The 270,232-nt window shown below is 43.9% G+C and overlaps 10 protein-coding genes across 15 annotated transcripts; 6 read left to right on the top strand and 4 right to left on the bottom strand.

Annotated features, from left to right (window-relative positions):
* Nucleotides 1-36,507: 36,507 nt before the first annotated feature.
* wnt7ba (wingless-type MMTV integration site family, member 7Ba) lies at nucleotides 36,508-43,241 on the top strand. Its single transcript, XM_041963687.1, has 4 exons — nucleotides 36,508-36,590; nucleotides 37,884-38,110; nucleotides 41,507-41,781; nucleotides 42,762-43,241. The coding sequence occupies exons 1-4, from the start codon at nucleotides 36,508-36,510 to the stop codon at nucleotides 43,239-43,241; spliced, it is 1,065 nt and encodes a 354-aa protein (XP_041819621.1).
* A 1,933-nt stretch (nucleotides 43,242-45,174) lies between these two features.
* On the bottom strand, nucleotides 45,175-55,128 carry atxn10 (ataxin 10). Its single transcript, XM_041964435.1, has 12 exons — nucleotides 55,123-55,128; nucleotides 54,583-54,758; nucleotides 53,837-54,028; nucleotides 53,490-53,575; nucleotides 53,320-53,416; nucleotides 52,899-53,063; nucleotides 52,679-52,759; nucleotides 51,793-51,949; nucleotides 51,456-51,573; nucleotides 50,946-51,127; nucleotides 48,564-48,627; nucleotides 45,175-47,214 (listed from the first exon to the last, which is right to left on the bottom strand). The coding sequence occupies exons 1-12, from the start codon at nucleotides 55,126-55,128 to the stop codon at nucleotides 47,030-47,032; spliced, it is 1,509 nt and encodes a 502-aa protein (XP_041820369.1). The 3' UTR covers nucleotides 45,175-47,029.
* Nucleotides 55,129-56,066: 938 nt separating this feature from the next.
* On the bottom strand, nucleotides 56,067-67,912 carry LOC121625796 (fibulin-1-like). Its single transcript, XM_041964060.1, has 17 exons — nucleotides 67,766-67,912; nucleotides 67,389-67,497; nucleotides 66,483-66,618; nucleotides 66,186-66,339; nucleotides 64,927-64,995; nucleotides 64,665-64,754; nucleotides 63,949-64,086; nucleotides 63,660-63,797; nucleotides 63,436-63,579; nucleotides 63,197-63,319; nucleotides 62,930-63,055; nucleotides 62,665-62,784; nucleotides 62,449-62,580; nucleotides 62,231-62,354; nucleotides 59,098-59,240; nucleotides 57,481-57,621; nucleotides 56,067-57,329 (listed from the first exon to the last, which is right to left on the bottom strand). Exons 1-17 carry the CDS (start codon nucleotides 67,818-67,820, stop codon nucleotides 57,190-57,192), a joined length of 2,082 nt encoding a protein of 693 aa, XP_041819994.1. The 5' UTR covers nucleotides 67,821-67,912; the 3' UTR covers nucleotides 56,067-57,189.
* A 767-nt stretch (nucleotides 67,913-68,679) lies between these two features.
* On the bottom strand, nucleotides 68,680-81,083 carry trim24 (tripartite motif containing 24). Of its 2 annotated transcripts, none has more exons than XM_041963596.1 (19): nucleotides 80,353-81,083; nucleotides 79,692-79,810; nucleotides 79,422-79,569; nucleotides 78,824-78,956; nucleotides 78,498-78,614; nucleotides 78,160-78,274; nucleotides 77,924-78,070; nucleotides 77,634-77,748; nucleotides 75,838-75,974; nucleotides 75,446-75,691; nucleotides 74,856-74,978; nucleotides 74,593-74,740; nucleotides 74,442-74,499; nucleotides 73,579-73,705; nucleotides 73,130-73,431; nucleotides 72,070-72,181; nucleotides 71,784-71,858; nucleotides 70,615-70,776; nucleotides 68,680-70,437 (listed from the first exon to the last, which is right to left on the bottom strand). In XM_041963596.1, the coding sequence occupies exons 1-19, from the start codon at nucleotides 80,624-80,626 to the stop codon at nucleotides 69,886-69,888; spliced, it is 3,210 nt and encodes a 1,069-aa protein (XP_041819530.1). In that variant the 5' UTR covers nucleotides 80,627-81,083; the 3' UTR covers nucleotides 68,680-69,885. The 2 variants fall into 2 exon arrangements, with proteins under 2 accessions (XP_041819530.1, XP_041819531.1); XM_041963597.1 differs by having other exon boundaries at nucleotides 78,824-78,953.
* Nucleotides 81,084-81,482: 399 nt separating this feature from the next.
* Nucleotides 81,483-85,286, top strand: LOC121625499 (aldo-keto reductase family 1 member D1-like). 2 transcript variants are annotated; one of them, XM_041963598.1, is made up of 9 exons: nucleotides 81,483-81,592; nucleotides 82,275-82,442; nucleotides 82,558-82,674; nucleotides 83,530-83,607; nucleotides 83,916-84,038; nucleotides 84,323-84,432; nucleotides 84,629-84,794; nucleotides 84,912-84,994; nucleotides 85,075-85,286. In XM_041963598.1, the coding sequence occupies exons 1-9, from the start codon at nucleotides 81,494-81,496 to the stop codon at nucleotides 85,115-85,117; spliced, it is 987 nt and encodes a 328-aa protein (XP_041819532.1). In that variant the 5' UTR covers nucleotides 81,483-81,493; the 3' UTR covers nucleotides 85,118-85,286. The 2 variants fall into 2 exon arrangements, with proteins under 2 accessions (XP_041819532.1, XP_041819533.1); XM_041963599.1 differs by lacking the exon at nucleotides 83,916-84,038.
* Nucleotides 85,287-86,101: 815 nt separating this feature from the next.
* kdm5a (lysine (K)-specific demethylase 5A) lies at nucleotides 86,102-103,701 on the top strand. Of its 2 annotated transcripts, none has more exons than XM_041963595.1 (29): nucleotides 86,102-87,354; nucleotides 88,423-88,500; nucleotides 88,966-89,088; nucleotides 89,253-89,423; nucleotides 89,954-90,139; nucleotides 90,915-90,993; nucleotides 91,112-91,203; nucleotides 91,310-91,468; nucleotides 91,593-91,712; nucleotides 91,891-92,049; nucleotides 92,265-92,446; nucleotides 92,632-92,794; nucleotides 92,889-93,008; nucleotides 93,097-93,291; nucleotides 93,420-93,601; nucleotides 93,800-93,924; nucleotides 94,029-94,179; nucleotides 94,339-94,459; nucleotides 95,136-95,312; nucleotides 95,411-95,589; nucleotides 95,779-95,917; nucleotides 96,080-96,259; nucleotides 96,401-96,961; nucleotides 97,085-97,243; nucleotides 97,682-97,810; nucleotides 97,905-98,052; nucleotides 98,225-98,445; nucleotides 98,595-99,065; nucleotides 102,663-103,701. In XM_041963595.1, the coding sequence occupies exons 1-29, from the start codon at nucleotides 87,208-87,210 to the stop codon at nucleotides 102,987-102,989; spliced, it is 5,244 nt and encodes a 1,747-aa protein (XP_041819529.1). In that variant the 5' UTR covers nucleotides 86,102-87,207; the 3' UTR covers nucleotides 102,990-103,701. The 2 variants fall into 2 exon arrangements, with proteins under 2 accessions (XP_041819529.1, XP_041819528.1); XM_041963594.1 differs by having other exon boundaries at nucleotides 91,301-91,468.
* Nucleotides 103,702-105,159: 1,458 nt separating this feature from the next.
* On the top strand, nucleotides 105,160-111,877 carry LOC121626074 (sodium- and chloride-dependent GABA transporter 2-like). Its single transcript, XM_041964433.1, has 15 exons — nucleotides 105,160-105,166; nucleotides 105,617-105,808; nucleotides 106,859-106,993; nucleotides 107,063-107,203; nucleotides 107,304-107,391; nucleotides 107,493-107,625; nucleotides 107,778-107,912; nucleotides 108,720-108,823; nucleotides 109,036-109,160; nucleotides 109,271-109,383; nucleotides 109,608-109,745; nucleotides 110,890-110,992; nucleotides 111,117-111,217; nucleotides 111,351-111,521; nucleotides 111,728-111,877. The coding sequence occupies exons 1-15, from the start codon at nucleotides 105,160-105,162 to the stop codon at nucleotides 111,875-111,877; spliced, it is 1,836 nt and encodes a 611-aa protein (XP_041820367.1).
* Nucleotides 111,878-113,637: 1,760 nt separating this feature from the next.
* On the top strand, nucleotides 113,638-133,123 carry LOC121625563 (ubiquitin carboxyl-terminal hydrolase 15-like). Of its 2 annotated transcripts, XM_041963692.1 has the most exons (22): nucleotides 113,638-113,731; nucleotides 114,507-114,634; nucleotides 114,998-115,128; nucleotides 117,282-117,408; nucleotides 117,933-118,078; nucleotides 119,950-120,011; nucleotides 120,505-120,594; nucleotides 124,741-124,888; nucleotides 125,195-125,368; nucleotides 125,639-125,797; nucleotides 125,916-126,140; nucleotides 126,234-126,317; nucleotides 126,702-126,796; nucleotides 127,033-127,221; nucleotides 127,418-127,536; nucleotides 127,684-127,965; nucleotides 128,267-128,337; nucleotides 128,912-129,027; nucleotides 129,133-129,282; nucleotides 130,164-130,267; nucleotides 130,733-130,821; nucleotides 132,202-133,123. In XM_041963692.1, the coding sequence occupies exons 1-22, from the start codon at nucleotides 113,643-113,645 to the stop codon at nucleotides 132,565-132,567; spliced, it is 3,144 nt and encodes a 1,047-aa protein (XP_041819626.1). In that variant the 5' UTR covers nucleotides 113,638-113,642; the 3' UTR covers nucleotides 132,568-133,123. The 2 variants fall into 2 exon arrangements, with proteins under 2 accessions (XP_041819626.1, XP_041819627.1); XM_041963693.1 differs by lacking the exon at nucleotides 120,505-120,594.
* A 9,075-nt stretch (nucleotides 133,124-142,198) lies between these two features.
* LOC121625647 (protein phosphatase 1H-like) lies at nucleotides 142,199-165,087 on the bottom strand. The gene is made up of 10 exons (XM_041963824.1): nucleotides 164,566-165,087; nucleotides 157,874-158,063; nucleotides 155,579-155,950; nucleotides 152,908-153,020; nucleotides 152,599-152,683; nucleotides 151,083-151,201; nucleotides 147,272-147,335; nucleotides 146,146-146,253; nucleotides 143,801-143,952; nucleotides 142,199-143,329 (listed from the first exon to the last, which is right to left on the bottom strand). The coding sequence occupies exons 1-10, from the start codon at nucleotides 164,799-164,801 to the stop codon at nucleotides 143,182-143,184; spliced, it is 1,587 nt and encodes a 528-aa protein (XP_041819758.1). The 5' UTR covers nucleotides 164,802-165,087; the 3' UTR covers nucleotides 142,199-143,181.
* Nucleotides 165,088-169,102: 4,015 nt separating this feature from the next.
* il17rel (interleukin 17 receptor E-like) lies at nucleotides 169,103-182,328 on the top strand. Of its 2 annotated transcripts, XM_041963921.1 has the most exons (19): nucleotides 169,103-169,469; nucleotides 171,130-171,157; nucleotides 171,643-171,792; nucleotides 173,265-173,371; nucleotides 173,709-173,823; nucleotides 174,083-174,127; nucleotides 174,319-174,458; nucleotides 175,558-175,629; nucleotides 175,743-175,797; nucleotides 175,913-176,076; nucleotides 177,455-177,499; nucleotides 178,482-178,539; nucleotides 178,693-178,838; nucleotides 179,258-179,317; nucleotides 179,409-179,466; nucleotides 180,171-180,302; nucleotides 180,717-180,773; nucleotides 180,864-180,945; nucleotides 181,313-182,328. In XM_041963921.1, exons 1-19 carry the CDS (start codon nucleotides 169,365-169,367, stop codon nucleotides 181,314-181,316), a joined length of 1,623 nt encoding a protein of 540 aa, XP_041819855.1. In that variant the 5' UTR covers nucleotides 169,103-169,364; the 3' UTR covers nucleotides 181,317-182,328. The 2 variants fall into 2 exon arrangements, with proteins under 2 accessions (XP_041819855.1, XP_041819854.1); XM_041963920.1 differs by having other exon boundaries at nucleotides 169,104-169,469; nucleotides 180,864-182,328.
* The last annotated feature ends 87,904 nt before the right edge of the window (nucleotides 182,329-270,232 follow it).

Here is a 270,232-nt window from a genome sequence, read left to right as displayed (position 1 = left end):
GGACAGAGAGAGGGAGAGAGTGAGTGCACTTGTCTTGCCTAACTCTCCTCAGCTTTCCACAGTCTCAAATGAAACTCAGATTGCCTGTGTTCTGCTGCACCATCCGCATATCAAAAACACACAACGCGCGAACGCGAAAAAACAAAACGTCCGAAACGTCGTTGAAAATGAGCACGAGTGAGACGGGAGTCAGGCTACGACGGGGGTTCGAGTGATTTCAGCGCACTTTTATCGAGATACAAATCCACTCGTGTCCCTTGATGAGAAAAACGGATCGAGCACCAGACAGCCATCCGGCCGAATCCTGTGACGTCACATCTCGCCACGTCTTTGAACCAATTGCAATCGCTCCTAGCAGAAAACGCCACTACGACTGCAAGCTGAATATAAATTAAACAATAGTGTAAACAAATGCATGTTTCCTCACAAATCTGAAGAGTCCCTCAGCCCTACTCGTCTATCCAAGACAGTGTTTCTGCTAGTCAGTTGTTTACCATCTAACATGTGGCAGGAATTCAAAAAACTTGGCAGAGCCTGTTGCACCGTACGTCGTGGAGAGTTCACTTGAGGATACGACTCTGGTTTTGGCTCAGCTGCCAACTTCTGACACTGTAGCCCTCTGCGCGGCCTCGCCCCTGCAGGAGCGGCCTGCGTAATGCTGCCATTGATGAAACTCCAATATTAACAACCTCGTTTATGACACCTCCAAGAGTCCACGACCGCAATTTTTTTTTTTTTCATCAAGCCCCTTCACCTCCAATCCGAGCTGTGCTCTGCCTCGCCGCACGTTTACTGTCAGCGTGTGAAAGCATGTCGCACTGTTGATATTTAATAAGCATGTGAGTCATGTTTTAGGGGCACATTTCAGCTGGGACAAAGTAGGTGACGAAAGGGGAGAAGCTACATCGAAGTGATTAGGCTTCACATCTGCAAAAACAAAAAAAATAAAATCAACCGACCGCAATGAACGTGTCAATGATGCACAACTCGTGTTGCACAGTGGCGACAAGGCAGCGAACGTCTCGCAGACAAAGTGAGTTACAGTTCACTCGTGAGCTAAAACAATGGAGATGCTGAGTGGTCTTATCATTCACATCCTTATGAATCATCCCGCAAATCCACTGCGACAAATGTCAAATCAACACACTCGGATGAAATTTCCAGCACGGGCGCAAGCACACACACACACACACACACACACACACACACACACACACACACACACACACACACACACACACACACACCTAGGTGCTGCACTGCTTTGGGACAAGCCACGCACACAGTACTTGAGAATAATATGAGCTGCAATATTTTTAATACTCAGTGGCAAAAACTATACGTTTAAATACAAACAAATCACAACATGATTTTTAATTAAATAACAAATTATTCGTTTTTTATTGGCAGTAGAACAGATTCACTAACAAACAGCCTTCTCTTCGAGAAAGTTCATCATTTAGACACAAGAAATAAAGAAATAAAAAAAATAATAAATCCATCTGCACCAAAAATATGATTTGTTCAATAAATTACTGGTTGCTTTTGTGAATAAAAGTGAGTAAGTGAATAAAAAGCAGTTGAATAAGTAGAACCACCTGGGAAGACGTGACCCTCTGAAGCAGCTACTGTGATTACATGACTTACTGCATTTAAAGTTTGGGTCTAATTTACAAGCCTCAGACCTTGTCTTGTGGTATAAGCCCTGCTGTGTTTTCACCCACCATCTATACGTTCACACTCCGGCGAACACACACACACACACACACTTCCTCCTCTCTTCAGTGACCGGCGTGGAGCGCCGGCTCCCTCTACGAGGTGGTCTGCTGAGGGGCCCCTCGGCAGCACGCGCCTCAACAACTTCTCTATTACAGCCGTGACCCCTAAGGTCAGTCTCTGAAGGGCTCTGAACAAAGGCCACGACCCCGGGGTCAGAAGTGTAACGCCGGGGGCAGGCCGGGGCCCCACGGCAAAGGGAGCGTGCTGTTTGCTTTGAAAGGTAAGGATCACTAACGCAGAGGCCTAATAAGGATTAAGGGGCCATCCCCTTTGGGATGTCACTCTGGGGCCTCATACATCAGTCTCTATTAACCTCCATGACCCCCGGCGGCCATTATGGGGCTACGGGTCACAGTCACTCACGCTGCAGAGCTGTAAAACCCAACGTCGCATGCAACCTCTCACACGGGCGTTGCTGATTACATGGACAAATTGTTGTAAAGGGTAAACGCCTTGTCAAATAGGACACAGTCCTCCTATAGAGGAGTTCCGCCTGTCCGGGCAGCTTCCACCTCGCTGCAGCAGCTGGCACGTCTCAGGCTTTCAGGGAGGGACGTTAAGGTAAAAAGCAGAGTTAGCAGCCATCGGGTTAGCTGTGATAAAACAAAGGCCGGGGCAGGTTGAAAAAAAAATTAAATGCACATCTGAAAATCGTACGAAAGCGACGCAATTTATTTTTTTCGCTTTGACAAATAAAACTTCGCTAAAAGCGGGCGAGGAAGAATCGAGACAGAATCACAAAATGGAGGACAGGAGGAGACAACATGGCGGCCCGAGTGATGCAGTCATTCACACGCTGCTGATAAGTTGCCAGATCGCTACAGAAAGGTCGTCCGCTGTGCCACATATTGCTGTGCGTGAAACAAAGTTATTCGTTTTTCACAAATGCCCGAACGGACGACCGGACTGCAGCAGACGCTGATATGAATTCCTTCAGTCACTTTGGGACCAGACAGATAGAGCTTAACCCCCTGCACTCTGTGGAGGACGAGGGACGGCGTGGGCAGACGCACTCTGTGCTCTTCATGCTCTTTGATTTCTTCATGTCATATTTATTGATTTCCTCCTCTTGCTAAAAAGATGCTGGCGGGCAAACGAAGAATTTCAATTGTTTCAAAGTTTAGAACAAGTCTGAAATCTAATTATTTCACAGCAGAATGAGAAAAGAAGAATCTGAACTATTAAAGCATCGTTTTCTTTAGGAACTGACATATATTGAATACCAGTGAATACATTTGTTTAAAAAAAAAAAGAGAAACCAAATATACACATCATACATGTACACAAATATTAATCTTGACTTATTTATAGCAGTATAATTAGCAGAGTGAAAATAAAAGCCACACTGTGTGGAGCTGGTAGTGAAATGTGAGCCAGTCTAAGCAGGAGTCAGTGCAGGAAAAAGGAGGCACATTCAGACAGGGATCAAAACGAATTTTTTTCTGCTTTGGATAAATTTTTAAAACCCCTGAAAGAATGTATGAATTAATGAATTCACTGACAGAATATAAAACTTTATTTAAAAGAAAAAGCTCAATTCTAAATTTCGATGTAGTCTAATAATTTTTTTTTGCTTGTTTTTTTTTGATAACTTTTCCCCTGAACAGATATGTGTGTATTTCAACAACTAAATGATGGTAATTGTATTTTTCCTGCATTCTTTCGGACAGAATTTCTTAATCAATTTAACTTTGACCTCTTTTCACAGACTGAACCCTGAGAAGTGATGTGGCAAACTTGTGTGCTTCTTTTAAGCTTTATCAGGACTAAATGATGCTAAAAACTACGTTATCCGTTAAGATTATTGTTTAAAAATAAGGGCATGGCGATTTTATAAACTGCTCAAGCTTCACTTTGAGTTGGGAATGCTAAAAGATGGATGAGAATTTTCTCTCTCAGCCTGTGCAATTAAAAGTGTACTGAGACAACTGTTATCCAGGAAGCTTTTCTCATCAAACTTCAAATCGATTTAAAGCTTGAAAACTAAAAATATGTTGCAATTGTCCAGAAAACAAGCGGCCGTCAGCGCCTACAAAATCATCTGAGTTTCAGACCCTTTCTGACATTTTGAATGTGGAATTTAAAAATCGTCCTTTTCACATGCAGCTCTGACTGCAAATTGCTTCAATCCATTTTTTTAATAATTCACATTTTGATCTTAAAGTATTAAATGCTTGTATAAATTTTATTTACTCTATAAAAATGAGTTTTTTTAAAAAAACTTTCACATTACAAATGCATAAGAGAGTGCAGCAGCTGACTAAAACTCTAAATAAACAAAGAGGTATAAGCCTGCAAGGTAAAAAAAAAAAAAAACTCTGAAGTGTTTTCCGAACACAGTTGACACTTATCAAGGGCACTAACAGAGCACTTTGATTGCGACGTATTTCTTTGATAATCATTAAGCCACTCACCTCTGAAACCGAGCTTCTCTGCGTGGAGGGAGCCCGTTCGGCAGCAGAGCAGAGCAGAGCAAAGGTTGGAAAAGAGGAGAGACGAAATGGACCTGCGCTCGCTACAGACAAGTGTCCTAAACAGCTTTTAAAAACAGCCAAACAGACAATAAATCCCAAACAAGCAGCACTTTGACAGCTTCGCAGCTCGTCCCTTTTTCGCAGCTCTTCTCTCATTAAGTAAGGGCAGTGCTTTGGGAGAAACATCGTCCTACTTTCAGTTAACCATGAGACTCCCCTCTCTAGGTCATTTTGCAACTGCCAGGTTTATTAGAAAAGTTTGGTTTCTAATTTAGCTAACAGAATACACTGTCCATCTCGAGGACATTTAAAAAATGTAATTACAGGGAATTATCATGCAGGGAACAAAGAAACGCCACTTTGATCCTTGGCAAAAGGGGCTTTTTTCCTGTAATTTGTAATAGCATCGTGGAGTATGGCAAAATTTAATTCACATCAAAATTGATGCTGCAGTCCTTATGAGCTTGGTCTTACTCAAGTTTGCACTCAATAGATCTTCAATTTGAGGCATCGAAACATGATGCAGTGCAAGATGACACAGGGAAAATGTTCCGAATGTGAAGTCAAGTGCTCTCAAGTCTGCAACATTGCAGCTCAAACATTTGTACGTTTCTGTACACACTGTTACGCTGGAATAGCTCATAAATAATGCATAAAAACAAAGGCAAATTACAAACTGCAGACAGGCGAAACTGTTCCATCAAAAATATATTTTCAGAAGCTTTTTAAAAAGATATACATTTCAAACTCACCCCTCTTCCCCGACACAAACACACACACCTCTCCTGCTTGCCAGCCACTTGCTGCACACATTTCGGGGTCCATCCCGCATTAATAAATGATTATTTTTGCAGCTCTGGCATTCTCAGGGAGTGGTACCACCTCTTAAAGGGTTCGGACCTGCCGTTGGTTCTAGTTTAATGCCACGTCACAGAGCCACTGCAGCCTGGATGGGCCTGCGTGACCTAGCTCGGCCCAGATAGGAGCCCTTCGCACCCCAGCCCCCATCGGGACCATACACCCACATTTCATACGAGAAAGGTGGTGGGGGGATGATGTGAAGACAGGGTTTATTTTAACTGCAACCTCTCTGTGATTCCTCCTCTTTCCACCTCTTCCTTCTAAATATCAGGCTTTTATCTGACTGAGTGACAACATGTTCGTTTCAGTCGCCCGTGTCCAATTCAGCTGACTCAGGGTTCAGGAACGCTCCGAGGAGAGTGTTTGTTTGATTTCATATCGAGCATGAGTCTGCACACACATTACATCCAGGCTAGACACACACACACATACACACACACAGACAGACGCACGCACACACACACGTCTGGAGTTGTCTGGGTTACACGGGGTAACTCCAGGCACGCGAGCGTGTCTACATGAAACCAACCTTAGCTATTTATGCAGGCAGGAATTTGACAAAAAATGACTATGAATTTAGAGGATATTTTTTACTGCTGGTTTACTGGATGTTTAATAAGGAATACACTCCCATACAGAGAAAGAGCACGTGTGTGTGTGTGTGTGACTTAATGATCTACTCAAGGACGTCCACGTAGCATGCTAAAAATTGAAAAATGAAGAGTGCTAATAGGTCGGAGCATCTCCTAACTGCAGCAGCCGTCGAGTCGCGATGCTGGTGATTTATCTTTAATTGGATTTTATAGAGGGGTCTCCCAGCGGGAGTCGGCGGTCTCATTTCTCGACTGTCCCTAAAACTTCATGCAAAATGCACAGACAAATAAGCAAAGTTGGCCTGGCAGGAAAAGAGAAACTGCAATTAAAGCTTAAACGCGAAAACCATCCTACATTTGACCCGCATAATTATTGTTTTGTAAATCTATACGGCAGCACAGAAAATATTCATCTGCATATTTTTACATATATTTCACGTGAAAACACTTTTTTTGTTCCGTGCTCTGGTCTTTCCCTATTCATGACTGACCTCGATATTAACCCCAAATCATTGTTGAAAATGAAGCCCTGATCCAATTCTTCAAACAATGTATAGCATTCATTTTGCTGCAACAAAGTTCTGCCTGAACATTATCATACGAGGATGTCAGAGAATTTAAAGTATGAGTCTGCAAACTTTTTTTCCACAACCATACGATGATATGTGATATTTATATTATACTTTCTTTCTCGATATATATTTTCTGGGGCGTTTTGACTGGGCAAAATGTGCACATAAATGCCAAACACATAAATCACAAATGAACCACTAGCTCTAACTTTAAATAAAGTGCTCTTTTTTTTCCTTAAAGTATTAACTCACTGTGGTCTCTACTGCAGTGTGCAGTCTAGTGAGAAGGGACAAGAGACGCTGGCTCTCAGGGGTTAAGATGCTAGCAGTCATGTGCCTGTCGGCTGCAACAAAAGCCTGCCTATGTAGGGTGCATACAGATGGAGCGAGCTCCTTTGTGTGCAGTGTTTCACACGTCGCAGCCTCGGAGCTGCCAGGTCTGGCTCTCTGGGCCTGGCTACAGGCCTAGCCAGCAGCTTGTAGCACCTGACGCTGGGCTCTCACTTTGCTTTTCTTTGCTTGGGACACAAGTGCAGCAAGTTTTTTGAAAGATAATGGAACAGAAGTCCAAATAGTGGGTCACACAGCTCAACACAAACAATCGCAACAAAATACAGCACAGCAGAGCACGGCGCTATAGCCAGGCGGGCTCAGATCAGCATGACAGGAGCAATTGTAAGCATGCCTCCCACTCAGGTCTGCCACAAAATATTTGATTTTTCCCTCCTCTGCTGTCTGTCAAACACTCCTGTAAAATAGTCTTCAAGACTACTTGTAATGTGCTGGTATAAATACAACCAGTGCATGTTTTAATCATGTGTACAGTTGTGCATGATGTGTACATAGTTTTGTATCCTACTATATACACTGTGTGTCTGTGTGTGTCTGTATATTCTGCTATATTTATACTACGTGCGCCAAGTCTCCAAGCCAAGTTCCTTATAGTGTGCATGTTAGTGTACACAGTGATTAAACTAGCTAATGTCTGGAGCAAGCTTTTGCACAGAGTACAGACCTTCACAACCAAAAAGGGTTTGAAAATGTTTTTCTCTCACTTTTGTCATGTCTTGTTTTCGGTCTGTTTGTCTGTCACAAAATTCCTTTTTGTATACATATATATGGTATTCAGGGCATTCAGACAGAGTGCGCTTCCTGTCTTCATTCAGACAAACTACACACTCTTACGCACACTGAAAACCAAAACCTTTCTTAAGCTTTACATGGTCAATTTCATATTTTCAAACACAAACAATGACAAAGTTTACTTCATTCTAAAGGGTTATACAAATAGGGATTCTGCCATTATTGCAAACAAATCCAAAAGCATGCAGCTCAAATGATGTGCTGCAAAAGAAAATCTACTCCTATGCCTGTATTTACGCCATACAAAAACTTGACCTTGACTATGGAATTAAGTTTATTACGCACTGTACAGTATATACAAAAAAATCAAATGCCAACTGTGTGTCACATTGTGCATTGAAGGTTATTACATTTTGATAAAACCACATTGAACAGAAAAAGTGGTGAAAGAGGCTGAGGGGGATTGAGTGGTACTGTCCTAGTTATGAAAACAGACATACACAACAGGCAGCTGTCAAATACGAGCAAAATCTGACACTATGGTTTTACAGTATAGTCACTCATGCGGCACTGAGGTGGAAGCTTTTACCCACATTGAGTGAGCAGGTGGGGGGTTCGCGGTCCTGCCTGAGGACCCTTCAGCAGCACACCTGGCTGTTAGGAGGATGCAGCCTTTGACATTTTAAATGCAGGACAATCTATCTGAGCACGAGGACACCCTGCTGTCATAACCACACTCAAAGCCCACGTGAAGTGGATTGAAATGCTGTGGTGATCCAGCATTATTCTATTTCATGAGCATAGCCCACTGCTTGCACTAACTTAACTTTTTAAAAAATCTTTATATACAGAAGCATTTAATCGAGACACAAATACTGTTGATTTTGGACTGAAAGCCCCAAACCAGCCACTTGAGCAACAGATGCTACACTCCCATAAAAAGTTAATTCTGCGTATCCTTCCAAAAACCATAATAAATCTTTAATGAGACGATACTCTCTGGATATTCTTCTCAAATAGGCCTGCTGGCACAAAAACAACAGTTTTACAATGTTAGGACCCATACTGTAATGGTTTGGCTAAAAGCACTTTTACTTTAACATATCAAAGCATTTTAAAATGCCTCATTAGAGGCTTTTATAGGGCTAATAACATATTAGAAACAGAGTTTTAAGATTGACATTGAAAAATTAGCATGTTAGCAAAGGTAGCACTCTTTTTAAAGGAGATGAGCACTGCTAGCCCTGAGCTAGCTTGACATATTAAAGCTGACAGCCTCCGTAAGTTTTCAGTGGGAATGCTAACAATGCTAGGAAGTTTTTTTGTTTGCTTCTAAATACGAAAGACTTTTTTTTCTTTGACGTGTGAAGTTCCCACAGAGGAGAAGTAACAAATTAAAGCAAAGCGTTACTTTATTTCTTTATAAAAGGCACAATTGTCATTTCTCCTGCCCTCACACTTGAAGCTGGTGAGGTGCAATTAGCTCCCACATATCGTCACGTATTGTTCCAAACAATGTTAAAAATGTATTAAGAGTGTAAATACTCCAAGATCAGGAAATAAAACTCTGCAGGCCTGCAGACACAAATGTGCTGTGTGTGTGTGTGTAAAAAGAGTCTCCCTTTTACACACACACACACAAAACCCTCACTGTCACTCAAACAAGCTGCTGCTATAAGTTGTATGTTAATTAAACCTTTGTCAGTATAGCCTGGAGAGTATTAGCTCCTATTTTCTGACCCTGCTCCCTGCTGTCATCAACCATGTCCTAAAACACACACACACATACTTATACGCACGTATACACACTACATGCTTGAGTTACATACTACCAGGACAGGCCGGCTGGGTGCCTGACAACCACAGCGATGGAGCAGACGTGAGGGAGGGAGGAAAAAAAAAAGGTACCCTAGCGTGTTAGTTTTCTGCCAGGGAGTCCCTATTGACCTGTTAAACCTTTGTGACTGGAACAAATGCAAATGGCGCTGACTTGTTCACACAAAACACTAAAGGCCCATTCAAATGAGGCCCCGGGCCACAATGCAGCAGTGGCCGAGCACTCTGTGGAGGCAGGACGGCCCCCAGTCAGAGGGGGAGAGAGAGAGAGGTTGATTCTTTTAACCATTGCACAGTTCATTCTGGTTGTCTGGTGAAGAACAACCATCCACTCTCATTACTTCTCCTCCATGAACACACACACACATACGATAATGTTGCATCAGACCTTTGTTGTAATTCTGCCCTTACTAAATCTCAAACACACTGTTACACTGCCATAAACTTTACCTCATAATTACCTCGCATGTATGTAATACTTTGTAATTGGACACCAGTGGACCTGAACTGTTCCTGTTAGTGTTAGACAATGCGTAAGCTTGCTAAGGTACTCGGTGTGTCCCTGTGGTTAATGTTATACCCTAATCTTAAATTCTGTCCAGGGGTATAGAATAGGAAATAAAGCCAGAGACCAAGCGGGAAACTGAGATGAGAGGGAGAGAAATACATGGGGATGATCTCAGAGAGAATAAATAACCATATAAGAGAGTAGCTTCCCTCTTGGACCAATCATTCAAATAAGTCTAATACAGGGGAAACACATAATCAAGTAAGCAAGGTGTTTACATGCCACAGAAATGGAAGAAAGACACACAACTGAACTGATATTTCCATAATCAGAGGATGAGCTATTCAAACTGAGGTTTGTATGCCAAGTCAAACCACAACTGGGTTAATATAAGATAACAAAATTATTCTGCATGTAAGAATGAATGAATGTGAAAATGAATGCAGTCAAGGCACTGTGGGAGGCTTTGAGATGAAAATGTGGCATTGTATGTGCAGGACAGAGACTCACTTGACTGTAAATATGGCAAAGAGATGCAATTTCTGTGAATTCCAAAAAGGACAAGCTTTCTTTTTCGAATAGTATGCAGTCACTGCTCTCTTGTTCCATCTCTTCTCTCTAAATAAGAGATTAGTAGGAGGCTGAGGATGGCTCTCACCAGCACATCTGGATAACACCTGATCTGAGGCATGCTGCCTACTCGACCTCCACTAGACTGGTTCTATCAAATGAGTGATATCTCAAAAGTCGGATGAGGTGGGAGGGAAACCAACCACGTCCAGCCACCTCAGACATCTTCTCATTCCAATACACTGTAAATGTGTATTGAATACTACATTCATAGTATTCATTTAATGCACAAAACATAAAACTCCTGATATTGGCTCCTTTGCATAAATAACACATCACAACAAGTGTTTCAGGTTGACTCTAAATTGTTTCCTGTTACTGGCATACTGGTTTCTGTCTGGATGTCACATTGTCCTTGTCTGCTTGTTTCTCCACTCTCCACTTCCCTATTGACCCAGCTTCATATGAACCAGCCCACTTCCCTTCATTCCCCGTCATATTGCGCAGTGTGCTTCTGCCTTGGCGTTGCAGTCGTTTTCTCTGCCTGAGTTTTGTGTGTTATGGACAGCATGTTCGCCGCTCAGCTGGGCATCGGCCTGGAGCCCCTAGCCAAGCCCACGGAAGCTAGTGCCCTGGATGGACACCCCCTCTGATCGATGACTCGCCAAACTGTGCCCGTCCACCTGGGCGTGTCAGGTAATCATCATAAAACACTCACCTTTCACCTGACAGACCTACTTCGACTGCCTGTCATTATGGGGTTTCCACGGCTCTTCAGACATAGTTCACACACTGACTGGTCCACAGGAGTTATTTTGAGTTGACACCGTCATGCTGTGTATCTTGGATCTGCCCTGTGTCCAACTCCTACTGATTCCTCTGCTTATCTCTGCCATCATATATCATATATGCCTTTAATGAAGCTCAAGCCACCTCTTTTATCGTCCCTATGACCACGCCATTTACCTCCTCCCGGGCAGGTCTCCACCCAGTTCTATTCACTGTCCAATCCTAAACCTCAAGCTAGGAGAAATACACCGGTGAGTCCTGGCAGCAGCCATCATCCGGCCCTCCCTGTCACCAGCAGTGGCTGGCTGCTTCTTCATGCACAAAAGAGGACAAATCCCAAGTCCCTGCACCAAGTACTGTGGTCTCAACATCAAATCAAAAAATAGGTAACCTCTCCCCCTAATTTACTTAACTTTCTAACTGCTGCAAGAGGCCACTGTTTTTAGTAGAGATGCACTGATCGATTGGCTGGTGACCAGAATGAGCCAGTTCTCAGTATAACCTGCCATGACCGGTGAGTGGCCAATCAGAGTCAGATCTATTTGACTCTGGTGGTCAAATTTACATGCATGCGGCCCTCACCCAGAACGGCACCGCCAGTCCCCCTGAAAGAAATGAATATTTTATTTATGTTATTTACCCTATTTATATTTCAGCTTTCTCTCCTCTCCTGCCTGTCTGTGTGTTTCACCGAGGGTGGGGCTTCACCCATCCGCTCCACACACACACGCTGCAGAGCAGAGACGGCGTTACTCGAGTCGACGACAAAGCGAGTTGTTGTATAGCCCTGTTGTGCCTGGTAGGTAATGTTATGTTAGATAAAATGGGATACTGCAATTCAATTTCAGTTGTTTTGATTTGTTTGAGTGAGAGCAGGTCCTGTAACCTGGTGCCATTTTGGAGAAAATGTAAAAGTTATTTAATAGTCAAATGCCAATGCTCCTGCAGTTTTCTAAGCCCCCATAAATGATATGCTGAACAAATCTGTTTTTGTACATTCTGTTTTTGTAATCTTTTCCTTGGGGTTAATTGTCACTGCAGGCAGCATCCAGATGGACTGGCTGTTGCCTTCCTCTCGGAGGCAGTTGTAGAACTTCCTGGTATTTGTCAGGAACTACAGTTCTGTGCCCCCCCCCCATTAATGCCCTCCCCTTCCAGAATGCCCCCGTCTTGTGGCCTTCAGGGAGATTAAGCACCATCCCACCACAGCTCCCGTCCTCACCCTTCCCGATGCCTCATAAAGTGTGTGGAGGAGGTTGATGCCTGTGTCTAATATCAGAATCGTCGCCCCTTCATGTTCTTCCCTTTCAGTGTATTTTAATTGGAGAGAACTACAACTGTGAGCCGTCTAGCTAGCTCCAGAACAGAGCCATTCATGGTCTAGACTGACCACAAGAACCTGGAATACATCCACACAGCTAAGCATCTGAATTCCCACCAGGCCAGGTTTTCTCTGTTTTTTGACTGATTCAACTTCACAGACAGCCCTGCCAGCTTTAGTCCGAGGACACGTCTGCTGAGCCAGTGGAGATCTTCCTGCTCCTCCTGTATCAGGGGAGTAGTCTCCTGAGGAATAAAACATTAGGTAAAGTAGTCACACACTGAACAGCTCCCAGCGGTTGTCCTGCTGAACACCTTTTATTTCCAGCTAACCTTGGCTGGCAGGTCCTCGAGTGGGGGGCACTCCTCTCACCTGGCCTGTCATCCTGGGGTTGAACACAGACTGGCTCACCTGTGCCAATGCTTCAGGTGGTCCTTGATGGAACAGGACACTAAGGAGTTTATTTCAGCCTTCCCTGTTGGTCCTCTAACTGCTGTCTGTTCCACATCAACCCTGGTCCCACATCTCCCATGACGTCACCGGCCTGCCCTCCTCCAATTGGCTGATGAAATGTATGAACAAGGAGATGGAGACAGCTCTGTAGTGCATCTTCTTCCACAAATTCTTGTCCTGGTTCATATACTAGACCTACCTCTGAGGGTGGCAACAAGGAAATATTAATTTTTTTGCCTCTGATTAGAGCCCAGCAACTGCAGATCTTCAATGACCAACGTGTCTTCACCATCAGGTGCCTCCTAAAGTACCAGCGGCTTGGGAGGGGTCTCCAGTATCTAGTCATTTAGGAGGGTATGGTGTGAGGAGCGCACCTCGGTTCTGGCCCGTAGCATTTTGGACACAGCCCTCAGTTTCACCGCAGTCACCTGGACTAGCCTGGAGGGATGTCACGAGGCGTCAGATGTCACGATGTCAGCCAATTGCTAGTCTCACCTTTACCTTGTCTGCTTTTAACCCCTGCCATGTACTGACTCTCCTTTCATTTCAGATCCTGCCACGCCCACCTGCCCCACAGGAGCCTGTGCTCCTGCAAGTCTCCATCACCTTCACCTGACCTCCCCTGCTCTCCTGCTGCCTCCTCCTCATCAGCCGAGCAGGATATATAACAGCCCACCTCCTATGACCCCCTGCCTGCCTCCTGCTCTCTTGCCTGATGCCCTATTGGATAAATTTCCTAATCTCGTCAGCCTGCTTTTGACTTTTGCTAATTTTTAACCTCAAGGAAACCTTTTACTGAGCCTATACACCATTTTGGCCAAAGTATAAACTATTCATGAAAAAAAGATAAAAAATCCACTTTAATCTTACTGCTTTTTGATAAAAGCATCATGTTGAAAAACTTTAATAACACAAGACATAGAGCTTCTTTTATACCGAAAGCAATGAAAATTATCTGCTTCTGCTTTTTCCAAAACAAAAACTTTCATCTAAAATTGCTGTAACTTCAAACAGTTTGAAATGCAGTTATTAATCTGAGATAAGTTAGTGCTACATTATCATTATTATTATTATTGTCATTATTATTTCAGTGAAAGGCTTCGCAAGAAAAATAAGCTGATCCCACATCCTACAGTGGGTCTGTCAGCCATGCTGTATGTTGAGTGACACCTGCAGAGGTCACACATGAGCTAAAACTCTGCAGGGAGAAGGACCGAGGAAGTGGAGAGGGGAGAGACACACCAGAGAGAGACAGACAGATGACGGACCAGTCTGAAATCAAGCAGCATTTACAAGTAGTATTTATGGACTGCTGAAGCTTGTTTTTAGGAGCCTGAGCAATTTAACATATAGAAGAAGACGGTGAGAGCAGCAGATTTTGACAAGTATGCAACAATTTTTTTTCGTTTCTTACTTATGTATTCAAATTTCCCTTTATTTACTAGTAACTATTCAGAAGAGATGCACAAAAGATTAAAGTACATTTAGTTCTGTATTACTACTTCTATTTTGTAAAACTTTATTTTTACTCAATTAAAATAGTTCTTGTACTTTTTACTCCTCTATATTTATCTGTCTGCCAAAGTTACTAGTTCATTTGACACTTGAGGGTTTATATGTACAACATGTTGTTTATATAAATCAGGTATAATTGCTAAACTATGAACAACACTATAAGTCATTAAGTCTAGTGCCACATGGGTCAGCTACAATATTAATGGACTGAATTTAGTGCTTTTCTAGTCTTGAAATTCTGCTTTAATCAATAATTAACAAATCCATTATTTTACAAAAGGGGACTATTATTCAGAATAAGTACTTCAGTTTTGAATTTTTGGAATATTTCGCTGCTAATTTATCTTAACTTTCACTAAAAAAAAAATTAGCATGCAGGATTTCAGGGGATAAGTTTTAAATTGTGGTGGTGCTCTTCAGCAAAGGATCTGAATACCTATTAATACCTTTCCCATTGGACATGACAGAAGGGCTAAAGTGCACTGAGGGTCCTGAGTCAAATCTCAACCCCTTAACATCATAGGAAAATGACAGATCCGGCTGAGCTACCACAAAAAAAGAAAAATTTTAAAAACTCTTCTGTCCCACTCCATCAGTCCAAAGCATATCCTGCTGCCACACATTGTTCAAACCCACAGAACATTCCAGTGAAGCTCCTAATGTTTCTAAATATACTTAATGTCATGCTGAATTATGGGGAAATGGTATAAATTGATGCAAGAGACCTGGAAAAGTTGTCCATTTTGTGTAATGGTGAGGCCTTAAAAAGACAGCATCTTTTAGCATTAAAGCATTAAATACTGTGCCTTCAGGAAAGCCTCACAGACAGAATTACTGTATGTTTGTGACAAGCTCATCTGAGTGGAGGCGAGGCTTTTTTTCCACCTACGAAACACTTGAGATTAAGAGGAACATCAAGTTTCGAGCAGCTTCAGTGAACTCTGTGCCTGATATTGATCTTACACTACTGGAATTATACTGCACCAATAAATTCCTCCCATGTGGTTGTCAATGCAAGTTATAACAAACACAAACTCCTTGCAAGCAGGATTTCATGAACATGCCAGTTACATGTCTTTTTGTCAAAAATGCTATTCAGCCAGTCACCTTCAGAGTCTGTGCATGTTCATTTGACACTGGTGTCACAAAGTTCACTCTTAACAAGTCATAAATCTGTCCTTTTACTTCTATTGCAGCATTTTCAAACCCGAGGAACCAAAGACGTTCTTGCTGTGAAGAAAGTTACTCATTCACTGCACAATTCACTCAAAACCACATTTTCAAATAGCATCAATTCCATGACTACAACATAATGATCTGATTTACGAGGAGTCAAAGATATCATGATGTTAGGATCAAATCATGGAAGAAAATAAAGATCATAAATTATCACGCAACAATTTTTTTCATCCAGAGAGTCTTCTTACATAAAATCCGCTGTGATCAAATCCCCCGAACTCTCCTACATAATTACTACGTTCCAAAACTAAAGGCAGGCATCTTTCTCCTTCACTGGGAAAATCAGAGTGCTGACGGTGTCGCTGGACAAAACGCGGCTCATCACTCAAATCTGATTCTGCTTATTATGGCTTATTAAAGATATACATGGCTGTACTGAAGCACCATGCACATGCGGTTTGAGCGTTAATCATCTTATTTTCTGTCTCGTTCTCACTCAGTTTCACAAGACCCGAGGAGGGATCCTCAGAGTGTGTGTTCAATTTGGAGTGCATTGTGTTTCAAAACTCTACAGAGATATTAAGAAATGCTGATTTTCTAGATCAAGTTTCAATTTCCACCTTTTTCTTCCAATTTTATATAACCAAGTTAGTCCCTTTTAGACTATTTTTCATGAAATGTCTGGCTGAGAGAGAAGCATAAAACCAAATGAGTTAAACTGATGCACTTAATCTAATATCTTATTTGTATTAAAGGAAAAAAAGTGTGTAAATTTGCAACATTGTGGAGGAAAAAGGCTGCGTAATGAGTTGCTCTGATCGTTGTGCCTTTCAGGTGTGGATCCTGAAATTCAGGTTATTCTACTCAGTAAGAGCGTGACCATAATGCTCTAAGTTGGAATTGTACGTACTGTACAAATATCTTCGTACACATGCAGAGTGGTTGTTTGTGTGTGTGTGTGTGTGTTAGCATGACCATGTGCTCACCTGCACTGCAGTATCTGAGGCCTCGTGGCTCCACGTCCGCTTGTGTCCTCGCTTGCCCTGCACCAAAAACACAACAGGATGCAGAGAAAGACTCAAATCACAAATAAAAAGTGTGGAATGTCACTGCTCTGCCGTTTTTGACCCACCCTGTGAACATTTATCGAAATAAGTGATTGATTAGGACGTGTGGTGCGCAGTTTGCGTGTCGTCCTTCCACAGTTGCCAATACAAGCAGAGCACAGGATATTCTAACTGGAACATTTCTGCTGTTAAATGTCAGAGCTGTTGTGCAGAGGACCAGCTGGAATTTACTCATTTTCAAACATAAGTTTTGTTAGTAATTACCACTTTTCTTACGTACAAGATATCAAAGACGCTAATTATTGTCATGAAGTACACTGATGAGCTGAGGTAAATAGTATTACTATTCTATCCTTTCCCCCAATAAACAGAAAACAACCACAATAGAGGAAATGTATTCTAGTAGTAAGAGTTAGGGAACTATTTTTTTGCTTTGAGACAACTGAGATGCAGATTGTGCAAACAAGAGCAGCAGTTCAACAGTAAACATCTGTCAATTCAGATGGCACAATAATACAGTTCACAGATTCATTTCCTGCCCTTTAGGAAGGTCAGTCACAACCTCGGCCCCGATGCTGCTGGAGGTCTGTGGGCAAAGGCGGAGGCTTAAGGGGGCATGTTCTCCTGGCAAATTCACCCTTCTGCTATATTGACTCAAAAGTCTATATACGTACATACAAGTAAAGGCAAAGAAAAGGCCTCCTGAATAAACAGCAGAGTTCACTAAAAACAGAGTCTATCACCATTCTTGTGAAGTGTATTCATGAGTATTTGTGTCGTGCTGAAGCAGCTGTGTGCTTTTCTAGTTCAATCTTGCAGACACACAAATCAAACAGTTAAAGATTTTGCAAACACATGAAAGAGGCTGAGTAGGTGGTTTCAGTTAGAGTATCTGGTCCTATTTAATTCCTAAAAATCCCCTTTTTACTGCAATATGTACACGAAACCTTGAAAATGAGATTATGTACAATTAGGGTTTAGGTCACGCTGTTTCAGCATTTCTAACATTTGCCTTGGCCTGTATCTGAGTCTTGGAACAAGTGTCATCCAACATGAAATGCGTCTGAGAACAAAATTCAAACTCTGTGACCTTCAAACCAAATCAATCCATGTCAAGTCTACGACCAAAGAATGATTAGAGCTCGGAATGTCAGTAAGACGATATATATACAACCAGCTTTCAATCATCTTTGTTCTTTGTGTTGTGGCTGCAACAGGAAACCTACTTAAATATTTTAGCCATTTATCTCTCACCCAGAAGGGTTTATCAGTTATTTTTAGCGGTTGTTCTTTCCATACAATCCCAGTTTTAAAGAATACAAAGGGAATCAGAATCCTTCACATCGCCTCAACACTGGCCTTAATAAAGCCAGTGGTACAGTTTGTGTAGGTGTTTTATGGTTTTCTTTGCCTCTTAAGTACATAATGCGGGCAGCCTCTTTCTGCTGTGAAACTGAACCGGAAGAACCTGCACTGCTCCCCACAGAGCCCTGCTTCATTTGCTTTTCGTCTCTCCTTTCCTCCCCCTGCCCCCTCCCCATCTTCTCACAGGACTCGTGAACTCTCCATAAACCCGCAGATTCCCTCCAGAACGCTGCTGTCTATCCGACATCAATCGAACTAGAAATAAAACAAAAGAGTGAGAAAAAAAAAAGCTGAAATAGACAATAAGGTATAGAGAATGAAGGGGGGGAGAGAGAGAGAGAGAGAGAGAGAGAAGCAGGCCAGATTGCAGAGGGTTGAATCAATGCAGCGGCCTGGTCTCTCTTTTTTTCTCCCCTTTTTTTTCATTTTTTTCTCTCGCTCTCAAATGATTCACAGTGGAAAGAAAAGGCCTTTTCCTTGTCCTCAGTTGAACTCCACATCAGCTTCCTGTTAGAAAGGCAAGGAGGAAACACCCAGAGCAACACGCGCGTGCGCACATACGCACACACACAAATACACACAGAGGAAGGCCTTCACTAGTGGATTCTTCACTGCCAGAGAAATTAGGTCAAGCACTTAAATGCCCTGCACTGAGATGCGCAGAGATTTAAAACATGAAGTGTTTGGTGGGGACAGCTATGGCATGCCGCAGCAACAAACATGCACGCTCACAAGCGCTTGCTGCACTCGGATATACACACTACTGTAGCTACACACTTCAGTGTCAGCTCATGGCTTGCCACATTATTAATACCAAAAAAAAAAAACAACCTGAAATAAGCGGTGACAGACGCCCACTGCTCCTACTGTTAATACACCATCCATCTGTGCAGATTAGAACATGACAAGGTGGCTCATACACACACAATAAAATAAATGCTGTGTATTCAAAAAAGGCTAAGAAAAACACCTTTTAAGTCCCTTCACAGGCAGGAGCTAAAGCAATACGTGCACGCATTCTCAAAATGCCAGATGACCTGATTAGGGAGTGACAGGAGTCTGTGTGCGCCTCAACAACACAGCTCAGGACAGGATGGGACAGCACGACACATTGCTGTATCAGCCATGCACACCAAAAATCCCCCCCCTCCCTCCCTCGCCAACCCCACGGCCTCCCGCCCTCTGACCTGAAATGGCCTTAAAGAAACGACACACCACATCACCATCGCATCCAATCAACTATTCATAGAAAGGCTGGATTGCACACGGCCTGATCTTGCCGTTTAGGGTTTCAATCAATTGCGTGAGATATGAGAGAGCGGGAGGGAGAGTGGGAGGGAGGATGAAGCTGTTCTGAAAGCAAATGAGAGAAAATTTGGGTGAATCCAAGCCTCCTCTTCGCTCCATAATGGCCACTGCCAGTATGGCCCACAACAGGGCTCTGAGCTACAGGGTGGCAGGGTAAATCAGATGATAATCACGCCAATTTTCACTCTGCAGCCTTGTGCTTTCTCCTGTCCCACTGACTCACAGTGGAGAAATGAGCCCCAGTCCATTGTCTGAGGGCCACCTGTGTTTCTGCTCCATTTTCTCAAAGGCACAATCGGCATTTTCCTGTTTATAGCAGTGACTGCACTTTATAAACATGCAATATCTGAGTATTAATACATCTTATAAAAGAGTGTTTGTGACTGTGGGCTGCGGCCAAAAGGTCACTGTGACCCTGTTCTCATTGCGGCTTCTGACAGTTCTGTTCCTCTTTCCATTGAACGAGAGGAAAGGAGACATGGAGGAGGTGTGTGTGTGGGGGGGGGGGGTTGGAATAGCACAACACCATGTTTCTGTCAGCCAACACAGAGCTTTTCTTGGGAAACGCTGCTACGTTGCAATTTCGACTGACACTCCAGTATGAGCAGAATCTTACCCGGCCGGTCAGCCAGCCTGTAGACGAAGCTTTGAGAACACACACACACACACACACAAAGCCAAAATACATAACCAGGTGTGCACAACGCCATAGATGATCAGACACGACGAACAACCCCTTCAGATAACCTGATGGAGCGTGCCATGTATGTGCCACTTTGACTTCAGCGTAAGGTGGCGTCTTTGCCCTGAAGGATAACTGTAGCACAATCTGAGACAACTACAGCAAAAAAAAAGACAATGACTGAATCTCACAAACAACGTGGTGACCTGGACACTCGCAATTTAAATCCTGCGTTTTCACACAAAGTTAAAAATAATGTGATTCTACTGCAAAGCAATATTCTGTCTACGATCTTAAAGGGACTGTTGCATTTTGCTTTAGCTGCTCAGACAGAAACGACAGCTTAAACTGATTATTATTTAGCAAAATGTGCAGTTTTGTCAATTCATAATCTATAGCCACGAGAAGAAAAGATTTATGATAAAAGATTAACTCTACATGAACTTAAAAACTACGTATGAGTTCTGTTCTTTAATGCAAAAACCTACATGTCCTTCCTGGCGAATGTGCAGCTCCTGTTAAGACTGTCCAAGCACATTTAACGCCAAATAAATATGATCACACTCATCCCTTTAATTTCTCAAAGCGCATTTAAGTTAAATTGAACATATTTCAGGCTTTTAAAGATGCTCCCTGCACACCTGAGAAACAGACTGGAAGCCCACACAGGCCTTTTAACCATTAAAAATACATCCAGCTACTGCTGAGTTAGCTGCTCTCAGATTTCAATGAATTAATTTCATCAAAAACTTCTGAGGGAAACCACAGTGACACATCAGGGGAAACCGCACAGCTCTACCATATGTCTTCATGACTTACATACACTGATTATCTCGGGGTGAGCAGCTCGGGAGACGCCGCTTTTCTAATTAAATGCACATTTTGCTGAAATCCTATAAATTGCCCACTTGGAGAGCGGTGATGTTCTCCGCTGGACTGACGTGGTCCGCCCGTCTGCCTATCTTTGTTTGCATCGGGGACAACAAAGGGAAAGATTATGCCTCTCTGCGAAGGGGAAACTAGGGCATGAAAAGGCGACCTCTTTTCTTGTATTGCGAGGGGAGAATTTACAGTCTGGCAACCATTTCATCTTCGCGTAAAGGCTGGAAGATGTTGGGCACTTGTTCTCAAATTTACAGACGATTATGTTAAGCTGTTAAACTGTTATTCCGAAAGCGCTTGTTTTTCGCACCCTGGAAACTTCCCCCCCCCAAGGACCGAGGATCGGTTCAGTCATAACAGTGTCAATATCCACTGACCCAGTCTGGAGCAAACACATCGCTACGTGCCTCCGCTTTAAAAAGCACGCTTACAAACGACAACGACAGCCTCGTTGTCATTTTTACGCACTTTACGCTAACGCAAACCTCTAAAAAATTCGTCTTGCAGAGACAAAAGAGCAGATTTGAGACTACGCACCGACAGATCTCAAGTTCAAGTTGGATGGTCTGTTCCTCCGGGGTGTCCACCTCCCAAGTCCGCGGGCTTTATATTTTCTAGACAGTGGCTCCTCTTCTACGCGTCTGGACCCAACAACAGCAGAAAATAAAGAAAGCGCAGGGCGACAGCATTTGCAGAAAAAGTCGTCACGTCTGGGTGTTTTGAGAGACGGTCTCCGTGAGCGGCCACCGGGCCACGAAACAGTTCCGGTCCCTGCGTCTCTCTCCGCGGCCATCCGGCTCGGTTCAGTGGGGACACGCGGGCTGCAGACTGCGCCGCGCGTCCTGCGCCGCCGATGAACCAGATGCGTCAAGTTCAGCTGAGGTGAAGCCCCGTTATACAACCAGCCTGGGTGTGCAGCAGCCGGCACTATCGCGCTGCTTATTTAATGTCTCCTAAAGGGGGAAAAAAAAAAGAAAAGACACATCACATTGAAATATCTGCAAAAACTCGGCTTGTGTTGAGATGATTATTAAGGGCTGCCTCACCCGCCTCCTCCCCCCCACCCTCCTGCCCCCTCCGCGGATCTAAAAAGCACTATTTGCTTTTGTGAACTTACCTGATGACAGCCTTATTTTATTTTTTTTATAAAAACGACATTTTCATCCTGTCTTTCACTTTTCTTAGGGTTGAAAATAACCAACGCTACCGCCGTGAAATGATAAACTACAGCTCATTACCACACGGTGCTATTAAAGGACCAACAGGCCTACACTGCTGTTTTAAGAGATTAAAAATTAAATTAAGTGAGCCAAGGTCACTATAAAGTCACAATTTTAGCTTTTTACACAGAATTAACTCAATGTTGGATTATTTTAGAAAACAAATACCTTATTTCTTTTCGTGTGTGCCATCCCCCACCTGTTTAAACAGCAGCTAGCCACATTGTGTAGCTAGAAAGCCTTTTTCATATTAAAATGTATATTTCAAAGCAGCAAACGTCGTGTTAAAGAAAATTAGCACGAACCAAGTCAGACTTAACACCCTAAATGTGGCTGTATCACCCTCCAAAAATGCTAAAAGACACCGGCAAAACACATTTAAAGAGAAGTTCATTTTATATGCTAGCAACAGGTTTAGCTGTTTGCTAATTGTTATCTTTTATTATGCTAGCTAATAAAGCACTCACGTGACTTATAGCAGCATCTCTCACACCTGTTTGCCTGCGTTAATGAGCCTGATTCACTCGTCTGCCCATCTGGACGTTAATGAAGGTCTAGTTTAAACAGCACAGGTGACTGGAAGACAAGCCCAGACTTGTTGAGTTTCCCGATTTGCCTCACAGACACTTTATTGATGAATCAGCTGTGGGGATGAGGCAAGGCAGAGCTGCTGAAGGACCAGTCTGCCATGCAAAAAGTTATTAAAACAAGACCCCCAGCATGAAAACCTGGCAACATGGGGACATTTAGAGCTGCATGTCAACCTCTTATGCTGAATTTAAGAAGATCACAACAAGCTATATTTAATGGAACAACTTTTAACTGCAACTTTGCAATATTTTGTTTGTGTGGGGACAGTGGACAAAGCTAGACTCATTTTGAGTTTGCCTGTAATGGATTCAGAATATTAATGGAGCAGAGAAGAGCAAATTCTTCTCCATCTGCATGTTCTAACCTTTAGATTTTTTATGTGTGTGGTGTCTCTGAAATACTTTTAAAGACACATGCATGGCAAACACAGACACACAGAGATAAATAGATATTATCCACTTTATAAAAACCGGCTTTTCAACACAATAAAGACATCAAACAATAACCGATAATAGGGAGAGAGGAAATGAAATGCTGCACTCCATTTATGGTGAGGATAGACCCCTGCAGTCACTATTTAAAAATGTAGAGACAGAAATTAAAGTGCATATTAAATAAAGGGCATCAGTTCTCAGATTTAGCCTTAATAAACTCTTTAAAGGAGGATAAAAAATTAACTTTTAATATGGACTCCCCTGGAATGCTTAAGAACACACTCCTTCACTAAAGTGGTGTAAATAAGTAACTAAAAGTCAATTATTAAATAAAAAAATATTAAAATCCCCTTGTGGTGAATTATAGTTCAATCTATTAAGAAAAGTTATTATCCCTTTAAATAAAATCGGTTTGGAGAAAAGGTTTTAAATCAAAAGCATCAAATAAAAACACGATGACATTGGGATCTGTAATTATAATCTGTGAAAGAAACAGAAATACTTTAGCCAAAATTAATAATGTGCTAAAAAAGCAAAGCTTTGCTGTTCAGTTAGACACATGCTTCTTTATGTCACTGTTCATGCTCAAGTCACTGTTTGTGTGCTGTTTGATTTTTTCTGCCTCTGTACACGAGTCGAAGCACCAGTCAGTCCCACTGTGAACCAGCACAGCAGAGGCGAGTGTATTGAGTGGTGGTAAATCAGTATTGATAGGTGATATTACAGTTGCACTCAGTGACCACCCTCTGTGCACAGTACACCTATATCCATCAGCACAGAGAGATACTATAGGATTAAGAGCGTGTGTGTGTGTGTGTTTGTGTGTGTGTGTGTGTGTGTGTGTTCCTACAGCTCGGCTGCATATGGGCTGAGCACGTAGGATATATCTTACAGGGATTAGAAGGTGACTCAAGTTCATACTGATGGAAATTCACCTGATGTGACACACACACACACACACACACATACACACACCGACAGACACATTTTCATATCCAAATATTCGTGCAGTTTTTCAAAGTAAATTAAAGCTGAGTGTTAACAAGTATTAAAAACTGGGTGGTCCACTGACTAGAAAGACTGCTTTTTCAAAGAAAGCTGTGTGAACACTTTGTATCACCGGCTAATTCACTGCTTTTTTATTTTAGCTGATTTGAAACAAGTGTTTCAAAATAAAAGTAACATTATCATCAGTATGTAATTAATTATAGTACTATTTGTCAAAACTTTTATACAGGAAAAATAAGTATTTCTAACATTGTAAAACCAATTAGATTTTTTTCTAACACGCAATAGTTAATAATGACTTTCTATAAGTTTTATCAGTGAACAAAGGTATTTTCTATACAGGCTCTATTTGTCCCAAACACACATATATACATACAAGCCTGTTTTGTTATTATTATATGTGATATACTGCACATTATGGTACATACAGATGGATGCTGATAACACTTTAGCTATAAAATATTTAGATATGACCCATAAATATACATTTTTGCCTTTTTATATAATTTTATTGTGAGAAAGGATTGTTAATAAAGCTGATGTTATTTAAATTTAACTGATCCAATTGTGTTTAATCTCCTCTATGCTGAAGATTTTTTTTAAATGTGTAAATTAATATGCTTTAGCCATAAAAGAACCATAACTGGGCAACAGTTCTTATTTTTCTTATTTTTCTTGCTTTTTGTTGCTTTTTTTTGATAGAAATAATTATGCCCACTTCCAGTTACTCAAGGGGAGAGACATTCCCAAGCAGCAACTGTCAAACTTCAACAAAAATACAGTAAAGTAAAGCAGTAAAGTGAAATTTCACCTGAAGTACGACATTAAGAGACGCTAGTCCCACGAAGGGACATTGGTACAAATGGTATTAAGCACTTATTATCCAAAAGCTTACACCTAAATGGACTTCAGCACTCAAGACTCATCAATGTTTTATTTCATTCTACTTATAGAGTCAATCACACACATCAATTAAGGAAAAATTATTAACAAGGGACAAGTACTGACTCCACCGTCAACTTTCTTTGATGAGATTTTTTTCCAAGAGTTTTAATCTGTCAAGACAATCTGTAACATGTCCGAGGAGGCGAGGAGAGGAGAGGAGAGGAGAGGAGAGGAGAGGTGAGCTGAAGCTTGTGGAGGTGGCCAGGGCACTCCCTTTGGCACCGCTAATTTGCAATCAGACACTCTCTTTGAGCTCTATCCCTGCCATGTCTCAAGACAGTGTGGATGGCAGCCGAGACAAAGCTAGCATTCTCGGCCGCCCAAGGCCCCTCATAGTTTTATTTCAGGCCACTGCTCTCAGACACAGACCATTCTGCATGGAGCACCCAAAGCTATAGGAGAGGAGGAAGGAGCAAGTTTCGGAGGAGGAGGAAGAGAGGCGAGGGGAGGTGTGGAAAAAGTGGGAGGAGGCTTTGTCGAGGGCCAAACTGCTGTCTATCCCCCATCTCCCTCTCCACCTACCCCCCTCTCGCTGCTCCTTCCTCTCCTTGGACGGTACCCCGGCCTGTTCCCCTCTAGCGTGCTGCAGTGCGGTGCCACGCCCCACCTAGCGCCATGAAAAGACTCGAGATTTGGATCGATCACACTCCTCTGACCAGGAGAGCCGACTTTGACCTTTTTCACCTCCGAGCTCAATCTGATTCTCGGTAACTATTCCAAGTGTGTTAAGTTCAACAAACTGGTGAGCAGCTCAATCTGGCTGCCGCACATGCACCAAACATAATAAATCATCTACACTGGATCGGTATTGTGCCCGATCCTGACATTATTAATCGTCCATGACATGTCCGAGCATTAAACAGCTTCTTTGACAATGACGCAGGATTTAATGCCACAGGAATCCAACTCTCACAACAACTTACTCACTGCTTTTAATTCTGGGAACAAAAGATCACTGGTATCAGGTTGGTACTCAGCAGATACCTTAAGCTGAAGATCCAGAGTCAGTATCAAGAGAAGAAAGACAGATCCCAAATATCATCCACATCTAAGCTGCTTCAAAGCCTCTCTTTGTGCACCTCCTCCTTTGTGATTGGTATGTGCTGCATATCTTTTATTAAAGGTTTGTTTATACAGTGTAGGTTGGCTGAGCATGCATGTTATTACTGCAATGCCCCGTTAAGGGAAATAATGAAAATAAGTGAAGGATGATAGCTTTTCCTGGGGCTCACTCAGAAGAGCACATGCCACTAATAGACGAGTGTAACTTCTATTTAATTGAATCTTTTAGGACTCTGGTATCACTCCAGAGCGTGAGCACACGTGCATGCACAGCTGTCTGCATGTGCACCTGCGTTATCGCCTTATTATCAGCAGTCCAGTGGTTGTGCAGTGTGTTGTGGCTTGGTTGCCACAGGTAACAGGTCAATGATTACCCAGAGGGCCTTGGGTGTCCTCAAGCTCAGGTCAGAACCACCTCCCCATGAGAGAGAGGGACAACCGTGGGCTCCAGCTGCCATCTGTAATTCTAGGCCTGCGCAGTTATCGGTGTCTTATCTTGCTTGAAATGCTGCATTGTGTCCACATTGTGCACGCAGGCCTCATTATGGGCAGGGCTACGCTTCAGGAGCGTGTGCTGCATTTTATGAAGTGACGACATGAACCTTTTTTTGTTTTTTTCACGATGTTTACCTCGTTTTTTGTTGTTTTTTTTTTGAAGTACAGAGCTGCCACGTGTTCAGCCACGGCTGAATCAATGAATCAATGGCTGGACCGTTGTCCTTCATTACACATCAATAGTGTTTACAAGCAGGCCCAAAAAGCAAAGTTAACGGATATACAGAGGGGGGGAAAAACTGCCTCAGTCCTCTTTTGGTTTGGGCCGATTCCCACAGGTTGTCTCACTTATTAGCTGCTTTCCTGCGCTGGACCGAAGAACACAATCCCTCTCAGTCTCACTCAAACACATAACAATGCCAGGAATGGCTGCATTTGTGCAGTACGACCATTAGGCAACATCCGACTGCCTAATTCATTCAATTTCTGCCTCTGCCATGCCAGCACAATTGGCCTGAAAGGGCGCAGGTGGGGGGCAGAGGAGGCTGGGAAGCTCGTTGCTGAAACGCAAGCAAGCTGAAGTCGGTCACGGAGCCCTAACTGCACGAGGGCTGGATGGGTTAAAGCGCAGGACACGAGGCGGACTGTTGGGAAAATGGTGTCCTTGAGGCGATCCCTGCAGGGCTCGGCGGTCACCGTGACCCCCCACTCCAAGCTTGACCCTGACTATATCTTTAGCAGGGAGCGGTACAAATTACTGGATCGTATGGCTCTACTCTCTCCCTTTCTCTTTCTCACTTTCTCTTTCTCACTTTCTTTTTCGCTGGATGACCACAAACAGCCATTGTCACTGCAGACCACGAGAACAATTGGGTTCTTATGCTGTGGCCGGTCAGGGGATGGGAGGGTAAACTTCAGCAATGACTGCACTAAGTAAATTATAGCTCCAATGGCCTGTGTGGTTTGGAGAGGCTGCACATTGTGAGAGGTCCTGCGACTAAAACCACCGGTTCAGCACATTTGTTTCTGCAGTGCAAAATGACGACGACACGGCGCATGCAGACGTTTTGGAGTTTTTTCCCCCCGTCCTCTCAATTGGTATGGCTCACATTCACGCGGACGCTTTCAACCGACGGTGAGGGCTGTTAAGAAGCACAAGTAGCTCTTTTTTAGAAAGCACTCACACTTTCTAAACTGAGTCACATCTTACGAAAACTGAATAATTGCGTGACTGCGGGGCAATGAAGGATTGCCACAGTCCTGCTCCCTCTCTCCCTCCCTTCCTCTCTCCCCCTTCCCTCACTCAGGCCGAGGCTCCGCCTGTCCACTGTCCTCCCGCGTTCCGATCGCTCCACCCTCCCGCCCTATCCCCTTTCTACATGACATCATCTGCACATCTGTCGTCCCAACAGGGTGCTGGTGACACAGACAGGCCACAAAATTAGTAGAGCTCTCTCCCTCTGCCTTTGTCACCCTCTTTTTCTTCCCTCCTAGCTCTCAGTATCTTGCTGTTCATCTTTCTCTCCCTGTCCCTCTGTCCTCCTTCTTCTCTCTTTCAATAGGTGCTTTTCTTTCTTTCTTCCCCTCCGCACCTATTTTCCACCCGTTTTCCCTGCTGCATTATGTCCTGTAATAATATGGTTGCATCTCACCGTTTCCTACAATGTGGCACGTACAGTACATTTGAGCAGGCAGGAAACAGCCATTAAACTAAATGATCCATGGGCCTGACCCCAGCCTTGACCCGTGTGATTGTGAGCAAACTCAATCAGCAAGGTCAGCACAAACATGATGTGACTCTTACTTTAGTTTTTTTTTTTTCGTGACTTTTTCTGATTTGAGCTATTAGAGCTTGCTAAAACCGGTTAAGAGATTGTGGTTATATCAATTTGTGTCTTCGTGCATGTGTGTGCGTGTGTGTGAGAGAGAGAGAGGAAGAGAGTGGGAGCGATTTTTAGTGTGTTTCGACAGTAAGGCCCAGCCCATTAAGGGCCAAGTATTCTCAAGGGAATAGAAACTTACAGAAGTGTAGCACATGTTTGATTCCCAAAGCCCCAGTGCAATAATTCTTCACATATGAATTACTAACAGATCAAATCAAGTCGGACTGGATCATACCAGCTGCAGTGGAATAACAATCTTTAGTGACGTAAATGAACAAATACAATTAACTCTATAATTAACAAAGTTTCCCTCAGAAAAAAAATGTGTTTTTCTTCTATAATTTCTCCCTTTCCTAGAGGGGTTAAAAAGGGGTAGAACGGCAGCTCGGAACCTGTTTTTAACACGTTTTTCTTTGTCTGGAAGTAACGCATGATGAAAAATAAAAAGCGTATTAAGAGAAGCACAGCTAAGGCTGCTAGCTGACCTTAAGCAGGATGTGGAGTGACTTTTGTTTTCGTCAGTTTCAGCTAAGATGCCGGCACAGAACGCGGCAGATGGGGCTTGAAGCCGGGATTACACAGGGGGATCAAGGGTCTGATGACCACCACGCATTCTTCAACCGCAATTCAAAGTTATGAAAATGTTTCATGCATTTATGTATGCACGAGTCAGGATTATTACTGGAGCTATTCTTAGTAATGTGCATTATTGTTCAGGAGGCAGCATGTTGGCACTGTAATGTAAAGGATTCAGTGCTCGGAGAACACGTGTTTATTAAATGTCTGCTTGCAGTTGCTGTGGACACTTAAGCAGATCTGATGGCTTTTGAATCTCGGTGTCAACACTAATGTCGGCCTTGTGTGTCTATCTGTGCTTAAAGACTCTTACTGTAAGTGTCACAGCACTGTGAATGAAAATTCTGTCAGTAGGGAAGCATACATGTTGACCCTTTCACACGTGATGTCTTGCTTTTCCTCGGAGAGCACAAACTAATTGCTAGCAGCTTGAGTTAGTGCTGGAATAAAGTGTAGGGGCATCCTTTTCATTTCTGTAGTTACACCTTTGTGTATTGCAAAACCCCAAAGATTGCAGATTCACGTAAAGCAACAACCAACACGGTTACAATTTGATATTTGTTTTATTAAAAGCGCAGAGATCCAGGCAGAAAAATGCTATGCGTGCGCTCGCATGAACAAACGTGACGGTTACATTTCGAAATTTCGATGGTAGGAACCAAGATGGTGGAACCACTGAGGGGTGGTGGGAACTACAGGCTGCTGTACAGCCTCCTGTACTTTGAAACATTGGACTAAAGAGCCCCCTTGAGGATCCCAGAATTACTCGGTTTAAACACTTGTGCCTCCGAAAAGCTGAGACGCGGTGTCTCAAACTCGCCTCAGGATCAACACCAAATACTTGTGCAGAATGTGAAATAAGTGGAAAATGAAAGAAGACAGAGATCTCTTGAATAGGCATTATTCAGTTGTTTTTAATAATAATGGCGCAATGTGATGATGAAACCTTTTATTGGCGTATTAGTGCTGTCTGTTGTGATGCAGCATACAATAGCTGCTGTTCTCGTGCCACGAAAGACAAAAAGCTGGTGTAAAACGGACGTGCTTGACCCAAACCAGAGGAGTCTGAGCGGAACAAAGACCTTCTCTGGTGCTTTGTCTCCCTCTGCAGTTACAGCAGTGTACAGGCAGAAGCTGGAAAGGCTCAAACACCAAAGAGGAACAGAGTGAGGTGAAAAAGGCTACAAATCTTGCAAAAAGTGGAAAAATAGCAAAGCAGCCTTGTGGGCACTCTGCAAGTTTTCATTCCTATCAATCACTACAGGTGATAATACCACTTGTTAGGAACTCGGACTGCAAAATCTAAATATTTTTTGGCTTTGATTCCACACTGATAGAACATCCTGATCTAGGGCCAGTTACAACTCCCTTAAGACAACACATTTGTGATTCATAACCATGAAAACTTACACATGAATAACTGATAAGCAGCACTCTCAACCGGCTTCTCTGAAGGTGCTGTGGGTCTCTTTCCTACGCTGAATCTTAAACTTCGCTTGCTACTTTAACTCACTTTGTCATTTTTCCCTTTGTTAGCCGCTCACGGCGCTGACTTCAAAACCATTTCTGGCGATGCCGTGTGTCCGATTTCTCAACATCTGCAACATGTTTACAACTCCAAATCTGTGTTTCTACACCAAAAACATAAATCCCGTTTACATAAAAGGAATAATTTCTGAAGACATTTATGTGCCTCGTGGCATTGCTGAAAATATGGCCCTCCCTTCATCTGCTCTCAAAAAGGTTCAAGATGCTTCAAAGACAATAATTGCTCAAAAGTGGAATTGTTGTTCTGCAACATGGAAACAATTTCCCCCTGTCAGCTTTGTCGGGTTTCATGGATGCTCTGAACAGTGTAAATTAGATTTGATTACAAAGTAGTTTCTTTTAGTTGTGTCATAAATACTCTCCTGCCTGTTCCCCCTCGGGGCAGTTTGGTTTTTTATCGGTAACACTCCGTAATCTTCAAAGTGCAGGGGGCGACGTTCATTTTCCCTAACCACACTCAGATTTCTCGTGCATTCCAGCATGCGTTTTACCCCATTACACATATAAGCACCATGTGTTTGTCTTGCCATATTACAGTCTAAACAATGCCTCTGACATTGCGGTAATAGTGCAGGCATTACACAACATGACCCCACACAAATTGCAACAGAAACGCTTTCAACTGTTCCAGTCTCATAAATATCTCATTTATAACATATCAAAGGTCCCAAGAAATCCACGTGGTGGAAAGTATTGAAAAATACAGCAATCAGTGATGCCACGGTTTCCCATTTGAAATCCTCATTTGTGCGTGTGTTCCTGTCTGATGTCCACACGAAGGGTTCAACAGTGTCCACAATCAAACAGAAACTGTGTTTTAAATGAGAAGGGGAGCTGGATGCAGTACAGATTCAAACTCTTAACCCTTAGATGCAAAAGTGGGTCAAAGTGTTACACAGCAAGATCAGATTTTTTGATTTACCCCATAAAATATTTGATGTGATCAAACTGATAAATTTCGACCACATATTTGCACATCCGTGACTATTGTGTGAAAGAATATGTGTTATCATGTACCACAAAATTAGCCTACTTTATATTTATCTAACACTAGCTAGCTATCTAAGCTAGCTAGAGATGTGGAGAGGGATGTCCATAGATCTTGTCATCGAGCAGGTGCTGATGAGATATATAATAAGGAGCGGTGGCCCCACCATCTTGGCCTGCATGCATGGACAGACTACTGCTGAGTACACATTCGAGAAGATCTGGCAGTCACCGCGAGTCCTCAATCCTCACTGAAGACTGATGGTGAAGCAGTGCAGATGGATCCTGAACTACTTTTCCAGTGGCTTACAATTGCTGCAAAAGCGTTCAAATAGGAGCTAAGTAGTCATCCCCCGGCGCCGTTTGACACTCCCCTCCTGCTTTGACAGCCACAAAAGCCAGTGCTAGCGGATGCCATCTGGGCGCTCCACACACCTGACCTTTCAGGAGCCACAGGGCCACATTCAGCACGTGCCGGATGGTGGAGCACTTGTTCAGCGCGTCCCATGGGCACGTGGGTCCACGTACGAGGAAGCTGTACAGCGAGTGTGTCGCACGGAAGTGTGAAGAGGCAGTTGTCATGACCAGCGATTATCACGTCACATGACCTCTTCTTCTAACCTGAGCTGAAGAAGAGCACGAAGATGCCACGTGTCTGGAACACCGAGGCTATCAAGCATGGTAATATAGTGATGTTGCTTCAAATGTGCTAGTCTGTCACAATACTGTCTGTGTCTCAGCCCCAAACATGTCACCTTTTTGCATATCTGTAAAAATGGGTCACAAATATATATATAGTTTAATTTTCAGCAGCTGGGCCTATAGAATTTAGCAAACACTGCTTAAACAGGACTAAGTGGTGTATTTGCTGGGGGTCTACTTTCTGCTGGGGATTAGTACGAGCGGGTGAGTGTTTACAGCACCAGGCTGGTGAACATGGGACTGACATCAGTTCCCACGCTCATGGCAATGTAGGGAGAGCAGGTGTGGCTCACTGAAGTGTTTTTAACAGGTTTTGGGCAACAATGGAGCTGTATGGAGCTTAAACACAACATCAAACTTGCATACACAGTCGGTCTACGAAGTTTAACCGCACACTATTATCACAATATTCTAGATACTTTGTACAACTTGACACCAAAGAGGTGTTCACTGATTTTTTTTTCTTATCAGATAGACCACTATGGATTATTTTGCTTGAGGAAGATAATATTTCTTACCATCATTGAAAGCTTAAAACTGTGTTTTTGTTTTTATAGTCAGCTGTAACATTCACCACATTTTGTTGGTTTTGTCAGCTATTCCCTTTTGAATATTGTGTCGATTTTCCATGTAATATGTAGTGACTGTCAGCAGCGGACCGGCCCCGGGGTGCTTTCGCATGTTTCTCTCATCTCTCATCTTCTCAGACGGACTTGGTAACAGTGATGATAGTGACGCACTGGGCATTCTTTTATTTATTATTCATTGTTAGTCTTCGTGCTCCATTTTTCACTACTGTCTGAACACTAAATCAGCTTTGAAGGAAACTGAAGACAGGCTCCTCTCTAGTCCACAATACAGCACTAGTGTTTGTGATTTGCTGAGTATCATTATAATACACTGTATGCGTTGGTTTATAATATTTTTGACCACAAAATATGTCCTCAAAACACTTCAAACACTATGACAGTTTTCATCAGACACACATTAGATAACTGACTCATCTGGAAGAACTACCCCCCCCTCAATAAACACACACATGAACATTAAATCTAAGCTGGTTAAATTCCACAGTACCAAAAACGCAAGGCTTTTTTCTGTCGGCACGATCTAATCAGGCGAGTAATAGTAAGGAGTAATAATGGCCGTGCCGTGTGCGTGTGTGAGCACGGGTGGACATTATTAGTCAGCTGGTAGCTGTGAATGAGTCAGTGATTGAGAGCATGAATGAAGCTGCTGATGCCAATCAGCTAAAACAAGCATGACGTCAGCGCTCCGCTCCACATGCTCTAAACAAGGTTCAGAGTGCTTTCTAAAGTATTTATAGGTCTGGCATCTGTGTGTTGACTCAATGCTATGACACACGATATCACATTACTATTCTGTGTTGTTTTTTTTCCCCACCACAAATCCATGAACCGCCTGCATGTTCCTAGTTGGTGGGACTGTTATGTTAACACTTTCACCTACGAGCCCTGCTCTCCCACAAAAAAAATGTCACTTACAATGAACGACCACGTTCGCTGATCGACGATACCATTCCCTTGCCAAGCACTCAGGATCGCATAGGGATTCTGGGCTCAAGGACAAGACAGGCCCAAAGGCCCTCAGAGCCATATGACACCATTATTAATCTTTTTAGGCCTGCTGCCAGCTTGAGGCCCCCATGCGTCGCTGCCTGTCTCCAGCCCTGTCACTCATCATCACCGCATGGATGATGCTATCAAAGCCTTCTCTGTCGACCGGACAGCCGTCCCAATAGATTAAAACAAATAAAACAGAAGTCATGTTAGTCTTACGGCCAGTGTCACTGAATTCCTGCGCAGCCCCAAACCTCCCCAGGCTCCATGTTCACCCCGTCTTCTGCGCACAAATATGAGAAGAAACAGATATCGCTGTGCCAGCGCCAGGACAGTGAGTGTACGCTGCTTAAGTGCTATCTTGGCTTTGGAAATTGTGGTTTAGGAGGATTATTTGGACAGAAAGAGAGACGGAGAGGGAGGGAGGACGAGAGCATGAGGCGCAGAGAGGACGCATATACATGAGGGGCTCTGCCTCTGCTGAACACGAGCCAGAGGCATTATCTGTGAATCGTCCTCTGGAATAGCTGTAGATTGAGCTCGTGTGAGGACGTTTCAACAGCCAAGATGGTCCAATTTAGCGGCACAGCTGCTTCTCATTCTTTACAGCACTGAGCGTATATGACTGCAGCTACGGTTGCACACAGTCTGACTGGGCATACGGATCAGGCCAATCTTACGACAGCCAAAGAATGAAAGGTATTTTATTCTGTTATAGTCCAAATCACTGCTATCTCTCAAACTGCTTTGTTGGCAGCTACAGGGAATTTAAATTAAAAGGTTCATTTTCCACAAAACTGCCCTCAAACGTTTTCTAAGAGAAGGTCTCACTTTTGTTCACACGATTGATAGCTCACTTTGGAACAAAGCTTATTAATATTATCTCCTTGTGGTTATTTGTTCGGCTCAAGTGAAGCTCAGAATGTCCCAATTTTCAGTCTCCAAAATGTCAACAGCGAGCGAAGAGAATATGTACTTTGTCCTTTGTCCACTCTGTGAAGCAGACCTATAAAACTCATCGTCCTTTGAAGGTCCTGTGGAACTGAACAGGACGGTCCCCTCCCATTGTACTTCTCTCGCTCTCTTTAAAGTTCCACAGCAAACGGTGGTGTTTGCAAGGAGCGTCTTTAAAAGAGAAAAAACAGCAGAAATTCCTGTCGTCCTTGTTGGCTTTCCCATCTGATTACACCTGGCCACTTCAAAGACTACATCCGTTTAACGAGACTGCAAACCTTGTAGAAACATGTGACATCTTTTCTCACGTACTGATTAATCACGAACCTTTCCTGCTTTTCCAGAAGGGAAAACAGTCTTCAAGACATCTTACGACAGCTGTGTCTCTTTCAATCAAATAGTAGAACTTGATAAATTGTTGCTTACAGGTACCAGGTACAGGCACCTGCTCAGCACTCTGACATCACATTTTCAGTGGGATGCTTTGTAGCAACGACATTTCCTTCGTGCTACCACATGGGGGCGTGTTGCTGGTGATGCACAGGCAGAACATGTGAGCCGAAAGACCAAAGAGTCTCAGCATCTGACTGTCTGAAGCATTTCAGCAGCATCTGCAGCGCTGAAGAGCCTCGGGGAGACAAACTGAAACTCCAACAGTTCAGTTCTAAGTCCAAACAAAGAAAAAGAGCATCAGGTGACACATGTAAAAGCTATTGCATACTTATAGGCTGTTTTTCTTTTTATTTTGCTATTGATCACTTGCATCAACAAATGATTTAGAAACTTCAAAAGAAATCCCTGATGAAAAACATGATTTCATATTATTTGAATAGTAACATCAAAATTAACACCTGCAGCAATAATATACAGGAGCGATGCATGACATGATAAAGTGAGTCATGTGTAGTTATTTGGTAAAACTAATATTCTCTTATTCAGAGGCAAGGGTGAAGATGTGAGTTCTTTGTGGCTGACAATGCTAGAAGTGGACTAAATGTAAATCTACATGTGATATTCATTCAGCTTGAGTTTTGGCTGGCATGGATGGTGGTTTATTTGTGCTCAGTGGATCAATCACAGCTGAAACAGGCCTGCGCTTTTAATCAGAAGCAGTAAAAACTCAATGTGTGCACGCAAATACTTCAGCAACAAAAAACTGTGGGGGTGAGAGAGGGAGAGTTGGATGGGGGGAGAAAGAGGTTTGTCGGGGGGTGGGCAGGCGGGGTGATGCGGGGAGCAGACTCATCCCGGGGGCTGGTGCACCGGGAGAGGCCACTGTCTCCCACCCTTCCAATGCCACAACAGTCTCACTTTTGGAGACGTGCGTGGCACGTATCGCACATCCGGATCCCCATCTGCCCCCACCCTTTCTCGCTCTCCCCCTCCCCCCGTCTCTCGCTCTTTTTCCCACCCAGTCCTCTGTCAGTCCAGGTGGCAGAGCGCACTTCGGCCGTGGGATGCAGCCTCTCATCTCCGACACATGGACAGCGGAGCTTGGAGCTGCCGCAGCGCGCCAGGGCTCCACTAGCTGAAGACACCCCGTCTCGCCCGCAGAAAGAGGAGACACTTGCGTTGTTATCCCTCGGGACTGCAGATAAAAGGATATACTTGTCCGCCTCCTCCCTTTTTCTTCTTATCTTTTCAAACCGCAAGAGAGCAGAACCAGTTGTGTTCGATGCGCAACCATGCTCATCATCTCGTCTCGCAGTGCGCTGCTGTCCGTCTACTACCCGCAGATCTTCCTCATCCTCACCAGCGGTAGCTACCTGTAGGTTTCTTATCAATGCACTTGCTTAACTCAGACGCAAGTCGGTTTGATTAACTGGAAAGTAGTTGCGCCTTTACGCGCAATTACGCACCGGGAAAATTCATGGTCAACTTAGATCGCACCTTGAAAGCACGAGCTGCCTGTTGCAGGTGTTTTATGTCGAGGAAACGCGCTCAACAGGATTATCATACTTTAAAAAAAACCCAACCCATCTTTAAACGTATTGAATGAAGCAAATGGCCACATTGTTAATCTTTCCTGGGGCCATATTCCGTACTGCTGCAGCAGATTATTTTGGAAATGGAAAAAATGTAACTTGGAATATCCAGCCAACCAGAGTTTGGGAAACGTGGGTAAGAAATGCGTGACTTGTGTCTTTAATCATTTTTATTCCACAATGGGATCACCGGCTACAAGAGCTGCGGATCTTATTCCCATAATGTGAGCAGTTATGTCATGTTCATTCAAACATGGTGCCATAAATCGACCAGTAATAAATAGTCAATGAAGACTTGGGTGGATGAAGCCAATGTTGAATCTACATGATTCTTGCATGTTCTAATATGTGCGCAGATGATGAGAGAACCTGCCCTCGTGGATTTACACATTACACCAGAACCACTTTGTCATTGGAGCACCTCGTCAGACAAGGGCCATAATTGGAAAGCAGCATATGGAAAAGAGTCATATTGGACTACTTCATGCTCTGCCTGTAGGCGAGGGCCGAGTAATGAGCTCTTTCTTATGGCATTAAAAGACCCGGGCCCCTCTCAAAGAGAATGATTGCTGCACCATGCATGCCTCTCATTCATAACATGGGCAGGTCCTGAAACTTAAAATAGCTGCGGTGGTTCATGTTTTCTGTAGCACAGAGGGGGTAGAGAGGCAGACAGAAAGAACTAGATTTGGACCTATTTCTATAATTAGCTATTGTTCTCTTCCATGTCTTTATGAGGGCCCATTAGGTTACACATGGTGTGATGTGGGGTAAGGATGAATCCAGCAGAGTCCGCTCTTATCCTCTCATTTGGTTTGATCTGTGTGATTGCACACGGTCACTGTAATGAAAGAGTTTAGCAGAAATGCTGTAGCTTGTTAGAGACAAATCTTATCACCTTCTCCCCAAATCATAGGGCGGTAATGCTCAACCAGGCCGAGTATGTTTTCAGGTACATTTTCCTGTGGCTTGATTTCTTCTTATCAGTCCTCGCTTTTTTCCTTGTCAGAAAACCAGCCGACGTCTCCATTTGTCTTGAAAGTCCCTCTGATTAATCCCTGTTTCTCTCTGCCCAGGGCGCTGTCCTCTGTGGTGGCTCTAGGTGCTAACATCATCTGCAACAAGATCCCGGGACTGGCCCCCCGTCAGAGAGCCCTCTGCCAGAGTCGCCCTGACGCCATCATCGTCATTGGCGAAGGCGCCCAGCTGGGCATCAATGAGTGTCAGTACCAGTTCCGTTACGGCCGGTGGAACTGCTCGGCCCTGGGCGAGAGGACTGTCTTTGGACAAGAGCTGAGAGTAGGTCAGTCTGATTGAAATTCAGCTTCTTTAGTTTTTTATCAAGAGAGTTTTAAATGCATTCATCTCAGTATAGACAGCAGGAAAGTGGGCTGAGTGAGGGGAAGAAAGATGCTGAGTGGACAGGGGTCTTAAATAAGGCTTTTCTGGTTTGTTTTTGGCATTTTTATGCCTATATGAGACACTTTAACAGCTGATAGATGACTGGAAATGAGAGGAGAGAGATGGGAAACGATCTGCAACAAAGGACTCGAACTGGGGACACTGCGGTTCATGGTTGGCGCCTTAAACCCCTCGGCCAAGGGGCCACAAAGTAAATCCCTGGGCTGTATATATCAACATTTTCACGACAGTCAGTTAGATCAAACTAAATTTAGACACAACAAGCCTTGAGGCAGGAGTGGGGACTGTCGTGATCAGAGCGACACATCTCTCCTCTCTGTGTTGCTTTCATCTGTGGTGTGTCATCAGGTATGCTAATTGGCCTAACCTAACCAAACTGAACCGAGGGGGGGGTTTGATCTTCCAGGCCTTGAAGTTGAAAGAACTGTGCTCCGGTATGCATGTTGATGAGCAAAGTTCAGCACTGCGGTTCCGGCCCGTCTCCCCATTCTTCTCGAACCTCCCGTAACCGTCGACAGTGGCATGAGAAAAAGCCGCAGCATAGCTCAACTAAGTGGCATGAAACAGACTTCGAGATGGGTGGCGAAGCTTTAATGAAAGCATTTCTGGAACACCACATGCAAGGACCACAAAGGATTCTCTGCTTCGTTTAAACACTAACACAGAAAAACTGCGAGTTAAAGGCCTCGTTGGTGCCCCCAGAGGAGACTCAGCCTGTAGTTCGTGTGTGTGACATCGCTCTGCTTGCAACACACGTTGTCACAGCAAAGCAGCCGTAAACGAAACGTGAAGCCTTCCTTGTGCCATCTCCTCAATCGAACCTACACAATCTGCGAACGCACAAACTAACACGTCTCCCTGGTTTTAGTCGACATTCTTCCCTGTTTTATTTCTCACAGAAGCCTGTTTGCTCCTAATGTCAACCTCTTATATAAATTGTATTTCAGTCCGAAATGTTTTGTTGCGGTCTTGCTGTGGGTTTGGAACCATGTTTAATCTAGCAGCTCTGGGAGCAATCACTTTCTTCTACACGGGAGACAGGCAGACAGACGTCTGGATCCCTTTATTTCTTTTGTCAGAGGAAATGTCTCTTTTCTCTTGTGGTGTTTAAACGAAGTGGGAGAGACACTTTGGACCCAGTTTTGATCCTCATGTCCTCCTTATCTAGAGAGTTTAACCAAAAATGAACATTCTGAAAAACTAAATCTTATTACATTTGTATAAAAACTAATTAAGACTGCAAATGAACATGAAAACACAAATACTGAGCATGTCAGGTTTCCTTTCCTCTCCAAGGATTCTCAGTAAGATTGGTTTCCTTTTGCCATCTCTGTGCAAAGCCAGGGCCATACCCCCTCTTGTGTCGCTAATGTGCCATCCACTGCTTCATTTGATTGACCTGCTGGGCCTGTGAACTCATTAAGCATTGAGAAAGACCAGAGAGATCCATGCTAACCACTAATTGAAGTCAGCTCCAGCAGCTGGATGGCAACAATGGAACCCTGCATGCACTGCTGTACAATCAAAACAAATCACAGTGCGAGGAGATGGCTGTTTGGCTATTGCATGCGCCTGATGCCTTGAGAAATGCTCACCATACAATATATCTGAATGGGTCGCGGATTTAGCCTGATGAGAGAAGACTTCAGAGTTTGTTATGAGTTATGGACCGGGGGAACCGCAGGCCCGATGGTTTCTGCGAGTGAGTTTGTCAGGTTGGAAGGGAGCCATAAGAATCGCCTCTACCAGAGACGCCATGCATTAATACTCTGGGCTGTTGAGAAGGACGAAGGCCCAGCATTATCCTGATTGGAAAGGGGGGATATCCTATTACCAATTGTAGTGCCAATAAATTCATTTCCCCCTCCACGCCATAAATATAAACGTGTTTACTCTGAAGTTCAAATGGTGACATACAAAAGCTTGGAAACGTGCACATCTGAGTTAAGCCCGGCCACAGATTATTTCAACATGCAACACAGCAGTATCATTTGCTATAATAATGTGGACCGGCTAGGACAGACACAGAATGACACTTAAGCCGCGTGAGAAATTCCATTGATGAGAAACATTAAGACGCAGCAGCTTCTTGAGTGCTGCTCCAGATAAAAGCTCCTCTGGTCAGCCAGTAGATGTCACTTGTGTTTTCTTCACTACACTGACGACTGTAAAAGTGGCTGACAATGATGCAGATTAGAGATATAAAACAAGGCAGAGAGAAAAAACTTTGGTGAATTATTATGGGATTATATAGAAGCTTGTTATACTGACGCTCCTCAAAGTCAACTTCTGCCTTTAATCTGCCTCGTTCAGAATTTACAATGAAGCACGAGCACTGTAATCTCCTCCTGAAGCCCATTAATAAGTATAGGGTAAGTAAAATCACTACTCTACAAATGGATTCATCTCGAAATCAGTGACACAAGGAGTAGTCCAGCAACTTAGTACTGCACTTCAATACGTTGGCTGATTCATTTAACATTATCCTTTGGCATTTTGTCTTCATTTGAAAGCTTATTGTACAGAAGCAGAAAGGAACTGAAGGAGATAAGAGAGACGAGTGTGACATGCAGCTATAGTCCACACACAGGTTTTTTTTTGCCAGATTAGACCCCTTTTTAGGTCCAAGTAGGCTTGACTGACACTCTCTATATCTCCTATTATCTTTGTTGCTGAGTGGGAGAAATTGCACCTTCATTTTTTTGAATTGGTTAATGAAGTTTGGTGACCTTGTGTAGTTTCAAACTGAAAGCAGGTCTAATTAGGCAGAATAAGTGTAAACAGTGTTGGTGTGCAGTGCCTTTAAAAATCAGAACGGCAAAAATCTATGCAGCAGACGTCGAGTTAGTCTCAAGTTTAGTTTCTCGTAGGGGTCAAGCTCCACAAATGCTGGGTCCTACGTTTTCCCATGGTGCAGCTCAGCAGCGTCTTTAATTTGGCCCCTGAGGCCTCCTAAATGCTCACTTCTTTCAAACGCCACACGCCCTGTTTGTGACACAGGTTTAAAATACTGGTTGTCACTTCCAATGACAAGCAAGCTGCGATTCATGTGTAAAATTTATTTTCCTTTAATCAGTAAAGTTTTTGAAACAAACCTAAATCGTCCTGCTTGTACTGTAACAGCACGAGTGGTTGACGGGCATGCAGTTCTTTCTTTGCTGAGGAAAGTCCTGTGAATTCTGATTTTAGAATATCTACTCAATTGAGAGTATTTGCGTTGTGTTATATTCCACTACTTTCCCCTCCAACTTAACTGCATTCCTTTTCTTCTCTTTAGGCAGCAGGGAGGCAGCATTCACTTACGCCATCACCGCTGCCGGAGTGGCCCACGCAGTTACCACGGCTTGTAGCCAAGGCAACCTCAGCCAGTGCGGCTGTGACCGCGAGAAGCAGGGCTACCACGACTACCAAGAGGAGGGCTGGAAGTGGGGAGGCTGCTCGGCCGATGTCAAGTACGGCGTGGAGTTCTCGCGCCGCTTTGTAGACGCCCGCGAGATCAAGAAAAATGCCCGCCGGCTGATGAACCTGCACAACAATGAGGCGGGGCGAAAGGTAACGGGAGCAAAGTCAGCTTGAATGCACTGAGGACAAATGCTTAAAACATCATGCAACATCACACTCAAGTATAAAGACGTGTAGCATTATGTAGGAGGAGGAAAATGGCTAAATTGGCATAGATTGTCCATGGTTCTGAAAAATTGTATCGGCCCTAAACTGTACAAGTGCAGAAATGATTAAACAAAGCGCCTGCACACTCGAGTGCAAGTGTGAGCGTGCACGTGTGACAGAAATGCAAGACTTGGCAGATGCAGCTGCCAAAATGGAGTTGTGCCATAACCCTACAGTCCATTCACTGAATTACCCAGCATTAAGTGAGGATATTAGAGGATATTATTGCACGTCTCTCTCTCTTCCTTTCTCAGTGGCAGCACCAAAGACCGAGCTTCTGCACCACCGCACGCACTGAGCCAACCCAAGTCGAGGGCAAACTGCCCCAGAATGTGATAGCCGTGAAGGGGAGTGACTGATTTGCCCAGTATTCTGGACAAACAAGTTACAAGATGTTCTAGGAGCTTCTTTCATGTCGGCATCAAGCTCAGTCGCAAGGGCAAACAGTCACCTGTCAATACTGTCATCTGAGAATATTTGTATGGCATTACAATATAAATCTGGCTCAAACCACAGTGTAATTCTATACGGTTGCACAACAGCTCTGGTCAGTTTTCTCGGGCTGTCACGCCATTATGTGGTCTGAAGAAAGGTAAAGTTAATTAGAGACTACAGTCTTGGGTTATGAGTTATTTTCCCCAGGTTTTTGACACAAAGTTGGCATGCCAGCCGGTGTGCTTAAGGTTGAAGTGTCCGCAGAAAGCCTGGCTAACCAAAAGAGACAGATTTGAAGACTGTGCGATTGCCCTTCACTGTTTCAAATTCAAGCAACGGACGTGTGTGAATCACATAGAATATATTTTCAGCTCTTAACTATCTCTTTTAATTCATACAGACCTAATTTCTACTCTCTGTGTGATCAGATCCTAGAGGAGAGGATGAAGCTGGAGTGTAAGTGTCACGGCGTGTCCGGCTCCTGCACCACTAAGACCTGCTGGATCACCCTGCCGAAGTTCAGAGAGATCGGTTACCTGCTGAAGGAACGTTACAGTGACGCGGTTCAAGTAGAGCCGGTCCGGGCCTCGCGGCTCCGCCAGCCCTCCTTCCTCCGGCTCAAAGAGGCCCGGGGCTACCAAAAGCCCACGGACACAGACCTAGTGTACCTGGAGCGTTCGCCAAACTACTGCGAAGAGGACACGGCCACAGGAAGCACGGGAACACGGGGCAGGCTGTGCAACGGCACCTCCACCCACACAGACAGTTGTAACGTGATGTGCTGCGGCCGGGGCTACAACACGCACCACTACACGCGCATCTGGCAGTGCAACTGCAAGTTCCACTGGTGCTGTTTCGTCAAGTGCAACACGTGCAGTGAGAAATCAGAAGTTTTCACTTGCAAGTAGGGAATAAAGAAGTGGGGCACCAGGGGAGAGGCTGGAGCAAACAGACGATGGACGAAGATAAGAGGGTTATGACAAAGTGGAATTTGAAGTGAAGGACTTGGACGTATTTATTCAACAATTTGCACATTTTTACATCCTACTTTGGAATTCTTTAAAGAGAGGAAAAACAGACATGAGGTTTGGAGAGTATTGGAAAAAAAAGACATGAGTGATTAAAAAAAAATCAGCAAACCGTGGCACGACGCAAACGCGCTGCAGGCGAAAGGATTTGATGTTCTTTTTGCCTCCAGCACAGCGACGTGTGGAAGACAACGTCTCGCAAAGACGTCGCTTACAGATGTCACACACAAGAGGAAGAGCAACAGACTATTGTTGGATCTCGAGAAGACTTTTGTAACGCGCTAACTGGAAACGCTACGACGGCAACGCGCCATGATGAAGATTGGAAGACGGCAGTGGAATACTTTTAACTGTACGCTCACACTGTATTCTGTTTGAACACTGAAAATAAAACAAAATTATTTATGTAAAAATATCTTTCAAACCTAAAGTCTTATAGGACGGATTAAACAGTTTTCTTCTTTTATGATCTTCAATTGCTACTGATACATTTCAAGCTGGGAGTAACCGATTTTTTAGTCACATTTACAGCCACTAAACAGCAAAATCCTGTGCTATTCCCTGTTTTATCCATTATCAGCTGTCAGTGGCGGATTTTGATATAGATTAGTTATTTTTCTTTTGCACTCAAATAGTCACATTTCTTTCTCTTTTTCATGAGACAACGGTCATTTGGGAGGTTGTGCTATTGAGTGCCGTGCTGACATCTCTCTCATGGACATATCCCCCCCAAGCCCAGACCCTTTTGTTACACCAAGAGCCAAAGAGGCAGAAAATATTCCCAAACTATTTTAAGCATCCAACATGTCAGTCTGAACGGCACTTTCCACCCTGACCGTGTTCATTGTTTTGTTTTTTCGGAGGGCTCTTGACTTCTGAGAAAAGCATGTAAGCCTCATTGGAGCGCCATAGAGGTGCAATCAGGTTCAGATACATCCAACATTCCCATGAACGGCAGAGACGTGGAATTCCACATGATGGCCTCTGCTTACACAAGGCCTTCCAGCGCGGTTTAGGCCTGCCTGGGTGGATGGCATGTGCCCTAACCACACAGAAGGGGGTATGAGAGGATCAAAGGCCTCAAAGCTATTTTTGGACAGCACCCTTAATGTATTCAGAAATGTTTATTTAGGCTTTATATAACTTACAAAACAATTTGAAGAGTATATTTTTATATGAGGAACGTGGCACTTTATGTCATTTATAGATGGAAAAGAAAGTCACTATTTACAAGTGTTTTCTAATGTCATTGTTTTCAGATTTGAGAGCTATAAATTATTTGGAATTTATGTCTTTGGATCAAAGTTCCTAAATTGTAAATACTCCACGTGTTTTACCAAAGTAGCCCAGATTGTCCATCTTGATATGATCCCTCACATTCAACGTAGCTTATAAAAGGCGAGTGATTCATCAAGTGTTGGAAAGTCGAGGAAATTTTGTGGGAACAGCTGTAAAGTACATGAGTAAATGCATGGATAACACAGCAGAAGCTTCAGCAACCAACCAGTTGTGCAGCGTTCGATCGATTGATTTCTGTGTTTCCGGTTGTCTTCAGAGCGCTTTCAGTGACTAGGAACAACTCATGGTTGTGACTTCAAATACAGCTAATTTAAGTTTCCTTATTTGTTCTGTGGCAAAATCAAAGTCTGCATCACTTACAAACATGGACAGTTGTATTTTTTCTTTTTTACCAATAAAATTTGAGCATCCTTTTTTTATGCCTCTTGAGTTTTATGTCACACGTGGCCTTTATTGGCCTTATTAAAATGATTACAAAAGCGTTTTTTCACACACAGTACTTTATTTTGCATGATATAAACATATTATTTGACCCAAACATGAAGCATATATTTTACACCCTGACAAAGTGTTTTTTTGTTTTGTTTTGTTTTTGCTGAAGGCCAGTCAAACCAGAAGGCACAGATACAATATCGCAGAGGCCTGTGGTATAAAACGCTGATATGGGAAACACAAGAACTTCTGGCCTTGGCTGATGTGGTGCTAATGTGTTAGGAGGTGAACAGTCGGCCGCGGCCATGCCACCTAATTCAGCGCGGCTGACTCGCACAGCCTCTTTCCTGTGGGGCTGAAAAGCATTGCAGCCAGCCAGTCGAGCGCAAGTAACAGCTGTTTTGTTAGCTGTCTGAAATCCTCGGGACCGGAACCGCATAAGCTCCCTTCACTATGCCGGCGGATTGAGGGGAGAGTCCAGCCGATTGTTTCAATACATTTTGTCATTAAAAATCAGAGGCAGAGCAAACAGGGTGGAGCAGGGTGTGGGCAGGCCCGTAAAGCACTGCATTGTTGAGGTGTCAGGACTGTTCAGCTTATCCAGCAACAGGAGGAGCAGGGAGGGATGTCATTCTGCAAACTAATGCTTCTGGTCTGATTCACTCACTCACTCACTCACTCACTCTTCAGATGTACACTGTCAGTATGCTTTCATTCATCATCTACTAATCTATCACTATCTCACACACTGGCAAACACATAGCTAGAGCGCTACATAAAGTACAGAATTTACTAAATCTCTAAGAAAGTCTATGCAGTCTGACAAAACTCAATTATAGCTTGTTTGTCGCAAAGAGAGGCGGTCTATGGTGTAGAACATGAACTCCATGTTGTGAGTTTAAAGAAGGTTAATGATATATGACGCATGCCATTAGCCCTGATGCCTTATCTATCTAAAGTATTGTGCAACAGGATAGAATTAGAAGATTAAGGATAAGATAAGAGAGTAGGATGACATTCACTAGACGATGTTGAGTGCAAAACCTGTTACTGTTAGATCCTTAATACAAGAAGCATTGCAAAAGCGAGTATATCTCCTACTGCATACTGAGCATTGTCTTTAAATTACAAAACATGCATAGCTTCAGTTGTTGTTTTAGTATTGCATTTTACACTTAGCTGTCCTTAGATTATGTTAGTAATATTATGACTGTTTAGATAAGCAGTTATTTTAAGTGTTCATGGGGGGACACTGCCACTGAAGTAGGTAAGGCGGTGAGGGGGTTGATTACATCATGTTTTGGTCATTCTCTGTTTCGCGGTTACTGCAGAAGTCACCATGGGCGTGGGATTAAACCCCAACCCCTGCTGGTAACACTGGTGTCTGAGAAAAGTGAAAAGCCCAGACACTGTGGTGCTCTTTGTCTTTGGATTAAAACACAAAGCATCAGCCTAGCCAAAAGGTACCAGCATGCGCTCGCCGCTCCCAAACTCTTCATTTCCCAGACTCAGGTCAAGACAAAACAAGAGCTCCTGCTTATATACCAGGGGGACCCCATGGGCCTTTTGTGTATCAAGAATACCTTAAGCCCCATCAGGGAATGAGTGCAAGCATTATTGAGGTAGAAAAGTAATTAGACATACTTCTCTGATAGAAATATCTCACTCTAAAGCTGCTTAATCTATCACCAGTGTGGCTGCCAATTATTGTGGACAGGTACAGAACTTATGTATTGTTAGTGGACATGTCATTCACCTGCAGATGAAGCTTAAGTATTAGGTAACACTAATGGGGCTTGTATTACAACAAGAGTACGTGTTCACACACAAGGGCTTTCATATGCACATGTACCCTATTGGTTCTAAATAAATACTTCACATGAAAACCTGCTTGCGGGGGTTGAGGGCCTCCTCTCCTGGCTGCTCTTCCAAGCTTTTCAAGAGTCTTTCCTCATTGGTTTGAGCAGCAAGCTTCCATCTCGCTCCTCCACCAGGAAACCCAGCTCCCTGAGCGCAGAGTAGTCAGCGGCGCCACGTCGTTCCAGGGTGGCGACCAGCTCCTGGTTCTGCTGGTTGTGTTCGAGGAGGTTCCTGATGGCAAAGATGGCCCACTGGCTGATAACTAGAGGCATCTGGTTAAGATCATAACAAACAATATCTAACGCTCTGTATGAGCATGTGCAAGCAGATGTCACAGAAATGCATTCACAAAATCAACTTTATGAAAAAACACACATGTGTAAAAACAAACTAGACAGACAGGTAGATGGACGACAGGTAGACTGGCAGAGGGGTTAACAGTTAGGAAGTCAAATTCTATTATCTATGGTATTTGCCTTAGGTCTCTGAGTACAGTTTCACAGACAGGTTATACAAAGCGTTCTCAACTCAACACTCTTGAGTTTCCTGCGTCAATCCATGAACATCCTTTTTCTTTAACAATCTTTTTCTTAACTAAAATAAATGCTGACACCTTCATGAAAAAGATGGACAGGGTGGACATTGTGTGTGTGGGACAGGGGCATGGGGACAAAGGCTCAGTGGCGACTATTGACCTGGTTAAAAGACAACCTGGCACGATGCCCTCTCTTTAGCCAGCTAATACCAACTGGTAGCAGGATGCCCAGCGGGGGCTGGACATGAGAACGACTCAGGGGTTGGAGCTCAGTGACCAACAGTGTAGTCCAAAGAAAACAGAAATCAGTGTGTTCTCAAAGCCTCTCTAACTGTTGTGAAAAAAAGGCACTGCAAACCTTCATCTTACAGTACAAAGAGCTATGACTATATCAGACAAACCAATGCACAAAATCTTCAATAACTCCTACCTTTGTGAAGCTTTACCAGTGTGTCAGAGAGATGTTGATACAAGTTTACGGTAATTTTTGAGGCTGTGCTTTGTAATGCTGTTGTACTGGATTGCATCATATTGAGAGGTGTTTAAACATTCTGCCGCCCTCAAGCAGGGGTCTGACAAAACTCAGAAACCCATATCAAAATGCAATCTAATACAAAAACACCACTGTGGTCTAAATAATTACCATAGAACTGACTTAATTCTCTGATACAGGGACAGACTTGACTTGAATGTTCCTCAAAACAAAACGCAGCATTTACAAGAAGCCCAAAACACCCCAATAATGAACGCAACCAATCAGTTGATGTGCTTCACTGAAGATGTACTGAGAGGTGGTGGACACTGTGTGAAAATTTCAACAAGTTTGGCTGGCCGGTTTACACACAGACTGCAGCAATCAAAGGTTGATGCAACACTTACTTCTGGTTGCACACCCACCAGCTATCCTGTGCAAACATGCCAAATTCAATTCTGCAAGTGCCAGGATAAGATACACAATGACTAAATGACTTCTGGGTAGAAATATGAACAATGATTTAGATAAACTTGAAATATATGTACATAAACACAGATGTGTTTGTATTTCCAGACCATCAACTTCTGTCAACAAAGGATACACGGGTTGTTGCTGTCTATGTTGCAGTTGTCCAAGATGAGGGGGATGCCTTCCAGTTCTCTCACCTGAGGAAACAAGTTCAGTAAGATGTAAAAGAATGGACTGGTAAAGATGTTTGTTTTCCCTTTCCATGTTTGGCATCGCTGAAAATTTTCCAGTAGTTATGACAACGAATACCAGGTGTGGAACAATAGTTTTGTTGACAAATTTCTTAGTTCAATGGCAGCAAATTTCACAATGTTTAATCAGAGTATCTGTACCGACAGCCTCTCATAGCATTTTCAGAGCAACAGATGAGAGCAGTATTAATAGCATCGACAGGTTTCGCCACACATTTCATGTGTCAGTGCTTTCTATGGCGTGGCAAAAGTGAATTGTAGTATTTGGTCAAGCTGTGCATTCCTGCCAGTAATCACTTTTTAAAGAGAAACAGTACCAATTCATTTAAAGGCAAGAAACGCATTGGACCTAAGTGTCCCTCACATCCATGCAAAAGCAGCAGTGTGGTTTTGGGTTAATTCAAGACCGTCACAACATGGTGATCTGCTCTGTATCATGTGTCGGATTCTATAGGCTTAATTGTTGTCTTTGCTTGCTGTTGCCTCCCCCTTGCCGTTGTGGTTACCCTCCAAACATACTGGTAGCAGCTCCATAACAAGACAAAGTGCTGAGTTTGAGAAAATGTCATTTATACTGTCAAAGAAGCGAAGTCGCTGACTATACAAGCACCCAGGTCTGCATTTTCCACTTTCCAAATGATTGTCTGAAGTTGCTTACATTATGTCCAAACCCATAAAGAGATGAATAACAAGCAACTGGACCCTGACTTCAGCCTGGTACACGCAGTTCTGCGCTTTGCATGCACATCTGAAATTACAATCTCTCCCAAAGGTGAACAGAATGACATTTGGTTTACTGGAAGAGATCTTAGTGAAAACAGATATGGGGTGATTTCTGACCACTGACAGACCACAGATCAGCATCCATAAATATTACAGAGAGGCCAACTGAGGGTGGCCATCCCACAAGCATTCCACAAATCTGTTTCTATTAAGTAGGACTGAGTCTATAATGTGCCATAGATAGAGGTCAAACACCCCCCCACCCTTTATTGTCTATCTGTGCTTTATGTTAATAGTGAGATGCTGACAGATGGCGATGGAGTGAAACTGATAAAATCACTAAAGCGAGAGAGGGAATGGTTCACATTTCAGTGCAAAACCAAACTGTCGTGTTGAAAGAGCTCTTAAGCTTGCAGTCGTAACAACACACAGCCTCATGCTTCATTAGATGTTACACTCATTTGTGGTCCTCAGTCCTCAGGAGATCATGTGGTTTCACACAACAGCCCATTACTAAGACCTACGCTTTAAACATGCTAATTTAGTGCAGAGATAGGTCTGTCAAAGCAAGACCAGGAGGGCCTCTAAACCCTCTTCTTGACCAACGACCCCATTGCGTTAGACTGAACAAGGGTGCTTAATACATCTTTAAAGACCCCAGATCCCATTAGAGGAGGGATCTCAGTGGGTTAGAAAAATAAAAGGGGAAAAAAATCTAATGTGCATTTTCCCTCATTACACCGGTAGTTATTTGTAGAAGCTGATTTTGATCAAATTTTTCAAATGGCAGATATTTATAGTGGATATGGGATTACTAATAACAAGGCATATGACTGCAGGACATCCGGATAATGAACGGCCCAATCTTTCCTTTGTGTTAACACCTGGTATTTTTAATGGCATGTAGGCTACTCTGTGACTAGATAAATTATATGCCTTTTTAACAACAGATCATCTACACAGATGAGCGAAGCACACACCAGAACACACACAGTAATTTCCAAATGTATATCATTAATTTCCCACCTGTATTTCTTTTATCTTTACGTACTTCTGTTGAATAATGCATATTCCGGCACTTTCATGGCATAGAAAAGACATATAACTGGTCTTATAGCCTTCTAGCTAGTCGCTCTCTGAATGTGAACAGAAGCCTATGTTATATGTTAGCTAAAATATCCACATCAATGTTGTGTACAGATTCCAGCAAGTTGTATTGGATTGTGTTTACACCTACCTAAGATTTGAACACAATGCCAGAGTCAGCCAAACCAGATCCAGATGTGGTCAGAAAGATCTGATCACATTTCAATCATGATGCAGTTACACCTTGAATTAACAAGCATTTTTCTTTATCCAGATACAAATTGGATTTTAGTACCAGGTGTAAATGGGGTCTCAGTGTGAACGCAAACTGGACCAGAACTTTATATTATTATACATAACAACGTGTATTTTTTTCCTTGGTTTGACCAACTGAACCGAACTACAGGTGTGAAAGCACCCTCTTCTGTTCTTTCATTCATTCATTCATTCCTAACCTTGTTCTGGTTGTTGGTATTGTTGTGACAGAGGTTTCCTATCAGCCTGATGAGGTGAGCCTTGAAGCTGATGACAGGAGAATTGGAGGAAGAGCCTCCATCTCCACTGAAGGAGAAGTTTTGTGCAGCACTGAAAATATTCTTGCTGGCCTTCCCTATAGCATGCACCTGCTCCAGGAGCTCTGCAGAGAAAATGTAAATGGAGAAAATGGAAAGGGTGAAAAGTACGAAAGCACAAAGAGATGAAGAAAAATTAATTTACAGTAACTCTAAGTTCAATTGAATACAGGAAATTACTCAGGTTATGAATGTGGAATTATGGAATTTGATTTCTACAGTATATAATGCACTATAGGCATGTACTGTTTTTATTTGGGTCTGGCTGTTTTATCAAGTTTATTGTCTATAGATGACATTTTTATTGTATTCTATTTCTAACCTAATTCAACCCACAAACTCCAGTTGTGGACCTGGTCAGAAAAAGTTGTGTGAGCGTGTGTTTTCATTTACCAACAGTGGTCGTTAGAAGGTCAGGATGGTCCTGCAGGAACATGAACTGCCTGAGGTCTGAGGTCATCTCACATAGCACATCCAGCAGACTTATCACTGTCAGTGCCTCCTGCAGGACCTACAGGGGATTGCAACAAACAGGTGTCAATCACATGAAGGAAGGATGTTGTGTGAGATCACATTGAGTTAGAAAATGAAAAACTAAAACTGGAAAAAGCTTTCCAAATGTTAAAGTTCACTCATTACATGCAGGAAAGACCAGTTCCACAGGTCTGCTAAACCTCTCTGTGTTTTTGAGGCCTGGGGAGGAGACACCAGTGAGCTTTACTATCTGTACCTCATCACTGGAAGCGGAGCCGGTGGCGAGTGTCAACACAGCTCCACAACCTTTTTGGAAGGAACTAGCCAGGAAGCGAGCCACACTGGCAGGGACACCACACTCCTCTGAGTCCTCCTCTCTTAGCTGGGCAAAGAGCAGCTCTAATAGAGTGACTCTGAAAAATAAACACACACTCATTTGTAGCACTTTTTAAAAACATATTAGTACGATCCTGATGCAAGAAAGTTGGGTGCTGTGTAAAACATAAATAAAAACAGAATGAACATGAGCCCAATGTGGCAATCTCCTTTATATAATCATGTGTTCACAAAGTGATAAACCTCGCTCCACCCTCGCTTGTGAACAACTGAGCCTTTCCAGGATGCTCCTTGCATACACAATCGTGATACTATCACCTGTTACCAATCAACCTGTTTGCCTGTGGAATGATCCAAACAGGTGTTTTTGGAGCGTTCCACAACTTTCCCAGTCTTTAGTTGCTCCTGTCCCAACTTGTTTGAAACGTGTTGATGCATCAAATTCAGAATAAGCAGATATTTACAAAAATCAATGAAGCTGATGAGGTAGAACATTAAATATATTGTCTTTGTACTGTTCTGAGTATATGTCAAAAAGGATTAACAAATTATGAAATTCTGTGTTACTTGTTTTACACAGTGTCCGAACTTTTTTGGAATCAGGATTGTATTCTCTATGCATACTAGGTAGTACTCCACGATAGGTAGTATCGTGATAAGAAGGTAACTTTTTTGGGTGCATCAACTTGCTTTTCTGCAGTATCAGAAAGGTCTTCTATCTGAGGTTTGATCAGTTTCTGTATTATATGAGAAGGTTGCAGTACAGTGACATTTTACCGTCTGTCTCTAAATTTAAAACTAAGTACCTCTCATGGTGAGACATCCCAGAGTACATGCTCTCCACCAGAGCTGAGGATTTGAGGAAATGCTGGGTGGCAGTGAGAACCCTGTAAATTAATAAATATAAAATAAAAACTTTATCAACAAGTAGCAGAAAACAGCTTGAAATGATATACACACTGTTAACTCTTTAAAGATATAAACTAACAACTGCTTAAACACACTAACACAGACACACACACTTACGTCCAGTCCAGGTCAGGTTGGGTCCTACAGAGCTCCATCACCCTGAGAGCAACATGGATGTTCTGCGGCTCAGACAGTTCTTCCACCTTGGTTTCATCCAGACATGTGTGGAATACCATCGAGGCATAGTTTACTGCCTTCTCATCATCAACACTGAGCAGTTCCCTGTTCACACATGTTTGGGTACACCCAGTGTGAGTACAAATAGCTTGGCTACAAAAGTATGTGATAAAGCTTTCACAAATGCAAATACTGATGGAGAGTGTGCATGAGTGTAAAAAACAAAGGGCTTAATGTGGTATCACATAAACTGTTTGATCAACTTGTGATCAATAAACAGTGTTTGAAAAATGATCTTTTTTCTTCAAAAAGTGTTGCTTACTGTGTTAAAAACAAATTAACTGTGGCACACAAAACTTACAAGAGAAGATTCGGGAAGCTTAGTTGCCAAATGTCATCTTTGCACATTTGGTTTCCAACCGCTAAGTTACCAAGGAACTGGATCCCACAACAAAGTGCTGGAAGATTTGAAAAAAAGAAATCAGTTTCAAAAAGGTTTATTAAGTACCAATTACCGAATTTTAGACTTACGTTCACATATGTCATCTCTGCTCTCCAAATTTGTGGTCTGAAGGAGGCTCAGGAGTTTAAGAGACACCTGAATGAAGCCAAGTTCCCTAGAGGGAAAAATTATATTATAATTCTATTATCATGCACTTGCTGTATGTTCAGTTGCTCCCTTACTGTCCTCCCTTAGGACATGATAAAATAAACACATATTGCGTTATGCAATCTAACAATAGCACTATTCACTTCATGATGTTTCTATATCTTTTTCATATTCTCCCATCTACAAATCCTGAATTCTTGATCTTTCTAGCTAAAGAGCACCTTGCTGTTTTCCCACTATCTCATTAACACATTATATCTGAAGGTACCTGAGCAGACTCTGGTTGCGAGAGCTCTGGATGCAGGCGTTCCTCTGAGCCCGGAAGCACTCAGCGGTCAACTGCAGCTGTAGGGGGACAGACCGCAAGTCCTGATCCTCACTGCTGACAGCCTGCAGCTCATCACACAGTCGGGACAACACCTTGAAAAGACTGGAGAACGCCTCCGCCTCCACAGCATCTCTGGGACAACGAAAAGGGCGGCAGCATGGTTACTTTGGTGCACTAGCACCCGAGCCTGGTGGTAACCAGGGGCAAAATGTGGGCTTGAAGTTGAACAGCCCGATTTCACGGTTAACATTCTAGTTTGTCAGACACATGTGTAGCTAATAACATTATCAAATTCTGCTTTGCATTGCCGGAAGTGTGCCATCATTAATGCTATTAGTTACACCTGTGCTAATCCTGCCATGACGACTCAAAATTTCCCGAGACACGGATAGCTTGGACAGTCGTCCTTTAAAGTTATAAAACTGCTGCAATTAATAGATTAGTAAAGTGAATGTATGCTATACTGCGGTTAGGTGGGAGAATTAACTTCCAACTTACTGTTTATTAACAAAGAAAGGACAACAAAACGGGCCTGAATAATAGCAGTAATGGACCCGTAACGTTAAACTACGCTGGACGTTATATTTCTGAGTACGTAGCTGACAGTTGGATTTCTGGCTAGCTTAGCCGGTAAGCTAACACTCACAGTTTCCACTTAAAATTGCAGTAAATGTCTCTATTCACACCTGTATTCCTTGTCCCGTAACGTAGTCGTAAATGTTTTTAAAACCTGCACGTGTTCAGGGCAGTGGTTTTCATTCAAAATGCCAGCGAAAGACGCTGAGATGTCCAAGTTGCCGTTGATGGTAGCTGCCATGTTTCCCTGATTCACGCGGACTGGGCGGGACCTCCGGATGCAGTTCTAACACGCTATTGGTTCAATCCAGCATAAAGGCGGAGTCAGAGCATGTGCTGCTGTTGTTACTCAGCTGCCGAGGAGTCACTCATGTCGGTGGAGGATGTTTGTGAATGACAAAGATACTGAAAGAGACACACTGAAGAGAGAAGTCTGTCAATGTCATTAATTCTTCTTCTCAGCATTTTCAGATTTTTACTCCACTACATTTATCTGATAAATTTAGTTACTCATTACTTCACAGATTGAGATTAATAACAAAAAATATAATCAACAAATAAATTATGATGTATGACGATTATGATGATTAAGATGTGATAAGTATTTATTGATACCCACCAATATATAAAGTAATAAATATCAGCCCCACCTTCATCAGTTACAGCATGAAAGTGATGTTAACATCAGTAATTCTAATTAACAACATCTTCTACTATTACTACTACATTTGGTTGTCATATTTTATGCAATTCATTTGATAGTCTATTGAGATTGATTTTGTCCTGTTATCCCTATTATGCCATGAAATGCTTTGTAATAAGCATGGTTTGCAGTGTTACTTAACATCATTTGCTTATATTAGCCTGTATCCACCATGAGGTGAAATGTTTGAGAGCTCCCATCACAGATGTTTTTTTTTTTAATTAGGCCCACTGTCTACCAATACTGAGAAATACCCACAATACTATATTTTCTGAGACAGAACTTCTGTGCAAGATCTGAGCTGCATCTGCATTCACATCTAAAATCCATTCAACTAAAGCAGTTTCAAGGTCTGAAGATCAATTCATTTAGCCCAGACAAGTTGTGGGACAATTGTTGCAGCTGCAAAAACAAAGCCACAGGACAAGCCTTTGGGATTTCAATGTCGTGTGGCGAATTTTAGACTACAGGATTTTCCTCCGTATGGTTGTCCCCTGTGTTTTCACTGGCCAGGCACAGCACAGCAGTGGTTAAAGGCAGATCGATGTGGAAGAGAGTTGATTATGGATGGTAAGAAGTATCCACCTCAAGCAATTTGTCAACTGTAAGATGAGGTATTCGAGGGTCCAAACAGTCCCAGTATAGGAGTCCCATTATTCATTCCTTGAGTGGAATAACTGGAAATATCCTCACAAACTGGAAGTGGTATGGGACGATAGGAAATCTGAAGAGCTGAATTATAGGAAAAACAGGCGACCCTGTCAGATGTTAGTTATTCTGGAAACCTCAGTTATGCTAACTAGAAGACGGCTAGTTTAGTCTGCAGTGGTAGAGGATCTAGATCTTTTCAGCAAAAAACATGGACACAATTAACCACATTAAGTCTTTATTATTCACAGATGGTCATACAGTCTGATGGTAGGCTACAAAACACAATCAATGTTCAAAGCAAGTCCATAGATGAAACATTTTATTATCAAATGAAGCCTGTCGCATCTGGCCTGTCCTCGCAGATGAAATAGAGCAGATATCGAATAGTTCCACAGTTCAACCAACAGTCTACAGTCTGGATTCAAGTGAAACACAGAGGACAGTGGTTAAGAAGATGATTGCACCCTGTTAATCAATTACATTATTTAATTAAACTCTTATAAAAGGTATGTAACGTTCAACACATTTGTGGGTGAGGTCAAGTGAGGAATGAGTCTGTTTTGTGGGGGGAAAAATAACTTAATCGTTTGGCTATAAGGACGGTAATGTTGGTTGGTTGGTTGGTCCAGACTGAAATATCTTAACTACTCTCAGATGGAGTGGCAAACATTTGATACAGATATTAATGGTTCGCACATGATGTATATAATAACTTATAACTTTGGAGCTCCCCTCGCTGCTCCTCTGACGCCTCCATGAGGTTGCCATTTATGGTTTTGAGTGAAATGTCTCAACAGCTTTTGGCTGACCTTTCATGAAATGTGGCACAGACATTCATGAGCCCCACAGGATGAATTTTAATAACTTTGATGATCCCTTAACTTTTCCATGCGGTGAAAAATTTCTACTATACTTTGGTTTGTGACCAAATACGATAGCAACATTCCCAGAAGCCTCAGCTGTACTTTGTGTTTAGCATTAATTGGCAAATGTTAGCATGCTAACAGACTAAACTGAAATGGTTAACATGGTATTATACCTGCTAAACATTAGCATTGTGACTACAATCATGTCAGCATGCTGACATTAGCGTTGGCTCAAAACACTGGACTCTTAGTCCAGTATCTTCTGATAATGTTCTTGTTTGATTGGTATATACTGTGTTGAAATGACAAAGACCTGCTGTGAACTAACGCCCTGGATGGGCTGCAACTCTGTAACTGTTTTCAGTGCATCTTGCAAATGAACCAAATCTGATGATTTGGTTGATCTTATCTTGCTGATTTTCAAAACTATATTTAAATAATATTTGCCAGGCCGTTGCATGACTAATTCAGCACTTTCATTCACTTCTTAGCTCAGCTCAGAACCAGAACTCAGAGATGAAGACATGGATGATGACGACGTTGCGATGGGAAATGATCCCTGACTTGACATAGTTCATAGCCACGTCCAACACAAGGTCCCTGGGGCCAATGATAGGTTTCACCTGCCGAACCACACCTGGGGGAGGACGCAGACTGGGATTACTGACATTTCACTGAAATTCAGTTGTGGGACAAGTAGTGTAAATGTAATAACTTTATGGACTATTCAATAAAGGATATGATAAAGAATTGACTGCTTGGTTCTGAGTGATACTTCCTCCTCTTACCCATAATCATGCCCTGGTGGGAGCGCTTCTGCACATCAAAAGAGAGCTGGTCATCTGCAGCCAGGATGTCAAAGAAAACATCAGTGGCTCCGGGTATAGGAGCAGGGTTAGCCGCCGCAACCGTCCGCAGGAAAACTATATCTGGTGGAAGAGTTGGTTTAAAGTTTCTGTTAGTGTGATAGACGTAAACCACAACATGCATTTGAGTCTTCGAATCAGATATTTATGATATGATTAAACAATTGGTCTGTGGGTTGAAGTAAGTAATTGAATCTTATGCGCTGTGGCAGGTTGGTGGGTGGAAAGTTTTATTTCAACGAGGCTGCAAATAATTTTAGAATTTGCTATTACAAGCTACTGTGTTAACCCTTTCAGCCGCAGGCCAAACACTAACAGCCTTTCAAATTCTCTTATTAACTTCAAATACAGACAAACTGCACATTTTCCTTTTCAGAATAACCAGGACTACTTGCAAATGAAGAATAGTTTATATAAGTAATTGGGCTTAAGATTTATGATGGATTCTCTATATACAGTTGCATGAAAACGTTGCATAGCCTGGTGCATTTTGAAAAAAAGTCCTGTGGACTCACAAAGTAAATCAGAACTTTGCCACAATGAGCAAAGGCATGTTTGGAGAAAAAAGGATGCAGAGTTTCATGAAAAGAACACCTCTCCAGCTGTTAAGCACGGGGGTGAATCGATCATGCTTTAGACTTGTGTTGCAGCCAGTGGCACAGGGAACATTTCACAGGTAGAGGGAAAAATGGATTCAATTAAATGCCGGAAAACTCTGGAAACAAAAATCACACAGTCTGTAAAAAATCTGAGGATGGCTTCTACAACAGGATAATGATTCTAAACACACCTCAAAATCTACAATGGTGTATCTCAAGAAGCATAAGCTGAGGGTTTTGCAGTGACCCTCACAGTCCCCTGACCTGAACATCATCCAGAATCTATGGATACACTTCAGAAAAGCAGTGCATGCAAGACCAGCCAAGAATCCCACAGAACTAGAAGCTTTTTGCAAGGAAGAATGGGCAAAGCTGTCCCAAACAAGACCTGAAAGACTCTTTGCTGGCTACAAAAAGTCTTTGGATGAATGGTTCCCCAACTTTTGCTTCAAGCCCTTTTCCATAATTGTGATATTAACACAGTAACAGATGGATATAAAAAAGTAATCTCACGTGAAATTTTAAATGTATCATCTTTAACTTTGTGCTGTTTGGAAAACAGGCCAACCTTTACTTGCTTAGCTGTTCATAGTAACTGAAAAAATGCATGCCACTGTATGCGCTGTATGAGTTTAGGTTCGCCTGGACATCTATCGATAAAAAATGCATTTAAATAGATTTGTGAAGGTGACAAACATGGTAGCTCATTACTGAACAGCAATTCAACTAACCAGTGGAATCTGTGACACTGGTTAGTTGACAAACACTGAATAATTGCCCCAAATATTTGCTCAAGTTAACTTTTACTTAGGTCCAACACTGTCTGACTTCATAGGGATCAAGAGTTTTCCATTATAACCAATAAAAAGCATCTTCCATGATTAAGGACTGCTATATAAAGCCGTTTCTAAGAACTTGCTGTCCCTCCACCTTGTCTTACCCTCTGGGTCTCTGAAGTCTCTGAAGGTTGGCAGAGAGAGGGCGGTGTGGGTGATGAGGTGGACCGGGTCGAGAGTGCAGCCGATGTCGTTGGGTTGGCAGGCCTTGATACAGCGCACGTTGACTGAAGCATCGTTTCTGGGTCTGAAAAAAACAATGGAAAGGAGGCGAGATGAAAGGACAGGAAAGGAAATGAGGAGAAAAGGGGGACATACTACACATGCCAAAGGAAGAGGAATACACAGAATCTGAAGAAGAAGTGTGAATTTCCCACAATTATAACCTACGCAGTATACACCAGTATTCATAAGAAAATGTTTTGACCAAAGCTCCACAGTTGAGTTGAGTAAGAAGAACCTGGCAACACCTGAATAGCCCCATAGACCTCCATGGTTAACCAAAGACCGGGTGCCTTAAAAAGAGGCCAAACCCTGATTCCACAAGCTAAAATCATGTTTGTGGGGTTCCCCAGCGTGAAGACAGTAGCGCTTTCAAACATGACCTCAAAAGCTGCAGTGGGAGGAGAGCCATGTAATTAGCAGCAAGCAGGTGAGTCCAAGTTGTTCGCTAAGCACGAGGCCAAAGCCACAGAGATGATTGTGTGGTGAAGTGGCACCAAGGAAAAAACGGGATGGTAGAAAACCACAGGTGGGTACGTAAGAATGAATGCCATTTGATGTGATCCAATGACATCATAGTCACATGGTAGATTGAGGAAAAAGAATCACCATAAATGTGTCTCTCCAAAGTAAGACTCCGAAAAATACTGATACTATTATTATTATCATAAAGCATGTCACTATTTCTACTATTCAAAATAATTGACTTAGCATTTTGGAAAGTAGGTGGTTATATAATCCGAAGATTTAAGAGAATAATTACCGCATATATTTCACATATTTGCATTTTCAATCAGCTCTATATGCATTCAACCCTCAAAACCACCAGGAGGAAAGTGGAACAGTGGAAAATTTGTCTGGCTGCCTTTATCCAGCTGACCAACACAGCTACTGGCCTCTTGGTATCATTTACAGCAAATTAACTGATAACCACCCAATACCAACACTAAAAGCACCATCCATCATATGAGCTGTAATGCCGCTCCACCACTAATTGAGCCCCCATGCTGGCCGAGCCCCAGGTGCCCATAAATAAGTGCCACGCTTATTTTTCTTGCTATCCGCTAAGGCGAGGCCTGTTTGATCCGAAGCTGAGGCCGCTTGGAACAGAGCGTAGGAAAAATTGGTTGCAGCATTAGAAATGACCACAGCGGAGGAAGCACGAGAGCAGTGGCAGAAACCATTGCCGGTGTTTGTGTGTGTGTGTGTGTGTGTGTGTGTGTGTGTGTGTGTGTGTGTGTGCTTAGATATTAAAGAGTGAAAAGCCATTTTTATCTGTCACTTTTTAATTCCAAACACATAGAAAGGACACATGAAGGGAAGCTGCCGCACAGACACGAGGTAGAGCGAGCTGCCATTAATGCAGATTAATGCACATGAATGTGTCCTATCAGTGCTGTAGGGAACCTAAACAGCTAATGAGCCCCATCTAGTGGTACAATGTCCTAATATTCTTAATATCTACTGCTACATCATATGCTAGAATGATAAACAAAAAAAGTGTTTTTTAAACAGGGGAAAAACAAGCGAATATTTAAAAAAAATGCATTCCCAAGACCACATTAAATATAGAAATGCAATTCAATTGGCTTCTTGCTTTGATAACCAAACAAAAGTTTAAAAAAAAGTGTTATTTTTGGGCAGGAAATACCCTTACTAACTTTATTGCTCAGAGTTAGAAGAGATCAATACCGCTCTACATCTCTGTACGTTAAATATGAAGTTAGAGCAGCCAGTTAGCTTAGCTTAGCATAAAGACAGGAAGCAGCTAGCTTGGCTCTGCCTAGAGGTTATAAAACATAATTTTTTCACCACACATATCACAGTTAGGAGGTTTTGGTGTGACAATAATCTATTCTTTTCTTCATTCAGTTCTGGATTTCCACCTAGAGCTCAATAGCAATTAATTAGGGACAACCTTAAAATCCCCATTTTTTGCAAAAAAGCATTCCGTGGTCCAGCAGTAGCTAACACAAAAGCAGCCTCTGTTTGATATGATATCTGGATCAATACAATAAAAGAGAAAATGATAGATCTCTGATAGATGTTTAGGAGAAAAGATGGCATATAAAAATGAATTGCTTTGTTTAAATAACCACTCAAATTCACCATATCTGGCTGCTGCACCACCAGTTTAGCTTTGGGAGAATTATGCAAGAATGATAGATCTGCCCCTTATTAACTGCATTAAATGGCAGATGGAAAGCTGGAACAGTGGATTTAAAGGAAAAGATGGATGAAAATGAAAGCCAACATAATAACTCGTCAGTTGTGAGTCCAAAATAGGGATGGACATCAAACAGTCCAAGCTTTTCCTTTAAATTTCACAGACTTCTAATACGGAAATGTTCTGGAGGGCCGGATGGACTGCTCGTTTGTGACAAACACGGCGATCTTGGCCATGTACCGATGTGTCGTCCCGTAGCGAATCAGCCTCATCTCCACAGTCAGAAAAAAGTCCTGGGGCTGGGATAAAGCACGGCGCAGTGAGATCTCTCCTCCGTGAGCCTGCTGCTTCACCATGAAGTATCCCTCTTCGTCTCCGGAGACTATGTCGAGCAGCATTTTGTCTCCCGGCACGGAATTAGAGGGTCCCATCCGGAAAACATCAGCTGGGATGGGAGTGTTGGTGGGGAAGCTGATGTTGTAGAAGGAGATTCTCAGCGGGAGCAAGAAACACGACGCAGGATCCCGCGTGAGCTCGCAAGTTACGCGCTCGCAACGGCTGAAACGGAAAAATGAAATGCTCATTGGATGGAGGGCGGAAAACAAAAGAGGGAGAGGACGGAGAGAAGGAGTAACAGAAGGACGCTGAAGAGTGAGAGAGGACCGAAAGCTGCGGGCGACAGCAGGCGAAAACCTAACAAATCCACATCACAGGAAGTTGAATAAGAAAAAGAAAGGTGTGAGAGTGAAGACAGCTTGACATTAAACTATACATGAGTATGAGGCATCATGGTCAGCTGGGGACAATCAACCCTTTTGTTTCAACAGCTCATCATAACCAGCTCTCACCCCTGTGCTGCTTGCCGGAAGTTTGGAGGACATGCGAAGGACAGGCAGCGAAATCCTCCCTGGATGTTGAAGCAGCTTTCAGTCGTGGAACAGGTGTGGCTCCCCGCTGCACATTCATCAATGTCTGAAAACACAGGAGGGAGGCGTAGGTTACGCATTTAATAGCAGCTCAGTTTTTAGAAGAATGGGAAAGTGTAGATAAAGTTTTTTCCACTGACCTTGGCATGTGCGTCCATTGGAGGCGAGGGTGTAGCCTGTTGGTGGGCAGGTGCAGTAAAAACTCCCTGGGGCGTTGGAGCAGCGGTAGGAGCACACATGCCCTCCAGTCGGCAGAGCACACTCATCAATGTCTGAGGGCAGCAGAGAGTACAAATGAGCGCTATCTGTCACAGTCTACACTGAGTGATTATGATGACCATGAAGTCCGGCAGTACCTTCGCATGTTATCCCATCAATGTCGCTCAGCTGGTAACCACGGCGACAGTAGCACTGGTAGGAGCCGTAGACATTGGCGCACTCCTGGCTGCATGGGTTGGCGTCGCACTCGTTGACATCTGTCAGCATGCAGGCACAGATGCAACACGCGTCTTTACAAGTCTGCGTTCATTCAGAAATCTCATTGGCATTCATCATGTCATATACTTCATATAGTCCTAACATAAATCTTCATGGATGAATGAAGTGAAGAGTGATCTTTACCTTCACAGTTTCTGCCGTCATGGGACAGCTTGAAGCCAGTGGTGCAGCTGCACTGGTAGGACCCCTCCGTGTTCTCACACTTGTGGGCGCAGAGTCGTCCGGGATAATGCCTGCACTCGTTGATGTCTGAGGAACACAGGGAGCAGACTGTGAATGTACCAGAGATCCAAACACTGTTCTAATCTAGACATGAGAGCTTATGTGACAGTCATGAAAACACATCACTGTATGGCTGATGGAGAAGACAGTGCTGAATTCCTTCTGTACCTTCACACAGTTTGGTGATACTGTTGAAGTTGAAGCCAATTCTGCATTCACAGCGGTACGAGCCCAGCAGGTTGACACAACCATGGCCGCCACAAACATTGCCTGCACGACACTCATCCACATCTGTAACATTAAGAGAAATTGCATCATAAAGTTGTGAAATGCTGATGTCTTGCAGCAAAAAACACAATACTTTAGACTTTACAAACAGAAAATCGGTTTATTGGGACAGTATCTACCTTCACAACGTGTGCCGTCCTCAGTTAAATGATAGCCTCGTCCGCAGGTGACTGTGTTCCTGCGACACGTGTAGGAGCCCACCGTGTTGATGCAAGTCTGGCCAGGCAGGCATGGACTGGTTTGGGCTACACACTCATTTATATCTAATGAGAAAACACATTAAGAAAGCCAGCTCATGTTTGACCCGCGGAATGTTTTCATCTGAGTCTGACACCGAACTCACCGATACAGCTGCCAGCCGCGTCCTGAATGAAACCATCTGCGCATCTCTCCTTTGGGTGGCAGCGGAATGAGCCAACCGTGTTGGTGCAAACAAAGTCCGGTCCACAGTTGTGGGTTCCCAGAGTGCACTCATCTATGTCTGGAACAGGCAAGGAGGAAAGAATGATCAAAGCATAAATATACCATGCATGAATCTTGTTTGAACGAATGTTTTACATGATCTAAATCATAGGTGATGTTATTCGTATTTGTTTGTAGGCCTAATTTGAACAGTGCTCCTGACTTGTTACCTTGGCAAGTGTTGTCGTCTCTGAGTTCATACCCGGTGCCACAGCTGGTTTCCCTCTGACAGCGAAAGGAGCCCTCTGTGTTAATGCAAACTTGGCCGATGACGCAGTTGTGACTGCCAGTCAGACACTCATTAACATCTGAGGAGAGAGTCATCAATTCAAAAAGAGGAAAAGCAGTCCATCCGTATATTAAAGGACCAGCGTCTAAGATTTAGTGGCATCTAGTGGTGAAGTTGCGGATTGCAACCAACTGACTACTCCTCACCTCACCATCCCCTACGGTGGTCACTAAAGACGCAAAAATGTGAAAAGCTCTCTCTTAAGTCAGTGCTTGTTTTGTCCTCTCTGGGCTACTGTTGAAATGATGGCTGTGCAATATGGCGGGCCTGCTCCCTATCTAGATATAAGGAACTCGTTCTACGGTAACGAAAACACAGCCATTCTTGTATTTTCAGGTGATTAAACACTAATGAAAACACAAACATTATATTCCATTTCTGCCAATAAATCTCTCTAAATGCTACACACTGGACCTTTTCCAGTGGATTGTGCATTCACGCTAATGTTAGGATGCTATCATGTTCACGATGACAACGCTAACACGCTCATGTTTAGCAAGTATAATGTTTAGCAAGCTAGCATGCCGACATTAGTACTAAACACAACGTGTAGAGGCTGATTTGTGGTGAAGTCACGCTTTCATTTTCATTGCTTACCCTCACAGTTCACGCCATCGTTTTGCAGTTGATAACCATCATGGCATGCACATGTACCATTTCCCACGCACAACTGGGAGCAAGTGGAGTCTGAAAACAGCAGAGAGACACATGAAGAAGAAGTAGACGTCACAGCTTGTGTCCTAGATCACAGGAATCATGTCACTGGTTGATGGAAGACAAAGCCACCGAGAGGCACTTAAGCCTCTTACAGCTCTTATTATAACAAAGGAGATCACATTAAGAAATGAAGGTGCCAGACCTCTACAGGTGTCCGATCCCTCTGGAGGCTTGGCAGTAACGCTGGGCGTGGGCTTTTCTGTCACTGGTTCTACAGAAGAAAAAGCCTCATTAAAAACCAAATAAGAGCAGATATTCAGCACTTTGTCCCGCAGTACGGCTCCACAAATCTCTGCGGCTCGACATCAGCAAGACACCGATTTGCTTTCCTTCACAAATGTCCAAAAAAGGGGTGTTTTTGCAGCTTTGACCTGCCCACATGTTTGTGTTTTTCACCTGAAGCCAGCACAGCGACAAAAGCTACAAGCCACAACACCAGTTGGCCCCGAGCTACCATTTGGCAAGGTGTCTACAGATTAGTCTGGTAGTGAATAGCCCTGTGACCTAGACTGTCTGTGCTCCACAGCAGCCACACCAAGGCCATTTATCCAACCCTCTGTGAAAACAGGGCTGCTCGCTCTGCTCCAAGTAACGCTGCCTGTTTTGATGTGAAGCATTCACTTCTTTTGAAAACTCTTTTCGTCAAAACAAATCTCTGCAAGTGTCATTATAGAGAAGTTAAAAGCTACTAAAGGTGCAATTTTACATATCAAAGTGTGTTTACAGGTCTTGAGCAGAATTACTGCTTATGTCGAAATGTTGCGTAAAGCCTTTTGTCGCTACAGAGGGAGCTGTGCAAAATCTGATGAACTGCCTCTAGTGATGTCACTTGAGGCAGCACTGGTTAGGGCTGAGGACTACGAGCTCGAAACTGAAACAAATCTGGTGGTCTGGAGCTCGAAATAACGAGCCTTCCAGACCTGTAGCCAGCTCCTCCTCCTCGGCTAGCTGCTCGAGGCTACATTAGCCGCTGCTGGCATAGCGTGGTTTAGTTGCATTATGGGTAAAGTGGGCACCAGGTTTCGACAAGGAAGAAAAGAAAAATCAATATCTCTGGTTCTGCAATGATTTCGATCCTTATTAAAATCTTGAGTCCGACAATGCTATGCTAAATTGGCGGATTACTCTCTTAATAAGGACAAATGTGTCCTTAATCCTTTCACTGCTGTTTATCTTTTCTATTTGTTAATTACACAGTCATAAATGTTGGTAATTTAGTGACAAATGGGCATGATTCCACAGTTCCTAAAAAGGCAACAAGCCTGCAGTTGTGAGCTGGCCAGGCATGTGGATTGTTTTGAGTGTCACAGACAGCCAGTAGCCTTTCTCTCCTGATAAGACAGAGTGGAGCTAATCAAGACACAGAAGGCCGCGAGCACGCCATTGTTTATGCCTTTTTACCTTTATCAGTCGGCTTGATTTCCTCTGTCGTGTTTTTGCCACAGCAGGTTCTGGCCGCGTGCGCGCACTGTCTCCCCAGCAACAAACCCCGCAGCTCGCAGCTCGACCCGCGGCTCGCCGTCATCAGGCCGAGCGTGCAGCAGTCACAACACATCTGAAGAGGAGGCAGAGAGGGTGAAACGTGAAGAAATCTAATCCCACTACACATTGATTTTATGAAGGGCGAAGTGTATTGTCCGTGTGCGTAAGAATAAGGAGACGTGTAAAGGTTGAAGGTATTGACATTAGCAGGACAACCTTAGAGATTCTGGTTTCCCAGGGGTCTCCTTGGAAGAAGGGCCTCTCGCAGGCCCCCTGTCCCCGGGCCATCTTGATGCCGTTGTCACAGAGTTGGTCTCCGGCTGCCGCTGCACAGCACTGCTCCTGGGCAATCCTGGAAGTAAAGGGCAGAAAACGTATCAACCGGAACAGAAACTGCACGCTTTGCTCTTTGAGGAAAGAGTTGGGTAAGAAGCATGTGAAGAAATACTCCCTATTTACATTAGATACAGTGGATCAGCTGACTGCAAGTGTATGTTGTAATACACTGCATATTTAGTTGCAGCAATAAGTAACCTACCTTAGAAACCATCAAAGATGTAACCATCAGCTGCTTGGAACTTTTATTGTATATTTTTATTAAATATGCTTCACTTTGCGCTGGACAAAAACCTCTCTCTCCCTGCCTTTCCTTGGCCAGTGCCACCTCCATGTGTTGACCAGGTGTTCCTCTGTTTCATCAATCACCACCTCCATGTTCTAACAGTCAAACGGGGACCTTTAGTGTTAAAAATGCTCCAGGGGGCCACTTAACGCCTGCGCTTACTGTGTAGTTACAATGTGGCAACCCTCCCCTGAAGCGGGATGGATGGTTGAGGGCTGTGGAGATGATTTGGGGCCTGAAAGCCTGAGGGTATTTCCTGCTTTTAAAAATACCATCGCCAACGCTGGCCTACAGGATGAACACATGTCCCGGTGCAAAATGCCTCACTTTCATTTGAAAGTTTTTAGCAGAGACATAAGGTAGCGACACTGTGGAGAATTACACTGTAGATAAATCCAGCAAACGTCATGCATTCCCTCTCTGAACCCTTCCTGCTCCCTGGGCCCCATTCTGAGACCCTCCGGAGACCGAGCCCATTTGAGAAACCAGGTGTTGCTTACCTGCAGATGTGTGAAGAGGAGATGAGGGGGAGGATTGTACAGTCTTGTCCTACCAGGGCCCGATCCCTCCCATCCTGACAGCACTCTTGCACAGCGGGAGGCTGAATCTCTGCAGTGTTGGGATGATGGCACGGTTAGAAATAGACAGAAGAGGCATGCAGCACAGGAGCTGGAAAAAATAGCAAGGCTCCCTGAGTGCCAGTGGCTGACGCAGATTTAATCAAAATGGGCTCAAGCTCTCAGACAGACACTCCGTGGAAACACGGCTGCACTAAAATATGTCTCAAAACAAACAAGTTTATGAAAAGTTATTCAAACCACTCACGGTCTCAAAACGTACTCAAATTCTGCACCTCAATGCCAAAGTGTATTCTCACCTTGTCCATGCAGAACTCCGTACAAAAAAAGCAAAAGTATCGTCCACTGCGCCATCGGACTCTGTTTGAAGTGTTTTCGGGCTCCGATCCACTAATTTTTACGATGATGTCAATCAACCGGATGATCGGCGGCCGAAGAGCAACAGTGGACGGTGTGCGTCTCCTGTGAAAAGCGCTCCGTCAAGACGGAGAACATCTCAGAGCGGCAGGAGAGGCGACGCGGAGCTCGCCTGGTGAGCGCTGGGGGCGGTGAGGGCGGGGTGGAGGGAGCCGCGTTTCACTGTCTGCCTGCTGAATAATAAACACACGGCCGATAACTGCATTTACTGAAGTCACCCCAAAGAAGTTGTTGCCGGGGTCGAAGATGAATAAGACAGGGGAATTTTAAGAAAAGATGAAATAATAAGGGGGTCCAAACTACAGACCAAAAAAAAGAAAATAAAAAAAAGAAAAAAAAGCTTAAATAACGTAATGCTGGGCTATAAAGTGCCTAAATGCCTCTTTGTGGTGTTTCTTCTATTTTATTTTAGCATTGCTTAGGTTTTTGAAATGAGTTTGGTTGAAACTAAAAATGAAATCTTTTAAATTAACATGTATAATGGCAGCTAATCACAAACATATCAGAGAGAAAACAAATGAAAATAAGTACCAGCAGCCTTCATAGAACACAGAATGCAAACAGGCTAATTATGAAGTCATGTGTAATAATTAAAAGAAGCAAAAGTGTTTTCTCTTTCTGTTAATCATGTCTCGACCCCTCAAATTAATCTTGTGACCCCTTGAAGGGGTTGAGACCACAGGTTGAGAACCATTCCAACGCTAGAAGCAAATTCCATTTTGTCATGATGCAGTGTGTTGCATTACCTAAAAAGAAACAGAATAAAGACGACAGCGGTGGAAGTCAGATCCACATGTAACCCTGTTTATTACAAATATTGTAAATGCAGGAGCTTTAATGCTGAACATTGTTCGTAGAGTTCATTTACAGGTCCTGTGTCCCCTCAATAAATAATACAAATCATGATGTTGGATGAAATAATACATATTGTAGCTTTTCATCTCAAGTGAGTTGATGTCCATACAGGAGAGTTTAGTCCAAACAAAATGTGTTTTTCTTGTAATGCCATTGACCAACTGGGTGGAACTGGAGGCTTTTTACATTACTTTAAGTGATTAAACCAATAAGGCTCGGGCCTAATCATATGCAAAAGTAATCATGCAGCAGGAGGGCAAGGACACAGTCTGGAAAACACACTGCTGTCAGAGGCTGATGATTAGAAAGTGATAGTCGTGTCTCTGAATTATCTTGGACTGATAGCAGCAAAGAACTGTCCTCATGATAAAATCCAACAAGGCTGCCATGTGATAAAACACTGCTGGGACTGGGGGAAAAAGAGGCCTCAAACTGGCAACACAGAAATGAAAAAAAAAATCACGGTGGTTAAAATGCCAGCTTTGTCAAGGGTCTGTTTAAATCAATGTCGCGCTGACAGACGTTGCACTTCCTTCTGCACAGACACTACAGCACACGCAGCGGCTCTGTTTGTTGCATACATAGCATACTAATAAAAAAACAAAACAATACTATTGCAATAAAACTATTTGTGTATGCGCCAAATGGCTAGTACAAGTCCTAAAACACAAAAATGGAGGCGTTATTATGTACATTAAGACATGTGACATGCATTGTTAATTCAAAATCTTGTTTTTCTTTTCTTATTTTGATTGCAGCATTTGTGCCTTGGGTTCATGGCATTATTATGTACAGGTGATAAGCAAGGTAACCAATGATAACTTACACATGATAGTATCAACAAAGAATATCTTTTGTGTGCTTTTCAGAGTCGTCATCACAGAAAATAACCTTTTAGTTACAGTAAAATTGTAACCGCTGTCCAGAAAAAAACACGAAAGGAGCTTTATTTGCACCCTTCGTTGTGCATCTACAGCACGACCGCGACTAAATAAGTCTATTTAGTACAGCAGTACCCTTCTTCTTCCTATTGCAAATATATTACAAAAAATGTCTGAGTGCAGCAAATGTAGGTCCCCACTGGGGCCACTTCTGTGGAAGCCTGAAATCATCCATGTTTCCAGAGTTTCTGTCTGATGAAATCCATCTATCCCTTCTCCTCTTTAGCTGTGTCTGCAGGACTCGACTCCTTCTCCTGGGCTTCAGGTGGCTCTGCAGCCTTATCTGGAGAAAGCTGAGGGCTCTCTTTTCTGGGGGAGCTGGGAGCTTCTCCATGTTTTGTTTCGCTATCAGCAGCTGCGGAGATCTTCACAGGAGTCTCCTCGTGCTGCTCCACCCCCTCTGCAGAAGGCGCGCCTGCCACCTTTTTGTCCGTCCCATTCTCGCTCGCATTGATCGCTTTCTCCTCCGTTCCTGGCTTTTCTTCCTCCGCCGAGGCTGACGCATCTTCCAGAGGTGGCAAGTCCTCTTCCACAGGGGGGATTCCTTCTCCTGCAGGACTTTGCTGTTTATCGTCTTCTACTGGAGCCATGCCTTCCTCCATCATCCCTTCCTCTTCCTCATCTATCTCATCCTCCAGAGGAGGAATCATCTGCTCTTCCCTCCCTCCAGGGAAGACCCTGTCTGGGTAGACTTGTTTCAACTGTTCCTCAAAGTAGTCCTCCAAGTACAAGCCTGCACTGCCCACTTCGGAGGTCGCCTGTAAAGTCAGTGCACAGAAAAAGAGCAAGTACTTTAGAAAAGCGCAAATGATTAAATGGCATTTGTCAATAAGCAGAAAATGTGTTAGATACATTATTACACAATACAATCATTCTGTTTTTGCAGAATGCTGGTTAATTTCCCACAGGGACCGTTTATAGAAACTGATAATTACCTTGTAGTACTTTGCACAGTTGAAAAATATGAGCCTGACGTCTGCAACAAACCCCTCCGGACGACTGTAGCCTTCATCTTCCCTCGACTTCGACTCCAGTCTCCTCTTCACTATTGACAAATCCATCGGGGTCTTGATCAGCTCTTTGTACCTTCTTGTCTCCTACATTAGAAAAACAGTGAAGGTTAAGCATCCAACACAACTCATATGAGAATAACATTTTTTTAGTTGCCGCTTTCAAACTGAATCTTTATGCTAAAACACAACTACAACTCAGTCAGACGGTTTTACAAAGTGTCCCTGAGCTCATGTAGTAACATCCTTTACACAATCATGTGTTCACAAAGTGGTGAACCTCGCTCCATCCTAGCTTGCCTTTCCAGGATGCTCCGTTCATACCCAATCATGATACTATCACCTGTTACCAATCAACCTGTTTACCTGTGGAATGCTCCAAACAGGTGTTTTTGGAGCGTTCCACAACTTTCCCAATCTTTTCCTGTCCCAACTTGTTTGAAATGTATTACTGCCATCAAACTCAGAATAAGCAGATATTCACACAAATCAATGACAATGATGAGGCCAAACATTAAATATAGTGTCTTTGCACTGTTTTCTATTGAGTATAAGTCAAAAAGGATGGAGAGGTTATCACATTCTGAATTATTTATGTTTTTCACAGTGTCCCAACTTGGAATCAACTTGGCTGTATTATTTAAAATAACATCAAAAGTAAAAAAGTAAAAAAAAACAAAACTACACACTTCTGATAAACATTTGTTACTGCAACTGAGCACAATTAAAAAAAAACTAATTTTTACAGTTACTGAGGTACATTTTTAGTGAAGTAGTGAACTTCACTACAGTTGAAGTTTATTACAGGACAGATTATCTCACTGTCATTAGTAATTCTTCAGTGTCTCCACTGGAAACAATAAAGTAGTGCATCTTCTCTTTTTTGAAGTCATTACAATGGCATCCGAATGTTTCCCTTTCTAAAAACTAGGAGAATGACTTTTAGTACATTAAATTTTTTCTCATCTACCTGTTTCTACCTGCTGCACAAACAAGTATCAGCAAAAAAGTGTCATTTCCTTCACATCACATTAAATGGAGATTTTTTTTTTTAATTTAAACTTTGTTCACAAATACTAAAGACTGTAACTTACTGATGGAGAAGCAGGCTGCTGGAAGTCAGTGCTGAAGTCATTGCAGAACAGACGCAGCAGCAGCCTCTCACACCTCTGCATATAGAAACAGAAGAAAAAACATTCAATCCGACATTGAACTGATCATGTTCTGTAGAGGAAACGGTCTTCCTTAATGACAGGAAACTTGTCTGATGGGAGACAGCCACAGTGGAAATCATTAAAAGGCTTTGGTCTCAAACACAGGAATAATCATAAAAACAGAATGAATGTCTTGCACAGGGAAAGACCAGCTGAGTGATCATACCCTTCTATCGACAGGCGGGAACCCTTCAGGGGCCGGGTCGTCCTTGCTGTCGGAGTCGTATTCCATCTCAGGAGAGACGAGGTCCCGGCAGAACGAACAGAACCACTCGCCGCTGTGGAGACACGTCAGGAGGGGAAAAGTGGTAAGGACAGATGCCAAAGATTGGCCAACTACAGCTGAATATGATCAAGCTGGAACTGGAGATCAGAATCCCCATCATCTGTATACATTATTGCAAACTACTCCTCTGATTGATTATTTTACTGTTAAATGACTTAATGTGATCATGATCCAAGATGGACTTTCTCTGTGTTGGATAAAATTTGACTGATCGGGCAACCAAAAGAAAACTCAAAAACTGTGTTAAATGAGCACAAAGTGTACACCATTCATTATCATTGTGCATTATATCCAACACGTTTTATAACCTGGTGCAGTTCTGCTTTAAGTTTGACCAGCATGAATACAGGAGCTGCACTACAATACCAGCAAATGCAAAAATCCCAGAAACCTTCAGGGTTTTCCCGAAGATGTTTGCAGTCCTCTTCAGATGTATCACCTCTCAGTGTAAACCAATTAACAAACCTTTCAATATCACAAACTTGCTGCTGCAATAAAATCTAGACTAATCAGTATACTACTGTAAAACAAGAAAGGTCTGTTCTATTAAATTACTGTAAGCAAGAAATCTACTTTTATATCCATAAATTACAAAAACAACATTTTTTAAAGATTTTCAAGCACATTTCTCAGATTAGGGAAATTACAATGAAACATTTCATGTAAGAATGCTTTAAATATCAGAAGATTTTAAAGATGTTGGTGTACTAAGAATTATTAAAGTAGTTAAGATGATATACTCTGACATTGGTGAGTAAAAGCTATAATAAAATACTTATTTTCAAAGATAAATTGTAGACACAGTCTTCACAGCAGCAATAATGGATACAAATTTATTCTTATTCAGAATTTTTATTAAAAAATATTATTACTCTTATTTTATGTGTCCATCATCATTTAATTGTGCAGCCACTGCATTGAGAGACAATGTGTCTCTCACCTGGGGGACTCATTCAGAGTGGGAATGTGACAGGACAGATGGAAAACTTTGGGACACTTGTCGCAACAGAGCAGCTCCCCTCCGTTCTGACAGACGGCGCACCAGTCCTCGTTGGGATCTTCCTCCGGCTCCGGTCTCTTTTCAGACTCTGGCTGCCCTGCGGACTGAGGACGTTGCTCCTTCCCTGCTTTGGACTCTGATCCAGGGGCCGGCACTGGGGCGGGCGCCTTGAGCTGCTGTCGAGGCTTTGACTGGGCCCCGGTGCTGCTGTCCGGCAGGCTGGAGCCTGCACTGGACTGGACCTGCAGGCAGAGGAAACACAGGCTATGACACTCCTACTCAATAAAGTTTGCATGCAGCTCTGTATTGTGATTGACAGCCTGTCACCTACTGTACATGCTACATTCAGTTTCTACAACATTCTTGTGCAACTCGAGTAGTTCTCTCACAAAACGAACTTCATCCTCATCCTCTGGTTCGTCCTTGATGACGATAACGGGTCCAGGGGACGACCTTCTTCGTCGCTTGGCTGAGGGGGCAGATGGAGCCTCAAAAGATGGCTTCCAGGTAGTCGTCCTTCAGGGAAGAGTTTGCCAGAGAGAGGAGAAGGAAAGAGCGTGACCACAATATAGTTATATAGTTTTTTTTATGAAATTTTGTCCTCTGAATCACTCAAACGTCACATTACATAGTTGAGTGAAAACATTAAGTAAGTGTCAAAAGGTCAGAGATAATATATCAGATATTAACTGTTTAAATAGACAGATTTTGGGGGGAATTAAATATACTTTAGACGAGCTGTTAGGACTTAAGGCTAATGAAGACGACTGCCATCAAAACATGACACAATTTAAAGTCGTTTCAACGTTGTGCACTAAAAAGGCACAATTCTAACCAAATGTCAGACACAGCAAGTAGCACTTCCAGCACATCTCTCTAGTTAAAAAGCACAGATTCAAAAGCAAAACATTAAGAAAAAGTATCAGCCATAATCTTTGCCAGTGGAGAACCTAAAAATTAAAGTGTGCAAAAAAAAGCTATTAGTTTCAAAGTGAGATAAATGAATACTTGGACGAAAAACTGCACAATGGGAACTACGTAAGAGTTGCAAAATAAAGATTGATAGATGTGGTCAAATGTTCACAGTAATTTAACACAGTGTCCCAAAAACCAATAATCAACAGCAGCACCAATGAAAGAAGCAGCTGGTGGGAACAGAGGCGAAACAATCCAACACTCAACACTGAACCGTAAAAATGAGCCATAGAGACGAGGAGCTGTGATGAGGATAGAGTTTAGCATCTTTTCTTACCCCGTGCTTCTGTCTGAGGAAGACGGCTTGGCTATCGGAGAGTTCTGCCTTGCTTGAACTTGAGAGGAGAAGAAGAGAAGTCATTTAAGATTAATGTTGACATGGGATCAGATCTTTAGACTTGCTGCATCGTTAGCGCAGTGATAATGACCTGCTATGTGATTCAGCGCGCTCGTTTTGTCTGCAGCTGCTGAGGCCACGCTTGGAGCGAAGCTGGGTTTGGGGATGGAGATGGTGATGGAGGGGACAGATCCACCAGCCTCACTTCTCTTCAGGAAGGACGACTCAGGGAGGCCCCGCTTAAGGGAAGAAAAAAAAAAGTGGTGTAATTAAAGCTTTGTAAAACTTCCACAAATCAACCACTTAGTCTCTGATGCTCATGTGAGACTGAAGACCTTGTAGCCTCTTACCAACCTGATGTAGTGACGTCTGTGTAGCCGCCCCGGCGGGCAGAGGATGCGGGTAACGGGACGTACCCTGCGACACATCGATGGGTTTAGGAGGAAAGCTGGAGGTATGGATCAGATCTCTCAGAGACTAGATGTAGGAAAATAAGTTGAGAGAATAGAAAAGCCAGTTCAGCATCAACTGTAAGTCACTTTGTCCGACTGGAGTGGGAAACAGCAAGTGTTAAAAACAATTACAGACATTTACAGTAACAAAAAACAAGAAATGTTTTTATTTCCTAGTGAAAACTTTGGCATTTCTCAAGAAGAAGAAGAAAATGCTGGTACTGGAAATGTATGAAAAAACTGAGAGGATTCAGTATACTCTAGTAGATAAAACAAGTTGAGTCACCCCACTTTTTGAGGCAGAAGATTAACAGATTTTTCCCAGAATCTTTATAACAATCACATCAATGTATACTTGTGACGTATACGTGTGTTTAAAACAAAGTAGCAGGATTTCCACGTGACGAGCAGCTCATGTTTGGCATAGAGAACATACAGAAAATTCCCCACACACACCTGCACATTCTCATCTTTCTACCTGCACTAACTCACCTGAGCGGGAGGGAATCCCGCGTTGTGAAGCATGGACGATGTGGGGCTTCTAGGGTTGGGGTGGGTGTTTCCGTATCTGCGACCCGGGTGGCCCAAACTGGGGGGGCCTTGTGATGGGGAGGACCCACCGTGGATGGGTCTGGTTGGGGGTGGAGGGCCGGGTGGTCCTGGGAGTCGGACGTTTTGGTACCAGGACCAGTGGTTGGGAGGGGGCTGCCTGTGGGGCTGCTGGGACAGCTTGTCCACCTTGGGCAGAGAAATAAAGGAGAGATAAATGCACAGAATTTAGTATGGTAGTCTGGTACAGTCAGCAAAAAGTTTAAAGAAAGATTTAACAAGTTTGACCTGAACAACAGCTTTTTTTTTTTTACTGACTGTGATGAAAGGCCAACCTGCATCTGGAGCTGTGCCAGGGTGCTCTGTCGCTGCTGAGCTGCTGAGAGTCCTCCAGTGGGTGCCTCTGCTCTGGGACCAGGCTGGTGGTTGGTGATGGGCGGCCGGCCCGGCCCCCTCTCTACTACCAGAGAACCTGGAGAAAATAAGCAGTCAAGAAATAAATTGTGAATTGTGCCCCAGTCCACTGGTTGACACTGATATTCTAACTTCTGATTTAGCAAAGGGTAAAAACAGTAGGTGGTCAAACCAGGGATATCGCTTTTCCTTATTACACAAATTGTTCTTCCTTGTCAAGACCTGCCATTTATATGACGCACAATGCAACACGATGGCCAACACTTTGGTCCGACATTCAGGTGTGTTATAACATATGTGTCTAATATAGCTCAGAGCTGCTATCACTTGAGGAACATTCTCATTTCATGCAGCTCCCCTGCAGCCACAAAAGGCTTCATACAACTTTCTTCACATATGTAGTCGCACTCCCGTAAAAGTTCCCCTTTAATGACCAAACCACTTTTTCTGCCTTTCACTTGGAGACAGAAACTTGAATGCATGTTTCTAACCCTGTTTTAGTCATGACTGTCTAGCACCTGTCTCACAACAATCATTATATTAAGTCCAGATGTACTTAACATTTTCTGCTCCATTATATGCAGGAATAACAAACATTCCTGCTGCCTACGTCTATGTTAATCATGGACCTGCACCTGTTGCCCGTACTTGGTGACTCAACAAGAAAGAAAGAAATACAAAGGAAGTCATTCTTGGTATGGTTAATAGACTATGGTTAATGTAAGATACTTATTAGAGCTCTGTAAGCATTTGTTGGTGGCCAAGAGTAAGTAATTCCTGCCCATGAGAAGATCCAAAGGGACACTCAGAGACAAGTCAATCTGAGTCACAGGTTTTCTGGGAAGCTCAGCTTAAGTTATCCCAGCTGCTGTTTCATCATCAGGTGGCTAGAGAAGATGTAAATGGTGGTAAACCTCAGTGGAGGAGTAACGAAAGAAATGTGGGTACTTCCACAGAAAGACTAGAGAGTGGGAGGGGTGAATCCAGTTCCATGCACGGATGAGTCAAAGTTTGAGTCCCGGAACAATTCAAAATATTGACTGCAGGCATGTCTCATGATTAAATTGATCTTTGTGGTTAAGGTTTGAGAGAGTTCACAACTGTTACACTATTGTTCTTCAACTGTCTCCTGCAAAAAGCAATTTAAGCAAAGACATGCACACAACTGTTGTTATCCATCATTCCATCTGCAAGCCAAGTGCAAATTAAAACCATGCAGGTGTGCTGTAGCCTCTCATAAACTTGATGCTCCTGTTTTAGAAAAGGAAGTACACACATGTGCTCAAACAAAACAAAGAAGATAATAAGATTAATTAAATGTTATTCAGGCCAGACAAGATTCACACACTGGAAGACAGAGAAGCAAAAACAATCGACCTTGTTTACTAGATTTAAGAGCACATTGAGAAATAAAGTTAAAATAAAAGTATGGTATGACATCACCAAAAAGGTCCAACAGTGGGCTGTACCTCTCTTATTACCATGAATAACCTTATTGAGGATTATTTTGACCAGATTTTCCTCCTTTTCTTAAATCACAGCTGGTGTGGTCATTTTATCATTTAAAGATCTACAACAGGAAATGTGTGGTTTGCAGGTATTCCTGCAGATGGTTGGTTTTTAAGACACACTAAGCCTTCTACAAATCTGTATGAAACACTTGTTCTTCCGTTGCTGCTTGACTCGTACTGTAAGCTTTAGGCGATGCTGGTCTTACCGAGGTCTACGTTGGTGGCCCAGAAACCAGAGCGACACTGAAAGCGAACAGAACTCTGAGGGACGATGGAGGGATTACAGCTTGCTCTCATCAGGTAATGGATCTGATAAAGGATCTAGGAGAAAAAAATGGCAGCGATATTTAAAATAGAATCACTGAAGTTATGAAAGTATTGTAGGATTTTATCTAATTATTATTGCAAAGAAAAGTCTTTCTTCAGCAAGTTAAAGTACATGTAACAGCTGGACGGAAAAGTAATTAGTTTGTTGCTTGATGCTGAAGACACTCACCAGCCTCTTGCAGTACAGGAGTGCTGTTCCACTATGGCTGGCTGTGGCCCATTTGGTAAAGCTGATGACGTGGTCTAGGTGCCTGCTCAGAGAGTTGACGTCCTCTTGCTGCTTTTTCAAACCCAACTCGTGGTCCTTAGTCAAAGCCTGGGAGAAAATGTGTGCATGAATTGCCACCCATTCTAAATGTGACAACTGCCTTCGAAAAGTCATTTAACTTGGCAGATTAAACATACCTCAAGCTGGTTAACCAGAATTTTTCCCTTCCTGTTGATCTCCATAATCAAGTTACAGATGGACTTCTTTATTTCATTTGTTACAGACTTCCGGTTTTCGTCAACTTGCTGGAGTCTGAGAGAATTTGATGGCAGAAAAGGAAATGGAATTTTAATATCATTCCTCACATGAATCCAGCATCAGCTACAATATGCAGATGATTGTCAATGTAATTACATTTGCTAAAACCCATAACCTGGAAAAATAAGTCTTAGTATCCCAAATGAACTAATTTGTCAGATTCATATTGCATAAAAATACGAGTGTATCTGAAAAAACAGAAAAACAGTTGCTTTACCCAGTGCTGATACAGCTGGACACGTCCTCAATGGCTTTTCTTTTCTCTTGCAACTGCTGAGTCATGTTCTCCAGATACTGCCTGTGGTTCCTGTACGCATCCTCCAGAAACTGGTAGCTGGACAGAAAACACATGTGCATTAATAACTGGAAACTGTCCTTCGTGTTATTGGTTTAATTTAAGTTAGTCTCCGAAATTAATTATTGGGGATTCTTTTTTGGTAAGAGACTAACACCATACACCTATTGCCAATATTTAAGGAAGATAAGTGTAACAATACATTATTTTTATTGCAGGGAAATAAAAATAGTAATAAATCAGCCTACTTGTGATCTTTGTGCTTCAGCAGCTGACAGTCTCGACAGGTGAGTCGGTCGCACGTCTCACAAAACAGCTTCAGTGGCTCCTGCTTGTGTATGTCGCAAAACACAGGCTTCTGCGTGGAAATACTTACTGCTTCTGGGATACAGACAACGGGAGAAAAAGGAAATGTCAAGTCAGCTTATGTCAACTTAAATGTAGGCTCAGCTTTTTCAAGATTTGAACCATCATTATCATGACTCACATCTTGCCAGGGCAGTTAGTCTACAATACTTCACAATTCTGGCTGGTAGGAAACAACCCTTTAGACAGGCCGAGCAAATGGTCCCATCCCTTGCTAAAATTTTTACAATAAGATTCATCTCTCTTCTATGTTACTGGGTGAAAGGTATAAGGACAATACACTGTACAGCCCGCAGTCTAGATCGCCTAAGCTTGTTAGCAGAATTGTCTTCCTTCAGTATTTAACAGTGTTTAGACTACACTAATTAAGGTGTAGCATGCATAATCACTTCAATGCAGCATAAAACAGTGAAGTTGTTACTTTCAAGTCAACCAAATTCCAGAAAAAACTGCTTTCCTGCCATGTTTGACACACTCTACCTGGAGACATCTCCTCCTTCTGGCGTATGGTGTGGTCCCTGGTGAACTTGACCCTCTGGTGTGCCTCAATACATGTCACACACAGGAACTCCACACACTCCACGCAGTAGCCTGTTGCCTCTGTGTTGTCATCACAGCTCATACACACCTACCGAAGACAAAGGTAAAAGAGGAAATGAATGGAGGAGATCCCCGCTTGGTAGAGTGGGGTTGACATAAGCAACCTGTTGCCAGGTGAACGGCGTCAGGATGGGGAAGGTAATGACCGACCTGGCTGGTTTTCTCTACGGTGCTGCTCGGCACCTCGGCTGAGTCCTTGACAAAGAAATTATCCAAAACGTCCATCTCCCAGCATTCCTGTCGGCATACTGGACATCGAATGGCACCCACTGAGGCAAGAGACCAGAACCAATATTAAAGGAGTCGGCTCACAACGACTGACAGGCATGTATTGTTTGAAACAAACACAAAGCTGAATGATACTTAGCTATGCAATATCGATATAATAAAATAACACTGGAAATCATCTATTATCTTAAGTGGTGTGTACACAGAGATGACTTGGGGGTTAGATACATGTCATTATTCAAGTTTGTCTAGTTGCTCTTACAGGCTGCATTTCAGTTAACGAAAAATAGTCACCGCCCAACTATTGTCACATTATATCAATATCAATATCATAATATTTAATCAAAAACACCCTGTGACTGTATTGTATCGTCCTGATCATCCATACATGGCCGACATACATGAAAAAAGTCACATGACACTAAGCTTGACATTATAAAAGCACCGACTTCTGCTCCAACTTGTCATGGCCAGCTTTGTCATCACAAGCTGCCACAGCTGCATCTTTCACAACTTGCTACCGGATGTAAGATCATATCGCCTCTCCATTACATCCTAATGAATAAAAAAACACGACTCTCACGTGGTTTGTTGTTGTCGACTTGACCTTGCGAGTCACGCCTCGGGTCAGCACTCCTGAAGGGAGCGGGGAGACACCTCTTGCAGAAAGAGTGAAGACACGGCAGGAGTTTGGGCTCTCTGTTGTGGAAGCTCAACTTGCAGATGGGACAAGTGTCCATCAACCCGAAGGCGCCTTGCTGTTTCAGCCTCTCTTCCTCGGCCGGCAAACTCTCCGCCTCGTTTTCCACGATAATGACAATGTCGTCGTTGTCAACGTTTTCGGCACTTTCATCCATTTTTAGTCTGCTACTTCCCGATCTTTCCAGTCAGGCAGTCAATGTAGCTTTGCGATTGGAAACAAAGGATAGCCTTAAGACTATCCTTAATGAACAAGGCAGATAAGGAATATAAATAATGTTATTCGCATTATGCCTTACGACATTAAAGACATAGTCCTTCAATCATTCAAGATGGCTTATTAAACTGTGCGGTGACCGCTTTAGCGAAAGTGTATTTCTTCCCGTCCTAGGAGCTAAATTAGCAATGTAGCCTATTTTAATTACACATACGCTCGAGACAATAAATAATATATTCCCATGAATGTGCCAGTTCTTATCCAAACAGGCGAAAGATAAGAGCGGAAACTCGCTTGTAAATCAACATTTCGTAACATAGATAGTATATTTGAAGCTCATATGTCCATGGGGAAAGGCGACCATCTGTGAATTCTTTGCTCAAAACACAGTCCATGTATTACCCATACGGCACTGCGGTATTTTAAAGCTACAGTGCCCGGTTGGGGCCAAACTGCATTTCGAAAATTGCAACAAATAGGCTGACATTTTTTAACCAACTGACCAGTAGCCATGGTAAATAATGAGCACCATATAAAAGTTGATGAATGCTAAAAATGTTAAAAATGCTGACTATCAAATTTAATTACTTCCGCGTGAATGCTTCAGTTATTTTATCACTCTGTCAGTTATTTGCCAGTGGGAGGCTGCGCTTTGTACCTAGGAGGAGTTTCGGTCGTGGTTAAAGTGCAATAGGACAGACTCCATTAACTGTGCCAACTTATATAGGATAGTATATTTAGCCTGTGTGTTGGATGAGGACACAATCAGCAGCACTGCCAAAGTTTGATATTGACAATACGCACTTTGATGAGCATGAACTTGACTGCTGGGAGTCATTCCATTCCTTTGAGTGATGGAAACAGCATACCGTTAATGGGATTGGGAACCTACGGGGATCCCCGCACGGTAGGACACATCACAGGGCCAGAGTGCATGTAGGACCCTTGTAGTGTGTTAGAAAGCTGCCCACGTCTTTTGTTTTGGCGGGTCAAATTTGACCCGTTATTTAACTCCTGAGCCTGAAAATTATTAAAAACACTAGTTATCATCCAATATTGTTTTTCACCGCATAGCTTCTGCGAGAAAGTTTGAGTTCACGTGGGGTGAAGGGAGCCTGTCTGCGTGCGTGTGTGTGTGTGTGTGTGTGTGTGTGTTGTGGGGCACATTGAGCCATATTTGATCCACAGCAACCCACAGCTTTTAAGTGATGCATACAACAGCCAGTATGCTCTGCTGGATCAAATTTGACCCATAACAGCACAAATGTCACTTTTTTTTTTTTAGACCTTTAGAATTTACGAAAATGGTGAAAATTAATTTTGTTGCATTACACTAGTTGTGTCTGAGGATTAGATGAAGCCTTGTTCCAGTACAAAAAAGCAAATGGTACTTTTTACATTCCTAAACTTGAAAACGGGTCAATTAATAAGGGTTAGTACGGGTTAAATAGTAATTGATCTGAATGAACAGTTGAAAATGAAAATTAACAGTTTTAAGAGTTATACAGTTCACGCTGTGAGTTTTTGTCTGTAGGAGCTTTTTTAAAAAAGAGATATTATTCACTCATAAAGGTGTTTCTTTTTGATAGACTCCTAAAGGAACTGCATATGAATCAGTCAAAGTGGCTATTGAAACAGGGTACAGACACATCGATGGGGCCTTGGTCTATTTCAACGAACATGAGGTGGGACAAGCCATCAGGGAGAAAATTGCAGATGGAACTGTGAAGAGGGAGGACATCTTCTACTGCGGAAAGGTGTGCAATATTTACTTTGGTCTTCCTGTGGAGTTCAGTGAACTTTATAGCTACTAAATGAATCCCGGACTTTTGCAACTACTAATACTTTTTTTTGCGTGCACTGGTCATGCAGTTATGGAACACATTTCACCCCCCAGAATTGGTACGACCTGCTTTGGAGAAAACCTTGAAGACATTACAGCTGGATTATGTCGACCTCTACATTGTTGAAATGCCCACAGCCTTTAAGGTATACGTGTGTTTAATGTCACATTAAAAAGATGTCTCTTTAATTTGTCAAAACAACATCACAACCCTGATTACAAAAAAGTTTGGGATGCTGTGTAACGCATAAAACAATATATGATAACTTGCTGATCCTTTTTGAGACATACTCAATTGAAAACAGTACAAAGACAATATATTTCATGTTTTACCTCATCAGCTTCATCATCGTATCTGCTTATTCTGAATTTGATGCAGCAACACGTTTCAAAGAAGTTGGGACAGCAAAAAAAGACATGGAAAGTTGTGGAATGATCCAAAACACTTGTTTGGAACATTCCACAGGTAAACAGGTTGCTTGGTAACAGGTGATAGCATCATGATTGTGTATGAAAGGAGAATCCTGGTAAGGCTCAGACATTCACAAGCAATGTTGGAGGAAGGTTCATTATTTTGTGAAGACAGGATTGTATAAAAAATGTTACGACATGGGCTCAGCTTTAGGGCATTCAATCGTTCGCAACTGGACCTCGTCAGTTTGTCTTGGAAGACGTTTCGCCTCTCATCTGAGCAGGCTTCATCTATTTGAGATGAAGAGGGGAAACGTCTTCCAAGACAAACTGACGAGGTCCAGTCGCCAACGATTGAATGCCCTAAAGCTTACAATGACCTGGATGAATGACATTATTCTCAGGCATACATGGGCTCAGGATCAAAAACATTTTTGGAAACACAGTTTATTTGCAGATGATTGCATTCTGTTTTTATTTTTTACAGTGTCCCAACTTTTTTGGAACTGGAGTTGTACACATTTTTTCATTATTCAACATGTTAATAAATGTCAATTATTCATCTCACTGAATATTATTATTTTCTGAAGCCAGGAGATACATTTTACCCCAAAGATGAAAATGGGAAGCACATTTATCACGAGACAGATCTCTGTGCTACGTGGGAGGTGAGACTTGTTGACCTGCATGTCTACTTTGGGCAACACTGGCTATAAGTAAATAATTAATGATGAAAATCAGCTTTCCCCTCTTCTCTCCACTGAAGTCTACAAAGCCTTTCATTCACAACTGCATTATTCTTCTTCAGTCTCAGACTTTACTGTCAATGTTGCATGTAGAAAAAGGTAGATAATTGACACGCTGAAGGTCAGGAGCCTTACACTTGGAAGTACTCTGTGCTGTTCACTTATAAAACTGACATTCTGTTCAAAGTTCAAAGTCTAATTTCCTGCTTCCTGCTTTTCTTGTGTTCAAGGCTTTGGAGGCTTGCAAAGATGCTGGACTAGTAAAATCACTTGGCGTATCCAACTTCAACAAGCGGCAACTGGAACTGATCCTCAACAAACCTGGGCTGAAACACAAACCTGTGTCAAACCAGGTACAGAGAACATTAGTTCTGGCAAATTCTAAGAAAACATTGAGGTCTGGATTATAGAAGGGAAAGACATAATCGACCAACACAAGAAAGTGTGCCAAGTCAGAGACATATTGTGCTAAGCAAACTGAATAGAAATTTTATCACAATAGTGTGCAGATGCCCTTAAGAAAACTGGCTTGGTACATAAATACTGACTAATATCGCACATAAGACTCACAAAGAAGCATTCAGTCTGTCTTCAGCAACTAACAAACACTGTTTGTGGGATTTTTTTTTTAACACAGGTTGAATGTCATCCGTATTTCACTCAGCCAAAGCTATTTGAGTACTGCAAGCAGAAGGATATTGTCATTGTGGGATACAGCCCCTTGGGGACATCTAGAGATGCATCCTGGTACTGTATGCAAGAGAAACGCATACTTATCACATTCACTTAATGTGTAACTAATGATAGCAAATTAAAGATGCAATGTTCTCAGCTAAACTGATTCAGATGCTTTCACAAGGTCTGGCTGGCACTTCTAAACTGCCTATTTAACTGTGCAGATGTAATTCGTCGTCTCCTAGTAAAATACCGTCCACTTCCACAGGGTAAACCTGACATGCCCCCCATTGCTGGAAGATGAGCTGCTGGTCTCGGTTGCTAAAAAGTACAACAAGGCCACAGCCCAGGTGGCCTTGAGGTTCAACGTGCAGAGAGGAGTGGTGGTCATCCCGAAGAGCTTCAGCCCTGTTCGCATAAAGGAGAACTTTCAGGTTTGTTTGTATGGCGTCAGTTAAGGCGGCCGTTCAGCATGCAGGGGTATAGCTTAAAACAACAACAACAACAAAAAACAAACAAACATGAAGAAATGTGTTGTGATCGATCTGCAGATATTCGACTTCTCGCTTTCTGAGGCTGAGATGAAGGCAATTGAGGGACTGAACAAGAATATTCGTTTTGTGGAACTGCTCATGTGAGTATAGTGCATAATGTGTGAGTGATGTGTTACTGTAATAAAGAAGTAAATACTATCACTCTTTACTGACTCAACAGGTGGTCTGATCATCCCGAGTATCCATTTCACGATGACTACTAGACGCCACAGATGCCAAGACTTCATTTAAATTTGAATTTTAAATAAGCTGGCTTGTTCGCTTTGCTTTAACATTTTGTGCTTTTACTTGAAAATTATTTTGATAGCCCTTTTATTGAAGATTTCATAAAAATGGCAGATATATACTTATCATTGATTGATTAATTGATGTGAGCAGGAAATCTGATTATTTATATTCTGTATCAATATTTTTGGCTTTGTGTCTGATTTAAAGACAATTAAAAAAAAACATTGTTCTCAGCCTCCCTTTTTTCGACAAACGTTGCAATCGCGACAGTTGTTAGTCTTAGATGAAAGTGGCGCATGAGTATTGGCGTATTGTATGACTGTTAACTGGACTCGAAACATTAGCAATACTAATGTTTTGTCTGGAATGAGCGCACCTTTCTTTTGTGGTTGCGACGAACCATTGTGCAAATGATACCTTAAAGTGCTGTAGGAAATATATAAGTTACGACTGTAGAAAAGGTCAAAGTGGCACAACAGACGGCAGGGGTCTTTCGCACTCCCTGCAGCCTAGTTGGCTACATGACACACTCCCTGAGATCTTTTTCTAAACTTGACCGTTTCGACGGTGTGCCATGCAGTAGACGTGCCCTGTCTGTAGTGTGTGTCCTTATTTGCATACAGGCTGCCACAGTCGTTTTAATGGTACTGTCACTGCCCGATTTGTGCAGAGACAGGTATGCGGTTGCTCAGACGTGGCGTTTAGATAGTAGCCATTCCAGGAAGGCTTATTAAAAGAATCCAACCACACATAAGCCCATGATTGCCAAATGAATCCTTAATTACTACCTGAATGTCATCTCACCATCATTGTATTCATAGAACACATAATTGCGGTCATAAATCTTTCCTGGTAGAAGGTGCTGCAAATGGCTATTTGCAGCCTAAACACTGCCTTCTGTTAAAACCAGCGACCTCGGAAGTAGTAAAAAGTTTCCGACTGTTCACGAAGGCACCATAACAGCCCCCCCTCCAACCTTGCTAGTTTTGGCTAGCACATTAGCTAATGCGGATACAACACCTACAGACGACGTTAAATTATACGAAAAGTGATGCCCGGTGAAACAAAGCAGAACGAGTGTTGCCTTTTTTCTATCTGATAACGATTAACCTACTCAAGACATGGTGGACTGTCCTGCTCAGCCGACTTTCTCAGCTAACGCCAATGTTAGCTGCGCAACGGGTAGCGGTAGCTAAGATGATTTTAGCTAACCACATTAGCTGTATGCTAGGTTTCCACTGCCTCGAATGCTTCAATGAATGGGGGTTGTTACACGGAGTAAAGACACCAGCCACCAATGTACGTTTTCCACCACTAGCTTCCTTGTTGTGGTCCAGCTTGACTGATACTTAGCTATCAGGTCATCGGAGAAGTGGACGTAAAGACTACAGTTTATCTGAGGAAGCCCGGCGAGTGAGCGTGATTGCGTTGGCTAATGAACATTACCATCTAGCCACGGTACTCAGCCAACCGTGGATAACTTTGTTCGAAATGCATCATCACGAAGAAATCATGCACTACCCAGGTACACAGACGTAGCAATAGCAATGTTAGCTTGCGTAACATAACATTGCAGCCAACACCGTAAAACCGGAGTACATTTGTTTTGTGTTGACAAACTTCTTTTCAAATCCTGTGATCGTCCCTGGCCCAAGTCTTCACTGCTGGGTTGGTTATTGTGAAGTTGTCGTCTGTGAGAAGGAATGATGGCGTTCCGGGCTGACCCAGCCCTCCGTCCCAGGTAGGGGAGTGGTGGTGGAGACTCCCCGGCCTGGCCTGGCCTGGCCCGGCCCGCTGTTTGCGGATGATGGGAAAACATTGATCAGATCGGTTGTTGTGTTTATGCATTCACTTTCAAACCAGATTGTGATTCGTTATCGCTACAGGGATGGCATGTCATTGAAGTGATTTGTTATTTTGGAGATTTGAAAGATCATGATGGACACGGAGGAAGTTCCCCAAGAGGAAAATTATTGGAACTAATCACGGATTGTTAAGATCAACTCGGTGCATTTCATTAGATATTATTATTTTTAAAGACTGTTTCACTGGCACCACACCAACAATGTCTGCATTTGCTGAGTTCGTCCCCCCTCCGGAATGCCCGGTTTTTGAGCCGAGTTGGGAGGATTTCTCGGATCCTTTAGGATTTATCAACAAGATCCGACCCATCGCGGAGAAAACGGGCATCTGCAAGATCCGGCCCCCCGAGGTAAAGTCACATATCATATAAACATGCGATTAAAGTGTGCGAGGATTTGCCTGTTATACTCCTACGTAGTTAGTGTTGGTTTACTCGGGCCTGCGTGAAATTTGCGAAAGGCAGTTGCCATTACTCTAATAGAGGTCAAATAGGCTTAATTTCTATGCACTCAGCTGTACATATTTTATACTTGGGTGAGACTGGGTTTCATTTATTGTCCAGAAAAGTTTATGAAAGGCGCAATAAATTCAACTGTTCCGGTTACAATTCCTTTGTTTTTATTTTCTTCTTCGTGGCTAGCTAAGTTACAGTACGATGATTGGACCACGTTAGCTACGAAGATGCGACACTGGACCACATGCAGGGAGGCCTGTCGCTTCTGTCAGACAATAACCACATATTTATGTTATGTTATGTAGACACGCAATCAACCCTTTGCGTGCATCTCAATTTTCTAGGACCTTTAACTGTTGGGTTGTGTATGTGTGGCCCACAAAGCATTAATACCATTTCAGAACAGACTGAATTACCTGTTGAAAATAATAGCTTCGAAGAGGCAGTGTTATTGCACAGTTGGTGCTTGCAAAAATAGGCTCAACTGCACTTTTCAAACTGTATGAGTGGTGGTATCTTGTTTTTAAGACTTCTGCAACTAACTGTTTTCATTCATTTGTCGAATTACTGACTAATCGATTAGTTGTTTGGTCTACAAAATGTTAGAAAATAGTGAAAAACATTGATCTCCTTTTAAAACTAAATTCAGTTTGCTGTTATGGGGGAGTGAGGAAACCAGAAAATATTCAATCAGAGAATTTTGCCTTTTTTTTCCTCAAAAAAAAAAATTCTCAAACGGATTAATGATTGTCAGAATAGTCGGCCATTAATTTAATCATTAACAACTAATCAATTAATCTTTGCAGCTCTAGTTGTAGCCCATAGCCTTGCTGAATAAGCTCTGCTCATGTTCTGTTTTTCTTAAGAAATGCTGATTTGTTCAAATTTGCAGCGCTGTCGCTGTCATTTCCTCACCGTTGACGTTTTGGGATGAGTTAATGTCTCTGTCTTCTTGTTCATCAGGATTGGCAGCCTCCGTTTGCCTGCGATGTACGCAACTTCCGCTTCACTCCTCGAGTACAAAGACTGAATGAACTCGAGGTGAGTTTTGAGAAAGATACACTATGCCATCATATCAATGATACTGAGTGACGGTGTGTCTCCGGTATTGTTTTATGAAGAACACAGCAAGTAAAACATTGAGAAGTAAAACATGTATTATGGAAATTATTCTGACTGCATTAAATTTTGATTGACACATCTGGGAAGGAGAAACAATACATGTTAGGTAGCAGAATACACAGACATATTTTCACCCACAGTGTCTTCTGCCTTGCACCTGTTAAAATTTTGGATGTGTGTTTCTTCAAACCTTCTCCTCCTCTTATGTTCAGTGCAAGGGTTTTTTTAATGAGGTTTTCATATGACCAGAGAAGCATGGCTGTGTAGCTAAGAGCAGCCATTTAGACATAATATTGCCTGTGGTGTCCAGTGTGCATAACAGCAGAACATTAGGCTCCCGCATTCAGAGTCTGTTCTTTCTCCTCTCTCTCCCTCTCTGTCCAGGCCCTCACACGCGTTAAGCTCAACTTTCTGGACCAAATTGCAAAGTTCTGGGAGCTGCAGGGATCCAAGATCCGATTCCCTCACGTGGAGAGAAAGGTTTTGGACCTCTATCAGCTCAGCAAGGTAAAACTAGATCCATTGCTTTTTATGAGGTGTCTGTTTTTGTCTAATTATGTAATGCTGATTTTAGCCAGTTGCCTGTTCCATAAACCTTTGTGTGGTGTGTCATGCTGTTTTTATTTATTTATTTATCTTTTAAGCTCATGTTGGACTCCTGTGTGTTTCAGATTGTGTCATCAGAGGGTGGCTTTGAGATGGTTTGTAAAGAGAAGCGATGGTCCAAGGTGGCCAGTCGAATGGGCTTCCCACACGGGAAAGGCACCGGCTCACTGTTGCGCTCCCACTATGAGAGGATCCTTTATCCATATGAGCTCTTCCAGTCTGGGGCCACACTGACTGTGAGTGGTCCCAATTTATCATAGACAAGCTAACACAATCAGACCATGCTTCATATAGCTGCACACTAGCAGTCTCGGTGTTTTCGACCAACCCCGATATAGAGGCTCTGACAACCAGGAACATGTAAACACAATGTTATTGCTGACCTGAACTTGTGCATAATTATGCATACTGTTCCAGGCATTCATCATTTTGCACCATATACAAAATGCATGTTGTAAATGTATGGTACAGCAACTTTCAGAAGTTGCAGTAAGTGGACACTTTGTGAGTAGGTGTTCTTATTTGGTTACTTTACTTTTTATTCCCCGTTGAGCTAAATGTGTTTTGGCTGTTCCCAGCGGCCCTCTCAAATTTCAGTCTTGGACGGCTTTATGCTGTGGCACACCAACCAAACTTGGCGTGACCAAATCAAACAGCTCCGAGCCAAATGTCGCAGTAATGATAGCCCTGCTTCTTCAAAGCCTGGAATGGATGGATCTTAAAACATGTCCAAAACCTAATTTTCTTTTTACTCCACTCCTTCCAGGGCATCCAGCGGTTATATGAAGAAGGAGATGATGGGGAGGAACTGGACGAGGGAGTTGGTGAGGAGGCAATGGACGATGAGGAGCAAGATGACGGAGAGGATAAGGAGAAAGATCGGGAGGGTGATGGAATGCAAACCAAAGACCGGCTTCTGCCTGAGAGACGCTCCAGGCGCCTTAAGTCTGAGGTAAATGAAGGAGAAAAAAAATAGAAGCAAGTGTTTTGCTAAAATAAATATTTGCAGTAGTTGGGTAGACAAGAAGATTGGGAGACACTGAGAAAGTTTGACCTTTTTTGCCAAGCTGATCTTAAAAGTATAGTAAGCGTTTAATAACATTAGCTTGATGAGAAGTGAAACTTTTTTGGCTCAGTTTTCAATTTAAGCCGTAAACAAATAGTGTTATTTAACCTGAGCCGTTATTTCCCCCCTGGGAATTCATGCCTTTGCTTTGAAGAGCCTCTACAGACATGTTTTATCATATAAATTGCTCTACTTTTAATAATAATTTGTATCTGATATGTTCCTCATTAACACACATGTGTATGTATACTGGAGGCTTCAAGCTTCCTCATCACACTTTTGCAAGTTGCATATTGGGCCAGGATTGGCTTCCAAACTGTTTATGATGTCACACTTAATGCTCGAAGGCACGCCCCTGAAAAGGGGTTTTTCAGTGAGCACAGAGAAACTTTCCACTTCAACAAATGAATGTGAAAACATCTTTTCAGTGTCAAACTCTGCACATGCATCATTTTGCACAGAGAAGCTCAAACATTCAACTGTAGGAACAAGAAGAAAAAGCCTGTTTTTCAGTGGAGAGGAACTTTAAGCATCCCTCTCTCGCCCCTTTCCAGATTCCCAGCTGCGACAAGCATGCTCCCCAGAGGCCGTCTAACATTTGGCCTTTTAGCGGGATCACTCTGTTTCACAGTCTGCTGTTGTTGTTGCTGTGTTTCTGTAGAGGGAAAACAAGGAGCCAAAAGGCCTAAAGATCTTTGGTACAAGTCCCAAGATGGTCGGCCTGGAGATTGTATCAGCTGGTAAGGATCATTTTTGGTTGACCTGTGTTTTTACACATGGCGCCGACGCTGAGCAACACATCCACAGTGTAACCGAGCATTTCCGTCCTTACGTCGGCACTTTCCTCCTGTCACGCAGATGATGCATTCAACAAGAAGCAGCGTCACCTGAAAGCCCAGGCCTTCGCCATCAAAATGAGACCGCGCAAGGAGACGCTGGAGGTCAACTTTGTGAGTACCAGCTCAGTGTGTTCAGCATTTGCCTTATGGTTGATGTTTATCTTGAGAAACTGCGGGTGTGACCATCCCCTTCTGTTCTGTGCCACTGATCCCCCAGATTGACCTCTACCTCTGTCTGGTGTGCGGACGGGGCGATGAGGAGGACCGGCTCCTGCTGTGTGACGGCTGTGATGACAGCTACCACACCTTCTGCCTGATCCCACCTCTACAGGATGTGCCCAAGGGGGACTGGCGCTGCCCTAAGTGTGTTGCTGAGGTAAGACTTGAATACTGTAGAGTCATTTCTCCATCTTCCCATTATATATTTAACCTTTTTCATGCATAATGCACATGATGTGAAGTTCTGTTATATTGAATGTGTTGTCCATCTTCCCCCGCAGGAGTGCAGTAAGCCCAGGGAGGCATTCGGCTTCGAGCAGGCAGTGAGAGAGTACAGCCTCCAGAGCTTTGGAGAAATGGCTGACCAGTTCAAGTCTGACTACTTCAACATGCCTGTTCATGTACGTAAAATCCACCCAGTGAGCTGGAATATGTAAATAGTCACATGGACGCCCTTCCATCACCTTGCTGTCACACTTTCGGCTTTAACAATTGGAGGTTAAATGCGTTATTGCTCGCAGGCTTTTCACTGTTGCGATAAGGCACGGGGATTTCATTATTTCCGCTTTGCGCCCCCAGATGGTCCCCACAGAGCTGGTGGAGAAAGAGTTCTGGCGCCTGGTCAGCAGCATTGAGGAGGATGTCATCGTAGAGTACGGAGCTGACATCAGCTCCAAGGAGGTGGGCAGCGGGTTTCCTGTCAGGGACGGTAAAAGGAGGCTACTTGGAGATGAGGAGGTGAGATGATGATGATTCAGAGGTTTATAACTTTTGAAATACTTCCAATGCAGATTCCCTTCTGTCAGAGAGACATTTCCTGAGTCCTTGAATTCATCAGACTTCCATCTAACATATCCCCTAAAAGCTCTTTCACTTTAACTTAATGGTGCTACATTAAGTAAAGAAATGACATTTGCAAGTGAAAGAAAGAACATTGTTTCCTCTCCTATTAGGAGTATGCCAACTCAGGCTGGAACCTGAACAACATGCCAGTGCTGGAGCAGTCGGTGCTCACCCACATCAATGTGGACATCTCGGGTATGAAGGTGCCCTGGCTCTATGTGGGCATGTGTTTCTCCTCATTCTGCTGGCACATCGAGGACCACTGGAGTTACTCCATCAACTTCCTACACTGGTGAGACTGAACAAAGGACTTTATTACAATTCTGACCATATGCCCATTAAAAGCAACAAATGCTGCTGACAATTGGAAAAAGTAAAAATATTGAATTATTCATGAAACTAACCTTATTCTGTTCCACTTGTGTGTGGAGCATCACCTAAATGTATTTAATGCTAAATTATTCCTCTGTTCTCCAGGGGTGAACCGAAGACTTGGTACGGAGTGCCAGCCTCTGCAGCAGAGCAGCTGGAGGCCGTAATGAAAAAGTTGGCTCCAGAGCTGTTTGACTCCCAGCCTGACCTCCTCCATCAACTGGTCACCATCATGAATCCCAATGTCCTCATGGAGCACGGTGTCCCTGTACGTAGTCTGATCCTTGGATGTTTCGTGGGGTGGATGTTGGATCTGATCCACGCTGATTAGTCAAATATATGTGTGCACTTCCCCCCCTCAGGTGTACAGGACCAATCAGTGTGCAGGGGAGTTCGTGGTGACCTTCCCCAGGGCCTACCACAGCGGCTTCAACCAGGGCTACAACTTCGCAGAGGCCGTTAACTTCTGCACCGCTGACTGGGTGAGGGAAAAGCAAATTCCTCTTCCATTTTAAAAAAGGATCATGTTTTTACATTGAATGTGGGCGTTGATCTTTCACCCTTCACTAGTTACCCATGGGTCGTCAGTGTGTGGCCCATTACCGACGCCTCCACCGCTACTGCGTCTTCTCCCACGAGGAGCTGTTGTGCAAGATGGCTGCCGACCCAGAGAGTCTTGACGTGGAACTGGCCGCCGCCGTCTTCAAGGAAATGGGGGAAATGATGGAGGAGGAGACAAAACTCAGACAGGCTGTCCAAGAAATTGTGAGTGTCTTTTTTATGTTGTTTGTTGCATGTAGAAGTTTTGGGTGTCCTTTTCACATTGCAAGAGTTATATTTTCCCAGTATGTTTCGAGATGGCATCATCACCTCTCTTTTCTCCTCATCCGCAGGGGGTGCTGTCCTCAGAGCAGGAGGTGTTTGAACTTTTACCTGACGATGAGCGCCAGTGTCACAAGTGTAAGACAACCTGCTTCCTGTCTGCACTGACCTGCTCCTGCAGCCCCGAGCGGCTGGTCTGTCTCCACCATGCAGCAGATCTCTGTGACTGTCCACTAGGCAACAAGTGTCTTCGGTGAGAGATTTTTTTCAGTGCAAACTATGTCAAACAAGAAAAATAAGTACAGTATGTGGTCTAGAAATCTAATTTTTCACAGCCTAAGTTTGATACATTACTGGGTACTTTCAGGCTTGGGTTAGCAGTGCTATGCTCTACATTCACTTCACCACGTACACCATATTCTCAAGTAGATATCTGCACAATATATTTCAGGTATCGCTATGATCTGGAGGAGTTTCCTTCCATGCTGTATGGGGTCAAGACACGCGCTCAGTCTTATGACACCTGGTCAAAGAGGGTCACCGAGGCCTTGGCTGCTGACCAGAAAAACAAGAAAGGTTTTAGACTTCAACACTACAATAAAATGTGTACACATTGCACAAAAATAAAATGAGTGGGTGTTTCTGTGTTCGATTCGATGATTGTTTTGTGTGTTTTGTAGATCTTATTGAGCTCAAGGTTTTGCTGGAGGATGCAGAGGACAGGAAGTATCCTGAGAAAGCTTTGTTCCGTCGCCTGAGGGAGATGGTCAAAGAGGCGGAGACATGCTCCTCTGTAGCTCAGCTGCTGCTCAGCCGCAAACAGAGGCACAGGTCAGTGGACATGGAGACACCTAAATGTAATCCAACAGACAAGCAATGTTCTGATTGCCCTGCATGTACACTCACAATTTTTTTTTTCCATTTGCAAATCAATACTGTGTCTATCTGTGGTGAACTACTCCGTCACTCTTTTTCCATGTGCGTCTGCAGCAGCCGTCTGCGTTCCGAGAGCAGTCGCAACCGCACCAAACTGACTGTGGATGAGCTCAAGGCCTTTGTGGATCAGCTCTACAGGCTGCCCTGCATCATCAGCCAGGCCCGACAAGTCAAAGTGAGTCCCCTCTATTCCTATATTCTTACCCAGGCACCCAATAGTCTGAATGACTATTGAAATGCAGTTCACACCAGAGCATGTGAGCAGAGTGGAGCGGCGAGAATTTCCAGAGCTGCCTCGTTTTCCTCGCTCCCCGGTTCAGAGCCACTGTGCTGAACTCAGATTTCATCCTGCCTCACTCAGATTACTCACTACTCGCTCCAAACCGCTCTGTTGTATTTTAATTCTTGCCCAAATGCTGGTTAGAAGAAATTGCAAATAAAACATAAGTTTGGCAGAGTTGTCCGGTTCCTTCTCAGGCTAAGGAAGTTTAAGTTTAAGCAATGAGTCTCTTCATCATGAGTTCTCTCTCTATTGTGTGTCTCTTTCAAAATTCAGACACTTCCACAAACTGAACAATGACTGTATTAAAAAAGAAATGAATCAAAATCAAAAATCAATATCACCCCATAACCCACACAAAAACAAACTGCTCTCATGGTCAACAACAATGACCAAAGAGTTTTTTGTAACAGAGAGGCTTTTATTTACTCTGAACTCATGGTGTAAGTGGTACCGGAGCACGATGGAGACAAGGCGACGTGCTCCACTCGTCATCCAGAATCATTCCACTCTGGTTCACTGTCGCATAAAAACTTGTACTTGACTCCTGCTTCTTTTCCTTGACTCCCAGGAGTTACTTGAGAATGTGGAGGACTTCCACGAGCGAGCCCAGGTGGCACTGTCAGATGAGATGCCCGACTCCTCCAAGCTGCAGGCACTGTTGGACCTGGGTAGCGGCCTGGACGTCGAGCTGCCAGAGCTTCCCCGGCTGAAACAGGAGCTCCAGCAGGCCCGCTGGCTTGACGAGGTGGGCTCTTACAACGCGACCTGTTTGTGTGGTCTGCTGGAGTTGCTTTAATTGATGAAATTCATCACATATGGTGTGCTTTCCTCGTCATGACGCAGGTGCGTGTCACCCTGGCTGAGCCTCACCGCGTCACCCTGGAGCTGATGAAGAGGCTGATAGACTCAGGGGTGGGCCTGGCGCCCCACCACGCTGTGGAGAAGGCCATGGCTGAGCTGCAGGAGATCCTCACTGTCTCAGAGAGATGGGAGGATAAGGCCCGCGCCTGCTTGCAGGCCAGGTGAGGTTGCACAAATACAAATACGTTCACACTTGCACTTTCCTGCTGTGCTGTTCAGCTGTTTGTCATTCAGCAAACCGTGTTAGAGACAGAATACATGTAAACCTCAACAGATGCCTCTTACAAAAATGTCTTTTACTAGAGTCTTGCTTGATCATCCCACGCATGCCTGTCCTCTTATAACCCCAGGCCTCGACACAGCATGGTGACCCTGGAGAGCATTGTGCTGGAAGCTAGGAACATCCCAGCGTACCTACCGAATATTTTGGCCCTCCGAGAGGCGCTACAGAAGGCCAAGGAGTGGACAGCCAAGGTGGAAGCCATTCAGGTACTATCTACGTGCACACTACATAAATTAGAAGCCATATGTCAAGCTGTGGGTCCTCTTGAGGACCTTTGATTGACACCTAACCTGTATGTTATACAGGGCATCAGCTAAACTGTCTCTAACCTCTCTCCTTTTGTCCTTTTGTGCGTCCACCTCGCGCAGAGCGGCAGTAGCTATGCTTACCTGGAGCAGCTGGAGAGCCTGCTGGCCAGGGGTCGCTCCATCCCTGTCCGGCTTGATCCACTGGCCCAGGTGGAGTCTCAGGTGGCTGCAGCTCGAGCCTGGAGGGAGAGGACCGCTCGCACCTTCCTCAAGAAGAACTCCACGTACACACTGCTCCAGGTAGGCCATCATGAAAAAAGTTGATTTGATGCTTGCTTGTCAGATGTATAAATCTTACAGTTAGTGATTATGTCTTGTACTGAAAGTAGCTAAATAATTACTGTAAGCAGAATAAAAACATTTTTTGTTGCTTTCTATTAGGTCCTCAGCCCTCGCGTGGACATTGGGGTCTATGGCAACAGCAAGAGCAAGAGGAAACGCGTCAAGGAGCTCATGGAGAAGGAGAGAGGAGGCTTTGACCCGGACACCCTGAGCGACCTGGAGGAGAGTCTTGAAGAGGTGCGAGACCCTTCCATCGTTGTAGCAGCCTTCAAAGCCAAGGAGCAGAAAGAAGTGGAGTCCATCCACTCACTCCGTGCTGCCAATTTAGCCAAGATGGCCATGGCCGACCGCATCGAGGAGGTCAAGTTCTGCCTGTGTCGAAAGACGGCGAGCGGCTTCATGTTGCAGTGCGAGCTTTGTAAGGACTGGTTCCACGGGGCGTGCGTGCCCCTGCCCAAGACGGGATCTCAGAAGAAGCTGGGTGTGGGTTGGCAGAACAATAACAAAGACTCCAAATTTCTGTGCCCGCTGTGTCAGCGGTCAAGGAGGCCGAGATTAGAGACCATCCTGTCGCTGCTGGTGTCGCTGCAGAAGCTGCCGGTGCGTCTGCCTGAAGGAGAAGCCCTCCAGTGTTTGACAGAGAGAGCAATGAGCTGGCAGGTATGCAGAAAAATGATATTGCTCATTCTAATTATAGCTGCTTTACTTTGAACTCTTAATTACCATGCTTTGCATTTGATCTCTTCTCTAAATACCCATCCTGACTGTTCTAACTCGTACCAGGACCGAGCGCGTCAAGCTCTGGCAACGGAGGAGCTCTCCTCAGCCCTGGCAAAGCTGTCTGTGCTGAGCCAGCGCATGGTGGAGCAAGCTGCTAGGGAGAAAACTGAGAAGATCATCAATGCCGAGCTGCAGAAAGCTGCTGCCAATCCTGACTTGCAGGTACTTTAGACTTTCATCTCTCGTTGATTCCACGGTGCTCCAATTTCTGCTGTGATACAGTACAACACCAGTAACACTCGAGGAATCCTGTTTTGAGGTGCAGACACTAATCATGGCTTGCTCTGCAGCTTTGGATGTACGGATAAAATGCACCAGAAGAGGGCACTAACGTGTAAATATGAAATAGAACACAAGATTGACAGTCTAAAAATTAAAAAACATGCAGCATGTTACAGGCGACACACAGCCTGATATCTCATAGAAACATACATAATTCTCTTAAATAAGTTGTTTGTGGTTAAAATTATGCAAGTCATTATTTGATTATGCCCTGTTTCATGTTAGGATTACATGAAAAGGTGTGTGGCAAAGTATCTCATTAAATATAAGAAACATTAGAGACATTGAATATGTGTGTATGTTTCTGTTCTTCCCCAGGGGCACATCCAGACCTTCCAGCAGTCAGGTTTCAGCAGAGCCACGTCACCTCGCCAGTCTGTGGACTACGATGACGAGGAGACGGACTCAGACGAGGACATTAGGGAGACTTACGGTTATGACATGAAGGTTTGTGAGGCAGCAATAAGTGATGCTGTTTGCGTATAATCCATGGAAATTTTCTTTTTTGTTCTAATTCTTCTTTTGCCTGCTTTTGCTGCAGGACCCCGGCGAAGTGAAGCCCTACCTGTTCTGCGATGAAGAGATTCCTGTGAAGTCTGAGGAGGTGGTCAGTCACATGTGGCCGGCCGCCACGCCCTCCTTCTGCGCCGAACACGCCTACTCCTCAGCCTCCAAGTCCTGTGTGCAAAGTGAGGCCACATTCACTTACTAGTATTATGTCTGACAGCAGTAAAAAACAGCAATTACACTGAACATTTGTAATACTCATTTTAACAACTGTCTTTTGAGCATTTACACTTTGCTGGTTTCCTCTCAAATAAATATCTCCGTCATCGCATACTGAGAACATTTGCATTTCAGATGTGGGCACACCCAGAAAGCAGCCCAGGAAGACCCCCCTGGTACCCCGCAGCCTGGAGCCGCCAGTGCTCGAGCTGTCCCCGCAGGCTAAGGCCCAGCTGGAGGAGCTGATGATGCTGGGAGACCTGCTGGAGGTGTCCCTGGATGAGACCCAGCACATCTGGAGGATCCTGCAGGCCACGCACCCCCCCTCTGAGGAGAGATTCCTGCAGGTCATGGAGGTAGGGAGGTCATCCATTATGCAACCTGATTGCGCAGCTGGACCCCATGGCAAATGCTGGATAGTGACTAAACACTAGTTGGGTTGGTTCTGACTTGTGTAGATGCAGGTCAAATTGAGGAATTTTCATCTTTCCTTTCTTTTCTACAGCCCGATGACTCTCTGATGGAGAAGCCGCTGAAGATCAAGCTCAAAGATTCAGAGAAGAAGAGGAAAAGGAAGTTAGAAAGAGCTGAGCACCATCACATGCTGATGGCTGCCGCCGCCAGTGGGGCTTCGGCCATGGGCGACATGCGACCGGCCAAGTCCAAAGAGCTGAAAAGGGTGGGTCTGGAACTGGGTCTCGGGGGCAAACCCAAGAAGAAGAAACTGAAACTCAACCTGGACAAGAACCGGGAGATGAAGCAGCTGGCCAAGCGGTTAGCCAAGGAGGAGAAGGAGAGGAAGAGAAAGGAGAAGGCGGCAGCTAAGGCGGAGGCCATCAGGGAGGGGCTGGAGAAAAGGAAGGAGAAGAAGATTCTCGACATTCCCTCCAAGTATGACTGGTCGGGGGCTGAGGACTCCAACGATGAGAACGCCGTGTGTGCAGCCAAGAACTGCCAGAGACCCTGTAAAGATAAGGTGAGGACTCATCGTGCCACTGGCCTCTGCAGTACGTGTGAAAACCAGTTTTGTGGTGTGGTAATGAAATATGTCTTTTCCCACAAATACAAGTCTGACTTTCAGCACTTTAGATCATTGTGTCAAGAGGTTGTGTTGCAGTAAAAGAGGCACGAGGGGTGAATCATAGATGATTGATAAACACAGCTACAGTTTAGCAATTAACAGAGGTCAAAGCAAACCATGTGACTGTGCACCTGTTGAAAACTCAAAGGTCTGTATTTTTAAATAATATTTTTAAAATATTGATTTGAAGCTGCATGTTTACTAGAAATATGGACAAAATTCATGTGATTTTTATCTCAGCATTATCAAATAATGACATTTTTAAAGTTTCAAGCACATTTAAAAATATTGTACTCACTAATGTCACAGTGAGTCAAGAATTGCTGCAACTCAATGTAATTTACATTTTAGAATGAGCTTTATTTCTGGATTGGTTGTTTGGTCTATAGAATGTCAAAGAGTGAAAAATGGCCGAGGTGTGTCTTCAGGTGTCCTGCATTGACCGACCAGCAGTCCAAAACCCCAAAGACGTTTGGTTTACAATGATGTGAAACAGAAAAGTAGCAAATCTTTTCACCAGAGAACCCAGAGGGAGCAGAGAATCTTTCGCATTCTTTCTTGAAAATGAGAGAATCAGTTATCAAAAAGAATTTCCACTTAATGTAACTACTTGCAATGAGTGGGTCTGCAATGTTGTGAAATCCAATTTACACCAATGTGACCAGACGAGACGGTGTATTGTTTCCCTAGCCATGACTCTCTGTGCTTGCGTTGTCACTGCTGGTTTGTAGCTGGATTAAATTTCTAGCATCTTCAATATGAGGATAGCGATAGTGAGTTGCTTCTAATATTGATGAAAAGGCGAAAAACATAAAAGGTGGAAGTGTAGGGAGTGAGAGAGGGCGAGCAGTGGAGAGTGAAAAGGTTAGCGGTGAAGTTTTCAGGTTTGTAGTAAATATAGATTTTAAGTCTTGTGTCATACAGACACGGCTGTTCCTCACACAAACCGATGAGGTGATCCTCTCTTCACTCCAAAACTATCTGATAGTATGTAACGGACTTGACCCGCTGACATCGCTGCGAACTGATCGGCCGGTCAAACAGTTGACGCGGCTTACGTTTTAAAACCAGCCGCTTCACAAGCCGAGGCACGGCCAACGGCATCAGCCGGCTTGAGCTGAGCTGAGACAGGCCAGTTCACACCACCAGAACTTTTCCCTGCAGCATTCTGAAAGGGGTTCATCTCATGAATCTTTGGTCTGAACTTGGCAGAAGCAAAATTTTGTTAACTTATTTCTATAATCATTCACATTCACATTTAGACTTCTGTGAAACACAGATCCTCAACATGAGAAACTTTAGGATACTGTCGTATGGAGGGATGATAAAGAGACATCCATACAGAAGAAGGCCTGTAAACATGTCTCACACCTATGATATAAGAATTCAATGATTAGATGTTTAGCTGCAAAAGTTCACTCTGTGTTCAGAGGCCTAATAATACCTTTGGTGATGTGGTTATAGGCTGTGAAGAGATTTTTTAAATTTTCTCTATCTTTTCGGTCTTAAAAATGTCTGTAAAATTGCAATTTTGTGCAGTCCCTTCATCCAAGCTTGATGTGCAGACTAACCTAACAAAATCAGACATGATGCCTTGTTAAAATGTGGCTGTTGGAGGTCCATGATATTGACAGGTCACCTTGTCAGTTAGACAATTCTTGACCCTCCTTTCACATCCCCACCACACTGCGAGAGTCAGTAAATTCTGGTTGACGCTTTCATCACAAGAAGTTTGCAATCCAGACGCCCAGGTGTCCCCGTATGAATGACACAGGTTTTGTTTTTTTTTTGTTTGCCGAGTTAATAACGAACACTTCTCAAAATGAACGTCATGCAACTTTATTGAATATCAACAGCTGATAACAGCACTGGAACACCTTAAAGAGAGTTACACATAACGTATTAACAGGACACACTGATGTGGTCCTTTTCGGAGACAGCACTGCAGACTGTCCACCAAGTTAACCAGTGGCCAGTCCCCTTCTCTTGTGTGTCTGCGGGGCCAGCCAATCAGAGCTGAGGAACTGGGAGGCATGCATCTCCGTGGGTGAAGATTTTATGAGGGTGCTTAACTAGGAAGACAACTCCTGAATTTGGGATGATGACACAATTAAGAGATTAATATTTTGTATTAACTGATAATGTAATCCAGGACTCTTCAAATGTGACATCTGTGTGTGCATGTGTGTGTGTGGTTGTTGTGTTTGCATGAGTCCAAACAAATGCAAATTAGACATAAATTGCCAGTAGGTGTGGATTTCATGAATTATTTTATACTGTCTTTGTGTGTTAGTCCTTTAATAGACTGGCGACCTCTCCAGGGTGTATCCTACCTGTAGCCCACTGCATGCTGGGATGGGGCCCAGGCTCCCACAACCTTGAACAGGGTCACCTGGAATAGGAAAAATGATTATAAATAAGCAGATATATAGACATATAGATAATAATATGATATAAAATGTTGCTCCAGATAGCACAGCGCTTCCACCACGTTGATAAATATATTTGTTGACAGCAAGTCAACAAAAATTTGCTGTTTTTCAGTGTGTTTGAATGTTGCGTATGCAAAATATGTGCTCTTTAGTCTCTTAATGAAGCACTCATATTTTGTAGAATTTAGTGTACTAGTGTGATGCACACTCAGAATGAGCCTGTTCGGATCTGTATGAGTGCTTTGCCTCCAGTGTTGCTGCTTGCAGATATCTCAGTATCATAGAGAGCCCCCACAGTTCACACAGCAGTTCAGAACGCAGTTTTCTTTTAAAATTGATTAAAATCACACTAATAGTACAATACGCCACCAGTTTTAGTTTACTGAGGTTATCAGGTTTTATGGGAGATGCTGACAGAAACATTCTGCCACTGAAATCTAACTCCAAGTTTTTTTTAACAGTGAATGGATGAAACCTTTATCGCTATATCATAACTATTGATAAGAATCATGAATTCATGCTGAAGCTCGCCAGCTACACCGAGATATAGCGGGTTCCCTGGACATTACATGGGATAGCTTGATAACGTTAAGTTAACCACTGCATTCAAACATTCACAATGTAACTCAAATTAGGTAAAACCAGCATTAAACCAGCACACCCACCAAGCGTCAAACTGATGAGATGGTTTGTGAACTTATAGTTGGATACCAGAGGAGCAGAGGAGAAGGACTTTAAAGATGTGGGTTGTGCCCAGTGTGTTTCACTCCACAGTAAATTGACTAGTGTGCAGAACATATCCAAGATCATCTGCAGCCCATCAGTGTTTGGCCTGTTTCCTGTTGGCTCTGTTTTCAGTACAGTATATCAATCAAACAATGACTGACTCGCAGCTTTAACATGCTGTTAAAAATTACACATGAATGATGTTTTTCTCGAGTTTTATGCTTTGCTTGACAAACCGCTGCCGCATGTTTTCTTTTCAATAATTGTCATAATGTTTCCTGGTAGTCGTCCCTCCTTAATCCTCGCTCACATGCCTGCCTGTGTGTATTTCCAGGTGGACTGGGTGCAGTGCGACGGCGGCTGCGACGAGTGGTTCCACCAGGTGTGCGTGGGCGTGTCGTGCGAAATGGCCGAGAACGAGGACTACATCTGCGTGGACTGCTCACGGAAGGCCGCCGGGGCGAGCGGGGGAGGGGGAGGAGGGATGACCGTGGAGGAGGTGACAGAGGAGAGCGTCGTAGTGCTGTCGACATCGATGTGCGGCGGCGTGCAGGGTCTGCCGTCGTCGTCCGTCGTGGCGTCGTGGTCTCACGCGCCTGCCACCTCTCATCTAAACCCAGCGACTTCACAGCAGCAGCAAGAGACTCAGCAGGGCAGTTAGCGCTTAACAAAAAAAAACAAAAAAAAAAAAACAGCCTAGGACTGACTTTGAATACTGTACCTCACACAATGAGCATAACACAAAACCTAGGATCCAGGCTAGCGTTTCAGCCCCTCAACCTGTAAGACTGAACAGAATCTGAGGGGCCCTTTATGAGTGAACTTGGACGAGGAAGGCCTGGATCATAGAGCACAAGAAAAAAGATACCTTGCATCTGGAAGGCAGAGAAGAGACCCGCCGTCAGCCAGAGGCCTCATCAATGACAAGCTCTCTCTGCGAGCGCTAAGATCTGCTGAAAAGGTTGTTAGTGCGCAGAAACGATGCAGTCCTCCGACAACCGTTTTAGGTCTAGAAACATCCACCAGCTACTTGCCGGTCCTCCCTTGAACAATAATAAGTCATCGGTATGCATACTTACACTCAAACCAAACACCCCCTTACTCCAGCTGTTGTATTCAGTGCAAACAGGCAAATAAACAGACATGTCCTCAGTCGTGTTTTACTGGACATCCTGAACCGCTCCCCTCTGCCCTCCGCCTGGCTCCTCAGACAGTAACATCTCAGTATGTAGGACTCCAGACTAGGAAACACAAATGGTTGTAATGTAGTGGAATTATTTATAATGTACATACTTTTAAGCAATTAAACAAATGGATTGTGGCTTTTTTTGTTTTGTTTTCTCACCTTTAATAAACTATTGCTAGTCAAATGATTGATAATTGTGATGTTCTTTTTCTTTCTTAGAGCAACAAAAACTCTAGCAGGCAAAATGAAGCAAAAGTAAAATTAAAAAATATTTTCGTCTTTCATTTTTGGGGTGAATTGGCAGAATTTGACACGGCAATGATCCCGAGGGCTCCGTGGGGACTTGCGGTCACGTCATTGAGAGGTTGATTGATTTCAAGTGGCAAGTCAAGCTTCACATTTCCTGCGTTACTCATTAAGCTCAATTAGAGGGGAGATGTGGAAGCATGTTGTGGAGCTCTGGTATGAGGGCTTGCCTGCTGAATTCCATGTTACGTGTGTTTTTCCCCCTCCGCTGTAAGCAGGGAAATGTCCCTGTTGCACAAAAGACAAATGACAGGTCAAGTTTTCTCTCACTCATTTCTGATCCTTGATCTTTCAACACGGAGAGAAAAAAAGCAACAGTTCTGTGGGATTCACACATAAATGTCTGAGTTTACAGAAACTGCAAACGAAAGAGCGGAGGATTGTGGGTGGGGGCTTGGCGGGAGGGGGGCTGTGCTGATGGCCACTTCTAACTCAGCCGAGTCAAATCCGGCGTGAACTGACCTCAGCTGCTTTTGTGACTCACCTCTGTCACCGCTCTGACCGGGACTGTCAGAAATAGCGGTCACAAGGGGCTGCGAGGCATCAACAAAATCAACCGTAATGGCACATAATAGATTACATAACGGCTGCTCCATCATCCCACGCCGCCACATCTTCATCGCCTGCTGTTTGTTGTGTTGATTCTCGAGTGGAATTTCTGACAAACTGCCTCAATGGTCACAAAAACCGTTCACAGCCATTGCTGTATAGCAGAGTGTAGCACTGCTCACACAAGACACACTTTCCCCCTACTCCAGCAGCTGGGTAGCAATAGTAATACTGTTGTGTTAGATCAGCAACACCCAAAGCAGACGCACTTCTCTGTCACACTGAGTTTATTCTTGCACAACGTGCAATTTTGTGTTTACACAGTTTGACCCACTTGTGATATTATAGCCTGCCATACCATCATGTGAGCATGATGTGTGGATCACCATCTTCATCAAATCGCCTCAGTTAATGCCTCAGCTTGTCTATGATGGGAACATACATCGTCTTGTGCTTTTGCAGGAATTTCCTAATCATAAGATTTCAATATTTTTTACTGTGCATTCCCACAGCAGAAACTGACACAGTGCTGATCATGCTGTCACCCTGCTGGACTCTCCCATTGCACCTTCTTCTACTCGCGTAGTCATGGCAGGTGATGTACTTTGCTCTGAAGGGGGCAGAGGAAAGGGAAAGGACATGGAGGCCGGCCTAAGTTTAGCATTACAAACCCCCGCCCCCTCGCTCCGGTCATGTTAAATACTAAAACCTGAGCATTTACCGATAAATCTCCAGAGACCGCTTCATCCTTGAGACGAGAGTTACAAACAGAAGATCGAGTGGCACTGCGATGAAAGGTAAGCTGCAAATCAAATGTCATTTCCCAGACTGAGCATCTGGAGACTTTTACTACGATTTCACTGGATTTAAGTTAATTAAAGCCCTTTCTTTTAATGTGTTGATTGTTGTATTTTAGGCAACGACAAAGATTGAATTGCGCTTATATGAAATTGACACAATTCATAATGCACACACAGCTCCAAATGAATCACTTTGTGTGTTTTCAGGTGAATCTGTTCTTTGTAAGAGATGAAAAGGACTGAGCATGCATGCCCCTTTTCTATCTATGCACTATTTTGCTCCACTGTCACCTACTCTGCAGCTGGAACTGTTTGGTGTCTTGTACCTTGCTTAAGGGGATCCTCACTGTTACTGAGGGCAGCAGGGAAAAACAACACTTCATGCAACAACCAGCTTCTATAAGCTGCTGCAATCCTCCTCTGCTCTCCTCCTTGTCTGTTCTGCAGGAGACGCTGCCAGAGCAGGCCTTCCCAATGGCACCGGCCAGACCAAGGACCTGCTGCCCCCATCGGAGGAGAAGATGGAGGAGCGGGGCCAGTGGAGCAACAAGATAGAGTTTATCCTTTCGGTCGCCGGCTCTATCATCGGCCTGGGCAACATGTGGCGCTTCCCTTACCTCTGCTACAAGAACGGTGGAGGTGAGTGGGAGATGAGCTGAGTGCATGGAGGAAAGAGGCTGATGGATGTCCCTCTCCTTTATAGTTCAGTGAATTCATTAATGAATCTCAGCACTGACAGAAGGTACAGCTAAAACTGAAAACCTCAAGATTTGCATGCACAGTTGACTGGTGTGTCAGGCTTAAAGAAAGCAACTTTTACAATCAACCATGCAGGATTGTAGTACTAGTAGTGGTAATACATGCAAAAACAAGTACAGTACAAGGCCTGAAAGAACACCTGAGTGCTCCTTTTTTAGACTCACTTGAGCTCAGGTGAAAGAAATAGAATCATCACATCACAGTTAACCAAACCCCAGAGAACGTTTTACCCCGTTTGCTTGCGGACATGCTTGTGTAGCTGCTAAATTGGACGCCCCTCTTCCTCCCTCCATGGGGTGGCGGAGGGTCAGGGTTCAGGTCTGATCGGGGTCAGGCAGCTGTTGTTGCTCCTCGCTCACAGCAGCTGTCCCCGCGGAGAGGCGGAAATCTGAGCACGCCAAGCATCCTCGGCCGCCCGACGGGACGCCGAACTCAAAAGGCGAAAGAGAGTGGCAGTGGCTGGGGTCTGCAGCCAAAGAAAGGAGCATCGAGAGAGCTAATGCAGCTTCAGACCAATTCAGTTTATGATCAGGCACAGTAAAATGAATTATTGTATATAAAATATAACATCACCTACTTGTGACTCTTGAATTCTGCATGGTTTGTTCAAGCCATCTTAATCTGGTCAAATTCGCAACTATTCAAAGGCGATCTGGTGTGAACAGAAGCATCATATTCATTTAGAGACAGAGAAAACACGCTTGTAATGAGTAATGCATAATAAGTAATAAGTGATCCAAGAAAGGGTGAGAGGGGTAGGAGAGAGAGAAAGTTCTCCATGATTCACTGTCATGCACTACACGCATCTTTTGTCGTCCTAACCGTGACTTGATAAACCCGGGATTGACATTTTCGGGAACTGAGGCTGGAGATGGTCAAAAAGTACAAGTCAGCTCCACCCCTGAAATCCTTTTCTCTTTCTCAACTCAGGTGCATTCCTCATCCCCTACCTGATCTTTCTCTTCACCTGTGGTGTTCCCGTCTTCTTCCTGGAGACGGCCTTGGGCCAATACACCAGCGAGGGAGGCATTACCTGCTGGAGAAAAATCAGTCCTCTGTTTGAAGGTAGGTAGGACAGGTGTGGCATCTTTGGGCAGAGCCACTAAGGGATCTACTAAAATTTATTTTCTGCAGGTCTTGGCTATGGCACCCAGGTGATCGTGACTCTGTTGAACTTCTACTACATCATTGTTCTGGCATGGGGCATTTTCTACCTGTCTTTCTCCTTCTCCTGGGACCTGGCCTGGTCGTCCTGCAACAACACATGGAACACAGGTAAACAAATGTACATCAAAAGCCAACAGAAGTTCCTGTGATGTGTTTTTTTTTTTTTTAACATGAAAGAATTCCTACTTGTTGTTCTTTTCCCTGCCAGAAAACTGTGTGGAGTTTCAGAGGAGAAATACCTCAATCAACCAGACGATCAACCTCAACTCCACCTCTCCTGTCATCGAGTTCTGGGAGTGAGTTCTCCTCGCCGCCCCAACCTCCTCCCGCTGACACATGGCTGTTCTGAAAATGACAGTGACGCATCACCTTGGTGTTTCTTTTCCTGTCCCTGCAGGAGAAGAGCGCTGAGGATTTCCCCCGGCATTGACCACATGGGCTCCCTGAACTGGGACCTGGCCCTGTGCCTGTTCATCGCCTGGGTCATGTGCTACTTCTGCATCTGGAAGGGGGTGAAATCCACGGGAAAGGTGGGTGAGGGGGACCTCTGTGAGAATACCAGGTGGCCCTTTTTTGTCTATTTAGAAGGGCGCATTGAGGATGACATCTGGTATTTATTTCCTCTCTCTGCCGTGTTTCTTCTTTGCATATTTAACATCTCTGCATGCGTGTGTCTGCATAGGTGGTCTACTTCACGGCGACCTTCCCCTACGTCATGCTGATTGTGCTGTTGATCAGAGGGCTCACCCTGCCTGGAGCTGGCATCGGCATCCAGTTCTACCTTTATCCAGACCTGGGACGACTGGCGGACCCACAGGTACCAGGATGTCACACAAACCCCTTCAAATTAAAGGCAAAATGAAAAAAAAAAAAAAAAGAATACATTGATTGACATCTGCTTTATGAATCATCACGGTGGTCCCAATGAGGGCCTTCAGAAGATCTAGCGATGTGGTCCCCGTGGGCGAGGGCGCACCAGGTGCAGGAATCCCATGGTTCTCTGCTGGGGAGGCTAGTTTCTGCTGGGTCCATCTGCTCTCCATGAAAGAGGCAGGGGCCGCAGGGATCAAACGCAGGGCCAGGACACCACAGGGACTGTAAACACGAGCTCTACCAGGGCCGAGCTGCAGACAGCCGTATAACCAGCCTCCCCCACCTCTAAGTTTTTAACTGGCTCTGCTCCCTCCCTCGATTCACCTCTCATGCATCTCTCTTGTTGTTCAGTGCCGTTATTACTGATCTTCTAATTCTGCTGCTGTCGTAGTTTGCCACAAAACCAAACCAAATAAACTAGATTCAGCACATTATTGACGCCTTTTCCCTTTGCTACATTTTTGTATCTGATAAAGAATGTTTTGACTCATTCTGCTGTTCATCTCAGCTCCAGCACGCTATATATGTATTTTTGGAGGCTTGGTTTGTTAATCAGTGTAGAGACAAACAATCCATGACGGACCTTTAACACTTTACTGATGTGAAACTACAAAAGTCAATGATTATGTATGCTGACACACAGCACGTGAATTCCTCTGGATTATCTAAACACTGCATGGTATGCTTGTGTGCATCATTTGGCATCGCTTTTGTTTCAGTGACTTATTATTATTTTTCTTTCCTTTGTAAGGTGTGGATGGATGCTGGCACCCAGATCTTCTTCTCCTATGCCATCTGTTTAGGGTCGCTGACTGCACTGGGCAGCTACAATAAATACAACAATAACTGCTACAGGTATGCAAACAATCTATGTGCGTACATACATGCTCAAAAAACAGGGGCTTCCAAGGGAGTACATGGTTCAGTATGGAAAAAGTCACAACACAAATCCTAATTGGTGCAGGAAATTTGCTTAAAGGCAGCCTCTTTGTCATCATTGACATCGGGTGTGATAGATATGATCACCTGTGTGACTCTAAAGCTTGATGATGTCCCTTCCGTTGCAGAGATTGCCTGTCGCTGTGCTTCCTGAACAGCGGCACCAGCTTTGTGGCAGGCTTTGCAATCTTCTCCATCCTGGGTTTCATGTCTTATGAGCAGAATGTTCCCATCTCAGAAGTGGCAGAATCTGGTGAGGCTTGCATCAACTACCTCAAGGCTTGGAGAAAAAGGAATAAGCCTGTATAAGCTCTGGCCAGTATTTTATTTGACCGGTTTATGTTGTTTTACTCGTCTCCGTAGGTCCTGGCCTGGCCTTCATAGCTTATCCCCGCGCTGTGTCCATGATGCCTTTCTCTCCTCTGTGGGCCGCCCTCTTCTTCATCATGATTGTTTTCCTAGGCCTTGACAGCCAGGTACATGATTAACCACCACACACTCACTGTTTTCCACAATGGCACTGATTACTGAACAAATGCGGCGACTCATTTTGCTTTTGCGGTGTTCGTCAGTGTAAATTGCACTGAGATGATGCTAGCTGGGCACATCTTTCTTTCATTATAGCTCACAAACAAAGAGTTTCATTCACTTTCCTGTTCTTACCTCTCTCTCCCCCTCTTTTCCTCACGTCCCCCTCCAGTTTGTGTGTGTCGAGAGCCTTGTGACGGCGGTAGTTGACATGTATCCTGCTGTGTTCCGGCGTAAGAACCGCAGGGAGCTCTTCCTGTTAGCTGTTAGCCTCTTCTCCTTCTTCATGGGCCTCATCATGCTGATGGAGGTAGGGGTCACACTCTGGGGCCGCACACACACACAGATGCAAACTATACACGCACAATGACAAAGATCTGCACTCATTCACTGCAGTATTTAAGATGGCCCTGATTTTTATAGTTAATGTCCTAAATTTTCCTTATTGTGTTTGTCCTAACAGAGCAATTAACTATGTCCACTGAAAGGGGAACTAGTGAAATGAGTTTCATGCACGCACACACGCACACACACACACACACACACACACACACTTAGATCAGGCTGTTGCTGGGAGCTGCTTGCACCTGGTGATTTTGATGCTTTGTTCCGCTGAAATAAACTATTACAGAGTCCAGTTGATATGTCTTCACCTCTGCACAGCTGGAAGCGTGAATGCTCTGCAGAGGTGTCAACAAGTTATTATTTTAGTACAAGCAAGTCAAAGGTTTTATGCAGCATGTCTCAGGTCAGTCTCAGGTCAGTCTCAAGTGTTGCTATCGCAATGCTGAAGTCACGCCTGAAGTGTCCAGTTTTGGGCTTCAGCATTTAAAATAAAATAAAGTAAAATAACCATGCAGAATCTGGATTCTTTAATGACAGATTATCAAAAAATACTGTGTTGGAAGTACAATCTAGATTGCAAACAACAAGTAAAGTCACACAGTTCGGTGCTTTACCTCGTCAACATGCCTGCTGTTGCCGCGTGAATTGCTTGCCTGACACAGATGTGATGCACTCCATTCATGCTTGACTTCATCAACTTCCCTTGACAGTGTTATCAGTTAAACTGTGGCAGTGCATGAACAGACACCCCAGATGTTTCACTTTGCACCAGATAGATAGAGTTGAAGCCTGCCAAGTCAAACTACTACAAGTCGATGATTTTCAGTGTGTTTTTTATTTAATTACATGCAGAGTCAGAAAAATTGTGACTTGAGATGTGGAAAGTTTGAGTCTTGTAACTAGTTCAGTTTATTTCTCATTCTTTCATTTCCACTTCCCTGCGGTTTGTGTGTGGCTACAGGTAGATCTGTAACACACAAAGTGTAAAATTAGTTCAATTTCAATTCAGCTCATGAGTTTATTTAGTTAACTTTAACCTGTTTCATGTTATTAAGCGTATCAGGTTCAACATCCTAGCATAACTTAGCTTTACATCTCTCTGTTTGTAGGGGGGCATGTACGTCTTCCAGCTGTTTGATTACTATGCAGCCAGTGGCATGTGTCTTCTCTTCATGGCCATCTTTGAGACTGTCTGCATTGCCTGGGTCTATGGTAAGCGATCCTCAAACATTAAAGATTTTCCTATTTGTTTTAATCAAACAAGGAGTGTTGATTCTAATCACTGGCAGGCACTGAGGCGCGGCAAAGAGATAAATGTCTTTACTTGTTTTTCCAGGTGCAAATCGCTTTTACGATAACATTGAGGACATGATTGGCTACCGCCCAGGACCTTACATCAAGTACTGCTGGTTATTCTTCACCCCAGCCACGTGCATTGTGAGCATCAACAAACGAATTAAGTAGCATCAAGGCTTTTCCAAAAATGACAAAGCCTGACAGCACCAGAGGCCTCCCCCTCGAAGAACCTCACTCTTCACCGACAGTAATACGTGTCTCCTTGTCCCTGCAGGGTACCTTTGCCTTCTCCCTCATCAAATACACTCCCCTGAAGTACAACAATGAGTATGTGTACCCATGGTGGGGCTATGTCATTGGCTGGCTGCTCGCTCTCTCCTCCATGGTCTGCATCCCGCTTTGGATGGTGTACAAGATCAGCACCACCCAGGGGACACTAAGAGAGGTAAGAGTTGGCCCTTATAGAGCTCTTTGTGATCCATCAGTGTCTGAAGTTGCAGGATACGTATGCCAGTTTTGGTCTTGGTCTTAAATCAGATATCCTGTGTCCCCTCTGAGCCAGGTCCTGGCTTGAACTTACTCCATTGTGGAATTTGCTCAGTCAAGATGTTCAAAACTGAAGCCTGTTAACACTGGTGTATCTTTTTTCAGCGCGTCCAGCTGCTCATCACACCGTCTGACAGCTTACCCAAGACCAAGAGGGAGCAGGAGAGGTTACTGGCCATCTTTGCTCCCGGGGGAGACGCCACCTTGACTACAAATGGCTACTATCCTGTCTCAGAGAAAGACTCCAACTTATGAGGCCCACGGTGGTGATGGGTATGGGAAAAACGTGGGGTTCTGGTTCCATCCTTGACTTGCTGCAACCTTGGCTCCATCTCAAAGATCACAGCAGGGAAAGAGTAATAAAGTGCCACATCACCTACTTTAATACACAACAGATATGGAGGACTCAGGAGATAATAGGCCTACAGTGTGCTGGGTTTGGCAGCACCTGTACATTTCAGGCATGTCAGTAATGTGATAAAAGAAGGATACAGAAAAAGAAATTAAAAAGTCATTTATTGTTTGTCATTTATTGTATTGCTTAGATGTTTTAAAGGGGACAAGGGCTTTTTTTCAGGGACAAAAGTCATTTACTCAAACCGACTCACTCTCTTTCTTTGGCATTGTTCAGCTCTGCATTTCGCAAGGTGATGTAAATGAACCAACTCAAGGTCAGCTGAAATTTATGAGTCAGCCTTGTTCTGTAAAAAAGGAGAAGTTAATGGCATTTTCATCGCATTCAACGGTGGCAAATGCAGAGAGAGAAACACCGGATCCACCAGAAGTGGAAAAATAAATGTTTTAGTTTGCATAGTAAGGTTGAATTTCGTGCAGATGTAACACTAAGACTGTAAAATCAGTAACGGAACAGGTTAACCTTTGTAACAGCTGAAAGGTGGGCTCCTTGTAAGATACTTTTTCAGCCCATCTGACATCACTTCATGGTTCCTTAACCATATTTGTATCATATATTGTATTATCATAACTGATTGGGGAAATTTTCCTTATTGTATTTACAAGAATTGAAATAAAATGTTTTGCATGGATGTGCTGTGTAATGAAAAGATATCATGGCAGTAAAAGTTAAAATGCTGTAGCAATAGCTGTAGAACTAACGTGACACATAGTTTCATATTTTGTGCTGTAACATAATATGACTGTACAAAGAAATGTGAATCTTGTAAGTATGTTTTTCAATAAACATGCAAAATTTAATGTTGTCTTGAACTGTTTTTCCAGTGCGATGCAGTATTTTATTAGTGTTACTTTACCTCTCTGGAGGGAGAAGCCTGAGAAGAAAATGTTGCTTAATTGTTTGCCATTATTATTATTTTTTCAAAATCTATTGCCCCCATGATCTCCAGCTTTATGAAGTGAAATACTAAATCACTGGAGTGTCCCTTTAACTTACTGATCATGACCTTTTAAGCTCATGAGCATTTTTGTTTTACACATTCATTTATGACTGTGGTCGAGCACAGCAGGTGTTCAGACCTGTAGTTTATATAATGTACCTACATGCTATCATTGCTGTTATTTCCCATATGGCACATACGGTACCAGTCATTCTTGTAAACGGCTTCCAGACTGCCCTCAGCAAAATGCAGGAAATATGCATTTTGCTGTTTCACAATAGGAGATAATGTATAATTTCTGATCAGGAAAATTATGGGACCGTTGTTAAAAAAAAAGAGGTCCAACTAGGTCCACAAATTCTTTACAAAATGAGACTCTGCTCAAAAATGCCAAGTGATATAATGTCCGTGGCTTGATAAAAAGGGGTGTAATTGGTGTAGACTGTTTTTTAAGGGGCTACAGTTTCTTAGACATCAAGAAGGCTTTGCAGCGCAATGATGGGGCAGTTTTGGACCACTTTTCTAGAATAATTTTACCACTGGGTGTCATGCTTCTCCTTTTCTGTCGGCGAGCTGATGATTGGCTGAAGCAGGAGCGTCACTCTTACGTACCTCGGTGACGCCCCGCGCTTTCCCAGCATGCAGCGGGTGATGTCTGAGGAAAGATGGCGGAAGGAGGAGCGGCTGATCTGGATACCCAGAGAGGAGAGGTCGCGGCACTGCTGAAAACACAACTAAGAAAGGGAGACACTTGGTAAGACTTGAGCTGAAACCTTTTCAAAGATGCCGCGTGGCCGTCGGCTGGCTCTGCCGTGGCTGTCAACGCCATGAAGTATAAGAAAGCCGAGGTGACGGACCGTGTTGACAGTTAGCTCCGAGCTAGCTAACGGGAGCCTGTCAGCTTCATGTGTGTCAGCTTGGCAGGCTAGCGGTGCTTCAGCTAAAGCTAGCTATTAAAGTGTCAGTTAAGAACGATACACCCCTCACATATCATTTACATTTATTATACTGTTTCGGTGATTATGTTCGCTACTTCCAGATTACCATATCGCTTTTTATCTGGTGACATGATCTCAGTGAGGCTACATTTCGTTTGTCTGATCTAGTTAGCAGGCTAATGGCTAATTGGCTAGTCTACCGAAGCTCCAAGTGGTTTGCCAGTCAGTGGGTTCATCCGTCGACTTCGGCAGGGCGGAGTCGGAAAAGAAGCACCTGTCAAAATCACAGAGCCAGCTGGCCAGGCATGCAGCAACCTGAACTCAAGTCGGCGTCAACAGTGCTACTGTTACAACTATCAATCTGTGTCATATTAGCCCCTCACAGTCAGATTTGTTTAGAGTACTGATAGCAAGGTAGGCTTCACCTGCCGAAGTATTTCTCTTAAGACAGTTTGAAGTGTAAAAATAAATACAAAAGCTGTGGTTTACACCTTTAAGCTTGGTTCATGACCCTTAGGACAATGTAGACTGATTAGCACTGTCCCATTTTGCTTTATCAGAGCTGTAAAATACTGCTTGCCTTCTCTGCAGGTACCTGGTGGACAGTCACTGGTTCAAACAGTGGAAGAAATATGTGGGATTTGACAGTTGGGACAAATACCAGATGGGTGACCAGAATGTCTACCCAGGACCAGTTGACAACTCTGGTCTTCTCAGAGGTAAGACAGATTATGCATCATGTTAGATCATAAAGCACCTTTAGGAGTATATTGTAAATACTATGTGGCCTTTACACAACACCACAGACCCCTGGTCAGTATGGCTTTATCATTCTGGAAGTACCAACAAAGAGTTCAGAGGAAAAGGGAACAAAAAACAACATTGTTGACCGACTCCATAGAGTAGCCTTTTTTTAGTGGGTGTTCATAGAAAGCTCTCCAGCATACCTTTTTCTTTGTCTGTTTTGTCTCCTGTGAGACAGTCAGCGCAGGGTCACCGATGTAAGTGTTGTCCCACAATGTGCGTTCCCTCCCTGTGTCTGCCTGTTTGTCACCCTCTCTCATCTCCCCCCCTGCCTCTAGATGGGGATGTGCTTGCCATCAAGGAACACCTCATCGATGAGCTTGACTACATCTTAGTCCCAACAGAGGGCTGGAATAAGCTTGTCAGCTGGTATGGATTGACAGAGGGTCAGGAGCCAATTGCACGCAAGGTAAGGGTCCAGTTATAAGCGTAACACTATGAACGGATTTAATAGATGGAAAGTGTTCTGAACACTATATAATATAACACCAGTGAAGGTGGATGCAGTGTGATTGTTGTGGTTGGTAGCTGTTGTGTGTAGTGTGGCTTGTGTTGGGTTGAAAGGGAGAAAAGTGCGCTAATATGACCATTTGATATCAGGATATCTGGATTGCAGCACAGTTGTGAGAGAAACTTGAGTTCTGGACCAGTGTTACACTATGTAAAGTAATAGAAGACACAGCCAAATGATATCAGAGAACTATAGTACTTTATGATTATATTGTAATGGCTCCACTGCTACTCATTCTATGTTTTTAACCAAAAAGAAAGAGTTGGGCACAACATGAATGAAATACTGTACTGCTTGTGTGCACCAGAAAGAAATGCTGTAGTATGTATTGATTGTTTGACGTGGTTGGCCAGTTAGATGTTCAAAGAGACACTGTGCTCTGGAGCTGAAACAAATAAAGATAATAGTGATATATTGCATGTTTACCTTGCACAAACAGTAAGCAACAATTAAGGTGTTTTTTCATTCATTTCCTTCGGCTTTTCATTCATTTCTGTTGTCAGCTGCAATTATTTATTTTAGGGTTAATAAGTACTTTTGCACACATTTTGGTAGAGTGAAACAAGCCACTGAATGGCTGTATGTGTGCCTACAGTTGATTTATCAGTGGAATACTTCATAATGGTGGCTACAACTTAACAGGACCTACAGTATCACATCCCCTCTTCAAATCTCACTAGTCATGGCATCATGGCTGCTAGAAGAGGTTTGTCTATCATTTGCTCTCTCGTCCCCCCTTCCCCCCTACCACCGACCCTCCCATTTTGCCATGTATGTCGTGGGACGTATCGGGTGGCTGCAGGGTTTCTATTTTCAGGCAACGTTCTGGATGACTGAAAAGCTACATGGAGCGATCTGCGAGACACAACATGCAAGAGGTTCATTATTAGTTTTCCTCTTTTTTTCAACTCTTTGTTTCTTCTGTGGGGTTGTCATCCTGAGGTGCGGGGGGAACACAAGCGCAAAAAAGGATTTAGGAGGATTGTAGTCACGGGTTTGTCGCTATGTTTCCCTCTGTTGTCCTGTTCTGGTCTGATTGCCAACACCGGTGGAGTGCTCCTGCGTGTCCTTGTTTTTTGAAGTGGAGGAATGCCAGCTGAGGTCACACTGAGAGAAGCAGTGTGAAAGCTTCTGAGAGGGGTGGGTGGGGTAAATGGTTTTGGCTCAGCTCTGATATGAGAAATTCTGTCAGAGTTTATGATGAGTTAGGCTTTTGCTCCGAGTTTACAAACACATGGGAGTTGTGCTGAGGGGGTATGGTGGGCCCACCGGGGTATCGGGGTGGTTAGGGGAGGGGTAGGGGTGAGAATCTGAGCCGTGTGAGTGTGCATGACTATTGCTGTTCTTGGGGAGGTTTGTGAAGTTGGTACTGTGTGTGTCGGAGGGGCTCAGCGCTGAAATAAATAGGCTGGGACCCCTCAGCTGTTTCCACGAGGTGCTGCTAATTTAGGCACTTCACTCTGACTCTGCTTCTATCAGAACACCAGATGAGTGGCAACCAGGCCAACAGCCTGTACTTTGTTCTCCATGAGACACAGAAGCGAGAACAACCCCAATTTTACCAGACACTGTTCATCATTTGAGAGCACAAATAAAAAAATGAGACTGGGGTAATGTAAGAGGTATACCTGATGGGCTGCTATGATAGTATGTTTACTGCTTCCTATTCAAAGGGTAACCAGCTGGTTTTGGTATGCCATGTTTTGTTGGCTAGCTGTAAAAGCCCCATTTTTGTCTCATGATACGCTTTTTTTGTCCGGTATCGTGGCAGCAGAGATTTTCCATTAGGTCTTGTGTTTTTGCTTAACTTGTATCTGTTGCCACATAATATTTTCAAGTCCCATGTTTTTATTTGGTGCAGCCAGCTAATGTGGACCAGCTATGCCTCACGGTTAATGTAAAAGAACAGTCGAGAAGATTTGGATGTGATCCTGAGGGTTACTAGTACATAATGCTTGTGTCTTTCTCGCTTGAGTCACTTGAGCATAGTAACAGTGTAATGCACAGTTTCTGATAATACTTTATAAATACATACACATGTTTTTCTCCAGGTGGTGGAACAGGGTATGTTTGTGAAGCACTGCAAGGTGGAGGTGTACTTGACGGAGCTGAAGCTCTGTGAAGACAGCAACATGGACAATGTGATCACCAGGCGCTTCAGTAAAGCTGATACAATAGGTAGGCCTGCTCTCATTTAAACTGCTGAAAAGGTTTTCTAAGTTGACTTGAATTCAGTTAGATTCTATGTTTTCATAACTTAGGTGGCTCTTGACTAGAAAATGTCATTCTTTTAAAACATCAGTCAATCATGAATTAACAACTGCAGTGATTTTGTTTGTGATAAATAGAGGATGACTCAAACATGCTCAGACACACTCTTTCACACCCATGCTGTTCACATGCACAAAAGGTCTATTAATTATTGTACACACTTGTCATGTTATCCCTGAGAAGTTGCGTAATGTCTGAACAAACATGTTCTGTTGATGATGGAAGATCTTAACTGCCATTAGTTGTTATTTTAGTCCTAACCACTAATAACTTGTTCACGTTCTTTGTGCAGGTTGCAAACATAACAATGGATGAATTCACTGATTAGTTCCTCCTTTGGGGTTGAAAGTCTCTGTTTTTGGATTTAACCATGTCATGTGAACCACAGTCTTTTTTTTTATTTTTTTGATAATATTTATGCTTTGCTGTAGACATGATAGAGAAGGAGATGAGGAAGCTGTTCAGCATCCCCGATGAGAAGGAGACCAGACTGTGGAATAGGTACATGAGCAATACCTTTGAGCCTCTCAACAAACCTGACAGCACCATTCAGGATGCCGGCCTCTACCAAGGACAGGTAGGGACTTTTCTAGTTTTACCTGAAACAGTTTGAATGGAGTCAGCCCCAAAAAATGTATTTGACAAAATCAACACAGAGCTGTCCAAATATGGCTACGTAGACCGTTCTTATTCCTGAGCTCAGTGAAATATGCTCTAGTTTCAATTGTCCTTATCAGATAGCTTTTCCTTATGTGTGCTCTCTGCCCGTCTGACCTTTCAGGCCTCAGCAGAGTAGAGCTTCAGAAAACCCATTTTTTTCTGTTTCATTTGAATCCGTATCCAACAGTTTATCATGAGCTGCAGAGGGTAGTCTAACAAAAAGATGGATTATTATTTCAGGCTCAACAGTGTGTAGGATTTAGTGGCATCTAGCAGTGAGGTTGTCACCCCTCCCTTTCCCAGCATGTGGGAGAACTTATGGTGGCCAGAAAACTCGCGAAAAACACGAAAGGCGCTCTCTAGAGCCACTGTTTGGTTTGTCCCTTCTGGGCTGCTGTAGAGACACGGCAGTGCAACATGGCAGACTCCATGAAAGACGACTCGCCCCCTGTGTAGATACAAAGAGGCCATTCTCATGTAATAAAAACAAAGCAATTTTTATTTTCAGGTGTTAATACACTACTGAAGACATAATTACAAATAATACATTACATTTCTGCCATAGTCTGCTAATAGATCCCCCTAAATCTTATACACTGGTCCCTTAAATGACATGAGTGATAGAGTGACGAGTGCCTCTTTGTTCTGTTCAAGTTTGGGTCTCTTAGGTAGGTTGACTTTTTCACTTCACCGCTGGTCCTGTCTACCCACTTTCTTTTCTGGGGAAACACCAATCATAAACAAGTACTTTAGGCACTGAAAAACTCAGTGCCTCAACACACAGTGGTGCAACAAAATTAAAATCTATGGAATTATTTGTATGAAAATAATATACAGTAGATTATTTAAATTATCATCTGACGTTCTGTGGAGTTATATTAACATAAGACCGTCCTGTGAGGCATTTTTTCCTATGATGGCGACGGCATCATCCGCCCTACTGTGCCTCTGATTGGCTAGTGCTGGTTGCCTTGGTTGGTTAGTTTTAGAGAGAAAGAGTGATTATTGGTTAGGATTAGGATAGACATATCAGTAAGCCAATCAGAGGCAGAGTAGTGCCGGTCATGTCTTCACCATCCTAGGAAGAAAAAAAAAAAATCTTGTCCTGGAAATGAGATGAGTTAAAGCTTCGAATCCCTCAACATCTGTGCATCAGCTGCCACGCGAGGCACTTAACCTCTCCTTGTAAGCTGCTTAAACTGTGCACGCATGTCCTGGCATCCACCTGGCAGGCGACCAGAGCAGACACAGCCTCGATACAAGCTTAGATTAATGGAGACACCTGGCCATAGTGAGCCAGCGGGCTTCAGATCGCAAGGGCCGTCCCGTCCACCAGCAGCTGTTCCAGAGGACTGTTGAGCCTCACTGAGTGAAACAGCCGATCAGATCCGTCCAGCTTCCTGTCTTTCCCTATTAAAAATGCTGTCACCGCTGTAGGTGAAGAAAACAAATATTTAACAGGTCGTTGGCTATGGTAGATCTTCACAGTATGTGAGAAGGAGTGTGTTTATTTATTAATTAAAAATGTCTCTAAAACAGTAAAAAAAAATCCAGAGTATAATGTGATATTTTGATCAAATCGGAATAATAATTGTAGTTAAAAAAATATGCCATCCATATAGCTCATCCAAAGAGAAATGCAACGATACACAGATTGTTTTTTTTTTTTCCTCAGATTGCAAACGATGTTTTCTGTTTCAGTAGACCACAGCTTAGGATGCAAACACTTAAACGTTTAAAGTAGTGGAAGCAGATGGAGCCCTCTTTTCTTTCTGCCGTCTCCCACAGGTTCTCGTAATAGAGCAGAAGAACGAGGATGGCACATGGCCCCGAGGCTCCACGGCACCCAAGTGAGTGAACGGCGCATCACCTGGCTCATGTTGCTCTGACTGACTGAAGGAAAGAAAAGTTACCACACAAATAGGATGCAATTTCCCCACACTGTATCCAAACACGACTGTTGATTTACCAAAGGATTTCACACAGGCAGTGTATCATTGTTTTGCTAAGGACTTTTACACTTGGTCAGAGGTGACACAGCACAAGAATTCCTTATCTGGGCAGCGTATCTGAAACACCTTTCAGTTGCCTTTCTTTGGAACTTGCAAAATTGAATTGTGTTACCCTTTTTCAAGTTTCCCTGCACCTCATCATCTTCAAAAATTTCCTCTCTCTATGACTTTGCCCCAGACTGCCACTTTTGCTTGACCTTTCGTTGCTGACATATCCCGCTGTTTATTTCAATTCATCTCAGTTTTATTTAATTGACACTCGCACACCTTTTCTGGAACAGCCCCTTATTTTCTCTACTCTAACTCATGATCTATTCTTTATCTTTTGAAGGTCATCTGGTGCTTCCAATCTCTCTGCTTTGCCAAAGATCTCGCCTTCATCTCTCACAAACAATCATAACAGCAGCTTCAACAGCAGGAAGTAAGGCTTAGTAGTGGGTTGTAGAGCTGAGGGGTGGGTTTGGATGCCAACAGCCAGAGACAGAGTCTGGAGCGCTGCTCAGGACAAACGTTCACGTTAACCTCGTCAGAATTTCAGATGGAATTGGCTTCTGTAGTGGTAGTGGGTTGAACAAATTTCTGCAGAGGTGAAGTGACGTCAGTTCAACGTTAGCTGTTCTGCTCAGTTTACCCTCTACTACCCCAGGATGAAGTTGGTCAAACGTTGTCTTGTACAGGTCTATCTCTGGCTGTGGTTGGGGACTGAAAGCTTCCTCGTGATGATGCAGTTTCCGCTGTAAGAGCTGATAGCAGGGAGGGGGAAGGGGCTTACGAGGGGATTGATCTCTTTGGAAATTTCTTCAGCTACAGCAGTGCTCTCTATAAATGGCCCGCCGGTGCCTCTGGGTGCCTTACTCAGCATTAGTTATAAGCATCTGATTTTCAACCTAACTGATTAATAGCTCTGGCATGGGCTCCGTGATTATGGTTAATGGGATGATTATTCTACCCATTACTGTCTTACTCTTGTACAACACTCAATCACAACATTTGGGGCACAGCTACAACAATGAGACAGACTTGGCACACGACATTTGTTTCCTGAGTTAACATTAAGGTATATCCAGATAGCAAGATCTACTTTAATGAACAGAGTTTGTTTTATCTTCAAATTTAGGAGGAAGTCTGATTCATTTTCCAAATTTTTCTTATTATGTCTATGTCTTTATGTCTTTCAAAAATGGCCAATGTAAGATTTATCCACCCGAATCTCTTCCTTAATCTGTATTTAGACTGACTTTAGCCGTGGGAGTGAGAAACGCAGTCCCCGTCAGTTGAATGAGGCCAGTCTGGCGTTGCGGCGGGACAGAGAAAGAAAACAGCAGAAATGCTGGGTTTTCTTGCAAGCAAGAACTGCATATTTCAACAGTTTACCTCAAAACAGCTCATGTGAAAGATGAATAATTGTCGCCACAATAGCTTTTCCAGAGTTGTAAAATCCTGTTTGACACACCAGCGTGCAAGCCTTCAAACTCAAGTACTGGTCATCCTGGATCCTAATTCATGTCTCACCTGTGCCTGAAGCCTTACGCCCACACTAACACCAGCTTCCCCGCTGTAGTCTTTAAAACCAGTATACCCAGTTTCCCACCCACGTTTGCATTTGTATTCTAGTTTCTAGTTAAATTTCATGCTACACATTGAACGACTGTTAATGTCAGCCTCTCCAGCTTTGGGCTCCCTGAGGCATTACACCCAGTGTCCCTGCGTGTAGCGGAAGTTGATCTACTACATCAGGAGTTTCAGGCATCACAACATTTGCTAAACAAAGGAAGTTAATGTTAATCACTCAAAAAGAAAATCACAGTGTGCTTCATCTTGCAGCTCGAGTGTGAGCCTACATTGTCCAGAGCTTTACACTTCTTTACCTTCTTACCAGAAGTGCTGCATATGTGATTAAATCATAGAAAGATCTGAGATAATCAGTCAGTCAGTATGCAGCTCTTGCAATGCCAAAATGAATTACAGCTCACCTTCTTTCCAACTCTCAGTTCCTGTTCTCTGAAAATGTCACCGTAGCCTAAATTCAGGTGTGTCGCTAAAGCACTGGGACCCAGCGGCTCCGTCAGCCCTCTGCTAGAGAGCACTGCCGGACTGTGGGTGGAGCTTTCGCCTCTGTTGTCCAGTAGACTTTACTGTCCCCTCCTTCCACCTTCTGTGTGTGATTTACTGCATGCTGGAGTGTGTATGTGTGCGTCTGTAGATATAGATAGTCTGCAATGGATTTTTCTACATACTGTTGGAATGCAGAAATAATAGCCACAAGCTTGGCCACCCTGAAAAATCAATATTGACAAAGAAGGAAGGTGCTGAAGTGGAGTGAACCTTTCCTTCCTACACTCACAAAAGACACACTGTCCAATTATTTTTCAGTACTTTACTGCTTTTGACCCTACCTACATTTATATAGCTGGGAGTGAGGTGTCGCAGCTGTGCTTTACATTGCCTGATAGCAGTGGCATCTTTTTCCTGCACAGTGTTGGTGGATTGTGGAATGCACAAACTGGGTGACTTGGGGAAATTGGATCTTCACTCCCAGCAGCTCTCCTGTCCCTGATTCACTTTAGTGCCAGAGCTGTCGTTTTCTCTGAATTATGCATGGGGCCTTTTTTTTTCTCCCCCATATGAAGTGTTCCTGCATTACATAACACTTGTCTTTTTGATTTTGCGGCTTTTGGCCTCGTTGGTTTAGCCTTGGTAGCGATGCTCTGTAACAGCAGTAAGTGTCACCGTCTTACTAGGCGTCGTCCTCTGATTCTCTCTCTCTCGCTCTCTCTCTACCTCTCTCTCTCTACCTCTCCTCTCCCCTGAGCTCATTGCGATGCACCCATTCTGCAGTCTAAGTGACCTTCAGAATGCATTTCATCTGCTCCTCTCACCGCCTGCCTCCATCCACATAAACCGACCGGCCCCGGCGATGAAAGCCGCCCTCTCGTCAGGTCCTGGTTTATTATTTAGACGGCCTTCCCCTTTAAAAGCGTACATACAGACAGCCATGGCATATTAAAGAGGATGAAAGAGGGAGTGTCAAAGTGTGCGTCTGACTTAAGAGGGGTGTCATAGGGTGTAATTTAACAGGGAGCAGGCATGTGTGTGTGAGAGAGAGTGAAAATTTGTATGCTGGCGTGTCGAGATGAGAGAACGCAGTATAATGTGTGTGTGAGTGTCAGAAAGGGGGGATAAACGGTGTGTTGGCATGAGCGAATGTGTTAATGTGTGTATATATCTGTGTTGGGATGGTAGAGAGATACTAAGAGAGTCAGGCCTATGAATACTGCAGCCTCAGCTGGATGCAGTGGATCAGCTGCTCCCTCCATCCCCATCTCATTTCTCCTCTGTCAGCCCCCCCCCACCCCCCATACTGTCCTCCCCTCCCCCCTATTCTCTCTGCCTCTCCCTCCCTTCCTCTCTCTCTCTCTCTCTGTGCACCTCTAGCTTCGGTAGCAGTAGTCTTGAGCATCCTCTTGCTGCTGCTGATGCTGCTATAAATATCTGCTGGTAGCCGTAGAGCGGCAGAGAGCAGCAGGCAGGCCAGAGGGAGGAGCAGAAGACCAGAGGACAGGACAGGGACGGGACAGGACAGGGACAGGACAGGGGGAAGGGATCTGAGGCAGAGAGGATAACAAGATGACAGGCGGTCGAGCCCGAAAAAGAAGAAGGGGGGAGAAGAGAGGAGGGGAGCTGCTTAGTTAGCTCCAGGAAAGAGGAAGAGTGTGTGTTTTTGTGTGTTGATGCGTTCTGTGGTTTGGTCATTGGCCTGTGCTGGACTTGGAAGTCCAATTTAGGCCTGAACTTGGTTCGGACTACATCCAAACTACTGCTGGAGCATTCACTGGGTTGAGCTGAGTTAACGTTCGGACTCAACAGTGGAGACTGGAGCTGGACTTTCCTCACTAGCCTCTCAAAACCAGGCTTTGCATGCGCCGGACGCTCAGAACGGAAGCCCATCCGAACCCCGTCCAGGCTGCCGGTCGTTCGGTTTCGCGCGGACATGTGGGCCGGCGCGGGCCGGGCGGGGCTGAGATGTCATGCTCCTGTGTTGCTGGTGGTGCCTGAGGCCTGAGGCGGTGGAGCTGGACAGCAGGAGGGTGGACCACCACCGTGTGCTGACCTGCGAGGCCACTGCCTCCACCGCCATCACAGCTGTTTCCCTTGACCAGTGGGAGCCAGAAACGACCAACACTGCCTTGCAGCCCTCCCAGAGGTTTGCTGATTGCTGCAGTTGGCCAACCTTTAAGCTGTTTCTGATTGTGTAGGAAGCCTGAGAGGCTTTTTCTGGAGGGGGGGGTTCAAATTGTAGATTTGGATTGTAGTTTGTTTTTGGTCAAAGAGGAATTAGTGGAAACAGAAGCTGTGTGTTTGCCTGGTGGTATTTTTAATGTATTGTTGAGCGTATTAACAACTTTATCTCTATAAAAACAGTATATACCAGGTTAACTTAACATAGATGCAGCAGTATTACATTTATATGTACAGCAGCACTTTTCCTTTGCTTGTGGCAGTGAGACAAACTCTATCTGACCCAATATAACCTTCCTGTTTGTACTTTTCTATGTTTATTGCACAGTGTGAAGAATTCGAGCTATAGTTTGCCGTCCTACCACCCCTACAGCAACAGCTATGACTACTCAGACCAGAGCAGGCAGAGTGAGCGCTCAGGCCTCTGTGGACTCTCCAACCTAGGCAACACCTGCTTCATGAACTCTGCAGTGCAGGTAACAGCATGCCTTCAGGGGACGCCGCACAGTTTAGGAAAGTAAGGAAAGTTATTCTGAAACTCTCCAAGTCTTTAAAAGTTTGTTCGTGGAGTCTAGAATAATTTGGAAGACTGTCGCAGACATGAGACTGGCTGCACTTTGGCGCTTATAAACCCAAGCACGGACATGTTTGAGCTCCATGTCTGTATATGTACATATTATGACACGCTTAAAAAAGAGGACAGCGACAGTAGAGAAGTTTGAAATGCAGATTTTGCCGAGAGCATAAATCCATCCTCTGCTGATTTTTGTCCTCTCCCCCAGTGTTTAAGCAATATCCCTCCACTGACGGAGTACTTCCTCAAAGACAAGTACACGGACGAGCTGAACGAGGACAACCCGCTGGGCATGAAGGGGGAGATCGCCAGAGCCTACGCCGAGCTTATCAAACAGCTGTGGTCGGGCAAATACAGCTATGTCACCCCAAGGCCTTTCAAGGTGACTCCCTGAAAAAGCTTTAGCCGCAAAGATCGTAACGTTAGTTTTTTATATTAGATTCACTACCAAAATAGTGGGTTTATACATTTTTTGTAAAGGAGGGTCTGTAAAAACAGTATCATTGTGTAACCCTAAATATCTGCTGTCTTTCAAAGGTTCTCATTTTATCGATTTCTAATATTGGGCAAAAAGTATCCTACTTTTCTTGTTCTTACTTCTGTTTTTATGGTGCTCCCCATGTCATTTTTTTATGTGTTTTCCATCCTCCAGACCCAGGTGGGCCGCTTCGCCCCACAGTTCTCGGGCTACCAGCAACAGGACTCTCACGAGCTGCTGGCCTTTCTCCTGGACGGCCTTCACGAGGACTTGAACCGCATCAGAAAGAAGCCCTACATCCAACTTAAGGACGCTAACGGCAGGCCTGATAAGGTGAGCTCAGGATGTAGGTTTGTAACAAATTAAAAATTATATATGAGCCATTTGTATACTTATTTGTAAATCGATTGTTCAAACAATGTGCTGGTTTGTGTTTTGCTGTTGATCTCAGGTGGTGGCAGAGGAGGCGTGGGAGAACCACATCAAGAGAAACGACTCCATCATTGTGGACATCTTCCACGGCCTGTTCAAGTCCACCCTGGTGTGTCCCGTGTGCTCCAAGGTCTCTGTGACCTTTGATCCTTTCTGCTACTTGACTCTGCCCCTGCCCATGAAGAAGGAGCGCACACTGGAGGTCTACCTGGTCCGGCTGGACCCTCTGGCCAAACCCACACAGGTAACATGCCGAAGAAAGCGCCTGAAGTTTCACACACTGACATTATGATTTCATGTGAAGACAGAGGTTGACAGTGACATGTTTCCATTTCAGTACAAGCTGACCGTGCCAAAAGTGGGCTACATCTCTGACCTGTGTACCTCCCTCTCCAACCTGTCTGGGGTGCCTGCTGAGAAGGTATAAACATTGCAGTCAGCACTGCTCCAGGCACTAACCCTGCTCTCTTATTAGCTATCACAAGATAATGCTGACATCTCCTCACACAGCACAGACCGAAATAGACAATTCCTTTTAAAACTGTCCCTGCACGACCTGCCTCAGCAGCAGAAAAATGTTTGTATCCTTTTCCTTTAGATCAAGAGAAAGATAAGGAGCTGAATAAAATGCAAAAGAAGAGAGGAAAATAAGTGCACAGTGTGCAAATGAAACAACACTTTACTTCACTCTGCTAGCCTAGTGTACCTGATATCTGTAGGAATATATCATATATCAGTGTAATCAGCCTGTATTTCCAACATTTCTTCTGACTACTTTTCTCCCAACTTTTCTTTTATCCCCCAGATGATTGTAACCGACATCTACAACCACCGTTTCCATCGGATTTTCGCCACCAACGAGAACCTCAGCAGCATCATGGAGAGAGATGATATCTATGTGTGAGTGTTGAGCTTGGCTGAGAGGCGCTCCCTGTTATCTAAAGCTTGAAACAGCATTATGTACGTTCTGACTAAATTGAAGTTTCTGGCGTTTGTTAAGCATGTGTTATTTCACAGATTTAGCATTTAGTTTCATTTCTAATTGCTCTTCCCAGATTAATCTATTGATTGTTTTGACTGTGTGACTGTGCGACTCGTGCTGCTTACATCAAAACTGAGCACGTCTCTCTTTGCAGATTTGAGCTGGCGGTGAACAGGGTGGAGGACACAGACCATGTAGTGATCCCAGTGCACCTGAGGGAGAAGTACAAACAGTCGGGCTACAACCACACCAGCACGCCACTCTTCGGACAGCCCTTCCTCATCGCCGTCCCCAGAACCCTCAGTGAAGATAAGCTGTACAACATGCTGCTCCTGCGTCTCTGGTATTTGTCTCCCTGTTCGATCATATAGTCATATACTTATTTAGTACTCAGCTGGGCTAATGTTTGACTGGATTGTCTCGTCTACAAGCCATGTTGGTTGGCAATCAAGAAGCAATTAGAAGAAGCACAAAAAAAAAAGTCATTTAGCTTGTTTTGCTCGTCAGTTTTAAAACTAAAAATGCTTTTGTGTTTGCAGCCGGTTTGTTAGATCTTCAGTAGAGGAGGATGAGGAGGATTGTGAAGAAACGCAGCCATCCAAACAACACACTGTCAATGGTAACGCCACTAATGGACTGCTGGAGGAGGGGTCGCCGAGTGAGTGCAGAAACACCCACACACACAGACATGTTACAGTGAAAAACGTGACCTGCAGACCTTTTGAAATGTCTTACTTTTGCGCCATGCTGCATTTGTCGTTTAAAGTCATTAAAGTGCATTAAAATCTCGTCCGTCCTCCCTCAGGTGAGATGGAGACCGACGAGCAGGACGACGAGTCCAGTCAGGATCAGGAGCTGCCCTCCGAGAACGACAACAGCCAGTCCGAGGACTCCGTGGGCGGGGATAACGAGCTGGAGAACGGCGTGGTCGGTCCGCAGAACTCCACCAAAGGCCAGCAGACGGCCGGGCACAACAGAAAGAGACTTTTTACATTCCAGTTCAATAACATGGGGAAAACGGACTTCTCCCTCATCAAAGAGGACACCAGGCAGATCCGCTTCGACGAGGGACACCTCCGACTCAGTGGTAGGAAGCAACAGGGAGTGAATGAAGACATGTAATGTCATGCCCTCATTTAAATTGTTATGTATTCTATTTTTTGTTCTAGTCGTATTAGAATGATGTATTCACATTTTTCAAATGGTGGATATCTAATTTTGCATGGATAATGTATTCATTTATGATTTAATCACAGCACAGAAAAGTAAATGAATCATTTTATAAGCACCAGAATAAATGACTCTGTAGGTACATGGATGAAATAACTGATGAACGATGATGACTGTAACATTAAAGATGACTCATCTGATTTGTGCATCTTTCACAGACCGCTCTTATCTCTCCTTGGACTGGGAACCAGAGACCAAGAAGAAGTACTTTGATGAGACCGTCGTTGAGGTAAAGCCAGTATCAGGAACTGAAGATGTTCTCTGATGCAGAAATCCAACTTCACAGTGTAATTGCAGCAGAGCAGCTGCTTCACTTTGCCGTGCAGCCTGAAATCATGTTGCACAATATGGCGATGTGACCCAGACAGGAGCAGCAGGAAGTCCTGCTAACAAGCATGACTGTCTTGTAATCAGAAGGTCGCAGATTTGAGGCCTGCAGCAGCCTCTGCATCCTTAAGAAAAGTGTGAAACCTTCACCTTGCTGAGTGGGAGATGCAATGAATAAGCGCATCTGTTTGTGGCTAAAATAATGCTGCAGTAATCCATACATATAATCAAATAAGATGACATTTAATATGTGTAAGTAAACTAAAATATTTGCTCTTCATCCATGCACCAAAACTGTCCTGGAAAAATGGTTTTATTTTGAATTAAATAGTCATTGTATTGATCCATATTTTAACTTGTGAATGCATTAAACTCATAGAGGGCCTCTTCAAAGTACAGTTTTGGGAGAAGCATGGACACAACGGTTCTACAGGAAGTGTTTTCCAACATTTGCGTATGTGTGCTACTGAGTGCAGGACTTTGACAAGCATGAGAGCATGGAGTACAAGCCTCAGAAGAAGGCTTTCTTCAAGCTGAAGGACTGCATCGAGCTGTTCACCACGAAGGAGAAACTGGGAGCAGAAGACCCATGGTGAGAAACAGCCACAGCACGATGGAAACAAACACGAGTGGGCGGCAACAGCGGCTGTCAGCCGAGCTGCATCTGCTAACGTGGTGTGCGTGTGTTGTCTCGCAGGTACTGTCCAAACTGTAAGCAGCACCAACAGGCCACTAAGAAGCTGGACCTGTGGTCTCTGCCGCCGGTCCTGGTGGTCCACCTGAAGCGCTTCTCCTACAGTCGTTATATGAGAGATAAACTGGACTCCCTTGTTGACTTTCCACTCAGGTACACACACACACACACACACACACACACACACACAGAGAGAAAGAAAAGGCAATAAATCACTGCAGCAGAGCACTGTGTTTCCAGCTCTTTACCCATTGTTTCTGGTTTTACTCCATCCACATACAGTATATGCAGACCTGCAGTGAATACATATAGATGAACAGTCCAAAGCACATTTGCTCCATTTGATGCCCAAAGATGTTTCTGCCTCCACACTGTCTATTATGTCGTTGTTTAGTACTCAGATATATCATGAATAAAGACTATGGCTTGCTGGATACCTTTGGTTTCCATCCACCTGTTTTCAGTTTGAGCATAGGTAGGTAAAAAGATGAAATATCACAAATAATGTTTTTCTCTTGGGGGAGATGGAAGGTTGGTGTATTGATGACAGACTTGGGGAATAATTCTGAAGTTTGATTACATCATCTTGTTAAGCAAGAAGAAAAATCCTGTAACAAAATCCTCAAGTTGAATTAAGTGACTCATGGCTTTAAATGAGTCTATTTAAATTAAGCCCTGATTTGCACATTATGATGAGGATCAGATATCAGGTACTCTTGTCAGATGTCGTTGAAATACCTTTTTAGTCTGTTTTGATTGTTGAAACCACAGAACAGTTGTAACTGTAGCATTTTAAACAGAAACCTCTCATCCATGTGACTTCTCTTACTGCAGGCACTGCTGTGTCTTGCTATTAGCCCAAAATATAAAGTAGCTTTAATACCCTTAAATACCTCAGGAAGGTGCTATTTATAGGAATAAGGAGCTATGCTCACACTGTATTTTTGCATACCTCTGACACAATGTTGAAGACTCATTGGCACTCATGCACACACGGCACACTTACTGCATACTGTTTGATGCGCTTCCCGCAGAGACCTGGACATGTCCGAGTTCCTGATCAACCCCAATGCTGGGCCCTGTCGCTATGACCTCATCGCTGTGTCCAACCACTACGGCGGGATGGGTGGAGGCCACTGTAAGATTATTTTTTAAGTACTTATCATATACCTGAAACCCAGTGATTGCAGCAGGTTAACAAGCTTGATGTTAAAGTCAGTTATGACTGACGGTTGTAGGTCCTTTGTTTCGCTCTGAAGCTCACCGCAGGCGTTACAGCAGGGGTTCACTGTATTCTGCATGGTCATTCTGTTGTAATTGTAGTCAACCATATGCTTGTTTGAATATGCTTTTCACTGTAGCCACCAACAAGAGTTGTGAGGGACTGGAGTTTCTATGGATAAAGTAGATCTATTATGATCAATAACAATCTGTAACAATCTGATTTACTTTTCGTAAGCAAAATGTCTGGAAATGTATCAAACGGTTACGGTGCTGCGCTGATTTTTGGAATTGAAAACGCAGCAGCAACGGCAGAGTGACACACCTGTAAAAAAGCCAAACCTGTACAATCCCACATGTCTTCTGATCTCGCCCTGCTCAGATACCGCTTACGCCAAGAACAAAGACGATGGAAAGTGGTACAACTTTGATGACAGCAGCGTGTCTCCTGCCAACGAAGATCAAATAGTGGTGAGTCCTCATTTGAGAAAGCCAGGCAACCGTCCTGCTGTATATACATCAAAGGCAGTGTTGTTGGACACGAACTAGGTTCATTTCATCAAAGTAAATGGGATTAAGTTAATGTATTAATAGCAAAACGGTCTGATTTCTCAAAGACGTCCAACTGTGCAGATACTTCCACGAAAGCACTAATAGGCTACTGAGAACTCCTTTCTGGGGTATTTTGTTGCTGGTGCAGTTGATACAGATGTTGATATGTAGCAATTTGCACATATAAACTCAAATCAGTGATTGAAGCCAGAGAGCCCACACTCAAACACTGTGCAGTCTCATTAAGATGTGTTGACAGTGGGGGGGTATTGAGGAAGTCTGCAGAGGCTTTTCCACCTCACTACCCACTGCTGATTCCACTAGACATACACCTCCTTAATGAATTCATTTGTCATGGTCACACAGCACAGTCACAGCTGATACTTTTAATGACATCCACGTAGGTAGCAGACACCTTCTGCTGTTTGGAAATGTGTTAAATCATGAAAATGCCGAATGTTGGTATGAATAAGCTGAATTGTTGAATTATGTTCTTCTGAAATCATCATAAATGTCACTGTGTATACACAGGCTTGAGATTATAAAAGTAATGCTGGCATAGAAACGTCCCTCTGTTTAATATTCAGCTTTCATTAAGAGGTCTTTTCTGGACATGATTGATGGCGCATGCTTCAGAAAATTGTGAGGAATTTAAGGTCACATTAGATATTTTTTGTTATTGTAAACAAATCACGTGAAAATGCCCAAACTAAGAATGTTAGTCCGTCTCACAGCCTCGCTACCTCTCAGTTTGTTCCCACATACATTTAGAAAAAGCTCAATATTTTCTTGAAACAGCTGGGAACTGGAGTTTTTAGTAAGTGTCACCTGAACAGGAGTAAATGACGCATTTCTTGAGGACTATTTTCTGTGATGGAATAATACACATTAAGTGCTCTGGCAATGACTGTATTTCAAGCTTTGGACACACATATATCGAAAGCTTGATCTTTGTCACAGGCTTTGTTGACAAAAAATATAGAATCTCACCAGACATCCTTTAACTTTTCCTGGACAGGCCCATTAGTCATCATTTGTTTAACCAATTGGAATTCAGGTGGTGTTCTGCAGGAGGTTTGTCTCGGGAAAAATGTCCGCTAACACTTTGTCCTCGGGGTAGGCTGTAATGAATGCAGCTTCCAGCATCCTGTTGACTCATTATCAAAGGATTACAATAATTGCACGGTCATGCTCTTAGAAGTTATGTGTGTATTGAAAAAGTGTTGATCCAAGGTAAAAAGGGAATCCTGCATCCTGAGCTATTTGTGTCGCTGAGTAACTTTGTTGTCTTTCCTCCAGTCCAAAGCAGGCTACGTGCTGTTCTACCAGCGCCAGGACACGGTGAAGGGCACCGGCTACTTCGCTCTCGACCGCGAGGAGGAGGAGGAGGAGGACGAGGAGGAGGAGGAGGAGGAAGGAGAGGACGAGGAGGAGAACGAAGGCGAGGGGAGGCCGGAGAGAAAGGCCGCCTCCTCTACTCAGGGTGCCTCGTCTGCCGCCGCCGCCGCCGCCTCCGCTCAGAGCGACGAGGAGGACCCGAACGAGAACAGGCGCAGGAAGAACGACAACGAGCAGGAAGATGAGGAGGAGGAGGAGGAAGAAGAAGAGGAGGAAGAGGAGGAGGAGCAGGCGCCCAATCGAGACGTCACCATGAAAACCAACTGAGTCACACGAGGACAGGAATAAATGGAGAGAGAGAGAGAGAGAGACTAGGATCTTTCCATCCAAAGCCATATGGACACACAGCATGGCAGCGGGCGCCACCCGTCCCACCCAGCGGCTCGGACTCGGCCGCTCGGCAGGCGGAGCCTCTGCGGGGATGACGTCGGCTGTTAGGTCAGAGAGCTGCCAGGGTACGCAACTCTAAGAAATCAGGGCCCTCCTCTGTGGTTGGATCACTGTGTGTGTGTGTGTGTGTGTGTGTGTGTGTGTCTCTGTGCGAGTGTGTGTGTGAGAGTGTCGCCACGTCCATTCGTTTAGGATCTGCTCACCTGCTCTCTGAAGAGACTCACTGAACGACATCGGGGATTGATTTCGAGGCTTCACAGCGCTGTGGCGCCTCCTGCTTTTTGTGTTCCTTTGTTGTTTTTATATCTATTTTCGAGAGCATCGTCGGCATATCATTTTATTATCATTTAGACCTTGTAAATATTTTAAACACTGAATTATATCGGGTTTTCATGATGCGCTGAAACATTTTGAACTTGCACAATCACCAACCATCCACCTTCTTTTTTTTTTTTTTTTTTTTTTTTTAAATGTGTAATTGCCAGACATACTGCAACAACTTTCTCAGAGGGGTTTCTCACATGAAAAGCGTAGGACGCTGCCTTTAGTGAGCCAGTGGAGGGACGTGTCTACAGTCTGGACTCAACTTAGAGAAGTGACGCTCGTAGTTATGTGCTTTTATAACGTGTCGAACAGCCAAACTGTCCCAGCTTTGTGCTGCTGCTGCTGCTGCTGCTGCTGCTGTAATCTTATGTTTTTGAACAGATTATTAGCGGCATGAACCTTAGAGATTTCAGGCCCCGGCTTTTCGCTGTCTCTCCTGGTCCCCTCCGCTGATCATTTCTATCTCTTCAAACCTGAAAGAAAGCAGGATTGAGATGTCCCTCGGCTAACTTCGCAAAATAACCAAATGCATTCTGCTCATTTTATCTGAAAAAATTGATCAAGGTGCGTTTCGGGAGCTGGCGTTCAGATGCACGCTGTCTTAACTCAACATCGTGTGCAGGGATGGCGACAAATATCTGTTGAAAAGTTAGTCGGCAGACTCACAGATCCCACGCCACAAAACCCTCTCCTCAACTCCCCCTCTTAAGTTATTCATAGGTGGTGTTTTAAAGCTTTACCACGGCTCTGCGCTCTCTCTCCCTCCCTTCACGTTGGAGGCGCTGTGAGATTAGAAACATCGGTGATTTCGCTGACATCAGATGGGCCATCTCGTGTTTGCGTCACCTCGGCCTTAACTCTCAATCTCAGACCAGTCGCCTTTTCTTTGCACGTCACCGTCAGCGCCGTCGCCAACACTCGTGTGCGAACGTCCTCATTATTTGTCTGCTTGTTCTATCGGAGCCATGTCATCTCAAACTTTCTTTTCTTTTCTTTTTTAACCCACAAGAGGGCCAGAATGTATGCTGAATGGAATGAACACTGACCAGACGTATGTGGCTGATGCCTTTTTGATTCTTTACAGGGCCAGATTTGTTTTTTCCATCTTCTTTCTTCCCCCCCGTGGCGCCCTTTCTTGGTTTGGTTGAATGTGATGGTAATGGGTTCTTCGCCTTTGACATTAGCTGTATGAATTCATGGGTACTGCTGAATGCGTCTCTTTTCCAGAGAGGGGAGGGGGTGGGGGGGTCACGTCTTTGCGGTCCTGAGCTCCGAGGATGGGGAGGGAGGGAGGGGACATAACAAAAAACTATGGGGTGAGTCTGCCTTAAAGGCCTCTCAGCTTTTGGGAACATGATACAGTGAAAATATTGTGTGGCCGATTGTTGCAGGATATTCCTCCATCGACGTAACTCCTGATAAAACTGTTCTCCATGGTGGAGTGTTCTGTTTTCTTTTTTTTTTCTACCTGTTCTTTCCATTGTAAACAGCATAAGCGCACCTGTCGTCGCCGCCTCAGAATATTAGCCGTGTACCATGCCTTTATGAGCATCTCCGTGCTTCGACCTGCCTCGGCGCTGCCTTGCTTTTTGGGCGACTCACCCCATCCTGACTGAGTGAGATGTGATTGCTACTATAGGCTTATACAATACTGTACATAAGAGTTCACTCTGTGAGTGCACATTTGATAAAGTTTATTTATTTATATGTAAGCATTTAATAATAAACAGACAATATATTTAAAACTTTGGCAGGGCGGGGTGGGGCTGCGGGTGGGGGGACTGTGGCTCGAGTCCACACATACACACTAGTTTGCAAAGTCTTGCCTGTGCTCTTTGTCAGGGAGGGAATATTTTTTAAAAACAGGAGGATGGTTCTGTCGTTTTGGGACTTCTTTTGTAAAAATAATCCAGACATCCTTGCATGACGACATAACGGGGGTTTCCAGGTTTGGCTGCACTTGAGTTCACTTGGGTTTACATTTGAAAGTTGCATGTGTATTTATACACAATCTTCAATAAAGTTGTGTAAAGCTTCCTGTGGGTCCTGCTCTGGTTTTCTTCACCGTGCGCTGCAGTGCCTCTTGTCTGTAGTGTGTGTGTGTGTCGTTTTCTTGCCAGACGCCCAACACAGACCCTGATGTGTGTATTTTTCATGAATAGTCGAAGATATTCTTGTTGGCTCTCCTGATCACAAAGTTAAAGGCGGAACCAAAAGATGCATCATCTTTATTAAGTCTGGGCTGAATGATCATTATTTTAGTTAAAGCTTAAGATGCTTTCAGTGTCTTCACTCATCTCCATCAAAAGCATCCACTGATCCTGCTCACAGCAGTGAGGAAGGCTCCTGGCAGTCTCACATTTCCCTCTGAATCACATCTTGCTCATTTTCTCTCTAAGTGGGGATCTCGCAGCTTGCCTTCCATTTTATTTTCCACTCTCTCCGCCCCAGCGTGTTCTGCGGCTGCAGGCTGATCCGCGAGGAGGAACACGGTGTTCTCTCCGGGTTCCGACGGGTTCTCTGCCCGCTCGCAGCTGGGAGGATCCCCCCCCCCGTGCGGCGGCTCATCCTTCTGACCAATAGGAAGGAGGGGAAGAGGGACCGACGGTGTGCGGGACAGTGGATCACTCGCGAGGAGAAAACGGAAACCAGTGAACGTGATCGATGACCGAAACTTGTTTAACATCTTAACATAATCACAGACTGGACGCTAAAGCTTCATCTGTCAGATGTTCCACAGCTGCATGCAACACAAATACTGTATTTATATAGGCTATGTGTGTGTTTATATGCATATGTATGTGTTACAATAATTTTGTTTTAGAATAGTAATTATTTTCAGATTTTACATTTAGGCTATTTTACTGTTATTTCCATTGGTTCAGAAAAATATGAGCGCTACTGTGATAAAAAAACAAACAAACAAACAAAAAACACAAGCTTATTAGTGACATCACATTTGTATATTTCTGTCAGGTTTTATGAGAATTTCCCTCATGTGAAGAATTTGTGCGTCAAAACACAACTTTATTTATAGAGCACCTTTCAGACAAACACTAAAATTTTGCAAGAATAAAAATCGCAGCAATAAAATAAAATAAGCTCCAGACATAGGAAGTAATGATTAAACCTTAAAAACTGAAGCTGTAACATTGGTCCAAATGAATATTTGGCTTCTGCTGTCCGTCCAATCTGGCGCCACTTCACAAAAACCTCCATGTGAAGCTCCTCTCAGCCAGCTGGTGGCGCACTCCGCCACTTTCTCTCCCCCTACCGGTATTCGGAAAACCCATCCGAGTGGGACCTCCGCGTTTTTCTCTCATCTCCGCTGGTGCCTACACCCGTCCTGACGTTCCCCGCGAATTTTATCCACGCCGCTCCGCCAGTTCCACTCATTTTCCACACCTACCCGACGTGCGGCACTCGCGGGGAGAAAGGGCAGGGAAAAGCCCGCACGTCGCTCGGCCGTGGGCTCGGACACCTCTCCCGTGTTTTGAGTCGAGTGGGCTGGACACCGGGACAACTTTCCGTCACGACGCAGAGACAGAAACAGACAACAATAGATTATAAAACAGGCTGCTGCAGTTCGGCTGCAAGGTGAACGAGTCCATGTGGGATTTTCTTCCATTCTCTCAGATCCAACAAAACCCCGGTAATAATTAGATCGAATTACAGCTGTGAGTTTATTGTGACTTTTTTTTTTTTGGTTGTCTGTTAATATCATGTGGTTCATTACGCAAACAAAAGACTTTTCTGATCACATTTTTTCCTGCATTATTTAAAAGAATGCACATTTTATTTGGTGTTGGTTAAAGCTGGTAAACGTTGTGGCGCGTTTCTGGTGATTTTTACACGCGTAATTCGTGTTTTGCTGTCTGGCGACTACAACCTTGTGCAGATCCTTAACTGTTTTCTTCCTTCGACTCATTCACGTTATGCGGGCTGAATTTGAATGTAATTATTTTACAACAACATTAACATCACAGCGTTTTATTGGGCTCTGACATGGTGATGGATGTCGCCGATGCCAGTCGGGGAACAACCGGGGAGCCCCGCCGTCCCTACCTGCCATATGTCGTTTTCACGGAGGTCATCTGAGGAGAACAGCGGGTGCAGGGAGTACGGGAAAGGTACAGGAGGTGCGGGTTTTCCCCCCTTCTTTTCTTTGGGTGGGGTTTTTGTCTCGCTTTATTGCGGCCACGTTTTGCGCGCACGCCATTTTTTTTATCGTGCGCTTTTACGCACAGCGACACAGACTGAACGGACATTCTGACTGCGAGTGGAGCGAACAGATCCCAAAGAGGACAAAGGGAAAGGCAGAGAGCTATGAGGCCAGGCGCTGGTTGAGGTAGTAGTTTGTGCTGTTGGTCGGGTTGTCATATTACCCCTTGTGGAGATGACTGCGCAATCTACTGCCTTGCCGGCGCTGGTGACTTGCGACAGAGGAGTCAGACCGGATCAACGTGAAATGACTGAGCCCGCTGTGTTGTTTGTCAACAGAACACACTGCATGGAGACTAACATGCCTTCATAATAATAATCTCCTGGAGACACTGCTGCGCGTAAAGACAGATATGTTCATATGTAACGCGCGCAAAGCTAAAAGATCTGTTTTCAGATGCTACGTGTTGAAATAAAGTGACTTTGATTGTATCTGTCACGGGGGTTTGCTTCCTTCTTTCCAACTTTTGTTTAATTTTCAACCCTTTTCCTCAAGCGAGCCTGAAGGAAAACACGATAATCCAACTAATATGTATCCAGAAGTTAAAGGAACTGACATGTTTGGTCCTCTTTTGTAAATTAGAGAATTGGAAGTCACATTCGGACTGTATGAGATACTTCCTGCAATTTAGGACAAGTTTAGGGAGTGTAGAAAAATGATTTGGGGACAGGGCGCACACATTTTTTTTCCCCTTTTTTCTAGAGACGGTCGTGTGATTGTTTTGAGAGAGTGACAGTGATTAGTTCAAAAAAGAATATTTTGTAAAAAGGATGTATTATAGGGTGTCATAATGTTTGCAGTGCTAATCCAACTATCAGTGTTGTGTAAATCCACATTTTACATACATAGTTCAAAGGCTGCAGATCTACAGTGCAGTCTCCTCTTGTCTACTTATCAATGGTGGAATGTAACTAAGTACATTTACAGAAGTACTGCATTTAAGTACAAATTTGAGGTACTTGTGCTTAATTTTTTCCATTTTATATAAGTTTACACTTCACAACGCTGCAGAGGCAAATATTCCACTTTTTACTTGACTGTCTATCTTTACTTACTGGTTAGTTTTCAGATTACAATTTTTCATACCCTTCCTGTCCCGGTGAAAACCATGCATCTCCAACTTTTCTGATAAACTGAATGACTTTATGGGTTCAGAAAATTCTCCTCAAGCGAAATAAACTCTTTAAAACCTTTGTTGATTAGCAGGAAAATGTCACAAAGCTGCAAACAGGCTGAGCTCATGAAATGTTGACTTTAGAGATATGAGGTTCTCACAGGACAGTGATGGTACAAACGTATTATGATTTTATAGAATATGATGCACTGGTGCAAATTAAACTACCCGAGAGTATATAAAGTAGTTAGAATGAGCTCAGCTTGTTGATAATACTTTCATTGTTTTACTTAAGTGAGGTTTTGAAAGCAGTACTTTCACTTGAAGTGGAGTATTTTCAGTGTGGTTTCAGTTCTTCAGTAAAGGTTTGTTCGTCAGTTGCAAACTGACACGTTCAGTTGACCAAGTTCGATTGACCTCTCCGCCTCAATCATTTCTGTACGATCCCTTAGAAGGCATGTGTATTGAATAAAGCCAATCCACCTTTAGCTGGTAGTAGTAGTACTGATACATAAACATGATGATTTGAGTTGCCCTAGTACCACGCAAAGTAATGGGGATCTGTCTCTCTTTGCATTTCCTCTGTGATCAATGTAGCTAAACAGGAAGTCAATTCATGCTTTAAACCAGGTTTTTTTTTTAAGGGTGTTGTATAAATAAAGCTTCGATTATTATTATGAACCTCGTCATCATTAAGAGCGGTGTCTGTATCATTATGCACATTCAGGATGGTGCCTGCATTGACCCTGTGCTGTCAGTGCGTCTCTAAATGTTTGAGATTCAGTGAGCACTCTGTGGCTCCACTAATGAATCCCTCTGCTGTCTGTCTAACTGGCCGTATGGAGGCCAGTTGACCCTGTTTGGTTAGTTTCTGCTTTTCCCACAAGTAGAGCCCAGGGAATAGAAACAGCAACAGTATTGATTGAGCGCTTCTGCTCCTCTCTTCTTTCGTTTCTTGCTCCTTCAGATTGAGGAGCGTGAAACTGATAAGGAGCTGATGGCGGGCTTTGGGAAGGAGCTACGTGCCGTTTGCATCCAGACCTACACTTAACATGATGTTCTTCTTCTTTTTGATGACACAAACTACATCATTTACATTGATCTTTAACATTTATTTTCTTTAAGTTCATTTCTGCAAAAGAAACACTTTAGGTAAACATTGCTCCGCCCGCCCGCCCAAAATCAGAGTTGCACAAGGAAACATTAAAAATATTTCTTTTTTGACCTTTCTGTTATACAAAATGTACATTTCACATTCACAAATGGACAGGTCGAGGGTAGCACAATGGTCACTTAAAAACGGTTTCCCCCTGGGCTTCAAACTTCCTGTTTGCTACAGAAAAAAAAAACCTCACAGCTCGTCTCATTTTCCCATAATGTACTTTAACAGTATAAAAAAACAACAGCAGTGCCTACTTTTACAATACAGCAACTTCAAATAGGGAAACCTACAGTCGGGCTGAAGGGACAAAACAAACTTTCAAGTCTAAAAGCTTCCCGAACAACAATCCACTCCCATGTAATCACAAACGTAGTGGCACTAATAAACCACCTTGGAGCACTCCCTGCCATTAGAAAACTCCTCGCCCACTTTAACTACACATGATAATTGAACCTGAGTTGATGTGCAGCAGCTGGGTGGCACAGTAGGATGACAAAATTAAATCATATATTCATTCTCTGACATTCATCTCAGAGAAAAGGCTTAATGACGGGTATGAGGATGAACATTCAACGCGATCTGGCACCCTGTTCAGACGTTGTCTCGACATGTTCACAGTTCAACACATTCGCCCTCTGGATCGTCTGTAACCGCGCTGTTGAACTGGGACACATGCTGAGACGATGCTGAGGTGGCGGCAGGACAGGTTTCACGAAAAAAAAAGAATAAAAACAGACATTCAATAAATTAAGTAGAGCTACTGTCAAATAGCTTATTTGATGGAAGAACTGATGCAACAGGTACAACAACAAATAATAACGTAATACATCATTTTGAAATGAAATCTTTCTTCCATGGAATGTACAGGAGGACAAATGCATCGTAGGAACTCCAGGCAAATGTAAATGACTGCTGCTCGGAGGAATGTGGATGAGCTAAGGTGATGAACAGCCCATGCAACACGATGGCACGTATCATGTGACGTTAAGCAAAAGTTAGACATTTTGGGGAATTATGTTTATCTGCTTCGAGAAGATCGATGCTGGAGACGGTTAGCTTAGCTTAAATACTGAACAGGGCGCTATGTGCCGGTTAAAACAGCAGATTGTCAGTTTTATGCTTCAGTATTCGTAGCTACAGGTTAGCATTGCGCTTTAGAGGTGCTGGTAGGTGGATTGTGTCAGACTAGCCCTTCTCCCCTCCCTCCAGTCATTACGCTAAGATAATCCTCTCATGAAAGCAAGTAAATGTACGTCCCAAAATGTCAAACTATCCCTCTAACAATGGCTTCTTCATCCTGGCTTCCTTTTGAACGTCTTTGGACTCAACCTGTTTTTACACTCAAGCGTGTAAAGTTAGAACAGCAGCGCTGCTCCAAAACTCTACATATTCACTACTGAGGAAAAAAAATCAGAAAACCTCAACACTGGTTATTTTGTCAGTTTAGGATTTAAGTATTAAAACATGCAAGTCCTTTTAATTTTACAACTTTTTTCCCCCAGCTTGGAATCAAGCTTTTCAAAGATAATAACCTTTTTATTGATCCTTTGGAGTTCTCCCTTCCCCCAGACGGCTTCTCATCTCCTGCACGTTCACCCAGTGTGGCCGGCTGAGGAGTGTGGCCTGCACGAACGCAGAATAATTATGTAGGGAGGTGGCGAAAAAAATACACATGCATGTCAGTTTCGGAGGCCGTGACACTATTTTCAGACAAACTGAATTCTTCATGGTCGCTCGGCTATCTGAAACCCAAGGAGATGAAAAAAGTGGGGGAAAAAAGCACATGATTTGGTTTTGTGTTACCGTTTTTTGCTTCATTCGTTCCCTTCCTTCGCCATCAGTCGCGGCCTTAGCTCCTATGCTAAACGTCGGGGATGCTAAATAACCTCATAAATATATGCATGGTCTCTGCACATTTACAAACAACATTAACACTAACTCTTAGATACATAACAGAAATACAAATTCTGTCCATACAAAAACAAACAGCAGTGTAAACCATTGCACCGTCGCTCATATTCCCAGGCCTACAATATGTCACTGCATGCACCGACACACAGTAAATCACTACATCCAAACACAGCATCGTGTTACTCCCAAACCCGTCCCCCTGGAGACAAATGTGGTCCGAATCGAGCATCTAAAGCTTATGAAAGATGCAAAACATGTCAAAGAAAGCTTTCAGTGCTTTTTTTCCCTCTCTGTGAAACTTTTGTTCACCATGACTTTGATAGTGTTTTCATGATTTTTTTACAATTAGAATTTAATTTAATCCTCCCTGCTGCAGGGAATATTCGCCTCTTTGTCGTGTCATATATCACGGCTGCTTGGCTAATGATACCGGTCAGCCTAAAGTGCGAGTACACTGATGTACAATTAATCTATCCTAAGGTTTGTTCTTACGGGGTTATTTTTCACTCGCAACACAAATTCAGTTTCCCAGTGTCGAGTTTAGCTTGTATGAAATACTTCCTGAAAAGGAATCGTTTGCTAATCTGGGAAAGAAGCTCATTAGCTGTCTTCATTAAATGAGAGGACTGATACCACTCGCATCACTATACATTAAATAGGAGGATACAGCCAGGAGAGTGTTAGCTTAGCTTAAAGACTGGAAGCAGGAAACAACTAGCCTGGCTGTCTAAAAGCCAAAAAAATTGATTGATTTTCTTTAAAAGGGGGGGGGGGGGTGATTTTGATTGATTCTTAGTAATATTTTTGAATTCAGATTAAATTGCTTAACACTGACCCTTTTTTCGATGCAGATGTAAAATGTTCTTATCAAAAACCACATCAAGCTATGTCCTGTTGATCCACGCAGGCTCACTCAACAGTAAAACTGATTCCTGATCTGCTTTGCTACAGTAACGTCAGGCCCTTCTTGTCTCCTGCCTCCCGCGTCCACACTGGTCAGTCTTGCCGACTGCACGCGAAGCTTTCGGGGCTCGTGCCAGCCGACATCTCGGCGTGCGATCGGTCTGTAATCTGAAAAGCAGTCTGGAAGCAGTTCTTCAACAAGTGAACCCTCCAAAGCCACACTGTGGCGAAACAGAGAGCGCAGCTGACCCGTCAGCTCCGTCCATGCTCACGAGACAAAGGACAGTTTTTCTTTTTTCTTTTTACAAACATGTTGACTGTACAGTACAGGAGAAGACAAAAAGAGGAGGAGCCAAGTATTGTACAGCACTGCAAGAGAGGTAAGAAGGACAGAAAGAAAGGAAAGGGGTCTTTTCTTCACTTTGGAAGGGTATTCATCTATTTCAGCTTTCACATCTCTGCAGAAGTTCAGGGGCGTCCTGGAACTGCTGTGACCAACAATTCAAGATTTTTCCATCACTTTTATCAACGTTAAACAGGCCAAATCACTTCTTTGGATTAATGACAAATTAAATGACCATGTGTTTTTATGTTGGGCGTTTTTCTGACTTTTGAGGCTTTAAAAATCAACAAAGTGCTGACTGTGGTTCCCCTGAGCAGCCATTCCTATAGAGATGTGAAACAATCTAAATATCCAAATGTTTAGTGTATCCTTGGTCTGAGGAAGAAAAGAAATGTGCAAACAGCACTAAGGAGACTGAAGGGGGAATCTCAGTCCAGGACTAATCAGCCCTGTTGGTTTACGAGCCTGCGTGCCCTTCAGGTCTGTGAACCGCGGCGTGTCTGCCGGGCTCCTCAGGGCTGACGGTTGCCGTACATCAGCGGTATGATGAAGACCGAGATGTCGTCCCCGGAGCCCAGACGCTCATTGGTGATCCTCCAGCCTCGGTCCCTCAGCACGCCGCGCGCTCGCATCACCAGGTCTTGTGCTGCCATTGTATACCTGGACAACAGAGGACACAATAATGTCGGGCTCTTGACTCAACTGTGAGTTGTTTCATGCCATGTGACACATGAGGCCACCTATTTATTTCAATGAATTCAACATTTTGGCATTTTACTGCCACTGTAATACTAGATAGAATAGATACTGGACCTAATCTGCACTGGTGAGACAAAAATGTCTATTCCTGACTTTATCTGCAGATATAATAAAAAGTGTGAAAATTCTGCAAAGAACTGGTTTGTGGCCAAAGTTCTAATTTATCCTTGATAAGGAAATAATGTTTGTTAAATAAAATATGCAACACAGTGGCACAGTTTACAGCAGGACAGTCTAATAATGCAAACAAAAACACTTGCATGTACTACAACTGCTTGACAACTGGAAGCACCAGCCTGCAGGTGTTCAGAATTAAAGCAACAAGCCTGTCATTAAAGGGAAAGAAGTGGGGGGTGGAAAAAAGCAGCAGACCTGTGCAGGTCATCAGGGTCACAGTTGGCTAGGAACGTGGTGACGGCTTCGGCTACTTCCTGGTTGGAGAGGACGTCCCAGAGGCCGTCGGTTCCCATGACCAGAACATCATCGGCGCCGTGCTCATACTGCGTCAGGTTATACACCTTAACCTGCATGTGAAATGACAAAACGGGAAGGGTTTCATTCAGGTGTTCCTTTGCTGCTGTATTCGCCATTAAAATTCAAGCTTCCCTTTATCTCTAATAACTGAAAAACAAGAGTCAAGAGTCTCCAGACAGTTTAGACTGAAGCAGTTGACTGACCGTCGGTCTGTGGCTAAAAATACACATATATAAAGAACATTCTGGTGTCATTTCGCAGTTTACCTGTGTTTTTTTTTACTCTGCTTTTACACGTGCAGCAAAAAATACGTGAAACTAAACAAATTTTAGCTATAGAAGAAGCCAATGACAACTAGACTGGGTGCATGAACTCCTGGTGGTTGTAAGCTCAGAAACTGGAACAATAACACTCAAAAATCTAAAGTTATAGCGAAGTGAAGGAGTTCTTTCGGCGGCTGGCAAGTTCAAGTACACTCAAGTTTCTCAACCATTCTGAAATCTATACTGACGCAGCACGGCGCATGGCATTTTCACAACTTAATGAATTCAATGCAGTTTTCATTCACTGAGAGCATCTCGAGAAACCACTTGAGACACTCTGGTAAGAGGTGAGAGTTGTGTCTGCGAGAGAAAGAAAGAGATGCAGGCGGAGACACGGAGCGCTGAGAGGAGCCGAGCCTTCCACGTGAACCTGGAGTGAACCCGGGTATTAATGAATTAAAGATCAAGCACAGAGCTGAGGGAGGAAAAATGCAAAACTCTATAAGACAAACTACATCAGGAGATGAAAGCGCTTTGGAAGCGGTGCCAGACAGTCAGACAGGTGAGCTCCAGTTCTCCTGCAGCAGAGGACCTCGCTCAGACAGAGATGCGGCAAAGCGCTACCTCCGCTGACTGTAGTGCAGATATGCTGGGGGTAGAGGCAGGGTATGCCATGCCACAGACCTATTCTTTCATATGCGACATTATTCATGTGACAACGCGAGGAAAGGAACGAGGCAGGAGAAAACGAAACGTCCGCAACATCGGATCCGGCTTGTTAAGAAGCCTGTAACTCCACCAGCTACAGGAAACAGCCCCCCGTCTGAGGGTTAATGAGTTTATGAGGAGATCTTCTTAAATCTTAAATATTAAGATCCTAAGCAATTATTCAGCATAGACAGAGAATATATTGTTTGCCAAGAGTTAAATAACAACATTGATACCACCTCATATGTGCATGGTAAATTTGCAACCAGAGTCAGGAGCCACCTTAGCTTAGCATAAAGACTGGAAACAATGAGAAAGACGTATAGCGTGCTAATAATCAGTGAGCTTTAAAGGTGCTGGTAGGCGGATTTTATTACCGTTCAACAGAGCCTAGCTAGGTGTTTCCAGTCTTAATGCTAAGCTAAGCTAACTGGCTCCTGGCTCTGGCTACGTGTTTGGCTTACAAACATGAGAGTGCTGTTCATCTTCTCCTCTAACGCTAAAAAAAAATTACTTCCCAAAGTGGAGCATTGTTCCTTTAACAGTAACTTAAAATTATACAACACTCCGTCAGCCAACATGTTAAAAGCTGTTATTTAAAATGTGCTTAAATGTTAGCTAGTAAAGACTAGCATTTAAAAAAAAAGTCAACCTTGTGGAGGTTTCTTGGAAACAAACAAAAGTTTATTTTCAGTGTTCAGCAATAAGCACTAAGTGTACCTCTGAGGTCTGAACAAATGAGAGACAAATCAAACAAACCAGCAGTGTAGCCGACATGTCATGTTATGCTAGGTCAAAGTGCCCCACGCAAAGTTACAACACGTGGCCAGATCTGTTTCACACGTGCTAACAGCTAACTAAGAAAAAAAAACTGTTTTGAGAACTGATACGTATGCGCAGGCTATTCTAACTCTTTGGTGTGACTCTGTTTTTTAAAGCGACACATCAGACTGTGTTAGCGTTTACACTACAAAATATATGTGGTCAGATGCGTCCCAGACCACCTCGGCAAGTGTTTTGAGTGATCGGATCACAATGCGTCGTGGTGGTCCTTTAAGCCTGGGCTTCTGTAGAAACATGGCGGTGCTACATGGCGTGGAAGAGGTCCCGCTCACTCTGCAGATATAAAAAGCTCATTCTAAGGTAATAATTCAGAAAACTTCTGTCATATTCTGCTGACAGATCCCCCTGAATCCCACATACTGGTCCTTTAAGCTTACTTTGTAATGACTGAATGTGTGTCAGCAGGCTATTAGCAGCGCTGGCTCTTACCTCAGGGCAACAGGAGAGGAACGGCTTGATGTAGATGTTGGAGTCATGAACCTTGAGGTCATGGTCACCGAGCCCACGGGTCACGCCGATGGTGGCCAACACCCGTGCCTGTAAAACATTGACTGCTTTAATTTGGGTTTCTCATGAATTTTTATTTTTTTCACAAAGAAAATCAGTCAGAATTTTAAAATGCATTCTGGTGCTTGTCATTTAGCGAATAATGAACATATGGATGCAAACATGCTCCCATATTGACTGACAGTAACCACGGTGGCAGTGTTTTACCCTGTTACCTCCCAGTCTGAATTTACAACACGCGTGGGTGGCGGAGCTGGTGGTGGCTCACAGTGCATTTGAAGCATAGTTTGAATTTTTTGGGGAACAAATGTATTTGGTTGTGCATTAAACAAACAACTATCACAACATGTGATGCTGTTCAGAGGTCTGTTCAGTGCTGTAAGTGCGCTGAAACTGTTATTTTTCTATTCCTTTATCAAACCCTCTCTCGCTCTCCTTCCGCTCTTTTTATCCCTGTGTGAAAACTCTTCATTCTGTCTGTTCTCTGAATTGATCTGCTGTGTGCTCGTCAGATGCTGCTTTCCTCTCTGGTGGAGACCCTCGTTTCGTCTCTCTTTGCATCAAACCGAACTGATTGAAAATATGAAACAAACGCGACACGGCTGAGAATTCGAAGCGTTTTGTGCAATTTATTTGGTGGAGTGTTTGCAGTTTCCCGTCTCTTCGTCTCATCTCTCCGCCGCTGTCCCAGTGGGGATTAACTTCACTTCTCAGAGAGACGACTGTCATCTCCCGAGTGGTGTGTGTCTGTCTGAATGTCCGTGTGTGTTAGATGTAGCTACTGGAGTGAAACAGATGGACCGTCTGCTCTCTCTTCTAGTGAGGGTGCACGTTGACAGACACAGGCACGCAGTGTGTTACTCGCACATCAGAGACCAAGTGCTCGCCCACTCTCTGGGTGGCTGGCAGGCATGTAGTGTGTGTGTGTGTGTGTGTGTGTGTGTGTGTGTGTATCAGATTGACAGTGTTAGAGGGAGTGATTTTCTCTGCAGTTCTGAATTCCAGAGTAGAGGTACAGGGCTCGGAGTCGAAACACACACACTCTTACCTTTTTCCCTTCCCCATATATCAGTGGAAACTTGAGATCTTCATCCTCAATGGTTTTGTACGCCCTGTGTTTGAGGAAAGAAAAGAAAAGCAGACCAAGACAGTGAATGATTCTTTTCTCTCTTTCTACATGCACACTTTCAAAAAAGATACAAGTAGCTTTGAGATCTCTCTTATCTTAAATGTTTTCCCCTTGCCACACTGGCACATCTGGCTTCACAACAGATCCAGAGTCAGCAGGTTCTACAACCTCCCCCTCAGATGCATCATTACACATCCAGGTGTAACATAACTACCTGCCACAAGTCCTTGGGCAAGGCTCCGAGTACTGTCGGACCAATGTTTTGGCGGCAAATCAAGAAAATGCTTTACCACATCTGGGCCACTTTGTCTCTTGTGCCCATCTCAACATCTGGAAGGGGAGCTCACTTCGAAACGTAATTATTAATCTGATTCTCTAATGTAAATACAAGCAACATGATCATTCTCTGATTGACCTTTTAAATCATACATTTGCTGTATATATTAATTAAAGCAGCACTCGTCATTATTTTACATGAGCAATGGATCAATTAACTACTGTATGTGTGATATGAAAGAAGGCGGTCGTAGCGACAAACTAGTCATCATCAATGTCAATCACCCGACTTTGCCATTTTGGTTCAACTTTACAGTTTTGGTTCACTCACACTGCTCTCACACTGGCAGGCTGCTGTTTTCACCACATACTGCTGTATCTGCCCGGCACCAAACTGCAGACAGGCAAAGTTAGCAACAAGCTGGCGAACATTTAGCAGCTGACGAGGCAGATATTTACCTTAATGTGGTGGAGCCCAAAACAGAGGTAAAAGGAGAGGGAATAATGGACTAACATTCATCAGGTGGGCAAAAATGTACCTCTAAATCAGGCAGGTGGCTGCAGGTTTTTGTTCCAACCAAGGAGGAGCACACCAGGCCAACCAATCAACATCAAGGGATCACTTAGTTATCAGCTGAAGACTGAGATCAGCTGATTAATTGATTCCAGCCTGGTGTGCTCCTCCTTGGTTGGAACGAAAACCTGCAGCCACACGGCCCTTTATGGAATCAGTTTGACATGCCTGCTCTAAATGAATGCTATATTTGCTCCGTATCTGCTGACCCCAAGTAGCCAAAATGTTGACTTTGGCTGCTTTAAGTTCTGCATAATTTTCCTTGCGCTGTCCTACATCGTTAAAGCTGCATCTCAGCAATTTAGTCCTGAATGTTAATAAACTTGGGGGACTTGTTGGAGTGCTTTTTAAAAAAAAGAATGGTCAAAATTGGTGCAGAAGAGGAGATATCACTGTCTGGTGAAGGCCTGCACCTCACTTTGCAACGCAGGTTTTCTGTTAAAAATGTATGTCTCCAAGCTTAAGCTGAGATAAGCCTGCATCATCATTAACATTACACATTATGAAACTGTTTTCAGAAGCTCAATGTGCACCATGATGGGCAAACTGATCTTGATGAGTAAATGCACATTTTCCTTTCTTCTTGCCGTTGCTCAGCCCTTTTTGATTAACACATAGGTGGGCAACAAAGCCACTGCCGTCCTTGTAGGTTTTGATTCTGTGTCTCATTGCAAGAGTGTCTCTCTGCAGTGCAATAACAAGTGTTTTTGCTGCTGAAAAATTTAGCGGGCGAACGCGAGCGAGCAAACACAAGCAACAACAAAAAAAAAACGAGTTCAGGAGTGCGCAAATGGAAGCAGAAGATCTGAGAATACACTTAGAAATGGAGCTTTGAAGTCAGACTGAAAGACTCCACGGCCGGCGCTGATGTACTTAAACTAGATAGATTAGACTTGGCGTCACCAGTCAATGGAGAATATCAACTTCAAACGGCTTCATATCTGACCAAGGTTTGCCAAGTCTGTCAGTCCACGTCTCCCTCCGCCCATTTGTCTGTCTCAAAAACCGAGACGTATACTCTCCCCGACCTGAATGCAACACTCTCTCTCCGCCGGGCTCTTTTCCCTCGTGCCTGTGTGCCGCAGAGGTACAGATACAATTTCTTCATCCATCAGGCACCCCAGCATCCCTGCCCATCAAACTTAACACCTCTGATAACGAGAGAAAAAAATTTAACTTCCCACTGTTTTATCTCGGGCGTTAAGAGCTTCCAAATGAGCATGTTCATTTTCACTTTTTTCTTACCTTGCATTTCACAGTTACGCACATTTAGAGCTTGAAAAAAATAATTATGCCAAACATTCGCCTTTTTCCGGCCTCTCAAATGGGAGGTTTTATTGCCTTTCTCTGTTCTGTATTAAAACACGGTCGAGTTTTGGACCGTTGTTGGACGAAACAAGCAATACGAAGACATCAACGAGAGCTCTGGGAAATTTTGACGAGGAGTTTGGCCCTTGTGGAGTTCAATATGAACAATGTCTTGCTCAAGGGCAGCCAAAAGCAGAGTCATTATTTCTCTCTTGGCTTCATCAGATCCTCCGAAACTATTCTCCAGCTGCCTTTGCTTGTGACCAAGGTTGACCTTCGATCTGAGGAAATCTGATCTGACATTGTTGTATTTTGAATACTTTGACTTTCCATGTTAAATGAAAAAAGGATGTAAAGAAAAACACGCCCAATGCTGCTATAGTCAACATTTCTACGTTACCAATGGATTAAATGACTATGTGGAAAATTAAAGGAGTTAGTTGTAGCAACAAACTCACAGGGAACAATCACCCAACTCATCTGTGTCAATTTATGTCACAACAGCTGCTGTTTCTGGTGAAAAGGCTTTGATAAACCGTTTGTACGCGACCTGCCTACTGCCAAACAGCAGCCAGACAAAGCTAACGATTAGCCGGTGAGCATAGAGTAGCATGTAGCAGCTAAAAATCCTCAGTTTATATTAATGCTGTGTAAACAAATCCAAGCTAATGCTAATAATGCTCAGTATCTGCTGCATATGTAAACAAGCAACTGTTGCTAACAAGTTTGCCAGTAGCTAGCTGAAGGCTTTGACCACACCTGCTGGCAAGCATGCCAGGCCAGTAGGTGGCGATAACCAAAAAGCAGAGAAGAACTTCCTGGACGTGCATGGTGAGTTTATTTCACTTTTTTGGCAGTAGTAACTAAAAAATACTAACAATAGCAGCTAATTCTGTATTTATTTGCAATTATTTAACACTGTTTCTGGAACATGGGCTAGCAGCGGTAACCGAATGTAAGCTAACCAACAGACAAAATATACAAAAACGACTCCAAGCTACTCCCTCGCTCAGATGTGAGCACATCCCGGCTGGCACAGCTCTGCTCCCGAGATAGTGAAATATACATCACACGCCACAATACACACAGTGCTGTTCGTGCCCCTGTGTGTCAGCGAGCGTGCCAGTAAAAGCACATCTCATTACTGGCTTCCACCGCCACCACAGTCTGACAGCATGGTGCCGGGCTAACTCACGTAACAGTGCACACGCAGGATCGTCTCCGCTGTATCATTATATCACATCGGCTTAGGACGCTCCCTCGTTAGCTCTCTGCTGGGCTCTTCAGCGCCCGCTGTACAGATGAGTGGAAGTTGCAGTAAAGGAGGGAAAGGGAGTGATAGAAGCGGCAGACTAATGACATCTTTTTCAGATTATTTTTTCATTTAAGGTGGATGCAGCTGGAGAGGGCTGGCCTCCTAGGTTGCATTAGCGGGTTTCATTTTACAGGTATGATTCACTGTAAGGGGGGACATTTATCGTAAGAACTCGATTTACGGAGGCAGGGGTCTTTGTCTGCTCATTGAAGCTGGTGTGTGAAAGAGAAAATGAGAACAGACTGGGGAGGACTCACCATCCATTCATGGTGAAATCTCTGTAGAGCATCCTCTTGCCCACCTCCTTCCTCTGAACTCTCCGGGGAAATTCCAGGTGCGTGAACTCATTTCCTAACAGGTGAGGCTGCATGAAACCCTGGAGGACAGACAATGATGGTCTTCAAGTCAGTCGAGCAGCTAAATGTGTGGCAGATTTGCAGATCAAATGGAAGTCATCTTCCATCATGGGGTGGCCGATGTGGCCCTAACATAATATCATGATACTTCAGGGTATTTCTGCGATAATGGCTGTATAACTTGAAGATGTAGTTTGTCTGCTTGGTTTAGAACTTACAATAGCTTTGCTGTTAGTCCTGCACTTCTTACTTATTACCACGGTTTATTGTCACCAAACCACTTCCACACTTCTGTTTTTGTTATTGAATTAAAAATCAGGCCGGCATTAGCCTGAATGATATGACGTGGCACGCCCTTTATTCCATCTCTTTGTTCTTTTTTGCCCACTGCCACTTACTGTGTATGAGCCTGACTCATACCAGAATTTTGAGGCTGATAACGAATGACATCGGAGGGAAAATTCTGCTCTATTCATTTTCTAAAACCTCGCCACATAAATAAACCAGCCCATTCACATACTGGGCCAAGCACTCAAATTGTCTTCTCACGCTGGTCGAAGCCGTTCTGATTGACGTGCAGTGGAGTTGTGAGGGCTCTGAGTGATGATTGAGGGGTGGAGCTGAGGTCAGTCTGATCACTGATACCAAACACCTGCTGAACACACACGCTGAGGACTGGTTGTGTTTGTAGTGGATTGTTAAGGATTTAATACAAAACATAAGAAGACAATTTGTGAGTGCTTATCCTTCATGTGAATTCAGTGCTTTGCTGCAGGTTGGGAGCACCTTCAAGGATTTCAAGAAACTGAATATGAAGTTAAGGAGTCCAGCATGTTCCTGCCTTTGATAAAATGGATTGAGGCTCTGCTTCCCTCTTTCTTATTACTGTACATAGACATCTGTGCACGCCATATCATATAACGTACGCAGAAAGAAAACATTCTACGGTGAGCTTTCACTTGGTTCCGACTGAAGTGTGTATTGTTTATCCGAGCATCTGTCAGACATTTATTCATGAAATCAAAATGACACATGGAAGTGCAGACATATGAGTCACCGCGCACCGCCACTGCCTATAAAAAGGTCAATCACAGCCAGTTATTCTCAGCTGACAAGCTTGTTGAGCTGTTTCGCAGCTCTACAGGAAGTTGATGGACTTCAAAGTCTTGCTGATCGTGTTGCTTGTTGTGTGAACACACAGTGAGAAGCTGTGGCTGACAACGAGCGCCGTACCTCTGGTCAACTAAATAAACTGAGCCGGAGGACCGGGGGTGCCTGGCTGATGACTGTGTGTACAGAGTGTGTAGTTTTAGGTCGACTAACATGGGTTTCTGTGACTAACATTATCACATCTATATTTGTAAAGATTCAGATGACGCTTCAACTAAAGATGAGACGTCATGCAGAGTTTTCTTACCAGGAACTGGAGCCGCTGTCGTTCTGATTCTGGTGTGAACTCCGTGGACATGGGAATGATCTCATTGTTTCTGATAATGATTGCCCTGCAGACATACACAGAAAGAGGTGAAAGTAATGTACATGGAGCCTTATATTCAAGAGAACAAGCAGCCCTATTGGTTGAGGCTCTAACTGCCTCTGCCCCAACATGTTCACGCCATAAAGTGGCTCAGGGAATGTAACAAGGCAAGAGATTTATTCCAAGCAAACCAAATATATTCTATTTTATTCCTGCTGCTTTACAGACGCTGAAAATGAGCATACACACCTGCTGTCACCTGCATTCCCAACGTATAGTTTTCCCAGCAGGTAAACCACAGTGAGGGCTGTGCATCCTCCTGTGACGTTATAGACCTGCTTCTCCTTCTCAATCTGGGCATCCTGGGAAAGGGGGGGACGAGGAGACGCTTTTGTCAACCTTTAATGAACCACCGCTTAAGAAGACAACAGATGAAAAGCTTTAAAAACCTCCCACATCCGCCCACGTGTGACAGTAAAAATGAAGACATGTCGGGAGGCAAGCAGCCCACAGAGGCTAGAAGTCTGGGCCTTCTAGTCAACAACATTCAGAAATATGACTGTAAGGTCAGAAAGCAGAGATGCAGAAAAATAGAAATTTTTTGGAAAGACAGACGATATGTCGGCATCGTTGTGGACTATTGATCGGCTTCACCTGAACCTCTTGTTGGCCTTGTGTCAGGAAACAAGAACGTGTCTTGCATGAATTATCTGGACAGTGATGTGTGTGTGTGTGTGTGTTCTTTTCCTGCAGGTGCACTCGCAGCCTGAAACTGATGCAGTGATCATCTCCTAAAGAGAACGTCGAATCGAGTGTAAGAGTTGCTCTTTTTGCACAAGGGAAAGGGTGGCGGGGTTGATCTGGGTGGAGCTGTCGGTGATCTGTTAAATCTGGGTACCACGGGGTCCAGCTTGAGCAGTGTGGGTTGTTTTCCATTGCCATCTAGTGGTAACACTGTATAGACTTTGGCTTGTGCAGACATGCATTCTCAAAGCAATTTAAAAGGAACATAAAAGGGAAGGGAAAATACAAGGAAAGACACAACTGAGCAGTATAAAACAATCTCTTTTTGATAAGATGTGGGCAGCATACAAAAAAATAGACTGTCCTGTAGCTGCTTCTGCAATAACGGACATGTATTCCTGCTAAATGCCTTTTAATTTAAAGGCAAAGGATTTGAGACACATGTAGTCAGACACTGCCTTTGAAGTAGACAGCGCGTCAGAAATCCACAGTCTAGTGTGCACGGTTGAGTGGCATTTAGCCAGCAGCGATCATTTCATAACCCAGCTCTCAGAGGCCAGATGTCTAAATAAACCATTAAGAGAGAAGCGAAAGGTCAATCATCTTCCTGTGCAAGCGTGAGTGTCGGTGAATATGTGGTCAGAATGTGCAGCGTCCGTCATGTCACGACAGCAAACACGAGAAGGAATTGAGCAGCCGATAGCAGCTTTTGTATACCTGTGCTTGTTTGCATGTGCCGCCTTCAGGAACTAAATTTCCATATAGTGCGCAAATGCTTGTGTTTACGTTTATGTTGCCGCTGCAGAAATATACAGTTTTATATGTCATGTACTCCAGCGCTATTCGTTTTCCTCCATTAAGAAACATGGAAAACATGCTGAGAAAAATCCAAATAACGTAGAACACAACGCTGAATCGATCTATGTATCGACCATCTGCTACAGAGAGAAACATTTCTGCTCATGAATTAATTTCACCCGTCAACTGTTGAAACTGCTTCTTTGGCGAGTTTGTATGCGCATCATCTTTTAGCCAAACACGCTGAGAGCTGCAACTGACGATATTTTCATGATCTGCAATCATTTTCTCGGTGAACTGTACTTATTGCTTGGTCTATAAAATGCCAGAAAGCTGCTTCCAAGAGCTCAGTGTGACAAGTTTAAATCATCTGCAGTTCAAACCCAACAATTTTGCATTCTCTATCACAGAGGACTGAGGAAACCAACAAAGAAGCTGGAGCTTTTTTTTTTGTTGTTGCCATTTTTGCTTTAAAAACAAAGACTTAAAGGATAAATTGATCATCAGTGCTGAGGCAGATTAATTCGCTGTCATAATCAGGCAATTGACTAAATATTTCAGTTTCACTTCATTGCTTTCAGGAGGTGAACAGATAAAACATCTGTTGAACACTTGCGCCCAGTGAACTGAAAAAAGGTCAGCATGCGACAGATTTTGTGCATTTTCATGGCAGATATTTGCAGGAAAAGCACAGCTGTAATCAATAACATTAACAATGGTGCTGTTAAATTAAAGACAGTGGCAGGAGCAGGACTCTACAAATGTAAGTGTTCCTTTTGTTTTCATAAGCTGTATTAGTTATTTAAGATGATCGAATGCGCAATCAAACTTTCTGCCCGTCACTATTTGTGTATCGCCAGTGAGGCACTGTGCCACACGTCGTATTTAACTGATGTCTCATTAAAATGACGCCTCTGAAGGAAGGATGTCTCGTTTTCTTAAATGCCTGTTGCCTCGACTCCTCTCTCCCCGTATCTCTTCCTTGCCCCCTCCGCTTTAGGACTAAGACGCAAGGAGAGGAGGTGAGGAAAGGAATCGGGGATGTACGAACCCACTCTGCCGCTCTGGTGCCTGTCCCCTTCAGCTCTGACAAACCAATCATTGCCGGTTGACATAAAACGCATCACCACCAGTGCACCAGAGCGGGAATAACGCCCAGGACACCAGATTTTAAAAACATTGGTATATTGGTGGTGCAGATGCTGATGACAGGGTCAGACAACTGATCCCTGCAAGAAGATAATGAACATTTTTCTGCAGCCTCACAGCACATTCCTCTGGTCTCAGCCATTATCCTAAATGATGTATGCAGTGAGCGTGAAAGCATCATCAGGATGGGTGGACTAAAATTCATCACGACCTTGCTCCTGTCTCTCACCATCTCTTTGAAGGCGTTCTCTATGGCTCCTATCACCAGGCTCTCATGCTGGATCTTCTTCTCCGTAAAGAAGCGTGGCGGCGGCGGGGTGCTGCACGGGGACCCCGGTGCACCCGTGGCCCCGCGCAGCGAAGCGGCCCGGGTCAGTGCGCGGTGAGGGCCCGGGGTGTTTCCCTGGAGGTAGGGGTTGTTGTCGGGCTCCTCGCCCAGGATTGTCGGGGGCGGGGAGGCCAGGTTGCGCAGGATCTCGATGACGGCCTGGAGCTGGCAGGCGATGTGGTGATGCAGTAGGCGGGAGGCCACAACTGCTGCACCTGAACCAGCGTGGCCATCGAACAAGGCCCAGTAGTGGAACACCAGTCCTTCACTGTCCTGCAGACGCATACATAAATTGTAGATTTATTTCATATCCGGTGGCAGTTTCAATTCAGTCAAACATAATCACATTCAACCACACAATCATGACGAAAATGATAAGGGGATTTTAACTTCTTTAGCTCAAAGATGCAAATCTTCCACCCACCAATCAGCATCCCACCCACTATCTGCCTGTCACTACCAGATCAGAGTTTACCCAGAGAGGACCAATAAGATGATCAGAACCATTATCTATTATAAAGCTCACCAGTAGCTTTTTGTACACATAAACAATGCTTGGCATATGGAGTCTGGAATGTACCACAGAAATCATTACAGAGTTTTTTATAGCATATAATTCCAGACTCAAGAACATTTTGTGGCTGTCCAGAAACATCCGTCTAACCTTAAACCACGCCCAGACGTAAGACATGTTTTCAAAGTCCGCAACTGGAAAAAGTAATTCTGATTTTGACTAATAAACTGCTGCTCTAACGACTTTTGTTTCTTATGATTTTGTTACAATTGACCCATTGACCAGGCATTTACAAGAAAGAGGAGCCATTGCACAAAATGTCAAAACACTGTGTATTTACGGTGGAAAATCTGCATAATACAGGCAGGACCAAGCACGAGAGCCAAAGCGATTAATTCAATATCCCAACTGGCTGTTAGCTAAAACAAGCTGGCTGTCCTAAGCAGCAATGAACTATATTCCAAAGAAAGCAGGGCGTCAGTGGGTTGAAAGTCACTCCCTTGGAAAGTAAGTGACCATAAATCAAATAGCATCAAAGCTGATATGAATCACTATTGACAGAAAATGCTCGTACCGCCGTTTTCATTTGCACTAATGAGAAATTGTATTTTAATTTAATTTTTGAGTTGATAAAGCAACAAAGGTACGGATGCAAATTACCCAAAACATTCCAAACGATCAAAATAATCTGACTCATATGAAAAAGCTCCAGCTCATCACACCAATTTGAAACCAAGCCCCAAAAACCGTAAAGCTAAATGACTGATGCTGCTTGTTGAATTTATCGTATGTGTGAGTCATCTCTGGGAGGAGAGAACCAGGAGAAAACATCATGACTCATCCTGTCCAACAGTGTTTGGGAGCTGCAGAGGTCAGACCTCCTTCTCTCCGCAGACGGGAACAGCACAGGGCTCCCTCTCACACCTTTGTCAGGTCCGTGCCATCATCACACACTCTGCCTGGTATTACCTGACCTCGAATGCACATGATCTGTCAAATGAAGTTCAGTTTTTTCTTCTGTAATTGCAGCTACAGGTTGCAAGTGGCAGCCTTTACAACACTGACTGCGATTTTTTTTGTTTGTTTGTTTGAAGCAAGGTTCACTTTGGTAGTTTTTATGTTTGTTTTGTGTAGATACTTTCTGTCCCATCAAAGCTGTATCACGGCTTATGAGTTATCAGTATTAGTCACTATTTTGATAATGCAGTTGTGGATTGTTTGTTCAAGGCAGCAAAAACACTCCAGCTTCTAAGTTGTGAGGACTTGATGCTCTCCTTTTTCTTGTGATGTGATCAGACATTAAATAATATTGAGTTTTGGACCGTTGGTTGGACATAGCAAGCATTCTGAAGGCGTTGCCTCGGGCTTTGGGAAAATTGGGATGGACATTTTTCACTATTTTCCGATATTTTACAATGATCATTAGTTGCATTTTTGTTTTCAAGATGAGATTTACTCTACAAGTCAGAACTAAAAGCATTACAGGAAGAAATACTCTGCATGTAAGCAGCTCCACATACGCAGTGCTTGATGTGAACATGCACTCTGACTGTTTACCACTGGGCAGCTCCGCTCGTCAGGTCACTGCTCCCTGTGTCATGTAGTGTGCACGCTGTGTACCCTTTGTGCATACGCCAACACGTTTCAGTGGAGTGTGCATTCATGTATGCGTGCCTTCTTACCTCTCCCAGCTTGCTGTGCTCCATACAGAGCCCCAGGCCCTCTCCGTTGGGCAGGGAGTTACGTCTCTTGGCCGTGGGGGTTTTGCTGGGCGTGGATGGAGGGCAGTAGCTCATCGGCCTCCTCCTAGCTACGACCACCTCGCAGCAGGCCTGGTCCTCATTCAGCGCACTCTTACCAGCGTTGATCACCCTGCAATGGTACACAGTGAATAGTTTGACTCAAATTTTACTTCTGGCTGTTAGTTTGTCCGCAGTCATTCAGAGGTCCCGTTATATAAAAATCACATTTGGCAGCAAACTCTAGGGATTCACATTTTCCGGCTAAAGTTTTGCTACAAGCAACAGATGCACCACTTGGTGTGATTTCCCAGTCTGACAGCTGTGGTCTGGAACAAGCGGCTGAATGAAAGCAGACATCAGATGCTTTCTGTTGGATGAAACGGTACTGCAGTCTTTCATGGTTATTGTGGCTCACTGCAGGATCACAACAATTAGCCTGAGCCACAGCCTGAGGTTTTCTATCTGTTCGCCCAGTGAAGCATGTTTCATGTTCCTGATGAAGATCAAAGAGAAGAGCTCATTTGTGGTACTGCTCTGCTGGGAGTGTCCTGATGCATCGGGACAGTCGCTTCTGGGTGAAATAGAAGTCTTTGTTTGTGTGTGGCCGTACATACATGCCCAAAGCTGTGTGTGTGTGTTGCCTTACTCATCTTTTGTGCCATATTTAACTAGGCAGACCACAGAAGAGAGCTGGAACCAAGAAGACGTGTAACCCAGTAACAATTAAGGACAGCCACACAATAACTGCGTGAAAATGTAGGTTTCTTTTTAGATTAGCTTTTTTGTGTTGTGTTTTGTGTTATCAAAGTCAGCGCAAGAAGCTTCAGTACCTGAGATATATATGTGAGCAGCGGTTTGGCCAGAATTTTAAATATGCTGAGGTCATGAGTATTTTTATGTCAGAACTGAAGCTGAGCCTGATGCAGTTAATGCAACCTGAAGCACTGTGTTTGTGTTATCCTGCCACGCAATTGTTCACATGTCGCTGCAAGGCTGAATTCCCAGTCCTCTTCTTGTCATATCTCAACTGAGCCCCACACACTTTACATTTTACATCCCACGCCTTTATTATCTGCATTGAAGACTAACCTGAAATGCCTCCATAACCTCGCCTTCCCTGTATATTTTCCATGCCTATATTTTCACGAAAAGAACTTGAAGGCACCAAGTCAAGTTGGCTCGCCAAGCAGTCGTGACCTGAACATCTTTTCTGCACTTCTTGTCCAAACCCGGCCCAAACCGCTGGTTCCATCGTGCTCGGGTTGGGTATCCACACTCTAGTGGACGTTTGTGGTCTTAAAGGTGCAGTAAGCAATTCTCGTTCCCAGATTGTCAAATACCGCCGCTTTGGGTTTCCCAGGTCGTCAGATACAGGGGTTGGGGTGGCTGGAGTTGGCTGGCTGGAGATGCGCAGTATTTGACAACCTGGGAACTAGACGTAAACCTGAGCACGATGGAAGCGACGATTTGGGCCAGGCTGAGACAAAAATTTAGAAATTATGCTCAGGTTGGGGTCAGGTTCGGTCATGTTGGCTGGGTGAGCCAACTTGACATGGTGCTTTCTAGTTCTTTAACTCACCCCAGTCAGCCTGCCCAGCCCCAGAAATACCTGCAAAACTTAAGACATCTTCATCAGCCTGTGCCATACCTTGAGATTAATGCTAATTAACAAATGTTAGCATGCTAACACACCCAGATGATGAACATAGCAAACATTACACCTGCTGAACATCAGCATGTTTGCATGCTGACATAATTTAGCTCAAATCACTGTTCACATAGCTGGGAGTATGGCTGTAGACTCAAATTGTACAATGTAATTCCCAAAGGATGCTAAACCCTCCAAATCCCTCCCAAAATAACAGAACATAACCTTGATGTCCGCAATGTCAGCGATGGCCCAGGCTATAAAAGTCATCCCATTACTTAAGACTTTTGTTTACACTGCAGTTACATTTTAAAGAACATAATCCAGTTTCGACCCGCAACAACAACCGAGTAAACATTTCTACATTAAAAGTTTGGCACATAGCTTTTCTGGGTCACCCTAATTTTTCCCTGGCTATCTCAAAAGTCACTAAACCTCCCGAATTGTAGCTAATGAGAGTTCTTGAGCTTCAAATGAATAGTGAAAAAATGAGATTGTGGAGACAGCTCCAGCGAGACTGGCAAGTCTGACAGACATCTCTGGAGGGTGTTGAGAATGTGTGTGTGAGTTGAGAAATTGGCCTATTTATAGACACAGACTGTGGATGTTTTCTGCGAGGCAGCATCATTGCTTGGTTCTCTGCCTCAAGTGCTTGTTAACCACAGACTGAAGGAGAAAGATAGAGGTACTAAGCAAATGTCACATCATTTATGCATGTATGGATGGTATGTATGTGACTATATATGTATGTATATATATATATAATATTTATGCACATAAGCATATATGCAAAGAGAGGGATCAGTCTTCTTCAAAATCAGACTATTCTTCATAGTCAGTGTGGTAAAATGCCCCACTGAAACACAGTTAATTAGCATCTGCTGAGGTTGAAAGAAGTGTGGAAATGCTACAACACTCCAACAATCTTAAACTTGCACTACGCATATTTGCACACTGACGACCACGAATGGCAGCAACAGGCAACAAAGTGCACTCCAACTAAGCCAATAGCTCCCATAAAGCACAGCGTGTTAACAATGGAACCGGTTGCCATGCTAAATCTTGTGGTATCGAGCGAGATCTTCAGCTGAAACTGTCACTACTTTGGTTAAAATGTGCCATTCTCCACGCTCGCACTGTATAAAAGCCATCATGTCCGGAGGGCTGGTCCTCACTCTGATTACTCAGCTCTGCTTTGTTCCCACCGCAGCCATAATTACAGTAGAAAATGCTCTCTGAGTTATTACGGCCATAAAACACTCTGACGCATCGACCACTTTAGAGCTCGTTCATACACAAAAGTCCTGGAAGCCTTTGTCCGCTACATGCAATCTGCTGTCAACAAACACAGCAATGTGATGACCAGTGCATGTGTGTGTGATGTGATCACATCCTGCAAATTTTACCGTGTGTAAAAAATACGTTTGCATGAACTTTTGAACCCTGAATGTAAAAACCATTAGCAAATACAGTCCTTCATCCTTCATGACTACAATGCATTTAATAGGTTAAATCAATAGTGGATCATTCAGTGTTACTCTATTTCATAGTTGCTGCAGCTGCTACTGTTGTGTATGTGTGTGTGTGTGTCGTTGAAAGTACTCTCGCATCTAATTTGTCCTCATTTCGCCATTTGCAGGAAGAACGATAGTCATTTCAATTCCCTGCCAATCAATTTTTTGTTCCATTCGGAACAATTAGCTTTCCTCCCATTAGGAACAAAACCTAATTTTCCCCTCCATTGTCAGACATCTAATGCCCTCTTTTGTTTCTCTACCCTCGGCAGCAGATTCTGGGCCAGACATTGGCCCCAAGGATGAGATAATTATTTGGTGAAGCACAATGGTTCACTGCTTTGCATCTGTTTAACATCAAAGGAACAATAACAGCAAAAGAGCTACGAGTTAAATGCTAAAAGAGTCTTTCAAAAAGTCCAAACTTAGTACTTTTTCTTACTTTTTCTTGGGGGTTTTAGTCAGAATTGCACTAACACCTGAATATATGAGATAAGAAAATACAATGGTAGAACGGTAGCTTGAATGGAACATAGGATGGGTTTAGAGATCCTCCTCAATATGTATCTTGAAACACGAGGTCCTTGATTTCAGATTGAGGTGGACAAAAGCACCGACATCAATTTTGCCAGCTGAAATAACAACTGTTGCTGGCAGATTTCCAGCTGTAGCCAGCTAGCTAACTAAGCTAACGTTAGCTCCATGACGCACATTAAGGATTTCACTTAGCTTGTTCAAGAATGAGTACTTGACGGCTACTTACATGAAAGTGTGCTAAAAGGCACAAGGCTAAAGCTACATGTCCTCACCAGTTTTTGACCCATATACCCAAATACTAAAACAATGTGTTAGCATCGTGCTTGTATTGCAGTGTAGAGCTACTTAGTCCAAGTGCTGTAAATATGCTAATGAAAAAGTAAAATAAGACTCGTGTTTAATTCTATCATGGCTATCTGGCTGCTTATTAGCTTGGCTTATTATTAGCTTATTACACTTGGATACGCCAGGCAGGTGCCAGGTTTTAGCTTTATTGCTCATATTCTCAAACCATATGCTTCAGTTTTACTGTTAGAAGAGAAAAAGCTTACAGGGGTGAACTAACTGATGTGTTTAACAAACATACTGCCATCTTGGGTAAAGACATGGATGGGGCTGCTTATGTGCTAATGAGAACAGCGCTTTTTAAACAGTTCCTTAGCCTTAGAGGTAACGCTCAGCTATTGCTATAGGTTGTAAGCTAGCTAGCTGGAAGTGCTAACATTTACGTTCAAGCAGACAAACACACACAAACTGAAAACACGCTTACACTTCTGCGCTTGTGTTTTTCTTCCTCTTTATATACCAACTATTGCTCTTACTACAGCTCCACATATAATGCTTCGACGTATGGAAAAATCCAATGCTTGACAGGCCTGCTATGGTTGCTAAGCCATGACTGGACAACACAGTTTGGGAAGGGTCAATTATGAGCAGATTAGCCTATGTGACTTTAAATTGTCTTGGATTTACTTTTTATTCCAGAAAGAAAAAAGAGAGAGCCAAAATGGCAGCTGTAATGACAACACAAGAGGCTTTAATTACAGATAGATGCTGACACGAGCTGATCTCATTAACCACACCAGTCCCAAAGAGACACTTCAGGCCTGCTCTGAGCATCGGTGTGTGGTGAGTGTGAGTGTGTGTGTGTGTGTGTGTGTGTTAGAAAGACAAAAAGACAGAAAACCAAAGGAAGATGTGACCACTGACACAGTTTAACACAGAGACCATGCAAACTTCATGCCAACGCTTTAATGAAACTGTTACCGTATAGCCTGGTTATACATAGTGATGGGGCTATAGCGTGCTTGCAGACATAAATGCTAAGAAATACCTCTCACTCACTTTTCCAAACCTCCCCAACAATATGAGTATTATTGTATTAGAGTGGGAGAGAAGGGAGGGTGGGACTTGCTCTAATAATAAATATCTGTGAACAACTTTACAGGATTAAAAAACGATCCAATGCGATCTCTTCCTTTCCAAGGGAGGCAGCAAAAATGTCTCAAATTCTCTTTGGTCTTCCTTGTGTCATAAGCATGATATTAATGAAGTAATGATGCATTTCTACAAGCAACTCAGTATAATGCACCACTTTACTTGAGGAGGAACTGCAATTTACATAATATGGGAGTAAATAAGGTAGATTCACAAATATCTAGGAACAATTACAAGGCAAAGGTCCATTAATAAATAATATCGCATTATCTATAGTTGAATCCTATCTACTTTATTGTCACAGGTATTCAGCAGCTACTGTATGTGATAGCTATTGATTGACTGGTTGTTTCTTTGATTTATTCCTTGGTTACCACTCGAGATTCTACATGACTTATTGTGAAATGTTGACCACACAGGTAACTATTATCAGGGCGGAGACGGGGTGATGTTTGTGATAAATCAATCAAGGGTGGGAACAGTTAGAGCAGGGAAAACAGTTGATCCAGTGATGCATACAGCAGATAAAAGACTTCTGAGCTGCCTTCTTTTCATTTTTGTCCTCCGCAAATAGACAAATCTAATCATATCACGTATTCTGTGTCAGGCAAAAGCTGTGGCGTAGGTTCCACGTGTCTATCATGTATTGTTTTCGACTCACTGTGTTCACAAGAATGACATGTATCATGCACAACAGTGGTGAAAAAACGACAGAAGACACAAGCTCAGAAACTGACTGCTGGCATTTCTCATGTCAAAATTAGGTTTAAGAATTTAATTTTCAGGAATCCTCCTCAGTATGAACCTCAGCATCCTTCAAGGGTTTCTCTGAGCTTTTCTATTAGTGCCTGTGCAAACTGCAGTGTGACATGATTATGCTGCTCTGCTGTTTGATCTGGATGCTGATAGAGGCGGCAGTGATGGGCATATGCAACAACAAACTCTTCACTTAACTGCATTTGAAACCACTCAGCAGTGCAGAGTCTGGAAAGCCAAGCTGGAGTGAAGAGGCTGCATCTTTACCAACCAGCTTCCTGCAGCATGTCAGCTGGAAGCTGCTCACATGCAATCACACACTGACACGGCCATAAATAGAGCCTAGCTGCAGACTAATACCCAGATGCTGCTGGTAGAAGGTGCATCATCCTCTTGCACGAGAAGACCAGCTTGGGCTGTGATCCTTTGGATGAAAGCTGTCATCCATTTCTAACAGCACGCACTTTCAGGTTGACGCAAAGCTTGAGAGAGTGCAATGCACAAGGATCCCGCGTGGATCCAAGGCTTTGCTGTGGGTGGACGTTTAGGTCACAACAGGTGCAGCCAGACTGAGCCCTAAGAGTTTGCAGGTATAACTGCCTGTTTACGTCAACCTGATGATCACCTGGAAGCATTTATTGGGCCTCCTCAAAGTGGATGCTCCACACTGAACGCCGGTGTGATGACATTTGAAAGACAACAAGAGCCGCTTTGTGAGCAGCTGTCGCCGGGTTACTTACTCAGCGTATCCGGTGGCCCACGGTAATCTCCTGGTTTCCTTCAGGATGAGGATGGGTCGGGCTATGTGGTCCGCGGAGCACTCGATCTCATCCGGGGACAGTCCTAGGAATTGAGGTCTCATGTACGGGAATTTCAGCGGCAGCTCGGAGCCAGTGTTGCTCCCTCCGCCGGAGCTGCCCCCGGCCATGATTCCACCCATGAACCCGGCCACGGCGGACTTGACCCGGGTGAGCATGGTGGCGCGTCGCGGCGGGGCGTCCGTCGGCCGGTGCGCGGCGCCGCGGCTCCCTTTCCCAGGATTGCCCCCCAGCTCGGCCGCGCTGGTCGACGACAGGCTCGATGGAGAATAAAGAGGCGGCGGCGGAGGAGGAGGAGGAGGAGGAGACCCTCAGATGGTTAAAGCTTCATTCATTCAGAGGGGAGACAACCGCCGCAGCCGGAGGGGAGGATGATGAAAACAGCAACGATGCTTTAAGTAAAATCCTGCACAACCCCATGGAGAGTCATTGATAACGGCTCGGCCGACGTGAACGCGGAAATACACAGAAGATTATCGGGTCATGTGATGCAACCATGGACGCACACTGCAAAAAATGTGCACTTCATGTATGGTCTCCGGGCCAACGTGTACTTGGAAATTGAAATTTAAAAAGCATAGAGTAAGTAAAATATCCAGCGGTGTCAGCTAAATTGTTTTTTTTGTCTGTACGTGTGTGTGTGTGTGTGTGTGTGTGTGTGTGTGTGTGTGTGTGTGTGTGTGTGTGTTTTAAGTTTGCCATTGTGAATTGTGGACCAAATGTTCAGGCATCAACTACGCATCAGTGCAACTCTATTTTGGAGACAGTAAACCGCTTCCCTGGAAACAAGCGAAATGTGTTGGCTTTTAACAACATTCATTTATTTATTTCGATAAAAAAAGATTTCGCGGCTCTTTAGGCTAACATGACTCGGTGAGACTGATATTTTTTGCAGTGCAGGATGGGCAAAGGTTGCTTATTCTCACAGAGGAGGATGAGCAGCTTACATTAATAGACAGCAGGTTAAAAGGTAAGTCAGGCCTTAAGATATTACACAAAAAGCCAGACAAGACTGAGGGCCAGAGGCGCAGAGAAAGAAGCTAAATCCTTCATGAAATGAGCGCTCTGCAGCTAATAACGTAATTATTACTGCAGTGTAACACTTGACGCTTACATGACATGAGCCATAGGGTCATGACAGACATCATTTTGATAAAAGTGAAATGAGTTTTGCCTTAAAATCCTTAAATCTTTGGTGCAGTTTTGGCGCCCCGATTGCGTCTCCTATATTCTATTCCAAATTATTTCACTATGTGAAAGTGGAATCTGTGAAATAGCGCACCAGTCTGGAGTGTGGAAGACCTGATTTTGTGACATCGCCGAGGACATGTCGATTTAACAAACTGTTAAGATCCAAACTGCTTGACCCGCGCGTGATTACGCGCGGCACATCACTCCAGATACAGAGCGCACAGAGTGCTTTTTGATGACAACGGGTATTTAATCAAGGATTTCATTCATAAATGAGCAGTTAAGAGGAAAAAATTTACATTTGCAATTCGTTGAAAACAATTGAGTTTGTAAATTCTTCTTCTTCAAATCACATAAGAATGCTGGTACCGTGTTAGGCATAAGCCTTCTTCAGCGTTTGAGCAAGTGTATTTCTAACTATTTATAGGGTTTATAAGTTGTAAGAAATGTTAATGAATCATTTATTGTTTTTCTCTAGCATTACTTTCTTGAGCCAATTTCTTTAATTCGCCAGGAAAATCCCTCCAATGTTCTGTCTGACCTCTCGCATTTTGGAAAATTGCTGCAGAGCGTCCAAAAGTCCATTCATTAACATCCGCAGCTGCATACATGATAGATTGTTCCAGTGGAGGAATCACTTATTAATGACATACAATAAAAAGAGATTTCATATCCTATGTGGCTGTAAAATGAGAACTCCGAGTCCTAATTAACAACTTAGCAACGGTTATGACTGCACACTTGTGGCTCACTATGAATAAAGACCTGTGAGACTAATTATTAATGACTTACTAACATTTATATCTTCCTTATTGTCACACAGAAACCCAAAGAAAATGTTCCCGAGGAGAGCCATGACTGTAATACACACTGAATCCCAGTAGATAGAGCCATTACTCAAAAAGAGATGAGCAGGTTTACCCACCACTGATAATTACTGTGTAAGGTACCAAAAAAAAAACAACAACATTTTTTTACAGTGTTTATTCAGGAAAGGCTTCACATCAAATTATAGTGCTCCTCTGTGAAATAGTAACAAAGTGTGTGAAGAAATACTCTTCAATAAATAAATAAAGGTCTTTGGTTAACCTTTGATCCAGGTTTCGGCCACATTCATTGAGGAAGCTCACAAGAGTCACAAGCTGGGCTGCGTGCCAGATGCAAACTACTCTATTGCCTTTTGTTTGCTCCTTAAGTTACATTTATCTGGCACAGTGTGTGTGTGTGTGTGTGTGTGTGTGTGTGTGTGTGTGTGTGTCTGTTCGTATCTGCATAATTGATGTGGATTTATCACAGCTTTGTGTGCATGTTTGTCTCATTCGTGTGGTTCCTGTTTGGCACACGGTTGGCCCAACAAAGGGTAGTCTAGCTGGATAGTTGCCACAATTCTATTATTAGGCACATGTGTGGTTGAGTCACACATCGGCATGTGCTGTTTTTTTAATTCTGTGGTTTCATCTGACATCGACTCTTTTGCGTTCACGCGGTGAACAGAACAAATCTGCTTTTGATGATGCGGGCTCCAAAAATCGGGTTTGTTTGACTGAAACCGAGCGTGGCAGCAATCAGTTTTCTTGTCCCATCCTCTCAGCTCTTTCATGGTCATGCTGTTTGATGTTATTGCGCAACACAGCACTTAAAAGAAGAGCTGTGCCTGACAGTAAAACACAAGTGAAGGTATTGCTCTTGCGCTGCTGTGTGGATGCTGTTGATAGCCGGCGATTGGCTGCCAACCACACTATCAAATCACCTAAGAATAGCTTGGAAGCCATGAGGGCAATCTCTTTCCTGTATCATTCCCAGCATTCGGGCGTTAAGAAGTTGCCTCAGAACATTTCCTTTTAGTTGTTTTGTGGACGACTCATGTCTACACAGCACATTCTGCCTCTGGCAAGTTGTTCTTATGAGTGGCTGTGAGAAACAATGTCGTCTGGGCTGAAGGGAGAAATATTCCTGCTTGGCGTTAGTCAGTAAATACTGGGTATAAGAAATAAATACAACATATAATTTAAAGCTCTCTGGAGTTTATGGCGTCTTTCAGCTCATTGTTTTGGTTGGAGGGCCCACAATTTGCACTAACTGGTGAACACAGCTGGCACACAGCATTCAGCAGCTACACATCCAGATATTTCCTCCTGGAGTTTTGTCGAAAGCTGAAAGGAGAGTAAATATTGGACTTTTCCTTAAAAACACAAGCCCACATAAATGATAATGTTGCTAATCTGTACTTGCTGTAAGTGTAAATAAGGATAGTCGTATCAGCTTGAAAGGGCACAGCAAGTCAGTGCTTGTTTCCCAAATAGCCAAAAACAAAGTCATTGCGAGTTTAAGTTCTTTTAAATATATATAACTCCTCAAATTCTACATTCTAGACAGTCCTAGCTGTGCGTTGTCCATGTAAGGGCATGCAGTTGTAGCTTAAAGCCAAGAGGAAGTTTTCTTTATGCAGTCATTGGGGAGTTAAATGTCAGCGGTCACTAGTATGACTAACTGAAGACTTGGGTGAAAGCATTTCTGCTGGTGACATTATCAACCGAACCTTAAGAAACACGAGCCGCTTGTGAACATCGAAGTACCCAAAAACCCTGCCCCCGATCTCCACATTCAACCGGCAAAGTCTGTTTTTGCACGTCGCGCTCCCACCTTGCCCCGTGGCTTTCAGAAAAAGGTTGCGCAGGGTGAGCACAGCAGAATGAACATCATGCCCCTATCAAGTTTCAGCCAGCGTGTCTCCCTCGTCGACTTGACTGAACCGGATTTAATAGCAGGGTTGTTGTATTTACAGAAAGTGGAAGGAGGTTTTCTGTCAGGAAACAGCCGTGCCAGGTACACTCTGCTTTTCTGAATGAATCATGATGAATCGAGGCAACAGTGCAAGATGTGAGTTGTGAAATGTTTCTCTTTTCCGGTTAATCCTGACACAGACTTGCACCTTTTACTGTTTGTGTGAGTGTGTTGCGGTGGTACCATTTCCCTGTAATGATGTAATTCATTGCTATGACAACCAATTAGGCATTTTTAAAGGGTGTCAGGAGTGCCAGTTATCAGCGGCAGATGACAAAGGGAAGAGGATGTGCAGTGTGACTTGTGTGACTGACTACACTTACACCTTATTGGAAGCATTGATAGAGAGGAAAACCCCTTATGGTTGTGTGTGTCTCCCCACACACACACACGAGCAGTGACAAACATCAACCTTCAAGCCCCGCCCCCCCTCCTCACCGAGGAATATTTAAATCCACACTTTTCAGCAGCTTGTCTTTCACTTTGTGTGCTTGGCTCTGCCCCAGCACACTACAAGCTGGATTTGATTACATTCAGGACAAAATAACCCCCCCCCCACCCCCCTCCCCATCCAGCAACCTGCCCAGACCAGGTGACCCTCATCTGGACCTGCCACTCCACCTGGCCTGAGGAGGAGAAGAGGAGAGGGGTTCGAAGAAGAAGAAGAAGAAGAACAACACCTGACAGATTACAGGAGAAGAAGAGGAGCAGCAGGAGAAGTTTGTGTCTCGTGCTGGCTGGAGAAAATGATCCTGTGGCTTCTCCTGCTGATGTCTCCCTGCTGTTTGGCTGTGAATGGAGCTGCAGCAGGACTGGGGAGGATAGAGCGATGTGACACCAGGTGTTCTCAGGTAAACCTCCATCAGGTAAACCACTGCTCTGCATTTCCTAGAAGGCTCAACAGACACGAGCACGCAGCTCACACAGCTAAACAAGGATGAAAGGGCTCTCGTGCTCTGCTGTAAAGTCAATTCCTGGCACCGCATGACTCACCTATTGACTCACTTACACATTTTACAGTGCAGGGATGCATCAAAGGTGAGCTTGCATACTGAACTGCAGGCGTGCATGCTGTACAAGCATCTGATCACGTTAAAGGAGCCAGAGCCTGGTCTCTGAAGGCTGCGGTTCTCTCTAATCTCGAACTCCTTAATCATTTACTCAGGCCTGAGGAGGAAAACAAAACAGCTGCCAATCAAATTGGGTGGAGAGCGGACAGGTAGCACTGATCTACTAGAGAATGTTTACTTCTTGCTCAGCAGTGGTCGAATGCAACAAAGCGTTTAACCCCAATACTGTTCTTAAGTGCAAATGTGAGGTTCTGGTACTTGAGTATTTCCATTCTATGCGACTTTATATGTACTTCTACTCCATCCCATCTCAGAGGCAAATAACAGGTTTTTCACTCCATTACATTTGTCTCACAGCTTTAGCTATTAGTTCCTTGCAGATTTCTATTTTTTTTATAAGCTTCCTGTCCAAATGTTGTGATTTTGAATTTGAGGTGGTATTAGTGCTTACTGAAGTTAAGGATCTGAATAGTGCTGCCACCAGCCTCTCAGTGACCTGATCAGAATTACATTCCCGGTAGATTTTAGCGTCTTTTTCTGCTTTGTCAGAATCAGACTCGGCTTTATTGGCCAAGTGTGTGTGCACATGCAAGGAATTTAACTGTGTACTTGCATAGGTACAAAAAACAAAACATGTTTTGAGTGCGCAATTGTGTGTCACATGTCTCTACAGGTATACGTGTTCAAAAACATAAATCAAGGTCTTGTAGCAGCTAACAAGCTCCCAAAAAAATTCTGTGTTGTGTTGAGCTGTGTTGACTTTCAAAACATAATTTCATCACATTACCAATGCGGTAATATGAGTAACCACATATACTGCTGCGGGATACCGGATACTGTTTGGTCTCATAACAAACCGATGGACGCCTCGGAACAATGCCTCATGAAGAAATATTAGTTTAAGCAAAGGAAGACTGAGATTTTTTTTTTTCAGCATTCAGTTGATAAATGACCTTCCCCACGTCATTCAAGTGAAAACACACTCTAACCCCGTCAGTCATCGCTGGGTGCAGGAGGAGCAGCACATGCGAATATTTGGAATAGTTTTCGCACAGCTTATGTCCCGGATGATAAATAAAGAAGGATGTATTTAAGTTTTGAAAGTGAGCGTATTGGCACATTGTACCGTGACCTACTTACCTCGGTGATGAACACTGTTGCATGTTTGCATCGCTGTCTGGAATGTTGCCTGTTTAACGCCATTTAAATTTAGTCTATATGGCTGCTTGTTGGTCCATAACAAGCTGCAGCAAAAACACAAACTGGTTTGGTTTTACTTGATTTGGCAATGAGGATGTAAAATGCTCCTGGCTGTGTGGGAATTCCCTGATCTGCAGAGCTGCCTTTGTTCTATTTGTTAAGAATTTCTTTATTAATGCAGCTTCTCAGAGAAGAGTTACAACCTGTTTCACTCGAGTGCCCTTTTTTTTTCTCCTTGCAGGGTCTTCACTGCAAGACCAAGCCAGATTGTGAGTATGGACATGTGTGGTCGTCATCACATCCACACTCACGCAGGCACACACGATTCCGCACAATAACTCACCAAATACTGTGCATCGCTGCCAAGAGACAAATTTAATATGTTTGTGTTTTACTGATATGTTGCCAAAGAGACAATCACAATTGCAGGGTTGGGAAAAGTGTATAAAACCACATAAAGAGCATTATGACATGCTAAAACCTCCTACTGAAACACATAAATCATTGTTGAAGATCTCAGGTGAGAGTGCCTGAGCTACCACAAGGTATTAACAACTTCTGATTGTGCTGCTGCTTGACTGAAATGAAAATATTAGACTTAGCACACCCAGTGTGATAACATGCACTGAACTTGAACACATATGTCACATTATTGGGAGTATAGCCGGCAGAAACTCCCACCTGGACCACAATGAAAATGTTCAGCCGCCTCTGGCTGATGCGTGTGTTTGTTTTCCGGCTCTGTCCTGCGCAGATTTGTTCCCTCCTCCGTGTCAGACCCCCGCTGACGGCCTCAGCACCTCCTCTGTGTTCCACAACGTCAGCCTCTCCACGGTCATGAGTTGTGAGGGGAGGCAGAAGTGCTCGCTGCACCTCAGAATAAAAACCGGGTTGCATCTCGCTGGTAGGTAAATGTGATGACTTGAAACACACACAACATCGATTAGATGTTTTCATTAAAAATGACATTCAGCTGCTGCTGAGTTGATTTTGGAATGACTGATTTAGTTTCTCAGTGAAATGAAGTAGTTATTGTTATTGAAAGTAGATTCTGGCACCAAGCTCTCGGCTGTCAGATTAATAACATTTGTTTGTTTTCAAGTCTTCTGGGCCAAGACATTGGATACGGGGGCCAAGACTTCCTGATTCCTGTGTGTTTACGGTCTGATTAGTAATACGAAATGCTTTCTGACGACATTTCGGCTAATCCCTATAAACAGATACATTTAGAAAAAAGCTAACCTATCCTGTTCATTGCCTGCAGATTCAGCATTCATATGCAGGTATCTGTTTATAGAGATCAGTTTATTTGTAATAAGTGTTTTGATTGGATATTAATGATAGAATATGGCTTTATTATCTGGTATGTTATTACCTAATTTAGTTAATCTTGGTACTTTTCTCAGTACAGAGTAGTGTAAGGAACTGAAATTTGGGGGTTTGAGGAAACGTTCCTCCATGCGACTCCATATCTGTTTAATTTACATGTTGTATCTTTGTGGCTGGTTTGCTCCTGTTAACAACTGATGAGTCAGGGATCAGCTGGGTTTTGCTAAGTTAGCTATTGATGATCAATAAATACCTCCAAACCATAGACTGGCTGCGTCTTAAACCACAATGCGTGGGGGTTACTGGAGTTGTTTAAAGGCAATTGATGGAGAAGTGCTGAGTAACAACAGTATGATGGCGTAGGGGTGGAGGGGGATGTTATAGGTAACTTAAAGTGGAAATATGCTTGTGAACATAGGCTGTTAAATGACAATGTCAGCTGAAATGGTAGGTAATCACAGGAATGGGCCCCTCACCCCACTTCCCATACATAGATTCTCTATAACTGACCTTTACACCTACAGAAGTTGTAACTTGTTTAACTTTGTCAGGAAGAGGAAGTTTCAAATGCAACTTTTTCGATGTAACCACACCACCCGTCACTCGACTCGTCATGGGTAGAGGCGGTTATCGCTGCATGATAAGATGTTTAGAAGCTTGCAGATAAACAATGAAGGAAGTCTCATTCATAAAAACAAAAGAACTATTTCCATCATCAGACTTCAGCTTTTGCGTACCGAATGTGTCGATTGACGTTTTTCCTCTGCCTGATTCTGCACATGACCTGATAAGTTACATGTGAAAGGACGCATTCATCAGCAGGATGTCCTCACCGGGCTGGAGCGGGGAATTCCCTGTGATCCCGAGCATTTAATCCATTCTGCCAATAAAGTGTCGCACATGCTGTTCTTCCTGGATGACACCTAAACCAATGCTAACTCGCAGTAAAATGCATTACTAGTCTTTGAATGGTTAACTGGTGAACCGTTGCTGCTTGACTTTTGGTCTTCAAGCCACCATCTGACTTTGATATAATTGTCTCCCCAGAGTCCATTCATGGCGTGTCCATCTGCACCGTCACCACAGGGATGATGTCCACCTGCCGAGTCGTCAGCTTCACGAGAGCGTCCAGACAAAGAATGTCTGGGTTGCAGGTACTGTTTACGGCACCATCATTGAACATTCAGTTATACTTTAATCCAGGGTGTCATGCACAAATGACTTTGCAGGAAAATGCACACAGTAAACAAGAGTTTAAGGGATGAAGTTCCTTTATCAGAACAGCAGATTGTAGACCATATTATTTCGTCTGTAACATCTGGAATATTTTGCAACATCTGCATCACTTGGACTAGAACACCGAGCACCGAACCACCACATCACTGTAGGCTGATATGGACCAAACGTGCGCAGCATTTTCCGTGGTATGATTGCAAAATTGTGGCAGACTTGTAACAGCTTGTGTGCTCTTTTTTTGCCCTTTTGCCGAAGGTGGTGGTTGAGAATGATTGCACTGTCGTTTCTCCGGGCCAGAAAGTCATGGTGACGGTGAAAACTGTGCTGAGCTACTGCGGCATAGCCTGGACGGGCACCTATGAAGCTCCAGGTAAGACCATTCTTGTAAAACTCTGCTAACACACACTCATGGGTTCATGAGCTGCAACGTTTTAATACTAAATGATTGAAGTCAACAAATAGTGTCATCTAAGGTCCCGAGTATCTACTTGATAGAAACAGGCAACATTAGGCAACAGGCAACACTTTGATCCCCAGTTATGTTGAGATGAAGGTCAATGATTCTTAAGGAGAACACTGCAGTAGCTGCATATTATATAAAAGTTACACATTATTACTTTTCTCCACAGACTGCATCAGTGAAGATTTGCAAAGACATGTCCCAGAATGCATTAGTAAGTACATAATTTGTCTCTAGTGAACAAGGCAATGTCTTCTCATAGTTTGCACGTGTCTACATTTTACAGGCCTAATGTAGTAAAACTATCATTATTTAACAAGAAAATGGCTAAATATTAGCGATAAGCCAGATATCTTGTGCTTCCCAACGTTCCAACGCACTCAGACGCTAACATGTCTCTTTCAGCTGGGAGGCTGTCGTACGACGTGAACCCGCAGAGGAAGGAGCTGAGTGTCAGCGTGGCAGACATGCTGGAAGACCACGACTACCACCTCCGTCTGTGCCATAAGGATTTCATATGCATTGGCACAGGGGCAAATACAGTGGTTAGTCCTGCTATTTACTGGAAACTGCAAAATACTGACAATGATCTTACGTATGCTGTTTACTATTTCTCATATCTACTTTAATTGCTGGCATTAAATTATCTTACAGTTTCTTCTAATCCTGTGTTTAAATTTTTTATTGAAAAGATAAATAATCCCACCAATCACAACACAACAGAGTGGCAGCATCCAAATATGATATACAGCTTCCATACTCATACAACAATGCACATCCAAAATCACTTATACACTGTGCACATGTCATAATTTAGGATAATAGTGTGGCACTTGGGATGGCTGGTTGGTTAGGTGAAGTGACCCGTGCATGTGTACTCTTACCCACTGCGTGGTGGGAAGCCTCCCCTGCCCTGCAGCCCTGCACAGGATACGATGGTGTAGTTCAGGGGTCGGCAACCCGCGACGCTTTCACCCCTCTGATGCGGCTCACTGCGGCTTTTGGAAATAATTAATGAGTTTGTTTTTAAAACAAACGTCGTGCACGCCTCACAGATGACAGCTTACAACCCTGTGAAAAGATGAAGGTGACGGCATACAGCCCTGATGTGCAGACGCTGTGTGCAACCCCTGGTGTAGTAGTAGCATGGATGTCCTGCCTTATATGTGTGACGCCATTGTCTTAACTGTAAGTAGGCAGGTTTCTATGGAAATGACACATCGTAAACGAGCACCGATACCACTCCTATAAATGAGTTTCTTATGTCAGAGATAAACCAGAGAAATGAGAACCGTTACAAGCAGCAAGCTTGAAACCATTCTCCTGCTTTATCAAGCCGGTTTGTGAGTCAGCGGCATTCGTAAAGTTTCAACGTAACCGCTCACCGACTCATGCTCTTTAATTCCCTGCTAGTTTTATGATGCCAAAGGTGACTGCCACCAATGCAGTGCTGTCGTCTGACGCGGTATCGATGTGAAGAAGTATTCTCCACTTGATAAAAGTCTGAAAACTCTTGAAAACTCTTGCAGCTCGCTCACACAGCGCGACACTCGCAAAGAGTTGCCGAACACCAACCCATACACGCACATGTCTACGTGCCAGAAAGAGATGGATGAATACTAAAAAGCTTTGTTTACCTTCTAGATTAAGAAGGAGGAACTCGTGAAGAGCGCCACCCTTCCGTACTCCCGACCTTTGCCCTGCCTCTGCATCGAGGTAGGTTTCAATCAGCACTCTTGGGTTTTAAGCACTTATTATCTCTTTCCAGTAGTAATCGATTCCATGAGTAGGGATTGAACCTTTGACACTCATAAACACATTCCTCACAGGGATGGTCTGCTGTGATGGACGCCCCCAGAGTCCAGGTCTGCCCCTTCAAAGAACGTGAGTCACTTCATTGCTTTCAGTATCAATTTGGTTGTAAACTGAGCACGTGCCCGCGGCGCTTCCAGGCCGATATCATATCATCCGAAGTATTCATGACCTCACCTGCCCGCAGGCCTCGAGGAGCTGTGGTTTGGAATTACTTTCGACCCGCTGGAGGGGACGCTGTCGTGGGAGCCCGCCTGTCCGGTGACCGCCGTGGTCGCGTTGTGTCAGGAAGGCGAGGGCGGCGTCTGCGTGGATCTGCCCAACGCAGCCCAGAATGTCAGCAGAGAAAAGGTAAGAAAAGGCCTCCGACTTGTTGAAGCATCACTCGTGCTTACCTTGTTGTGGTCACTCGCACACGTGAGCCAGCGATGAACATGATCACGCACGTACCAGGCGTGGATGGAGATCCTGTGAGCGCGAGGACAGGGGTTCAAAAACCAGCTCATCACGTCGCACACATTAGTCACTCACACCAAAACATTACGCACCTTTGCGACACTTTGACGACCAGTTTGATCTGGTTGTAGCTCAGCTGTTTGCTTTATACTTTATACAGAGGAAAGAAGTCACACGCACAATTTACACAATGATTCAAACTGAGTTTATTCTTCCCTCTTGCTTCGGCTCATATAGACGCTGAGTTATGTTGTTATTGTAAGTGCCAGGCCCACGTAAAGTCTTTTCCAAGCAGTTGCTGACATAAACAGTCGCGTTGCAAGAGCAAAGAGAGAGCTTGCACTGCTGGGAGTCCTCAGATGACACAGAGATTGCGCTTTTCTTGGCACCGGCTCCCTCTGCATTTTACAGCTGATTGTTAAAGTGTATGAAAGCACACCTTGGACTGGCTCCACAGTATAAAACAGATCTTTTTGGTGCTTCTTCTTCTAATTATTGTTCTTTAAAAAAACATTTGTTTTTTTCTTAGTATGGCATTTTTTGAACTTAGCAGTACGTGCAGTGCACATATGTTTATGTGTATATCTATGGTGTAGCATATGTACAGAGTATGTGTGTGTATATTTATACATGTACACTTCTGTGTGTGTGTGGCCATGTATTACTCATGTTGTGGGGACATAAATCTGTTTACACAGCCACATTGTGGTGACTTCCTTCCTTATGGGGACAAAATGCAAGTCTCTGCAATGTCAATCATTAAATTTTAGGGTGTAGACTTGGGTTGAGGTAAGGGTGAGGATAGGTTTAGGGAAAGAAATAGGGCTATATTTGTGCCTTTATATGCTGTATTACATATTACATATTGCACATATTTGCTACTTTAACACCCTCCTTTACTACTTTACTACCATATTGTCACAGATCATTTTGTGCTATGTGTTTTAGTAACATTTTATTGTTTTTATCACTTCATTTATGTTTCTTTTATTGTGTTGTGATGGACCTTGTAACAGCTGTTGAAAAAATCCTATGTAAATAGAATTTTTTCTTATGATCATTGGATGGATTAAACCCAAGGCCAAGTCAGTTGAGAAGGAAATCCTCAGTTTGGATAAATAGCATATAAAAATAGCCACACTGTGACACACGGTGTCCCATCTTAGGCAGACTTAAAAATAAACAGCACCAAATAAAACACGAGTATCTTTTAGTCCAATCTAATCTGTGTACGAAGATTCTGCTCAGTTTAATCAATCTTTTTCTTTTTCAGATAGCGTTTACTAAAGTGGATCCGCACCCTCGACTGTGCATGAAGGTAATGACTTTCAGGAGTCTCATTGTAGACAAACGGCAAACCTGGCATAGATCGTGTTGTTGTTGGTACAACGCTACTTCATTTAGTCATGAAAAGCATTTCCTCCACACACTGTACTCTTTGACTATCCTACTCATATTACAGAAAGACGCCCTTTCCACCAGCTGTAGCAAGCATAGCACAGCAGAACTGTGTCAGTTCAAATAACAGCTCTGTGTTTACGGAACAGTTTGACATGTTGGGAAATTCACTTATTTGCTTTCTGACTGAAGGTTGTCAAATGTTGTTTATTTAAGTCAGACAAAAACCAAAGCAGAAAAACGCCATGTTGCAATTTTACAGCGTCGCTGGTCCCCGACTGGTGCACGATTGCAAGCTCAAGAGGCTAGCTGCCAAGCTAAGCTGAGACATCCTAACCCTAACCCAAACATTCGGTTAGCTGGTAAGCTAAGCTAACCGGCTTATGCTAGTGCTGGGTTTAGGTCTGCTTAAACTCCACAGGAATGTGTGATAATGGAAGAAACACTTTTCCATCAGTATAAATGGAATTATATGCTAATCTTTGGTGGTGAAGAGCGACAGGGTTATAAAATTGGACAGATATCACATGCAATCAATCAGATGCCTCTGTTTGAGAGTAATACTAATAGCATTTCCTCTGTGAAGCCATTTCTATATAAGGAAGGGTACTATCGCCTGTTTACTATGGCAACGACAGAGATAAAAGGGGGAAGCTGTGTTCAAATCCTCATGCATTCCAGCTCATTGCAGCAATGAGGGTTAACTGGTAACCCAACCATAAAGCAGAAGTGCTGTCTGTGTTATTATTTGTAGTTTTTGATACGCTGATTCCCAACAGTGGCTAAACAGTGTCTATGGGTATGGTGTTATGTATTTAAAAGGCAGAACAAACGATTATGTTTATGAGCTTTATATGTTGGATGAAGATTGCTGCAAAATAAAATTGTTGTGTCTTCTTCAGTTTACTGCAGGGTCCCAGTCCTGGACCAGGTGCCCTTTTACTGATGCAAGATTCCAAGGTGTCACTTTTTGTCACTTCAACGTGCTAATCATATTACGACTATCATTCCGTTATGGCACCACTGTGTCACTCTGTGTCTGTGTCATGAAGATATGGCAGATATTAGGCAGCAAATTGCTCGGCGTAACGATAACTGTGCAATCACTTGCAGCGTGGGAGGTGGTCGCCACCGGGAGACAAGGCCACGAAGACGTGAAGATGTTGTCACAGATCGCCGCAGAGTTTTCCGTGGGGCTGTGTGAGAGATCCAAAGGCTCTGCCGTGTGCCAGATCACCGAAACGCACACCATACATGCGGTAGGTATTGCGCCCTTGCTGCGAATTTGAGGGCGTGCCGCAAGCTGCAACAACATGCCTGCAGCGATTGCACGGCAGCTTCTCCCATATCTGATTACTGTTGTTCAATATCGCCTTACAAAGCAGTTAAAGGTAATAACATCTTTAAAATGATGTTTTATTGGAAACGCTGCCAGTACACCAGCCACATAAAACGTGCAACGCGCTTTCTGGTATTTTTCTTGCAGGAAAAATGTGTTTCCACTCTGACGCTAAACTGCAGCGCTTCATCAATCAGTCATCTCTCTCCTGAGTTATGGTTAAATAGTGTCATGGCTGGCAGCACATAAAAGAAACACAGGATGGCAGCCATGACAGTTTCGTTAACACCTGCCGGCTGAGCTCCTGAGAGTTTCTTGTGTCCTTTGTCTGTTTCTCAGGAGAAGAATAAAGCTGTGGGCTTAAACCTGACAGGGAAACTGTGCGACTCTTGTCTCCAGGTATGTGCGAGTAGTTCACAGTTCCTTTGAGGTAAACTGCTCCCTCGCCTTCAGGACAACGACTCTGAATCCACATTTTGTATTTGCATAGGTGAAGAGGCTCGATGTGAAGTTTGCCGCCACGGTCGTTCACTGTCTTCAGCAGTGCAGTGAGTATTGGTTGTCTTATAACCTAGAGGTGAATTCGTCCACCTCCCCTTTCCTCTTTTCTTCTTCTTTGGTTTCATCCTGTGTGGTCTAATCGACATTCATCCCAACTCTTTCTTTTCCTTCCTTTCTCCTTAAATATTCCCACCCTGAGGCGCCACATCAGTTTGAAATGCAAATGGTCCCCACTCCTTCTTTTCTTCTTAAACGTAGTCTGAGGCAGTAATAGGCCGTATGTTTACTCTCACGCTATTTCTAATAGGGTAATCACAAATGTATGAGCCTCTGAAGTTTGCCTTGAGTGGTTTCTTGGCATCATTTTGAAAAAATAAAAGGATTCTTTGTACCAGCATCCTTGACCTGAATTGCGTGTGTCATGATGGATGACGCTATTATGTATAAACACAGAGTCTCTGAAGAAAAGGAAGAAGATCTTGAAACTGAGCAGACTGCATCCTGCTTGTGTCAGAAGTCTAACAAACATGGAGAACTGTCTCATTATCCTCAGGAGACAGTGATTTAAAGGAATAGTTACACACTGATTTGCTTTCTTACGAAGCGTCAGATGAGAGGATCGATACCACTTTAATGTCAGCCTGTAGCCAGTTATCTTAGCTTAGCATAAAGACTGGAAACAGGGGGAAACAGCTAGCCTGGCTCAGTCTGTGTGTGTATATAGTCTACACACTGTCAATTCTCGTCACAGATCAATCATCGCACCTCAAACATGCTATCTCCAGCCAATCCACTTGGAGCTGGACCTGGGTCGTTCTACCAGCTGGTGTTCTCCTCTCTGCCGTCATAATTGTCACCGTGGTGCTTCACATACTGTTGACCGGTGAGTAGAATGACACGACTATGCTCAGGCCTGCAATATTGACGTACTGTTATGTGTGTGTGTGATCTGATTTTGGCCCAGTTCCAGTGTCCACACTTCATGCTCACAGAGTTTTGCTCCCTGGAGTCCAATAGGGACTCCCGTCACAGTTTGTATCCTATCAGAGCTAACGTATCTTAGAAAAATATTTGTGTCTGTGAAGTGTTAGCTGCACGATTATGCAAAGCCCGAAGAAAGAATGGACCGCATTTAACAGGACTTTTTCTTTTGAGGTTTACAGTAACCTCAAACTGCAAGTTCCATGGATGTTTTAGATCGTCCAAAATGCAGAACTAATTTCAATGACACCCAGACACCGAACATGACACATGCTGCCCTATTTCCTCATTTGATTCTCCCTGTCTTCTATATTAGTGTATCGGAGGAGGAAACAGAAAAGAAATGGAGGATGTGCGTTTGAAAGGCAAACCGGTGAGATTATCCCTAACTTTCTTTCGTTGACTACAAAGCATATGTATTGTCCGACACCCACAACCCGAACCTGCTCCTGTGTTTGCTCAGATCCTGCTTTTGAGTGTGTGGCCCCTGCATTACAAACTAAACCTGTTGTCCACGGAGGGGTCCTCGTGCCTGATTCGCCGCAGTACGTGAACACTGAGAGGGCCAATTTAATCTCTGACTGATGGAAGAACGGTGCCCCGGTCAAGTGTTACCTGTAAAGTGCAGTATGAAACTGTAAAGATGTTACACGAACCAGATAAGTTCTCTGTTGAACGCAGTGTACAATGTTGAGACAGATATTTCAAACGTTACGCATGTTACTGTATACGTATGTGCTGCTTAGTATGCTTGTTATAGACATTGGCTGTTGTTTATGTATTCTGTGTGGTGTTTTTTGGTGAAAGTTCATGTGTATTAAACCTGCAGTGCGTAACTTTTTACATGTAAATTTACGTCAGTTTCTCTGCCGAAAGAGTTCACACAATGCTGATTAAGCCTATCATCGCCAGGTAAATCTCTCGCACCGGTAGCGATGTGTTTTACATCAACCAGCAAATGATTGGTTTGCCTGCGCTGAAGGGCGGAGCAACGGTAGCGGACGGAGCAAGCGGAGTATGGCGGATTCTGTGGCGGGAAAAACCTAAGAAGCCTCCAAGAAAAGTTTGTGATGCTCCAGATAAAGACACAAAAGTTCCCCACTGCAGGTTTAAAGTTCAAATATTCATTCAGCTTGCAGCTAAACGGTTTCCGTCCTAATTTAAATGTCTATTTTCAATAAAAAAAACCAAAACCTGCTGATTTTATTTTATTTTTTTTACTTCTTTTTAGTTCACCATAATTTTAAATGTAATAATGTTTCCTATCTAATTTTACTTGTATTAGATGCACACAGCGGCTACATGCAGCAGATCACTCACAACATTATGTAGGGGAAATGTCGAAATATGGCAGAATCACCGCTTTACCACACCAAGACTGTTGCCACACTGGAATTTACGACAGTCATGTCCCACTGTATTGCAAGGTGTTGGCGTTATTTTGTCCACACCCAAAGGCAACAGGTCTGCTTTGGTGTTTAAACGTATCAGTTTCCAAGAAATCACTTTTCACACCTCTTTGTTTGCACACTTGTTCAGGCAAGCCAGTGTTTGCTGCGCCTCATCCTATGCACATAACTTGGAATTGGAAACATGAGCCAAGGCAAATGCTGAGGTTGTTTTGTGATTGCTGAACGTGTAAATAAGCAGCGGCTGGCCAACGTGCTCGCCGTATCTACTGACAGGTGATCATATGTGGCAGAAAAATCTGTTAGAGCAGGTTTAAATAACACAACTGATGCATATGTACCCATGTATACACAAATAATTCATGGAGGTGTAGATTTGTGGGATGACAGTACAGCTAATTCTTTTTCAGAATCTCATGATCTACATAAAAATCATCAAGCTATGAAACACACATTTCACTGTTTGCATATCATTTCCATTATTTACACTGCAAGAGTATTAAAAGCATTTAAAAAGGGCCATTTGCATGTTTTTGTGATACCATTACTTGTCGCTCTGCTGGATCTTCGCGGAAAAAAATAAACCCAATTCATCAGCGTTTGCATTGAAAATCAGTGGGAATATTTGGCCCATTCATTAACTGTAGTGAAGTCTACAGCTGTGCTAGCAGCTCTGTGACGCTGCAGGCACAGTGGCGCTTCGAGCTAAGTGCTGCCAACAATGCCAAGTGCTGAAAGTTAAAGGAATCATCAAAGTCATTAGGATCCGTCCTCTGGGGATCATTAATACCTGTACTAAATTTCATGGGAATTGATGCAATCGTACTGACTGACAGACATGACTGTGTCACCACCATCATTAGAGGTTAGGTAATTCGAGCTAGGTGGAGATTTGGGAAGTGCGTTTAATGTGACCTGTCTCAGTTTTCTTTGTTTTTTGAACCTAAATGATACACTCCCCAGTTTTGAACTTGTATTGCTTTGCTTTGGCTCTCATTGCATCCACTTAAAGTACGGTACAAGCCTGAAAGTCATACTGTCAGGCCTGATGTTAGTTCACCGCTTTGCACGTACAAACAGCTGCCGGGCAGCTCCAGCAGCACCTTATTAGTATTGATCAGACACCGATTCTTCCCTCCTGGTCCATTCCTTCTTGCTGATTCCAGTCCAGTATTTTAGCTTTGATAGTCTGGATGTACAGACGGACTTCTGATGTGTCATGGTTGCTCTGGAAAACAGCCAAACATCTTAGTCAGTTGCAAAGAAAGGTGCTTACATCTCTCCCTTCCCGCTATATTCTCTTCCCCCGCCACTGCACTGCGTTTCCCACATCTTTCTCTGTATGCAAATCATTTCCGCTTGGTTTACATAGGCAAAATGCTATAAGCAGCACACCAATACCAGTAAGAGGACAGAGGCCTCTCTGTGCAGATACTCATGCAGAAAGCCTGCGGGCGTGCACCAGCACAGAATCCACCCTGTGCTCAGGCTTTCACGCAGGAGGAACTATTTACTGTAAAACGTTAAATGGGTCAGGGCTTTGGTGTGCTCTTACAGATTTCCTTGTTAGATTGGTTTTGAATGTACAGTATGCGAGCATGTAAAACATGGTGAGAGAATTGTGAAACACCAGAAGAAAGTGAGGCCATCTTTGAATTATTTTTTTTCCCCCAAAACCTGCATATACGTTTCCTCATAGCCAAGAGTAATCGTAAAACATGTCCACGTGTATTTAGGGAAAATGTGAATGACCTTTGTCTGGCATTATATCACTGTGACATTATTAATCATAGCTGAGTCACGTTGAGGAAATGTTCTTTTGACGGCCATCTGACTGTTGTAAAATATAATCTGAATTCACAATGACAAAGCAAGAAGATAGTGTTGGGAGGATCCCAGGCCAGAAACAAATGTTGGCAACAGGTCCAGAAGACCACTTCTTAAAGCTTGAGTCCACCACGTTTTCCCGCTGACCACATGTGATATCACATGCATGTAGTTTTTATTTGCCCTCAGTTCAAGACAATCACGGTTGAGATTTCTACCAGCCCAATTAAATTTAATCAAGCTGCATCTTTCTGGTCAAAATTTTGATTTGGTTCATGAACAAACTCCCATCTGCCTCAGCTGCACCGAGTTGCTGCAATGTGTTCAGGGCTCATTAGCAAATGATAGCATGCTACCATGCTAAACTAAGCTGGTGAACATGGTAAACATTATAATATCTTTAGCATGTTAACATTGTTATTCTGGACATGTAGAAATTCTGATGTTAGCCTTTAGCCATTTAGCTAAAAGCACCTTTGTACCTAAGCTACCTAAGCTAGCATGAGAATGGACTTGACACCTGGAAGAGTCTCACCAGGAAAGACACCAAACATCTTTTTGGTAAATTGCTGCTGATCTCAACACAGTTACATCTGATTCAAATATGTCAAGGAATAAAAGAACGTTTTGGGAAAAACACATTCCAACAGCATTATTCTGGGGATGGAATCAAAAGGTCTTTGAGTGTGGTTCTGGGAAGTCAGACTGAGGGAGCACAGCTCCGTTCTGCTCTGCTGGTAACCCACCTGTATAAGATTTGAGCTGAAAGCTTGGACCGATAAAAGCGGGACAGTCATTGTGTGCTGTACCATAAACACAGCATCAATGCCGAACACTCCAATGCTTGTCTCATTCAGTCCGAGGAGCGGTGCAAGTTGCTACCTGCTGGCGCAACACTGGCTTATTACACTGTAAAAAGTAATGTTGCATGCAAATTGCATTTACAGGGTAAAATATCTGTGCAAACATGCATACTTTGTGTGCAGCATCAAGTTTGCATTTATGTGCGCGGAAAAAGTCCCTATTTGATCTGCTTTGATACTGGGAAGCAACATTATTAACAACACAAAATAATAAATGATGAGAACAGGTGGCACAAAATGATTCAACTTTAACAGAACAAATCTTTATTATATTTCATGTGGAGGTAAAATTTAACATGATTCTAACTTTAAACTCACGGCACAATATTTCAGAATATAATTTAACTGAAATACTTATTATTAATTTGCAGTTGCCTAATGATGGTGAGAAGGCAGCAGGCCCATACACTGTGCTCTGTTAAATACACAGTGGACAGCGCCATCTTCAGGCCATTTTTTTCCAGAAGAGATTTTTTTTTTTTATGATAAAAAGTCTTGTTGTGCTTAACAGAAATTTTGTTCTTATTTGAAGTTAAGACAGAGGCCAGGTTCAACTACATAGTAGCTATTTTCCACTGAGATATTATTAGGTGAATTACTGAGAATAGGCCACCAACTACAGAGCAGTCAGTCAGTCTCGAATGCTTCGCTGTGAGATACTGATTTCAGTTTATCCTTTGCAGAACTGCTCTCATGTGGCTTTTAAAAATGTATTGATTGTGTTTCTGGCTGATAAAACAAACAAAAAAGATTTGTCCTGTTGCAGCGTGATGTGTTAAAAGGCTCATATACAGTAGTTGATATTTAAGATATTTAAGACTTTTTATACCGTGAGGGACAAAGAAATAATGTGCTGTGGATTTTATTTCATGGTCATGTGCTGCCTGTGAGTTGTGTGTGACTGATAAATTATCACATTAACATCAGCCACACTTTCGCTGTCCTGCAGGACCATCAGTGCTACGTGTTGCTCCACAATGGCCACAAGATGGCGGTGTTCACCAAGACTCGACACGAAGGGAACGGCAACACAACATGTGGATGGTTTCTGTCACACTGATGACTAATGAGAAAACGAGGACAGCTGAGAGAGAGGAGTGAGGTGTTGTTTCAGGTAGAGCTACTGCTGAATATTTACTCTGCAATGCCCCTGAGCAAGGCATTAAAACTTACAGGAAACCTCTGAACAAGGCTTAAAGGCATGTCATCAAGTTCTGCATTTAAATTAGCTTTATCCTTCTTGGTGAGGTTTTCCTTCAATTAGGGGTTTCCTATATTTCCCAGAATGCTTTTGCATAATGTCTAGGCAGTTGAACACATTCATGGAGCTGGTTTTGCATATAGATGGATAGAAAATTAGGAATACTGATTCCAGCAGCACGCAGAGGCCCTCATATTCCAGATCTTGAAGCTGCATTATATTCACGTCTATATATGCATTTCTCAGTGCAAAAGTCGCACAAAGAACACAGTCTGAGCGTTCACCTTTGATCTTTTTTTTAATTTTTTGATTGTTGAAACATTTCCTAAAAAGAAACTCTATTGTAGCTCTGCTGGAATGATTTGAACATGATGTCATGCTGTCTAAGCGTGGCCGGTTATCCACAGGGATAAAAATGCCAGGTGCAGTGCCAACAGCTGTCTTTGGCTGACTTTTCCTTCAAAATGATTAGAAAATAAAGCAAGAACAAAAAAAAAAAGACAGAAGAAAAATCATCAAGCATTTTTCAGCCTAGCTTTGGCACATAAGATGATGCATAAGGCCTTTGGGTAAAAAACAACCGTGCTTCTTTGTTGGACTCTATCTCTGTCTATCTGTCAGTCCATCTCTGTCTCTAAGCCCGTGCAGTGAAAGAATGACAAACAGGGAGAGCCAGAGACAACAGACAGGGATGAGCTAATCCTTGTTGTGTATAATTCCAGACATTCCGATGGGGTGTTGTTCCCGGGCGAGCTAATCGGTGAGCGCCGACGCAGCGCTCGCGCCGGGGCTTTGCGCTGCACAAACAAACACGGGCCTTTAGAGCCGCGGAGAGTGGAAACCTGATGTCAAACAGGCGAGTATTCACACACGCAGAGCGCACACACCCCCGAGTATGCATGGAAACACGCCGATCGGTGAAACACATAGGTGCATGTAGGAGAGGAGCTGGGTAACTGGGACAAAGGTGAAAGGTTCAAGGGTGGAGGAAAAGAGAATGGATGGAGGGGGGATGGGAGCGAGGGAATCTGGTTTTCGCGGGAGACATTGCTGTCACTTTGGCATTTAAACCAGTATATACTGTACACTCATAAACGACTACTTCTTAAAGGGACTTTTGAATGCACTACCTGGTAAACTTGTCTTACATCTGCAGCTGCATCATTCCAAGTGACACAGAAGTTAGTTTTTAGGTCTTCAGGGTCCAGATCTGCACATTTGGGAGCTAAAGTGTTTAGAGGCTATTAGGTGAAGCAAACATGCAGATGGGAGCGAAACGTGGGTGGAAAACGAAGGCTAAATAGAGCGGGTGAGAGGTGCGGTGGGTTGAAGTGGTGACAGGTGACAAGATGAGGAGCCTCCAGCAGACGAAGGGATGAAAGACGGGGGATTGCGAGGCTGAGGGGACGAGCAGACAGGCAGCCCGGAGAGAAGAGGACGAACTTGCCAAACGAGGGGAGGCAGGAGGGCCGCCGAAGAAAAGTACAGTGCGCGTCGGTAGGTCCTGTTGACGAGGATAGGAAAAGCTCTCTCGCACACAGAGGCCTCTTTGTTCCTTTGTGAGTCATTCTAGAAAGGGCACAGCTGTAAACAGTCGAGATCAGTCCATTAGGCCCTGAGGTGCCAGAGCTCCAGTGTTGACTGTGTATCCGGAAAGAAACGGCAAGCTTGAGTCATCAATAAACAGAACAGTCAGATGAGTGTGTAAGTGTGTGTGTGCGTCGAGGAGGGGGGGGGATAATAGGAGGCAGAGAGAGGAGGAGTGCAGGGTTTAGGGGGATAATGGTGCAGAGTAGCACGGGGCAATGATCTCATGCCTCTCCCAGCTGGCAAACAAGGCCTTTTCCATGGGCTCCTATCTCTCTGTCACCCCTCTGCTGCCTCTCCAAATCCCCCCCTCACACCGGCAACTCCCCCTCATCCTTGCTCTCCCGCTCTTTCTCTCTCTCTGCTCAGTGTTTATACAGGGGGGAAATATTTTGTGGCCGTGGTGGCGGTTCTTTCCACCCCTCGACTCTGTAAATGCAATGCAGAGCCAGTGAATATGCATCCCTTCGCCTGATACGCGCACACACGCCACGCACGTGATCAGGCCTAACCTTTAGATCTGCCTCCTGCCTTTTAATTAGCAGTCACCTCGCTCGTTTTTGACAGGAGTTGGGTCACATCATCAGGGGTCGCACCACAAATGCCAGGTCACTGGTCGCACGGCAATAAAAAGGCTGCGAAAAGCCAACCGAAGCCCTCGGCTAGTGACCTCAGCGAAGTCACTGGCCTTTGTCAGCTTCACTGACCTCTGACCTGTCGCGACCCCGGCACACGCCGGGCCTGCTCTCCACCCCCGCCCTTCCCCTAGGTTGGGTTTGTTGCCACGTTAAAGCCAAGTGAGTACACACCAACAATCAGCCCTGACCCACCCACACACACACACACACGCACTCAGAGAGTCCATCTGTTGGAAGGCAACCTGTGACCCTTGACATTTCAATAGTCGAGGTCAGGCCACGTGGTGATGGGCCAGCTGTGGAGGTTCCACGCTCCTCTGTGCGTGTGTGTGGGTGAGAGACACGAGCAGGCGGACAGGAGTACCAGTACAGTACTATAAAGACAACAAAACAACGGCAAAGACAGCAGAAGGACACAGTGAGCTCGCTCAGCAGAAGCATTGTTGCAGACAGGGAGGGCGGACTACAAATATGGCCGGCCAGGGACTCAGAAGTTTCCTTTCCAGCATTTGAAATTCTGCAGTTTCCTCGTTTGGCAGTCAGGACAAATATCTAAACCCTAAAGTTATATTTTGACAGTTTGAGGAAACGCACTTTAGCTTAGCTTAGCACAAAGACTGGCTCATTTTGGACGGAGCCAGGCTAGCTGTTTCCCCGTTCCCTTTGTGCTAACATAAGCTAACCCTCCTGGTAGCAGCTTCAGAGTTAGCATACAGATATGAGAGTGGTATTGATATTGGTATTGATTCTCATCTAAATCCCAGCAAGGAAGCTAATCAATGTATTTCCCGAAAATGTCAAACTATTGATTCATGGGCTGGTTCGCCCATAAAGGTAAACACGTTTTCTCTCCACAGACTTTCTGTTGCTGAGGGTTTTCTTTGGAACTACTTTCTGCTGAAGAAACAGTCCCTTTGAAAACCGTTGCCAGCTTCTACAGATTATCTTGAGTACAGGGGACAGTGTTCCTGAAAAGAGATGTAAGATGTTGTGATTTACCTGCCCTAAATGTCATTATTTTAACACTTTGAGTACATTGAATGAAATTTGGTCCCTCTCATCCCCATCCCTCGTGGCTTCATATGAAGATATGTCATTGTGTTTTGATTATGGGGCCAAGTATGTGATTCAACATGACTGGAGCATGTTGCTTTGTGTGTGTGTGTGTGTGTGTGTGTGTCAGCCCTCAAACGCTTTCATCCGGTCGAGACGTCTTTGTCAGAGTGGGAGCTCAGCCGGCACACACCGCTCCTGTCTTCACTGCGAGAGCTAGGATTGGCTGAAAAACAAGAATAACACGGAAACACAATACAGAAGCTGTTTTTTTCTGCAGGGGGTGGACGGAGTGTGTGCAAGTATATATGTGTGTGTCTGCGTGTGTGTGTACTGACCCCCCACTGTGTGCTAAGCAGAGAGGGTGGGGGTGGGGGTAAGAGGCCCGTGGGTGGATGAGTGCCAGGCCTTTCCTGCAGTTCTATAAGCTCCCCACTTGTCGGGCTTTGCTTGATAATCACTGATGTGTGTGTGTCTGTGTGTGTGTGCGTGTGTGTGCGCTTGGCTCAGGAACTGGCACGGCTTCAGAGGGATCTGCCAGCCCCCCATGCACAATGGCTTTTGTCAGTACAGGCCCACTGCACCAGACCTCAGTCATATTCTGTGCGAGATGCCAGGATCCCATCAAAGAAAGATGAGAGTGTGCGTGCGCGATGAGGGAGGAGCATCGGCTAATACTGAGTAATTGAGAGAGAAGGGTAAAAGAAAGGGAGAGGAAGAGAAACCGGTTAATTACAGAGGGGAGAAAAAGAGAGACAAGGGTAAGGAAAGAAAAAAAAGTTCGAGTTGGAAAAGATAAATCAGACTGGGACAAAAGAGGTTACTGTGAAAAAGAAACACACACACACACACACATGCACATGTCGTGTCATCCACCACCTACTGTACATCACAACACATGGAGGAATTCACTGCTGGTATTCACATATGGCATATGTGATATACTGCTACTCTTCAAATCCAAGGCGATGCCAAAGATGCACTGAAACCGCCATATGGGATTTTTTTTTCCATACATATCATGTAACATAAGCATTCGCTGCAGGATTTTATTTCTGAGGAGAAGCGTTTACAACAATTTTTCTTGGTTTCACATTCCCAGACGAGTCCGAATGACACATCGGCCTGGTTGCAATTATTGGCTGGTTTAAGCTCGTTGCAGATGTTTCAATATCAGCCTGAAAGTCGGCTGAACTGACGAGATACAGCGTCTCTTTGCATAGTTTGTAGAAGTTTATTCTTCAACAGTAAAAGAAGACATCCCATTCATTACATTACATTAGATTTAGTCGATAAGTTGAGTTTCACACAACAGTGTCGGTATTTGCATCAGTTTTTATAGAAAAAGGTCATATCGTGACCTCGGTTGAGCCTTGACTGACAGGGTCAAATGTTTCTGTCTTGCAGCTCTTATTTCAAATTGGAGTTAAAATACTGTGGCTGTATAATGAGGAACATTTCCTTTTAACTTTCACAGATTTGCCCTTCAAAGGAAAAAAAAAAAAAAAAGTCTATATGAAAACACCACCCACATATTATTTGTTACATTTTGGGTCAAAAGTGTTTTGGGTCTCTGCAATTGTTCCCGCTGTTCATAGCGGCCATGACGGGATCAATTCCAGACTCTTAACTTAAATGTAAGCGAGAGGGGACTACATCCACGGGTCCTCGTTCTGCACAAAAATACATTCAGAAGTTCACAGATATGAGGCTTCAACAGTCTGAATTAGACTAAAGAGGGCATCTACCAAATTTACTGCGTTTTAGTCCAAAATTCCCTCTCTGAAACAACTTTAGGGAGGAACCTCTTCATAGCAAGTATGGAAAGAAGCAAAACAGCCTCCAGTAACTGATTCAATGCACTTATCAGTGTGTGAGTATTATTTTAAGACTGACTTAATAAAATGTGAGCCTGTCCTTTAAGGTTCACGAAACCTGTAATCTCCTGCAGATGATCTCCTGTAGGAAAATCAAGCCCGTGACTCAGCTTGGGTCTCGTCCAGCATTCCAGTCCTTACAGTATATGCAATGCAATACAGCACTGGCGGAGCGCCCTGGCAGCCACCACACACTACAGTTACATTGCAGCACTGGTGGAATGGCAGATGAACTCATTGGCCTTAATGTAGTAAATGGGGAAAAACAAAGGAGGACCACTGCATTGTTTAGCTTGAGGGATGCACATTGTATACCTCCCCAGCAATGTCTTTCATCATCACAGCACATCCATATGGTTGGCCTATATTCCAGCCTGTGTCCTCTCACATGTAGGGCCCCTGTGGGAATTCAATTCTGTTGTAATCATGATGGTTGGATCCCCCCCCTCCTGACACGGCGCGCTGCTGCCTCCGAGCCGTTATTATTATTGTCACCTTAGGGGCCAGATTTGGCCCCGGTGGCCCTCAGACCTTTCCGAGGCGTACGTCCTCAGGGGGCACACGGCTACAGCTCACACACTTCGCTGTGATGTGTGCATGTATGAATACTGTGATATTTCTGCATGCTTTTTAGTCATGCTCTGTGACTGTGACTGCATGTGTGAGGCAGCTGACAGCCATGTTCAGCTTAAACAAACCTGATTTCAAACAGTGGAAGTCCTCTTAGCGCATTTTGTGATGTCCCTCTTGGGGGAGGCTGCCGGCGTGGACATCAGAGTGGCCCTGAGGGTGAATGCCCTGTAATTATACTACAATACCCACGGGGCCATGGGGTTAGCCCATTAATGCCAAAGCACTGATAGACTGTTGGTAATTGCCATTTTGGAGAGGTGGAGGTTTGGGAGGAGGGGTAGCTGAGGTCACACACCAACACCTTCAGAGATGCTGAGGTGGCACTTTCAGTAAAGCTGAACATAATATACATCAGCTGGTCCTCACATTTTTCTTTTCTGTCTACTTTTTCCATTTTTCCACTCTGGATTGCCACACTGAAAACTCTCCCCCACAATGTATGCATGCTGATCTGCCACATTGCGCATGCAGAGATTCCCATCTGCAGCCATAACAGCTGAGGAAATGACATTTTTCCATTTCCAGCTCCGTAAGGCTGAGGCACAACAAGGCTTTTAGCTAAATGTTAATGCTAGCATGGCAGCATGCTCACAATGATAATGCTAACCTGCTGTTGTTGAGCATGGTACTTAGAGCTATAATGTATGTTCACCATCTTAGCACGTTAGCATGCAAAAATTTGCTAATTTGCATTAAACACAAAGTACAGCTTGGCCTGTATTGACCTACTGATGGCGCTAGAGGAAACACTACATGTCCTCCTATAGGGAGCATGAATGTCTTGTACCAAAATTCAAAAGCCATCCAACAGCTGTTTGGATATTTCAATTGATCGACAGGCCGACGTTGGCATCCACAAAAAAGCCGACCTTGATTACGCTGGTTGATTTCCGTTACGATATAGCGAAGTAATGCCGAGACATTGCTTCGTCGTGTCCCTCTCAGGGGCATCATGAGCAAACACACTACTGTGACTACAGTGTTAACCATCAAATTAACTGAATCCCTCCAGGATTATCCTGTCACTTACTCATCCTTCAATGTCAAAGGTCTCAGCTAATTTCTGATTGCCTTTTGCAATGGGTAACGTAACATTATGAGGCTAATGCTAGCTAGCAACCTTCAATGAATAAAGTCAGCCTATCCTTTGGTGTAGCTGGCTAGCGTCAGCATGGATTCATTCATTTTATCAATAATAATGACACTGCAGTCATTATTATTGACCAAAAACAAATTTTGACATTTTCGATGCATAAATTTTCCTTTTCACATGTGCAGTGTGTCTTTGGCCTACATTCGGTCAGTTGAAAAGCCACTTAACAAAGAAGCAGAAATAACAATAATGATCATTATTTATTAATGATTTAGGTGTGGCTCATATTTTGGGAGCAAACTGTCTAAAACTGCCGATGTATTGTAAAATTACTGCGATGTTAAAAACACCAAAGGAAACTGGGGGTCTAGAGCTGCAGGAGCTGTACGGCCCCGCAGGTCAAAGATATTGAGAAATCTGCAAGCAGCAGCAGCGGAGGCCAGGCGCAGGGTCTGCTCCGAACAGGCACTGCACCGCCGTCAATAATGGATGAGGAGCTGTTCTGTAATGGAACATACATGTGCGCACACGCACTCACACTCACACTGCCGGCCAACCTATTTTAAGGCTGATCCACAATTCATCTAGTTGTCAATCACAAGCCACGACAGGCTGTCTCCTTCTGCTACTGGAACAATACGTCAAGACACAAAGAGCCAGACACTTGTTACCACTCTCTCTGAGGATCCTGCCTCACCCTCCCTCACCCTCACTTTTTTCCTCTCCCTTTCTTTCTACCTACCTCTCCCTCGTCCCGCTGTGTGTTTTGTGGCGGTGTTGCTTTTTTCCATCCTTTAATTCAATGAATGCCCTGATTCAAGCAGCGAGCGTGTGTGTTTGCACGCGTGCCGCTGTGCACATGAGTCACCGCCGCCACTGTACACACACACACACACACACACAGCTGCGCAGACACATGTGTAAGGAGCATGTGAGTGGTTCCAGTATTGTGCGACGGATCGTCTTTATTGTTGTGCCGGCGAGTGTGCACCGTGCGTCGTGTGTTTGGGTTTTTCTAATAACCACACAGAGGCACGTGGGCATCATTTGTGGTTGCAAAGTGTGTGAATGTAATTAGGGGGTGGGTCACTTGTTCATTGAAGGCGGCAGCTGTGCACGCATGCACACACGCATATCCAGCAACACATGCACACACAGGGATTTCTTTTCACGGAGGAATAAAGGGAACAATCCTCCGAGGACCCTGAAAAAGGCGGGAGAGGTGGATGTGCGGCGACAAGAGGAGGGTGGAGTGCGTGTGGTTGAGGGTGGGGGGTAGGGGGATGGGGTCAGGAGTCAGAGCAGATGGCAGACATTGCTGCCGCCCCTCCCCCCCTCTACTTTTTCTCTCCTTCCCCCTCCTCCTTCTCCTCCCCCATGGCGGCTCAGCGGGTTATGGAGTAGGGGCAATTAACAAGCAGGGAGGAAGCCCCCACCCACCCAAGTGTGTGTGTGTCACAGAGGACCACTCCATCAAGCTGCCCCCCAGGTGGGCTAAAGTGCACACACACACACACACACACTTCCTCCGCCTCATGTGTTCACAGCTCCATTAGTGATGCCAGAGACAGGTGTGGAGGGGTTTGACACGTGTCAATCAAAAATCCCAATTCTTAAATACACACACACACACACACACACACACACACACACGTCACCCACGCAAAACATGAGCTGACGCACACTCAAGCACATGTGCATCAGAACAGAGACACGCACTCACAGTCAGACACCACTCAAACCAGTAACTCTCGAGCAGCGATCAAATGGAAGGGGAGCTCCAACCGGCGAGGGATCAATTTATTAAATCTGAGCTTTTTCCTGGAACGATAACATGAGCGCAGAATTTCCAGGCCTCAAAATGACCAATAATAACCCCAGTAATCAGTCCCAAAAGCAGTCTTTTCCACCTTGCCTTCTCTCCCTCCCATTTTCCTCTCCATCTCTTCCCTTGTGTGCTTCTCTCCCCCCTCCCTCCTCCCCTCCTAGTGGCACGGCCTGTCATGTACAGCCTATGATTAGAATAATAAGACTAATTAAATCCATATCGCTGAGGCTCTCAAGCACAGTAGTGTGTGTGTGTGTGTGTGGTTTTGTGTGTGTGTGCGTGCCCACTCCTGCTACTGTTGCCTACCATTCGAACCAGGCGCCACACATGACAGTGGGTTACTGTGGAAAGCCCTTTTCAAACATAAACAAACCATTATAAATGCTCAGCTGTTGAACGGAGTTCTTTGGCCTTCGCAGACAGGCAGCATGTATAGACTTTCCATTTAAGGCTGCGTCCAAGAGCAGGAGACTCTTAAAAGAGCCAAGAGAGGGAACAGTAACACTGTGTATAAATAGAGAGAGAGAGAGGGCTGTAAAACCAGGAGAGAGAATAGTAATATTGTGTATCAACAGAGACGGAGACAGAAAGTGAGACAGTCTGAGATGGAATAATAGCACAGTGTATTAACATAAGAAAGGAGACATACAAAGAAGAGCGAGAGACAGAGACCTGTGGTGGAAAGTAGCTATGAATGTGCATGCAAGAACTGCACTTAAGTACAGTTTGAGGTACTTTAAATATAAATATTCACAGAGTCATTGCTGGTTATTTTGCAGAACAAGGCCATCAGCGGCCTTCAAGCAAAGTGGTCGTCAGATCATCGAGCAGCGTCTAAAACCATCCGCCCCCCGCGGCACCTGCCTTTTCCTGTCTGAATGCCTTCGAGGAGAATAATACAACTCCGACAAGGTGTGCTCTCATCCCCATTTTGAACAATTTGTTGCATCAACGAAAGACACCAAATTCTTAGAGCGGGCAGGGGACGCCGCCATGGGGAGGCTACGCCAGCAGGCTTTTCGTACGCTCACCTTTAGATGTGGTTCAAGTTGAGCATACTGGACCCTTCTTGCAAAACACAGTAGCCGATCCTGGAGGCTCGGTGACCAAGCGACTGCTCGACCACACGGTGAGTTAATGCAGTTAATTCAAGGCGGCGTATTTACACCGTTCCCTCCTGACTGCAAACCATGCCACATTTCTTTTCGTGGACTGCAGCAGAAGGCTATAACTTGTAAAACTGGACGTTGAAACCCAGCTAATACGACAGCTTCATCCCGTTTCTTTGGTTCTGTTTATTCGCTCCAAGGCTGTCAAGGTGGTTTGAAATCGTTCGACGTGCGTGTCAAAGTTCACCGAGATTGAATTCAATACAGCTCTTCACGGGGGATTAACTCCAGTGATCCAGTGCCTGGACTCACTGGAACTGTGCTTTTTCATGAAAAAAAAACAAAAAAAAAACAGGTAATCACCTCATACAATACGATGCATCGTTGCAGCTCTGCACCAATCAGCTGCAGCATTGACTAAATGTTGCTCACACTCCAGAGCGTCAGCTGCAATATAATGACGAAGGCTGCTCTGTCTAATACTAATCCACCTAAACTTAAGTACCATTTTTAAAGCAGGAGTTTTCTTTAACTTTGTTATTCTGCTACGTTTTCTTCAGTAAGTCATGTGAATACGTCTTTCATCACTGACAGCGGCTCAGACAGAGGGACAGACGGGGAGACAGGCTCGAGGTCCTGAGCTCCAGGTTACAGAGGACTCTTTCTGCTGAAAGAGAAAAGCTCACCTTTCCCTCTTTCTGCGCCTTGTTCCCTGTTCGGGAGAGTTTACGTTTTCTATTAAGCGTGTGGTACGACGGGGGCAACTCAGGGGATCCCCAACCCTGATATAAGACACACACACTCACACACACATGCACACACGCACACACAGTGGAGTTCTGTCAGTGTTGCAGACTGTCTGTCTCCTTGTCGATCCAGCGGTGACTGTAACTAGGTGTAATGGCCAGCCTGTGGTTTGCAACTCTATGGGCCTATTCACAAGCCCCCCCACCCCCTTCTGCACACACACAGACACCACGCACACACACGCACGCACATATACACACACACACACACACACCACGCCTTCACACTGGGAAAATAGGGATGCCCTTTACACTTTTGGATGGAAAAAGAAATATGTTTCAATTAGCAGCTCAGTCCGAATACACCACTGTAAACACCGTGTGCATGCGTGCATGTGTGTGTGTGTGTGTGTTTGGGTGTGTGTGTGTGCTCTTGTGGAATAACTGAACTGCGGGGTCCACTTTGGCTGGGGGCCAAAAGCATTACCATACAAATCCAAGTGGCGCTGCCCCTCACATTCTCAGCCAAGTTATTTGGGGTATATTGCACTCTATGCCACACACACACACTCTCCATCACACACACACACACACACACGCACACACAGGTACAAAGTCAATACTATTCTATACATGGCGAGAAACTTAAAATGTATTATGGATTTTTTCCTTGCGAGTAAACATTTATGTACTGGCTCAGATATTCCCTTTGCTGTATATGTTACAGGCTTGGAGCTGTGAAGCCTACTGTATATATTTGGCCGAGGCTTAGAAACGTTACATAACTTGGGGGGGGGGGGGGATATATCATGAATATGTACATGTATGATCATCTGTGAATATCCTAAAGAAACAGAGTCGTCTTTATGGGGAATTTCAAACTTTTTTCTTTGGAAAAGCAAGAATTTTGGACAAAGGAAGTAGTAACATGTGAATCTAAAGCTCATTGTCATGGCAACATGCATAAAACTGTATACTGTAAAAACTTTTAAAAGCATGTGACCTTTTTCCCAAAACTAATATCAACATTTTCCAGTCTTTTGGGTGTTAAATGTCTTTCACAATCCTTTATAATCCATGAACTGAAACTCAAAGTGTTTAGATCTGCAGTCCCTCCTCCTTCTGTCACTTTTTGTACTCCTGTGTTTTTCCCTTCCTTGTGTCTCTTGTCTGTCTCTCTCCTGTCTGTCGAGTGAGTGACATCACTCCAGGGCGGGGCCAACAGGGCGGTGCCAGCCTCTCCTCTGAGCACAGGTGTGCTCAATCATACAATCAGGACCGCATGGCCCCACAGTATAAAAGCCCCGGACAAACAACCACTTTTTGTCTAATTTTCTGCCTGCTGGATGTAAAACCTGAACATGAAGTTTGTTTTCATTATTACGTAGAAATTTATTTCACTTTTTTCATGACGCTATGCTCTTTTAAGGTGGAACTGTCATGACTGTCTGTGATCTGCCTCATAAGCAGAGAACAAGAGGACAAAGATAGAAGCTACAGCTGATAACTGACAAAAAACAAACTAGTAACTAGTTTTCATGCCACTACAAATCACTGCAAAGTGGTCTCCATGGCCTTACTCACAACTTATTTCTTTCAAGTTCTTTCATTTGACCAATATTTAATTAAAAAAATGTATTTCCTGAATGTTCTGTTGTCCTGTCAGGATATGTTTAGTGAATATAACAACAGCCAGGATAGTGACATCTGCTCAAGGGCATATTGCTGTTGCTTGAGTTGCTTAAATTGTTTAACAGATGCAGCTGAGTGCCTCTCTGCAATCAAAGATGATTTGTGATCATGGCACAGTGTAGCAACCTTACGAATTTCTGCTCCCCAGGATTTGTATCCACTGCCACTGTTGGGGGTTTGGGTGGTATATACGTATATTGTAGAAAAATGGTGTCACTAAGAAGTAATTAAGGTTTTTACAGAATCGTCCATCTGCGTTTTCTTCTGGCAACGGAGCTAAGTGGCAACATTGAGGAAATCCACAACACTACGATAAGTTTACAGGCTTGTTTGTCTGCGTTTCGGCCTGAGATTCGAGCCTGTTTGTCGCCACCGCCACTGATGTTGCCTTTCGTCGAGGGAGCAGTGCAGTGTCAGCGCTCGCGCCGGGCGAAACAAATGCAGTGAAGATAATTAGAACAAAGCCAGCAGATTAGCAGCAGGATTTAATTGAAAAGGAAATGAAATGAACCAAATTGACGTTCAATTAGAAGAATATCGCCTATTCCACGGCGTTTGAAATGTTTTTTTTTCTGAAACTGAAACATCCACTTCACATCATGAAATTTAAAGAGGAGAACGTGGCATGTGACCAGGTACTGTGCAGCTATTTTTACCTGAGCAGAACAGATTGTTCTCCTCTCCTTCATTGTTCTTTTCTGCACATAGGCAGACTTTTCTTTAAAGAAGATTGTACAGTATGCATTTCAACAGGAATGCAAATATTTGGGATAGATATTTTTTTTTCATTTGTGCAAAGCAGTTTGCACGTCCAGAACATGTCACACTAAATATTTCTAAATCTCTAGTACAGTGAATACATGTCTATTTTTTCCTCATGTCTCATCCATTCATCGACTTGTTACCCGCGAGGTCACTTGAGGAGAAATGCAAATGATTCCTTCCTCCACTCTGCCAACCTCCCCCACGACCCCAATCACGCTCCTCCGGTTCCAAAAGCGGCTCCCGTCTAACTCCTGCGGAGAGACCCAGTCATTTACGACGGCCCCGAGTTCCATTCTAAGTGGATTTGAATGGATAAAAGGGAAAGTCAAGCAATGAAAAGCTATTAAAAGGTTTCTGTAGGTCACGCCGGCTACATCTGTTTTCCAGCTCACCTTGCATCACGTCAACTGGATTTGTGGAACTTGGATCGAGAAGGTGCGTGTGTGTGTGTGTGTGTGTGCAAATGTGAGTATGTTCTCCGCAGCGGCCAGGGGGTGAGATAAGAGGAATATGGATGGTGATGTTTTACTAAGAAGGGTGAAATTAAACTCCCCCCTGCTCCATCCTGTAAGGCTAAAGGAAGTCTGGATTTGTATGGAAATCAGCTGCAGGGAAGCTGTCCTCAGATAGGAGGTCAGCGTGTGTAAAATGAGAGCTAAACTGCAGAGTTTTACATCGAAGCTTTGCAAAGGGAGACAGAGAGGTCATTTGGGTACATCGCACAATGGAAGCTACGAAAAGAACAGTTATTGATGCAAGTCTTGTTTCATTAACTTATAATTCCTCATGATGGCTCCTAATGAAGTCGAGCTTCCGCTGTCAGATGACATCCACACTCCCATGAATTAAAAGCAGCCTTAGTAGAGGAATAGTTGATCCAAATCATCAAGAGGAGAGAATAATGAGAGACAGCACTGTGTCCTTCACAGCCACGCAGAGGCTGATAATCCAGTGCGATGAAGGCTGCAATCATATGGCATATTACTTTTGTCCAGAGCGAAGGAGGTAATACTGTGATGTTGTCATACAGCCTCAAAGTCTGAAGAAGGTAAGCGACAGAGGTTAAATCGGTCAACACGATAAGACTTTGAGAGAAGAAAACCAATGATCGATTCCCATTTCCTACCAACAGCCGACATTCATTTCTTTTAAACACGATCGTGATTGGCCCCCAGACCTAACCAAAAAGTTTTTCTAACCCAAACCACCATCTCTTCCTAACCTCAACCTATCAATCAGAAAATGCTTACGTGAGTTCTTCTGGAGTGCAATTCCAAACAATGTATTATACCTGCTGAGCAATGAAGGCATGTTGGTTTCTAATGTTTCGTTAGGCTTAGGCAACCCTGTCCTCACAAGAAAACTGATGGTTTCTTCAAGGGCACAAGTGGCAGGATGTTGTCATAGCTACAGCACTCAAGGCTGCTGCTTTTCAGTAGTCAGACAAGTAGTCGACTTGTTGACTAATCAAATTTTTCACTCAATAGCAATGATCAGTTCTCGTCACAAAGGTCTCAAATACAACCAGTAGAGGGTTAACTAATGTAGGCAGGACCAACCTGGGGGCAGGTGGAATAGCAGAGGCCTCAGTTGGCTCTCAATTGGCTCCGGTCTACAAATGAGCTGCAATTTGATTGGACTAAACCCCCAGCAGGCTCGTCTGAGCTGGAGATACTGTTTGACTGCATCAACAGTCAAAACCTTATTCTTTCTGTCAGTACCTTAAATTCTGGTGCTGCTGATGCTTTATAACTACCAACAATTAGTCTACAGCGATGGACAGTGTTGACAAGTCAACAATTCTGTGAAACCGTTTATTATAGCACAGCAAGATCTCTTGGGTCAACAGAGCATGTGACTTTGACTTGGAACACAACTTCCATGAAACATGTTGCTGGCCTCAAATTCAGAAGAAGGACACAGTTACAAAAATCAGCGAAGTCGATGAAGTGAAAGATTGAATGCATTGTCTGTCATGATCTTTCAACTATGTCACCTGACTTCCTCTTTTGCTCCCGTCGTAATTACTCCAGCCACTAGAGGTCGCCTCCCAACAATAAACGTAAATACGAATCGTAATAACATTATATGAATTGTTATTTTCTATAGCGGGTTCTAAAACTGTTGGAGCTATTTGCTGATGGTGTTTGTAAGGGACAGCTCACAGCCGGTCAGGGGCTAAATCTCGCACCCCCTAAACATTTGACACACGTTTTAACATTTGCATATTATGTCTCAGAAACATTTGGCGCCACAAACCCGCAAAAGTGATGAAGATTAAGTCAATACTTCATTTGGCATCAGCTCGTCACTGTGTTTGCATTCATGAATGGCCAAGTCCGCCCACGCACACAAGCTCTCAAGAACAAGGAGATGAGCAGAGTGTGAGTGCATATAGGTTTGGTTTTCTCTCTACCTTTCTCTGATGCGACAAAAGGAGCCATCTGTAGCCTTTGTCTTAGTCGGGGGGATAAGCCGAAGCCAATCCAGTCCTCTCAGGACTGATCTGCGGTTGGGCCCGCGTCCTCGTAATCCTATTAGGAGTGGGTGATTTCTTCGGATCTGACCAGGGGTATGGAAGGCAGATAAACCGAAGCTTTCGGAAGAGCCACGCAAGAGTTTCACTCTATTAGGGGGTATCCAGCTTTTGTGAGAGTCTGACAAACGAGGCAAGAACTCACCGCTGAATGTGACTGATACTACTGATTTGGAATTGAGTGATCACATTTTACAAATATAGGGTTTGGCTCCAACATGCAATGTAATTAAAACTGCACTAATCCATATTAACAATTAACATATGTGTAATGGACTTGAGAGTTATCATGTGACCCTGCAGCTCCTGTCAGTATTTTGGCGTCTTTCAGCTCGTTATTTTGGCCGTCGCCATGGGAATTCCACTATTAAAGAGCCTTTTGTTCCATGTGATCTGTTCAGAGGTTGTTTAAAGGTCTAACATGACCATGCCATGCCAATAAAAGCCTCTAATTAATTAAAAAGAGAGTGCCGTGGAGTTTTCTTGTGGTTTTTATGTCTACATGTATCTCTGTCGAAAGAGTGTCTCAAACACACCAATTTGAGTCCCCTGTATATGAAACATGTAAGAAAATCAGTATGAGCTAATGTAGATCCTAAAACAGTGCTTACTATAAGGGGGTGATCCTAGCTATTCATAAAAAGGTGACTAAAGAATTTGAGGTTAAGTTTTTCAAGTAGTGATCAGTGAACAAGAGGTTAATCTTCCCATTTGAGACAATTCAAACCACATGTTTGGAAATAGTCTGTGTGCATTATACTGTATGGATGATCTATATTACCTTCACCATAATACTCAAGATCTAGATCGCTCCTCTCAAACAGGTTTCCATTAAATTGAAGGTTTTTCCTATTAGTGATGGGCCTGTTAATACTTGGAATCTGCAAACACTTAAGTAAAGTTTTTTTTTTTTAAAAAAAAAAACTAATAATGGGTTGTGAAAGCCAACAAAACGTTCCCAAAGTCTTCAAATAATTGTGGATATTCTCAAAATTTATGTCGCCGAATAATTTCTGGAAAGAGGCTTTATAACGTTTTGGCACATGGTCGGGGTGAAAGAGGTTGTTCTCTGGGAAAACAAAAGGCAGCGAACCCTGCGAGAGGCCGCCTTTTGACAGCTGCGCGCGAGGGAGTGTGTTTTTGAAGGAAAGTGCGGCAATGTGGCGCATTTGCCCGAGTGTGAGCGTGCGCACGTGCGTGCATGTCATGTTATTGTTTTGATCCGACCTCGGCGTCACCTGACTCTTCTCGTGTTTGAATGGAGATTCTGTCACATGCTGCTCGGCATATGTACACACTCTGTCTTCTCCCTCTCACACACTCACACACACACACACACACGCACACACCCTGGGGTTTCAGCTGCTGACTGTAAGCAGGGAGGCAAATGGACAAAGATGAGAAGATCATAATAGTTGAATTAATAACAAATAGTTCTGGCTGAAGGCAGGGTGGCTGTTCTGAGAACAGACTGGTATGATCCTCCTGAAGAAATATTTACCCCACAGTCGGATGAGAGCCAGATAACACACACACACACACACACTCTGAGGCTTTGCATGATCATCACAGCATATTTTCACTTCCAAGTGGAAAATAACATTGGAGGGGCTGGTGAGTGTGCATAGTCTTACACTCTGCATGTGCGTTCCCTTTTCTTCTCTCCTGCTGTTCTCTGTAATGCGCAAGTCACAGTTATTACATTGAGTCCAGCTCGGACCACCTGTGTTGTTCCAACATTTGCGGCTCAGTTTTACTTTTACTTTCAATGTCAGCCTCCATCCTACAGGCATGAAGAGTAGTTTGGCGTTTTGGGGAATTATTGGCTTTCTTGGAGAGAGTTAGATGAGAGGGTGGATGCAACTCTCATGTCTGTACGGTGAAACTGTAACTGCAGCCAGCAGCCAGTTAGCTTAGCCCAGAGACTGGAAACGGGGGGAAACAGCTAGCAGTGACTGCAGGAAGCCACTGCTCCCAGCCAATGAGTAGTCCAGCACACAAAACCTCATACCACAACTTTGTCATTTTCACACTTCTGATTAAACAAATTGGAAATAACATGCTAACAGTGAGCTTTAAAGGTGCTGGTTGGTGGATTTTGTTACCTTTGCCCTGTTTCCAGTCTGTATATAAAGATAAGATAACCAGCTTGCTTCATATTTAGCAAACAGGCCCGAGAGTGGTAACAATCTCCTCAACTGAATCTTGAAAAAAAAGCAAATAAGCATTTTTTTTTTCCAATTTAAAATCCAATCTCAGGCTTAATCTGACCCTTAACCATTTCATCGGTGTAGCAAACTACAAAACAGAAATCTAAACTGAATCATAACTTTTCCCCTACAACGCACTCAGCTTTGGATTCAAGACAAATACCAATATATCCTCTAACTTTATGTATTCATACATCTCAATATATATTAATTAACACCAATATGATGTAAATGAGATTTAGTCCCTGCACAGGTTGATGCTCCACATTAAAACATACAGCACACACAAGTTACAGTAAAACCATTAACAGAACGGATGAATATTGACACATTAAAACTGTACAACAGCAGACTAAAGTGAAACCTTTGAATATTCATTGTAAGAGAGACAGCGAGAGAGAGAGAGAGAGAGAGAGAGAGAGAGAGAGAGAGAGAGAGGGGGGATGTGATGGAGATGCAGCCCCTGTCACATGCCAGCGGTATTGCTGGTGGTTGTGTTTCTTAGAACTCTTTCACATGTTAGTGTGGTTGGGGTTTCCCATTTTTTCCATTTGCATTTCACTCTTTCCACAATCTGCCACTGCAAGAAAAACTCTCAAAGTTTTCACCTCATCTGTGCTGACAGACTAGTCGCAATTTCTTTTTTTTTTTTCTGGTGCTGTAAAGCAGATCTGCTGTGAAATCCTGTTTGCTTCAAAACACAAAGTCGATGAGACATCAGCAGAAGCTGCCAAAGTTTTTTTTTTCTTTTTTTTCTGCTTTGTCCTTACACTGAAATCTTAAAATTAATGAAATAGTTTTGGGAAATACGCTTATTTGCTTACTTCTTGTCTGTTTAATATGAGGTTAGACAGACAGCAGCCTGGGAGCTTAGCTTAGCATAAACACTGGAAACAGGGGGAAACAGCTAGCACAGCTAACAAAATCCACCTACAAGCACCTCTGTAACCACCTCTTCCTGTTTTCAGCCTTTCTGTGAAGCTAAGCTAACCACCTGGCCCTGGTTTCCCAGAAAACGTCTATTCCTTCATTGCAGTGATGAGTTATTGCTAAAATTCTTGCCTGCACTGCAGCTTAAAGGCCAGAAACCAGGCAAAGTAGTGTGACTACTACAGCAATAGTTCCTCATATATTACCAGAATAAGGTTATGAGGGGGAGGCATTAATCTTTAGAATGTTGTATTGTCAGAACATAATAATTTGAGGTAAACTCTCCAAAATCCCCACTGATATCTGTGTGTCTTGCAAACGGCACAGTTTGAGCTGCTTTCAGGGGCTCTGCGGATCTCGCTCAGCACACAAAGTGCCAAGTACAATTTAGGAAAATACTTTTTAAATAACCAAAACTGGAGGTGGGAGAGCCACTGGGAGCCATGTGAGGTGAGCGTGGTGCAGTGTGGAACTTGGCACAGATGCCGACTCTGTCCGGGCACCGCGGAGCTGCCAGGCAGCCGGAGGGGAGGCAAACCTCCACGTGAGGTGCCCGTAAACACACACGCACACATTAAAATGGACACGCACACACGGGCAAATTACGATCTGCAAGTGTTATCCTGTTCTTGCACAGGTCCACACACTGTAAAGCATCCATGCAGGACACACATACAGTCAAACAAGCATACGCAAATCTTGTAAAAATGTGAGCAAATGGGCCCGATTCCATGTGACGCTGCGGGTGACATATGGACACACATCATTCAGTGTTTATTCAGTGATGAATAAAACATGGAAAGCCATGACAAATAGCCCCCCTCAACATGTGCCTCAATGCATAAATATTTGGGTAATTTTCTGTCTGCTTCAGGTGGGAACGAGAGCTGGACCTTTTTCACCTTTTTCCAGTGTTCCCAACTAAAACACACAAAAGGCTTCAGCGCTGTCCCACACAGGACGCCGGGGACAAGGCCGCTTTCTCACTGGCTTCATTTGTTGAATCCAAACCTGAGTTTGATTTCTCCCCCCTCCCTCTAACCTGTCTGCCTTCACACTTGTTTACTGTTGTTATGAACTGGGGCACACTTACTCAGTGCTTTCATTATCAGAGTGCAGGTGTTTACCACTGGGAAATGATGTCAGAGCCTTATTTGACGTATGCGGGGAAAACTGAAAATTAAAACCGGCGAGTGGAGCCAGATGCGCTTCGATGAACAAGAGACAAGCTCATCTTAAACTACCTGCCCGGGACGAAAGCAACAGCAGCGTGTGGCCTGAAATTCAACACGTGTGCTCCTCTCTGCCGATATGTCTGTGAAGCATTTCATCTCTCGCTTTTCTTCTTGTTTTGTGGCTAAAAATTGGGCTTAAATATTGTCAGATTTTTGCACTAAAACCTGAAGAAACAGATTTTTTTTGGCCACTTCCAGGAAGAGGAAACACATGCAACACTGACATATTATCGCCTTATAAAGGCAAACTCATCAACATCCAGCAGAAACAGAGAGTCACAGGCATTCACTTGGAGTCATCTGACGAATACAAGTCAAATGTGGTTTGTCTATATGCTCATTTAGACAACCATTGTCTTAGTAATGGTTTCATGTATGTGAGGAGCTATAGAGTGGCATTGTTTGCATCCCATAGAATACAAAGAGCTTCATCAACTCACTTTGTCAGCATGTATAATGGCTGTTCATGTGTCTATGTGTGGCCGATGTATGGACGGGCGGACAGATGGGTGGGCCGTCAGTCGAGCTGATTGACAGAAGCACAAATAACCTAACACACGCTCCCCCTGAGAGCGTTTGATTGACGGATAGATGTCTAGAGGGGGTCTTTGTATTTACTGCTCCCTGCTGCAGCTGCCTCTTCTAAGCTACTTAGCACACGGAGACACATGCACACTTATATGTATATACAGTAAATACAAAACACATTTAGATGCACACACATATGCCTCGAGACACATGCAATCATCCTTACATGTATTTGATCACACACACACACACGTGCATAAATGCACGCACAACTATCCACTTGGTCCATGCATAATGCATTAGTGCCTCCGTGTTTACACTTCGAGTAATCAATACGTTTATGAAAAGCTTCCACCTTGCACCTCACACACACACACACATGCACACACACTCAAATATGTCAACGCGGATTAAGCACATGGGATAGACCTCATCTGCGTCCGCGGAATAACCAGTATGCCTTCACAGATGATTGATCAGATGCATGACCGTCAGGTGAGGTCACTGTGTGTGTGTGTGTGTGGGTGTGTGTGTGCGCATGCGACCACCCCCCCCACCATACACACACCCACATAGACACATACACAAAAAAAAAGCACAAACTGGCCTTTGACCTAGGTGTAATAAGGTCCTCTGAGCAGAGTGGGAATGGGCCGTAAATGCCACTGAACGCTGACATTCTCATCCTCTGTGAGGTTACCAAGAGGCCATACAGAGAGAGAGAGAGAGGGAGAGAGAGAAAGACAGAAAGTGATGATGGAGGGATGGTTTGGTTGACCTTTAGCCTGGCAGAAGATTGACTGAATGCATCTGTCCCCAGCTATAAACACAGTATCCCCTCAGCTTGTGGCCTTGTAAAATCAGACTACCATCAAGCCAATAATGGTTACTCTTGCAAATTACAGCCGAGGGACAACTGATGTATATTAATGTCCACACTGAAGACAGTCCACTGTTAAGGCTTAATAATAAAACAGCCTCTAGGAATCAGCTTGTGATTGGCTAAACGGACTTCAGGAGCCGCTCCCACTTTATTTGATTTTATTTTTAAAAGGGTGAATTTCAGCCAAAATGAAATGCAAGGACAAGTTTGTTCAGGTTTTCCCTCATCTGGGTCACATGACGTCATGTAGATGTAAAACAAAGAGCAGCTGGACTGAATTACAAGTGTAGCTGCTTTAGTTTTACAACTGTTACGTGGACTGAAACAGTTTTGATGTTGCAGGGTATGAATTCTGTGTCAGGTTCTCCCTCTTTGCACACAGACAACATTTTAGGAGGCTAATTTAAGTTTTTTTCAGATGAATTTGAAGTATTTGAAGTAATCTGTATCCCTTTCTCTCTGTGTGTGTGTGTGTTTGTAGCACATGAGCAGGCTCAGTAACCATAGAAACCTTTCAACATTAGTTTGACCCCTGATTGTCTCGGCAGTTGATGTCATTTCATGGTTACTGACTCCGTGTGAGCGCATGTGAGCGTGTGCGCATGTACGTGTGCGTTCGGGGGTCACCAGTGGGCGATAAAGTTGTCAAGCAGAGTTAAAATCATCGACACGTTCAATTGCATCAAAGGAGGCGATTGAATTCCCTGGGTAAAAATATATATATAGAAAAAAGTTTAATTTACAATTGATTTCAGAGGTGAAATATGCCACAGATGACAATATAAAGTGTTTTAACAAGCTTTGTAATGACAGAGCTGTTTTTCACCCAGAGTGCACAGCTTTTGTTGCAGTCTTGACTGGTTTTGGCTTCCACCATCGCATATCTTCTGATGATCCGTCCAAGCAATAAATTAGCTGCGGTCAGCTTTAACCTTGCCCTGCAGGAGATAAAAGCTGAAATCACGCCAGAACATTGACGAAAGACCAACAATTACACCCTTAATAAAATAAGACGCTGTAGCTTTGTGATTTAAGATCCCAGAGAAGCCAGTTAGAATCATGCATTTAGCATTTAGTCAGAAACAGGTTTGGACGTGGTTTTTATGCTTAACATAAGATCACAGAGGACAGTATTCATGCTGCCACAGTTAAAACTTGATCCTCCGCACTGGATCCACTAAAGGAACACATTTTGGGAAACATGCTCGTTCACTTTCTTTCCAATAGCTAAATGAGAAGATTGATACTGCTCTCTTACATCTGTATGGAAAATATGAAGCTACAGCTAGCAGCCAGTTAGCTTACCTCAAGATATAGCCTCAAAACAGCTAGCCTGGCTCTGTACAAAGTTAACAGACATTTTTTGCTTGTTTTTTGTTGCTTGAGTTAAACGAATTAAATATAACCTGATAGCTAATGAGTTTTAGGTAGTGCTGTTTAGAGGTGCAAGGCTAGCCCCTGTTGCCAGTCTTTGTGTGAAGCTAAGCTAAGATAACCATATCCTGGTGGCTGTAGCTTTTTATTTAGTGTACAGACATGCTCAAGACAAAGCCTTAAAACAACTAGCCTGGCTCCGCACAAAGGTAATGAAGATGTTTTTTGCTTGTTTTTTTGTGTATATCAAACAACGTGTTAGCTAATGAGCTTTAGAGGTGCCGGTAGATGTTTGTTGTTCACTTTGGACAGAGCCAGGCTAGTCCCTGTTTCCAATCTTTGTGCGATGCTAAGCTAGCCGTTTCCTGCTGGCTGTAGCTTCTTATTTAGCGTACAGAAATGAGTGTGGTATTGATCTTCTCGTCAAACTCTCGGCAGGAAAGCAAATATATTTATTTCCCAAAATTCTGATGCATTTCTTTCCCTCTTGAATTAAAAGTGAATGGGCTATCCTTTTTTTTCTCCTTCGTCGTTTATAATTTTTGCGCAAAACTAAAACTGAAAGCAGATCTGAATGTTAAAATGACATACAGTAAACCGTCTCCTTATAAGCGGCAGCTGATGTATAGCCTTCCACTGTGGCAGGCCAGAGGTGGAGAATCATCCGCTGCCACTAAGTGACAGACTGCGGCTGGTCTGCTTGGCAGGAGGAAGTGCAGAGATGGACACTCATATCTCACTGCCTGCCAGCCGCACCGCAGGAGTCGTCTGCTGTAATAGGCTTGAGCCACACACATGTTGGAGAGGAGCCGGTCCACGTGCACTCAGTCCAAACAGATAAACGTGCACCGTGTGCACGCAAACATGCAACGCTCACACATAGACGATGCACACCCGAGCGGGCCCGAAACACACGCGAGGATGTTTGATACATGTAATTATATATAGAGGCTGCATGCCATGCTACACATGCACGTTTGACAAATGCATGCATGCATGCACCTCACACACACATATGTAAATATACACACTCTACAGGGGCTGTCTAGTGTAATACGACTTACGCAGTTATTAGTCACGCTATACTGTGGCTACCGCAGTGTTCGGATTAGAGCGGGCTCATATGGATGGATCATAGTCTTAACTGAACTGACTTAGATTTAGACATGGAATATTAAGATGGCCTTATATGGACATCAAACCCGGCTCATGCCACAGAGCTAATGGACCCAACCAAAGTTAAAGCCATCGGCAGCCACTTGATCTTTGCACATGCAGCGCGCAAAACGGTCGTCTAGTCTAGGAGGGTCTTTGCAGCAAAAAAAAACGCTTATTTTGAAGGCACACTTTGATTTATTTACCCTTTTTCACACTTTTTCACTTTTCCACTCATTCATTAAGATGATAGCAACACATGATATATAAGAAGGTGCCACTTTGATGCAGTCTGTCAGAAATAACTGTTGCCACTTTTATACACCATGACTGATCTTAACATCATAAAAAGCAGTGGCAATGTTCTCAGATGGGCTCAGTTAGTTGTAGTGTATGCTATATATGGCCTTAAAGCCATATCCAGTGGCTTTTATACTGTGGATCAAAAGCAGATCCAGTGGTGTGTGTGTCTTTTATTTTCATGTCATTTACAGAATTACAGTCCTCTTTCATGGGGACATAATATTATTACAGTGAGCATTAAGTTCATGCACACACAGACACACATTCACTCATGTACAAGGATGCCATGCCCCCCCCCCCCCCCCAAAAAAAAAAAAAAAAAATTTGGAGTGTTGTCCGTTTTTTATGCAACCTTCGCCTAACAAGCCAGCCCCATTCAAGTACAAATTCTTATTAGAAACGACAGCCTGGGAAGGAAAACAAGTGGGCATGGAGGAAGGGATTTGGCTGAGGGGGGTGAAAAAAGAGAGAGGGAGAAAGCGATGGACGGGAGAAGGGAAGGAGGAGAGGAATCGTGACCAAAACACCGGTGAAATGTCACCACTGTGCCTGGCTGTGGCGGTGGAGCCGCAGAGCACTGCTGAGACTCAGGAGGAGGCGGTGCGTCATGTTAGAGGCAACAGCGTCAACCATTTTTAAAGCACAAATATGAAGAGTATTTCTCTCTTGCCCATGTCATTTTCTTCTGTGGTTAAACTTTGTTTATGTGATCCTCCATTGTGTTTATTCTATTAATCCCTTGGATTAACAGCAGTCTCAAACAAAAGCCATAAACATGAGGACTGTTTTATTTGTATGTATGCAAACTAGGGCTACATTCATGATTAATTCAATTATTAATTAATGTACTGATTATTTTCTCTATTCATTGATTAATTCTTTGAACTATAAAATGTCAGAAAATAGTGAAAAACATTCATCGCTGTTTCCAAAAAGCCAATTTGACATCTTCCAACATGTTGCCTTGTCTGAACAGTGTGAAACTCACAGATATTCAGTTTATTATCATATATGACCAAAAAAAAAAAAAAAAAAAAACCTTTGAGAAGCCAGAACCAGGGAATGTTTCGTATCTACGCTCAGTGACGATGCAGATTTTCTATAGCTCAAGTTTACGGCAAACATATGCAAACAAAAGCCCTAAAAAGCAGTGAACTGCAAGGGCAAGAGCCAGGATTTTAGGAATATTCAAAGTGCACTTAAACCGCCTTAAAAATGCATGAACTTCCAGGAAAACAGCTAATTTGAACTAGTAACCTCAGCCTCACCCACGCCTGCCTCTGACTGGAACTCAACTTGGGCCTAAAACACTGAAGCAGTTGCTTGTGACAGGACGCGATACTCTGGCTTCAATGCACATTTTTCTGTCAAGTTTTAAAAACCTTGTTCTGGAAAATGGCCACTGCAAACCTGTGTTTCCTCTGGAAGTTCGGCTCTTGGATTTTCAGATCCTTTGGAAAAAATGAATGCGCACCATTGCTACATTTGCAACGTCGCAACTGAAAACAGATCATTTTGAAAACTTCGCTTGTGAAATATTGATACGCAGCTATGTCCGACTTCTCCTCTAACACCCTCCGCTTCACCGTAGCTTCACTCTACAAGTGGACAGGATTGGTTCTTTCAGGTGTGCGTCGTGTGAAGCCCTGGCTGTCTGAACCCATCTGGTCATAGCTACCGCATAGAAAAATCCTCATAAGAAGTTCCTCATCTTTCAGCATCTGTCTGTCGCTGCTGTCTCTGGCCGCCCACCTGCCCTTTATGGAGCACCTGAGCTTCAATAAATATGTGAAAAGACAAATATGAGATGATTTAGTGCCTCATGAAGCCTCTGGGAGCATCTGTATGCATTCTCACACACAGAAACACATGCAGGCTCCGGACACAAGCCTAACAGACATTCATTGAGTGATTGCAGGTAACATAAATACAGTATATACAGAACAGCACACCACCACTGGATGGAGGACGTGCTGAAACTATAAATGAATCCATCCGTCTATCTGCTGTGAGATGAACAAGCCTCTTTGTTTAAGATGAACTGAGGGGAAAGCACAGAACATAAACGGAACAGCGTGTTGCGCTCTCCGCTCGCTGCTGTCCTCAGCTAACCCCACCCCAATTGCTCCCAGTCCTCCATCTAATTCTGCATATGTCTCTGGCTCTTTGTGTGTGTGTGTGTGTGTGTGTGTGTGCGTGCTGCACACGTGCATAGGGGCGTGTGTCTGGTGCAACGCATGCAGTGTGTGTATGGGTGGCTGCTGCTCGCTCAGTTGCTCAAACGTTATTGGCAGCGGAGCGGCATCTATATTGCACACGCATGGCAAACATAATTTGACATGTTTTGAATAACGATAGCGCCAACATACGACGCAGATTAGACGAGTGGTTCAGGCAGCCGTGATGAAACAAAGAAAAGCAGTAAGAAAATGTGTCACATGTGCTCGAACAGATCATCCTGGTGAACTTTGGCGTGTGTGAAGCTGTGTGTGGAGGTGTGCATGCACTATATATGTCTGGAGCTTGCTGTCTGGCTCTGTGCCTGGCATGGATATGACATTTCCTCTGCATGCTATATCTGTTTTGGCGTGTCTGTGTGTGTGTGTGTGTGTGTGTGTGAGCTGCGTCAGGGACAAAGAGTTCACACCGCAGCAGTGCTGTCTCTCTCCTTCCCCTCTCCATCTCCTCTCCCACGTCCCTCCCTCCCTCATTCCGCATCCATCTCTCTCTCCTGTCTTATCTTTTTTCACTGGGAGTCTGTTCCCTCTCCTCAAATGATCTCTCAGTATTTCTGTCTGTCTGGATGCACAGCGCCTCTCTCTCTCTCTCTCTCTCTCACACACACACACACACAGTTTGGGCTTTTACATGCTGTCCGTACATTTTGTACCACATGTGCCAGCCTGCTTGGAGGAAGCTGCGTGTTTGCAGTGATAGCTATATGAAGTATTGCTATTATTATACTATCAAATTCAGCAGCCAAAAAGGAATTTATATCTTCTGGTGGATAATTATAGTATTTTAGGGTGCATTGATCTCTCAGTATCACTCACTATTTAGCTGTTTAACAAATGTAAAAGCTACTTTATACAATGAACATGTTTGTGCAGCTTTCTTTCTGTGCTTTGACATTTTTTGATCTGTGTGCTTGTGTGTGTCCATTTCTTTTATTTCAGCTGTTCTCCCTCCATCTCCTCATTTGACCTCTCTCTCTCGCTTCCCCTCAGCCTCTCCCCCGCTGTCTCTCTCTCTCTCTTTTTTCCTCTCCTGCTTTTGGCAGTGTATGTCAGATCCTCCCACACTGTGTGTGTAGTTTACTCTCTGTCTGCTCGTGTGTGTGTGTGTGTGCGTGTGTGTGTGTGACTGAGACTGTTTGATGCATCCTTTTTCTGAAGCTGTCGCGTCTGCCTCCAACAGAGATGCTTGATGTGTGTGAAGCTGTTTGGTACTGATGTCTGCTTGTGATGTACAGTGTAGGACTCAGTGTGTGTGTGTGTGTGTGTGTTGAGTGTGTGAGAGAGAGACAGCGTGTGTGTGGGTGAGTATAATCTCTAACCTCATACGGATGTAGAAATCATCCAAAGTAGGGTTTTCTTTTGTTTCGAATGTGTGTGTGTCCATGCACTTGATTTTATTACGATGGATTGCATCCAGGTGTGTAAAAAGTGTGTATTAGGTTTGTGTGCATCTAAGTACCAATGTGTGTGTGTGTGTGTGTATGTGTGTGTGTGCGTGTGTGTGTGCGTCCAGGTCTGCAGTGTGTAAATGTACTTGTGTACATTGTGGTTTGGCATGTGTGGTGTGTGTGTACCAGTAGTGCCAGTGTGTTTGTGTGTGTGTGTGTGTGTGGAGAGGGAGGGAAGCAGACAGTGCGAATGTGACTTGAGTGTCGGGAACACAGAGTTCAGACTACTGCGCCATCCCTCCCTCTTTCTCCCTGTCTCTCTTCTCTCTCCCTTTATCCTTCCTTCCTTCTTCCTTTTCTTCTTTTCCTTCCACTCTTTCATTCCTCCCTTCTTCCCCTCACTCCTCCTTCTCTTCCCTCCTCCTCATCCATCCTCACCACCGTTCTCCTCTTCCCTTCCTCCCTTTTCTTCTCCTACTTCCTCCTCTATCTCCTCTTTTCCTTCCCCGCTCATCCCCTCTTCCCCTTTCTCCCCACTCTCTCCACCTCCCTCTTTGTCTTTCCCTCCCTCTCTCCGTCTGAGGCGACCCACTCAGACGTCGATGAATAATTCAGACTGTGTTGCACTGCAGGTTTTCCCCCTCTCCGCCCCCGCGCCTCCCCTCTCCTCCTCCCTCCCTCGCCGTTCCTCCTCTGCATCATCCCTCCATCCTCCCTTCTTTCCTGTAAAAACAGGAAGGATTCTCTGAACATTCATCATTTTTTGGCTGTTTTTATCTCCAATTCTCTTGACTGTTTGATTGTTATTTTGGATAATTGACTGAACGAATGCACATGTTTGAGTGCGTGTTGTGCACGTGAGAGAGAAATAGGAAGAAATCCCCTTTAGTGTTTAGTATTCTGCAGCTCTGTCTGCAGGGGGGTTCTGGGTGTGTGTGTGTGTGTGTCTCCTCTCTCTCCCCACACTTCCAGAGGAGGTGCCATGCGCACACTCAACAGCAGGGCTCTCCCACCACCCCTCCCAACCTCAGCACACACCCACACCTCCATCAGCATCAGCCCCTGCTCCCTCTTCTTCTCCAGCTGTCAATTTCCCGTTACGACTGATTTGTGATGAGGCGAGGCAACGCAGGCTCGAGAGACGCGAGGAGCAGGAGGGATGGGAGGAGGGCGAGCGAGCGTCGGAAGGAGTGAGTCACGGAGTGGACGGTCAGCCGGGAGCAACGTGATGACCGCTCGGCAACCAGGAAACGGGCACGCCGCGGGCTGAGCTTTCCAAGAATCTGCATGTGACATTTCACTGATAATCCACAGCAACACACACTCACACACTCTTCACCTGCTTTACTGGAAACATGACGCTGTTTGTCCGTGTGTGACGTGTGTCTGTGAAAGCAAGTTGGAAAATCCATGATTCCTGAGAGATACCTTGTCCTTATCGGCCACTTCAATACTGGAATACATATACAAACAATGCCCCTCATGAAATATTCACTCACTGCAGATGATTTATTAGATGAGATCTTTATAGCCGTAATCCTAATGTGGGAAGACCTCTACATCTTCCCCAGAAGTGGATTTAATAGGTGAAAATAATAAATGACCTTCACTTAAACTCAAAATTACCGAGGCTGTCTGCAATAAATCACGGGATGAGTGGGTGGTCCTGATGTTTTAAACATATTGTGTGTATGTTTGATGAGTTATAGCTGCTCTTCACAAGTGTGTACATCAGTGGGCATGTCAGATGGAGGGATGTAAATTTGGATACAGGCTCCAGCCTGTCGTCCTCATGACAGACAAGATTTTTATTTGGTGTAAAGACTGAAATGAGCTTCAAGTGGAAACTATGAGGTAAGGAACTGCCAATAAAAACACAGCCAAGGGTTTTTTTTCCTTAAAAAAACCTCATAACCCACATCAGATTGATGTTTCTTATCTTTTTACGTCCACTAGATGTGTATCAGCCCTAAAAAGGAAGAGAGCAAAATGGAGTGAGACAGGTCACGTTGGAAAAAGGCAAAAAGACAAACAACCAAAAAGAAGGATGGAAAAAAGAGGGAAAGAAGCAAGGAGACCAAAACACAGGGCAGAGGAGGAGAGGGGGTAAAGAGGAAAAAGGGGATATTTACATGAGGCTACCCTCCTGAAGTGGCAGTTGCTATGGCGACCATGCCCGAGCGTCTGTGCACTCCAGGTTTGGAGGCGACGGGAGGAGCTGGACGGCGGGGGAGTGTGCCGTGCGAGCCAATCACAGCTCTCTGCTGGGCTCTGACACATTTCCCACATGCAGAGCCCCGGCGTTAACGAGGTTACACAACGGCCTCCCAAAAAACACAGGATCACATCGCTTCAAAACAAGCCCGCGCTCCTCCGGGCGGGTGACTCAGGTTGCTTATGTGTGAGTGCGCGTCGAAGGAAAGCCATGACAGTTCAGACCAACTGGAAGAAAGAAACAGAGAAAAAGAGCACGGGGGACTGAACAGAAGCAACAGACGTGTGGCTGTTTAGCAAAGTACAGACACGCAAAGTGACAAGACGCACACATCCCTCCAAAAAAAAAAAAAAAAAGCAATTCACTTGTGTTACATAATTAATCAGCTGACCGAGCAAACCTGGAGATATTGGGTACACAGAGTGCTGGAATGTTCTGTGTCTCACACAGACACATCACCATCTATTGGACAGTGGGAAGAAAACGAGGACGACTGCATGTTTAAAGGCAAATTTTACTCCTTGTTTTCCCATTACAGTAACTTATAAATGCTTCGTTTATAAGGCCACGTTCACACTGAAGCGGAAAATGTCACAGGTCGGTGTGAGCCGTAAAAAGATGAACGTTATCGTTTGCAAAGTGGGCAACGTGTGTCTGGCCCGTCTTCCAACAACAAATCCCAAACCATACGAACTAAAGAGTACGTGAGGTTCCTGCTATTTCAGTATGCAAACACTGGACACTACGGTGGCACAAATATCCCACAATGCAATGCGGCAGGATGAGAAGACAGGAGACAAGTTGCTTACCTTTTCCAGAAATTTAAGGATTTTTTGGTCACGAAGATGCACGCAAGATCCACAATCAGTTCGTCTGTGGCTTGCATGTCTTCTGATATATCTTCTTAATGCATGCATGTCTGCAGCATCTGTAGCTTCATATTGAACAGACAGGAGAATGGTATCGACCTTCTCATCGGACTCTCCACCAGGAACCATTTCTCAAAATGGCAAACTATTCCTGTAAGCAAATGTTCCGTCTTTTACCTGATAGCACTGTTGCGATTGTCCACGCCGGACGTGAACCACAAGAAAACCCAGCATCAGCAGATGTGTTTGGTTTTTGTATCAGTTTGGTCAAACTCAAGAGCATGTGGCCGAACCTGAAATGTGTCTGAAACAAACAGAAGAGCAGCCACGAAACTAATGTGACGTCCTTCCAGTTCCAGTTTTTCCAGTTCAAATTTGCATCAGATGTGGGTTGCATCCTATCAACGATGTAAACAGCCGAGCAGAAAATGAGACATGAGCAGCAACGTGGAGCTGATCATGGAGGCCTGCAGCCTGTGTGAGAAGACACTGCTGTCTCTGTTGGGTTGTGTGTTTGTTTGTCAGCTCTGTGTGCTGGTGCCCACAGAGCGGTCTTCACGTGACCGGCGGGGTACAGGTTCAATCCTGCAGCGGCCATGTGCCTGTTCCAGTCCATGTGCGCTTGATGAGGAGACCCTGTGCTGACTGGGGTTTGTGATTCAGCTGTATGTTTCGCAGGGATGTGCAACAGAGTGTCTGACATTTTGAATCCCAAATGTGCTCAACTCGAGTTACACCTATACCTTCAAAGTGACTGATTGTTATACTGTTATAATGAATCAGTGGTCAACTATGAAGGTGTCAGTTGGTCCACTGCTTTGGTCCAGACTCAAATATCTCAACAGCTGCCGAAAGGATTGCTATGAAATTTTGACATTCATGATCCATTCATGACTTTTTTCCCTCTAGATCCAGCAGCAGGTCAAAATCCATGAAAAATGTAACATCTACTAGATAGATCAGCACACATTTAGCTCAGACATGGCAATCCCTTAATCTTTCTAATGGCTCCATCAGGTCATTATCGTAGTTTATCCAAAATTTGTCACACCGTGGTGAGGTTTGTCTCATCTTGGGGTTTTTGTCTCATTATTTCCTGTTTTATTTTGAAAGCCTAACTCTTCTCTCATTTCATCGGTGTGTCCGTCCTGATTACCCATTGTCTCCACCTGTTCCTGATTACTCTCCATGTGTTAAATAGTCTGCGTCTCCCTTGTCTTGTGCCAGCGTGCCTTAGTCCGAGAGCCGATTCACCCGTGCCTGTCTTTGTCCCATTGTCACAGTATCTCGTCCACGTGTTCCATAGTCCTCTTCGTGAGTGTTTTTTGTTTGTAAGTTTAATCGTTCAGATTTTGACATTTTTCGCTGAGCCGTTTTGTAGTCCTCATTAAGAGAGTTTTTTGTTTGTTGGACTTTTCTTACTAAGTGATAGTATTCCTCTGTTTTCTTAGAGTGATTTTCATTTTGTTAGATTTTCTGGTCAGGTTTTGTTTTCTGTTAGTCTGTTGTGTTCTTCCTCCCTCTGGAGCAATTTCAGTTTGTAGTAGTTTTCATAGTGTTTCTGTTATGTTGTTATTATCCTCTGCTAGAGCGCTTTATGTTATTTCTTTTCCTTTCTTAGATAGTTCAGCATTATTGTGAATATCATTATTAGTATATATATATATTAGATAATTTCATAGCTCCTGATTTCTTTGCTCATTGAGAGGTCTGGGATTTCATGCTAAATAAAGCTGTGATCATTTAAGTCTCTGCATCTGAGTCCTTATTGTGTGCCGGCCTGACAAAATTTTGTTTATGGTCAAATACCTGCAAACTAATAAGATTCCTATCAGTGCTTTAGTGCTGATTGGCTAATTTTAGCATGCTAACATGCTAAATTAAGATGGTGAAGAGTAGAAACATTATACAGTACCTGCTAAAACATAAGCATGTGAGCATGTAATTGTGATGAGCATGCACATCTTATCAATTAGCTAATAGCATCGTTGTGCCTAAGTAAACTCTTACGGCGCTACGAGGTGGAGTGTGAGTCAGCTAGAATATTGGAAAACAGGAACTGAAAAATGAAATGCTGAAAGATTTTTTTTCAAACTAGGTCAAACAGCTGAAGAAGGAACTGTAACACTTAGCAAGAGGTTTGTAAACATCCTGACAACTTCCACTAATATGCAAATCCTCTGAAATACAAATGCAAACGCGATAGCAAACAAAGGCTCAGAAGACATGTTTGAGCAAGACTCAGATCATGTGTGCGCCTGTATGTTTAGCTGCTTGCAAAAGTCGTGCCTGCTAGCTGTCAACTGTCATAAACAAAAGGTGAACAATTACTGGGATGCAAATACAGGAGCTTTATCTTCAGCTGGTTGACTGTGCAGTGAGAATTTCCTCTTTTCCTCCTCCCCCCGGCAGTTGACTAAGGACAAGTGTGGAAGAGATCGTGTGCAAACTTTCCCTTTGCATGAAAGAGCAAAGTCAAGGGTTCGAGTGCATCACAGGCTGAGAAAATGTAGCCCAACAGCTACAAAAATGACTGAAGGCTGCAGGTTTGATTGCTCCCTCCTTGTTGTCACTGTGGAAAAAAAAAAGCACCAGCATAAAGACGAAAAGCCTTAAAAATGTTCTACAATGTTAAATGTAGCTGCTAAATGACGCCTTGTTGTTTTGTTGTTGAGCTTGGGTCCCATAAGCATTTTACGTTGCCCACAGACTTGCAGAGAAGTCTGTTTCTGCGTCTGTCTAAATTGAGCGTTTTGTCAAAGGATTTTTGAATGTATAATAATCCAATTAAACCACACTCACCCAAACTTTAAAGCTCTGCTGTAAAGTGCAGTCCTTGCTCATAAATTGTCTTTTATCCCGATGGAGGTCAGGCACAACGGCAAAGGTTAAAGAAGCAGCTTTGTGCAGAGGGATGAGAGGGAGTACCGTTTTTCACCCTACACAGCTAAAGTCAAGGTGCCCTTGACCGAAGCATTTGCCCCCCGGCAGATCCAGAGCCAGCGCTCTGCGGCCGGCGATTACAGCAAAATGTGGCCTCCGAAGTGTGTCTGTCAATGAGGTTGAAAATGGATGCTGCCCAAAAGAAAGCGTGTGCACATAGCTGCCATCAGGAGGAAAATGTCTGAAAGAAAGGCGTTTCCTTGACACACTTTCAGACGCGTGTTAAAGCTCGTCATTTCCAGTCATGTTTGTGGCTAAATTCAATTGAGTTTGGACTGATCTCGGTTTCTCTCCCCTGCACGTCCACCCACTTATTTTCTGAATTAAATTAGCATGATGTCATAAAGAAAAATAAACACTTTTTTATTCACTTTTCACCTGGATTAAAGTCCTGTGAATCCAAATGTTGTGTGTTTTTTCCAGGTTGCTGATGTCGCTCTTCCAAAATGCCAAGAAATTCTTGGAAAAGCAGAGACACCACTGAAAAACACCACTGAATCTTTGATTATACATCAGTCCCTCTATATTAGTGATAATAACACAAAAATTGTTAAAATGTTTAAACTACACAGATTTTCATCCAATTTTTGTTATTGTGGATTTTTAAATATCTTATTTTTTACATGTTTTTAAACATTCAAAACAAATCCAGACACATACAGTAAATTCCCATGAGTCAGACACAATTTTCTCACATGGAACTACAAATCGCGCACTAGGATAAAAGATGTAAGAATTGGCTGACTGACAGCAAAATCAATCATCATCAGTGTCGATGGGTAGAGCCGCACATGAATCGAATATTTCATGTTTGTGACTAAAAGTCAGACATTCTGATGAATGAACCTGAATGCGGCGCAGCTATAACGGCAGTGGGGAAAGGTGGGACTTCAAAGATGGCTGCGTCTGTGAAAAGAATATGATTAGGAAGCTTTCTGCCGCCAGCTGACAGCCTCTCCGTGGATGAGATGTGGCATGACGACAAACTGCGAGACTGAAATAAACATTTCAGCTGTCATTTGAGAGACTGTTTCCTTCTGTTTTCTTCTTCTGCGTGTTCCCTGAAAAGACAGTTTCTCTGATCTCTCGCCTTTTTATAGTTTAGAAGCTGCTTTCTTACTGAGGCGTCTCATTGTAGAGAGAAAACACACGCGTACGTGCACACACACTCCTAAATCTCAACCTCTGACCCTACAGTTATACATTCACACACTTCGTCCACTCCTCCACCCCTCCTGATGGAGCGCTGCAATATGGCAAGAATAAGCAATCCTCATTGTCTGTCCACCAGTTATCCAGCGAAAGGCTAATCCATTAAACACTGGAGTTCATCCAACGGTTGACAGATTAACCCACTGCATCCTCGGACACACACACACACACACACACACACGGACACACCCCTACCCTGCCAATGTGTCTTATGACGAAGCAGCAGCAGAATAATGCAGCTTTTCAGAGAGAATCTGTTAGAAATGTGATGTGAAACTGTTGACTTTTACGCCTTTACAGCTGCAGTTACCAGTTACTTAACAGAATAATAATACAAGATTAATAAAACATAAGCTTATAAATACATGTGAACCATTTTGGTGTGTGATCCCTTGAAGCAGTGTTTACTTGGGGCTCTTTGCACGCTCTTATTTAAACTATCGGGGGTCAAAACATGTACAATTAACGCATAATCATCCAAATGAATACAAATTTGTGTGGCATATTTTTTTTTCTTTAATCATCTCACTTGTCAGATTTATCAGATTTTATTACTTTAATAAGAAAGTAAGTAGTTAAATTAGCTCAACCTTGAACGGCTACAACAGTAAAATGCTTCTTATGTATTGCATTAGTATTAACAGTCTAATAATATCATACAGTTTGTCATAATATAGATTTCAGAAGAGAAGAGCTTTCATTTTTTAATACTTTGAGTACATTTTAAAAATAAATTGTTTTTTCTCACAAATTTCTACAAAGTTTTTGTATCTTAAGTACATCTGAGTCTTTCTTCCATCACTGGTATTACAGTAAGTCAGTCTGGTATGGTGGTTGTGCGGCTGCAGGGTGCAGGTCTCCCTTATGGCCACCAGAGGCTCCATAGAGTCTCTGCAGCAGCCTTGAGGAGGGGCGCGGCTCTGCACCGGCTCTGGTCAATGAGTTCCTTGTGGTGAGGAGAACAGTCGGGCTCGGTGCCAGAGATGCGCACATGCAGCACACACACACACACACACACACACATACAGGCAGTAAAAAAAGCAGTGTGACACCACATTCAATAGTCTTATTATTAGCCCCTGTAATATTTTCAGAAGCTTGTGTGCTTGTCCCTGATATATTATACAAAGCTTAGTAGTGGGATGGGGTGAGACACACGCATTCACACACACACGCACACACACACACACACACACACACTACTAACCTGATGTACAGTACCAATACTGTATCCTACCGCGTACATCAGTATGTTTGACTTGGTGAGTGCTGAAGAAGCCAACTCCAGCTGCTTTACCTAAGAAGACCCCAAACCTACATTATGAGGAAACTCTGTGTGTGTGTGTGTGTGTGTGTGTTGTGTGTGTGTGTGTGTGTGTGTGTGTGTGTGTGTGGACTAGAAAATGACCAATACAGCTTCATTGCATGTGTATGCAGGGACACATCAGGTAAATTTTGTGCAGCAGTGTGTATTTGAGGTAATTTAAGTCTTGATGAGCACCATTGTGCAGCAGTTGGATTGAGTTACATGCATGAAGTGCAGGGCGGAGATCTGGGAGCTGCGAGTTGAGCCAAGGTGGCTAGTGCTGCTACAGTAGTGCTGCGACTGCAACACACACACACATACAGACAGAGTGGGGGAAACGAGGTCGGCTTGGCATTCTGTCAAATTTCTCTCTCCTGCTCACTCTCCAAGTGCAGCGTAGGATACTACACACACACACACACACACACACACACAGGGGTTCTGCTCTACTGCACCATTTTAGAAGGCTGGGAGCGTACAGTGCACACACACACTTACACACTCTGCAAAAATCAAAAATGAATGCATGTGCTGAATGCAGGGGGATATATTAATCATGCTAAGTGGATTCACCCTATGAAAGAAGAGTCCTTGGTTTTTGTGTAGGCCAATATTAGCGCAGTGGAGCATTCTGTGGTGTTTTTTGTCTTAAAATCAGGTTATTTTTAATAGCCAGAGTTACAGTATGAATATATTTATTTTCCTCATACATCACATCTCAATCTGCTGCCAATTTGTAGACAATTTGTAAGCTGTAGCATTGGATCGTAAAAAAGTGCTCTAAAGGGATCAAAAGCCTACTTCTTTCATCATAGTGCAGAAGCCTCCGATTCCCAAAGCAGCTCAATTACTCCTCAGATGTGGTTTCCATTTTTCATGGTAACGCCTCCATCATGACAGCTCAGCACAAAAAAAAAAGAAAAACAAATGCATTGCGGCTTTTGTGCTGAAAAAGACAACCACTGTTTGTGCAGATGCACACAGTGAAGCCTCTGATATCAACCGACAGTAATTTTTTCACCAATAAACGCTCCCTGCCTGCCGGTTCAGTTGTACAAAACCACAAAACTCGATGTGAGTGACATTTAGGTGAATTGTGCATGTATGCGTGTGTGTGCCTCACAGCTGCCGTGCCGTACTCCCACTCCCACGTTTACCTTGAAGGCAATCTTTGCACCCTTTCCTCCCTTCCCTTCCATCGCTCTCCTGCCTCCCTGCACCAGGAAAAATAGCAAAATTCAGTTTGGCCACTATAATCCCTTCTGAGTCCTCTGTGGTATTTTAAAAGGACATTGGCCCTTACACAAGTTAAGCTGCTTAATATTAATACCGCAGCCGTTCCTTGCCGTTTCCTGTGTTTGCAGAGGACGCGTGTGTGCGTGTGTCCGGGCTATATTTAGGCTAACTGGGCTAATAAATAGGGATTAGGTGACTCTGTGGCGCTGATTGAAAAACAGCGCGCGTCAGAAGGCACAGCAAGATGACATATTAGACCCCCAGCAGTTATGTGTGGATTACAGCAGAGCGGTCACCTGACTGGAGAAGTGGGCATGAGATAGGATAGAGAGAGGAGAGGTCACTTAGGGAGAACCAGAGGTTGAGAGTGATGAGGAGGAGATGAAAGAGGAAAAATCGCTGGTGGGTGAGGTATTCAGATCCTCCAGATTTTGCTCTTAAAAGTCTTTTTACAGTTTTGCATATAGGAGTACATATAAGAAAAAGTTGTGTTAAGCCCTTTGCCGCTCCAGAGAGAGCTGTGTGAAATCTGATAAATTGCCTCAAGTGATGTCATTTAAGTCAGCCCCGGTCGGGACTGACGACTACAAGTTGGAAAGTGAAAGAAATCTGGAGGAGTGGAGTTAGAAAGAAGTGAGCTCACCGAACCTCTGAGTCCAGCTCCTCATCTCTGCTTGACGCTCGTGGCTCCAGGCGGCATTAGCTGCTCACTAGCACAGTGTAGTCGGCATCTCCAGCTGTTTGTGGTTGGGTGGCATTGTGGGTAATGAAGGCACGGAGGAAGAACAGGTGGAATAAAAAAGACAATATTTGTGCTAAATTAGTGGAGTACTCTTAAGAACAATGTAGACCAAGTCTTTCCCTTTCGGTGTTATATAACAATGCACGTATATTATACTTCTGTTTTATTCTTCCTGTTTCACATTGCTGTCGGCTTAATGGATAAGAAGCATTTTAATGTTGCAGCTTGTGGAGGTGGTGTTGATTTTAACAATTTCATGGAGTGTTACGTTGTTAATCTGTAACACTGCACCATATTTTATGAGCAAACCATATGCTCTGTATGTAAAGTCTTACCCGGTGCCAGCAGTCAGTTAAATGTAAGGAGTACAGTATTTTTTGAAATGCAGTAAACTAGAAGAATGAAGTAACATAAAAGGGAAATACAGTATTGCTGTCTCAAAGTTCAACTCAGAGTACTTGTGTAAATGTACTTGCTGCCTTGCACCACTGCAAAAAGGATATTAAGTGGATATTAAGAGTGTGAAACTGTGAGTGCTTGATGAAAAAGCTGTTTCACAGAAAAGAAGAAAAACAAGTTGGGAAGAGCAGAAGAGATGCCGGGGAGTACAGGCAGGCCTATTGTCGAGGGGACGGAGGGATAACATTACTGCTGTACACTAAGCAGGCATTTTGTGATGAGCTTGCTAAAAGAGGCTGCTAAAAACTCCCATTTCTCATTTTCAGGACACCCATCGAGTTCACAGCTCTGCGCCGTCGAGCTCACCTTACAGCGTTTGACGGCACGGCACACTGGTTGCTCTTTGAGTGACGGCTCTGCGGTTCGGAAGGCCCGGTCGCGCCGCCTCCTTTGATCGCAGACGGCGAATGCGGCACCACAAAGAGGAGGAGACACGCAGGAGCTCGCCTGCTGTCCCCTGACAGCCTTTTAGATGCTGACATTTTATTGTTTCCCTTCTGGATGGGTTCCACGCTACGTGCATGTGTGTGTGTGAGTGCTGGAGTGTGCAGTTGCATGTGTGTGCTGAATGGTGCACTTGAGTCCTGCTCCCTGACACGTTAATAGCAGGTTTTCATCGTCTACAGATGTGTGCATGACTGTGTGTATGTTTCTTGCTCTCTCTCCCGCGCACACAGTGTTTTGGAAAATCTGATTGAAGGTGCCGATGGTCGATATCCAGATTATATTTAAAATTGGACAATTTTCACAGCCGTAAATTACATGGATTTAACGTTTCCCGCAGACCTTTATTCTTGGCAGTGTGAAGGAACAGTGCCTCTAAAACAACATTTAGAGCATCCAAAGAGGCAGTAAACTGTGCTGGAACACCGAAAACAAAGTTTTTAGGAGAGTTTGCAGCTATATGAAGAGATCCTGCAATAGGAAGTCAAATCTAAATTAATTAACTAAAGGAATTAAGTTCTTGTATGTTAATGATGTAAAGTTGGCTACATTTTCCCACCGGTCAGCTCGTGCAGCGATACCTGCAAATTTCTCTCTCAAGTTAGAGATATTTTTAGCCTGCACGAATGCACAGATGTAACTGGGTAGTGCGAGAAGTTCACTTCACTTCCTGTGTGAAGACACCACAAGAGTCTGCAGCCTACAGGCGACATGCTAACATTAGCAGGTAACATGTTCATAGTGACAATGCTAACACCCTGGTGTTTAACAGGTTTAATGTTTTGCATGCTAGCACTTTCTAATTAGCGGTAAATACGAAGACCAGCTGAGGCCATAAACATAGTAAAAGTGGACGACGAATTTGAATTTGTAAGTGAAAGTCAGGGAAGAATTTCATGGCGATCCAACCGCCCAACAGACATTAGCATCCATTGAGCAACGACTTTAGCATGGCTGAAAAATAAAAAATTAAACTCTTTCGATGGATTTAGAAAGCTAAATTCTTACAATCAGGACAGTTTGTAACATTTTAAAACCTTAGCAAATAATGCTAAAACAATTAAACAAATAAAATGTGTAAAGCAAGTGGAACTTCCCTCCCATCACCAGTAGCTAAGGGGTGTATCAAACCCAAATGCACACAACACACCACATCTGTAGGTCTGAAACGGCGGGGGAAAAAAATGTCAAAAACGAGGGGATTCGATGCAGACGTTGGCCGCAAAACTCAAAAGCGGCCGCTGCGTTTTCTCCTGAGTTATGGTGCGATGCGCCCCCCTGTAATTTACCTTCTGTCGGAGCACGTAGGGCCGTTCGCCCGGCATTCCTCTGCCTGCCCACCGCAACACATGAAAGCTTCGGCCACAGCTGTTCTAGATGGGGGGAAATGAGTCCCAGATGGCAAAGTGTTTTGTGTGTATGTGTGCGTCTGTGTTTCTCGCCACATAAGAGAGTGCTTTTACTGTACGAGTGGCCTGAGTCACATCCCCGGGGTAATGTGGGGAAGACTATTGCAGGGTGGCGGGGGCGTGTGGGTGTAGCCTACTGTATGTGAATGCATGTTTGCTGTCCACGGAGCAGCTGGTGCGCACTGCACGCACAAGAGCTCTGACTATTCCTACTCTGGACTCTCTGCACAAATCTACAGCGGACCCCGAACAGCAGCAAGAATTTTACAACCTTGGAATCGACGAATCGCCTGCGCTGCTCTGCATATGTGCTGCGTCATGCACGCTCGATACGGCTCGAAGGCTATTGATTACTCAGCTGCAAAAAGCCTCCAGCCTGCTATTAACCTATGCACGTCAAACCATGGAGGATATCCTTCGGAAGGATGGGATGATCCTAATGGTTAGAGATTGACAGTCAGCCCACTATAGACCGACTGTATAAGTTGCTGAATGCATCTGTCTGCCATTCATCCAGGCAGCATTTCATCCATACATGCAACTATTCATTTTGCCAACTCAATACCGACACACTGGCCTCATACTGTAGATCAGAAAATCTTTTGAAATCGACAGTGTTTATAAACTGAATGGGCCACGTCAAGCGAGCGCTAAAAATAAATCACAATGAGCTGCAGTCCGTCGGGAGCAGAATTCTATTTGTAAACTCTTTCACAAGAGGCAGAATAAGCTGCGAGAGGTGTTCTTGTTCTCATATTGTCCGATTTCCCTTTTATTGTACCTTGATGTGGTTTCTATGTGTAAATTATGACCAATGAAAAGTAGAAGCTGGAGCAGGGTTAAAACTCCTATTTGACTCCCAAAAGGATTGTGTCCGGTTTGGTTCCACGTTCCTGCAAACACATCCTGCTGTGATCATGAGCGAGAAAAAAGCGATTGGCCGGCTCTGCAAAGTTGGGAAAGTGAGCAAGGTTTGAACTTTTTTGTGCACAACTGAGTGCAACACGTTGCATTTTACATGAGAAATGACCGCCTCAGAGAGGAAAGTGTATGTGCTTTCCCTGCTTGTGTGATTCAAAGACACCGAGCTGTCTTTGAGGAAATGTGCAGGCGGTTGTGATGCCGTGCTTTTAGTTCCACCTTCAGGTATAGACATTCAGAACAGGTATTAAAGGAACAGTTCACCACAAAATCAAAGATACATGCTTGTCCTCCCACCTGCAGTGTTGTTTATCCATGTTGATTGTTCTGGTGTGAGTTGCCAGGCTCTGGAGTCATCAGCTGGAGAGACGTCTGCTTTCTGCTCAGATGTAATGGAACTAGATGCACAGTTCCTTCTGCGCAGGGATATGATTGGCAGGTGAGTTCAGTAGAAAGAAAGTAGTCCCAACAACAAGGTTTAATTTTGGGGTGAACTGTCCTTTTAATATCTGGCTGGATGACAGTGTGTTTCAAGGAGAGTGAACCCTTTCCCAGCCTACATCTTCTTATTGTAATTTTAAATAAATTTCTATTAACTGACAGCGGCTGACATTTAACCAGACACCACGTGTCTCCGAGGTACCACATGTCTGTCTGCAACCCTCTCCAGGCCAACAGTAGAGACTGCAGACAAAAGGACTGCGTTGCAAAAGGGCTTTGACGTTCTAAATTGGGAAAACAGGGACAGAAATCTGCATGAATAAAGAACAAATGAATGTGTGGCTGACGTAATGTCACATATGCTCATATGTCTTTGTCAATTAATTACGTGCACGTGTGAGTTTTATCTCTGTCTTCCCTTGACTTTCATTCTGGGTCAGAGTTCACGCCACGCGAGCTCTCGTCCAGCGCCAGAGGCCTGGAGACTGCTGGGCCACCGACGTGTTACGGAGGTCAAGGGTTGCTCTTGTGCTGGCATAATATCTTACAGTTCTACAGTGAACAGATTAGGGAGAGCACGGAGGGAAAGAGGGCGGGCGAGAAATAACAGAGATTACAACACGTAATCCGTTGCTCAGGGGAGTCTGGTGGAGTTAAGCAAGAAGGTGAAAGTTCAAGTCTTGAAACCAGACAGCCGGGTGCGTGTCCCCCTCTGAACGGCGATGACAGTGAATGGATTTTGGCTGCTCGGCCTGCAACATAGTCCCAAATCAATGATGCTGATCCAACTATTTTCTCTTGCAGCACAGCGGTTAATCTTCCAGTCTTTGGGTGCTTCCTCGACCTCTTGGTCTCCATCATGCTCACGTAGATACATTTTAAAGGCTGTTTAGGCATTGAAGGACTCTCTTCTACACGTTTGCAGGCACAACAAAATACCAAAAAGAACAGAAAAGCTCATTTTATTTATTAAAAGCTGTAAATGTCTTGGCATTTTGAACTGAGTGGAGTGAACTTTAATTGACCCGAGGGGTGCAGCACTTTCAATCCTACAAAACAGAACCCAGCGCAGCAAAGTTATGGCGAATAAAGTGGGTAAATAGGAAGAGTGATTACCACCTTCGAGCACTAAATTAACCAGGCCCTTAAAAACTCTTGGTGCGGCCCGTTCTCACCTCCAAAGTACCGTGACCAAACCATCCTCCCCTTTTCTCCGCTGGGACCCATCAGCGAGAAAGACGCCACTTGTTCAGCCTCACAGCAGCGAGACAGTCGGGCGCCACGTTAGCAGCTTCCACGTCTAGACACGGCCAACGCCCCCCCTTTTCTGCAGTCAGTAAAACGCAGTGTGAAAAGTAAAAGTGCAACTTTATATTGCGCTCACACAGAGTGATGTCACCTCGCCGCTGCCAAGAGAACAGCGGCCCTTATTTGCATTTTCGTTTTGGGCTGACAGCATCCTTTAAAATCCTTTCCAAACAGCGTCTCACAAAGGTTGGTTTTCCTCATGTTTTTTTTTTCTCTTCCTCTTCCGTCCCTCCCTTTTCTTCTTTCTCAATTACATTTAACTTTTATCTGCACTTGTTGCCCCACAGCACACACACACACTCTCTCTCTCTCTCACACACACACACACACAGTCCACAGCTGAGAGACAGAGGCCTCTGTGTTCTGGAGACAAAAGCTCCTCTTTCTCCAGAATGGGAGCCGAGCTTCCGGTTGAAGCTCACTGTGTCAGAGGGGAGAGGAAGGGCAGACGACGGGCCAAGAATACGAGATGTGGCGAAGTGTGTGTGTGTGTGTGTTAATGTGTGTGTGTGTGGACATTTACATCTCTTTATTTATCTGTGTTTTGATGTGCAATGGGTGTGAGCTTGAATATGGGCGCCTTAGTTTGAATCCATTAATGCAATTGTGTCTCTCCATCTCTTTCCCTGGACCTTGCTATCCTAGTGTGTGTGTGTGTGTGTGTGTGTGTGTGTGTGTGTGTGTGTGTGTGTGTGTGTGTGTTGTCAGGGTGGTCCGCCGGCTGGGTGAGGGCACTGAGTTTGTGTCAGCCTGGTGTGAACCGGTTAGCCGCCCCCCTGCAGACACACTAAGACTGATTGGTCGCCAGGGAGCGATGGGAGCGAGCTCAGTTCTCACCATTTAATGCGGAGATACAAGCACCAGGGACACTCTCTCCCTCTCTTTGTCTTCCTCACCCGTTCATTCGCTTCTCTCACTTCCTTCCTCACTCAGTGTTTCTCTTTTGTCACTTTTTAACCCCCCCATTCTCCCCTTCCTCTTCTGCTCCGTCCTGCTTCCTTTCTTTTTGTACAACTTTCTAATTCCTTCTGTGTTTTGCTGTCTAATTTATGTTAAGTACAACGTCCAGACGATCAAATGACGGAAGTGAACATGGCGGATTCTGCCTTCTCTAGTTTTTGCATGTGTTAACAGTGCAGTCAGTGAGTCTTAATGTGATTCGAGGGGTGTGATTGAACGTTTAGCGCTGACATTCGCAGCCCTAAACTACAGCATTAGCGATAGTGAAGGGGGATGCAAACACAGTGGTCCCTTTGATGCGCTTCATGCAAGTGTTTTCTCAAGGAGAACGAAGCCCAAGACCCACAACAGATCGACAGCAGCACCCCAAAATGCAACAGTCTCACTTTATTATGAAAATCCAACGCTGACACAGAACTCACTATGAAGTGAGGAGGTTTGATTTAGGAGCCACTTTTTACGCTTTCGACCATAATGTTGTAATGGATACATCCTGCTCATAAAATTGGAAGGTCTTTATGTTCAGTGTCTACAAGCATACGCCCTGTTGACATGTGGGGTTCCTCAAGGTTCAGTTCTTGGCCCCATGGTTTTTCCCTTTTATCTGCCAGGTTGTCTTTTATTGATACTTGACACACCGCTTTGGACCTTTGACATGACGCTTTTTACTCTCGAGCATTTTGTAGCTCAGGTTTAAAAACACTAAATAAACTGGTTTGTATCTGTGTTCAGATCTACCAAAGTACGATCTATGTAGTGCAATCGAGTCACCACTACCGCTCGCTGCCAACATACTGTACTGTGTGCACACACAACTTAATTGATATTCACTGTGCAATGCAATGCAACTTTTTCTCCTACTTTTATACATAGTCTTCAATGAAATCATGGCTCCCTTTAAGTGTTTGCAATACCAAATCCAATGGGAAGATTAAACACTGATCAAATCTGGGATTGATAACTGTTCATTAGGAAGAGACTGAATATCAACTTAGTTATCCTTTTATTGTTATTCTGTCAGTGTCTTTACAGGAAAACATCCTGATGTTGATGTATAATGGATTATAAGACATGGACGCACTCACCTTCACCCTATTTGAGTGTAAGGGACAGTGACAAAAGCACTCCTCCCTGATTTCGCTCCTCCACTCTCCGCCCATTGATTGGTGTCTGGGGCTCACTATAAATCTGCTGCAGCCGACAAGAAATAAGATTGCAGGTGGCCAGCCCTGCGCAAATCCAACCCGGTGATCCGGTATCACACCCAGTTACGCAATCAGACAACAGTGGAGAAAACGTTGCATGTTTTGACGGCCAGGCTGGGTCAACACATGATGAAAACGTGAGGTGTGTGGGGACAGCCCGAGTGTGTTGCATTTAAGTGTGAGTATTGTGTAACTCTGCATGTCTGAAGTTTGTATGTTGGTGTCTTTCCGTATGTCTAACTATGTGCCATCTTGCACGTGGATGTATACATGTATTCACGGAGTGTGTATGTATACTATATGTGTGTGGCTAAGGGTTGTTTGTGATGAGGCTGTGGAGATCTGCAGTCCCTCCTCCTTCTCTCCCTTTTTGTTCTCCTGTGTTTTTCCCGTCCTTGTGTCTCTTGTCTGTCTCTCTCCTGTCTGTCTACTGAGTGACATCACTCCAGGTGTGTTCAATCACACAGACCACATGGCCACACAGTATAAAAACCCTGAAGTCTCGGATCAGGAGCTCTGGGACTCAGTATTCTTGGAAAACTTTCTCTGTTGGTTTGCTTGCTGAACATTAATTAAAACGTTGCTTTATTCAAGTTTTTTCTCCTGCCTCCTCTGTCAGAACCTGGCATGAGAGTCTGTTGAACTTAGTAAAATAATAACAGAGGCAGTCCCGCCCTCATTGCTCACAGTAGTTATTAGCATGTGCTGCTGAGGTGTGTTTGGTTTATTGGTTACTCACTAAACACACACAGACATATGCACACACACAAAAAAGCAAAAAAAGGAGAAAGCGACATACAGTACATACCGTCCTTCAGCATGCTCTGTAGTCGCAGTCCCGCTCTCGGATATACTGTATGCTCACACACATGCACGCACAGGCGCACGCACACACGGAGAAACATACAGCGCACTGATACCTCGCTGCAATTAGCTTCTTCTCTGGTGTTAGCATAAGCTATTGTAAACTCACATAATCCCTGCTCTTAACTGTTTAAACACCTCCCGCTCAGATCCTCCCATACAACCGCTAGCTTTGCATTTGTATTCTGGCATTAACCTCCGAAGTGGAGCCGTGTGCACACAGCACTGATGGGCTTTGTCGAGTAATAGCCGTGCTTCCGATTATAATGCATAATACAGTACCGTGCAAATACTGTAAATTGTTTTAGGAGAATGGGAATTAAATCCCATTCGGCTGTGAAAAACCACTTGTCGATGGCTGACTCATCAAGCGAAAACGGCTTTTGGAACATAGCCACCTGTCACGGGTGCTTAAAGTGAACATGGAAATATCCCTGTTGCTTTTTTCCGTTTATATGTTCATGCTTTCTGCGCCTTTCCTTGCACATGCTCCTTTCATCTGCTTTCTGCGCCCTTGGTGCCTCTTGAACGCTTCCCTCATGTTACACATTTAAATTCCAACATTCTTTGTCTAATGTAACTGGTGCATCTTCACCGCTTACACACACACACACACACACGCTCATACTGTATATCTACAGGGACGTCTTATGAGAGGTTTCCATATGGGATGTCTCTGATGTGCATGGCTGGGGGGAGAAACCTGTGTAGTCAGCGAGGAAGGAGAGAGGTGGTGCGTTAAGGCGAGGCTAATTTGTTTGTGATTGGCATTGATTAAAGTCAGTCCCAGGAGAGCTGTGAACACACACAGGGACTCACTCATGATATAGCTACAGAGTGTGTTACAAAAGCTGTGTCACCCGGTCTGTCGTCCCCTCTAAGCAATATGTTTTAACCCCGAAGATTACTGTTGATCTTTTTTTGGCTTTAAACTCATACAAGAGCCTTAGAAAAGCAGAGTATACTATGTGCTGTACATTAAGACAGAGGAGCAGCGCGAGTAAACGCTTTATGTGTGCATGAAATCGCTCAGAGTTGTATTCCTCCTGAATATGCTTGAGCTGAAAGCACAACTTAAACTGTTGACAGCAGGCCGGGAAATTCACGGGGGCCATGAGGGCCATCGCAGCCATCAGCACCCCCTCAGTTTGGCCTTATGGCCCCTCAAAAAATTATAAGACCTGCAGCCATCAAGTGAAACACTGCACACATGACTGGTGTCGGTGCACCAACAAGGACATTTAATCAAAATCATCCTGATGTGCTGCAAGCAGCTTTGCCTCGAAAAAAGATGAAATTCCACACCTGCTTGACAGCCTTTTCCCAACCTCATAACTATTGAGTGCAAAACATTGAGAGTGGTCACATTAATTCTTAACACGTTGCTTGATGGGTCTTGACTACCTGGGTGAGGTGACAGACAGTAGGTGTTCAACACAAGCTCGATTGTCTATGCTCCGCTAACATAATCCCACATTATAATCTGATGGTGTAACCCGAAACCTAAAACTCTCCACTGACAGCCTTTCTAACAATATTTTCATAAGGTCAGCAGGTCTTAATGGCAGCCGAAGATCATCTGTTCAGCGGTGGGCAGAAACTCTATCTTTAAATGGAGAATTAACAATGCAACAATTGAATCAATGGGTGTGACTGTATTATGTTTTATAGTAAGTCTGTAACTTTGCGCGGTTGTCAGGATGTTAGAGATTCTGAAGAAGATCTCAGATGTCGACAGAGGAGGGTGATGAAGGTGTGGGTGGAGGCCATCAGTCCTCTACAGCTCTGTGTCTTCATGCAGTTCTGTAGCCTGCTCTCTTCACTAAGCCTACTTTTGAGTGATCCAATGGCATCTGAAGGATTTGATTTAAATCTCTCTTGCAATAATTTCCTGCCCACATATTCGGTTTAACTTGGAAATGTGTCACTTTGCAGTCGATAAAGATGCTCTAACTTCACTTTCAGTGCGACACTTCTCAGTGCTACTTATTTTCCACGCTCTCCTCCACTCTGTATTTATAACACCATCGTCATAATGACTTCTACTGTATGTGGAGCTCTCGAAGGTTAAAAATCTCCCATCTGCATCTGTTCGTCTACAAATCATCTGCATTCGTTTAGAGAGGGCAGGGGTGACGCTAATAATACCAGTCTAGGCCTTGATTAATGAATGCATCTGTTGAATCGCTGATGTCTCAGGTGCTGAAACACAACACCATCACACTGTAAAAACACATTTAAGACATTATGACTTATCCTATTTTTGCTGCATGTGCACTGCTGACGTTTTACGACCATTAGAGCCGAAAAGTAACTTTACCCACAATTCATTTATTTTCCTAATGTTCTTTGATTCTGTAGATAAGGAAAAGCACTTAGACTCTCCCAAACAGTGCTGGGGATGCATGTGCTTTCAACTTTCGGAGAATCTGGAGTGCAAAAGGCACCTTGACGGGACTCTCCTCTGTAGCGAGCGTGTGCAGGTGCTGACAGCGAATGGGTGCTCTCCACACCCATCTGATTGCATTTGCATTAAGCTAGTCTTATGCAGTCTGGGAGCAAACTGCGGGTTTCATCACCCTCCCACACAAAGTCCCATCTTCTGCCTCTATACGCCTGATTGCAGCCTATTGACACATTGTTTTGCTTTTCACGTAGACTCGCGTGTGTTTGTGTTTACACTGTGCATTGCTCCGTCTGTACAGCGTGTTGAGGCAAGACAAGTAAATGCTGATGCAAACAGATCCCCCTATAGCCTGGGCTATGGAAACTCTTGTCACGAAGCAACACTGATGCAACTTCAAGTGTAGGCTTGGCCCTCATGACGCCATCACAATGCTTTATTCACCCACACCCATCCATCCATACCTCCGAAGATCCTCGACGGGACAAGTCAAGCAGAGGTCCTTTAATGCTATGGTCCCTATCGCTCTTGTTAATCTGTCCGATGTGACAGCCACAATAAAGCCTTTTCCCCCGAGCGCCCTGTGTGTGGTTAAAATATTGCAGTTAGAGAAGTGCAAAGGGGGACCAAATAATGTACACAAGGCCCCAGAGACAAGTTGGGGCCCCGCTGGTGTGTCCCACATGCACTAACACACATCCATCCTGACGATGCATTCATCGCAGACATCACATTAACGCTGTTTCCCTCTGGACCTCCACCATTGGCAAGCCTACAAACCTCTCAACCCCCCTTCCTCTTCCCCCCATTCTTCCTCTCCCTTTTTGCCTTGATCTGCTTCCGCTACTCCGGGCTGCAGCAGGCCTTTTTTTTGTCTCCTCTCTTGTTCATAAGCCGGGGACTTTGGGGTATCATGAACCAAGAACATGTCGAGAAAAGGCATCTCATTACGCTCTGCGAGCTTTGTACATGAGCTGATGGGTCCCAGCTGGGTCGCCAACATGTTAGTTTAACATAGCGGCGTAGTGTTGGATGCAGCGGCCAAAATAATGGATGGATGGGTCGAAGGAAGGTGGGTTAAAGAGAGAGAGAGAGAGAGCCACGAAGAAGAAAGTGTAGAGGTTAAAGATGATAATAAGAAACAGTAATGACCCCCATGAGAAGCTGCTAATCAAATGGGATTCAGCAGGGAGACGTAGGTTACAATGAAGCAATACAAACACTGAAGGGAAAAGCAGTAAGAACAGAGAGAAAACTGTTGGCGACGGAGGGAAACATGGGAAAGAGGACAGATCATTTGGTGTGTTGAGTGTGCAAGGGCGTCTGTTCGCAGGTGTTAGACAAAAAGAAGCAAATTAGAGGAAAAGAATAAAAAAGAAAAAGATAACGAACCATCATTTCCTCTGTGAGTGGATGACCCCCTTCCTCGTATACTTTTCATCTCCAGCGCTACAGTCAGCGAAGTACAAATGAAGGGAACACCACACAACAGGGAGAGAAAAAAAATCACACAATTAATTAAACAAATTTGACGCCGCTAACAGGAGCCTCTAGCGAGGAGCGCAACTGACCGCGCGCTAATTGTCGCTACCGGTTCATTAAATGGTTTTACACAGCGTCATGTGACAGCACGGAGCTTCTTTGGAGATGCTAATAAACAGAATTCATTACAGAAACAATAGGAAAGTGGTAATTAGCCAGATTCACTGCTCTAACAGAGTGGTGTAGTATGTTAATTTATTCATCTGATGAATTACAAACAGCGAGGGGCCAAAAAATGAGAGTAAGACGCCTGCGTGGATCTACACCGGAGACATGCTGACAAGATGTTTCTTTATGTGTGTCTGATAAGACCATTTAAAAATCAATGACATAAAACAAGGCAATAAAAACACTTCTGTATTTGTTCATTTTAATTTTTAAAGATATTTATAGTAATTTGTAATTAAATTCATTTTTTTTGGTTTCGTGATTAATAGTGTTTTTCTATTCTGTGTGTGTCTGTTGATCTAGATGCGGCTTTATGGGGATGAATAAATACATAATTCAATTCTGATTAACAGTTGTAAGCTTGATCACTAATAACTGAGCTGTGCACAGGAATCATTAACTCATACATACGGAAAACTGAAATTCTAGTTTCGGCACCTTTTTCCTTTCAAAATGAGCAATCAAGCATCTATTTTGGCTTCATTTGGCCTCTACAATCTAATTCTTTTTATCATTTTACAAAGTACAATAGGGCAAGTGCTCTTTCTTCCCACCCAGAATCTTATTTGTCTTGTTCTTACAATAGTATTTTTCTTGTTCTTCTTCGTCTCTACTTTTTCTTCCAATATATTGAGGCTTCATCTACTTGATATCACTCAGTTTTCCTTTGGGCTGCAATTTATTGGCATTGTTTTCCCTCCCTGCTTTGCATGCATATGTTACTGCTCTACCTATAGGAATTTCTCTGATTTATGTCTGGTAAAGGCTGGGAACTGTCAATTTATAACAAAATAAAGCAGATCATTACTTCTACTGTTTAACACGATTTTAGTTTAGGACATTCTCATATTCTGCTAGTCTTGTCTGGAAATTAATAAACAGACAATACTCCCAGAATAGGACTGTCTATTTTCCTGATATACCATGTTATGCAAAGTATGCAGTCATATAACGTGTCTCCGCTGTATGCAATCTCCATTTCAGCACAGCAACAAGACGCATTACTTACATTTCAATAAAAATCCACAGCGTCCATGCGTGGCAGTGCTGCGAGCCAGTGTGGAGCTGTGTTTATAGCCCTTATGGGCCAATATGAGCCCACTATATAATTTAATATTAGAGCGATAAACATGTACTGTACAATAACCTGAGATCAGTGTAATCACAAGCATGGGGATAGCGTCTCCCTTTTCAAATTGCACCATATCAGCGGATATTAGCATCCACATAACATTATGATCTGAGAGCCGCGCCCCAGGTCCTATAAAACTATTAGCAAGGTATCATGCTGATGGTGGCGGCACCCCTGGGGTGGCAACATCTGCTTATATGAGTGTGTGTGTGTGTGAGAGAGAGAGAGAGAAAGACAAAGCTTGAGACGGAGAGAGTGTGACAATGGGAGAAACAGGCACATTAGACACACACACAAGCTGATGTTGGCCATGCCAGTGTGGGTGACAACATCTGTATGTGTGTGTGTATTACAGATACACTCACACACACACACACACACGTGGAGACATATAGAGGAAGCCACATGGTTCCAAGCCCATTAAGCTGCTCATTAGAGAGCCAGTCACAGATGGTGCTGCTCTTTACACCACACTGGAAATGGCCTTAGAAAGCTTCCCATAGTCCCCTACAGCTATACAGTCCCAGTCCCACCCTCCCACACACACCCTGTCCACTCCTGAGGCCTGCTGGAATATGTACAGTAGGTATGAATGTGTGTGTGTGTGCATATATATATATATATATATATATGGTGTTTTAGTGCAGAAACTGAGAGGATCTTTTATTCCCAAATGAACTTGTCCTTATCGTATTAATGAAGTGGTTCAGTCCTGTTTTTATGAACTTTGTATTGTGTCGTTTTTTCTTGCTTTCATCACTTCAAGAATTAATTAGGCTACTGTAACTCTCTGTTTCAGAAAGCTCCAGGCAGAGTCCTAACCAGAACAAATAAGAAAGGTCGCACAAGCCTAATTTTAGCCTCTTTGTGTTGAGCTCCAGTCGATTTTACGTTTCTTTTTCTTCGTACTGCTTTTAAAATACTGCACAGCCCGGCTTCAGATGGTCATGAGCTTTTGGGCCAAACGTACCCACACTGATGCAACACTAGAAACAAAACTCTACAAGCTGAAGGCGATCGAGCGTTTGCTTTCAGGGCCGTTAAACATCATAGAATTTTTCATCAATAGAATTAGTGCTGGTGTGCTCATACACCTTCTTTCAGCGTGGACATTTGGTTTTGTCACAGTAGGAGTTAATGATGTCTTGACAAATAACTCCAGAAGTGTCGACAAAGCTGTGGCAAACTGGCTGCAAAGCCTCCGTCACAGCCAGTTATGGCGCTCCCCCCGACCACCAACAACAGAAACATGACCATTACAGGCCATTATTTTCCAACTCTCGCATCCTTTATCACAATCTCAAGACATCTCCTAATTTGGTAGCTTTGAAGCTTCAGGGTGGACACGTGATGCCGACAGTATCTGTGACAGGCGGAGGGGGGAAAGAAAAGAGCCGTCGCGGGTCCCTTCAGAGCACGGCTCAGAGGGGGGAAACGGGGCTAAACATCTTAACCTAGATAATTCCCCAGCCAAACAGCTGGCCCCCGCACCGCTGGCAGACTCGGCTAGGTTGGACATATGCTCTCATTTCTGTCACTGTCCGCTCCATAAAGTTGATGTATCGTCTCTGGGAGAGTGCGGCTTGAGTGTGTCTCTGTGCATCTGTGTTGTTTGTGTGTGTGTGCATTTAAAGAGTGCTAGCACCTTCACTCTGGAGGTTGTGGCAGTGTGATGTTATTTTTGTGTGTGTGTGTGTGTATAGGAGACAGATGTTTCATGCCTCCGTTATAGATCTCTGGTTTTATCGGCCTGTCTGTCAGAAATGAAACATCTCTATTAAGCGCTGTGATGAGACAATGAAGGGCTGATGTACAGTCGCCCGCTCTATCAAAAAATGAAATTCCTCATCTGCTCCAGTTCTCCGCTTGAGAGCCCAGCAGTCTCCTCTCCCTCGTTTCATTGCCCCATATCTCCCCACGCACCCCTCCTCCTACAACCTGTCCCTCCTGCTCGCTTTTCTGTCTTCCCCTGATTGCCTTCTTTCTTTTTATCTCCAGTTTCCTCCACCCTTCCCTTGTTTGCATCCTTTTCTCTCCCCCGACTCCTTCCCCACTTCCTATCAGATTTGCTTGATTTCCCCTTTCCTCCTTGCTTTATCTCCCTTGCTCTCTAGTCCTTCTTGATCAATATATCTCTCGCTCCCTTTTCCCCCCGCTCCTCTCTCTCTCTGACAGCTTCTTTCTTTCTGTCTCCTCCCCGTGTCTCTGCCTGGGTGGGGAGACAGGCCTATAGGAGCGCCCCCCTGTCTCTCTCTGCCCTTCTGTCCCCAGGGGAAGCAGCTGTGATGGGGCCTAATGCACTATTGATCCCTGTCACCTCTTAGAATATACCTGCTGATGCACGCACGGGCATGCGCACGCACACACACACACACACACACACACACACACACACACACACACAGACCCTATAGAGCTCTCATTAATACTGCTATATGCACCTAAATACACACATAAGCATGTAAATATGTAATCATATGCTCCAGCTTGGGAGCATGCAGAGTAAGAAGACCAAATGCACGTAAACATACACCAAAAGGTTTATCCAAGCAGGTACATGCATGCACGCACACACACACTCACACACACACACACAAGTCCTATGACAGGAGAAGAATGGCCTGCCCAAGTGATGTTTGACCCCGCAAGCGCATTGACCTGCGGCTACCACAATAGCCGGGCATTATTATTGTCTACAGTGTGTGAGCACATAGAGGGAATAGACACACAGTCCCAGTATGTATCCTCTGAGGACAAGAGCCATCCAAAGCTTCTCGCACAAGGTGATAAACGTCAGAGACGCCAGGACTGCCATCCCCTGTGCCTTTTCATCTCTTTCATCTTTCAGTTCTGCCTTCATTCTTCTTATCCATTCAATCTTTGTTTTCAGTCAGAGCGTTCCAGAGACAACAGACAGACAAAAGCATCAATAGGTATCTTTATTCAACCATATAAAAGTGGCGCAACTGCAGCACACTGTACCAGCATGTCTTTGGTAAGTAAAATTCCTGTAAGGTACTTGTTCAGGCTGTCCAACACTGTGGCATTTCTCTTTCTGTTGGTCTATGTAGTGAATGTCTTGCTCAAAATAACCTAAAAAACTTGATTTTTTTTGTCATTGTGCAGACTTCCCACTTTCAAGAATTCTGAGAGACATATGTGGGATGCACACACCAACCATGTTAATGCTAACTTTGGTATTTTTCAACCTATTTTCTCATGTGTGTGCCTCTAAGTGGCTAATGGAGACAGCACTTTTTGAAATTGGTCCAGTATTGAGTGAAAGCGCTGCAGCCGGAAGCCGCAAAACGGGCTGCAGTGTAAAAATTTGGGGCAATTGTTCTCCATCAATGCATGTCCAGTAAAAGTGGTGCGTTGTTGTGTGTTTTCGCCACTGACAGGCTCAGGTTGGAAAGTATCCCGACAGAGATAGACCTCTTTGTTAAAGAGAGAGATCCTTCTTGTTCAGCCAGAAACAGCCGCTACATCGCTCTTGTCAAAGCCACCAGACTCCATTTACAGAAACAGTCATTTTATCAGCATGATACACACGTCCTCTGTCCAAAGTTTAAAAAATTGTCTCTAAAGCTTTGTACAATTGTATATATACAATTTGTGTGTGTGTGTTTGTTTGGAGACAGATGTCAGAGTGGTAGTGATCTAATTCTTGGCCAGAGAGCAAACAATGTTGAACTATACCTTTAAATTAGTCAAAATGTCATTAACACTCCAAGGAATGGAATGACCAGAGCTTGTAATGTAAGCAGAAATTATTTGGTGAAGACTGTCTTTTGTTTTAATGTCCTTCATAATTTCCTCTTTTTTCTTAAATTGGCCAATTGTGCAGCCATTTTAGTGGAGAATGTCTGGATATGTCAACCTCAAGAGACCATCCAGCTTGGATGAAATGAATAAAACAAAATACACTGAGTAATGATGGAGCATATTTCCAAAGAATTGCGAGAATGCAGCCTTGATAGCTGCAATTAGCCGCTGTTGTTTTTCAGCTTTGGAAAACTTTTTCCTGTTTTGCATTATTCACATTGGTTTTATGCTATGGATACAACATCATGGCCATAATTTCTTACATTAGAAACGCATAAACTCACATATGAAAAGTGAAGGAAAGCCCTAAGATGCCACTGAAAAACACAGAATATCATTTAGGCTCATCATAGGATCCTCTAATGTGCCATAGTATCATTAGATATAATATTGCTCATTATCGCTTCATGCTTACATTGAAGTGTAGCCAATTTGCTTTAATGCTTTGTTCCAAGTGTCTTTCCATGTCTCTGAGCCATCTCAGGCTGAGAAATAATTCCTCTAAGCCCAGGAGAAAACACCATTCCAGGGAAAAGACCGATTTATCCCATACAGTATGTTATAGTAATCCAGCTGTCTCGCACAGCAGCACAGCATGTATACCTTCCAGAAAATAGGAAACCAAATGAAATATGGTGCGCATGATGTGCATGAGATTTACTCGCTGCAATCCTCGCTGAGTGGAAGGTGGGAGGAATAATCCACTGTCTCTTCATTGTACGTTAAACACAAGAGAGAACACTGTGGAGGGAATCTTTGTCGGAGGCTGAATACGTGACGCAGATGGATGGGGGGATACGTAGTGCATTCACTTCCCAACATGCTCCCACGCCGGGTAAATTCGAGGCGATGCCTGAGGTCTTAAGAGATATGGAGGTATGGATTGATGATGCACCACAGAGACAAAGACGCAATGTATGCAAAAACATGCACAATGTCCCATTGTGTTGCTCTGACAGGAATACCCTCTATGCCTGATTTAAATCTGCAGCTAGCTCTTTTCATTATTGATTAATGGAACAATATTTTTTCAGCGTGACAAAATAATCTCAACCCAAGGTCAACTTTCTAGCTTTTTCCAGACATTTCTCATCACATCTCATGGTGTTTATGTCGAACATACACTCCTAGCATGAAAGAAAAAAGCATATTTGCATGTGACTGAAACAATTATTGCTAATTGTTAAATCTGTTAATTTCCAGCCCATTTTCTGTTGATTAATTTTCTGCTAATTGACTAATCCATTAACTGACTAATCATTTGTGATTTTCTGTCTTGCTTCATTTCTCTTTGGCCTCATCTACGCCCTGCATTATCGTGGCATCCAGATGGCGTCCTAATGAACTTCGTCGACAGTGCTTTTACACCTGGTATCAAAAATGCGTTCCCAGGTGCTGTATTGAAGCGCGGTTGCTATTTTCACCTGCATTCCCTCATTCAATCATAACCTGAGAGGAAGAAGACATCGTTAGGTTTTTAAGTATTTCAAGTATTGGACAAATTATGGCGCCAGAAGTCAGAGGATCACCAGAGTTATTACGGTTCATCCTGAGGGGAACAAGAATGTAAGTGAAATTGCAATTGGAGATCCTGCATTCACACCTGGTTCACTTTTACCCAGTGGATTTCAGCTTGGCGACCACCTCTGAAATGCATTTACAAGTGTACATTTATATGTGTGATGTATGTTTGCTCACGTGAGGATGGTGTAAACGGAGTATCTTGTATCTTTTGGATGGCTCACAGTCATCGTCTGCAGAGATCGGTATACAGTCTGGCCATCCAGCAGCCCCAGTGAATTAATGGCTGCTGGGAGTGCAGCAATAGAGCCTTGGGATCAATACATCAGACCGACAGAAGATGCTGAGGTAGAAACACTCGCTCTGCCAAAGTGTGTGAATGTTTGTTTGTGCATCCCTCTGTGTTTTGTGTCTATAATCATGTTTGTGGATTTGTGTATTTCTGTGTGCACGGATATCAGTATCAGTGCATATCTGTGTCAGACTGTGCGTATTACAGGTCGAGACTCTGTTGACACAGACAAATCAAAAGCCTCGACTTCTCCTAATGCCCACTTTCCCTCGTCAGCGTCTTCCAGGCAGAGACGGCAAATCATTACCTCTTTGTTTTTCTGCCTTCTCTCCCTCTATTCCTTCTGTTCCGCCTATCCAAAGTGCTGCTGTGGCAGTATGCGGGATTAATTAGTAAACAGTAAGTGCTAAGTGGAAAATCTTTGCAGCGACAGACACAGTTTGGTCCCAATGATTGATGGAGAAGGCAAAACACGCGAGGAGGCGCAACACTCCGCGTTGCTCATTAATGAACTTCGGAGAAGTTGCTGGGAAAGGATTCACACACCGCGGACCTGCTCACAACCACAGCTAAACCACATGGAAGAAAGGGGTAGCCCACAAGCTCACTTTTTATTATCAGGCATTTATACACTAAGTGGTTTCATGCACCTTAGGCCAAAAAAACATAACGTCAAAATGAGCCACAACTTTACATTAGTTATGCTCGGATGAGCCACTAACTCACTTTTATCAGTATTGAAAATACAAAAACACCTCAGGAACACATTCCAGGCAGTACATTTGCTAGGAGTAAAATCAGATTTTATGTGAATAATATAATCCCAAAGATGATATATCAATCGTGAAAAGAACACTGACTCACAGTGAATGACTCAAAGCACACAAACAGTTTCCAGAGGATCCTGGCACTCCGCTCTGACTGTATTACCCAGCTCACTCTTTAGTACACTCATGAAGTGAGTCAGGTAAGAGCCACCATCTCCTATTGATTTATTTCTTAGCAGTCACACAGGAAGCGATGCAGATAAAGAGAAGAAGAGTGAGAGAAGGACCTTGCCTTGAGAGGACCTGTGCATTGTAGAGCTGAGAGCTGCAACTCAGGAACAAGTCATTATGTCTATTGTATGTTTGTTTTTGTTACGTTCAAGTCTTCCAGACATGTGTACAGGTCATACAAGTCTGGTGGACCCAGTAACAGTTCCGAATCACTTCCAACATGGCTCAAACTTGTCTTGAAGCCGCCAGATTAAGTTAGCCTTCGCAGAGGTGTGAATTAGGACTGTCTTTGCTGATTTGATTCGAACCTGAACGCATCACCGTTCATATCCGAGCTGATTCTGACCGTTTTCAGTTCAGCCTCTTACATTCAGCTCAGCACAAAACTTGGCTTATTCGAGCTCTGTTTACAAGGTTGATAGCTCAGCAGCCGCTTGTTTGTGACAAAGCTATCGAATTACTTATGGTTACTTATGTCTTTTATTAAGCTTTTAATAAGGAAGTAAGTTGAGCTCCACTGCTAAAAGCTACTGATTCGGGATGGTAAGAACATCCTGTGTTTAGTTCCTTATTCTTCATTTTTAAAACACCAACAATGTTGCGTCCTCCATGTCTGAAAAGGGCTTCAATCTTTTACATTTCATACACTTGGAGCCAAAATAAACTCACTGAAGTGGTTTACTCTGTGGAGAAACACCCTCACTATTGGTAATATTCAAATATAAACTTCTATATAGACGCTGTCAATATGACTGTAGGATCAAGAGGGAGGGTCTGTATTTTCCCATGATCCTTGAGCACACACACATCAGCACACACAAGTGTTTGAACGTGAGGTGCAAGTTTGTTTACATTTCCACTTTCTCAGTGTTTGTGCTCTGCTGCTCTCTGTTGCTTCCCGGTGATCAGGGAGCGACGGAAATCGCTACTGAGTGCGCGCAGTAGATGTTTACTCTCCTCCCGTCTTTACTACCCGGCTCCTATAGGATAGATAAACAGAGTGGACACACTTCTCAAACGTGCACAAAACCTACTTATGCACACACACACACACACACACACACACCTCTGGCTGCTGCCTGGCGGTGCGTTCAGGTTCCAGCTACACTGGGCCTGTTTTCTTTCGGTTTCCACTGCAGAGGAAATCGAGTTCAAATACTGGGAGAGCCTGACTGATTAGCTACACACACACTCAAATGCACGAGTGAGGAGGTGTGTGTAATTGCCCATACGCACATACACATGCAAACACACCTATTGTATGTTCAGTGAGCAGAGATTGATACTGAGCCTGGCTGGTAACGGGGATGTTTTTTTTTTGTTTTTTTTTTGACAAATTGCTCAATCAAATGAATAACTGGAGCTCTCTGATGACACATTTTTTCCCCTCACATTAATATTGTAGCAGTAGCAAATAAAATTACAGATTTTTATGGCTAGTTGAGTCATTTCAGGAGGCATGCCCAGAATTTTATTGTCAGGCAAACAGCTGTACTGAGTGATAAACTGAATGTGAGCAGCTATGAAGAGATGTTTTCTTTGTTTTTTATTTTAACCTTGAGCTCTGGTACAACCACCTCACCACGAGGTCCACTCAGAGGCTGTTCAGGAGCTGTCAATTGTATCACATAATCGTCATTAGCAAATGAGGCGGAGATGCTCAGATTTCGCTCTTTGGGACGTCTCGTCCATTTTCGGTTAAAAGTTGGAATTGAAAGCTCTATATGACCTGAAACAGCAGACACGCTGATCTTTAGCACGTAGCATTTCATGGAACAACAGATTGTTTCACCATGAAGTCATTTCAAACAATAACAATGGCTGAACAGACGGAGAAAATAGGTGGCACCTATAATAATGTCCCTGACAGAAAATCATGGAAACGGACGTCATGTGGGGCCTGTTTGACACATGATTTCTGGGAAATGCAAAAATACCACATCATTATCCATTTTTTTATGTTACTACACTGATACAATGATGATGCAGATCTCTTGAGGTGGAACGAGTCTCTAGCTTTAAAGATCTGCTCCACCAGTTTTAATGAAGAAATTATGAAATATGAATATTAATTTGTGTTGATCTTTTTAATGTAATGTGGCTTCTTTAATTGAATATCCTTGTCTGGTGTAAGTGTCTTGGCATCCATGTTGTCCACATTTGTGCATATTTGATATATTTATTTGCACTTTGTGTGTGTGTGTGTGTGTTTGGGCAATTACACACACCTCCTCACTCGTCATTATTAGCATTTGCCAGTGTGACTGTGTGCTTCTGCTTCAGTACCGTATGTGACGATCCACATCTGAGGTCTGCGTGTGCCGACTGGCGCTTGGGTTGAGGTGACTGTGTGTTGACTTTGTGTTTTTGTTTGCATGTGTGTGTTACTGACCTGCAGGTGATTGGAACCAGACCACGGTGACACCGCTGTGATATGTGTGTCAGGAGCTCCTGCCCTCCCGTGTGTCAGCCACTGTTGGATGACCCTCACTCCACCTCCTCTCCACCCACGCCTTCTTCTCCTCTTTTCCCCTTTTCCCTCCTCATGTTCTCTCCTCTCTGTTTTCCCCTTTTCTCTCTCCCTTTACTCCATTGCCATTCGCCGCTCTTCTTCTATTCCCCCTGTCTTCTTGACTTCATATTTTCCTCCCACCCTCCCTCCACCCAGGGTACATTTCTCTGATAAACTTTACCCTCCCTCGCTTTCATCTCCATCCGTCACCAAACACAGGAGAAATAAAAGACAAACAGAAGTGGATTGACAGCGAGCCAGATCGAACTCGCTGGCAGACACAAATATTTTTTGCCGTAAATGTTTATTCAGGCGTTGGTGGGCTCCGATGGGGTGACCTCATCAGGCTCACACACACACACACAATAACAACACGCCTTTTACAGTAACCAGATCGAAGGATCACCTAGTTCGCTTTTCAAAAGTGGGATGACAGGGATTGCCACAGCATCTGTTAAAAGCTTCTGTGTAAACATGGTCATGTAATCCCATTATGTATAGTACGTTACATGACTACGCCTGAGTAACACACACACAAACACACTCACATTCACACGCTTTTTCCAACAACACATTGGTCCAGAGCAGTCGTTGGTCATTGTTATGAAGACACAGGCTGCGTTGAACTCAGTGAACCAGAAAAACAATTGGCTCAGACTTCCTGCTGGCTTCCTCTGTAGTGGGACAAGCCCCTAACACTACCACTTTCCCCCTCGCTCTCACTCACACACACATAGAGGGAGCGCAGGGTGACAAGCCAGAGTGTCTTCCCGCCATCCTGTTTTCTAGCCAGAGTTTATTTTGGTCATGTGCCGGATCTGTGCTGTACAGGAAGGGGTAGCCTCTGTGTGTGCGTGTGCGTGTGTGTGTGTGTGTGTGGAGGATGGGGAAATTCAAAAGAAAATTCCTCCGTCTGTCATAATATCAACAAGTCCTTATTTGGGACGGGGGCTGCACGGGGCTCAGTGTAAACACACACGTCAATAACTCACTTTCCACCATCACATCTCCTTCTACTTATATCATTATAGAAGGTGACTCGAGATAATAAAAGAAATCACTGAAACAGGAGATAATTTCCATCTACTTGCTCTCACAATACGTCCTAGTTACACATACTGTAGGAATTCTTGCTTCCTTTTCCTGACTTATCTGTGCCTTACATGTACAAAAGGTGCAACTGCCAATGACAAAGTCCTTTTGATGTTGTCTTATTTTCATTTTACTTAGTTACTGCAACCCTCTATCACCAGTACTTAGGTCCTCAGACTGGTCATGCCAGTTGTAACTGTTGCACAGAAGAGCATGCAGTTTTCATGGAGAATATTCCTTCAACATAAGGTTGTTCCAATGAAAACTGGTAAAAAAAAAGTTGAAACTGGCTCAACCTTTGCTGTAACCAAACTGGATGACACCCAGCAAGGGCCTGCACTGGCCAATCAAACGTGCACATTCCTGGTAGTATTCCCGCTTTGTGACATGAATGGTGTATTTCTCCTGATAAAATCATTGTTGGTGCGATAACTTTATGCATAAGTTCCAGGAGCGAAATCACTCCACATGCTAGTGTATGCCAGAGTGCAGCGTTTTGGCGTCTGATGAGCCTTCAGACTCACGGTCCTGCTGGCCCTCCTGGAGCATATTGCATGGACTCACCGGCGCCTGGAGCAGCATTACATGGTAATTCTGGAAAGACCTGTGGTCGTTGAATTTCTTGAATGTCATCTAGCAATTTTGTGAGTGCCACAGAAATCTGGAGGCAGAAATCTCAGAGACGGATGTCTTAAAGCCTGGGCAACAATCTACATGCCACTGGAGGCAAGTAGTCTCACCTGGCCTTACATTTATGTGCAAAACTCTGAAGATTCAATGGGATATTTTCAGATCTTTTCAATCAGGATCCAGATAACGCCAAAACAATAACAATGACAGTTGCTATTGTAACAGCTACTACAACAACACCCACTAGAACGATTAAAGTAGCTACTTGTACTACCAGTATGATCATTATTAGCAAACAAGTCATTTGAGTGCAGACAGACACTTCTAAAACCATGCTGGTTCCTTTGCCAGAGGGTCGTTGCTGTGTTTTCACGGAGTGAATTAAGTGAAATGACTAACACTCACACAAAAACCCTTCTGTCTTTTAACGTGACTCAGCATTCAGTCAATGTTCAGAATGATTCATTCACAGCGCGGCATGGTCGGTGTTTGTTTGATGCCCTTTCTGCTGAGCCTCACTGACTCACTGTGCTTAATTAGCAGCGAGAGCTCTGAATAGACAGCGAAGATTTTTTCTGTAAGAAACACGGCATCTTGTCACAAACCGAGGCTGCAGACCAGAACGTCCCATTCCTCTTCATTAAGACTGAGCAGATTTGCCATAATGTCCCAAATTAGATTCTGGGTTCACTCCTAAACCTAAAAGTGGAATCCAAATGGTCTCCTAACTAGCACTGAATGAGCACACTGTCGAGAGAAAGCTGGTTTCACCATGATGAACCCTGGACACAGTACACCTTGAGCATCAGAGATCACAGTATGTATGCAGTTCACTAATGTGAAATGATTTTAGAGCATTGATCACATTTTTTCTCTTCCACTGAAGTTTCCAGTGTGCAAATTTACCAGATAGAGAGCTGAGAGTTAGACAAGACCGATACCGCTCTCATGTCTGTCTCTTACATATGCAGCTAGAGCAAGGAGGCAAATAGCTTAGCTTAGCATAAGGAGTGGATGTAGGGTGTAACAGCTAGCCTGGCTTGCTACTCACTACTTGACACATTGTATTGGTTTTTGAAACACACACACAAGCAAAGAGTGTTTATGCTAAGCTAGTCACTTCCTGGCTCCAGCTTCATACTGACATTTTGGGAGATACACTTCTTCACTTTCCTCCTGAGAGTTAGGTAAGAAGATCGATACCACTCTCACATCAGCCTGGTAAATATGATGTTTGACAGCTTAGCTTAGCATAAAGACTGGAAGGGGGGGGGTGGTACAATTTTTGATGCTAAGCTAAGCAAACCAGCTGCTGGTTGTAGTTTTATATTTAGCAGACAGATCCATCTTCTCATTCAACACTCTAAGTGGATTTTAAAATGAATTCGCAGCTTTGAATTTAAATTGGGCCATGCTTATGCCTACTTTACCACATGATTCATATATACCCAATAAAGGACCTTTAAATTAATGCTTGAAAGTCTGGCATGAGCACTCATCAGAGTCTCCACAGCTGCTGCAGGACATAACCATTCAGGGGGAAACACTGGTGTGATGTACACTCGGGCTTAGCTGCTCCATGGTTGGATAGTCAGTGGTGTGCTGACCTCACACCATGCTCCATTTCCTGTTTTCCCCAGAGCCTGTGTCAGCAAGGGGGCTAATCATGCTAAGAATACTATAGTGCTCATGCATGTAGGCCTATGTACGCATGCATTTAAAACACATAGATACTTGAGCAGAAAGAAAACTTCCGTAATAAAAGCTGCTATCCTCTGTCACTGCCCTCTGAACTGCCCTATATACAAAGATTCGTATTATAGACAGACAGGAAACAGGGGCAAACGGCGAGCCTGGCTCTGTCCAAAGGTAACAAAAACTGGCTTACCAGCACCTCTAAAGCTCAATTAACATATTATACTACATATCTTGTTTGCTGTTCATAATGAAAACCAAATGCAAAAATGACAAGCTGTGATTTTACGGGGCGGAGCCATGCAAGCCTTCTCCCTGTTGAGTCTTTACGCAGAGCTAATTGGCTGCTTGCTCTTGCTCTACACCCAACTAGCAAAATTTGGTCCCAAAATGTTCTGGGAACACTATTTTTGATTGCAGGAACGTCTATAGAATGTTTCTCCACAACGTTCCCCAGATGACGTAAAAAAACAACGTTGTAGTTATGTTCCCTGAATGTTCTGGGAAGGTCGGCTGGTTTCTGCGAGGGAGGGTCAACTAAAAGGCTGCCAGCAGGGAACCTCAGAAGAACATTATAAAAATGACCCCTAAAAAACGTACCAAATGGGAACCTGTAAGGAACGTTCTGGGAATGTTATTGGAACGTTTTTTTTGTTAGCTGGGTATTTAGCTTACATATATGGGTGGTATCAATCTTCTCATACTACAACAAAGGTATGAGCCAGGCTCACACTCAGTTAGAAGACACATAGGCATCTTAAGCTAGCTGAGATGCCTGTAGGAAATACATTACACTTTCTTTAAGGCCATGCAGTTGTTTTTTTTTTACTACTTGATTTGAGTATTTGCCAACACACTGAACAGTTTCCAGTTCACACCCAGGGAGTGTCGTCCATCATCTGGACAGTGATTTGGACCATAAATAGATGAAGTGGAGTCCGGCTCTCCAGAGAGGAAATGGCATTGGGGGAGGCGATAGTTGGAGCCAGTGGAGGTCCTTGAAGTGCAGTCCCTGCCACTATAAAATTGTTAAAAAAAAAGAAAAGACTGGAAAGGATAAAAGGAAATGACCGTTTTTCCTGGACAATAAGAAAAGTTTGCATCAGCGGAAGGTGTTTTCCTCCGCGTCCTCCATTATCAATCTCCTTCTACTGAATAACTAATGAACAACTGAGTAACAACTGGGTGTCCTCCTGGCGTCCACGTGAATCCCACATGTACAGCTAGAGTGTGTGTGTGTGTGTGTGTGTGTGTGTGCGTGCGTGTGCGTGTCGCTCGTGAGCATGCGTTCAGCCGCCGTGTCATCGTACTGTAAGAGGCTGTTGTTACCGTGCAGATTCCGTAGCACTTTCCAGAGCACTCAGCATTGTTTTCATAAAGAGCGGGGGTTAGAAGGCCACCGAGGTCAGCTGAGAGTTCAACACACACACGCCCACCCGCCCACACACACATTCACACGTGTTCACTCACAGCTCGCTCCCTTTGTGTCCGGCGTTCACCTTGTGATGCATTTGACATCCTGTTTTTCCCCGTCCTGATGACTTTCAACACCCTGGGTTAACAAATACACAAATGTCCATACGTGCGCACACACACACACACACACGGGAACATGGTGTCGAGTAAGCGTACAGCACAATGAAGTAAACATTTCCTGGTGTTGTCACATTCAGAACTTCCCTCGTTGTGCAACAGAAAACAAGAATTTTGTCAATAGCAAACAGCGTCTCAGGGTCCACAGCCGCTCTCACAGAAGCGACCTGGCGATCGTAAGCAGGGATGAAGCTTGACTGTCGCCGTCACCCACGCCTGCATTCATGTCGGCTTACTTGAGGAAAAAATGAACGGACGTGGCTCTGCCTCCACCGAACGGCCTTGAGGTTTAAGTTTAGCAGCAGCAGTTCTGAATGACGAGCTCAATGAATGAATTCAAACTATTAAACCCATTTTCTTCTTTTGGTGCCAATATTTTTTAAATGTACCTTTCTGTATTTAAGTCGACACTGCTTTTCAAACAGGCTTATGCAACATTTGAAGCTTAAAGGTAAATTATGGAACATTTCTGTCCACAAATGACTAGATCTTTGTTCAGTTGCGTACTCTTATTACTTCATAACGTCACTGAACTACGTCTACGCAGCAGTATAGTAATATTTCCTGATGCTAAATGATCATGTTGCTCTGATTTCTGTCTGTTTGGCTGCTGGAGGTGAAGTGATACAGTGAACTTTCAGTGGGCGCCATCACAGATATTCCACCAGTGACATCAGTAGGTAGCTAATGTTAATGGACCATGCAGAACATCAAAAAATGATGGGCTTATCTTTGCATTTAAATGAAATACAGTTTTATTCTTTTTGCTAATTCTAACTTTGACCAAATGAGGGAGACTTAAAACAGACTCGATGTCATTCACGTCAGGCATTACAGTGGACAAATTTGAAATTTCTCATGATGGTGACCAAAAAGAAAGGAACAGGAAGCTCTCTGCAGGTGGTGACTCTCTGTTTTCAACAGTAGATGAAACATTTAAGCATGTCTGTTAACACTGTGGGCTTGTTTGCAGGTTTGTTCATAAGTTTGCTGAGTGTAAGGCTGGCAGGCAGCCATCCAGATTACTGTAGCTCATTAAAGTGTAAGTACTGAGGATGTACACCAACAGCATTTACCGTTAGTCATGTGCAACGCTGGCACCTGGGCACACTCACAGGAAAGAACATGCAAAGACGCTGTAATACACTCACACACACACACACACACTGAAGTGCACAATATTTCATCATATGTTCTGCAGTCATCACTCACCTATTAATCAATGACTCATTTCATGAGAGGAAATCTAAACTGTACATTGAGTCCTACAAAAGTAGGACTACAAAGTTAAATCTATTTTTGTTGTACTACGCTGGAGCAGATCTCACAAAACGAATGCTGACAATCTGCTATGTTTGAATCCATCCCATAATAATCTGATTTAATTGCAAATCAAGAACCCCAACAAAGCCAAGTAAATGTGGTCTTCAGTACAGTAGAGTAAACAACATGGACATATACTATTCCTGTCCTCCTCTTCCTCCGCTCCTTTCCTCCTCTTTCTTCTTCTCTCCCTCTCTGAGCTTCACTCTTTAGAACTTAAGATGCAGAAAACGATTAGATTCATATCTTATTCTCTCACATCTGCTCCTGACACCTCTGCTCTCTTTCCTCCTCTGTTCTTCTCGACACATTTTATCTCTTGTCCCTCTTCCTCCTCTCCTGCTTTCTCAGTAAGTTTTCACATCTGGCTTCCTGTTCTCTCCTTTTCCCCTTTTCCTTGCTTTCTCTTTCGCTGGCTGATGGATGCTGTTGGATCGCTTGGCGGCTGAGGTTGACTCTTAAGCTAGCACAGTCAGGACGACAACCCCCTATGGCGATGACTGGGCGGACCTATAGATGCCGATAATCAGCTATTTTGCGGGTTCAGTCACAGAGACCGAGGGGAAATGGCACAAAGTTGAACTTACTTTAAAAACCTAAAAGATTCAAGGCTTTCGCAGCCCCCTGCTCCGCTGTTACACTGATTTGCCACAGTGAGTGTAACCCACAGTAATGCCTGGCAGAGAGGTTGCAGCTTTACTGGAATAAAGTTCTTGTGTAACCGCTGGCCTTTCCACTATTGACGTGTTCTGGGATAAGGCCGCGTTTTCCTCACCGGGTAAACATTTGGGACAAAGGTGGGAGGTCAGTAGTGTGCACTGATAAGAGCCTTTCGAGAAAACCGAGACAGACTTGTGATTTCGTAACTTCGTTACGCTAATAAGCCCGCGCTGTAATATCAAGCTGAAACATAAACATATGTCGCGTTATCAGCACCGATCTGTGATTACAGAAGTTCCATTCAAAAGCATGGATTAGATTTACTACACACTGCACGGACACAAAGCCGTACTACACCAACACACACACCTTCGCTGCTGGTGTCGGCTAGCATTGATTGGATCACTGGTTCAGGCACGCTGAAAGTCCCACCGGGTCGCTATGGCAACTGGAGCCAAAATAAAGCAGCCGTCGAGACAGCAGCGGCAGCCTCAGCTGGCACACGCGCGCACACAAACACACAACCCCCTCTGGTCTTGGCACCTAGAAACAGACACAAAATGAGCTCTATATTAGACCGCAGAGGGAAGAAGGAGAGGGCCGGGAGAGAAGCATCGAGACAGAGCGGCAGAGGAGGGGAAGAGCGTGTCCTGGAATAACCCCTGTTAGCTCCTCTCTGTGTTCCAAAGAGGACATATTTAGCAGCCTCTCTGACTGGCAAGAACCCAGAATACCTCTTAGTCTCTCCTTTACACACACACACACACACACACACACATACACACAGATACAGTTGTTTCCATCACCTCAGAGGACATTACATTGATTTGCATTCATTTCCTACACGCTTACCCTGATCATATCCGCCACTTGCATAACCCTAACCCTAGCCCTCACCTTAATCTAACCCGACCATGACCTTAACCCAAGCCTGCACCCTAAAATTTAATGGTGTACGTTATGGGGAGTTGTGTTTTTGTTCCCAAAAGAAAGGCGAGTCCCCGCAATGTGACTGCGTAAACAGATTTATGTCCCCACAGCGTGAGTTATACACTGCCCCGGGTCCGGCTGGCACTTGCAGGCTCGCCCAGCTCTCCTTAACGTAGAGCCGCCGACTCGCTCGCTCAGTGCATTGCTTTGATTGTGTATTTTATGTGTGTGCGTGCGCGTGTGTCTTCCATGCCAAGGGGCGGACAGGCCGGCTGTTCATAGCGTCGCACTGTGGACACTGAACCCTCCTCCTCCTCCTCCTCCTCTGAGCCTTCGCTCGAATGTTCCAGGAGCTCAGAGTGAGGCTCCGCGGGGCCAAGCTGGCACCTCGACGCCTACGGAGATGACCAAACCTCCACGGTGAACTGCGGCCAAAGAGTGATAGTAACAGCAGGTCGGCGAGATGACAAGGAGAAAGCTAAACATTGAGGGGAAAGTTAAAGTCAGCAGGTGATTAGCTTAGCTTAGCATGATTTTTTCTACCTTTGGACAGAGCCAGGGTGGTTTTTCTACTGTCAACTATGTTGAGTTTCCATGCTAAGCTAAGCTAACGTCTGCTTACAGACATAAGAGCGGACTTCTCAACTTGAAGCAAGAAATAATAAGCGGATTTATCAGAAACTATTCAGAGAGCAGTTGGATAAAAAACACTATATTACTCTCTTGAGTCTCTCTATAGTTTAGAGTTTCAGTACAGAATGAGAATAAATCTCTGCCTTAGCCCTCAACACACCTCCGTCAAGGATACTGTATGTTCAGCTCTGAATAAGTTAGAGCACTGAATGCAGTGTCTCTGTGTTTCTGAATCATTTGCCAAGTAAAATGAGTGTACAGAAAACTGCGGCCCTTTGCAGATGACACTTGAAAAGCATGGCGTCACAGTCGGTGCACGTCTGCGAGACATTTCATAGAAACTAGACTATATGTATACGCCCCACATGTATACAGTGCATTCATCATTGTATATTCACTCGTCATAATATAAACATAACCGCCGCAGCTGCAGCGAGGGAGGGCGAGAGTCCAGCAGTGCCTCGGAGCGGCGCACCGCGAGGCAGTCGCACTGACTCATTTCACATTTACATTTCAAGCAGACGTCGTGATTCAGAGCGGCCTGGCTGAGGGAGCCGAAGGCCCTCGCCGTCCGCTCGTGCCTATACCGGCATCTGATGTTCGATAGGGCACGAGAATCACACGCCGACTATAAATAAACCCTGTGATCCCCACATGCCAAGCAGTGGCAGCTGCCCGTGGGTTTTTGGAAATCGAGGCACGTGACTTGGGTTTGTAATCTTAGACGGATTAGCAGATATACCGCGTGCTGTATGTTTACGAGTCTAATCATTTTAAGATGTGACACCAAGGAAACAATAGCATGTTGTTTGGAGGGGGGACTTCTCAAAGAACAGATTGATCCAGCCCAGATATGGCTTCAAGTGGACTGCTGCTACAGTGTATATTCATGCATATATACATTTAATAACTGATGAATTAACTCAGCCAATTTTCTACTTTGCAAGAATAAATGGAACATCGTGCTCTGATTACAATATTCTCAGTGTATTGGTGCAATGTGCATCGTTTCAAGTTGAATGTCACCAAACTGGTGATCATATACATTTGCATAATGCTGCATCTTTAGAGGAGGAGGTGTGAATTCTTGGAGATCCCATCATTAAGTCTGCCAGTCACGTGAAACCATCACACTCCACTTACCAAGCTTTAAAAAGCAGGAGATGCTTTGAAACAGACATTTATACTTGCACGCACACACACACACAGAAGCACACACACGAATGCACGCACACACAGGCGTGAAAAACAAGTGGCAAGTCTGTCAAGGAAAGGCCTCCAGAGAGCTCTTGCTCGTATCTTGGCAGTCTTGTACCTGATCTCTGAGCCCTGACAACCACACACACACACACACACACACACGCACACATACACACGATGCTTTCTAGGCAAAAGTGCTCTATCTATGACTGCAGTGTAAGAAGTTAGATGAGAGTTATGAATATTCATGGACATATTCCAGAGATGGTAGCGTAGGCATGCCTCACATATGTGCGTGTGTGTGTATGTGCGTGTGCACGTGATGTGTGTACGCATGTCCATATCCTTTTGGCCCAGCGTCTTCTCGCATCGCTGCCCTTTCCCTACTATCAAAGCAACCTTGAAATGATCTTTGGATCACGCGTTCACGTGTCTGCAGGGCCTGTAAAATGCTCCCTCCCTTCCTCTTTCTCTTTCACACACCCATAAACACACACACACACACACACATACAGAGTGCTATCCCTCAAGGGTTAGGTAACTTGATGAATCCAGTAAACAATCGGTTGAATCTTCCCATCCCCACCTTCGACAATAAACCCACATACAGCTGCAAAGAACACAGCAAACTTCAGCCCTGTAATAAACTACTACTGCTGATAGTGCTGCACACATCATGCCTCCATGTGTACAGTATGCACAAGTACACATGCAGCACTTTTTCCCGTATATCTTGTGTTATGTAAATGTTACCTATGTCACACACACACACACACACACACACACCCTCCATGTGCATAAAACAGTCATTTTATTGACAGCACTAATTACACTAGCTCATGCTGTTGAGTGATGTGGGCCATGGTTTACATACAAATGAATCCCCAGTGATGGACTTTAGGGGGCATTGATCCTGTCTCCTCCCCACACTCAGTGCACTTCAGGCTGGTGGTTACTGCATACCTCTCCCCTGTTTACTCACTCTCAGTTCCTTTATTGTGACGGTGACTGTAAAATCAGAGCTATCAATTTTAACTGTAATGTTTCGCTACTGTCCCGTGTGACTCGTCTCTTTTTGAGAATAGGCTGAATTTTTCCTAATGCTCAGTCATAAACGACCGCTGCTGTGCTTCTGAAGCTCACTTTTCTACATCTTCAGGTAGTTTACAGTGATAATGGTGACAGAACACCTACTCTAAATTTAAAGTGCAACTGGCAGATTTTATCAGCTGTAGCTAGGTAGCTAGTTAAGCTAACATTAGCTCCACAAGTAGTTTGAAAACATGTCTTCAGCTGACTTTTTAACATTTTTTACTGTCTGTTTTCAAAAAAAGATTCTTGTGAAAAAGGTCTTTAATATGCAATTTATGCCTATGTGGGGCTAAAGCTACATGTCGCAGGTAAAAAGGCATTACTGTTATACTCGAGCCCATGTGGCGGCTTTGCTTATGTACGTGTCTGTATTTTCAAATTGGTATGTTAATGTGGCAAGAGAAAGAGCTTTTGGGATGAGAGCTAATCAATGCGTTTGGCACGATATCTGGGATAACGTCCCCAAAATCCAGTAAATGGCAGGACAGAGCTAGCGCTACTGTAGCGTAAATGCTAGGCAGTGGATGTGCTAGTGGGTTTTTTTAACATAACTCCACAAATGAATATAGATAGATCGCAAAATACGCCTAACCCTTGGATTTAATGCTCAGTCACTATTGTAAGATGGGTAGCATCATAAGCTAGTTAGCCCAACATGCTAACAATTGTAGCTTACATTAAGGCACAGTAACAAACAATTTTATCTAGTCCTCACACCTTTGCTCTTGTGTTTTAAAAAGTCAACAAAAAAAGACCCCACCCTCCAAATTCCGTAAATGATGAGTATCACTCTGACTACAGCCCCATGAAAAACCACTTGGACATGTAGAGAAATCTTGAAGGCCTGCTGTGCCTCGCTATGGTTGCTAAAGTCCAACAGGGCGGTTGCTGTTCAGAGGAGGCCTTAGTCTATTCTCTTAAACCACAGAAAAACGTAAAGCCGTTTTTTTCAGGGCTGACAACCTTAATAAATTGCTGTGTCGTAAATTTATATGAGAGTTGATATAAGATAAATTGTAAAGTCACAAGTCACAATTACAATAATATCCAAAAAGGCACGTTCTCTTGTAGGTGGAAGATCTATGATCAACATTTAATTGTCTTTGTGAGTTGCCGGTGTGTAAATGTGTTTGACTGTGCGTGAGCGTGTTTGTGCACAATTCCCAGGGGCCAAGTGGAGCATCAATAAATATTTTACAGCTTGCCAATCCGCTTCCATCGTAATGGCTGGCCATCCTGGTCACAGCGGGGAGGGGGCTGGCTTGATGAGGCTGTAGCCTGCTGAGGCTGGCTGGGAGCTGGGTCAATTTCTCTCTAATGGCCTCTCATAGAGTAGCTCTAATGATAAAAGATGATGCACGGAGGCACAGAGAAGATAAACTGCAGGAAGGAAATGGGTGATAAACCATAAAAAAAAATAAAGCTTCATTTGTTATTGATTGGATAATTCTTGCCTTTTTTAATCAAAGCAACTCTGAATGATTTGTGTCCAGCTTCAATCAAAAAGCAGTAAATAACAGTGAAACAACGTTTGAAGAACCTTGACTTGACCTTTCCCCTCCATCTGAGCTTTGCACACGCCAGCGGGTACGCCTCCCTTCAATTTCAGCTGCACGTCTTAATAGTCCGATATCTTTCCACATTTCTGGTTTTCTGTCATGACAAATCGGCAACAGGGCAGTTCTATTAAAGCAAAAGCGCCCCAAAGTGAACGACACATGTTATGGGACTATCACGTCAAGCCAGGCAGAAACGCTCGACTGATTTCAGGGCAGAGGCAGGTGTGTGCAGAAAGTGAGCCATTCCTGCCAGTAGCATGGCAAGCAATCCATTTCTATGATTGCAGTATAAATAGCTTTGTGTAGGATTAGATTGTGTGTCTGTGTGTTTGTGCATGTGTGTGTTAGTCTGGCTTGATGCGTATGACAAGTATGAGTTTGTATATTTGACCTACTGTATATTTAATGTATATGTTTGTGCATTTAACAGCATTTAATGCACACTTACCAGTTGGCCGTGAGCTTAGTTGTTTGTCTTTGACATATGTGTGTGTTTATGGAATGTGTGTGTGTGTGTGTGTGTGCATGTGACAGGAAATATACCTGCCTGTCAGGTCCAAGTGATAACTGCTAGTCTGAAGAATGCAGCTGAATGGCGTGCACTGGCTCCTTGTTTTGTTTCCTCGGCCAGTCAACGGTTATGTGTCGCTTGCAGCTGAGCCTTTTTCGGCACAGGGAACACTGAAGTGAACATGGAGTGTTTTTGTCTTTCCCCGTCTGACTCCTTAAATACACACAGTTGGACTGATGGAAGGCCTAAGAATAGCCCTTTATGATGTTGCTTGTGTAAACACTCTGGCTTCAGAACCTTACAGGGAGCAGGCAGCCGCCTGAAGGTTAAAGACGGAGGCTTGTGACCACGAGGTTGCCAATTTACATACACAAAAATAATTGTGAAAGGAGTGAAGAAGACAAGCCTCGCCTACTTTCTTGAACTGCCCTTGAGCAGGACCATTAACCATTTACTCTTGTGTCTGCAACCTTTTTTTCCTCCGCTGCACCACAACTCCCCGAGCTGCAGCTGTAAATATGAATTTGCTCCTAGCCATCTCGCTTTGGCCTTAGCCATAACACACAGCAAATTACCATTATCATGTCGCAAAACAGACACTGTCATTACTGCCACAGCTACAGGACAGTATGCATGCACTTCGGTAATTATGCCATCAACAAAATACTCACCTTCCCACCAGATGTACGATTAAAAAGTTTAAAGTCAGCCTGCTAATGGGGAATAAAAGAGACAGGTGGTTCTCATCAATCAAACCGCACGATTGACTGCAACTTCTTACTTCCCCTTTTGTTTTTCCTTTTGTAAACTTGGCGAGCTGCCAGAGTCTCTCAGCTCCTCGTAAATTTGCCAGAAAAGACAAGCAATTATGGAGAGAAGAGAGCAAAGGTAAACAGTTCCACGGATGAACACAGCCTTTGGGTTTTGATTCATTTTCTTGGCGGTGTAGATATGTACTGTATGCTAATGTGTATTCATGTGGCTGTAGCAGCTACCCGTCGAGCAGTGAATCTTGGATAAGAATAGCTTCCTGTCACAGGAGTAAGATGAGTCATTAGGGTCTCTTGCTGTGGTCCAAAGGCCAGCCCCCATCACCCCACAGGTCTTGACTGGAAATGTTTTCACTCAAGCTTCACAGAGGAAAAACAGGTTCTGCAGTCTTGTCGTATCACCAGCAGTAACAGCTGGCCTCACAGAGCAGTTATCTGTGAGACCAAATGAGGAAATGCAAAAAAGCATTCAAATGGCCTACAATACCTGAGATTAAAAAGAAAAAATGGAAATCTTGTGAAGGGATGAGCATTCAAATCGTAATCTTTTGCGGTCTGCTTTTTTCCCAAGAGGCAGAGTAGAGGAAATAGCTCATGCTATTCCCAACATGTTGCAAATGTAACAGCCACAGAGTGACTGTTTAAGAGAGGAGCACCAGGCTGATGTTGCCGATGCGCTGCAGTCATACTTGAAGAGCTGCTTCTTGCATTTTATTTTTATTCTGCAACACCAACATGGTGCATTTAAAAGAGCGTAACTGTGTGTCACAACCCGATGACTTACTTCTGCACATTTCAATCCTTGTGAAGTCCAATTGTTCCAAGATGGGATTTAGATAAACCCCCAAACACAGGGCTCAATTTGACAAGTTTAGCAATAGCCAACCAGTGCATAATCTGGTTCATGAAGTATGGTCCTAAAGCAGCTCTGTTATTATGAATTCTTGCTCTTTGGTTTTGTTTTTTCTTGGTTGGGCGGCCTTAAAACCAGAAAAGTGCGATCCATTGTGAGGAGTAGTAAAGTCACGTGGGATTTAATGAGAGGCTTGATTTGATGGGAGGGGCAGAGGGGTGGGATTTCATGCCAATATATGACATTGTGCCAGTATGGCACAATATATACAGTACTACATACTAATATTAATAGTATGTTGCTAATGAACGTTCTTTGCCATTTGTACAAAAGTCAATTAAATGGAAAGACCAATGGATGTCAACCAAACTGTGACTTTCTATCAGGACCAACTTCAAATTTGAAAACGTGATGAAGAGAAAGTTTTTCTATGTATTCCATTGGTCCTGGAGCCATCATACTGACACCCACAATTTCATTCATTTGTTTCAGCTGTGAGTAGCTCCCAGTAGTAGTCTCCATTGTGCATTGCATTTTGGGACAGTAATGTCCAAAGGCACACTCTGAAGGGCACACTGGGATCTTTGAATACATTTAACTTTGTCGCTTTTCCAGTTTGAATGCACCTCTTTCTCAAACAAATCAGTGTGTAGTGCGGAACAGGGACTGTTTTCCAGGAAGTTTCACGGGGTCAAATTTGTTATTAGCAAATCACGACTAACCATGACTGTTAGCCAGGACAGAGTGTACCTGACCTCAGGCAGTATCTATACTTCATTTGTGTGCGTCTGTGTGTGAAATGAGTTTGACACTGAAGCATCCAATTTGAACAAAACTCCTATTCTTCAATATGTTTATTGAAATAGGACCATAAACTAACTTCATATCTTGGCTTTAACTCATGCATCAGCGAGGATCCAGCTAGCTGAAGAGTTTCTCGGGCAAAGCAGTGCAAAGCTAAAGGTATCAGTCTGACTGTGTTTTCAAGGACATGTCACTCATTTCAAGGGAAGGCGTTCTCCTTGACATGCAAAGACTGATAAGAGCTGCTTGTCCTCCACCACTCTCTATGGCTTTACTCAGAAACAGCGTAAGTTTCACATTTATCTGCAGGCTGTAATTCCAGCTGTTATTGCTGGGGTGTCACATATACGGCCAAATTAAAATATTATTCAGTAGGTCAGTCTGCGTGTCTCTGGACAACTGGACAGTGAGACCTTTAGAAAGGTCAGTGGTTGGAGTGAGGTGGCTATAGATAACACACACACACATTTGCATGCACGCACCTACACACACATGCAGCTTAAGAGCTTATGAGAGCGGGCGGAAATGCTGAGTCACGGAGGGAGAGCAAAGGTAAGAAAAATGGGGCCGCTGTTTTGGTCACATGCTGCACACAACACTCACACACTGCTGTCTCCCTGCCAGACACATACCTCCACACGGGTGTCAGGTGGAGCTCTTAACTGCAACAGGGGTCACTGTTCTCACTGATATGACTTAAGCTGCCGTGTTATGAAAGCTCCAAACCTGAACTCCAAGCTCAGTGCAATCCATTGTGCCACTTAAGATGGCACAACCTGTACTCCTCTGAATACTATCAGACACTCACTGCTAATCAATTCTTAGCCACTGACAGCGGCTTTGGGGTAACAGACGCTGATGATGTTGAACTGTCGGGCCCGCTCATTCGTGCTTCCATGGAGAGAGTGAAGTTGCCTCACTTGTCGTCACATGGCCACAAAATTTAACTTTGGTCATGCGATAGCAGGTGGTCCTATATGCGGGGGAGATCGTAAACCTTGTGTCTCTCACAAGTTTGGCCCCAAGTTGAAAACCTCAAGCGAAATTTGATTCACATGTGATTTACTTGCTGTGAATCACAGAGGCTGCCATGGGATTCCCTCGAGGGGAAAGGGCCTTACAATGAGTCATGGAACAGGGTCCCGGCGGCGGTGTCTTTGTGAGTGCACAGAAAGTGATGCATTTCTGAGAAGAGGCATCCGCAGCTTGTTGAGCGTCAAATGCAAGCAAATTAAAGCAAAACCTGACTGTCATCTGAAAATCCATGCAAAAACTACTTCGGCTGATAGACATGTGGTCTCTGGAGCAAGTCTTAAAAATGAACCTATTACACACCTCTACAGCTCACAAATGAATACTATATTTCATTTGTTTATTCTGTGCACAATATAAGTGAATTTCTGAACTTTGGACAGAGCTAGGCTTGCCCCTGCTTCCAGTCTATATGCTAAGCTAAGCTAATCGGCTGCTGGCTCCGGCTCCATTCTAAACGTACAGGCTTGAACACGGCACAAATCTTCTAATCTACTATAAGTCTTGGCAAGAAGTCCTAAAATACCTACAAAAACACTGCTCCTTTAAGGTATAGAAATGCGTATGCCTTGTTTTATTGCTGTGGTGTTGTGTGGTGTGCAGTTCACTTTACTCTGCCTTTAAACGATCTCCATGCAGTGCATTATGGGATAAGGTTTGTTATGTACACAGTGTTACTCACCTGCGTCCACTTCAAATAGCTCTGATATTTACATTCTTAAGGTGCTTAGGTGTGTGTGTCTTAACTGGGTGCTGCCTGCTTTGCTTAACAATGGCTAATCCCATTCTCGGCGTTACCCGCGTGCAGGAGCGTGCGCGGCTGTTTTTGCATGCATGCGTATGTGTGCGCAAGTGTGTGTGTTGTAAGCTCACTCACATGATAAAGTTGTGCTAATAGGGGCCCACGCGCGCTCACATTCCGATCATAGTTAGCATTTAACCAGACCATTATCAAAGAATGCCGTTGTTTTTGTTGTCGAAAGAAGCATGTGACCTGGAAGTAAGTAAGTGCATGCTTGTCTAAAAGTGTGTTTCAAGGATAACTGAGCTCGACCGTGACTGAAAGGCACAGCCATTTCAAATTAAGATCCTTCCTTTTTATTTCCCGGGAACGGGGAGCTGGACTGGCCATCGGGAGCACCGGGAGAAATCCCGGTGGGCTGCTTGAGCAGTCCATCATATGAAATCCCAGTCACAGTTGAGCCCTGGAACGGGGGGATGTCTGTGCATCAAGTAAAGATATTTAGAGTGTGTATGTTTTTTATAAAAAGATGGCGAGAATCAACCAGGATTGTGAAGAGATTTGTTCTTAAGTGGCCCGTGCAAGTAATTTAAGAGAGCTTGTTGCATTTACCAATTTTCTCATGTTTAGAATTTTGTCGGGTATCAAGTGAGAACATTCTCACATGCTTTTTGCAATCATACAGGTAACCCTGTATGCTTTTGTGCCCTGACAAGACTGGTCATCATTGTTGAACGTGCATGACTTCCACTTGCTTATTGGAATCAGGCGTCAGTTATTGCATGGAAATCACGGTTTCATTTAATTTTGCCACCCAGCTGTCCCTTGGCTGTCGTCACTCTGGTCACAAGCTTAATACTTAAACGGGAAACTCCATCTGTAACCTTCCACTTACAGTTCATATGACTATCCGGTCATGTTGTGTGTACAGCTCACTCGCTCACTGTCCTCAGCTCGGTTCATCCAGAAATATGAGTTGATCACCCGCATTTACAGTGTGTGTGCGCAGTATATAACCCAACACAGTCATTCTGTGAGCCTATGCTGTAAAGATACATAAATGGCTTTGCAGCAAAACTTAGTCACCACTATAAATAGATGCTTTAGTAGCCTGATACAGTACAGTAGCACTTCCATGAATGGCGTGGAAAGCCAGAGTGTGCTTCTGTGGAACACTGCATTTGTCTCTGTCGTTTGCTTTAATATGCACGTGCCCGGTCCAAGTGTGACCTGCGTTTATTAGCATGATGAGTATGTGTGTGTGTGTGTGTGTAACTGCATGTGTGTATGTGGGGTTTGCTGGCTTGGGGGGGGGGGGGGGGGGGGGGCTGTTGAGTAAGCCTCATGACGCACAGTGTGGTCATAAGACACAAGTGCAATGGCAGGAATGGGTGAAGTGACAGAGGGGAGGGTGTGTGTGGAGGGGGATTTGACAGGAGGGAAAGCGGGGCCACAGGTGGTCAACTAGACCAATTCGGGTTGGGGTTGGTGGGGGGAGGCATTTGGAAGTGAAGTGAGGAATAAGGAAAAGATTAAATATGAGTATAGGCTGACGTGTATGAGGTAATTGTGGAAAGAAGGAAAAGTCATGAGAAGAACAGATGGAAGGGAAGAGAAAACAAACATTTTTTGTCTGTGTGTAAATATAAAAACCTCTCAGCATGATATCATGTTGTAAGAATTTGGTGCTCGTTTGTGTTCCATTTGGTCAGCGTCCATGATGAAATGTCTGAGGCAGCATGTGAGGGGTTTTTCAGCTTGGCTCTGACTGGCTCCTGTAACCTAATACTTTATGTGTTGTTAGCAGGATGATTTATTGACAGTGTGAGATTGACCAAGCTGGTCCTTGATGTCTGGTGCAGCTGACGCTGCCAGTCTACGTCTCTGTCTTTGTATCCTTAATGATTATGCCTCTACCTCAGTGCTTCCCAAGCAGAAGTGCTGCTACTAGAGAACAAATTACATTTAGATTTTTTTAAAAGTCCTTATATTGAGTCATCTGGAACACATGGTTAGGGTTTGGGTTAGTACGCTTAAACTAGTTAGCAAGCGAGCAGAGAGGTTGAAATAGCTAGAAGTGATAAATGATTAAAATAGTTAGCTAAAAGTAATGAATCAGTTCAAATATTTAGCAATTAGTAGGGGATGAATGTGAGCTGGTTTTATGCAATGGATAAACAGCCACCTGTAGATAATAAGTAATTGATAAATGGTGAAATAGTTTAAATGGCTTTAATCAATATTTTTATTTTAACGATGTATCAATTGATTAAATGAAAACAATGTGACCAAAGGAGTCACCAGTTTTGAGAGAACTATCACCTGAATCTGCAGCTCCTGTCAACTGTATATCGACTTTCAGCTGATTCTTTAGGTGTCCGGTTGGACTCATCTCCATGTGTTCCCAGGCATGTGTGTCTCTTCATATAAACTGACGCCATAGGAGATTGGTAAGGACTATCTTCACAGTTTAACGTTCAAAGCAACGAAGGGAGAGGTTTCAAATGCAGCTTTAATGGTAAAAATCAAACAAAGTTGGTCTGCCATTAGGTTAGATTTTGCTGGGCTCACACAGCAGGCAGGATGACACTTCGCACAGGAAGCCAGTCAATTAAGAGAACCTTTGCATCTTAACAAATCAATAGGTGTTTGCTTTGGCCAGTTTCGGCTGGCCAAGAGAGGAAGTACTTCCCGCAAATCTGAGGGTGTAGGTTTCAAGGATTGTATCAGCAGCAGGCTATACACTGTAGGTGCTGTGGGAAACATACATTGAACATAGACATGTATCACAGTAACTTCTGTGATGGCCGGAACTGCTTCTGTCTGGCAAGGCGTCAGATGGTGGTGATGATGATGATGCCACTCACAGTTGGTTTTCCAGGTTTGGGTCAGTCGGTTGAGAGCGGAAACAAGTCCTTGCATGACTCAGTTCCAGGCTGGAGGTTCCAGCTTTAAGAGGTTCTTGGTAATGTCCACCATGAAGGCCAAATCACACAGCCACCTTCTATCACTGTGTTTCCACGACAGGTTTCCCTTCATCTCTATGAATTATTCTAGACAAACAGTTTGTTCCTCTTTATCCGGTGCTTGCAGCTCCACAGCAGCAACAAGACGCTGCTTCAAAAATTCTCCTTCTGAATGAGGTTTCAGCTTCCTAGCTATTAGCCATAAAACATGCCTGCATAATAATTAGATAAAAATTAGTTGTGAAATCTGATTGTTGGGCATCCAAACTCATGCCGAAGAGCATTGACTTCATCCGAGCACTTTTATCTTTGCAGTTCATCCAGTTTAGAATGTTTCAAGCTGCAATGATGCTCCAGATTGGCCTTTTCATCACTTTAACTGCACAGGACAATGCTTATGTCATTTCCTTTTGTCACTGATAAAATGTAGCTGCTGTCTGGAGATTTCTTTTGTATTTCTGAGTTGCTTTTTTGTATTTATGAACGGCTTCGCGTGTCGACGCAAACACTCTCAGAGGTTGCCCCGCCCCTTTTTTTTTAGCAGCTAATGACCTCGCCAAAAGACAGTATAATTCACATTGCTCATATCAGCTTAAAAGGTCATGATATGTCACTCTATGTCAATGTATGGCCACAAATATCTGTTATTACAAGTAGTTCATAAATGAGTGAGAGGTTAAGAAAGAGATAAAATAGATGTAAGTTAGAGGAATGTGGGAGACTGTAATAGGAGATGGAAGTGGTAAAGATAAAAAACAGAGAGAAGTTAACAGACAGCAGACAGTCTATGTCTTTTCTCTTTTTTCCTTGCTATCTTTTCCTGTGTTATGTGGGTGACCATGTGAAGCAGTTTGTACTTCATCCATTAATATATTCACTGTCTAAAATGTTGAACATTGTGTTCCAGGCACTCTCTGTACTACGGAGTCTCAGCCTCACAGGGGGAGAGGAGATGTAACGGGAAGAAAAAAAAAAGGACATGATAAGATGTGAAAAGAGGGGAGGGAAGAAACTCTCCATGCTGCAGACGAGAAGTGAGAGGGAGGGGAGGAAACAGAGAGAGAGAGAGAGAGAGAGAGAGAGGCGGTGGGTGGTGGGGGGATGGACTCAGAGCTGACAGGGTAGCGTGACATTTTCCTGTGAGGACAAATTGTTCCGAAAAATCAACAAAGAGGGAAAAATAGAGGCAGGGTGACACTGCAGCACCGACTGCAGAAATGCTCGAGCTTTCCCGAAACACGCGTGTGCGCCCGGCGTCGCCGGCCACTTCTGCCTCTTGATTGGCTCGCCACGCATCTGCTCTGCGCTCCAAGTGGAGCCTAATCAAGGATCTCCTAATTGGCTCATGAGCTCGGTCATATGTTGGCGCAAAACGGCGTGCTCCATGCACGCCTATTCCACATTGCACTAAAACCATCATATGCGCCGGATTTGCACAGACGCACACACGATTAAATCATCGCCATCTGTCCTCGACCATATCTCGGTTAATCTCCTATTTTCATTCACTGAGCTCTTGTAATGTGAAACTGTGGCGACGCAGGGAGACTGTTATCCAATTTCAACTGGTTTACTAACCTCTTTCCCAGCCACGCCGCACTGCTCATCCTCTCCTCTCATCCCTGCCTCTCCCTCCACTTTCTCTGAGGCTTTTTAAGGACACGGCGTACCCGTTGCCCTCCTGCCTCTGCTCATCCTCAGTCCACCTCCTCCTCCACTCCCCTCACTTTCTCTCCTGCTCCTCTCCTCACCTGCCTCTCGCTCCTCGTTCGTCTCCTCGTTTCGCCTCCCCTCGCTTTCCCTTTCCCTTTGTGCTTGCAGCATTGCAATGCCAAGCCGCTCTGCATAGCCGACATGCCCTTATCTAACATCTGGGCTCCAGGAAAAGGAGAGGAGAGGCTGCTCCCCTTCCTCATGAATATTACACCCACAGAGAGGGGTGAGATGGTAAGTGGCAGAAAATAGGCCCTTGCACAGAGGTGTGAAAAGAGTCAATCACTGGCAAGGTGGCGGCGCGCGTGCATGTTGAGGTGCGCGGATTCACACAGCTGCGTACAAGGACATGCGAAATTCTCGCACGTGCACACGCGTAAAACTGATGGGATAAATCGGGCGGTGCTCTCACACAGGTGTATATTTAGCCATGACTACGGCTGTTGGCGGCGGCCGGCATTTGGCATCTTCTCGACAGAAGAACCCACAAGGGGAGTCAGCTGACACGCAGAGTAGAGATGGGGGTAACGGGGGAGAAACAAACAGACGGGCGGACGACGTGGTGGAGAAGGAAAAGGGGAATTCGTGCTCTCAAGAAAAAGTGTTTTTGAAGGACGATGTTTTGCTGACCACAGAATAAATAAACGGATAATATGATGAAAGAAATCTTGGAAAATAAACCATGCTGAGAAATCATGCTTTTTCTGTCAGCTTTGTACAGTGAATGTTTTTTCTGGTGTCATGATGCTTCAGCCAAAGCGCTTGCATGGTCTACCTTTGTCTGAAACTCATCCTCCAGCAACTTACAGAGACTGTGTACGAAGATTTTTTTAACTCTCTGAAAATGACGATGCAACAAGCATCTTTAACATGATTCATTTTTTCGTGTGTACTAATGAGTGCAACAGTGTTGCCATGGTTACTGTATGTATGTTGCACAGGTAATTTGTTTTGTTTTGGGGGGGATTTGGCGTGGTTGTTCATTATTTATGTTACTTCTAATAATGTTTCGCCTTTTCTTACATGGGAACGAGACATGGGGTAGTTGGATACATGCCCTCCTCCCCCCCAACGCTCTCCAGGGGACTTATCCGCCAGCAGGACCGAGGCGGTGTGTGTTCATGTGTTCACTCTCACTGGTTTCTCCAACATTACAACCCCAGCTTTAATCTTCTGAACTTTTAGCTGGTTTCCAAAAAGTGCATTCCTTAGCTTCCGCCTGTTGCAGACACAATATTAATGTAAGTTTGTTGATTGTATTTGTTTGAAGTTGCATTTGACCTTATATTAATAAGTGCACAGGCTTTGTACCTTCAGCTCTTTATCAAAGACCAACAATTTTCTCATGTGGTTCCCCATCATTCGGACTGATGAATCAGCTGGAGGAGTTTTATATTCAGCTTTGGATGCCAACTGTCAGTCACCTAAAATTGTCCATGCAGAAAAAGCACAGGACTCTGGACTTTGAAATAAACCTTTTTTTCCCAGCACACCTAAAGAATCTATAGGGCCTTTATGATGGCAGTTTGTCTAGTAGACGGGGATGCAGAATTGTCTGTGTTGTTAGTGGAGTGTGTGTGTGTGTGTGTGCAGAGGTGGACCGGCTCGTGTCAAATTACGACGCCCTTTGGCAGTTCGCATTGGGATGTGATTTGGATTTGAGAGGCAGTGGAAGGAAGAACAGACAGAAAAGAGGGAAAATAAGGGGCGATAGGAGGCGAGCAGACAGGTAAAAGGACGAATGGAGAGAGAGAGGGAGGAGATGCATTGTGCTGAACAACCTGGAAGGTGTAGCGTATCCCCTGGAGAGCAATTTACACAACACACAACCACACACACATGGCAGCATGTTATCAATATTGTTTCTTGCAGTGGTAGCTATCATGGTGTTGTGCACCAATTACTCAGCCTGGAGCAGCAAATGTGTGGTCGCAAGGAAAAGCTACACAGCTCACAACACTATTGATCAAAACCTGTCGGCCCGCCTTTGTATGCGTGTGTGCGCG

The sequence above is a fragment of the Chelmon rostratus genome, chromosome 22 (assembly GCF_017976325.1).
Source record: "Chelmon rostratus isolate fCheRos1 chromosome 22, fCheRos1.pri, whole genome shotgun sequence".
Classification (NCBI taxonomy): domain Eukaryota; kingdom Metazoa; phylum Chordata; class Actinopteri; order Chaetodontiformes; family Chaetodontidae; genus Chelmon; species Chelmon rostratus.
The sequence above is the reverse complement of the archived record's forward strand: the minus strand, read 5'-3'. Positions and strand labels throughout refer to the sequence as shown.

Bases quoted from the DNA above. Each gene is read 5' to 3' on its own strand.
- wnt7ba (XM_041963687.1), top strand. From the start codon at position 36,508: ATGCTCATCATCTCGTCTCGCAGTGCGCTGCTGTCCGTCTACTACCCG. The intron at 36,591-37,883 runs GTAGGTTTCTTA...CTCTCTGCCCAG, and splicing joins CTCACCAGCGGTAGCTACCT to GGCGCTGTCCTCTGTGGTGG. The intron at 41,782-42,761 runs GTAACGGGAGCA...CTGTGTGATCAG, and splicing joins ACAATGAGGCGGGGCGAAAG to ATCCTAGAGGAGAGGATGAA.
- atxn10 (XM_041964435.1), bottom strand. The intron at 53,417-53,489 runs GTAAGTCTAAAA...CAAATCTTCCAG, and splicing joins CAGAGATGACATATGTGAAC to CACTTTGTTGTGGGATCCAG. The intron at 48,628-50,945 runs GTTAGGAATGAA...TTGTTTCCTCAG, and splicing joins ATACCAACAACCAGAACAAG to GTGAGAGAACTGGAAGGCAT.
- LOC121625796 (XM_041964060.1), bottom strand. From the start codon at position 67,820: ATGGCGCAGTGGACGATACTTTTGCTTTTTTTGTACGGAGTTCTGCAT. The intron at 67,498-67,765 runs GTGAGAATACAC...CCAACACTGCAG, and splicing joins CGGAGTTCTGCATGGACAAG to AGATTCAGCCTCCCGCTGTG. The intron at 57,622-59,097 runs GTAAGACAAGGT...CTCTTCCACCAG, and splicing joins AGACTTCAGAGACCCAGAGG to ATATAGTTTTCCTGCGGACG.
- trim24 (XM_041963596.1), bottom strand. From the start codon at position 80,626: ATGGATGAAAGTGCCGAAAACGTTGACAACGACGACATTGTCATTATC. The intron at 78,957-79,421 runs GTAGAGTGTGTC...TCTGTATCCCAG, and splicing joins GAAGGAGGAGATGTCTCCAG to AAGCAGTAAGTATTTCCACG. The intron at 77,749-77,923 runs GTGAGTGTCTTC...TTTTTCTCCTAG, and splicing joins TCCTGTACTGCAAGAGGCTG to ATCCTTTATCAGATCCATTA.
- LOC121625499 (XM_041963598.1), top strand. From the start codon at position 81,494: ATGAGCATGAACTTGACTGCTGGGAGTCATTCCATTCCTTTGAGTGAT. The intron at 81,593-82,274 runs GTAGGACACATC...TCTTTTTGATAG, and splicing joins CCTACGGGGATCCCCGCACG to ACTCCTAAAGGAACTGCATA. The intron at 84,995-85,074 runs GTGAGTATAGTG...CTGACTCAACAG, and splicing joins CGTTTTGTGGAACTGCTCAT to GTGGTCTGATCATCCCGAGT.
- kdm5a (XM_041963594.1), top strand. From the start codon at position 87,208: ATGTCTGCATTTGCTGAGTTCGTCCCCCCTCCGGAATGCCCGGTTTTT. The intron at 92,795-92,888 runs GTACGTAGTCTG...TCCCCCCCTCAG, and splicing joins TCATGGAGCACGGTGTCCCT to GTGTACAGGACCAATCAGTG. The intron at 99,066-102,662 runs GTGAGGACTCAT...GTGTATTTCCAG, and splicing joins AGAGACCCTGTAAAGATAAG to GTGGACTGGGTGCAGTGCGA.
- LOC121626074 (XM_041964433.1), top strand. The intron at 106,994-107,062 runs GTAGGTAGGACA...TATTTTCTGCAG, and splicing joins AATCAGTCCTCTGTTTGAAG to GTCTTGGCTATGGCACCCAG. The intron at 111,218-111,350 runs GTGAGCATCAAC...TTGTCCCTGCAG, and splicing joins TCACCCCAGCCACGTGCATT to GGTACCTTTGCCTTCTCCCT.
- LOC121625563 (XM_041963692.1), top strand. From the start codon at position 113,643: ATGGCGGAAGGAGGAGCGGCTGATCTGGATACCCAGAGAGGAGAGGTC. The intron at 125,798-125,915 runs GTGAGCTCAGGA...TGTTGATCTCAG, and splicing joins CTAACGGCAGGCCTGATAAG to GTGGTGGCAGAGGAGGCGTG. The intron at 128,338-128,911 runs GTAAAGCCAGTA...TACTGAGTGCAG, and splicing joins TTGATGAGACCGTCGTTGAG to GACTTTGACAAGCATGAGAG.
- LOC121625647 (XM_041963824.1), bottom strand. From the start codon at position 164,801: ATGCTCACCCGGGTCAAGTCCGCCGTGGCCGGGTTCATGGGTGGAATC. The intron at 152,684-152,907 runs GTGTGTATGCTC...GTATGTCTGCAG, and splicing joins GGGAATGCAGGTGACAGCAG to GGCAATCATTATCAGAAACA. The intron at 151,202-152,598 runs GTAAGAAAACTC...TCTGTCCTCCAG, and splicing joins GACAGCGGCTCCAGTTCCTG to GGTTTCATGCAGCCTCACCT.
- il17rel (XM_041963920.1), top strand. From the start codon at position 169,365: ATGATCCTGTGGCTTCTCCTGCTGATGTCTCCCTGCTGTTTGGCTGTG. The intron at 173,824-174,082 runs GTAAGACCATTC...TTTTCTCCACAG, and splicing joins GGGCACCTATGAAGCTCCAG to ACTGCATCAGTGAAGATTTG. The intron at 180,303-180,716 runs GTGAGTAGAATG...CTTCTATATTAG, and splicing joins GCTTCACATACTGTTGACCG to TGTATCGGAGGAGGAAACAG.